General features: G+C 30.7%; 7 protein-coding genes across 18 annotated transcripts in view; 3 read left to right on the forward strand and 4 right to left on the reverse strand.

The window, feature by feature from the left end:
- The first annotated feature begins 2,330 nt into the window (after nucleotides 1-2,330).
- Nucleotides 2,331-15,466, forward strand: LOC129915515 (S1 RNA-binding domain-containing protein 1). Of its 2 annotated transcripts, XM_055995080.1 has the most exons (14): nucleotides 2,331-2,607; nucleotides 2,665-2,802; nucleotides 2,868-3,109; nucleotides 10,854-11,170; nucleotides 11,238-11,476; nucleotides 11,534-11,898; nucleotides 11,956-12,238; nucleotides 13,844-14,043; nucleotides 14,102-14,291; nucleotides 14,352-14,486; nucleotides 14,555-14,650; nucleotides 14,712-14,841; nucleotides 14,908-15,037; nucleotides 15,092-15,466. In XM_055995080.1, exons 1-14 carry the CDS (start codon nucleotides 2,447-2,449, stop codon nucleotides 15,274-15,276), a joined length of 2,811 nt encoding a protein of 936 aa, XP_055851055.1. In that variant the 5' UTR covers nucleotides 2,331-2,446; the 3' UTR covers nucleotides 15,277-15,466. The 2 variants fall into 2 exon arrangements, with proteins under 2 accessions (XP_055851055.1, XP_055851056.1); XM_055995081.1 differs by lacking the exons at nucleotides 2,331-2,607; nucleotides 2,665-2,802; nucleotides 2,868-3,109 and adding an exon at nucleotides 10,561-10,744.
- Nucleotides 15,467-19,116: 3,650 nt separating this feature from the next.
- Nucleotides 19,117-35,463, forward strand: LOC129915523 (S1 RNA-binding domain-containing protein 1-like). Of its 2 annotated transcripts, XM_055995101.1 has the most exons (16): nucleotides 19,117-19,567; nucleotides 29,698-29,766; nucleotides 29,823-29,864; nucleotides 29,929-29,979; nucleotides 30,136-30,162; nucleotides 30,226-30,554; nucleotides 30,611-30,834; nucleotides 30,902-31,230; nucleotides 31,293-31,581; nucleotides 33,910-34,109; nucleotides 34,185-34,374; nucleotides 34,436-34,570; nucleotides 34,633-34,728; nucleotides 34,796-34,925; nucleotides 34,985-35,111; nucleotides 35,182-35,462. In XM_055995101.1, exons 1-16 carry the CDS (start codon nucleotides 19,492-19,494, stop codon nucleotides 35,364-35,366), a joined length of 2,499 nt encoding a protein of 832 aa, XP_055851076.1. In that variant the 5' UTR covers nucleotides 19,117-19,491; the 3' UTR covers nucleotides 35,367-35,462. The 2 variants fall into 2 exon arrangements, with proteins under 2 accessions (XP_055851076.1, XP_055851077.1); XM_055995102.1 differs by lacking the exon at nucleotides 29,698-29,766 and having other exon boundaries at nucleotides 35,182-35,463.
- A 1,906-nt stretch (nucleotides 35,464-37,369) lies between these two features.
- LOC129915517 (PH and SEC7 domain-containing protein) lies at nucleotides 37,370-144,537 on the reverse strand. 7 transcript variants are annotated; one of them, XM_055995088.1, is made up of 16 exons: nucleotides 143,847-144,537; nucleotides 59,460-59,526; nucleotides 59,346-59,399; nucleotides 58,723-59,294; nucleotides 57,498-58,649; nucleotides 53,745-53,822; nucleotides 52,354-53,291; nucleotides 51,037-51,230; nucleotides 50,775-50,967; nucleotides 50,545-50,711; nucleotides 48,440-48,537; nucleotides 48,093-48,368; nucleotides 47,892-48,029; nucleotides 47,455-47,720; nucleotides 37,883-37,953; nucleotides 37,370-37,814 (listed from the first exon to the last, which is right to left on the reverse strand). In XM_055995088.1, exons 1-15 carry the CDS (start codon nucleotides 143,979-143,981, stop codon nucleotides 37,935-37,937), a joined length of 4,347 nt encoding a protein of 1,448 aa, XP_055851063.1. In that variant the 5' UTR covers nucleotides 143,982-144,537; the 3' UTR covers nucleotides 37,370-37,814; nucleotides 37,883-37,934. The 7 variants fall into 7 exon arrangements, with proteins under 7 accessions (XP_055851063.1, XP_055851061.1, XP_055851059.1 ...); XM_055995086.1 differs by lacking the exon at nucleotides 37,370-37,814 and adding an exon at nucleotides 43,491-43,622; XM_055995084.1 differs by lacking the exons at nucleotides 37,370-37,814; nucleotides 37,883-37,953 and adding exons at nucleotides 40,528-41,465; nucleotides 43,491-43,622.
- An 8,618-nt stretch (nucleotides 144,538-153,155) lies between these two features.
- LOC129915538 (CDGSH iron-sulfur domain-containing protein 2 homolog) lies at nucleotides 153,156-167,704 on the forward strand. Its single transcript, XM_055995127.1, has 3 exons — nucleotides 153,156-153,330; nucleotides 167,060-167,274; nucleotides 167,335-167,704. Exons 1-3 carry the CDS (start codon nucleotides 153,237-153,239, stop codon nucleotides 167,419-167,421), a joined length of 396 nt encoding a protein of 131 aa, XP_055851102.1. The 5' UTR covers nucleotides 153,156-153,236; the 3' UTR covers nucleotides 167,422-167,704.
- Nucleotides 167,705-171,246: 3,542 nt separating this feature from the next.
- LOC129915537 (protein CutA homolog) lies at nucleotides 171,247-172,212 on the reverse strand. Its single transcript, XM_055995125.1, has 2 exons — nucleotides 172,027-172,212; nucleotides 171,247-171,802 (listed from the first exon to the last, which is right to left on the reverse strand). The coding sequence occupies exon 2, from the start codon at nucleotides 171,795-171,797 to the stop codon at nucleotides 171,327-171,329; it is 471 nt and encodes a 156-aa protein (XP_055851100.1). The 5' UTR covers nucleotides 171,798-171,802; nucleotides 172,027-172,212; the 3' UTR covers nucleotides 171,247-171,326.
- A 2,917-nt stretch (nucleotides 172,213-175,129) lies between these two features.
- LOC129915522 (aminopeptidase N-like) lies at nucleotides 175,130-193,019 on the reverse strand. Of its 4 annotated transcripts, none has more exons than XM_055995100.1 (6): nucleotides 193,010-193,019; nucleotides 182,120-182,568; nucleotides 181,890-182,045; nucleotides 176,171-177,581; nucleotides 175,594-176,114; nucleotides 175,130-175,530 (listed from the first exon to the last, which is right to left on the reverse strand). In XM_055995100.1, exons 2-6 carry the CDS (start codon nucleotides 182,560-182,562, stop codon nucleotides 175,293-175,295), a joined length of 2,769 nt encoding a protein of 922 aa, XP_055851075.1. In that variant the 5' UTR covers nucleotides 182,563-182,568; nucleotides 193,010-193,019; the 3' UTR covers nucleotides 175,130-175,292. The 4 variants fall into 4 exon arrangements, with proteins under 4 accessions (XP_055851075.1, XP_055851074.1, XP_055851073.1 ...); XM_055995099.1 differs by lacking the exon at nucleotides 193,010-193,019 and adding an exon at nucleotides 186,514-186,756; XM_055995098.1 differs by lacking the exon at nucleotides 193,010-193,019 and adding an exon at nucleotides 186,135-186,164.
- An 11,523-nt stretch (nucleotides 193,020-204,542) lies between these two features.
- LOC129915521 (ubiquitin carboxyl-terminal hydrolase 1) overlaps nucleotides 204,543-213,202 on the reverse strand; it is a 10,804-nt gene continuing 2,144 nt past the window's right edge. Inside the window, exons 2-4 of the mRNA XM_055995095.1 lie at nucleotides 208,697-210,095; nucleotides 206,254-206,833; nucleotides 204,543-206,194 (exon numbers count right to left, since the gene is read on the reverse strand). Coding sequence (XP_055851070.1) covers nucleotides 205,184-206,194; nucleotides 206,254-206,833; nucleotides 208,697-210,084 — 2,979 coding nt within the window. The 5' untranslated portion in view covers nucleotides 210,085-210,095 and the 3' untranslated portion in view covers nucleotides 204,543-205,183. The remainder of the gene's footprint in view (nucleotides 206,195-206,253; nucleotides 206,834-208,696; nucleotides 210,096-213,202) is intronic.

Genomic DNA, 213,202 nt, shown 5'->3' on the forward strand with positions numbered 1-213,202 from the left:
CGTCCAATTTATTATAAGTTTATCCCAATGTTAAAACCTTAAATAAATAACATTTTTAATTTTTTTTTTTTCGTTCTTAAACTTTATTTATTTTAATAAGCCGCATTTTTGTATCTAAATTTATTCTCTTTTTTTATTTTGAACTTTACAGAAAATTGTTGAATTTTAAAATTAATATTAACTTCTTGTTTGTGCTTAAAAAAAGTATAAATATTTTGAGATTTCAATTCGGATTAATATGAAGAAATACATTCAATGTTAAAATCTTAAACTTTTTTTCTTCATTTTTTTTTTGTTCTTAAATTTAATTTATTTATTTTTTTTTCATAAGCAGCATTTTTTTGTTTGTTTAAATATTTAAATTATTTTATAATTTCAAACACAAGTTTGTGAAATACAATAGAAATAGAACTTTTAATTTTTTTGTTTAATTTTAAATATAAATTTAAAAAGTGTCGTTAACCACTAATTTGATTAAATATTAAAATATTTATTTTTTTGATTAAATGTAAGTAATTTAAAAAAAATATATTATTAACCCACCCTTAAAAAATAGGAGCTTAACGGTAAAGTTCTTTTCAAACAAAAACAAAACAAAAAAATTAAGTATGTACCTTTTTTTAAAAATGAAAAACAAAAATAAAATAATAATAAATTAGTTAAATAGTGCAAAATAGATGTCAATAAATTAAAATATTTGTAGTTTTGACTTTTTTGTCTTTTAAACAGGTATAAACATTATTGTAACATTATACATAAATTATGAATTGAAAAAAATGAAAAAGAAACAATTTTAAAATTTAAATCGATGTTGTGTAAACATTTTTTTTATGTAAGCGAAAATTGATGTAAATATATTGTTACAACAATATTATACAATACAACAAAATAAAAAATAAAAAGCAAAATGTTTAAAGCAGAAATGTTGCACTGTAAAGTGTTTAAATAAGTTAATCAAAGAAAAAAAATTAAAACTTAAATGTTCCGTAAATATTCGAATGTGATATATTTAAAATGAAAAATAAATAATGTGGGTAAAATAATGAAGTTTTGATTCAATTTATTAATACTTCGTATAAAATTCATAAATCAATTAATTCGTTACTTTTTTCAAAAGTATTAATTGAATCCTAGAAACTGTGGAAGTGGATCTGAAGCATTTAAAGTAACTTAACCGAAGAAAGCTTGTTTTTCGGATAAGCTTGGTTAATGAATTTATAGAAGCTTTACAGAAATTACCAAGTTTTGTATTTGATGTTTGGTTTTGATATTGAATAATCTAGCTCGGACACTTTTTGGTTCTGACATTGAATAATTTAGCTGGAACTTTTTTTTGTTTTGACATTTTTAAACTGATTAAGTTTGTGATTTCATTAATGAATCGGCCCTAGCGAGGTATCGGTCGGAGCGAAAAATTCTCCGATTTCATACGAAATATGCTTCGTATACGCTCCGACGGATTACCTCGCTAAGACCGAATATACTAGGATGGCCGAGTGGGTAGAGTGGTGGACTACCACCAAGCAGAAACGAAGTTCGATTCCTGGGTTCGGTAAAAAAATTATATAAGTACTTTTAAAATTATCATTAATAGATATACCAAAAACTATTGGAATGTAGATAAATCATTTCAGATTAAAAGATAAAATTGATGATATAAAATCAATTCAAAACCAATTATTTTTTTTATACAAGCTCTTTGGAAACTATCTGTCAAATATTAAAGCTTCGGTAAAGATTCTTAAAGACCTATAAATACATTCTTATAAAGGGTCAAATTTGTATAACGTTCTCCTTTTTCCATGTATAAGCTGAAATATAGCTTTCCCATCGGTCAATTTGGCCCATGACTTTATATTGAAAATTCGATTTTATAAATAAAAATATTTTTGTTTGTAATTGTTTTATGCAAAAAGGTAAGAAATGTTTTTTTTTTACAGGGGTTCAGGGTTCTAGTTCAGGATTTTAAAACCTTTTTACGAACTTAAAAATGTATTCCACAAGGTATTTTGAAAGCTTTTAAATGCATGTGAAAAAATTGTTATTAGGGGTATTCTATTCATACAACAGTGTAAACTCTGCTTTAATGGAAAATATGGTAAACGAACTGTCAAACCCAAAAAAAAAAATTTGACACAGTTTTACCAGGTTAACCAAGAGTTTATATCATTGTGTTTAGCAGAAGAACACAAAAGAGATAAGTTGCAGTTTGCAGACCAAATGAACAAGTCTATTGCATATCATAGAAAACATAGAAATTTCCAACATCGTTTGTACATGAAAAGCAAGAAAACTTTTTTTTATCTGTCATTCGAACTGTCATCAAATTTGATTTGAAAACCGTTTGGCGGCTGTTTGTGTTTAATGTTTTGTTTGCAATTTTTCCATATATATTTTTTGCAAACAATTATTATTTATTAAAATTAAATATTTTAACTAATTAACCATGAGTACAAGACCAACAAGACGTGCCGCTACAAAAGTCGCAGCAATTATTATATCAGACAGTGAAGCTGAAACACCAATTAAGCCCAAAAGAGGACGAGTCAAGAAAATTGTTGATCCTGATGCGGACATAGAAATGAAAAAATCGCCAGTAAAAGCTGTGTAAGCAAATAAATATATAAATTTAAAGAAATATTTATTATAATTGTGTGTTAATAGAAAACGCAGAGGAAGACCACCAAAGAAAATCGTTGAAGAAATCAACAGCGACGATGACAATGATGATGCAAATCCTCCAACCAAAAAAGTCAAAAAAGAGGAGCCCCTCGATGAGGATGAAAAACCAGTCAAAGTTGTGTAAGGAAATACATATTAAGCTAAAGGTTTTCATAATATTCAAAAATTATAATTTATTTTTGTAGAAAACCGCGAGCTAAAAGAGTTGCCGCTCCTAAAAAACCAGCTGCTCCCAGAAAGCCACGCACAACCAAAGCTTCAACAAGTAAAGCTGTTAAAGACGAAATTGAAAGTGAAAATCAAGATCCAAATAGTGATGAAGCTGCCACTGAAGTGCCAGATGTTCCAGATGGACAAGTTTTGTCAGCGGTGAAGAAATACACGGCCAGACCTTCAATGTCTGGTGCATTGAATTCTTCATTTATGGGTGAGTTTTGCTTGACTCAAAATACACTTGTTGCAGATTCCATTATATAATTTTTTTTTAAATAATATTTTGGCTATGTCATATCTCACGTATACCTAAAAGTAAATAAGTTATTAGGTTTTTTATTAGAAGAATACACTTCAAAATGCTTTAAAGCGGTCTGAGGGGGGACAAATCTGAAAACTAAGGTACCCACTTTTTTGAAATTAGGGTATTTTTTATGATTTTTTGGTGTATCATTTTTTCGGTTATATCAGAACGACAAAAGTAGATTTTTGACTGCATTTTGGATGTGTCTGGCAAGGGGAAAGCTGAATGTGAAACACCTGGGCCCTATTGCATCAACCACTTTGCACTTTGCATTTTGCAACTTTGCAAAACAATACTTTTTTGCAAAGTAAAAGTGCAAAGCGTTGCACCAAAAATTAAAAGTTCCCCACTTTGCACTTTGAAATTTTTGATTTTTTTTTGCAAAGCAAAAAGTGCGGGCGTTGCACCAACTTAAAATGGAACTTTGCGTAATTTGAAAATTTGCAAAGGTAAATAGTTTCAACTTCTTTTCGTTGTTAAAAAAGGTTGAAATCTTCCTTTTTTTTACTTAAACAACGATGTCTTTTGAAATTTTGTTGTACTTTAGTCTAACATTTGTTATTTTGTTGGTTACTTAGACTGATGCTTTGCTGTAATTTGTTTAAAGAAGAAATTAATAGAATTTTTAATATCAATATAATATCATTATTTTAACTTTAAATTGCAATCATTCTTTGAATGACGGATAATTTTTAATAAGGTGGGTGGCAATTCTAGAGGAGGCTATGTGGCCATGAAGCAGAGGGCAGAGGTGCGTTCTTTATTTTACCATAGTTTACTTATATTATCGAACTAAATGGTCTATTGTTTAGTTACAATTTCTAACTATTTGACATCGTTCCTAGAATCCTTTGTCAAATAGTGTCAAATAGTCACGATTCTTAACTATTTCCAACTCACTTCCATGATACGAGTTTAGTGAGTTGTTGATCTAAGAAATAAGATGTTTGGTTTTCAAGACTGGTTGGTGATGAATGACCAAAACCCATATTCCCAAAGAGAAAATCCCCAAAGCCAAAATCCCCAAGACAGACCTGGGTATAGACAAAATATCCAGGAAAAAATCTCCGAGCGAAAATCCCAAAATTTCAGATGCGCAAGTTGTCTATCAAGCAATCAAATCGCGCGCGCGATTTGATTGCTTGATAGACAACTTGAGCATGTTCATTTTGGAAAGACCTATTTTTACACATATTTAATTGTAAGCTGTGATAACTTGCCTCAAAAGATTATGCTTAGTTCAACTTGCTGTATCCTTCCAGTATATTAGAATCATAGGTCAAACAACGAAGATTCAAGTCACGGTTGTTTACATAAATTATTTTTTCTGTTCCGTTTTAAAGGAGGGACCTTTATGATTTCAAAATTGTCGTGTTTGGTTTTGATTTTGCTTGACTTAAGGTGTTTTTGTATCATTCTATATCGTTTTTGTTTCTACTAGTTGGAGATTTTTTGGGATTTGGAGAAAATGGGAGAAAAAATTATTTATTGGAGATTTTGTCCATTGGATGCCTTTCCCCATAGGGATTTTGTCCAAGGGGTCAAAAATTTTCTGGAGATTTTATCCGATTGAGATTTTTTTTTTTTGGAGATAGTGTAGGTTTCCCTTTCAAGACAATTCAAACATTTTTATTACTTTTATTAATCAGCGGAAAAATTAAATTAAAATTGGAATTTTTGAAATGATGCGAAAAAATTTATTTTGAATAAAAACATGATTTTTGGTTATAATAAAGGAATTGGAATTATTCTAAAAAAAAATTGGTCGTTTGACAGTTTAACATTATCTACCAACAAATCGTTCCTAAATGAAGAAAAACTGGAACAGAAAAGATCAGAACAGCACAAATTCTTGAAAACTGTCACAAAAAAAAAGATCAGCCGTTAGTTTTGAAACTTAAAATAAAAATAATTTTTTTTTTTATGACTTTTCATTCAAATAAATTATAATTAATCAGAATATTTGTTCACATTTTGAATTTTTCTTCATATTAAGAAGATTCTAAACAAATTTTCATTATTTTGAATTTATTTAAAACATTTTTGTAAGAATAAAACAAATCAGTTGCTGTTTGACACTTCTCACTCGTTTGCTCTACCTCAAAAGTAGGAGCAGAAAAACTTGAACTAATCTGTGCCGGAAAACTTCATGGAACACAAAATGACAGTTTGTAGAACAGTTTAGAGCAAGGTTTTTCTTCATGAAACACACAAACCTGTACTTTTCGAATCAGATCATTAAACAGACCTAATGCCAGTTCAACTTCTTTTCACATACTTACCATAGTTAAATATTCCCAATATTTAATTATTCCTAATTTCAAAATTCATTCTAAATTTTACATCAATCACGTACATATTACTATACTCTTCATCTTTAAAAAGTCGTTCAAAGCGATTATTTTAAATTATCATTTAATATACCCGAACTTTACAAGAGAAATGGCCATCCGCAAATGAAATTTTGTCTTTGCATATTATTGTAAAACTTTGCAGAATTTGATATGGAAAGTGCAAAGTTTTTTTGGTTGGTGCAACGAAATCGAAGAATTCTTTGCAAATTGGCAAAAGTTTGCACTTTTCAGAAAAGTACTTTTTTCTTTACAAATTTGTGGTTGGTGCAACAAAATTTGCAAAGAAGGAATTTTTGTTTAACTTTTCAAAAAAATAATTTCCTCTTTGCAAATTGGAGTTTGGTGCAACAAAATTTGCAAAGTTAAACTGCAAATTTGCAAAATGCAAAGTGCAAAGTGGTTGGTGCAATAGGGCCCTGGTACCCACTTTTTCAGAATCAGGGGGCAACTATCTATATTGTTTTTATTTAATTTGAAGTGGTTATACCAAAAACGCAACAATCTGAAAAATTACCATTTTTGACTTCTTGCATTGACATACAGTGGTGCATATCTAAATTAGGGATGTTGCGAGTATTCGCATCCGCATTTGCAAATGCGAAATTTCCGCATGATTTGGGATATCCGCATCCGCAATAATCAATACGGATTTTCATGCGGAAGATGCGACAAGAAAGAAGTTGGGTGGAGCCAGCAAATGGCGCGTACTAGTGGCAGTCACACCGAGTAATACGTTAATTACTGATTTTTTTTTAGGCAAAACACAGAATAAATGCAAAAGTCTTAAATATAGTCCGTTTTCACTAGAGTCTTAAGTCGAATTTCAAATTGTATAGGAATTTTTTAGAATTTGGAATTCGAACTGACCTAATTTGCGAAATTTTAAAATTTGGGGTTAAAACAGGCTATTAATAAAGATCTTTCTTTCCGGACAAAAAAAAAATGCCAGTAAAGAACTTAACGACAATTTCTACCCACTCCACAAGCCAGTCTTCCTAATTAACAATTATTTAGAAGTGGGGCTTAATTAACCAACCTCTGTTTAACCGACTTGATGCAGAGAAGGTGGCGGTATTACTTTGTATTAAGTCTAATACACCTATTTTTAATTTCTCTCATTAAATACAAATAAAAATAATTGTAATATATATGTAACTATATCATTATTTTAATTCATTTATATTAATTTTGTATATAATATCTTAAAAATCCGCATCCGCATCAGCACATGTTAACTTTCAAAAATCCGCATCTGCATCCGCGGATGTGAAAAATCCACATCCGCAACATCCCTAATATAAATATGTACACACTAGATAAAACTAAAAAACCAAAAACTCGGTTTTCTTAATTTTTCACATAAATTTTGAGGTTATGTGAAAAAATTGTGAAGACATAAGTTGAAGAATATTTATTACCCACAATCTTGCCATACAACTTTTTTCCATAGGACTTGTAGTTTTGCCGGAAATCGAGATATACCATTTTTTACCATTAAAAACTCAACCCTACCACTTCCCGAACTCAGCTCGCCCGTAATTTATTTTTCCTTTCATTTTTATCATATTCACCTCCTTTTCCAATGGGTTTCATCCGACTATGATTTTTTTTGGTTTCAAAAATTATCGACCCAGGGATGTAGGGCGTTCGTTATTTTTGAATCATGTTCCTAAGTGGAAAAACTTCTAAATAATAAAAAAAAATCCCCTAATTTTTTCAGATTTTAAATAAAAATCTGAAAAATTAGGGGATTTTTTTTTTTATTATTTAGAAAAAGTTTTTCCAGTTAGGAACTTGATTCTCGAAAAAAACCTAAATAACGAACGCCCTAGTACACACTCGAATTTCCTTCATACCAAAACTGCCAAAATAATGCTGCCGGCTCTTCGTATGTCTCAATATGTCGTTCCAATAAAGGAATGTAGCTAAAATACTATGCTGTCGTGACCTTAATTGGCTAGATTAGGCGGAGGTGTTAGTGTATTAAAGCCTCTAACAACACTACCATTTGTCATATCTGCAAGCTTAACGGGACAAGAAAATTAGATTAAAGAAAAATTTCCAAGGAGTTTGACCCCCTGAATACAATGGTGTGGCTGTAGCTTGCAGCGCAAGTTGAAGAATTCTCAACTTTTTGCTCAGCTGCCGCCAACTTTTGTATGGTTTTCCCTCAGTAAAATTTTGACAGTACTACAAGCTACAGGCACAGCTACACCATTGTATTCAGCCAGTGAAAGATAACAAGCTGCACTGACTCTTTCTCGAATATTCTCAGTCTTTTCCTACTCTTATGCTTTCTGAACTGAGCGTGCTCAAATGCTTTGCTTGATTTGCAAAAGAACTGTTGCCTTTTCGAAGCGTGTGTCCAATCCACTGCCGCATACGTCTCCCTTATAATAGATTCAATAGATTTCTGACCCGTTCTTCTAGGAAGTTCTTTGTTGGAAACATCTATTTACGAAGACTTACAACTTTCTTTTACAGTTGATGTAACTTTTCAAGCGCTGTATCATTATAGCAGTACGGATTCAATATGCGAACGTTACAGAAATAGCTTGTTTTTAAATCTCAAAGAGTAATTCATCCAAATATTAAACGCAGTCTTCGCCTTCCCGGTTTGGCTGATGATGCCTGTTCCGTTCCACCTTCGATAGAGACAATACTCCCAAAATGTTGGAAACTTTGTACTTTGTGTTTGATTTTCAGTACCATACTTTCTGCTTTTCTCTCCACACTTGAGTCAAAATGATAGATTTCCATGATTGTGAGAAAGTAGGCATAAGCCGTCCGCGTGATCTTGATGGTTTACATAAGATGTCAGATTCCATCGGATTCCTCCGTTTGAGATTAAAGTAAAATGCATCAGAAAAAAAGAAACAATGAAATTGATTTTTGATAGTCGTTTATAGCTATTAGGAAAATTATTTCAGTTGTTGGCAAGCTACACAATCTACCTACCCTCATCTTTGTTCTGATTGAAATACAATAGATAAAGTGTTTCTTTTGTAGTGGAACAGGAAAAAAATTAAACTAACGATTGGTTAGTATCTATCCTTCAAACTGTATGTAAACATGACAAAATATAATTTTTTAAATTTTTATTGATTCATTTTCCTGATGGCTATTATTTACCCCCTTCTTGCTTTGGCGTAGTACATAATTTATCACAAAAAAAAAAAAAAAAAATTGGGAACAGTATGCAGCAACCTTCTCTGCCTCCACTTTGAACTTCAAGTTCGTCTGACAATCTTTCTCCGTGCTAAACGTGACATTTGGGCCCATCGTATCGTTTTGTTAGAACTCCGCATAAACTTGCCTTCACGCAACGAATTTAGCTTAACTGCTATACAGTATCATCACTTCTATATTTTTTATTTTGTGTTGAAATTGACTCAATGAATGAGTTTAAATGGCTGAATACAATGAAACAAATGTACTTGTAGCTTTTTGTACTATTCAAATTTGAATCTCTCTAGGGTAAAAATTGACATTTCTTTAACTTGTAATGCAAGCTACAGCTATAAAATTGTATTCAAGGAATAAGCAGTACAAAACGAACTGGGGGGGAGGGGTCATTCCGTAACTCGATTTATCAAACAAAGGTATCGTTTTATTTCAGACTATGGTTTTATTTCCATAACTTCAATAATCACTATCGTCGCAAAGGATATCGTTTTTTTTTTTTGCTTTTCGTGACACGATTATGATCATGAAAACGATTGTGCTTAGACGATTATTGGACAATAGCTAAACAGGTATCGTCCTGAGTAAATTTGTAAACAAAATGAATCCTTTTTATGAATCCTATCTTTATAAATATGTAAACAACAAACAAAATTGTCTACAATAAAAAAAGAACATTACATAAAAAAAATGCAATGTTCACATTTTTTTTCATCTACAACTTAACTTCCTGTTTTTCACTTTTATGTTTATGGTTTAAGGTTTATTATTATATACTTTTCTGTTTAATTTCTTCTTTATTTGTTGGACTTAATAAATCTTGAAAGTAGACCCGACATGGTTTTCTGTGACCTCCTGATCTATTTAATTTTATTACCAATCAAACTCAATGCAACACATAAAACTATCTTGGTTATGGTTCTATTTTCCGATAGAATATAACGAACATCAACGCAATCAAATGTTTTTCATTCCTGATTTTTTTAATTTTCCGCATTAATTTTTTTTTTTTTCGGAGTTCTACGGAGATATGAAAATGAATGAAGATTGTGCACTCAATGTCTTGTTCAGCAACTGATACTTTGAATACAATTTTAGTTCCGATTGTATATATTTTTGTTGCCAAAATGTTGTAAAAAATGAGAAATAAAAGTGGGGCAGTTATAGCGACCGAGAATGCATGTTTTGAAAAGCCAGTCCATTACACGAGATACAAGTGCTTTTATATTAACAGTCTCTTAATGAAATTGAATTCCTAGCAATAATTATAAAATAATCTCGAAAGACAATAATAAGATAAGCTTCTATTTTTACTTGCTCAATAGGGCAATTATTTCGTGTCAAAAAAAAAATTTCGAGGTTTTAATCAAAACTAACATAACGATGATGGAGAAGTCCAAAAAAGTGGGTTTCGTCATGACGTCCGTCGGTCTGTGCGTCGGTGCGTCCATCTGTACAAGTAGCTACAGCCTAAACGGGTGAACGAATTTTCTTGAAATTTGGTATAGATGTTTTTTTCGTAATTTCCAAGGTTGGTTTTTTTTATTAAACACTTCAATACAACCATGTCGAACAATTTTTCTTTTTTTTTTATTGAGAGTGATTTTCAAACCTCGTTTCTCTGCTTTTTTTTTGAAATCTTGACAAATCCTAAGAACATTCGTACAAGAGCATCTACATGCGACTTAGTTATGTATTTTATTATAATATCTACAATCGCAACTCAAATCGAGAATCTCTTTGAACAAGTAAAACTTTTAAACCTCTCAATTAACTGGCATGGGTATCCCCGCTTCGTTTTAAATACCTGCGTTGTGTTGGTCACAACAAAAAACTTGTTGTGCAGTTAATGATAGTCTAATTAATTTAATTGGCTTGCTGTTTACGAAGTTGTCGTTTAAACACGCTTATTTAAATTTGTTTTTATTTGCAATGGGAAATTTCTTTGGAAAAGATATTGTTGAAACTGTTAGGCAAAACTTTCAAGACATAAACATTGTCGATGCCTGTAAGTTCAATAACATTTCTAAAACCATTTATTTAAAATTTAAAAAAACAATTCCAAAAAGAAATTCTACTTGTAGGCGTAAATTTTTAAATATTTTGAACTTTTATAGCACGACGCAAAGTTTGGGACATCTATGAGCTTTTGGCAGAACAAGAAAACATCGATACCCTCTCAGCCAAAAATATAGTCTATCTCTTTGAAAATGAAAATACAATTCCTTTCATTTGCCGCTATCGTCGAGATCTCATCAGCCAAAATATCACACCGGAAAAGTTGCGTGATATTAAAAATGCTTACACAGAAATTTTGGCCTTGCGAAAGAAAGCCGAAACTATTGTAAGTCAACTGGAAAAGGAGACAGAAATCAATGAAGAAGTTCGTACGGAGATGTTATGTGCCAAGAGTGCTGAAGAGTTGGAGTTTTTGGTAAGCTCTTTGGCTTTCTTTCTTTTTGAATCAATTTATATTAAATTTGATCTTTGTTGATAAATAGTATGCACCATACAAACCTGCTAGCAAAGGATCTCTAGCTGATCGTGCCAAAGCCTTGGGTCTTGAAGAAATTTCTGATCGTTTGCTCTTTGGCGACTTGCCTCCAGTCGACCTGAATATGGTTGTAGACCGAAAAAATCCTGATTTGGATCATTTTGATAAAGCATTTGAAGGAGTATGTCACATTATATCACATAATTTCGCTAAACACACTGGAATTCTTGAAGAATTGCGTCGATTGTAAGGGATCATTACCAAATTGTATTTTTAAAAACTTATTTATATCCTTCCATTTAGACAAAAAGTTCATAACATAACATTAAAATGTACAAAAGCAAAGGTAGTTGAGCCAAAAGAGTCCAAAGAAGACTCAAAATCCAAGTCTGCTGCATTTACTTCTTCACATGGTAACCGCAATGATCAATCAAAGTATGAATCGTACTTTAAATTTGAAAATTCCATTCGTTACATCAAACCTCATCAGGTTTTGGCCATAAACCGTGGAGAAAAGTCAAAGTTTTTGACTGTAAAAATCAATATTCCAGATTATTTTAAACATGAAATTAAAAGATATATTCGTAATGTTTTTACATGCGAACAAAACTATCCACTTAGGAATGAGGTATTGGAAAAGGCCTTTGAGGAATGTTATACAAAGAAACGTAAGTTTTTCTTTATAGGCTTTTTTAAGAAATTTCATTTATATTATTGTTTTTTAGTTGTTCCATTGGTTTCACGACAAATACGATCTGATTTAAATGAATCAGCCAAAAAAGCATCTATTGATGTTTTTGCTAAAAATCTGAAACAACTTCTTCTAATGTCTCCACTTAAAGGAGAACGAATTTTAGGTGTTGATCCTGGATTTACAAATGGCTGTAAATTGGCATTGATTTCGGAAACTGCTGATGTATTGGAAACCGGCGTTGTTTATCCACATAGCAAACGTAATGATCCAGATCAGTGTGGAATAACACTTGCAAAAATGCTAATTCGAAATAAGTGAGTTTAAATTTAATTCTTCAATCAAATAACTTATTTTATTTTTGGTAATGAACAAAATTTGTTGCGTTATTTTCAGTGTCTATGAGTATTAGGGTGGGTCGAAAAATCGAATATTTTTTTTTTTTATTTTATACTTCGAAAAGTCGATTGATAGACACCTCACCAAATATGAGCTTTTAATAAAAATAGGAAGATCCTCCTCTTCGCAGTTTTTCCATTAAAATCAATCTTTTTAAAAAAATATCATTTTTTTATCAATCGACTTTTTCACAGAATTTTTGGAGAAATTGAAGATAATCTGTGACACTATTTTGAAAAAATAAAATATTGGGATGATCAAGGCGTAATGAATTGTAGGTTTATGAGTTTAAGTCGACGGTGGCGTTGATAATTAGATTAAATTTTAATTCCATTGGTGTTCTTAAAGTTGTCATTGAACTAAATAATGAAATAATTTAGTTGTGTTAATAATGTCTTTCAGGAGTTATGTGAAAAAGCAAAACTTGGCTTTTCTGGGAGAAATGAATACCGAACCGCTTTCTAATTCTAAATTGGTTGGAGACTATGTACTCAGAAGTCTTGGCTGTTATAAGCCTTGAATGCTGAAAAGAGTGACGTATACCTATGCAGTTGAACTATTAATTTGAGTATTCCAAGTTCAATTGCTGATTTTAGTATTTCAAACCATCATATGAATAGCCTTCACTTCCTTAGAGCTGATCTTGCAAATGACACTTATTCATATTCCAGACTGTTTAAGCAGATTGACTCGGCTTTCAATTTTAGGACTCGTCTATAATGAAGTTATTCCTTCCTTAGCATTTATGATAATGATATTGTTGTATTAAAAATCCTTAATTGAAGGTTGCCCTGCAACTTAAATCCAAAACTCTAAATCAAAGCGTCTCACAGTGTGAAATTTTCACATTCTAGCTAAACTTAATTGATAAATTAAGTTGGGCTGCCTTGTAAAAAACATTTTTTTTATGTCTTATGGCCAATTTCATAAAGCCCTTTTAAATATTTATCAGGTTTTTACGTCCTAAAATGACGTTAGTGCCATACAAAAAACGTCATTTAAAAATTTAAAAGACTTTTAAATGTTTGTGAAATAGGCCATTAATATAAAAAAAAGGTTTGTTTTTAGATTTAAATAAATTATTCGATACCTCGCTTCGTTTTCGAAACATACACAGTTTTAAAAACAACTTATTTTACCTACAAGCTCCTACAGTTTTTAATAAGCTACCCGATTCCATCAGAGGTTTACGAGGATTATTATTTCTCGAGATCAAATTATGGCTTTTTTATCTAGTCTCAGATCAAATTTAACGTTACTCACCTTAAAGCCAAAATGATAAAATTGTTGGGCTCATCAGTTAGATGCAGTTAACTTAAAAATAAGTAAAATGTTTAAATTTTTGTGTGCAAAATTATATTTTTCAAAAACAGTTTGATCGTAGTCTTGGTTGGGTTATCTTTCTATTTTTGTAGTTCGTGAGAACCTCACAGAGTCACATTTAAATACCTTCCTCATTGTGGGGTTGTGTCATCTCCAATTAAAATTTTTGCACACTACAATTTTATGTATACTCTTTCCAGATGTAAACTTATCGCCTTAGGAAATGGCACTGCCTGTCGTGAAACTGAATTTTGGCTAACAAAACTTTTCGAAAAAGGAATTCTCGATCCAGAATATGTAAAATACAGTATTGTCTCTGAACAAGGTGCCTCAATTTACTCGTGCAGTGAAGTGGCTAAAAAAGAATTTCCTGATCTCGATGTGAATGTCATAAGTGCAGGTATGTTCAAAGTTGAATTTATCAAAAAACCTCAAACTTACAGTTTTTTTTTTCTCAGTTTCTATTGCACGTCGCCTAAATGATCCCCTAAGTGAGTATGTTAAAATTGAACCACGACACATTGGTGTCGGTATGTATCAACATGACATAAATGAGAAAATTCTATCGGAGTCTTTGAACGAAGTTGTGTCGGAATGTGTAAGTTTTGTTGGAGTTGACATTAATACAGCAAGTTTAAGTGTTTTAAAGTAAGTTTGATTAATAATCAAAATTATTAGTCTTCTTTAACAAAATCTGCTTTTTTTTAGACACATTGCTGGTTTGACTGAAAAACGTGCTGAAAAAATAATCCAACATCGACAAGAGAACGGACCTTTCCGCACCAGAAAGGATTTGCTTCAAGTAAAGACTATTGGAGAGAAGACATTTGTACAATGTGCTGGGTAATATTAAATCAATTTATGATTTTAAAATGAGAAACTATTTTTGGTATTTTTTTTGTCTCGGACAGATTCATACGAATTGAACCAAAAAGTCTTGGAGGTGAAGTTGACAATTTATTAGACTGCACTTGGGTACATCCAGAAAGTTACACTGTTGCCAAAAAGTAAGCTTACATTAAATTGAAATTTATTGGATTCGTTATCTTATATTTTGATATTTTCTAGAATTATTTCAAAATGTGGACTTAATCTCAAAAATATAGGGGAACCTGAATTTATTTTTAAAATCATAAGTTTCAAAAACACACAATCCGATGAATCTTTGACTAAAGAATTTGGCATTCCAATTGAAAGGGTAAGTTTTTTGATTTCTTAAATTTTCTATTTGAATTTCTTAAAATTTACTTCACATTTTTTGTAGTTACAAGTCGTACTCGAAGCTCTTCAGAGAGAACTTTTTCAAGATTATCGATCTGATTTCGATAAGAAACCACTTTTCAAGCAGGGAATAACACGAATGGAAGATTTATTTGTTGGAGAAATTGTTACAGGTAAATAATTGATTACACTTTTGTCGATTGACTAAATTAATTAAATTTTTTTAGGAGCTGTAACTAACATCACACATTTTGGTGCATTTGTTGATATCGGAATTGAATGTGATGGATTAATTCATTCAAGCAAAATGAATGGAATTCATTTGAATCTGGGGGATCGTGTTAATACATCTGTTATTGATATTGACAAAAACAGAAGGAGAATTGCTTTAAGATTAGATGAATTGATTTAAATTGGTTTTTAATTTTTAAAAGTTAAAAGTTGTTAGTTTGTTCCATTGACTGTCTCAAGTCGTGTGCTGTGCTATTACTAAGATTTTTTATTTGTTGCATTTAGTACAAAAAATACAAAATCTAAAAGACCTTAAAAAAATACTTAAAAAACAGTAATTAATTTAAATGCAATAAAATCGTGTTCGTTTATGTCATTTTTATTCGTCTGACATTATCAGAAAAATATATTAAAACACGATGAAGGTGTTTGCTTTTACTTTAATGTTATTTGTAATCCTTTCGCTAAAGAAATATTTTTTTCATATTAATAATTTTTTTTTATTTATTAATTTGTTTAAAAAAAAATAAGCAAACACATTTTTTTCAACGTATCATTTAGAAATACAAGTTTTTTTTTTCAATCAGGTACTTATAAGCGGCTAGGGGTTGAGGGACAAAGGATCAAACGATAAAATAGTAGTTTAAAAAAAAAAACGCCCCCGTCTACTCAGTTATTGTAAATGATTTTCATGGCTGTTTACCATCGGCAGATAAGTAAATTTAAACTGAATATTTTTAATTGTTGACTTCATAAAACCCTATTGGAATCAAAAGGTCGACCTTAATATTTTGATTTAAAAAAAAAAAAAATTACATAAACCCAAACCTTGCATCCACTCAATATACAGCTCTGTGAAAAAAATAGCACCATGTAGCATTTTGTACTTTCATACAAATTGCGGTCTTCTCTATTGATGATAACACAACATTTCTATTGTATTCAGTAGCATAATGAACAAAGAAATTTTAAGCCAGAAAGTTTAAGCCAAAATACACTTTTAAGCACGACGGCGGCGCAAAAATAACACATGGGGATGCTTTTGATATAATGGTACTGGTCTCTAATTTTGGAGTTATCCCATGATGAAGGTTCAAATTTATGTTGATATTATGAGGGAAGTACGCTGAATGGAATATGCCTCTCAAGTGGGTCCTGCGGCAGGATAATGAGCTTAATCGAACGAGCCAATTAGCAAAAGATTTTTTCGCTTGAAAATGTCCGTTATGGAATGTCCGGCTGAATCAATAGACCTGAACCCCATCTTAAATCTTTGGACATATGTAAAAAACGATGTATTTGAAGCCAAGCCGAAAAAAACGCTGTAATTATGGGAAGCTGTGCAGGCTGCATGGAGAAATACGTTGCACCGCTGTCGAATTATGCACATCAAATAAAAAGAAATCATTGAAAAAAAGATAAATTAAATGAATAAAATACGAAATTCGTTTGAAAAAAAGGCTCGTGGGAAAAAAGAAAGTGTAAAATAGATCACGTCCAAAAAAGAGAACATGTTCTCTTTCAAAGGGATACGATGAACACCCTAAGTACCTACATATAACTTAAAAAAAAAAAGATTTCAAATCTAGTTCAAAAATCTGCGAAAGGCTTGATTCTATTAAGGTCAGTCATTAGTTTGATCAAAAAAAAAAATTCATTCCAATTAGTCAATTGTTCGAGAAAAACATTCTTTTAGCGCTCAATAATATAGATAAAAATAAAAATATAGAAATCGCATGTAAAAATGCAACCCAAAAGGGGTTGAACGAAACCAATCTTTTTATTTTGAACCCAAGTGTTCAAATTTCTGTGGGTTTTAATAGTTTAATATGTAGGAACAACAATATTTTTGAACTCCTTGGGTTTAATATAAATCCAGGGTTTTTAACAAAAGCACATTCAAATCAGAAGTTGTTAAAACAAAAGAGAAATTTTGAATTTTTTACAGGACAGACAATAAAAGCTATAATTTCAACAACAAGTCCGAACATACACAGTATTGAGAATTTTCTATCTATAGAAACGAGCAAATGATTAAAACCAAATGTAGTTTTTTCCCAAACCCCAACATAAGCCCTGTTCCTTTGGGAGGTGGCAAAGTACTACTAGTACTTTACTAGCGATTTTCAATCGAACGCACTTTTAACGTATGCAATACAAATCGTATCTACTGGGGAAGAAGAGCATGAGTAGATGATAGTACTAGATTAACCAAAACATCGACTAGTAGTAAACTACCACCTCTAATGGAACAGGGCTATAGGTACCAACCCAAACAACTTCGGGTTTTTTTAAATGTGGAAAAATACCCAAACACATCCCTTACATGCATTTTATTACATAATGATTCGATTGCATGACTGCATACAATATGCATAACAAAAAAAAGGTATCCAATTTATTTATTAAAAAAGGGAAGTACCTGCAGTACCTTGCCATATTATTAGGCCCAAGCAAAAAAACTACAAATTTTCATGTTGCTAAGTTTTTAAAGTTTTTGTCGAAATATCTTACATTTTGTTTGTCTCATTTACTTACACTTATCATGTAGATACGGATTGACTTAAAAAAAGTTGGAATAACATACTGTGAAGGTCTGCTTGTCTGGTCTTCTACGAAAGAATAAACTACCAAAAATCTAAGAATCTTACGTAATAACCAGACGATCAGAGCTTCACTATTTATGCAAGATGGGGCTTTTGTCATAAAGTTAAGAATGTCACGTTATTCCTCGATACAAAAATTTAAGTATTGGACCCGTTTGGAAATATTCCGGTCATGAATTCCATAGAAAACCTCTTTTGGAGCTTATTCCTTTTTGCACGTTATTTTTTATCAAAATTTTTGAATTCTTTAAATTTTTTTTAGTCAATCAGTATCTATATGATAAGAGTAAGTAAATGAGACAACAAAAAATTCAGGATATTTCGACAAAAACTTTAAAAATTCAGCAACATGAAGCAAAAAATTGTATTTTTTTTGCTTGGGCCTAATAATATGGCAAGGTACTGTAAGTTAGAAAGTGGTATCTCTGGTTGAAGGTATAAAGTATTAAAAGCAGTGCTGCCGCTGGAAAAAATCAAAAAGGGGCTAAAAAAGGGGCCCGAGACAAAACAAGGGGCCAATCATAAAATTTCGTGAAGCAAAAAAAAAATTATATAAACATCACCGAATACATATCATAAACTTTTAATAATAAAATAAATTAATTAAAAAAACAAATAAAACAGTTCTTGACAAAATATGTATATGCAAATATACTTTCTGCATTTATACACTAATTTCGATTTCGGTTTACCCAGTTTTCATGATCTTTTCCTGGTTTTATTGAATCAAGGGCTGTCCTCAAGGAATTGCTAGTGTTTACAATTAATCTATTTTCGTTAATTTTCGTAAGCATATTTTTTACGAGTGTCAGTCTGAAAACTACATTTTTAGCTGATGCACTGCTATGCAGAGTTTTTAAACATAATTTCATCCAAACCATTTTTAAATAACCCGCGATAGCATGCCAAAATTCTTCTACGACCTGAATTTAAAAAAATGTTTCAAGAACCTTGTCCGCAGATACAGCCTCAAGCATTTTATATTCCTCAATAACTTTCTCGGAATTCAATTCGACTAAATGTTGGAAATCAGAAACCAGATCTACGTTCCTAATTGAAGTCAACTGTTCTATCTTTTATAACTCTCCATAATTTTTCATCTTTTAAAACAAAAATTTTAGCTATACCTACCTAAAAAAAAAGGGGCCATTTTGCTAATTTTTAAAAAAGTGGGGGCCAAGGGGCCCGAGCTTAAAAAAGGGGCCAAACGGCAACACTGACTAAAAGTACCTTGCACACAAAATACAGATAAAATTTTAATCGTCTTTTATTTAAAGCAACACTTGATCTTCATTTGTATGAGTAAATACAATGGAAGTATATGTAGATGTCGTGTGTCTGTGTATGCCAATGTTGATGCACGAGAGATAAGCGGCTTCGAATTCGGATAACATAAACAAAAACAAACCAAAACCATCATTCAACTTCAGCGATAAAGCGAGCACACAAAATAATGCTGGACTCAACATTTTTTTATTAAAATTTATTAACTGTGTGCACTTGAAATCGGTTGGATTTGTTTGGGAATTATTGAAATTTTATTTTATTGCAACTGTCAATAATGTATTCAGTTAAATTATATTATAGCGACAGATTGTAATGTGACCGAGTTGCACAGTGGCAGTGCCTCTTAATAATAAAATAACAAAAGAAAATAATATAAAATTTAATAATTGCTATTTGCGGTGTACCTAATTGCGTTCTACTATCTTTCCTCAATTGCAAATTATTTTTTTTTTTTAGTAATTTTGTGTTGTTAACTTGGGTAATTATTATTTTAATTTTTCACAATGGGTTGCTGTGAAAGTATTGAATCGGATAGAGAAGAATACTATCCAAGACAAATAATAAGCCAAGAAAGAATAAGTGAGTATTATCAAAATTTATCAGCACATAACAACCCACTAATCAATTGTTTCAATTTGATTTGAACATAAATTTATTCATTATACCTTTGTGAGATAGTAAAAGATACTAGATAGTTAATTAAAATAAATTTTAAGTCCAGAGATACCTGACTAATCTAATTTTCACTTGTGATTAATATTTTTAAAAGCCGGCATTATATTTACACTAATAACCTTTATAGACCAGTGCCAATAATTTTTGAAAATAAAAAAATTAATAGCAGCATATGGGTGGTGGGAAAATTTAGGATAAATGGTATATGAAAGGGGAAAAATAAATTGCCCACAAAAAAATTGGGGGAAAGGGGGTGGGTGGGCGAAAAGGTGGGGTGGGTGTCAAAAATCATGGTTTTTTACGATTTCTGTCTAAACTAGACGTCCTATCGAAAAAAGTCAAATGCAAAAGTTGTAGGTAGTATAAATGTCTACAACTTTTACTCAAACAATTTTTTTCTATAACCTCAAAAATATTGAAAAAAATGCAAAAATACGATTTTTTGATTTTTTATTTTTATCTTTTACAAAAATGGTGGGATGTTAACAAAACTTGGTTAAAAACTACTTTGTTATGTTTTCTATGTATTAAAAATGTTTTTTGAGCAAAAAGTGAATTTTTGGATTTTTGACGAATTTAATTTGAAAAAATAGCCTATTTTTCAATCAAAAAAGTTACCGAAAAAATTTTTGATTTTTGAAAAGTTTGAAATGAAATTATTTAGATTAAAACCTATTATTTCAGATTGTGTGGAAAAAATATAATTTTGTTTTAGAAAATATTGAGAAAAATTGAAAAAAACAAAAAAAAACATTTTTAAGATCGATTTTTCCGTAAATGACAGTAATATTGGCGAGAAATAATTTTCCATAGAAACTAAATTATACTTTTCTAATGGTATTTGACCTTCTTAATTTGAATCTAGCATTAGAATAGCTCTAACGTGAAAAGTTTTTGAGATATTGAATTTTGAACGTCCAAAACACTATTTTTGTGATGTTTTGCATGGTAATATCTCAAAATCGTGACGTGATAGAATTTTTCTGACTTCGGATTCGAGCTCAGCGCACAAAAAACCATTAGAAAAATATACTTTGATTTTTATAAAAAAAACTTTTTGACTAGTGAATTCGAACAGGGAAGAAAAAATCGCATGTCTTGTTCAAATTCACTAGTCAAAGAGTTTTTTTTTATAGAAATCAAAGTATATTTTTCTAATGGTTTTTTGTGCGCTGAGCTCGAATCCGAAGTCAGAAAAATTCTATCACGTCACGATTTTGAGATATTACCATGCAAAACATCACAAAAATAGTGTTTTGGACGTTCAAAATTCAATATCTCAAAAACTTTTCACGTTAGAGCTATTCTAATGCTAGATTCAAATTAAGAAGGTCAAATACCATTAGAAAAGTATAATTTAGTTTCTATGGAAAATTATTTCTCGCCAATATTACTGTCATTTACGGAAAAATCGATCTTAAAAATGTTTTTTTTGTTTTTTTCAATTTTTCTCAATATTTTCTAAAACAAAATTATATTTTTTCCACACAATCTGAAATAATAGGTTTTAATCTAAATAATTTCATTTCAAACTTTTCAAAAATCAAAAATTTTTTCGGTAACTTTTTTGATTGAAAAATAGGCTATTTTTTCAAATTAAATTCGTCAAAAATCCAAAAATTCACTTTTTGCTCAAAAAACATTTTTAATACATAGAAAACATAACAAAGTAGTTTTTAACCAAGTTTTGTTAACATCCCACCATTTTTGTAAAAGATAAAAATAAAAAATCAAAAAATCGTATTTTTGCATTTTTTTCAATATTTTTGAGGTTATAGAAAAAAATTGTTTGAGTAAAAGTTGTAGACATTTATACTACCTACAACTTTTGCATTTGACTTTTTTCGATAGGACGTCTAGTTTAGACAGAAATCGTAAAAAACCATGATTTTTGACACCCACCCCACTTTTTCGCCCACCCACCCCCTTTCCCCCAATTTTTTTGTGGGCAATTTATTTTTCCCCTTTCATATACCATTTATCCTAAATTTTCCCACCACCCTTATGCTGCTAATAATTTGTTCAACTTTTGCCCTCTGAAAACCGGATTGGCACTGGTCTATTAACATTCGAGCGCGAAAAAAATGTTCGTTGTTTATCAAATGTATGTTTATATCCACGTCAGTAGTTTGCATGGAATTAATTTAAATTCCATAACAGCCATATGTGGCAAAACAAATATCTAGCACCTAGGTACCTAGTTCAGTTGATTATTATTATAATTATTGCGATTTGCGACCCAACACTTTGTACCACCGGCAATTTTTTAACTTGCGTTATACATCAGTACTAAATGGCAAATTTAAGGTTCGTAAAAAAAATGCCAGAATATTTTAGAGGCAAGGAGCCGATTTTGCTTTCAAAAATGGTCCAAACAAATTTTAATCAATTTTTTGTGGTATGAGATTTTTGATTTTTTTTTAATTTTCTGATTACATACTTTTGTTTAGATAACAGACTTCAAGTATAATTATTTGTTTTTCATTGGGCACGTTCAGGAAATGTTGGGGACTAGATATTTAGGTAACGTCACTTTCTGAACGGAAATTTGAGCGAATTGACTAATTTAGTTTGGATTCGCCATTATTGTCAAATTTCAAAATTTACTTGAGAATTTTAGAGATCGCATGGGGCAGACACCAAACTTCACTGCACTTTAATAAATAAATAATATTACTTATAACCGATAATGCACTTTTTACTCGTTTTTCACACAAATAAATTTCATTCTTCTACCCTAATTCTGTAATTAAAAACAATCAGCTGTCATGTTGACGAAAAAAACTTTCCTAATTTTTTAGGGAAAAATTTCTTGCCTAACTTTCCAGTCAGCTTTCCAATAAAATTACCTAAATTGGAAGGATTTTTTCTGACAGTTGACCAATCAGAGGCCGAGAAATTATCTAAATATTTAGTCCCTAACGTTTCTGAACCTGCCCATTTTGTTGATAATCAAATAGACGATAATCGTTTCACAGTTTGAGAATCTTAAAGCTATTTTAAATCATGCCTGATTCAATATTTCCAAAACAGTTTATTAGTAGAGTAACTAAAGCAAATTATTAGGGAACCCGGCTGAACAGCTCTGATTTTGACGATTTTTTTTTCAAACGTAGGTAATTAAAAATACTTTAAAGTCTATAGATTAAAATTGCCGGTGTTGCCGTATTGTTTTTTAAAATTAAAATTAAATTTTTTTTTAACTAAACCATTTTTGTTTGCTTAAATTTCATAAAACAAATAATAGCAAAAGATTCTCTAGGTAATTTAAGGAAAATATATAAAAGGCAGTAAAGGACAATCTTATATCGTTTAAGCGATAAATGCAATTTTCTAACATTCTGACCTCAAACACAAAAAAAATAATTTGAAAACAACGGCAACACCTACAATATTTTAAAATACATTTTTAAAAAGCCAGAAGCTCATTCTTATCTCTTAAATTTAAATCCACTAAATTTAATCAATACTTTTTGAAAAAATGGCCCTCAAACTCAGAATTAAAAAAAAAATGTTATTAGAAAAATTTAAAATTACTTTTTTCCAAACTTTTTCTAATAAAATATGAATTTATTTAAAAAAAATGTTTGGCCATAAATATTATCAGTTGAATTTCGAAGCAAAAAAGGTAAAATATATCACACTTTTGAAAAAAAAAAAATGAAAAATTACTTCAATTTCAATGGTTTTTTTTATTAAAACTGAATTTTTGCATTGAAATAATTAATTTTCTCAAAGACTATGGTAAATAGGAACTTTAAATTTTTGCTTTTTAACTTTTAACAGTAAGGGTTATTAAATGAATAAAAATAATTTTTTGTTTAGATGTTGAACTTTAAAAAAAAAAATAAGTTACATTTTTTTTCAAAACTTTTATTAAAAAAAGTTCTTCGAAAATGAAATACTTTTTAATTTTTTTTCATAAACCGTAATACATATTGACATTTCCTTTTAAAATTTGAAATCATAATAAATGCGGCCAAAAAATTTTGAAAATAAATGCATTTTATATTACGACCAAGTTTAAAAAACCACATGTTAAAATTTTTTCAAAAATTTTTTTTTTTCAAAAATCTGAGTTCAATTACCATTCTTTCAAAAGCCGTTCATTCAATTAACTTAATTTTAAATTTACATATATGACTAAGCTTCTAGCTTTTAAAAAATGTATATTTGAATATTGTAGGTGTTGCCGTTGTGTTCAAATATTTTTTTTTGTGTTTGAAGTCAATTAATAAGAAAATTGCATCTATCGCTTGAACTATGGAAGATTGTCCCTCACTCCCATATATTTTTTTTCCTTGAATTTCCTAGACAATCTCTTGGCATCAATTAATTTATGAAATTTAAGAAAAATTTTTGAAAAAAAATTTGTTTTTGTTCACAAAAATCTTCAATTAAATTTAAAAAATCAAAACGGCAACACCGGCAATTTTTAATCTATAGACTTTAAAGTATTTTTAATTACCGACGTTTGAAAAAAAAGATCATCAAAATCTAAGCTGGGGCCCTATTTTGTAAAACGATTATCGTTGAAATTACTTCGTTATCGTTGAAATGCGATTGTGTTCAACGAGAATCGTTAGAATTTTACGATACTCGTTAGTCCTTACGACTGACATTTACCTATCGTTTGACTTTCGTTCTCGTTTGTCTTGCTTAGAAAAAAAAAAATTGCCAAACTTCGAAGCCAATTTTATTTACACTGATTGCAATGAAATAACAAATATATATAAACATACTCAAATATTAAAACCAAGAACCATTTTTTTTTTATTATTATTAAAGCACCACAACACAACAAAACGATAAAACCAACAATTGATCTCAATCTTCATGTCCAATTAACAATGGCAGAGATAAAGTTCTCGGAAAGATGATTTTCTTCTTTAAACTTATAAAATAAATAGGGGGAATAACAAAATATGTCCATAAAGTCAATTTTATTAAGTTTTTGAATAGAAAACATTATTAAATAGCACAAGAAAAGTAAAAGAAAATTGTTTTGCCACTGAAGATTTTGTTTATCTACTTATTTTTGACAGCTTTTCATTGGCGTGAAGTTGGTACGCTTGAAAAAAAAAATTGTTTTTTCATTTTTATCTGGCAATTGGCGATTGGAGCACATACTACTAGCGCCGTAGTTTCAACTTTTGAACTAATTTTAACAGGACGGATGTTTACATTTTGTATTTCTAAAAATGGCGTCCATGTCAAAAGTCCTAACAAAAAAAAAGTAAAATGTCGGATGCTAGCTCCTTCCGTCCTGTTAATTTTAGTTTTTGTTTTGACCACCGGTAGCGCATTTACACTTTACCAATCGCCAATATTTTCCACCATGCATTATCGTTGTACTAAATCGCTCTATGTCGTGACTATCGTTGTCCTGGGTATCGTTGTTTTGCCTTTCGTTTCGTAATACGAAATAGGGCCCCTGTTCGGCCGGGTTCCCTAATATTGCCAATTTTTGAGCTTTAGTTACTCCACTATATATAAATAAAAGTTTTCATATCCTTAGAAGTCGTATTAGTCTACTTGAGATAGTAGTTGCCTCTTAATGGGGTGGCCGAGGTTCGCCTCCCGAAATTGGAGTTGTTTTATAATTTTTTTTTGTTTTTGTGAGTCAATAATAGTCATTAAATAAACGATAGCTACATAAATATGTAGGTCTCGTTTTTGGGTGCAATATTGGATTTTAAAAAAAGTATTAGGAATTTATTCCAATCACCGATCGAATTCCAATCTCAACAAACAAACAAAAAAAACGACTTATTTCTACAAATAACCATTTTAAATTTTTTAAAAATGTTTAACTACCACTATACGCATTTTCCAAAAAAGTATTCAATGTACCTAGGTTAGTAAGTTTTGACTTTTGGGTCATTAAAAAAATTCATATCCGTTCAGCTATACCAAATGTTTCGACGCACTTATTTTGGAAAATGAAAATTTTCAAAAATTACTTAAGATACCTACGCATTAGAAGGCAACTTAGCGACAAATCCAATTCTTTGTCTCTTCCAAAGCATATGTAAGTGCACATGAACATTTTGATCTCATATTAAAGTTTATGAATATTATTATAAATTATATTATAATTCTCACACATTTGTTCAAAATGTTCCATTCAAAAACGAATAAATTTTCCCTAAAACGAGACCTATTTAGCTATCGTTTATTTATTGACGATTATTGGCTCACAAAAAAAAAAATTAAAAAAATAATTCAAATTTCGGGAGGGGAAGCTCGGCCACCCTATTAAGAGGCAACTACTATCTCAAGTAGACTAAGGTCCATTTTCTTCACTCGGAGTTGAACAAAACTTGAGAATTTTTATATTAAAAGCCTCAAGTTATGTTCAACTCCAAGTGAAGAAAATGGACCTAATACGACTTCTAAGGATATCAAAACTTTTATTTATAAAAACTGTTTTGGAAATATTGAATCAGGCATGATTTAAAATAGCTTTAAGGATTCTCAAACTGTGAAACGATTATTATCGTCTATTCGATTATCATTTTCAAAATTACGGAATGACCCCCCTTGTTTTTGTGTTTATTAACGGATGTTAAATTGAATTTGTAATACATACATAAAAATGTAAAATTTATGCAAATTGGTTGTCTCTGTTCACATCTTTGGTGGATTTTTGTTGTAAGATCCTATGGTTTCAAAGCCTTTGATTTCAAAGCAGCCTTAAATTGCCATATTCAAAATTAAAAGAGCCAAATTCCGTTAATCGTAAATAAAAATTTTAAGGAGCTAGTCAAATGTTCAAGGGTCTGATAAAAAGCCGGCTCTGGCAACGCTGCGTCGATATAACAAAAAACATCAAATATGACATTACGATGCACATACATAGGTCGATTTGCAAGATTTAGCCGGCCAAAATGTACCTACAGTAGAACCTGTTTAACATGTTTTTATAAAATTATTTCAATTTTTTTTTGCATTGAAAAATAATTATCTAACTGGAAAACCCGCTTTACAAAAATAAAACCAAAGTTTTTTTTTTTGTCATTTAAGATTTAACTATAGCGGGTTTGACTCTATTTACAACCAAAACATGAAAAGGTAGAAAAGAAAGATTTTAAAAAATACCTAGAGTAAATTTTATTTAAAGACACTTAATTTACTCATGTTAAATTGCATTCAAACTCATATAAAATTATAAAAGTGGAAAATTTTGCTTAATCACGAAGCTGAAGTTGTCCAAATTTCTGAAGACAACAACGAGAAATTTTAGAAAAAGTAATACAAAAATATATGTATATTTTTTGTAGGTAGTATAAAAGATGAGAAAATAGCCAAACATTTATGTATGAACCCTACGTTTTATGGCCGTCGAATAAAAAATTAGGGCTCGAATAACCACACACGATTACGATCATACGTTAACGTTTTGTCTGCCGTAGTTCGACCGCAGTACTTTTTCGTTGAAAAATCAGTACTTTTTGAACAAAACAAACAAAATACTTTTTTCGGGTATACCTACTGAAAAGATTGACGCTTTTGGCTAAGTATGCGTGAAAAGTCATACGCTTTTGGCTACGTATGCGTACGGTGATCATCCGTGCCGGTTGACCATGGACTGTCCCTTATTTCTATAGCTCGTCCCGGTTTTTTATTTAAGATACCCGGGACGTACAAGTGTCCCATATTTTGCAATTTGTCCCGTGATTGTCCAGTAGTTCTACATTTTCTGATTTTTTGTGTTCAAAATTTTAAATGAACTTTTTACGGACATCAAGGAAGCCAGTGGTTGGAAATAAAAGTTTTTCTAATTTTTCGAATAAAAGCAATAGGTACCTGGTTTTTTAAATTTTTTCGTCAATTATGAAAGAGGAAAGAACCCTCTTGGTGAAAAACCAACATTTTCAAAACGATTGAACGAATTTTTTATTTGCCCCGCGGGTTTCGCTCCAAGAAATATGGTCACTGTAAGTATGCGTGAAAACACTGTGGTTACACTGTGTGTGTATTTTACATTTATTCAAGGATACAAAAGAAATTAAAACCACACAAAATAAACAAATAGGTTTTGGGGGGTAAAACGTACGAAAGTTTCCGATCTCCTTCTGGTTATATCTCTGGTGGTAATAATCTATTTTTTTTTATTCCACAAAAGCTGTTTGCTCACATTTACAGTAATTCCCCAGTAATAAAAAAAAACCATAAATTATCCAAAGCAACTCTATACGTCGTTACCTTAGGTACTAAATACACGTAGTAGGATCGATAATATAAAAAAAAAAACTCTAAGTGAAATGAAAACTCCAAACTAATTAAATTCAAAATGACATTGAATATGAAAAGCTACTTATAGTATTAAAAAAACCGTTATACCTATGTACATAAAATAAAAAATACCAAAAACCATAATTTCTTACCAGCATTATTGTAAAATTCAACACTGGTTTGTTGAAAAAAAATAATTAAAAACGTAAAATTTCAATTTTACTCTTTGCTATTGAACTTTTTTTAAAAAATCAACTTAAAAAAAAAAACAAGTACAAAAAAAATGTTTCGATCATTTTTTTATCAATATTTCGAAAACTGGCCAAAAAAAACATTTTTAAGTTTGTTTTTTTTTTTTTTTTATGGCATACCAATTTTTTTTAAATTTGGTGTCCCAATTGGTGTTAGAAAATTAAAAAAAAGTTTTTTTGCCTACTTTTGAGCTAAGTAGCTCATCAATTACGTTACGTTACGAGTAAAATAATAATTAAAGTATAATACTCTTCACGGGGAAAAAGACCATCTAAAAACAAAAGGATTTCTGCATGGTTTTTTGCCAAGAGATGACTTCTGTTTTAATTTGAGCGGAAATCCACTTAATTTTAGATGAAAATCTTCTTATGCAAAAGAACATGCAGAAATCCGATTGTTCTTAGGTGTTTTTTTTTCGTGTAGATTTCTAAATCGATCATACTAAAGTGATCAAATTTTTGTACTGAACCTTGCATCGAATTTCCGTCTTATTTGACTATACTGCAAGTTTAAATAACTTTTTCGAAAAAAGCCAAGCATTTGTGCACTTTTGCTCGTGACTGTATGGCCTTTATTGCGAGTATCATTCAAATTTTGATGCGATAAAAGTCGATCGCATCAATAAATATCAATTTTTCTATTGTGTATCTCTGTCGACAAAGATATTTGCTATTGTGAATAATAAATGAACTTGATTTGAGTCGATAGCGAAATTGTAAACTAAAAAGATCGAACTATAAAATAAAAAATATCTTTCAAAATAGAGATTCATTATGATGCCAAAAATTCATTTTCGATGGTCGACTATCGACAAAAGTCGTCTGTCGGAAGACAAACGACTGTCACAATAAGGGCCTATATCAGAAATTGAAAAAGCTTTTGATACGATCTCCCATTCGAATAACATAAAGAAAAAATTACAGCAGATGCAATGAATCAGTGCCATCGAATCTACCCGATCTGCATCCGCATGGAATAGCTATTAAGCTGATTTACCATTTATATCAATACACGAAACTACCCTAATGATGATTCATTTGTAGCAGTTATGAAGTGTTGGGATTTTTTTTTCAATCCAGCAATTGAGAAAAGACAAAAGTAAGTTTTACTCCCGCCAGCAGAGCGTTAATTAGGGATGATTTATTAACTGAGTGCACTTGCAATCGGACGCATTAGTTTGGGACTAGTTCAAATTTTATATTACCAACATTCAATAGAATTTTGTAAAAAAAAAAAAATAGTTGATGTGGACACAGTGCCTTTAAATGATAGAAACAGAAGAATATTTTGAAAATTTAACTATTGGCCGAAGGTAATTAAATACCTACATATGATGCAATTGTGTGTGATAAGTAGTAAAGTCGGAAAAAACATTTGCACTAATAAATCTTTAACATTTCTAGAAGGAACTTTTCTATGATTTCCTCCTTTTTATCCGAAACTATTTCTATCTAATATCTACGTTCCCCCTTATCCATTCAATCTCATCAATCTCATTGCTAACCTCAATCTATTTGCACTTTATGATTCCTTGCACTTTTCAGTTCAACCATCACGACATATATTTCAGCCATCACAACAATTATTACAACCACAAAGCACAAGACAAATACGTAAGTTTCTCTATTATGACTTGATTAATTAATATTGAATCTGACGCGCTTTCCAGAAACTCAACAACCAACTAGACCAAGTCGAAGAAATAGGCGTAGTAAGTACTTGTCCCTAAGTAGTTAGTATGTTTATTAAGATAAATTTTGTGTTTTTTTTTTTAGAATCACCGCCCAAACGTAATAAAAGTCGAGGGAAAACACCAAACAGAAGAGGTAAATTTCAAAACTTATTGTTACGTTAAGTTATGTTACGTTACTTAACGTTACGTCACGTTTGTTGCGCTACTTTACGTTATGTTACGCTACGTTACGTTACGTTCAATTCCATTCCGTTATGTTATCATTCCAAATCTTTTTGTTTTATTTCAGATGCACCACAAACCCCAAAACGAGAACGTTAGTTTGGTTAGCTTTTCTAAAACCTATCATCCTTACTAACACATTCTCTTGATATTTTAGAACCTTTAGCAAAAGTCACACAAGAATGGAACGTCCACGAGCGACTTGCCGAAGAAGAACACATTGACACCTTATCCGCTAGGAATATAGTCACGCTTTTTGAAGGTGAAAATACAATTCCATTCATTTGTCGCTATCGTCAGGATATGATCAAAAGCAATATAACTCCTAATAAGTTGCGTGCCATTAAAACTTCTTATACAAAAATTATCGACTTGAGAAAGAGAGCTGAAGCTATTATCAGGGAATTAGAGAAAGTCATAGAAGTCGATGATGAAATTCGAACTCAGATATTGGGAGCTAAAACCTTTAAGGATGTGGAATATTTGGTAACTAGAAATATTTCACTCAAAGTTCCTAAATTTCATTTTGCTTATCTTCGTAGAACTCCGTTTATAGACCATCTCAAATAAATACAAGGTCTTTAGGCATTGATACTTATGCTTATCGCCTACTCTTAGGTCAGAATCCTGAAGTTCAAACAATTGAAATTGTTAACAACAGAAATCCCGATCTCGACACAATAGCTAAGGTCAAAATCGGATTGAGTCTTATTGTTTCCGAACTTTTTAGCAAACATCGAGGTATTCTTGATGAATTGCGTCAATTGTGAGTTTACTAAAATACTGAAAAAAAAGTATTGTGACCATAAAACTTAATTGATTCTTTATTTTAGGCAAAAAGTCCACAACATCGTCCTCAAATGTAATGAAGCCAAATTGGACAACCCAGAGGCACGAAAAGAAACCGATTGTTTAAAACAGTCGAAATTCGAAACTTATTTCAAATTCGAACATGATATTCGAAATGTAAGACCACATCAGATATTAGCCATTAATCGTGGTGAAAAAATGCAGTTCCTTGAAGTCCATGTCATCTTGCCGGATAGCTTTAAAAATGCCATTAGGAGTTATATTTATGCACAATTTATGATAAGTGGAATTAAGTATCCACTGAGGAATGAAATTTTCGATATGGCTTTCGAAAAATGTTACAACGAAAAACGTATGTAACTTTATTTCATAACAAATTCTAACACTATTTTAAATTTATAAAAATATTTTTAGTTGTTCAATTTGTTAGTAAACAAGTTCGAGCTGATTTAACTGAAATTGGTAAAAATGATGCCATGGAATGTTTTGCAAAGAATTTGAAGCAATTACTTTTGAAGCCACCACTTAAAGGTGAACGTATTTTGGGTATTGATCCTGGTTTTACAAATGGCTGTAAGTTGGCAGTTATTTCAGAAACTTCAGATGTATTAGATGTTGGTGTGTTGTATCCACATAATGAAAAAAATCCAGATGTTCAGGATCAATGGGGTATAAAGTTATCGAATCTTCTTGCTAAACATGGGTAAGTTAGCTTATTTGTTTATGAGAATAAGATTGCACGGCAAACTTTGAAAATGAAACCTCCATCATCTAATTAAATATTAAGTTTATTTTACATATGAAGATGTGCTAGGAAGTTCTACCATCAAATATTAAAGTTTTTATAATATCACTTTCTTCGCATCTTTTCACCAAGCGCGTTTTTAACCCTCTGTCGGCACACGGGTGCGAATTTGGCACGACAAAAATGAAAAAAATTACAATTTTTCAAAAAAGTGGGTGCAAAAAAATTTCTTTATAATGGTGTAAATACATTTTTTTAAAATTGTGAAAACAATATTCGAATTCCTCGGAAAATTCTACATCAATTTCATATAAGTTTTATCTATACAATATTGGACATAAAAAAGTTCTAGCGACATGAAAAAGTAGAAGCCAAATTCGCACCCCTGTGCCTATCACGTCACAAAAAAGAGGTGTGCCTACAGAGGGTTAATAAAACCTTAGGAGGCTCATTTCACATTTTTATGTCTTATATCAATGTGAGAGCAACTTGCAGCTAAAGTTGAGTGAATAGTTTGATAGTTTTTCAATGAAATAAAATGTTACGCATACGCCACAGTGATCTATTTTGTTTAAGAAAAAACATAATACGTGTACTATTTACCAGTATTATCGATAATTACCAAAATTTTAAGACTGTGATACCAAATTATTTTTTGTAACAAGATCCAATATATATATCATAGGCAAAACGGCACAAGCGTACTGTTTTTTGGAAACCAAATTTATTATAGTACAAGATGCCGCAATTCTTACCCCTTCCGTTATTGAATGGCATGCTGAAATTTTACAGGGTGGAATATATTGCTGAGCTAAACAAAACGTACTTGTGTTGCCGCCTCAAATACATACAGGAGTCAGGGTTGCCATGTGTTGAGAATTAATTTTGAATCCTTTTCAAGTTTGAATGTAAATTATATGCAAAAATGTTATTTCATGTGCATTGATTGACACAGGGTTGCCTATGCAAAAAATTCCATACTTACTTCATAGGGTTGCCATTCTGTTAAAAATTTTTTCTTCTTCATATTGAACATTAAATTAAAAAAAAAAAAACGACAAAAACACAAGAGGTGGGCTGTGTAGTTGACAACGAGATAAGATAAACATTGCATTTACATGGGAACGACAATTAAAAAAAAATTTTTAAAACAGTGGCACTGGCTACAATAACGTGAATTTTTACTGGCTTTCGTTTTTGAAATGTTAATGATAGAATATTTCTAACTTCGGATTCGAGTTCAGATTCGAGTTAAACCTACACAAAAGTATGTTTTGGTTCTTGTGGAAAAATTCTTGTTGTCTTTAACTTTAGATTAAGTCAAGTTTGCCTTTGGCTTATTAACAAGGAATAAAAAAACTTCTTGGGTGTTTTTTTTTTTACTAAACTGAATTTAAATTAGATTTTATGGGTGAAAGCTATTATTATTGAGAGTTCCTGTATGGTAATTGGTTCCCCGGATACTTCTTATTATTTTTTAAATTCGCCATTAATTTAACAGTGTTTTGGTACTTGTTGCACAACGTTCTTTGCCCCTTAAAAAAAAAAACACCCTTTCACCAAAAATATTTCGATGCACTCATTGGGTTCTTAGTTCTAATTGCAAATAAAACATTCATACCGAATTGTATCACTGGATCATCATGGGAATAAATTTGGTTGAACAAAAGCTATTTAACCTAGGATATTAATAGGTACCTACTCAATTTTGTAAGAAAGTGGACAAAAATTAGGAAAACAAAACTTGAAAATATAATTTTATGTGGCAACACATTTTGGCATTGAATAATTTTTTAATGCAAAATATTTTTATTTGCAATACTTTTTTTTTTGCATTAATTGCTATTTTTTTTTTGTAAATTTATAATGAAAGGCAAATGCAAATTCTTCAGAAAGATAAAGGTAGACAGACAAAGAATGGGTGCATTATATTTCAGTTGGTAATACACGTATTTTTAAAGATCAAAAGACAATTGCACTTTCTAAGTAATTTATTTTCGAAGTGGGTCACTGTGGTGTATGTGTAACTTTTTTCGTCAAAAATCCTTAAACGTTTTAAAAAACTGTATGTACCTATTTATATTCGGATGGCAATGATTTTCTAAAGAAGAGAAGTTTTTCAGTGTATTTCCACATAAGAAAGGGTCGTGACCCGTGATGATTAAAATCATATTCAGGGCTTTATTGGTTCTTTGGGATGGAGTTTTTGTATGTCCTTTTTTATTGAATGTTTATGTATGTTCTTTTTTATTGAAAATCTCAATAACTGCTTTATTTGTTTTTTAGCTGCAAAACGATTGCCTTAGGTGATGGAGCCGGTTGCCGAGAAACCGAACTTTGGCTTATCCAACTTTTTGATAAAGGAATTTTGGACCGCAAAAACATTTGGTATGATATTGTCTCCGAACAAGGTACATCAGTTTATTCATGCAGTGATATTGCGAAGACAGAATTCCCAAAACTTGATGCAAAACTTATTAGTGCAGGTAAGAATTACATATTTATTTGCATTGTCCTTAATTTTTCTATTTATTTTGAATATTTTTTTTTTTTTTTCAAAGTTTCCATCGCACGTCGATTGATTGATCCTTTAAGTGAATATGTAAAAGTTGAACCTCGCCATCTTGGTGTTGGTATGTATCAAATGGATATGAACGAAAAGCTATTGTCGAAATCTCTTAACGAAGTCGTATCGGAATGTGTAAGCTTTGTGGGCGTTGATATTAATACAGCAAGTTTAAGTGTGCTCAAGTTGGTCTTAAAAATCATTCAAAATTAGAAATTTTTTTAATTAAATATTTTTTTATTCAAGATACATCGCAGGTCTCAATCATCAAAAAGCCGAAAATATTATTAACTATCGACAAAATAATGGACCTTTCCGTACAAGAAAGGAGCTACTTCGAGTCAAGACGATCGGGAAACCTACATTTATACAATGCGCTGGGTAAAAAGTTATAACTTCTTAATAACTTTCATATTAATTTATATTTTTAATATTAAAAAAAGATTTATTCGTATTGAACCCAAGAGTGTTGGTGGGAAACTAGAAAATGTACTCGATTGCACCTGGGTACATCCAGAAAGCTATACCGTCGCAATTAGGTAAAAATTATTTAAAATTTATTTCTATGACCTTAAAAGTTTAAATAATTTTTTTTTTAATTTTTAGCTTAATAAGACAATGTAACTTAGAACCAAACGATATTGGGAATCCTGGTTTTATCTCAGAAATAAAATCATTTGTGCATTCCAATCGAATCGACGTCCTTGCTCAACAATTCGATATACCTGCTGAGCGAGTAAGACTCTAAAACTCTCCTTTAGGCGCCACTGTTTATTTTATAATGTTTAATTTTAGTTGCAAATAGTTTTGAATGCCCTTCAAAGGCAGCTACTTCAAGACTACAGGCCTGATTTTGAAAGAAAAATGTTTATAAAGGATATAACAAAACTTGATGATTTATTCATAGGACAAATTGTTACAGGTAAAATATAACATTGTTAAATCAACAATTTTCTATTTAAATTAAAATTATTTTTAATTGATTTAAATAGGTGAAGTAAGGAATATAGTATCTTATGGAGCATTTGTCAATATTGGACTTGGTAATGATGCGCTTATTCATAGAACTAAAATGAATGGTATGAAACTAAATTTAGGTGATAGAGTTTCTGCTTCAGTTATTGATCTCGATATTGCCAAAAAACGTGTATCGTTAAGGCTAGATGAAGTGATTTAATTTTTTTGTATAACTTTATTCAATGTATTATTTTAATGTAAAATAATTTAAAAATCAATGTTTTTTTTTTTATGTACACCTTTATGTATTTTTTTGTATCAATTAAAGTGTTTTTTTTTCTTTAAATGAAGCTTGTTTTCTTATTTAATTACTCGTAAAAAAAATTAATCTTGCAAACATCTTTTGGGAAAACATATACAAAACAAAAATTAGGTTGGACATTTGTTATAATCAATGAAAAATTTTCAAATTGCATAAAATTTGGTTTACTGTTTCAGTTTTTATTAAGAATTATTGCTAAAAAATCGTTTAATTTTAATTAACCAACATTTTCTAAAATGAAAATTTTCTCAAATATGTCTTGAAATCAGTTTAAAACTAAACATTTTTTTGTTTGAAAATATAATCACAAAATCTTTATTTTTGAAATGCATACTAGGAAGGGTCAAAAAAGATATAAAAAAAAACACTTTTCTGGAAAAGTTGCGGATGGTGAAGACTAAGAAGAGTTTTAAAAAATAATTAAAATTGTATTTTTAGAAAAAAAATTGACCACCCTAACGCCTTATTTTATTAATATAATAGCTTTAGACAACTCTTTTTTGAGCTAGATATGTATTAAGTAGAAAAAAAATTGTTCAAATTGGGTAAGGATAATAAATTCCTATTTTTACGATATTTTTTTCATTTTTATGGACCATTTGGTAAATTATTATTTTTACCAAATAAGAAGTGAAAATGAAGTTGACTCTATCAGTGAGTCATGAACTCGCTGAAGATTTAAAAATCTGTCGGTCAATATGGCTTTGACTATTTATCATTCTCCTCACCGCACAGTGGTGCATTTGGTGCTTTATGGCGTCAAAAATCATTTGCACGGCCAATTCTTGACGAAAAGTCATGAAATTTAAGACGCTGTAGCATACATATATTAGTATGAGAAATGCGAAAAACTTTTCAACTTTTATTTTCTCGAAATGGTGGTTCCAAAATGGCGGACAGAATAAGCGTTAGTAGAATTTTCCTTTTCAAGTGTATATAAGCTAGAAATTTAACTAAATGAATGTTAAAAAGATCTTTGCTCTTGGATTTATGTAGAACTGTTCATATTCAATGAAAAAAAATTTTTTTTTAAATTTTAAAGCAATAACCAAAATGTACCAAAGCAGTAAAACACTTGGAAAAAAATTATATGAAATATATATTTGAGCGCGATCTGGGCACTAGACTTACAGATCGAGTTTTAAACGACTTTACCTACTTTTCTTTGTAAAAGTAGGTCACTGTGACGTATACATAACTTTTTCTCATAGACAAACTAAAACTTTTAAGATGGTGTTATCTTATCGACCTCTATTATATTGCTTGATTTAAAATAGACAAAAATTAAATACATTTAACCATCAAATTTACGATGAATGGTGAAAATAATTTTATTTCGAAAATAATAACGAAGAAAAACAAATTTTAAAGTTTGACTTTTATTTATTTTTGTACGAAAAAAAAAAATATCATTTTGGAATTCTTTATGATTGCTTCATTAGATTTTACCATTTTCACTTATATATGTCATTTTGTTTTTAATTTATTGATACACGTTCATTTAATTATTAAACTAAATAGTTATATATTTATTATTAATTTATTTAAAAGACCTCGTTTATTGGTATTAAATACACTAAAACTCATCTTTTATAATACAAAAATTCTGTTGTTTTTTTTTTAATATAACTTATACATAAATTAAAAAAAAAAACATAATTATCTCTTCATTTTGCATGAAGTTAAATTTAAGAATATACATCATGTATAATAATAATATTATATATAGATCATTAGGAATAAATAACATAAAAAAAATATTCTAACTATACTAAGTATAAATGTATATATTATATTTTTTTTCTTTTCATAATATACGAAAGTATATTAATAAATGGATTACAATATCTAGATATAAATACTAAACATGTATTTTATTTTTAATTGAAAACATGAAGCAAAGATCAGTTGCAGTTAGGTATAATGCATTTGACTTGATTTTTTTCAAAAATTTTATAAGCATACAATTAGCGCTTTTAAGAGATTAAACGAAAAACAAAATAATAAACATTTTTGCGTACATTTTTTTAGAATATTGATCAACAACAGAATTAATATTAAAAAAAATAATAATAAACTCAAATTTAATCGAACATAAAAAAAAAAAATATGAAACGTAAACGGACATTCACACAACAAACACATACACACACGCATATAATCTCACATACACGTTCAAACATTAAAAAGAAAGTTGTTATACAAGGACATTTTTTAAACAAATAGATGCGAAGACGTCTTTAGAAGATTTGCATTTCAGCGAGCGCATCGTCATAATGTTTCCGGAATGAAACAAAATTTTGAAACGAACATCGATGGTTTTCTTTTGGTGTTCTTTTTGAGATTCTATAAGAAAAAAATGATTTATTTTTTAATCTTTATAAAATGTGTTTTTTTTTTTTTAATTTTCTTACCAAAAAGAAGTTAGTCGAAAAGTTAATCCATGACCCCAATGATAGAAAAAAATTATTTCTTTTCCTTTTTCCTGCAAAAGAAATTTAATTTTAAAATTTCATCACATTTCTAATGTTTTTACTTAAAAAATAATATAAATTGTTTTAAAGCATAAACCAAAAATTAGTAAAAATTAAAATATAAACTACTAACAAAAATGCAATATAAGAATAGAAAAGCTATAAAATATGCTAGATAACTACGAGTATATTACAAAGCTTACCTCTATATATTTCGAGCAAGCTATTTGTTCTCAAAGGAAAATTAAAATATTTAAGATCTATATATTTTTTTTTTAATTGGAACTATTTGTCCCGCTGAGACTGAACTTGTAAGAACTGCCTAATAAAATTGTTCACATTTTTACACTTTTTGGAAAGAAATATATACATAGGTCCGTTATATGTACATAAATAATAAGTTAGCTGGAAACGAAAATGTGATTTTTAGTAACGCACAACTCGGCTATAATTTTTGAATATATTTTAACTTTGGAAAACCATTTTTTATGGAAGCTAAAATTTAGCTCGATCTACAAGTCTTAAAGAACAAAAAACATTTGTTTCCAATTTTTTTAAAAAAAATTTTAAATTTAAAGTTATTATAATAAATACTTGTAAATGTTTTTTTGCAGAATGCCAACTTATATTCAAGAATTATATCAATAGTATTAATATTAACACGATTTATGTTAAAAAATTCTCAATCACATTGACCGTTTAAGAATTTTTTTTTTTATAAGTTAAGAGCATAAGAGCAAAACATGGTAATTTTGTTGAAATGTGTTCGAGAGAAGGGCACCCAATTGTAAAACTCCTAGAATATCGTCACTTTTTCGTTCTAATTGTATTCTCTTTTCGTTAGTAATGATAAAAATGCGAAAAGGGAGCCCTTTTTCCCAAGATATTTCCGACTGAGATTTCATTAAGATTTAAGGCTGAATAGAATTTATTAGAAGCCCGAAAGTCAAAAACCTTTTCAAGTTAAAAGTCAGTTTGCGATTTTACCCATTTTAGTGTAAAGGAAAATAATTGAAGCGTTTAGAATGTGAATTAAGAAGTGACAAAGTCGAGTTTTGAGTAATCCTCGTTCAAAACCTTCCTTTTATAACTACATATTTGTATAAGAGTGAGAAAATTTAAGAAATAAGATCCAAGGGTAACTTCTTTACTAGTGACACTAGTGGAAAGCAGCTTAGACCAAAATTTAAGTTGTCGTTCCTCACATTTGTCTGCTGTAAAAAATATAAAAGATTCAAAAATGTTACTATAATTTTCAGTGTTAATGCAACTTTTTTTTAAATAAAAATTGTAATTTTAAAACACAAATGTTTTTTTTAGGAAATACATACATACATATGTAGATTTTGGAAAAATCTAAGTATGTGCTAACAAAACGATGCAAATCAGCGCTTCATTAACCAATTGTTTTTTAAAAATGAGTTAAAAATCGACTTATTTTGATTCAAATGGAAGTCGGATGAAAAATACAAGAATTATTTTCATTTTAAATATGAACAAAACTCGAAACTTAAAAAATTTATTAGAAATTACATTCGTTTCTTTCTAGATGCTCTATTTATTGAAATATCTTAGTTTTTCTCATTTTGCGGGTAATTTCGTACTTATTTTAAAATTATGCTTATTTTAACTGTTTGTAAACATTTTTCAGAAAAATCTTTATCGTATGTAATGTATTTGGGTTTACTGTGCCTTAAAATTCACACTGGTTCCTTTCTAGGAGCTCTAATTTTTTTTAGATATTTTCATTTTTCACATTTTGGAGGTTATTTTATACTTTTCTTTTTAGTATGTATGTCTTATCACATGAATTTTTAAAGTTTGGCTGCAAAAATTTATTTCGAATGTAACGTATTTCAGTAACCTTATAGTTTTGCCAACGTTCCCTTCAAAACTCAAGACAAAAAACTTGGTACATTCATTGGACCATAACTTAAAGAACAGCCCTGTCCCCTGCCAAAAATCCAAACCCTTGATAGATTCCTCGCAAGCTTGTTTTTGAAAAAAAAAAAAATCCTTAATCTGCAAACTAATTAAACACAAGTCATGATTATTATTGTTTAATGCCAACTCTTCGTAATGTGTATATTTAAGAATTCAATATATTTAATGTAAATTTTACAATAAATGCAATTCAATTTTTTTTTTCTTATACTTTTCTATCATTCCCATTATTATTTATTATTATATTTTTTAAGATATATTTTTTTTTTTTTGTATTAATTTTTATGCTTACACATGATTTTGTTTTTTTTTTTTTTGTTTAATAAATCTATTGTTTTTGAAGATTTTTAAACTTAATATTTAACGTTTATTTTGGAAAATATAGAAACATACGAATATTTTTTTTTTTAATTACTGAAATTTTTATTTTTTTTTATTAACTTTCAGAATTAATTGTTTTTTGTTTTTGTTTATTTTATAGCTATTCTAACTATTTTTTGTTTGTTTTCTACTTTTTTTTCTTTGTTTAATCTAATAATTTCTTAATTGTACAGTTTATTTGTTTTGTTTTGTTTTTTTTTTGTTTGATTTAATTAAATGAATTCATTGCAAGTATAGTAGTTTTTAATTTCTACATAAAGTTATTTTGTGTTTTTTGTTAATTTCTGTTTACTATGCAGTGAGTGTTGCATAGAGCTCTAGTGTATTTTTTGTTTTTGTTTCTCTTGAATAGTCTCTTAACATAAAACGCTTAGATTAGTAATTATGTTCTCTTTTCACAGCCCTAACTATATTTAATTATTAAAAATCTATTTTTGTTTTTTTTTTTAAATTTTCTTTTAATTGTTAAAATTGTTAATCACCTATCGGAACGTATTAGAACAAAATTTAAAAAAAATAAACAAAAAACAAAAATGTGCTTAATGTTCTATTATTTCATTTATTACTTTTATTGCTTATAAAAGAAATAAGTTCCTATAATTGTTTTTGCTGTTTTTTATAGGAAACCTATTTAGCAAGAAACCAAAAAATGTTGTGTTTTATTTTGAATTAAAAATTCGTTTTACATTGCTACTGTTGTAATTTTTTAAATTTAAATTTAATTTAAATTTTTAGTTAATTAACAGATTGATTATAGCGTGGGTTCGTTTTTTTTTTTTTAATTTAATAACTATTTCCTGTTTAACAATTTTAATTATTTTTTTTTTTTTCAGTTTCGCCTTAAAAATTACTTCGTTATATGAGTGCTGATTATTATTTATTTATTTATTATTCATTTTTTTTTATTTTATGGTGAGTTTGGCAATATTTCAATTCGATTTCCAGATATGATTGTAGTGTTTTCGGGGTTGTTTTGGGAATTTTGTAGAATTTGGAAGATGATGTATCTAGAATAGAGTTGAGTTGGTGTGGTTGTTTTTGTTTTTTTTTTTTTTTTTGGTAAAAAAGGTCTGATAGATATTTATTTTTTTTATTTTTTTATTCTGTTTGCGTTAAGTTTTTCGCTTGCTTGATGATAGCACGATTCAATGAATTCTTTTGGGGACTGTTTTTTTAAAGGGTTCAAGACCCATCAAAGCTATAAAAATTTTCGAATATGAAATAAAAAAAAAAAACAATTAGCATTTTATTGGATTATATCAATGGTTTATAGGTATCTATGGAAATTTAAATAAAAAAATACAAACATAGATACATAATGCTTCGTTTCCCCAAAAGATAATTTCTAAATTTTGTTTTTGTAATATTTTAGCGTGTAAAGCACTCTTAAGCGACGGGTTTTAATATGGAAGTTTTATATAAATTCAAACAAAAAATAATAATAAGAAAACGTGTAAGATGCTTAATGAAGAATAAATAACTCAAGTGGTGAAAGTTAAATTATATAATTATGTTGTGAATAGATATTTTTAACATAACTTAATGCTTGACATCCGTTTATTTGGAAAAAGTTGAAAATTGTGCTTAAAGAGTGTGCAGTTCAATCCAATCTTGATTGCATTTTATTTTAAAAGTAGTGAAATTTATTTTCTTCAAGAAGGTTTAGGTCCTTTTCGTTTATTCACAAACGTCAGAACCATCACTTTGACGAATCTGATCAATATATTAGAAATTAATTGTTTGAAATATTTTTTCTAAAAAAAAAGATCAGTATTCTAAAGCCTTGCAAACAATAGTATTGCAATTTTGGTTCATATAAAAAAACACAAAGTTTAAGTTCGAATTAACAGATAAAGCCTTACTGTCGAAAAATTTATTTTTTTTCTTACCCAGTAATATACCTTAGAATCACTCATTAATTTGTCCTTATCTTGTTACGGGACACACTGTATTTCTTCAAGTGTGTCAGCCGCTTTCCTGAATACCACTTTACTTTAGCTAAGTTAACATGGGGGGGGGGGGGGGGGGGGGTTTGAATCGAAAATTATAACCAATATATTTGAATATTGGTACTCCTATGGTTTAGAACGAGAATAGCTTTAAAGAGTTAAAAATAGAAAATCCTTTCGATTCACATATTCACAAAACCAGAATAGGCCCCCTAGAAATTAAGTATGGTTAACAATCACGATCGCACAAAACGTTCCGAAAGAAACGAAATTTCTCTAAAGATTCAGATTAGGGCCAAATTGCTCTCTTAAATACTTATACAATTTTTGAAAACTTAATAAAGTAATTATTAAGGGTTCGCGCTAATATTAGAAAGTTACTTTATTTAGTTTTCAAAAATTAAAAATACTCCAATTTACGAAAGATTCTTCATTTAAAGTTCGTACCAAATTTGTAAAGTACCTACATAACTGTAAATAGCAGTTGTATTAGCCAAAATTTGGGTTTTGAAAATTTAATGAAAAATATTTTTTTCAAAATTTGGCACGAGTTTTCGAAAATTACTTTTGAGTCGTAAAAACGTTTTTACGACAGTTTTTGATAAATTCCACACCTGATTTTCAAAGTAGACTTGAGTTGATCTTTCTTTCCCGTTGAGACCTTAATACGTTTTTACGACAGTTTTTGATAAATTCCACACCTGATTTTCAAAGTAGACTTGAGTTGATCTTTCTTTCCCGTTGAGACCTTAATATAGACTAGAAAAAGGGATGAATGTTAAATTCACCATGAACACATTCAAAATTTCAAATCTTTTCCGAGAATTTATTTTAATTTTAGTTCTTTTGGGACAAATTGTTTAAAAAAGACTAGGTTAAATACATAGCTGTTAATAAAAGGTGCTTCTAAAGTATTTCATAGTGTATTTTAAAAAAAGTTAAAAAAAATTTACTTCTAAGCTTAGATTAACGTATAATAAAATTATTGCAAATTAAATATAATGTGCAACTCATAGAAAAACAAAAAATAAGGAGCAAACTCTAACATACGACCGCCATTGTATTGTTTAGGGTACGAACAAAAAAAAAAAATGAAGCAGCAATTTAATCTATGTAGGTTTCTTTAGATTGCTTACGACACAAGCTGTATTAGTTTATTTTATTAATCGCAATGAGTATAGAATATTGTTTTATCATTCACATATTTTTGATGCAACAGAAAAAGAAATCTTAGCAAAATTTAATACTTTTTTTTTTGGCTTAGTTAATTTTACCTTTTTAATTTATGTAATATTTTCGCTTGCGAACACAAAAATTTTGGCATGGCTTATTTTGTAAGTTATGTCCTAGGTTTTATTTATTATTTTTGGCATCAGTTGTATTCCTCACAACATGCGCAAAACCATCTGCAAAATTTAGAAGTTTTTTTTTTGTTTGTTTTTTAAGAAAATCAGATTCCAATTGACACGAGCATAGGACACATAACGTTACAACACAAAAGAGTTTTTTTTTTTGTACAAAATGTTTTTAAAAATGATCCTCATCGAAAGTCATCATTGTAAATTTAAATATCGAAAGTGAAAACTTATTTGAAGATGTATGAACACAAGTTAAAACTAAAAACAAAGTTTGAACTCATAATTTGAAAATGGAATTTTTAAAAGTATATTCAAGCATTATTTCGAAACTTAACAATTAAAGCAGTTTTAGGGCGTAAATAAAACTTAGAACTTGAGAAAATATTAATGTGACGTTTAAGAGGTTTTAATGTTTACGACTATTTAAGTTTAACACTTTTCATGACGAACAAACGATGTTTTGAAAGAAAAAAATATTAGAATGACAATGAATGATTGTTAATGACACGTTTTAAGTTTTAAGACCTCAAAAAAAAAAAAAAAAAAAAAAAATCAAACACTATTGTAATCCTCAGGTGTGCATACTTTAAATACCCAATTTAAAAACAGTGATCTTCCCTCAAATACTTTTTAACTCTCCTCATTTATTAATCTTTCACTTGTTAAATAGGTACATATTATATTGCCTTATATTGCCAAATTAAAATTTTTGTAACGGTTTCTTCCGAGCAAGCATTTAGCGTGTAGTTTGAGTATGGATCGTCTTGAATGCTCATTTCCCTTTTTTGAACTGCACTTGATTACTTTTGCACAGTGGAAAACGCGGCGCCTTCATTATCTATCTTTTTTGAAAAACTTTCTGACTTTTTCACTGTTTTATCCCCTGAATACAATGGTGTAGCTGTAGATTTAAGCCCAAGTTGAAGAATTTACATCTTTTACCTCACTGCAGCCTACTATTATATGGTTTTCTCTTAAAACATTTTTGACAGTACTACAAGCTACAGCTACATTTGCACCATTGTATTCAACCAAGGGGATAATTTCGTAACTCGATTATCGACAAACGATATCATTTTGACGCTGGTTTGATTTCCGTAACTTCAATAATTACTATCGTCGCACACGATAATGTTTTTTTTTTTTTTTTGCTTTTCGTTACTCGATTGAAAACGATTGTGCTTGGACGATTATTGGACGATAGCTAAAAGTGTGGTAATTTTAATAATAATAATTTTTAATACAAAATGAATTCGTTTTGTGAATCTTGTTCAATCCATAGAAACTGTTTATGTTAATAAGCACAAATAAATTTGTCTGTAATAAAAAGTTCTACTGACGATGAAAGAATAATAAAAAAATTGCAATATTAAATTCACATTTTTTTTTCATCTTTACCTTCCTTCATCTTTATCATCTCGACCTTCCTTCACTTTCGGTTTATATTCCAAAATAAAACATATTTTCTTCTTACTTAATTCCAACTGCAATGTTTTTAATTATTTTGGGCAGACAACATTTTATTTTTCTCAACCAAACCCAATTAGTAAGTACGTCATTAAGCTACCATTAAGCAATTTCATGATGACAGACGAGACTATAGTGAATATTTTACGGAGAACGATTATCGTTTTGATAATTACGAAAGCATAATTTGAGATGACATGCTAAATTCTCTCATATCAAAAATCTAAGATCAACGCTCGAAGTTGAAGAATTGCTGTTTTCGTTAGTGAAACAACATGCACAAAATTTGGAACGAATTTATTCTTTGGAGGCAATAATTCATAACAAACTATACAACTTGCATAAAAAGCATTTTTCGATTTCAACAAAACTGACGTAATTTAGATCTTCGAAATTATTTGGCTCACAAAGATCGCTTTTGAATTTAAAAACTAATCTTAAAGGTCTTAAATCAACAAAAAATAATAAAATTCGGCTATTTCGTTTGACATATGTTGCATTTTTGACAATGTTGCGTTCGAAATTTTTGTCCAAAAACTAAGGATGTTCATTAAGACATATCTATAAACAACTGTGCCAATAATCCGAACTATCACATTTAACCCACGGTTTCGAAAAATGTACAAAAAGTTTTCGAAAAGAAGAAGCTGTAATGAGAATGTCAGTAAAAGCGATACTGTTTAAGAAAAAATGATGTCTTTTAAAATAAAATGAGACAATAAGCTTAGGGGTATTTTTCGATCACAGAATATAACAGAGTTTTGCCAATACCTTTTCATTCTTTGGTATTCATAGTCGATATTTAAAAAACATAATAGCACTGCTCAATTCAAATAAAAACTGTCAATAGAACTGCAATTTTTCTATACCACCACCTTCCAACAAAAATAAAACTGGGTTTTCTTCTATCCTATAAAATATGATTTTAACCAAAAATGTCTTGTTGGTAGTTAGGCAAATCCATCTACTTTGTATGTAACTACCAGTATGTAACAAAAGTTATTGTTAGTATGAACGACGTTGTTTTTTTTTCTGGTTTTGTTTTGATCCATTCTACGAAAAAAAATAACAATACTAACTACTTTGTTTATATATAAATGTATGTTGTGTGTAATGGTTACGATATTTCTATATATTGTATTAAAGTTTATGAAAATACAAACATTCAGACCCTTTCACCATATTTATATAGTTTTTATATGAAAATTTACAAATATTATTGTTTTTTTTTTTTCTACTTTCTGTACTATTTTTTATATTATATTGTTAATAAATCTACTTTTTTATGTTTTAATTTTGTTTTTTCCTACAAATGTCTTTTCTAAGTGTTTTATTTTGTTTTTCTTTTTTGAAATTATGATTTAGATTTTGAGAGTCTTCACAGTTTATTGTGGTCTACAAATTCAGAGGATATCCATTTTTTTTTTCAATTCATTCTTTGTTTTATATACAAAAAAAAGCAAAATAAACATTTTATTTTTTTGAAAATATTTATTTAAGCAATAAAAAATATATTTTATGTTTATATGTATGTAATGTCTATGTATAATGTAGGTGTGTCGTATGTATATAAAAAATGTGAAGAAATCCAAAAAAAAACACAATTAAATTTATTAAGAGAGAGCGCAACTTATTTTGTACAATGGATGATCGCATGCAGTTCGTTTTTTTTCGTTTTTGAGTAAAAATATTTACAACAAAATTTTATGAAGTAGCAGAAATGATTTTCTTTTTTTTGGTTTTTTATTTAATTCAAAATATATTTTACATTTATAATTATTATATTTTTTAAAAATTAAGAATGTGTGTTGAAATAAAAAAAAAGAAATATAAATAAAATTGGTGATTCTTTATTTTTTGTAGAAACTAAGTAGTCAGTGTTTTTTTGTTTTATTTTCGTTATACGAAATAAACAGTCTATAAGATAATAGATTAAAAAATTAAATATATGGATAATAAATGGAGAGATAATTTTAAAATTAGAAATTATAGAAATAAGGGTTTCTAACTTTCCCATTAGTATTGCTTTGTTTTGATATGATTATAAAAAAGAATAACCAAAAAGCGAAGAATCTCAAAATATTAAAGCTTTAAGGTGAATAAATAAATAAGATTTTTAAGCACAAGTACTGATTAAATTAAACTAAAAACTAAACAACAAAAAATAAAAAGAAAAAAAAAACAATAATTTTATACAAAAGGAAAAGATAAAAATGAACAAAAACACAAAAATGAAGAAGAAGAGTGAAAGAAAGAAAGCATTAAACCAAGTGTATAAGTAGTATACAGTACAATAATTTTCCCCCAAAAATACATAAAAATTTACACCACACAAGCTGAGAAAACTCCCATTACCCGTCAGCCAAGATCTTGCTGTGCGTCAGAGCGATAGATAGCAGCGCGATAACTATACCTGTTAGCTGTTGTTGTTTGTTGCTGCTGAGATTGTTGTGATTGTTGTTGTTGCTGGCCAGGTGATTGCAAAATAATGCTATTCGAGGGTTGAGTTGGATTTCCTATACCAGTTATAATGGTACGGCTACCATTTCCTGCTCCTCCACCACCGAAAATACCTTCGGGATCATCGGGATTTATTAGGCAGTTATTTTGCAACTCCATTTGCTGGTCGGCAAGAAGCTTAGCATTGAGGATTGACACGTAGGTTTTGTAGCGACGTAGCTATGAAGGAGAATTTAAATAAAGATTTGAATGATTTTTGATTTTGAAAACTGGAGTGCGAACAAGTTACTTGATACAATCAAGCAGAGTCATTATCAAATTACTCAATAGTATCACTCGATTGTGTCCAGTAACGTTCTGTTTGCTCCTTAGACTGACTCTACTACTTACCTCATATTGTAAGTAATTTTCTTTTTCCTTATAATTTTGTAATGGAAGTCCTTTACTTGGTATTGGACCTTTTTTATGTTCGGCTACAGTATTTTCCAATTGAATCACTTGATGCTCGTGCGATGTTAATTGTTCCTTCTACAATAGATAACAATTGTTTAAGAAAAAACCAAGAAAACAAAGAAAAACATTCTTTTTTACCATAAGTAACTTTGTATGTGTGCTTGGTAATAATGGTCGTTGAAAACGTTTCTGACTACCAACACCACCCTCCAGAGGGGGTGCCGAAAATGAGGCACAAACAAAATTAATTGTCTCCACCCAAGATTGTAATTCTTTTGAATCACTCGTTTGGAAGAGATATTCAGCTTGATCGGCTGTTTGTAACCGAAAAACGTGCTGTTTCTTTGTATAGTCTGTAGCTTTGGTTGCTAGCGCATGATGAATACGGATTGCATTATGTAAATTATCGGACATCTAAAAATGAAAGAGAGAAATTTCAATTAAATAAATATTGTATTTAGATGGAACTTTTTGTTAAAACTTACTTGACTTTTTCTGAATCCGTGTTCATCCTTGTGCAAATATAATACTAAATCCCGTAGTGTGCAATAAAACATTTTCCAGGAACGCTTTCCAAAGGGAGCTGAAAATGTACAAAATTAGTTAGGAATAGGAAAAGATGAATTATAAGGAGCAACCGCATTCTTGCAAAGAAATATGTTTTAAAGGGTGTTGCAGTAGCCGAAAAATTTCCCAGATCTTAGATCGATACAAATTTTTTTACGAAAGGGGACTTTGTTAAAAAAAAAACAACAAATAAGAAAGAAATAAGTTGATAAAATCTATTGAACCGAGTTAAGGAAATTAAAGCTTCTAGAAGAGATGTACATTATGTAGTATATAAAAATATTAAATTCAATTTATCATATTTTAATGAAATTCAAATTCTCCATTCCGCAGGGTCAAACAGTGGTTTTTGTGCCTTCTGTGTGGCATAAAAAGATATAGAACCAGCTCAGCGAGCATGATTTATAGCCATAAGACAAGATAAGAATTCCAATTCTATCAAACGTTATATTGAGGTTTACACATCATATCAATCAAATAACGATTAATATATTTTGCGTTTTTGCAGATAATTAAAACAAGCGCTTCTTTTAATGCTTTGTGCTGCATACACATATCCTTTTCTTCATAAATAAATTTTTGTCAGTAACATAACGGTTTTCAAGATAATGTAGTTACATTAAATTTTACTTTTTTACCCAATTTTGATGAAATCTATTCAAAATAATTTAAAAAAGGACACAAAATTGTTTTTAACATATGATCTTTAGTCCGTTTCGCCCATAATTTCAGTTGACGAATAATAGGTCAACTAAAATTTTTCCAAAGAAAAATATGTTACGAATACGCCACAGTGATCCACTTATTATTTATTTATTTAGTAAAAAATTCTCCTTTGATCTTTAAAGCTTTGTCTAGACTTAGTTAATTGTGATGATCAAAACGCTTGATCAACAAAGTGGAGTAAATATGGACGTGTTGATAAATAACGCTGCTCAACTTTTGCTGACCTGAATGCAACCCGATTGAAATCGGTAAAATAAAAGAACGACAGTGAAATCGCAGTTGAATTAAAAAATACAATTCACTGACGATCAACATCAACAACGCAAGTCCACACTTAACTGAAAGTGTGAACGAATAACATGCTGCGCAATTAAAAAAAAAGCAGTGTTGATCAACATAAGTATAAAAAAAAAAATCAAACTTGTTAACGAATTTTAAGGCAATTTTATTATGAAATTTATATAAATTTTGTTTTTAAATCTTTTTTTTATTTATTGAAATTAATAAATATAATAGCTGTTTTTTATTTTCCTCCTGATCCAGATCAGATAATTGTATTTATTTGCGAAACAATAACAAAACAAAATCCTGCTTTTGTTGTAAAGCTAATAAAAACAATGATCTGATCTGGATCATGAGGAAAATAAAACACAGCTAATATCAAAGAATATTTTTCTTCTACTTATATTTCTGTTAGTAAGAGATTTTCGTTCCGCTGGCTTAAACTGAGTAAAATACCTAGACGAACCTTCTAGGGAACTTGTTAACGAATTTTAAGGCAATTTTATCATGACTTTCAGTAAGAAAATGTTGCGATTCAAGTCAGTTAACCATTCATGGAACTGTTTCAACGGTTAAATGGCTTGAATTTCAACATTTTCTTGCTGAAAGCCATGATAAAATTGCCTATTCGGCACTAAGTGTGTTTTTGAAATTTCAGCAGGAAAAAAATCTTTATTTGTAAATATTTGGATGAGAAAAGGTGCGATTTCTGAGCTTTCCCCAGGTGCTCTAAAAGCTAGAAGCGTCACTGCTTATGAAACACTAAAAAAATCGTTTTTATATTCCTGAAAATTCGAGAGGATTTTTTTCTCAAATTACTTGCTTTATGATGCCATACAAAAATGTCTCACTTAGTTAGACTCAAAAAGCAAATCAGCTTAGTTTTTCTTTTATTATAATATTCTTTTATTATAATATAATATTGCTGATTTTATTTTTCAATATTGAGTGTGATTACTTCAAACTTTTGGGGCAGGACCTTACTCAAAGATATGGCTTCTCATTTTGTACTTACTTTTTTTATAATTAGATTCATAACAGCATTTTCGCATCACATAGCCTTTTTTGTATTCGATTGCAGCCGATGGCTCTGGAATATCTAGGAATGGATTTTGTCCAATTTGACCAGCTCCCATATTATTGTCATTTCGTTGTTTTTGCTGATCAGGAGATTCGTCGTCACTTTAAAGGAAGTAACAAAATTGTAAGCATTGTCTTAAAGAATTAAAATCTGAAAAAACTTACAGTGCCCATTCTAATGGTTGACTTTTAATAGCTTGATACAAGTACTTCAATACGTCTTTGGGGAAATTTTCCCCATCATTTAGCTCAGCGAGATTATCAACAAATTCGGCACAAGTCATTTTACGACTTATGTTAGCTCCATGAAGATCTGTATTCAGCAGCATTATTGCACAGGTTAGGGTATGAACAGCATCTTTAAACAATTAAAAAAAATTAGTAAGTTTAGGATAAAGAATTAGTTTTGATTATTTGATTATATTACCTTGTGAATTGAAAGTTCCAGCATTACAGTCCAAAAATCTTTTCGAAAAATGAACTAAAACTCGTTCTCGTTCTTGCGTTTCACCAGAAAGTGAAAATTGCTGCAAGAATTCTCTAAGCGCTTGGTCTAAAGTCTTTTTCTCGAATGTGAAATACTTCAAGTATTCATCGGCAACTGCTCGGCTGAAGTCGTTGCTATAATTTTTGACACAAAGTTAAAATATTTTTAATACAAAATTTGAATACTAAGTTTCTTAGGTAAGGATTTCCTTTTTCCAATGACTGAACAAAGTTACAGCATTCACCAATGAGTGAATGATATTCACAGAAACTTTTTCGAGTAAGAGATTTGCACCTTGGGTTTTGGGCTTAAAGAATTCTCTTCAGATTCTGGGACATTGAATGGGAACTGAAGCCTAAGACGGTCTGTCAAGTAGACGGCTACTGCCTTGGGCGATGGAAACAATTCAGCTTCTTTACATGTCAAAGCTATTTCAGCAATAGCTCGAAGCGAACTTATCATACGCAAACGTTTCTGATTAACATCAAAACAGCAAGGACTTGAACTTGCAAACGTAAGTGCAATTGAACGTGAATTGACAGTGAAAGAAAAGAAAAAATCCAGAAGATATGTGGAAAATCTTGTGAAGTGCTTGTATGTACATTTAATTCTGTAAGATCTCCCTCTTCCGAGCCAGTACGAAATTCATTAGAAATTTTACACTCTATAGCTTGGAAGGTGCCAAGGTGCTATTTGGAAACGTAGATTTGGTGGCGTATTGTTCTGCCAGAAAGTTGAGGGAACTGACTTTCTAATGGACACATAAATTTACATGGACAAAGAAAATCTTCCTGTAAAACTATAGAAAATAAAGTCACCTTGAGCACGTTGAAATTCAGAAATATGGGACAGAACGTATTAAAAATCAAAAACGAAAAAAAGAAGAACTGAAGAGTACAACAAAATGGATTTTGAGAAGTGTAAGAGTGTTTTATATTCTGCCTCAGCCTTAAAACGAATAACCTCTGGATAATCATAAGTCTCTTCCTTTTATTCTTGATCTTGTAAATAGTACTGCTTGCAGTAAAAGCCTTCTCTTATTATCAAGGGATACTAATGCCAAACTCTAGTTTTTTAGTTAAAAAAGGAAGTATGAGAACACAGTACCAATAAAAGTCAATACACTAATTTTGTATTAACATCTTACCACTTGAAAGAAATCTTAAAAATATTTAATAATAACCATCGAGTGCAGCCATAAGATAGTTGTAATTCTCTTTGAAAACAAAAAAACTAAATTAAAAAACGTTTACTTACTTTTTACTCAAATGCCGAGATACATCACTCTTCTTAAAGCCATCCAATGAGTACAGTCTTTTAGCCAATCGAATTGCCGATGGCATATCAACAGCTTTAGGTGAATAATGATACGAGTGCAATGATTCAACATCACTGCCATCATCCGATACCGGTGGCGAAGATTCTTTAGAATCTTGCTGTTGCAGCTGATGCTGTTGATTGCCATTGCCATTGCTACTGTTACTATTATTTGCAGTAACAACTGTCGGTGGTTCTTCGGTCAAAGTGGCTAGTTCATCTTCAGAATCTTTCAATTCTGAATATGCCGATCGTGATGTCGTTGAATTACTGCTATCCAATCCGCGTACTTGAATAACAAGTTTATGTTCATTTTGTTGTTGTTGTTGCTGTTGTTGCAATTGTTGTTGTTGCTGCTGTTGTAACTTTTGTTGGTCTCTCTTTCTTTGTACTGCTTCCGAAACGAGTATCGTGGAATCTGAATCACTTGGATCGCTCAGGACCATTCCACCGATTAGATCGCGTGAACTCAATAAGTTATCATCGTCCTGGTAGTCAGGTGAAGAGATATTCGATATCGCTTCGGAAACACTTTGATCTCCATTCACTGGACAGTGAAGGAAGCCAAGATTTTGATTAGTTTGACCAGTACTATTGCCAGCCATGCCACTACTACTACCTCCTCCCCCTCCGCCACCAGCTGCCCCACCTAAGGCGCCCTTTGAACCCGACGACGACATTACCGAACTGGAAACCGATGTCGGTGATGCCGGACTATCTGTGTGCTGAGGTGATGAGCTTATTGAACTAGAATGCGAATTTGGTGATGTCGTTGTGGCATAGTGCTGGGGGTAATGATGGTTTGGGTATTGTTGTTGTTGTTGGTTAGTTGGCAGAGGCGCGTTATATGTCCAAACAATACGATCACGATTTGATGCCTAAAGAGGAAATATTTTAAATAAAAAAAAAAATAAAAAGAAACTAGGTATTAAAACATTTGAAAGTTAGAAGATCCAAAAAGATCAAGGAAAAGGAATATACTACATTATATCACTTGTTTTTTTTTCATTTGCTTGTTTGTTTCAAGTGTTTTGAAAAAGTTTTTTTTTTCTATTTTTTGTATATTTTTTTAATTAATCACAGCCAATAACCTAAATAATTTGTAATTAACTTTTTTAATTTTGTGCGAATCATTAACAATTAGAATAACAATTTCTATAAGATAATTATTACATGCGACGCAATTCAGGACCTCGAAAATAAATTATAATAATATTTCCACCCACCACATTCTATTTTTTTTTTAAATTATTTTATTTTTTAAAAAATTCACTATTTTAAAAGTATTAAATAAAATATTTTTTTTTGAAATGTTTTAACCATTTTCTTACTTTTTTCCTCCTCTTCAAAATAATATCTCTATGACTGAGGACAGTGGGTGTCGGGTCAGCCTTCTTTTTTTGGGTTGGCTAAAAGAAGTTTTTTTTGAAAAAAAAAAAAGAAACAAAACATCGCACCGAAAAAATCGAACATAAAATCAAATTATAAAAAAGAAAATTTAACGAAACAAAAGAAAATTAAAAACGCATAGAAAAAAAAATATATATTTTGAAATTAGTATTTAACGTTCATTCAATAAATTGACATTCAGTAAAATATTGGCAAGTCAAATTTTATTCTCTTGGAATGTGCAATATTTTGTTGAAGCCAAACACTAGCTGAATACGATATAATTTATATTTACATATTACTGATGATTTACATAGCAATAGTCAATTCGATGATATTGTTTTGATATTTACAATTATTGAAATGGCAGGATGCTCAAGCAAGATTGAGACTATGAGAGGTTCCTTTTGGACTAATTCTATCGCTACAATGCGGTTTTTTGAAAAGGAAATTTTTTAATGCGATGCTTTACAAAATAAAAATAATAGTCTAAAAAATTAAAACTCTGGCAAAAACAAAAATAAATAAAACAAAAACGGCAATACTTAGTTATATTTGTCTGTCTCAAGAACTTTTAGAGACCTCCTTTTTGTACACTTTGGAAGCTTAATTCTTTAAAAGCTTAGCACGGTGGTCCCCTAATAGTTTTTCAATTCAAAGTAAAACATGAATTGCAAAAAAAAAAGAAACAAAACATAGAAAATTGATTAAGAAGAACATTGGTATAATACGAGTATATAATACAAAGTTTAGTCAGAAACCGTGAATTTCAGGAAGCACTGTTTTTAAAACATTAACTCGAAAACAAATTGACTACAAATCAATTACTTTTAGAACATGTCTTCTATAAGGTTTTAGTTCATAAGGTTTTTGATAGGAATAGTGATTTTATAATGAATACGAAAAAGCTTAAAAAAGACTTCATACATATTTTATTTTGAAGATCTTGAAAGAGCTCAAAGGCTTATTTTTAAGCGTCCTTTACCAGTTTGTAACTCTTTGTGCGCTTTCGACCAAACTTTTTCCTAAAATTGGTTTATTATAATTATTTTTTTTTCATCCCTTTATATTACGCTAAATAAAGTGAAATTTGGATAATATGTCTGTATTATTCGGCAGAGATATTTAGATCATTGAAACAGAAAGGACTTCTTTACATTTGAACAGACAAATTTTCTTATTTCACATAAAAAAATTCATTGACCTCTTAACTGAATTAGGAAACTGTATTGAATTTTAATTTCTTGAGAGAAAATTGTACCCCCCTTCTTATTAAAATAACTGTATTTTGTTTTTTTCGTTTCAAAAATTGGTTATATTGACAAATTCATGATATTTAAAAAAAAAATTAACAATTGGTATTTTCATATGCAACTTTTTTTATGATTCGTTTGCCTTTTGTTAAATTTTATTCACAAATCCAATCCAATCCAACAGCCGACTGCCAAATGCCATAAAAAAAAACTATTTTGTTTTACTGATGGCGTTCCATTTCTTTACTGTTCCGGTGCCATCATTCAATAAAATGCACGACTGGGTCGCACCTAGTTGCTCTTGCAGTTCAAATCACTGAATGTTAGTTAACTAGTAGATTGTAAGAGCTGCCTCTATATAAATTGTAAAGAAATTTTGTTGATGTTGGGGAAGAGCCGACATGGAGGGCAAATTTTTGTTAAAAAAAAATGTTATTTTACCTTTTGAGAAAAAATAAATATGCAGTTTTATTGCAATTGCTTTGTGTGCCAACTGTTTATCAATATCGTTAGAGCCGTTTTCGATTAATTTGGTAAAACTTGAAAAATTTGTATGGGAGGTACAAGTTCTAAGCGAGATATAGAAAAAAAATTGACTTTCAGAATTCTTTGAAAATCATCTGTACCAAATTTGAAGAAAATCAGTCCACCCGTTTAGGCTGTGGAAAAGTGAATTACGGGACCTACTTTTTCAGTCTTCTCCATTATCGTAATGTATAGGGCAAGTAACAATTACGGATGGAAAGAACAATAATAAAAATTGTTTGAGGCACGAATGTCAAACAAGCATTAAAATTTATGACGTAAATTTACTTGATTACTATAAACGCGCATCAGTAAAATATTTCAGATTTCTGATGCTTCAATTTTTACTAATTGATTTTTTTTGTATAGCTATAACTGATCTCTTAGGAAGAGGTTCTTTTATTTTTACTACCACTTTTAATATAAACGACCGTTATTAAAATGTTTCATGGCAACTATTGAAATAATTTTGAACTATCACAAAACAATACAGAGTCGTTTTAGGACAAAATTTTTCAAGGCTTTTAGAAAGGATATTCTAAAAGGAGAACACTGGGTAAACTAAGGCAAACGAACCACAGACATTCGCCGTTGTGGGTGCCATATACATACATATATGTACATATTTTCTTCATTTTATAATATTCCTTTACTCAACTTTCAAAACTTCATATTTACTATCGGTAAAACAATTAAAAATTAAATTCAATTATCATAATTTTCTTGTCTACATATATTTTATTGTCGCCCTAAATGTGTGACGGAATCAGCCAGGGAAGGATCAGACTCATTTGAGAAAAGAGTTATCTTGCCGACATCTTTTAATTGAGTCACACGACCACTTTGAACATAAAAAAAATAAATGAAGCAACATTATATTGTAAGTTTTCTATAAGCTGAAGAAAAATTTGCAGCTTCAGTTCTTTCTATAAAATTGAACTAGAAAATAAGCTTTTTGGTTTTAACTCATTACATCAGTAATAATTGTCAATAATCGTAAAAGCTACATGCTAAGATTTTATTTCGGATTTTTTATTTTTTCTAATAGCAACTTGAAATTGATAAGAAACAAAAGCTAACGTTTGAAGCCAGCCAAGAAGAATCTGGCAACAGAAGCATTTTTATATTTCTCGTCGAAAAAAAAAAAACAATTTTCTTGGTAAAAATGCCTTCCAAACTGATAAATATAAAAAAGCTAAAAGCGTAGACTCCTTACCTTACGAGAATTTATCTTAAAAAGGGTATCAATGGTATTTCTAAAAAAACTAGAAGTATTATTCAACATTATAATAATGATATGCAATATCGAAAAATAAAAGCTTAAATGATTAAATCCTCAAAATAAAAATATTCTTTTAACACTCCTACTTATGACGTAAAACCAAAGAATAATAAAAACAGTCGATAAATTATTATGAATGAAAGGAGATATAAAATCTGTGTTTTTTTTTTGCAAATAAAAAAAATCTATCATAGTAGCTAGTCGAAACAAAAGATACATTTCACTTCTGTGTGAAGAAAAAAAAAAAAATCGTATAAATAAACTAAAAAGATAAAAAGAAAACGCAGGCAATAATAAATTTTTTAAATGTTTTCTTTACAAACAACAACATTTTTCTACAAGCACACATATTTTCAAAAATAAAAATATTTATACTTCTAAAATGCGCGAGTGAGATTTAGTGTGTGGAGTGTGTAATAGGTATGTATATAATTTGGCGTGTGATGTTTACAAACAACGTTAATAGATAGATTTTTTTTTATATAAACATTATTCTCTATCTCTCTCTCGGGGTCAGTTGTATAAGAGTTTGTTTAAGTTGCAAGTGTTGATAAAAACATTGCAACCTGTAAACTATTATAAACAACTGACTCACAAAACAAATGGTAAAGAGTTGAGAACAATAATAAATTTACCTGAGAATCTTCAGAATCCTGTCTAGTATCTAGCAGCGTGTTAAGAGAGCTATTTACATCCTCATCAATATCGATCGGTATAACAGCGGCAATACCTTCGCGCTGCACTTGTTGCAAGTGGTCTTCTGACTTGCTGGTTCGGAAACCAGCCGAATCACACTTGCGCACAACACCGTTGTGATGATGTTGCCGTCGAATCACGGCTGCTTCGTTGATGCCACTCGGTTCTGGACTGGTTGGCACTGAGTTGGCAGTCTCTTTAACGTCCAACAGCGGCGTCGAGAGCGATATCGGTGACGTTGGCACCGAGAAGCTAGTCTCGTCCGGTGAGCTGTTTGCTTCGCTTTTCACAGTTGTTGACGACGAGGAGGATGACGAGTTATTTTGTTGTTGAATTTGTATTTGTTGTTGTTGTTGTTGCTGGTAGTGTTGTTGTCGATGGTGCGCGTGATGATGATGGTGGTGGTGATGATGATGATGGTACTGTGATGATGGCCCAGTATAGTCTCTGGCCGATGAGCTATCAACCAGATCAATGGTTGCAGTTGCGGCCGTTTGTTGTATACGAACTCGATCAGAGTTCCTCTGCTGTTGTTGTTGTAAGAGTTTCTGTTTGAATGAGGAGGAGGACGATGTAACACCGGCACTTAAATCGTCATTAAATTCACTGCCTAAGCACTCTTGTGTTTGTTGTACATCGCCTCCTCCTCGCTGGCTATCGCTAGCATAAGGAGCGGGGCTAATTTCGTAGTTGAACTCGTCGAGGCTTTCTTCGTCCAGTTTGTCCTGTTCGTCAGGATCGATTTCTTCGTCTTCTTCTTCGACGTCTTCCTCGTCGTCGTCGTTGTTATCTTCTTCGTCTTCTTCGTCCCTATCTAATTCTTCACATAACAATAATGTGTCGTTAGTTAGGGAATCCTTGCGGAATTGTCTATCACTACTGTTATTACTACTATATGTGTTGTTAATACTATGGTCTTTTCGATTGTTAGTCTTATCTTTCTTTTTAATTAAATTCACTGAGTCGGAGCTCTCTGAGTGCGATGGCGAGGCCGATGAAGATGATGGTGTCGATTCTCCAGAGGCTCGTGGTGCTAAAGCCCCATTGGCACGGGCTGCAGCACGATTCGGAGAATCACGTAAGCTATCCACCTGAAAATCGAAAACAATAAATTAAATATTGATAAGAAAAATATGAATATTCAAAAATAAGAGAGAGAGATACCTTTTTGGCGTGAGCTGGAATCAAATTACTACTCTGGGGTGTTCGTGATAAATTGAGTATTAAATCTCCGGTCATCATGTACGCCTCAAAGCGTGCCTTTGTTGTTGGCGGAGCAGATTGTGGCTCTTTTATTTGCTGTTGTTGATCACCTAACTCTTTAAAATTGTTGGAATTCGAATTCGTACCAGGTTCAGATTGTTGAGTATAGAAACTATTGGTGAGTTGAAAATTATTACCACCGCCACCATTGGCATTAGCTTTTGGAATTTGCGATGGCCGTGGCCGTTTATGTTGTGGTGAATGTTGGACATTCTTCGGTGCTGGACACTTTAAAGCTAAAGCAGTTGGAATGCGTGAAGGACGACATGGTGATTCGACAAGGATTTTCGTTGTCGACGATGAGGGACTTAATTGTGTTGGTGGTCGACGTATTGACGATGTTAAAGGATCTGATTTACGTGATGATGTTTTAATATCAAAGATATTTGGAGATTCTCTTGGTGAATCGGAATTATAATGAAGATTCTTTGTGCTAGCTAGTTGTTCTTTGATGCGGGCTTTTATTTTTGGATCTTAAATTAAAGAAGTTTTTATTATGAGTCAAATGTTAGGATAGTATTTACCTCTTTTAAGTTCTAGGGTAACGAGATCGTCGGATAATCGCAGACATTTCAAAACTGTAAGCAATTATTTAATTGTAAATAAAAAATTGGCAACAAGAGAGTGTGTTTTCTTACCCTCTTTTGTTGTGTATCGATGGACATCTGTTCCGTTTACTTTTACAATTATATCGCCAGCTTCAACCTATAAAAAAAAGATCAAAAATAAGTCAAGAGTCACAAAATTTTTACTTAAAATAAGATTTTACTAAGATCACTTAAGAAGATTGGACATAGTCTCAAGAGGCGATTATCAGTAAGGGACTTTTGGGGCTGAGGGCGACTACGACCTAACTCACAGCTATTCACACCTAGTTGAAAAGTTAATTAACAACCAAGCAACGAACGAATTGAATGTTGCCATCAAGATATTCCCAAAATAGAACCGTATAAATAGTTTAAGTCAGGTCGATTCACTTATATGGGCTGCAGACTAAGTGCAGACGATTTTTCATGAAGAAAATGCCGTTTGAATCAAAATCATAACTGCTCATTTGCAAAAAAGGAGAGAAATATGTACATATTTGTTCATATGATGAAATGAGCTTTTGATGATAAGACTGTGAAAAACTGTAAAAAATATTTGGGCGGAAACCTATTTAGTTTGCAGTGCTGGTAGCACTGATAGAAAAAAGGAATGTGAAAATTTCAAATTCTAGCGGCGTCAAATATGATTTCAATAATTTTATCTAATTTAAAAAGATTAAGACATAACGGTAATAAAACTTGTAGTTTCAATAAAAAAAAACCTGGACTTCATAAGCTCAGGAATTTCAAAAATTTTTTTTATTTCTTCATTTATTCCACTTTGACATCGATCTAAGAGGTTCCTACGGTTTATGAAAATCGGTTTAAATGAACAATTTAAACCCATACAAAAAAACAGCAATTTTATTTACAACTATCTATCTACTAAATAGGGCGTTGATTAACGATCAAAATCTCTCATTGTATGAATCACGGAACAACAATAGTGAACAAATATTGGATTTAAAAAAATTTAGTAAAATAGTTCAATAACCTTTAGGAATACACAGAACTTCCAAATATTTTACTAAGGATGAGGGTGTTTTTCATTTTTAACCAAATTTCATGTATTAAAGATTTGTAATCTATTGAATTAAACCATATCTTGGAATTGTATTTATAATGATGGGCCACTGTGGCGTATACGTAACATATTTTTTTTTTTTGCTTTTGTGTTCTTACAATTAAACAATACATTTTAGTTTTATAAACTATGTGAAATAAAACGAAATATCGTCAACAACATTTCACAAAAAACCAATGAAAGATGGAACCTCCTAGAAACCTGCGGTCACACCAGGAAACTATGGCCGAACTTCGACGAGAAAAAATCAAATAAGATCTTACTACTTAGTAAACCTTCCTTAAGATCCCTAATAGGCGTCTTAACGGGACATAACCTACTAGGATACCACAAAAAGAAAATGGGGCTTAGTACGGATGATCTATGCAGAGGCTGCGGCAATGAGGATGAACAGGAAAACACTGTTCACTTCCTCTGTCACTGCCCAGCACTCTGTCGCACTAGGAAAAAATTCTTAGGAAACTACTTCTTTAATGAATTAGAAGAACTATCGGAACTTTCAGGCAATAGCCTACTGAACTTTGTAAAGTCCTCCAAATGGCTCGAACAACCATAGCATTCATAGGTTATCACTTTTTCATGAAGTTACAATACTTCAGGGTATCACAAGGGATCTACATTGATCTAAGTGTGACGGTAACAAGATCAACTGTCAGCCCATTTAACCTAACCTAACCTAACCTTTATGCGAACAATGTTTTCGTTGAACTTTAATTTTATACAAACAAAGGATGTATTCTTCGTCATTGGTATTTTTATCAAGACCTAAACGACTAAGTCACTACATACACAGATAGAAAAAACCCAATGCAAAATCAAATTCAAGAATTGTTGGTTTTAAAGATAACGCGATTTCAACTTTTTATAGTTCTTTCATTTTGATTTAAAATGGTTTGAATTGAAAATAATTTCTTCTAAGGCTAAACAAATGAGAATAATAGCAACATTTAAACAACCACTCTTTTTTTTCCAACTGTGGCTTAGTGGTTGGAAATTTTACCAAAATGAAAACTAGTTTTGTTAAAGATAAAAATAAAAAATGAAAAATTATTTTTTTTAATTTTTAATTATCTAAGAGTCGTTTGCTGAATCGAAGCTTTAGCATTCAAGTCCAACATAAATCGTTACGTTTTTAGATTACTCAGAAGAACAAGTAGAGAGTAGGGGTTTATGCTCAACGTAAATTATATAAGTTTTGTTTTTTGATAAGAGGCTACTTTTGCCAATTATTGTTAAAAACTCCGTTTTTTTTCAACCCCAAGTTACATTGATTTTTTCCAAAGTTTCGACAGGGAATGCTGTCCTGTCCAGGGGATATTTCTTTATTTATTCTTTGAGGAGATATGTTTTTTTTTTTGAACTATCGCGTATTCAGACGAATTTGTGATTGGCCATTTGAGGAATTGTGTGATAGTTCCTACATACCACAGATCGCAAGACATTTCTCCGTATTTTCTCTTAATCGGTTTTAACTTTGAGGTTACTGAATAGTTGTGCGAGGGTATTATTAGGGTATTATTAGAAGGTATTATTAGATTTGAAATGTCTTAAGTTTTTGCCGAGGCGATTTCCTTAAAATTTTCAACAAATTTATGGAAATAAACTACTATACTTTAATGGATCACTTGATCAACCACGGTTATTTCATCCCTGGGTGGTTTGTGTTTCGTTGAAGCAAGCACCAACTTATTATGATTTTAAATTAATTAAAAATTTAACATACAAAGTGCTAGACTTGACTTATTAGTTTTCTTGTGATAATTTCTTTTTACACTCAGAGAAAAACTATTAACTATTAAAATAGTTATTTTTTCTCTGAGTGTAGGGGGCGGCAACCCTTCCACATTTTATTTATTCCAACCAACATTACAAGTGTCAAAAGCTTTTCAAAGCAATTTTTTCTTTCCTAAACTCACTAGAACCTACTCAATCAAATCTAAAGTAAATGCCCCCAAAATAATTCGTATAAGACAAAATCAATGTCAGTGAATGAAATTTATTTATTCTCACAAAATCAAGTGCAAGTACAAGGATTCAATCAATGTCAGAATTCAAAGCATGACAGTTACTCGTACGTCTCGCATTTAAATCCCACTTACACATCTCTTGATATTTACTTTACTTGCGATTTTTGTAAGAAAACTTTCTTCATTTCAATCATCGCACGAACATTTAAAAATAAACACAAACTATAGAAATCTATTTTTAACACCAAAAAAGTTTATGAATTAAAGCTTGCTTGTGTGAGAACACTTGCATGGTGGAAAAAAATAATGTTTTCACGGTGCAGTTTTGAATGCAATAACTAATGTTTTTTTTTTTTTGTTCTGCACGTGCTGTGCGTTAGTTTATAAATTATAAGTTTCTCTATGCCCACCCATATACAAAAAGTATTTAAGATTTAAATTCCATTTTGGAAGCGTTTAGTTTGAAGAAGCAATTCTCCATCACGTCAATTATTGGAAAATTGCATGTTTTCAGCAGGTCTCAAAAAAATTGCCTATTTTTCTTAAATTAAATAGGATTAAGCTGACATAATCTTATTTTTTTTTGTAAGCATGATAAGTGTAAATCAGGTGGTGCCTGCCTCTAAGAATTATCTCGAGTATGTAAACACCACAACTACTTACTTGCAAATGTCAAAAACAGACTTTGCTTCACAACGTTGACATCGGCAAAAGTAGTTCATTCTCATGTGTCACCACCATCAGATTCAGCAGGCATATAGCATACAATAAAACTACCGCATTTATAAATAACATTGTGGATTGTATGCATCGTCGTATACAATGTAAATTTGTATGGAAGCGGATAGGATAGCTGATATAAAAATAAAACATTGTCATGGCAGTTTAGGTCGAATCTTTTTTTCTATGTTTTTTTTTTATCGCTCTCAGATATTTGCATAGCGACGTCCTTCGGCGCTCAGCAACACATCACAAAAACCTGAACCGGCAATATATGGAGCACGGTTTTTTAGTCTTCTGCACATATTGATTCAGATAGTGTGTTCTCGGATATGAAAGAGGACTAAGGACATACACATCAGTATTTGCTATTTGTATGTAGTCGTAGTTTGTGTAGATTTTTTGGTTCACTTTTTGGGAGCCGGAAACGACTGAGAATGGCACACAATAAAATTCTATTTTGAGATTCTCTATTGACACTCGAGAACGAAGTGGACTTAATGGAGTTGCATGTTGTGCAGTTAAGGGGTTGAATTGAAAAAGTGATCATCGCCTAGATGCGATGGTTATGTAGTTTTGTTAATGGAAATTGATGTTTTTGGGTGAAATCAAACTTTTAATCAATCTTTACTTTTAGTTAGAGCTCAGACTGGTATTGCGATAGCTGCTCTCAATCACTCTGCTCTTCCACTGAGCAGAGAACAGTTACGAATGCAATTTAACTGCTCATTGTTCAATTCTCAGCCTTACAAACATCCAACTCATACCAATTTGCTGTGTTCTTTTTTTTTCTAATAAAATAATGAACATGAAGCAATCAAGTGAACAGGAAGAACATTAAAAATGTTCTATGCTCTTTAAGATGTCACTGCTTTTATAAATGGAACTGCTCTCTGTTTTTTAATTTTACTGCTCTTTCACATCAAGTGATTTGTTTTTAATATTTAGTAATTTTTTAGGTGATGTACATAAAAAACGAAGATGTAGAGAAAAGTTTCCTTTAATAATGACGAAACAGAGAAGTTCAATTTGAAATGACATTGCTTCAGTGCAGGCATTTAAGGAGTTTTTTTTCTTACTATACGGAAATGGTTACTTTTTTTTATTTTGTATTCTACACTCCTGCTCAAATTTAACGCACATCGTATTTGTTTTACAGAAAAGTCTTATTATTACTTAATGTCACAGTATCATGGTTATTTTCTCAAATGAGATAGGAGTGATCTTAAATTGAAGGTATGCAATAAAATGTTTTTAGGGAAGTTTTGGAGAGATATTCGCTGAAGTCTTCTGTCAACCCGCGAACCTTTTAAAGAAGTTTAATGAATTTGCATGAAGTAAAATCTGCTAAACAACACGTACGGAGTAAGCGAGCTCTCCTAGACATACGTTAAGTACCAAAAGATACTTGACTGATATTCCCGAACAGCATCCGGTTCCAATCACCCCTAGATTTGGTCCACTGTTTAGTCTGATGCATGATAATGCATGCTAGAGCGCTTTGAGAATATCTTCAAGATTTCAATATGCCGACTTTGGATTGACCACACAGAAATCCAGATTTGAATTTAATAGAACATGTCTTGGAAATATTGAAAAGATGCATTCGCGACCGAAATCCACCTCCAAGCAGTCTTGATCAATTGAAAACTACAGTGAAAGAAGTGTTACAACAAAACCTTTAAAAGTTAATTAGTGGAATGAACAGACGGCTCCAGGTTCTCAAATACGTTAGAGGAGACAATACCAAGTATTGCATAAAATTATTGGAAGGAACTGTCACTTGCTTCCTTTAAAAAAAAATTTTTTTCTTAAAAAACAAAAATTATTTTAATATCAGTTTTCTGACCTAAAATTGCTAAATTTGGTTCATCTTTATTTTGATTGATAATACTGTTGCAGTTTATCATTTTTTTGACTTACTAAAAAAAAAGCAAACACAAAAAAATACAACAAAGAATTTCAAAGCCATTTTGAATAAAATACAGGGGTTAAACTAAAGAAGAAAAAAGTGTGCGTTAATTTTGAGCAGGAGTGTATATTTTTAATTTTTATTTAAAATCAGGAAGAAATTTAAAGAGTTATTTGCGGTGTGAACTGCTATTTTAAGAGTGATTAAATAGCAGTTATTAATAACTGCTCTTTCTATTTCCTGTTCACTGCTATCACTCACTGCTATTTAAAAATTGCTCTTTAGCTCACCCTTACTCTTAGGCCCAATTTATTCACTCTTCATTTAATTTAAAGTCTCCATTAAAAATTAGAAAACTGTCAAATCGCATACAAATTTTAAAATTTCCCCTTTTTAATGGGGGGCTTTAAATTTAATTGGGCCTTAGTCCCTATACCAAGTTTGCATAAGGGTAAAGTTATAGACTTTGGTTTTGCTAAAATCAGAGATGGACCAAAACCACCAACTTCTCAAAACAGCTCGGCCTTCAACTATGTGCCTCTTTGTCCACACAATTTAAAGCTTTTAAATCTATTTCAGTTCATGTCAATAAACTAATAAATATAATTTAATTTTATTGTCTATCAATACATCTTGTGTTCGTGTATTTTTCAATTAATTTGTCAAAAGATTACAACTGAGCATAAAAAATTATGTATTTTTATATCATCATAACCACAGGCTCCCAACTGTCCGACCCCCACTCAGCTGCGTGTGTAAGAAAATGACACCAAATAATATAAATTGATCCAACTTCTAACCGCATTACACTCAGTGTCATTGGTGTTAATCAAATTTATTTCTTGGGGAAGGTTTTGTCTGTTTTTATTACTTTTGACTGTTTGCTCTTAATGTGTCTCTGTCTTGTCAATAATAATCTCATTTGAGAAAAGAAACACGTATTCTTGATTCCAGAACATCAAACACAAGAGTGCTGAGGATTTTTTTTTTTTGTTTTGGATATCGGATACTGTCGCACGTGCACATTCTATGTACACTCGTAGTAGAAACAATTAAATTAATTTTTAATTAAGTTATTTGTTTTCATTTTCTATTGTTTATATTATAATTAAGAGGAAGAACTTTTTTTAATGTTATGCTTTATTTGATGAAATTATTTTTCTACCTATCAATACATAATATTTGTCTGCTTTTGAATATTGCCTATTTGGAAATTATTTATTTGATATTTTCTCATCGTACAAACAAATAAAAGATTTTGAATATGTCTAAAAGATTGTATGTACAAAATTTTACTAAGGAATATAAAATATCGTATGATTCAAATTTACATTTGCTCTATAATAGTCTATAGCTTATAATAGAGCATGCATTGGTTTCGTGTAAAAAAAAATTGGAGGTTTTAATCATAACCAAAATTACAATGATGGAGAAATCCAGAAAAGTGGTTTTCTACATGTACGTTAGGGTGGAGTAATTTTATGTTTGTTTCTTATTTTCGAATTGGCATAGTAATAAAAAGTTGCGCTATTTATAAACAAACAAATCTGTATACTTAAAATTTTAATTTCATTTTGAGGGGCCCCAAGCCCTCTGAATGCTTAAAAAGCGGACTTTTTGACCTTTAAATTAAATGGGGAAAAATAAAGTTCAATTCACTTTTAATTGAGATTTCAATCAAAAATCTTAACAAAGGTGCAGTTAGTTGAAAATCTTGAATTATTAAATTTTGATGTTCAAACTTTTCATAAGACATTTTTCAAAAAAATATATTAAAAAGTAAGGTTACTGATTTTTTTCATGTTTCACACTCAGTGAAACATGAATTAAAAAAAAAAAATATGTTGAACTTTATTTTTCCCCATTTAATTTAAAGGTCAAAAAGTGCCCTTTTTAAGCATTCAGAGGGCTTGGGGCACCTCAAAATGAAATTATTTAAACATTTTAATTATATCGATTTGTTTGTTTATAAATAGCGCAATTTTGTATTACTATGCCAATTCGAAAATAAGAAACAAAAATAAAATCACTCCACCCGTACGTCCATAAGTCCATCTGTACAAAATTTCCAACGCCCAAACGGGTCGATGACTTCCGGATTTTTATGGAATTCTGAAAGTTGTGTTTTCTTCAAAATTTTTGAGGTATTGCAATTTGCTCGATAACAGCTCTAACGATTTTGATTAAACTTTGCACACGCAATATTTAAAGCAGTTCCAAAAAAAAAAACTAAATTTTTTATTTTTCTTAAAAAACTCAAACGTCAAAAAATTATATTTTCTTAAAAAAAATCTGCTCAGATAAAATTGTAGGTGGACATGCTTCAGATCAGCATGTTCCGATATATGTATAAATAATATTACTACTTCATTCTTTCCTGAAGCGATGTTTCGAAAACTGCATTTTGAGTGGTTGTTTCAGTTAGATTTGAGAACATTTAAGTATGTTGCAGATTGAAAAATTTTTTATACCTATACCAAATTTTTAGTTAAAACAGTTGATACAAACAAAATATTTAAGTTCAGAAGTAACAAATTTTTATTTCGCATTCTATAGGTAAGTAAAGTAATTAGTTGAATAAGTAATAGGCAGTGGTGCATCTGCTGGTTATAAGAAAATATCGGAAAAGTATTAGCATAACCCAAATCATCAAACAAATGAAATTTTTCAGCCACCCTTTCCCTATTTTCTTAGAATAGTTAAGTTTCTGTCCTGGCCAAATGACCAGCAATGTTCGAAATTTGTAAACCGGAGATAGAAATAAATAAAATGAAATCTTTACATAACTGTGCATATGGCGGAGTTTAGACCAGTCATTTAAGAAAAAAAAAATACAAATTGCGAAGTGCGTGAAAAACCTCGAAATTTTGGGGCCATTTTTAAGTTTTTAGTTTAAATTCTAAAATTCTAAAATACAGTAATGCGGCTGATGTTAAATCAATGCTATATGACATACAAACTATGAACTTTTTATAAGAACCGTCCCGAGATATTTACATATGAATTGTATAGTTTTTTCATTAAAAGAGTTAAAAGAACATACATTTATCCATAGCACCTCGCAAACATTTGTTTTCGATTTGTTGCGATATATTACGCTAATCACGGTCGCAAATTTAAGGACTTTAGAGGGGAACACGTAATTGCAACTAATATGAGAAACAAAATTTCAATCTTCTTGTACAGAACATTTTTATTAGATGGAGAATAACACTGTCACAATTTAAGTTTTTATTGTTTTTCCTCTTTTTTTAAATACAAACAATTTAAAAAAATTAATGTTGAGGTTAAATATTTATAATAAACATCTGAAAACAAGACTTTGAATGTAATCACTATCTCATTTTCGAAAAAAAAAACAATTATTTTTTTTTTTTCATAAATTCAAAAATATTTTTTTTAAACCACATATCAAATTTTCATCTTTGACCCTGAATAACTTCTGTTGCACACATAGGATCGATGGGGATTTTTAAAACTTTGTTGCTAATGCTAAACCCTAGCACTTCACCAAAATTTGGCTTTCCGGCAGTATTTGTTATTTTACCACTATTTTTGTGTTTAAATTGACCGGACTGTTAGTCGTTTGAAAGTTCAGAATAAAAATAGATTTCATGGGAGTTATCAACCGTAATTAAAGATTTAAAAAAATGCATTTTTTTTCAATAATGTCGCATGTAAGAAAATGACACCAAATAATATAAATTGATCCAACTTCTAACCGCATTACACTCAGTGTCATTGGTGTTAATCAAATTTATTTCTTGGGGAAGGTTTTGTCTGTTTTTATTACTTTTGACTGTTTGCTCTTAATGTGTCTCTGTCTTGTCAATAATAATCTCATTTGAGAAAAGAAACACGTATTCTTGATTCCAGAACATCAAACACAAGAGTGCTGAGGATTTTTTTTTTTTGTTTTGGATATCGGATACTGTCGCACGTGCACATTCTATGTACACTCGTAGTAGAAACAATTAAATTAATTTTTAATTAAGTTATTTGTTTTCATTTTCTATTGTTTATATTATAATTAAGAGGAAGAACTTTTTTTAATGTTATGCTTTATTTGATGAAATTATTTTTCTACCTATCAATACATAATATTTGTCTGCTTTTGAATATTGCCTATTTGGAAATTATTTATTTGATATTTTCTCATCGTACAAACAAATAAAAGATTTTGAATATGTCTAAAAGATTGTATGTACAAAATTTTACTAAGGAATATAAAATATCGTATGATTCAAATTTACATTTGCTCTATAATAGTCTATAGCTTATAATAGAGCATGCATTGGTTTCGTGTAAAAAAAAATTGGAGGTTTTAATCATAACCAAAATTACAATGATGGAGAAATCCAGAAAAGTGGTTTTCTACATGTACGTTAGGGTGGAGTAATTTTATGTTTGTTTCTTATTTTCGAATTGGCATAGTAATAAAAAGTTGCGCTATTTATAAACAAACAAATCTGTATACTTAAAATTTTAATTTCATTTTGAGGGGCCCCAAGCCCTCTGAATGCTTAAAAAGCGGACTTTTTGACCTTTAAATTAAATGGGGAAAAATAAAGTTCAATTCACTTTTAATTGAGATTTCAATCAAAAATCTTAACAAAGGTGCAGTTAGTTGAAAATCTTGAATTATTAAATTTTGATGTTCAAACTTTTCATAAGACATTTTTCAAAAAAATATATTAAAAAGTAAGGTTACTGATTTTTTTCATGTTTCACACTCAGTGAAACATGAATTAAAAAAAAAAAATATGTTGAACTTTATTTTTCCCCATTTAATTTAAAGGTCAAAAAGTGCCCTTTTTAAGCATTCAGAGGGCTTGGGGCACCTCAAAATGAAATTATTTAAACATTTTAATTATATCGATTTGTTTGTTTATAAATAGCGCAATTTTGTATTACTATGCCAATTCGAAAATAAGAAACAAAAATAAAATCACTCCACCCGTACGTCCATAAGTCCATCTGTACAAAATTTCCAACGCCCAAACGGGTCGATGACTTCCGGATTTTTATGGAATTCTGAAAGTTGTGTTTTCTTCAAAATTTTTGAGGTATTGCAATTTGCTCGATAACAGCTCTAACGATTTTGATTAAACTTTGCACACGCAATATTTAAAGCAGTTCCAAAAAAAAAAACTAAATTTTTTATTTTTCTTAAAAAACTCAAACGTCAAAAAATTATATTTTCTTAAAAAAAATCTGCTCAGATAAAATTGTAGGTGGACATGCTTCAGATCAGCATGTTCCGATATATGTATAAATAATATTACTACTTCATTCTTTCCTGAAGCGATGTTTCGAAAACTGCATTTTGAGTGGTTGTTTCAGTTAGATTTGAGAACATTTAAGTATGTTGCAGATTGAAAAATTTTTTATACCTATACCAAATTTTTAGTTAAAACAGTTGATACAAACAAAATATTTAAGTTCAGAAGTAACAAATTTTTATTTCGCATTCTATAGGTAAGTAAAGTAATTAGTTGAATAAGTAATAGGCAGTGGTGCATCTGCTGGTTATAAGAAAATATCGGAAAAGTATTAGCATAACCCAAATCATCAAACAAATGAAATTTTTCAGCCACCCTTTCCCTATTTTCTTAGAATAGTTAAGTTTCTGTCCTGGCCAAATGACCAGCAATGTTCGAAATTTGTAAACCGGAGATAGAAATAAATAAAATGAAATCTTTACATAACTGTGCATATGGCGGAGTTTAGACCAGTCATTTAAGAAAAAAAAAATACAAATTGCGAAGTGCGTGAAAAACCTCGAAATTTTGGGGCCATTTTTAAGTTTTTAGTTTAAATTCTAAAATTCTAAAATACAGTAATGCGGCTGATGTTAAATCAATGCTATATGACATACAAACTATGAACTTTTTATAAGAACCGTCCCGAGATATTTACATATGAATTGTATAGTTTTTTCATTAAAAGAGTTAAAAGAACATACATTTATCCATAGCACCTCGCAAACATTTGTTTTCGATTTGTTGCGATATATTACGCTAATCACGGTCGCAAATTTAAGGACTTTAGAGGGGAACACGTAATTGCAACTAATATGAGAAACAAAATTTCAATCTTCTTGTACAGAACATTTTTATTAGATGGAGAATAACACTGTCACAATTTAAGTTTTTATTGTTTTTCCTCTTTTTTTAAATACAAACAATTTAAAAAAATTAATGTTGAGGTTAAATATTTATAATAAACATCTGAAAACAAGACTTTGAATGTAATCACTATCTCATTTTCGAAAAAAAAAACAATTATTTTTTTTTTTTCATAAATTCAAAAATATTTTTTTTAAACCACATATCAAATTTTCATCTTTGACCCTGAATAACTTCTGTTGCACACATAGGATCGATGGGGATTTTTAAAACTTTGTTGCTAATGCTAAACCCTAGCACTTCACCAAAATTTGGCTTTCCGGCAGTATTTGTTATTTTACCACTATTTTTGTGTTTAAATTGACCGGACTGTTAGTCGTTTGAAAGTTCAGAATAAAAATAGATTTCATGGGAGTTATCAACCGTAATTAAAGATTTAAAAAAATGCATTTTTTTTCAATAATGTCGCAGGGGTTTCGAGGAAAAAAATTGGTAAGAACCTGCCGTTAATTTTGTGTTAAGAAAATATATAAAGCTATAAAGAAAATCTTACAAAACGCTAAGTACAAGAGTGAAGTAAATCGAGTTATGCGTTCATGCTGTAACTTAAAACAGGGTTGGGGTCAAAATTCTGCCGGGTTCAAAATTCTTTTGTCAAAATTCTGCTATTCAAAATTCTGTTTTTCAAAATTCTGCAAAAAATTAAAAAAGGGTTTGGAAAATGTTAAAAAGCGCGCGCTTTTTAACATTTTCCAAACAATTTTTTAATTTTTTGAAGAATTCTGTAAAATCATCTTTTTGAAAAATTATCTGCTTATTTGATTACTTTCCTTAGTAATTTGTCATTCTTTGAATGCACATTAATTTTTGTTTTATAAAAGAATACATTTGAAAATATTAAGAAAAGGTTTTTAATACTAAACATTTCCGAAAATAATTCAAATTTTTTTAATTTATCAAATAAAGATGAATATTCAAAAATTTGAATAAGAAAAGGAATATTTTGTATCAAACAACATCGGATCCAATAATTTATAGAATTTATTTGAAAGAAAGTCAGTCTATGCATTTTAAAAAAATATTTGCGGCACTTAAACAAAAAAATTTAGGAAAGTATAAATGTTGAATTACATTAATGAGGTGTATTTTTCTTTAGTCAACGCATATGCTATAAAAACAAAAAAAAACCGAACTGGCAGACAAACTTAGTACGACGTTTGCGAAGGACTAAATCTTCCGATTTGGTACTGTGAAATTTTTCAATTTAATTTCTTTATTACAAAATATCGGCATTGATTAATATAAATTTAAATGTTTATATATTTTATTTGTTTAATTTCCTATAAAATACTTATTTTTTTATAACAAAATTTGAACCATTATTTTAATGATTTAATTTAAAAAAAAAATTTTATTTAGCTATTTCTAAATATCATCAGTAGGAACTTTAACCGGAAATTTACCTACAACACGTAACTTAACTTCGAGAAAGATAAATTGCTAGATAAGTTTCATCTGAACTTAGTGGCAATCGGAAGGAGGAGGTGGTTTTAGTGGTTAAGAGTCCCACATATCTATGAGCACGAGTTTTCCGGTCCTCATAGAATCTTTTGAAGATTTCAACACCTACCCACGGACAAAAAAAAAAAAAAAAGAATTGGCAGAATTTTTTTGTTTAAGTATAATACTGGCAGAATTTTGACAAGCAGAATTTTAAAAAGCAGAATTTTAAGAAGCAGAATTTTAAAAAGCATAATTTTTAAAAGCATAATTTTGAAAAGCAGAATAGAAAAAAAGCAGAATTTTGAAAAACAGAATTTTTGTTAAAAAAAGCCGAATTTTAAAGCCAGAATTTTGAGAAAAATAAACAAACTGAGTGAATTAAAAAAAAAAAATAATTTTTAAATACAAAATTAATTTAAATGAATTGAAACTTTTTCTGAGATTTATCTTTTTGTTTTTTACTTAACCACAATAGCTCAGAAAAAGTTTTTAATTCATTTAAATTAATTTTTTATTTAAAAATAATTTTTTTTTAATTCACTCAGTTTGTTTATTTTTTTTAATTACTTTCAGTAGCCTTTTTTATGAAATAAAACTTATTTTTTTTATGAAAATAAACTGGGCTTTAATAAAAAGCACAAAAAATTTATACTCATTAACGTGTTTTTTTGACTTAAACGATATGAAAGTGTAAAAACCACTTAAAAAACGAAGAAAATTGAGTTTGATGCAAAATTGTAGAGAAACGGTTGTCCGCGGAAAAAAAAGTTTTGAGACAAACTTAAACTGTAATAAATTCTTGATTGGTTGTAAAAAAAATCTTTCAAATCAAACGTAGTTTGGCAAAGATAAGGCCATTTAAAGGACAAGAGAGCAAAAATCATAAAAACGGTGGTAACTCGAAAACGGGACGAAAACGAGAAAATTACCTCTTAAGTTTTTCGACTTAAAATGACCTCAGGAATCCATGGTTTTCATTTGGGGCGGTGACTGTGGGACACCCTGTATACATTCATTGGAATTTGAAATAAGATTATAGAGTTCACCAAAAAAATCCCACTCGTTTAACCACTTGTGACATTTCTGTAACAAATCCAAAACGATCCTACAAAAATCAACTGCCGAAAAGTTAAAGTTATTTTTTCAGTGTTGTTTTGCTACTTGTTTACGGATTGTGTTTAATGATTTTCTCAAATTTTCACATTGTATTAAAATATAAATTGCTTAAATTAATTAAGTGACTGTTAAATGAACAAAATCTGAAAACTTGCCAGACCTCAAAAATAAATCTAATAAGTCTCAAAAAGAACAACATTCACAGAAATTATAATGCGTTGATAAAAATGAATGTAACTCCAGTGTTAAATTCCAACAAAATCAACAAAACATGTTTTGCTACTTAAAGGCATTTTTTGCACTCTTGTGATTTTTAAGCTGACAAGAATTCCTCTAAGCCTAACAGTTGCATTACTTATTTAATTAACATTCCATATCTGTTTAAATGGTCTAACAAATTTCACGCTCTGTTTAATTCTGCAATTTGTCGACACATTATTATGAGCTCACCAAAAAAAAAAAAATGTCAAAAAATAAAGAATAAAAACTCTATTAAACTTAAAACCACTTACAACCCCGCGGTGAATTGTGAAACCTTTCAAGCAAATAAAAAAAAAATTAAAAAAAAAAACATTAAATAAAAAAAAAATTAAAAAAAAAAACATTAAATAAAATTTGAAAAAAAAAAAAATCAAAACAACGACGACAGAAAAAAAAAATGTCAATATACCTGACCTACGACAATCATTTCCCCCATAAGTTCGCTCGCATATCTGAGGTCTTTGCATACGATGATGTATCCGTATCCCCAACTGCTGTCACTTTTGAAGCATGCCAACCAAACCAAACCAAACCGAAAAACGAAACGAATCCAACCAACAACCAACCCATGCCCAACAGCCATGGTACACATAATAATCTCTTCGTACACTCTTCTCCTGTGCTTATATTTCGCATAAGCAAATAAATATAAACAAACAAACAAGTAGTAGGATAACCACCCAGACCCAACAACCAAAAGAAAAACTTAAAAAAAAAAAAAACAAACAAACAACGGCAACACAAATAAATGACTTTTGTTGGAGCGAAAAATAAAAAAAAAGCGAACAAAAAAACTCACAAAGGGAAACAAATCAAAATAAAGAAGAAAAAAAAAAAAAAAGAAGAGAGAAACAAAGTGGAAACACACATAAGAGCACAAATTGCATTTTGAATATTTAGATCGAAAACAATAATTCCGGTTGGCTGACCGCTGTGCTGCGCCGCACCGCGTCACATCGCGCTCTCCTATCAAGCGTCGTACTCGTCGTCAACCCTTCACGCGTGACATACTCAATACTCATGGTTGCCACTGCTGCATACTGCAAACAACCAGCCAATCTCAAGAGTCGATCTATGCTCTAGAAACACAAAACAGGAAAGGGGGTTGGTTTATGGAAGCGTTATGCGTCAATAAATAAATTAACCTCTCGCAAACCCAACCGCCTAAAGAAACTGATTGCCTTTGGCTTCGGAGAGCAAGCAAGCAGACAGGCAGAGCCACCTGTTTGTGTAGTTCTTCATCATAGGTAGGTAGATATATATATATTTTTTTTTTGTATTTAAGGAGCGGCTTATGAGGGTGAGATAAGAATGTTTGGAAATATAACTGTTGTGCAATAAAGTTGAATTGCACATGATAATATTCTTCAATTGAAAAAGAATTAGGGGTGGAATGCATTTTTTTTTTGTATCTGAATGACAAAATAAAAAAAAAGAACATAATTGCAGGAAGAAAAAAAAAGAGTACGTATACGCCCTAGTGAATGATTGAGTAGAGAACAATGTTACTTTATCTTTCTCGAGTGGCCACGAGGCAGGGAAAGGGTTATTACTCAATGTAAATAAACAAAACACTTGCAAATTGTCATGTAGAAGAAAGTGGATCAAACAAAAACCTAAGAGATAGCTATAGGAGAAACGGAAAAAAAGGAAAAAAGCTCATCTTGTAAACGGAAGCTTGTTGTAAATGGAAAAATGTGAATATGTATAGTTCGAGAATTTTTTTCATTTTTTTTTTTTTAAGAAAGAATGAATTGTAAAAGTAATGGTTTGATAATGGAACATTTCATAAAAAAAAAATTAATAATAATTTATTTACACGTTTTGAATGAATTCATATGCTTTCAGTTATTTCGACGATTTAAGAAAAAAATATACATATGACATCTAGGCCAAGGGCCTGCCAGATTTTTTGGTATCAGTAAATTCATTTCATAAGATAATGCGTATTTTAAGAAAGGTGTTATAATTGATGTATAAGTCTTGCAGTCACTATTGTAGAAATTTAGAAATCGAAATATAATAGTAATGCAGTAATACACCAAAAAAAATAACTGGGACCAACAAAACTCTTTCATCCACTAAACTCAAATGTTAAGGTCCAAACGATTTATTTATTTTCTTTTTTGACCGCAAAATGCAATACAAAACTCATACTTCGAGTGTTTTTTCTCAGTCAAAATCATTTATGTATCGTTGAAAAGATCTGAATTTTTTCTAAAAGAGTTAAAAAATTTCAAGAAAAACTTTTTTTACACGTCAATCCAGATTTCAGTATATTTCAAAAAAATTTACTGGGCTCTATAGAACGTATTAAATTCCGAGAAGTATATATTTAATTTTTTGTGTCGCACTGTAATTGAATGCTGCCAATTACACTCCAAAAATTGTAGCTTCTTAAATTAAATTTTCTTTCAAATGGGACAGAATTTAAACAGTCGCACTTTCCAATGTTTATGAAATAGGGCCCTGGTTTGTATTGCTATGCAATTAATACGTATTGTTATTATGGATCTATCATACATAGTTTATTTTTAAGTTTTTTGTTCGTATCAATATTTGAAAATATACTTATACAGTAAAACCCGGATAAGTACCTCACCTTAAATGCACTATTTTGACAGGCACTAAAGCGGGTAAGGTACTTACAAGAACCCGGTTAAGTGCTCATAGACACTTATCTCTATATTTATTAAATAATAAAAAAAAATATGTTTGATTACTAAAAACATAATCTTCACAAAACAAAATTACTTTGAAAGTTCAAAATAGCTAACTAGTTAATTTCTACCTTTAGTAGAATTTTTGAATTTAAAGCGGTTTAGGAAACGAAGTTTTTCTTACAGTTCAAACTTGTTTCAAATGTGTACTTAAAAGAATTTTTTGCAAGTAAATTCAACTATAAGTATTTGAAAAGCCAGGCAATTAAGCGGGGAAGGCAGTTAAGCGAAAGGTACTTAAAAGATGAATTTTATATGAAAAAATCCTTAAAATTTTGGTTCTAAAAAAACAAAGGTACTTATGCGGGTTAGGCACTTAAGCGAGAGCCACTTATCCGGGTTTTACTGTAATTGTATTTTCTTGCATTTTCGTTTACAAAAAAAAAAAAAACAGAGCAATTTTTTCTTGAACAAAATTAATGTTTATAGAGGGGAACGTAAACTGTTATATTAAGTGTGTTTTTGACCCACAAGTAATACATAGAAATAGAAAGCGCCTATCATGTAAAAAAATAAAAAATACTTTCTTTGTTAACTTCCAAACGATTTTAATTGTTTACCTTTTTTATAAAGAAAACTTAGAATTTGAAAAATCGCGGCTTTCCACATTTTCTCTACTTATTGATTTTAAGCACTTTAAGTAAAAATGTTAATTTTAATAAATATTTTAAACCTGTTTTATTCCTAAATCGAGCGATAGGTATGTTTTTCAAAATTAATATCGGTTTAAAATTAACAGACGAAAACAAATTTTAAACCCCAAACAGTTTTACAGAGAATTCATGTAAAAACTACCACCCAATTAAAGATTAAAATAAACTAATTTTTTGTGCCAAAATTTACTAGTTTGTGCCTGGACTGAAACATTATAAAATGTTTTACCAAGCCATGAAATTCTCATAAAAAAAGTACCTTGTTGGATTGAAAAAGCTTAATTTGGGTTAATTGTAACACAATGTTATTAAAAATACCTAGAAATAAAATTAAGAAAATTAATTAACCCGTTTTCGAAAAATTGAAATAAGAATTCATTGTATTAATTGTTTTTAAAATTAAAAATTTTAATTTTTTTTTGTTTTTGTAAATTATTTGGAATTAAAAAATATGGTCACTTTAGGGCGAATTTTGAATAAAAAAAAAAATCACCAAGAGAAAAATCATGTTTTAAGAACTACACACGTCTTAAATTATTTTAATAATGAACAATAACGATGACTCTAACTTATTGATTTAATTTTAATAAATTAAAAATAAAAACACCATTTAATTTGAGTCAACTAAATTTATTTATTTGTATGCATTTCGACCGATGTATCGGTCATCATCAGCAACACGACTTCGTGTTGCTGATGATGACCGATACATCGGTCGAAATGCATACAAATAAATAAATTTAGTTGACTCAAATTAAATGGTGTTTTTATTTTTAATTTATTAAAATTAAATCAATACACACGTCTTCTATTAAAATCTTAGTAGCCGTTTTTGAAAAAATTATGTTGTTTTTTAAAGCTGCGTGGAAAAATAAAACTGTTCATTTTTTTCATTTTTGAAAAAAAAGTTAAAGTCAGGTTAAGTTCAGGGCTTTGTGCCGACTACGATATCCTCTGAAATTTCTGTTGCCGACGCAATATTTGATAATTTTAGAGGTTTTTGTGGGGTCTTCATCTCAATGAAAATTGATATCAGATAACACGTTGCCAAAAAACTTGGTAAAATGAACGCGTTTTATATGAAGATAAATTTCCCTTGTTCATTACTTTTAAAATAACACTACAAAAATCCTAAAATTGTCAAATATTGCGTCGAAAATCAGAAAATTCAAAGGGTTTCATTAAGCTTTTCAAAATTTTGTTTTTGGAAATTTAATTTATTTATTTGTTCTAGTTTTTGATAACTTAACTACATATTAATTTTAATTTGGATTGAATATAAACTTTTAAAAACATTTTATTTTTTAATTATTTTAAGGCAAATTAAATCCTTGCATAAATAATTTCAATAAATTGATTTTATGAAAGTACAAATAATGATTTTTAAAACAAGTTAAAAAAACAAAACTTTTGTGTAACGGTGTTCAACGGTAGTGAGATTATTTGTACTGACATTTTTGCTCTAAATCTTTTGTTGATTTGGTGCTCGATAAATGTCTTAATAAGCGCCCACTGATCAGAAAAAAAAATGTTGAAACAAAAAAAAAAAAAAAAAAATTTGAAAGAAAAATATTTTGATGGAAAAGTGTTTGCTCCAATTTAAAACTTTAATTTTTGTAAATAAGCTCATATCTATTCGACGTCATGGAATTTTTATTCTGAATGTCTATACGCCAGAGCATGAATCTGGGAAGAATTTTCGGCCTAAGATATGTAAATGTTAATACAAACACATCGTTGTAGCCTGTCTTGAGCGGTAAATAATATGCAGCAAAGTTGGAGTTATGAGAAAGAACATAAAATATAGTTTTCACCTTTTTACACATTAGCGTTTAGTTGGTATTAGAGCAAAGTTCAACGCGACCGCCATTCCTACCGGGACAATTAGGTATTTTGGGACCGGCTATATTTAGACAAGGTACATAATATATAAATTTAATAAATGAAATAAATTTTAGTCGTGTACTTAATTTTATACCACTTATCGACCAAAATTTATTAGCTTTCACAAAATACCTAAAACTTGTTCAAAACTAACTTTTTTTCAATCTATTATCATACCTTGCGACGATATTTATAATATTTTCTTTAATAATCCTTTTTCCTTATTTATATGTTTTCAAGGCGAGACCGATATACTTGAAATTCTTAAGAAAAAATAAACTTTGTAGTATACTAGTACAAAAAAAAAACACCACACCCCCGATGATGATATTGTGATACTGATATATATTATTATTGCGCTTAATAAAAATGTATCTCTCTATCTACAATATAATGTCAAAAGTGAATGTTATAGATATGTATTTTTTCAGGGAATTGGTATTTAAGTTTTTCTAATATAAATGCCATCAAGAGTACATACAACTTTTTAGATGATATTAAGTAAAATTTTTCAAAAAACTAACTCCTTACCTAAACTTCGACACTTTAACAAATTGTATTCCATTTATTATAGAAGATACTAAATTGCATTGAGAAAATCAATCAGAAAACAGTATTTTTTCTTCTTCGAACTTAATTTTTTCGTTTCGGTTTAATAAATGTGCTTCCTCTCTTTGGACATCTGCACAGGTTCACATACTTTCTTTTTTTTTTGAAAAAAAGGACAATTCAATTAATTTCCAACGACCACTGCACGTCCCGAAAGAAACAACACTCCTTTACTTAAATTTTTAAAACGTTTTTTTTTTCGTCGTCGTTGTGTTTTTTTTTTTTCAACTTGTATCGTTTTACAAATCGAATAAAACAGGAGGAGGAAGAAGCAACATTTTCTTTCGAGTTTTTTTTTTTTATTTTATTTAATTTTTTTTATCCTCACTCTCTTCTCGATATAATACGCCTCTCCTTTACGAGTACGAGTTTTCTATTGATTTTTCAACATTCACCAAACTATGAGATACTTTTTGCAACAAAATACCGTTTGGATTGCAAGCAAGGACCACTAACTAATATAATATTGGCACAGAGGTTCTAGCTATGACCACAGAAAATACATTGTGTAGCGCCTTATTTGATATCCAACCACATCGCACTTTTCTGAGACTCTGAGAAAAATAGAAATTACGTTTTCAAACAAAAAAAAAAAAAAAAAAACGAAAAAAAAAATCTAGTGGAACAACAATTGACGGAATGACGGTATCTGTTGGAATTTTTCGCTCAAACTTGGCACCACTTTGGTGAATTCCACCAACAACAACAACATTTAAAAGGCAAAAAGCAACAACAACAAAAAAAAAAGACAAAAAACTTATGTAATTTGGCCTGGATCTATTAGATTTTGAAAAACTAATTCACATTTGTGCTATCCCGCCGCTATAAGGCTTGTACAAAGCATTAAAGGACTTCGGTTCGAAATATTCACCTCCCTTCGATGCCACCCGAATGCATCACAGAGGCATTTTTTGTTGTCGCTTAAATAGAAACTAGCAACAACAAAAAAATCACTAAAAATTTAGTAAGCGGTCACAGAAAAGAATTTTCTATTTTTTTTTTTGTATCTCAGAAAAAAAGAACCAAAAAAAAGGAAAAACTTTGATACCCGACGATTTTCGGTGTGCAACTGAGCGAAACCTTTTCATCTCACGGTTTACGGATGTATCTTTGCGTTTTGTTGGTTATAGAGAGGAGAAACATTTTTAACGCGGGCGGCATGCGACGGGTAGTTAGTTACTTTTTTTTTTTTTTTTGTATTTTCTCTGAATTCGGGTTCGGGTTTATGTGGTTTGGTTAGTTTATAGTTAGAGGTTTTTAGAGTATAGAGTAGATTGGTTGGTGTTGCAGCGCAGCAGCGGCGCCAAAGTTCGATAAGGAATTTTTTTTACAAAACAAATATATATATAAAGTTATGCTCTCGATATTATTTTTATTATAGGAGGAAGTTTCTCTCTCTCATTTTGAGTCTTTTGTTTTTATTATGTTGTCGTTTTGTTTTTGTTGTTGTTGGTAAAAGTGAGAGTGCGATATGTAGGATTTTGCTCTAGTGGAGGTGGTTGGTTGACATGTTGTGGAGCTTTTTTTGTAGATATTTATTTTTTATAGGAAAGCTTGTTTCTCTCTCTCTCAGTGCAATAATATAATGGGTGGGATTGCCAGATGTAAATATTTTAACAAGAGATGTCAAACCACTGATAAAAGATAAAAATGAAAAACTGAAAGTAAGGTTCATATAACGAATGTTATTCTTCTTATTCATAATTATATTAAGTATAAGAAGACTTTTTGCTTACATGCCAAAAAAATTCCCTGCTAGAAGACAGGATATATTTTGGCAACTTCGGCTCCAACAAATATTTTCGTCAACAAAACAAGCAGAAATTTAATAGATTTGAAGTATTCAAAATCTTTTAAAACCATTAAATTATTACTGAAGTTAAGAATCAAATATGGCACTTAGAACGTTAAAAGGATGTTCTATGACTCAACGAAACTGCCAATCTGTGAAAGAAGTCGAAGTACTGACCGATGGGCCCATTCACTTCTACCGGTTAATGATGACTCTCCGTTTTTTGTGATTTGCTTAAAGAAAAGAAACTGTACCAGCCATATTTAAAAATTGCATTTGTCTTTGGATAGGGCAATATAAGAGGACTTTGCATTACTTTTAACCAGCATACACGTTGTTTATAATAATATGGGAATCGACCCATAATATGATAAGAAGTTTAAAAGTTTTACAAAACGGTTAAATACTTAATAATATTTTCTATTTCATAGTGAAGAAGGAAAGAAAAAGATACTGAATAATATTTATATTTCATAAATAATAATTTTCTAAAGAGGGGAATTGCATTTAATAGGAAACCCCGCTAAGGAAGAAGTTCTTTAATTTTTGTCAAAAAAAGGTGTCTGGACAAATGTACCTTTTTTCATATGCAAGCTGAAATCTAGTATGTCATTTGTGTCCCCTAGAATAAAAAACAATCTTTTCAACTTTTTCTTTTATTGAGTTATTTAAAGCACTTTATTTAAAGCACTTTTTTCCGCTTTATTTAAAAAAACAACTTCTGAATCGAATTAAACATGTACTTTTGATTTTAAACTGACTGTGCTTTCATTTGTCACACAACGAGTTCCGAAAATATTTAATAATTAATTTTGGAATAGAAGTGTTTTGAAAGTCATGCATAGGAATAGTTTTGTTTTGAAACTTAGCAAAATTTTATTTTGCTTTATATCAGGAATAGTGTTGTTTTGATTCTCAAAGAATGTGAAAAATATGGAATACATTCGTTTTGATTCAAACTGTAATATTTCTACAAAGTATAAAGCTATGATTACACGGTCAACGAAATCGGTCAACGCGTTGACTCTCTGACGTCAAGAAAAAATCCATATTCTGTCTGTCATCTCACCGTCAACGTTCACAGTGTCAATGCATAAAACATTGACTATCACACGATTGACACTATTGCGTCAATGTTCTCCTAAATTACGTTGACGCGCAGGTGTGTCAACGTGACGTTTACTTAGAAGTGTCAACGCGTTGACTCGCAAAACTTTGTTGATCACACTGTTTTACACAAAGCAAAAATTTAAATTTTCCAAAAATATTTTGTAAAAAAAAGCGGAGAAAATGTGATTTGAAAAAAGCTATCATAAAAAAAATTAAGCGAAAATTTGTTTTACATGGTCGCATTGAAATGTAAATATTTCGAGATATACGCAATGGACTTTTAAGATTAAAGTCTTAAATGAATTCTGATAAGATTGTTGAACATAATATAAATGTAAAATTAGTAAAGTTTTGCCGAAAAATTAGAAACAAAAATAAAAAAGTTTTGACTTTTGATTTAAAAAAAATCGAAAAAAATCAATATGGCCACCTTCAAACGCTTATAGCATATGAACGCCGCACCCAATATTAGTGGTTATGATCTTAAAATGTAGCTTAGAATATACAAATGGTTTTTGTTTTTTTTGTAAAAAAAATTTTTTTTGCATCCATTATGGATGCCATGGCCATACCGAAAAGTTTTTTTGTAAAAAAAAAAACAAAAAGGAGAAATTAGAACCCTCCTCCCTCCAAAATGGTACACCATTAAAAAAATCGCCCTCTAAAAAATGTTCCCAATCCAACTTTCATCACATTTCTATACAAAAAACAGTGTCAATCTGAAACGATGACACGGTATTAAATTCTGCCCCGTCAACGCTGGGACAGGGTCATTGCGTTGACACCCAGTTCTAAAACCCTGTCAAAGCGTCCCAATGCCATTGAAAGAGAGATTACACGGTCATCGAAAATAGTCAATGCGTTGACCCAAAAATGTTTGTCAACGCGAGTGTCATCGTACCCGTCAACGCAAGACAGCAGTTTTCGTTGACGATCACCCGACGTGACACTCTTGGGACAGATTGTGACGTCATTTTTACGTCAGAGAGTCAACGCGTTGACCGATTTCGTTGACCGTGTAATCATAGCTTAACTCTGGAACAAGTTGACTTTGAAAGTGCTCAACCACACTCAAAGAAAGAGGTTAAAAAAATTGAGATAAACTGCGTTTCTAACTCATTTTTCACAAAAAGTGGAATAGATTGTTTTTGATTCTAGGGGACACATTTTTGAATGCAACTTTTCAAGATTTAGGGATGCTTTTAAAACAAATCTTTGAATATGCATATTAACAATTTCGCATTTTTTAAAATATTTTTTATGTTTTGGAGACAATTCTTAATACTAATGTTTAATCGAAAGAATTATGGATGGAGGAAGCAAATAATTTATCCAAAGTAGTGTTTTTTTTTTCCAAACTCCACAAGAACTGCAATTAATCGAAATAAAATGGCCTTTCATAATTTTGAGTTTGAACCATTGGTTTTGGAACACCCTGTATATTAGAAAACAAAGCGTTCAAAACTGCTTCGGTCTCTTTACATGGTCAGCGAAAGAAAAATTCATTTGAACTATTAAATTTTTAATATTTAAAATATAATGCGCATACACCACAGTGACCCACAAAAATTTTACTATATTCTTTAACTTTGATAAGTCGGCTTCGAACGTTAAAACTGGGGTATACAACGCAAAAAAGAAACCATAACCAATTTTATTACTATGATTTACATTGTGGCTTACATAACTTCATTATAATATTAATAAGTTGTTTTTTTGTGTGTTTTCAACTCGAGAACGACTGGAACGAATTTCGGAACTTCTTTTTGTAAAGTATGATGGTAACTTTGAAAAAAATATACGTGGAGAATAAAAACATAGAATTTTTAGATAACTAAGCTTCTCAGCAAAAAAAAAAAAACCCTCGCCACGGGAATGACAAGTTTGATGGACGAAAACTGCAATCATGAATATCCCTCCGCAGTCACATGGTAATTTTTTTGAAATCATACTAAATTTATACATAATTTAAAAGATGCCGGTTTTGTGGAATTACATGGTCCCGAAAATTTTATAATCTGTAAATCTTAGCGGCGGAAGTAGAACAAGCAAATCGATATCAATCAATGTAACATTTTCCTTCTTTAAAATCTAATTCAGTTGTTTTCTTTTTGCATCATGAAACACTGTGGTATTTTTTGAACTTTTATATAACCTTTAATTTATGTTTTTTTTTTACACAAAACCAATACATGCCCTATAAAAGTAAGTAAAAAGTTTAATATTACAGCTGGGCATCATGGCAGCAACCAACTTTGTACGGAAATAGAATAGAAATTTGTAGCAGCGATATGGGATATTATGTAGAAAAAAAAGGAAAAAAAAAAAAAAACTATCGTAACGTAAGTATGATGTATTTCAAGTGCATGTGTTTGTGTCTATGGTAGCTTTACAAATCGCCACATGTTTTGGCTAGAAGGATACTTCCAGTGATTACTGGTGGAGATAAATGAAAATTTGCCGTTATGATAGTGATGGATGGAGTGCATCATTTGAATAAGAATAAAAAAAAAATAAAAAATAGTAAAAGAACTTTATTCAAGAAAAAAAGGATCTTCTCTTCTTCTTCCTCTATTCTTTTTTTTCTTGTTGTTTTTGTATGTCTGATGATGTATGAGGTTTTGAGGTGTTGGAAAATAAGCTTCCTGGTTATTGACTTTTAAGTGGTTTTAGGTTTTCTTTCTTGTAGATGATACATTCTGTTAGAATGGATGTGTTTGGTTAGTGTATTTGAAAAAAAGTGGGTGGTCGAAATGGTTTGAATAAGAAACACGATGCACCACTTAGCAAGAGAAAATCGATATTGCATACAAAATTGCATTGTATTTTATATCTTTTGTGTAGAAGAGGAAGAAGCTAAAAAAGAAGGAAACAAATATTGAATATACACCTAAAATATCTAAAGTGTATTGTTGTTAGTGTGATGTGTTGTGGTGTTGTGTGCAATGAAGCATGAAGTAGTTTAAATCTAAATGATTTACATTTCTTATCGGTTTTGACATTTTCTCAGAAAATAAGTTGAAAGCATTTTGTTTTGGATTACCTTTATAGTACTTTCATCGTCATTATTGTCATCATTTGTTATTTAAGTTTTGAAAGAAAAGACCACCTTTCAAGCTTTCACACTCAATCAATTGAAAGAAATGAGGTGTGAAAAGATAGAGAATTGACAAATTGCATAATCAATATCTGAACCAAAATGAACTCCCAAATTATGAAACATGAATTTATTTTACTAGTCAATAGTAAGACCGATTACTCGATTGCTCACTTAGCAAATACATTTTGACATTTTTGGAACTCCTGAAAATTATGAAGCTCTTTCACTTTGTATTAAGGACTGAGGTGATGGAAAATATATCTTCTTTTGACATTTTATGAAAAATCCAGAATACTAGAATAATAAAATAGGTTTATTCTTTTATTCTCCAACTAGACCTGTACTTTTTAATTATTTTCCAAAGCCGAAAAGTCGTTGTCACACACACACTGAATTTTTAACATAGCGTACTGCACTTTTTATGTGACGGGTATATCACCGCTTTGGAGCGTTGTATAGTTCTAAGGCTTATTGTTTTACACTCTTTTACGTGACGTTTAAAAATCTGAGCGAAAGGTAAAAAGCGGTGACTGTGGCGTATGCGCAATATTTTATGTGATAACTTCAACAGTTGATATAATGATATAAAGTTTATTCGAACTAATGGGTTTTTTTCCCAAAAACAGGTCGATTTTTAATTATGATTTATTTGTGTCTTTAAACACTAAGCGAACCATTTTTTTTTCACTTCTACTCATTAAAAGAAGTTTTTAGAAGCCTGCTTTTATTTTAGAGGTATGACAAAAATCTCATCTGATCTATATAGCCACTTGCTTATCTATTCAATGGATCCAAGAGCCCCCTGATACTATATTCATGCCAAAACCCCTCAGAATACCAGAATCAAACTGTTATAAAACTAGTGTTAGTGATGACAAAATTGGGATGCAAAATTGTAATAAATGAAAGATACAATTATGAAAATGACCACAACTCAATTTGTTCCAATACTACTTGGGCTTCTGAAAACAGAGCTTGGCTAGTTCTGTAATATTGCCAGGTGTTCAGAGTTTAAAATATAAACTTTTTTAGAATTGAGTTTACGTTTAAGTAGATTTAACATCTCAAAAGGAAAATACTGTGAATAAACGTCGAAATTATTATCAAAAAGTGAATATATCTGCACAAAGATGTCAGCTCCAAATAGAATTCTGCTTTTGCATAGGTAATTTAACCATCCAAATGAAAACAAACGCATTGAACTGATCTTTTTTATTTGGGAGCGGGTCATAATTCTGCTTGTCAAAATTCTGTACGACAAAATTCTGTGGGGTCAAAATACTGTAATACCATAATTCTGTACGTCATTATACTGTAAATACAAAATTCTGTACGTCAAAATACTGTATGAACAAAATACTGACATGCAAAATTCTGTTTTGTAAAATTCTGTACGGCAAAATACTGTATATCAACATTCTGTAAAAATGCCTTAAAAAAAATATCGTTTTGATAATGTAAAAAAGTGCGCGCGCACTTTCAAAAATGGTCCAGAAAAACGCAAAAATATTTTGTGGTATGAGATTTAATTTTTTTTTTTAATTTCAATTAACTTTTGCTTATCAGACTTCAAGTACATATAATTATTATTTTTTTTTTTTTTTTCATCTTGTTCATAAATATATTCTATAAATTTACGCTCATTTACGGGCGTAAATTTAAATTTTAAATGAAAATCAAATGAATAATGTATGCAAATTGGTTGCCTATTCACATTCTGGGTGGATTTTTGCTGTAAAACGCTTTGATTTTAAAAGAGCTTTCAATCGCCAAGTTCAAAATTAAAAGAGCCAAAATCCTATAAACCGAAAATCAAAATTTTAAGGAGCGAGTTAAAAGTTCAAGGAGCCTGTTTGGGGATAAATATACGGCTCTGGCAAAACTGGGTACAACCCGAAAGTTGTATAGGTATTTTTTAACCAGATGGACTATCTTGAAAAACAGATTATGTACTTGTTAAAAGCTCATAATTAGTTTTCGATACTTTAAGCTTAGAATATTGTCGGAAAAACCACTACATTTGGACATGTGTTTTCCATTTTAATTTCGCGTTGAGAGTCATCCCGATATATTTTGACTCATTTGCAAATGGAAGTTGAGTAGGTATTAATAAAAAAGAGGCAATCTATCAATTTTGTTTTATAAGAAAAGTACACTGATTAAAATTCGTTAAGCGCTATTCGGCTATTTTATTTTTCCGTTCATTGAAATTTGATAGAGAATTTTTTATTTATATGTTCGATTCGATTATTGTCAGCAAAGAGTTAATATTGTACTATAATAGTTTGTTCTATTTGAGGTATATCGCGTATAAACAAATAGTACAAAATGGGACCTAGAACACTACTTTGTGGTACACCATTAACAATTTCTCTAAACTCTGAATAATCTTTTCCTTGTCTAACGTAGAAACCCCTGTTTTCTAGATATTCTCCAAGAGTTTTTTAGAGCCCACCAGGCAGGATATGTCTTAATAAGAACAAGTCTTTCTTGAAAGCAAGGATTGACTAAATTTAAGAAAAAATCCTTCACTTTTTTTTTTTTTCTAAATGTTCATTCTGTACATTATAACAATTCATTTTTCATTATCTTTATCAAGAATTTTTAACAATTAAAATAATATTAATAGTTCTTTTGTAAAAGAAAGAAGTTAATCCAAAACCATAATAAATTGACTCATTTAACAAAAAAAACACTGCATAAACAATTAAAACACATAAATAAACATGTTTTTGCAACAAAGTGTGTTTAAAAAGGAACCGTGTTTTTTTATATGCAATTAATTAACAATAATGTTGTGTGCAAAAATTAAAAAAAAAAAAAAAACAAAACAAGAAAAAAAAAAAAAATATTCGCTTGGATAAATTTAATTTCCGTTCATGCATAAAAAGCATAAAGCACACTACAATTCCAAATTATATCCAACTCTATTTGAATTATTCATAATTTAAAATCAACATTTTAACAAATCAACAAATAACAACAACAACAAGGTCAGTGTTATTGCAATTTAATAGCAAACAAAAAAATAAAATCAAAAAATTAATATTTAACACCATGTCGTTTGGAGTGGATATACCACAAGACATACTCAAAGATTTGCAAATCAGGAAATTAATTTGTTTAGATGGATTTTTTGTTCTTTATTCTTTTTTGTTATGAATTAATGAAAATAGAATAACAGCATTTATGTCTTTTAAGCATTCTTCTTGTGTTTTGAATTTCTTTGAGTTGGATTTTTCTTACATCGCATGGACAAGTTATTTTGTGTTGTGCAGGGTGTGTTGATTTTTTTTTTCTTTTTAACTAAAAATGCGCAGAATCATAATTTCTAATAATTTGAGAGAAGGAAGAAATAATATTAAATGTCAAGTTAAAGAGTTGCCATCATGTGTATATACAATTTTGATATCAAAATCGCAAATTCTCCTTTTTCGAAAATTAAAATTTTTGTAAAGTTAAAGAGTCCATTAGGAGTAGGTTACGTTATGCTAGTGGATCATGTTAAGTACCACCATTTTTTTGTTACAGTAAACTGCATACTAAATAAAAAACAGAGGAATATAAGTAACAATCAAACAAACTAAAGTTTTACTGAGATTAATTTGTGTTTCTGAAAGTAAGTAGTTTGTAGAGACTTTTTGCTTTTTCGAAAAAGGCAATACAATTTGTATTAAGTGGAAGATATTGCATTTATAAAGATTTAAATTCTGGTCTTAAAATATATCTCAATGTTTATCTTCAGTATCACTTTCACAATATAAAAGAAAACCATGAAAAACTGTCAAAAAATTAGATGAGACACAAAATCTTACGGGTGTGACATTTGATAGTAAAGGAAAAAATGTTCTTTTTTTGGTAAATTACTTAAATTATTTTACGTCCAATATAATTTTTATTTATTATATTTCTGAAATTATATAAATAGATATAATTCGCAGAACGCTGACAAAAATTTAAATTTAATTTTTTCGTGTTTTTATTAATTCAGTTGCATTTTTTGGATAAGAGCTTATCGTTTGATCGATTCCACATCATTTTAACAAAAATTTTACTGAGCTACTTTTTTTCTTGGAACAAAAGTTATAAACACCAAGAAAATGAAATTTTTCTTTGTATACAGCATTTTATTAACCCTTTATAATAATGCCTAGTTACTGGATTATTACAAAAAGTTAGTCAAATATCATACCTTTAATTTTTTTTTTATCGAAAAAGGGACTGAAATTCACATTTTTTTTTTATACAGGGTGTCCCAAAAGTCAACGTCGAAACGAAAACGGTAGATAGAGTAGGTGGTGACAGTTATCAGAAAAATAATAAAAAAAATCGCAGCCTTATATTTTGTAAAATGGTCACCCTGTGACGGTTTTTCATGTGCTTAATTTTTCTCATTTTTTTTCTTTTGTTACGAAACCTTAAATAACCCAGCTTCCAAATGCATTCAATAATTTTAAACAGCTGCATCAGTTTTAAAGCAAATATTACTTTTTTGCCCAACTAAGTACCTACTTAAAAATTTTACATGACTCTAATTCAATGAACCGTAGTGTAAAAAAAATGCACTACGATGTTTCGGCAAGTTACCTTAAAAGTTGGTGTGTTCAATTCGCTTTTCAAAATGGTATATACCTTTCAGAATATGGTCATAGTTAAAAAAAAAAAGATATAAAAAGGGTTTAATGGTTTAATCTCAATCGAGTCATCCAGTCAGTAGACTTTGCAGTCCACATTGGAAAAGAAAGAAGTCAAATAGAGTGGAGAGACTTCCACTTCGCACTAAAAAAAAATTCCAAAAGTAGTGATAGTACCTACTCTTTACGTTCACCAAAGAAAGTTGCTAACAACTTGATTTTCATTTTTAAGTTTCCAGAAAATAATTTTAGTGTGACCTTAATACAATAATCTTGTTTCTACATTAAACACATCAGGATATTGTTAGTTAAATAAAGTATATTTGCAACTTCTCAACTTCTTCATGTTCTTCAAAGCCTTATAAGAAAAAATTGATTGAGCAGTCGCCTCTAAGCGCTTGAACTTAGATTTAGATGCAAATTCTTTCCTACGTAAAAAAAATTCTATTACACTTATAGTTTTTTTGGAGTCTCGAAAACTTTTTCTATAAGGTGTAAAATGTAATTAAGTCACCCTGACTCAAGATATCGATACTGTTTCATATTCTATAAGGCCTCGGCGTGTATTGTTTCGAAATACCACAATTTTGTATTTTGATGGATTGGTATGGAGATTCCATAGATTAGTATAATCTGCTAATGATCTGGAGCTGAAGTATATTTCGGCAAGACAATGTCATCAGTATATAACCGGAACATTGTTAGGAACATTGTTAAATTGTATTCCTCTTAAAGGTATTCAAGGAAAAAATGAAGAAAAGTGGGTTAAGTTGGTAGCCCTGTTTAAAGCCGGAAGATATGATGAACTAAATTAAAGTTTCTATTCAATCACAAAAAGCAGTGAAAATATTTTTGTACATATTTTACACTTAATTAAGCATTTTAAACGATAAAACATGTTGCTAAGTTTTAGCAATAGAACTCTTCTATCCATCGAATTTTAGGCAGTTCGAAAATCAATAAAAAAAGGGATAAGGCTTTTTTTCCACTTCGAGGACAAGTTCAAGTTACAAGTACAATTAAACAAAAATTTCACCACATTAAATATGTATTATTTTTTAAAATATAAACATGGAAACCCTTAAACTTCCTATTAAACTGTTCAAAGCAGTAAAAAAAAAAAAATAAACTTTATGTCTCTATTCTCCACACTCTCATTTTTTTTACATCCAACACTGTTATCTTTTTAAAAGCGCAACACATACTTAAACTAACGAAGACCGAAGAAAGAAAGAAAAAAATTAAAAATGTTTTTCCGTATCTCAAATTCTAGTTGTGTTGTAAACATGAATTTGAAGAGTTTCATTAAATTGTTTCTAAAAGTAGTTTCACGAACTTAAAGATGTACTGAGTCCACATGTCTGTTGTGTTGATATGAACTACAGCACAATAACAGAAATAAATGAAGAGTTGTAAGAATAAACAACACGAAACTTTTTCATCCAATAAATCATATTGAGAGTTGCAATTTTATGCAAATGCAGTTGAATTATCGAGTTTCAAATATTATTTCCTGCTTTTTTGTATTACTTTAAATATCCCCCACGTTTGAGTTCGTGGAAAAGTAATTGCAGTCAAATCATACTCAAAAAGTAAGATGATTACTGCATTATTTCAATCTGTGTTCGAATTGATATTTTTAATAATTTCGGCAGTAACTCCGACTAATAGCAATATTTTTGCCTTGGAAGACAAAAAACTTCTTCAATTCATCTATCATTATCATTTATGCAGTAAAGTGCATTTTAATTATTATATCCCTCTTGGCATGTGGCAATTTTTTTCAATGAAAGTGAAAATTCCTTCATCAAAAAAACTTGAAAGGTTAAAATGAAAAAAAAAAAAAACTACTTTGCAACTCTGCGAGTTTCCTTATTCACAAATCAAATGATTTTCCCATCACAGTAGCGCAGCGGCCCGCAGCCCGCTTTTAGCGACAAATTATTTTTGATTGCAATCTTTGTTGTTTAAGGCTCTTCAAGAAAAAGATGTATAAACGATGACAACGACCGACTACAACGGCAAACGAGAAACGACAAAGATGATAATGATGATGGTGATGATGATGATGGTATTTTTAATAGCAGTGACATTAATTAAACTCATTTAACCAGCTCTAACATCACACAAGTTGCTTAATGTTTAGCTCACGTGCTGGAAGGTTGTTTTTTTTTTTTTTTACTTTTTTTATTTCAACAAACAAGCTCAAGATAAAATTTTAAAATCTCATAAATAAAAGTGACTAAGCTAGTTTTTATGTACAAAAAAGAGGGGTTTTACTTTTTCTTCTTTTATAGCATTGAAATTAGTTTAAATTTAAGGTAGACTTTTCACTATTTGACAACTATTTGTAAGGCAAGATTGACACATTTTCATGACGAAATAATTTATCGAAACCGTAAAGACGTCTCTTAGAAAAAAGTTTTTTTTTATTAGTGCATAGTGGATATCTTCAAAATCTAATAGATACCAAGTTTGAAACAAACCAGTCTATCTTTTAGAATTTGTATTGTTATTGATATTCTAGTGGTTAGGACCCTACGTTTTGTGGGTAGCTCCAAGTCCAGGGTAACAAATGTAATGATCCTTTTGTTAAAAATGCATACTAAATTTTGCAAAGATGAATGGCACTTACCTGAAAAGAAAGAAAGAAAAACTTATTAGTCATGAATAAAAAAACAAAAACAATCGGAAGTATTAAATATATAATGTTTTGAATATATAGTAAATGTATCTCATCGGCTTTTATAAAATATATTTAAGAAAACTAAGACTCGGAAAAGTAAACTTCTAAAAGACGATCTTCAGCCCATGACATGGTTAACATTATTTATCTTTGAACTTATAACACTAGTTATTTCTGGTTTAAATTTTATTTATCTAAAAGAAAAAAACTACATTCTTCCTTTCCAATTTGTAGAAATTTATTATTCTCTTTTACAAAATTAATAGATAAAAGATAACAGAAAATGAATAAAAAAGTGAAAGCCATTACTTTCAAATGCATGTCGTTTTTGTTTCATTTAATTGCTTTTTTTTTTCTCTTAAATATAATTTATGCACAGTCAAATTAATCTCTTTACCCCAGCTGGATGTGTGTGCTTAGAAAAATAAACAAAAAAAAAAAATGAATTTATTATTCTATGCGAATTATTAAAATTTATTTAACACTTACATTTGCCCCACACGTGTTGGTGCGTACAGTGGAACAAAACAAATAAATACAAATCAAATATTAAATTAAATAATTTCACGTTCTGTGATGAAATTAATTTGGTAAAATTAAGAAAGCCTCTCTAATAAAAATCATAACATAACATCCCCATCGCACAGTGTGGCAAATCACGAATCTAGCTGGATAAAGTTAATAAATCGTGTTAAATTGACTTTTTTTCTAAACAGTTTTTACTAAATGAATGTGAATAGATGAAATTACATATATAAAAAAGAAAGATTTTTAAAAGATATCTATAATTTCTCCAAAAAGTGGGACAAAATAATGAAGAAAAAATGCATTTTTGTGGTATTTTAATTTACATTCACATAAACATATTTTATGATTTGATATACCAACATATGTACATTAGGGTGGGTCAAAAAAAAATCGAAATTCTTTTTTTTGATTTGGTACTCCGAAAAATCGATTGCTAGACACCTCTAGAATACACACACCAAATATGAGCTCTTTATATTAATGGGAAGGTACTCCGCTTTTAAATTTTCCATTTTTGCATCAAGCTTCTACAAAAAAAAATTATTTTTTTTATAAATCGACTTTTTTGCAAATTTCTTTGCTTATTCTTGTAGGAAATTGAACGCTCTACAAAAAAGACTACATACTCTTTTTTCGTTTATCTAACCGTTTAGTAGATATTTGAGGTCCAAAAATCGAGAAAATCTTTAAAAATTCGGTTTTTGTTCTTAATTTTGTAACAAATTGAAAAATTATAATAATCAAACGCGCATGACATATTCTTGTAGGAAACAGATTGCTCCACAAAAAAGGTCTTAATAATTTTTTTCAATAATCTAACCATTCTAAAGATATTCGAGGTCAAAGTTAAAAAAAAATATGAAAACATTTTTTACTTTTCAAAATTTTCTAATTCACTGAAAATTCAATATTTTCAAATTAGCAAGATGTTTCTTGTAGAGACTTAAACGTTCTATAAAAAGTTCCTTGGCAGCAAATTAATTGCTTTAATCGTTAAGAAGATATTCGTATCCAAACCAATGCCCACTGATTTCAATAGTTTTCTTATGACAACTATGCATTGCGATTTGAATACGATTATCTTCTAAACGGTTAAAGCAATTAATTTGCTGCCAAAACGTTTAAGTCCCTACAAGAAAACATCTTGCTAGTTTGAAAATATTGAATTTTCAGTGAATTAGAAAATTTTTTAAAAATAAAAAATGTTTTCACATTTTTTTTTAACTTTGACCTCGAATATCTTTAGAATGGTTAGATTATTGAAAAAAATTATTAAGACCTTTCTTGTGGAACAATCTGTTTCCTGCAAGAATATGTCATGCGCGTTTGATTATTATAATTTTTCAATTTGTTACAAAATTAAGAACAAAAAATGAATTTTTAAAGATTTTCTCGATTTTTGGACCTCAAATATCTACTAAACGGTTAGATAATTCAAAAAAGTGTATTTAACCTTTTTTGTAGAGCGTTCAATTTTCTACAAGAATAAAATTGGCTAAAAAATCAATTAATAAAAAAATTATTTTTTTTTTTTTTGGTAGAAGCTTGATGTAAAAATGGAAAATTGAAAAGCGGAGGACCTTCCCATTAAGATAAAGAGCTCATTATTTGGTGAGTATATTCTAGAGGTGTCTAGCAATCGAGTTTTCGAAGTACAAAATCAAAAAAACGAATTTCCATTTTTTTGACCCACCCTAATGTACATACTTCATTATTTTTAGAAACGCTTGAAGAAATGAATAAAAAGTAAATTGCTTTTCACGAAAAAAGCAACAAAACTTTTAACATTTTAAAGGTTAGCCAAAAATAGCATAAAGACTTTGCATTTCTGAAAATTAATATAATAAGATAATGAAATGAAAAATAACATTTTTTGAAAAATAATTAAAAAATACATATAATTTTTTTTTAATAAGGCAATAAAATTACAAGTTAAGGGAAAAAAAAAACAAAACTAGTCATATCGGCTCTTAATAAATCCATTATTAAAATTTACTGCCCAAACAAATTCCCTCAATTTGTTTTCTTTCACCGGCTAGATCAATTTGCAAAAAAAAATTGCATTTCATACAAGTCATTTTATAATGTTAATATTTTCCCATATTAAACTCAAAACCTCCATATTTCTTGAAATTTCAAATCATACTAATTATGAAATTTATTAAAGTATACTGAAGGAAAAAACAACGTAAAATCAACAAAAACCACGGTGATTCAACTATTTTTCGGAATGATTTTGCGTTGAAGACATTTATTTTAAAATCAAAGTAGAACAGGGTTAGTTTAAAGTGGTTTACAGTTAAAAAAACATCCTTAAATCAAAGTTGTTTCAACTTTATAAAAAAAAATATCAATTTAAATAAAAAAGAGTTGTAGGGGATCGACCCTACAACTCTTTTGGATCACTAGGCGAATGCTTTCCCAACAGTGAGATAGCACACTGTTTGTTAATAAGGGGACAAAATGCAACAAAAGCTGAAGTCCGACAAAAAAAATAAAAACTGTCTTACGTTGTTTCAATCTTAATTTAAAGACGTTTCATTTTAGTTTTTTCAACATTAAATCAACGTTGATCATATTACATTTAACTTTGCGTTTTTTCCCTCAGTGACAAAGTGTAATGCCGATTTTCACTAATCGCCGCCGCCGCACATATGGCCTTAAGCGTCTCAAAAATCTGTAACTTTGTTGTCTTTTGTGATAATTGCGTCAAATTTGGAATATATTATCTTTGTTATATAACGAATCAATAATTTTTTTTGAGATTCAAATTGTTTTTAAGCTTTTAAAAATTAGCCAAAGTTGAAAAAGTGCAATTTTCGCTTGATTTAGGTGTTTAAAAATATCTGTAACTTTTTTGTCTCCTGAAATAAAATTAAACCAAATTTGGAATATATTAGAAATCATAAAGCATAGTTTTTTTAAATGCAAATTATTTTTGAGCTTTGAAAAGCTAGGCAAAGTTCAAAAAGTACAATTTTGGCTCGGCTATGGCGTTTGAAAAATCTGTAACTTTTTCGAGTCTGGAAATAATTAACTCAAATTAGAAATATATTACCTGAAATGTTTAATAAATTATTTGACACACTGTTTGTTAGCTAATATTTTTTATTTCAGTATAAAAAGTTTATTCAAAGCTAAAAAATACGATTTTGACTTGGCTAGAACGTCTCAAAAATCTGTATCTTAAAACTGGTTTCCTTCCTTTCGTGTCTTAAAATTACTTAACTATTTTTATGAGTATCAGGTATAGAAAAAATAAATTTCAATGTAGTTTGTTTGTGTTACGTCATTTGAAATTGAAGCTATTTTATTTGAAAAATATAAAAAAAATATTGATTATACACATTTTAAATAAAGTCGTTTTTAAGGCAAAGTGAAATAGTCGAAAAAAGTTTTTGGGGAAAGAGAAAAAAAAATCACAAAAAAAAAAACTGGTTGTCAATTTTTCGAAAATCCTTCTTAATAAAATACTTTAAACGGGTCTTTTGAAAATCTTCGAGTAAAATAAAAATCAGTAAATAAAATCTCTATGTAACTTTTTGCAATATTAAATTTTAATATTTTGCTGCTACCTTAGTCTTTTTCTAAAAATACAATGACATTGTTCAAAATAAAAATATCTTCAATTTCGGGTGCATAGGTATACTTAGTCTAAGAGCCCACAGCAAATTTTGGGAGTGGAGGTATAACCAAAATGTGAGTATGCAGTTCTATAGCCTTATGCGTTCTTATAACGAATTCAAAAGTCTGGCAAATTTAAATCGAGGCTTTATATGGTTTCCGAGTGGTTACATATCGCGAGTTTTCCAATTAATGTGAGTAGACTAAATTAACACAAAATCACATTCTGAATATAAGGACTGATGCTCTGTCATTTCCCCAAAGCCTGAAGACATCAATCTTGACAGTGCGAACAATAGAACTCAAGATATGTATTCAAACAGGTCAGAATGCACCAAAATACGTTTTTTTGTACTGTGTCTTTCGACAGATATATCGTTCTCTAGGTATCAAAGAAAAGCAGATATAAGCAGCCAATTCTTTTTGTATCTTTTAGTACATAAACCAAAGAAAAAATTGTGTAGAAGAGTAGACAGCGGAAGACAGCGGAAACATTTAAATCTCAATTCGCAATTCAAAAACAGCAAGTAAAAGCTTATTGTGTGAAAAATGTAATATTAATTAAAACATTATTTTTTTTTTAATTTTTATTTTCAGGAATATAAATAGCAGTTAAAATAAGCTTTCCAACGACATATAGTCTATTTAATAGACCCGAGCTCCAGAGCAAAAATAGAACAAATTCGTTCAAGAGTTTTTATTAGCGATTATGATTCCTTGGCATACAAGAATACTCCAGCCAAAAGTGCTACTAAATCCATTGGTGCATTTCTGAGAAAACGGCAACACTGGTCGGTTTTCAGTTTTTTTGATTTAACTCGAAAATCAAGCCTGACTTTGAAATGGTTCAAAGACACTTTTTATAGCAAATTAAATTTTCTGTCAAGTTAAGATTGTTAAAAAATTTTAAAAATTATTTTTGACTAATATTCTAACCTAAAATCAAAGAAAAAAAAGTTAAAAAATTGACAATTTAATTTTTTTTTACTAAATCAAGGGGCATTTTGTGTATGTAGCCGGGACGTCCAAACTTTGTACTAATGAAATAAAGTAGAGGTAAAATCCTTTGATAATATGCAATTTTTAATTTCTTTTGTCAAGAAACAACTTAAATGTACCTATTCAAAAATTAGAACTTTTTCTAAATTTTTGACTTTTTTAATTAAAAGCAAGTTTTTAAAACTCGATAAAATCGTATTAATTGGTAACTTTTAGACTTTTAAAGTAAACATACTTCGAGGGATTGATTTAATATAAACTAAATATGACAAACAAAAAAATTTATTTGCATCCTTATGGCCTTTTGTGCAATTTTGTGTATGTGCATTTTTATAAATATGGGTCGAATGGATGGACGAAGAGCCATTAGCTTTGGTCTATTGCATAGAAGAACATTTAATGCCAACTCTTTTACTGTTTTCAATGGCCTGAAAAACAATTCTTGTAAAATCCGCGACCAACGAAAAGCTTCTCTTGAAAAACGAAAAAAATACTCTAATGAGTTTGAAACAAAATAGCTCAAGCAAATTAGTAAATCAAATTGCATTTTTCGCGGGACAAATTTTTTTCATGGAACGTGTTTAGGTGAATGTCCTTATCGTAAAAGTGAATTTTTTGGAATGATAAGATATCGAGAACAGCCGCCATCTTGGAAAAGAGGTCGGTGCCGTTTTTATTTTATAACTCGATTTTTACTCATTTAAACCAAAAATGTCCGGGGATAGACTTATTATCAATTAAATTATCTAAAAAATGATATACAAATGAATTCCGTGAGTTAGTTAAATTCAATTTTATAGTCGGTCAAAGTCCGGGTTCTTCTCGCAAGGTTAAGACAATATGACATTTTTTCAAATATCTGAAGAACTTTCGATTTGTTTGGGATTTTCTTAAAAAATGAATTATAGCACTTTTAATTATCTATGAAATGAGCCCTTTATCGTTACTGTAACCAACATAATGTATAAGTTATCTAACGTCGAAGTTCACATTCTACCAGTCAAAAGTGAGAAAATATCAAGTTTTCTTCTATTAGACCGAGCAAATTTTTGAAGTGGAGGTATAACCAAAATATAAGTAAACAGTTTTTTAACTATATTCGTCTAAATATTGAATTCAAAGTTTGAAATCTTTAATGTTAACCTTTATATGGTTTTCGAGGTTTTAAATGAAGTGAATTTTCCAATTAATGTGAATAAGCTAAAGTGACACTATTTAAAATTCTAAATATAAGAACTGATGCCCTGTCATTTTTCCTAAACATGAACACCTCAATCACAGCATTACGATAAGTATAACTCAAGATATGAGGTGTGTAAGCCGTTATGTTTTCGAGACTATTGTGTTTAATTTTTGATTGTTTATTTGAACTATTGAAATCCCAAATATGTTCAGTTTAAAAATCGTATATCATGACTTCGACGTTTACTGCTTCTACAATGTGATGGTTACAAAAACAATAAAGGGCTCATTTCATAGATAATTAAAAGTGCTATATTTCATTCTTTTAGAAAATCCCAAACAAATCAAAAGTTCTTCAGATATTTTAAAAAATGTCATATTGTCTTAACCTTGAGAGAAGAACCCGAACTTTGACCGACTATAAAATTGAATTTAACTAACTCACGGAATTTATTTGTATACCATTTTTTAGATAATTTAATTGATAATAAGTCTATCCTCGGACATTTTTGGTTTAAATGAGTAAAAATGGAGTTATAAAATAAAAACGGCACCGACCTCTTTTCCAAGATGGCGGCTGTTCCCGATATCTTATCATCCCAAAAAATTCACTTTTACGATAAGGACATTCACTTAAACACGTTCCATGAAAAAAATTTGTCCCGCGAAAAGTGTAATTTGATTTACTAATTTGCCTGAGCTATTTTGTTTCAAACTCATTAGAGTATTTTTTTCGTTTTTCAAGAGAAACTTTTCGTTGGTCGCGGATTTTACAAGAATTGTTTTTCAGGCCATTGAAAACAGTAAAAGAGTTGGTATTAAATGTTCTTCTATGCAACAGACCAAAGCTAATGGCTCTCCGTCCATCCATTCGACCCGTATTTATAAAAATGCACATACACAAAATTGCACAAAAGGCCATAAGGATGCAAATAAATTTTTTTGTTTGTCATATTTAGTTTATATTAAATCAATCCCTCGAAGTATGTTTACTTTAAAAGTCTAAAAGTTACCAATTAATACGATTTTATCGAGTTTTAAAAACTTGCTTTTAATTAAAAAAGTCAAAAATTTAGAAAAAGTGCTAATTTTTGAATAGGTACATTTAAGTTGTTTCTTGACAAAAGAAATTAAAAATTGCATATTATCAAAGGATTTTACCTCTACTTTATTTCATTAGTACAAAGTTTGGACGTCCCGGCTACATACACAAAATGCCCCTTGATTTAGTAAAAAAAAATAAAATTGTCAATTTTTTAACTTTTTTTTCTTTGATTTTAGGTTAGAATATTAGTCAAAAATAATTTTTAAAATTTTTTAACCATCTTAACTTGACAGAAAATTTAATTTGCTATAAAAAGTGTCTTTGAACCATTTCAAAGTCAGGCTTGATTTTCGAGTTAAATCAAAAAAACTGAAAACCGACCAGTGTTGCCGTTTTCTCAGAAATGCACCAATGGATTTAGTAGCACTTTTGGCTGGAGTATTCTTGTATGCCAAGGAATCATAATCGCCAATAAAAACTCTTGAACGAATTTGTTCCATCCAAAAGGGTCTATTCAATAGACTAATACAAGACTTATATAATTTATTCAAATATAGTTTTCAAAAGTATCTTGAAGATTTGCTTTATTTTGTTACTCAAACAAAGTTTTTTCAAGTGGAGACTTCAGTTACAATTTTGTAATAGAGGAACTCATTTTAAAAATTAATTTTCAATGAAAACATATAAATTGACTTTCCCTTGATTCATTTCCGTAAAGAAATTTCCAAAAATGAAAATTTCATAAAAACCATTTTTGAGCCGCAAATGGTCCTTTGGGCCCATTGTGCGCCGTGCGGAGAAGCTTTTCGGCGTAATTTTATTAGTGTTTAACTTGGGTGGAATTTCCCAAAAATATTTTAACTTTATAGCTATTTTTGAAAAAAAAAAAAAATGTTTTATTCCACAAATATATTTTTTTTTTTACAATTTCAGATAATTCCTATTATTATGAAGAACACATTTATTTTAAATGACCATCAATTAAAATCAAAATTACAAACATATTTTATAATTTTTCTACAAAAATGGTGGCGACAAAAGAGTTAAGTTTTCATTCAGAAATAATTTTAGAAGTCATAAAATTAAGATAATTTTTTATTAAAAAGTAGTTAAAAAAGTACTAAAAAATGTCCAAACTGTTCCAAATCTGCTAAAAGTTTGGAATATACTTATACTTATTATAAGCAATAACCAAAATAAATACAAAATCGTTAAAATTATAGAAGTTACACAAACTTCACCGAACCCTAAAGCAAACCGCAACATATTATATCAACAATAATTTTTCGCCAAAAATATGTACGCTTGCAAATTTATAGGGTTCTTATTTTTCTCGGGGCATCGATTTCGTTGAAAATACTTGCCGACGAACTTGTTGTACCCACTATAACTTTTAATCAGAATTAATGCGAGTGACCCTCTGACTATTTGTTTTTCTTAATTTTTTAGTGACAGAAACTGCTGTTAGAAATACTATGTTGCGGTCCACTGTTTTCCATCTGCGTACAACACAAACTTACATCAATTTCTTTAAAAAGCAACAGCGCCACACGACTTATTCTACTCGCGACGTCATCAATAAATTTAAAAAAAAAAAAATAAAATAAAATAAAATAAAAAGATAGAAAATGGTTCCAAATTATTTTCAAAGCTATTATTTACGATGTCGTCGTTGATTTATCTATACTTTGTCGTATGTATCTTTCAATACTCACTCTACCGCTATCACCGGTCCTGAGGCAAGTCCCCCTCCCGCTTTCGCATGCTCCCACGATAAATAAAAAAAAAAACAAAAAAAATGAAAAACACAACGCATGTCTGTCTGCAGCAGTTCTCAAACACAACTCAAAAAGTTTGTGTTGTGTCTTTTGTGTGTTTAGAAAATAGATAGAGAATGGAGAAGAGCAGAGCACAGAAGTGTGAAGGAATCAAAAAATTTCGAATGCAAGTTAGTGGACTAGGGCAAGGTATTAATCATTAGGAGGAGATGGATATACAGAATTATCCCACACTCGCAATCGCACTCGCATGCTACTTTTTTTTTCACACACATAACCGGCAATGCCAACCTTTTGGCTTTTTCTTTTCTTCTCCCCCTCGCATCTCGTTCGTTCCTATTTCCAAAGCAGAATAAGCTTTTCTTTTCTATCTTTTCTTTTATTTTTTTTTTCTTTCTTTTTTTATCATTTTCATTTTCGCTTTCTTTCAAGCCAGGTTAACCTGTTTGTTAACCTGATGCGCGTTATGATGAAGTCTGCAATTGAATATATGAAATATGCGAGGCTTTTCTCATTTGGAGCGATAATTGCACACACAGAGCAAATGTACAGTCGCAATGAAAATGATGATGATGATGAAGATGTAAGGGGTCAAATTGATTAACAAGGTGAGTTACACATAATTAACTAATAAAAATTTCTTCTTCTTCTTTGTTATATGAAAAAAAAAAAGAGAATGTACACAGAAGACAAAAAAAAAAAGTAGCGAGAAAGACTTTAAATAATTTAGTCCGAATCCGATTGATGAAATAATACTTTCGTCTACTATTTGCAGTCTTTTGGTTGTGAATAATAGGGACTGCAAAATTGCTGGTAATTTTATATATAATTGGTTGAGAAAGCTGAATTAAAAAAAAAATCACTCACATTGTAAGCTGAACAATTGGCAACATTTAAGAAAAGTCTGAACAATTGATAGGATTCAAGGTTGTTTTTTTTTTTTTTTTAATATGACTAAGGTATGGTATGTTGCGGTAATTATGAATGCAGACTAAGAAACTTTTACTTTTTTTCAATATATTAATTTAATAATATAATTATAACAACTAAATGATATTTATTTATTTTTTTAAATATATAAATATATTGCAACAATCAACTTTCGTTTCTTCGCAATGTCGTTTGTACTTATTTTTTACTTTCAGTGCAAAATGCTGGCCAGGTTTTAAGTATATCAGATGGGACAACCTGAACCCTATTTCATAAAAATTGACAGGTGACAATTCTACAAATTTGTCACAATTGCTGACTTGATTGTCATTTTAATACAACGACAATTTTGTCGTGACAATATTTTCACTGTCAGGTTATCACGGCTGTTCTGATTTCCATTCGAATTTTATTTTTTCCTGTTTTCAAACTTTAGCGGGTTCATAGGAGTTTTGAAAAAAGACTGGATCTACAATCCGACGGTAGCAATTGAGGAGCGTTTTTTCAAAACTCAACAAACGCATTTTTTGCGTAAATGAGTTATTGGTATCGAAATTTTTGGCACGACCAGGCGCACAAGATGACAAAATAAAAATGTTAAAAAAGTGAACAGTTTTAATTTAAAAAAATATTTAAAATCGAGCGTTTTTTCAAAACTCAACAAAATTGCTGGAGGTTTTTGCAAAACTCAACAAAATTATTGGAGGTTTTTCCAAAACTCAACAAAATGGCTCGTTTTTGCAAAACTCCACAAAGTTTGCCTGTGGTTGGAAAGCAATTAGAATTATATGGGCATGAAATGGGCATCCCAAGAGAGCGACGAGGAGGAAACAGGGCTAAACCCGTTGATTCTGAAATAACAACTGCTGTTAGAACTCACATTTCATCTTTCTACTGCCGCGAAAGTCATTATTCCAGAAAAAAATCCAAAAGAAGCTATCTTCCACCAGAGCTGACTCTTAAAAAAATGTTCAATACTTTTGTATCGGAACAAGAGAAAACTGGAAAACAAAAGTGCAGTCTATCCAAATATAAAAAGATTTTTTACTCGGAATTTAATCTGCACACGGACACATGTTCGGCATGCAAAGAGTATGATGTCCAGATATCAACGTGCAAAGAAGAATCACAAAACTGGAGGAACACAAGAACAATAAAAAGCTTCATCAACTTAGAGCGAAGAAGTTTCATGAAATAATGAACAACCCAATCGAAGGAACACTGGACATAGTATTCGACCTTCAAAAGAATCAACTCTTACCGAAGTTTTCTGTTGGAGAAGTCTTTTATTCAAGACAAGTGTGGCTTTACAACATGGGAATTATTATTATTTGCTACCGAAAAACAATATTCTCAAACAAAAAAGTCAAATGGAAATCAAAACAACCGTTTTTTATCCGTACGGATTCAATTTTCGTTTCCGTTTTAAAATTCGAACGAACAGCCGTGTATGAAAATTTTGTCATTGTCATATTTTGACAGTATTTTTGTAGCGCATATAATTCTTGGGTCTTAATATCAAGGGCATGATTTCTCTTTGTGGGATGCTGTAGATATCGACCGTTTTTTGCCAAAATGTATTCCGCTGTACTTTTGCAGACTAAACATTTTTCATTAAATTGAAAATCGAAAAATCAGCAGCAAAATCATTGTTAGTTAATTTTGTCTTTAAAAATTATAGGATTGCATTTGAATCTCTTCATCACTTTCACTTGAACAAGGTAAATTATTTGATATTTTTAATCGAATTTAACACTACCGACCGAAACTCAATTGCCTGTCTGTCAATTACATACTGACAAAATTTTCATTTGTATTTTTTCCCTTCCATAAAAATTGTCAAGACAAATTTGTCAGGAAATTCGTGACAATGGGCACGTTCAGGAAATATTAGGGACTAGATATTTCGGCAACGTCATTTTCTGAACGGAAATAAATGTAAATTGACTAAACTTGTTTGGATGTTTCATTAATGTCAAATATCGAAATTTACTTAAGATTTTTACAGATCGTATGGGGCAGACACCAAATTTCACTATTCTTTATTAAATAAATAATATTAATTATAACCGATAAAGCACTTTTTACTCGTTTTTCAAACAAATAGATTTAATTTTGCTAACTTAATTCATTAATTAAAAATAATTAGCTGTCATGTTGACAAAAAAAACTTTCCTAAATGTTTAGGTAAAATTTTCTTGCCTAACTTTCCAGTCAGCTTTCCAATAAAATTACCTAAATTGGAAGGATTTTTTTTGAGAGTTGACCAATCAGAGAGCGAGAAATTCCCTAAATATTTAGGCCCTAACGTTTCTGAACCTGCCCAATTAAAAAAAAAAAAACCATGACAATTCATTGTCATGAACATTTTTGTATGATCTTGACAATTGTCGCTGATTTTTCGACAATTTTACAAAATTGTCAATATTTTTATGAGACAGGATTTACACAGTGGTCAAATAATTATCATTTGCAAAATTTTCACCTGTCGCATTGTCAATGTTTGTGAAATAGTCCCCAGGGCCAACTATTTGTTAAAAAAATAATAGCACAGCATAGTTTTACGTGAAAAATTTTGTACCCGAAATAGTTTTGTTCTCCCGGTTTTTGAACGCTTCATTGAAATAATACTGTCCCAACTAATCTATGTTTCAGGGTTGCCATTTATTACATATATGAAGAAATTTTTTTTTAATTTCGTCGAAATTATTACAACAAATACAAATACATGCTTACGAAATTTAGGTAAGAATTAGCCATGTAAAGCTACCTACCCTACGTATGTTGTACTTATTTTGATTGGACTAATTTTGAATACCTAAACGCTATGAATTTTGTTTATTAAATTAAATTTAAAAACTGTTACAGTAGTTAACCCCATATTAATATAATATAGCATAAAAACTGCACCTAAAAATTATGGGATCGGGTCAAAATTCTGGCTTCAAAATTCTGCTTTTCAAAATTCTGCTTTTTTTACGAAAATTCTGTTTTTCAAAATTCTGCTTTTTTTCTATTCTGCTTTTCAAAATTCTGCTTTTTAAAATTCTGCTTTTCAAAATTCTGCCAGCATTATACTTGAACAAAAAAATTCTGCCAATTCTGTTTTTTTTTCATAGCATATGAGCTGACTAAAGAAAAATGCACCTCATCAATGTAATTCAACATTGGTACTTTTCTAAATTTTTTTGTTTAAGTGTCGCAAATATTTTTTAAAATGCATAGACTGACTTTCTTTCAAATAAAACCTATAACTTATTGAAGCCGATGTTGTTTGATACAAAATATTCCTTTTCTTATTCAAATTTTTGAATATTCACCTTTATTTGACCAATTAAAAAAAATTGAATTATTTTCGGAAATGTTTAGTATTAAAAACCTTTTTTTAATATTTTCAAATCTATTCATTTATAAAACAAAAATTAATATGCATTCAAAGAATGACAAATTATATAGGTAAGTAATCAAATAAGCAGAAAATTTTTCAAGAAGATGATTTTACAGAGTTTTGCAAAAAATTAAAAAAGGGTTTGGAAAATGTTAAAAAGCGCGCGCTTTTTGAAAAACAGAATTTTGAAAAGCAGAATTATGAAAAACAGAATTTTGAAAAACAGAATTTTGAAAAGCAGAATTTTGAAAGCAGAATTTTGTAAAGCAGAATTTTGAAAGCAGAATTTTGACAAAAGAATTTTGACCCCGGCAGAATTTTGACCCCAACCCAAAAATTATATTATCGACATTGAACTAATAACAAAGAATTTTTAATACATTCTTTACGTAATAATAAAGATTGTTTAAAAAAAATCCACTTATTTAGTTTAGTTTTTGTATTTTTTTTTTATTATTATTATTTTTAGCGGTTTGTCATATGTAAATGACTGCTTTGAAAGTATTGGTTTTGATTAATTATAAAATTTGTACTCCAACAATTTACTGCACACAACTGACGCAAATGATTAAAAATAAACAAAATAAACGCTAAGAACGTGTTGGCTTGAATTGAAATGCAAGTTCATAACCAGGTTTTTATTTATTTTTATTTTTTTTATATATGCTGTCATTTGTTTGCTTTTTTTCTTTTTTTTATCAATCATCGTATAACTTGTTTCCGCCAAACAAACGTTGAAGTTTTTCTTTTTATTGGTTTAGAATTTTTTTTTATTTTTTTAAGTAGCAGTCGAGTAGCATAAAGGGTAGATGTCGTTTAAAAAAGTTTGTCTGATTATTTTTATGAAAAATAAAAATACTTTTAAATTTAGTATTTTTAAAACAAAAATAAAATTAAAAAAAAAACAGTCTCTCATTATATCCATCGATTAACACCAAAATAAACACATATTATTTTGTTATTCAATCCCATTGAATATTTTCAGCAACACAACAACATGTACTTGAAACTTGATTTAAAATAGAAAACAAATTGCCAATTATATAGGATTTCCTTCCGAAAATCGACAAATTTTGTACCTATTTGTTTTTGTTGGCGTGAATTTAAATTAAATTGCTTGATTTTTTTTTATTATTTTTTTTTTTCCAAAAGAAAACAATGTCATTCAGAATGGAAATTTGCCAATTTTTTTTTTTTTTGTATTTTTGATTGTATAATTTCATCAACAAAAAATAAATTTGATATTCGATTAGAGGAGAGCCAATTAAGAATTAGACACAATAAAATATTTAAATAAATACAAGTAGGTATGTGCGAAAAATGTACAAGGGAATGTGTTAGAATTATACTTGAAATGTATTTATCAGGGACTGTGACGTATTGTTTAAGTTTAAAGGAGAAACATTAATTTTTTTGAACATCATATTAATGGGATCGGGTCAAAATTCTGGCTTCAAAATTCCGTTTTTCAAAATCATCCTTTTTTATGAAAATTCTGTTTTTCAAAATTCTGCTTTTTTCTATTCTGTCTTTCAAAATTCTGCTTTTTTAAATTCTGCTTTTCAAAATTCTGCCAGCATATTTTTTGAACAAAAAAATTCTGCTAATTCTGTTTTTTTTTCATAGCATATGCGCTTACATCTCATTAATCCATTATAAACCGTTGAAAACTATTAGAAACTAAAAAGAAAGAGACAACATATTCCTTTCTTAGTCAATTTTTCGATAAATTAATAAATTTCTAATTATTTTTCGAAATTATTTAACATTAAAAATCTTTTCTTAATATTTTTGCAGAATTTTGTAAAACAGAATTATGAAAAGCAGAATTTTGAAAAGCAGAATTTTGTAAAGCAGAATTTTGAAAGCAGAATTTTGAAATAAGAATTTTGACCCCGGCAGAATTTTGACCCCAACCCTATATTAATAGAACATATTTACCTATTTGAGAAATCCATAAAAATATTAAAATATTTCAATTTCTTTTTTGCAAAACTCGAATTACATAGAGTTTAATGATAAGTTGTTTAAAATAATAATTGTAAATAAATAATTCATAAAACAACAGTTCTTATTTATTTTTTTCTTTAGAGCCAATTTTTCAATCTTCTAATAAGCAGTCAGTTAACTGTTCGAGGAATAAAGTTATTAGGCTCATAAACAATCAGATAAAAACCTTGAATTTTTCAATCAAGAATAATTTATTCTACAGAATAACAAAAAAAAAATTGTCAAATTCAAAAATATTTAAAATTAAACGTCATTTTTATTCATGATTGTTTTTGTTTTCTTGTGTTCCACTGTATTTTTTTCAAAATTTTTTCAAAACAGCTTTGACAACTGACACAATATTTTTGTTCAGATTATTCGTTAGAATAATTTGTATTCTTCTCTGAAAGAAGCAGATAGTTTTATTCTTAGGAATAAAGTATATCTGCTTGTTGAAAAATTGATTTTTTCTCTATCCATAGGAATAAGTACTAACTGACTGTTTAACTGACTATTGAAAAATTGGCCCTAAATGTAAAAAAATTAAAATTACAAAAACATCTTGACATCTTCAAAACGAGGCATATAATTTCTTTTATATGACACGAATTAAAAAAAAATTAACTGAAAATCGTTAATGCCTTTTTTTTTACAAAGAAACAAAAAATGCAGATTTTTTTTTAATTTGCCAATAAATCTATTATTTTTTTAAAGCAAATTTTTTTTGTTTGCGCTAAAAATTTTGTTTTTAGTGGAAATTTATAGAATTGAATAAGTACAAAAGACCAAATGAGAATATTCAGCTTGAATTATTAAATGGGTCTCGGTGGCGTATGCGTAACTTTTTTTTCTATAGAAAACTTTAAACATATATTACAATATTTTTGTTGCACAAACCATTAAATTTAATAAACCGCTTTTGTACGAAAATAATCTAATATTTCAAATGATGTAAAACTGACACTAGTCGATTCAGTACACACTAGCTGGTCAAAAGACAAAAAAATTAAGTTGTCAGCCAAATACTGAAATAATAATAAAAACAAAAAGAATTTTTTTAATTCCATATAATATTCATGGGAAGCATCTCAATGCAATTGATTCAAGATTTGCACCTTCTCTATTTTACCGTACGCAATTTGACAAGTGCTTGCAAAGTGATATTGTATGTTAAAAGTGAGTGGTTCAGTTGAAATAAAAATGGCAGTAAATCACTAATGGTATCTATTTTTAAATCCCATTTGTTTTTTGTAAAAATATTTTTTGCAAATCAATATATAATCGAATTTAAAGATATAAATAAAAAACGATCAAAAGGGTCAAAAACGGTCAACAAATTCGGGGAAATAAAACATCATTTTAGAATTTCAATTTTTTGCACACGTATTCAATTGAAAAGTTCTGTAAGTTTGAGATTTTTTGCAAACTTTCAAAAATTTCTAAAAATAAAAACACTCAAAAATAACCCAAACAAATCAGCTATTTTTCAAAAATTTATATTTTGAAAATTAAGGCCCTGGAAACAAATCCGTATCTGAACTCTAATTTTTTGTTGTTATCTTTCAATTGCTATAATAACCACTCTGTCCACCCTTGCATTTTTTTTTTAATGAATGAGAATGAGTCACGTTTTTCATGGATGCAGCCAGGCTTCATCGATTTGTAAGACGTTATCATATTAAAAATAATATTCAAAGCCAATAAGACATACAAAAGACAGACAAAAGTCCACCTAATGACTCAAAATCGATAAAAATTATTAGTTTTTCTTCGTAACCAATTAAACATATTGTTGAGTACTCCGCAGAAGTACATTTTCAAAGAAAAATGATCCAATGATACCATCACTTCACAATCCGTTCGTGAATTAAGTCTCAATTTCTCGGCTACAGCAGCCTCATTAGAGCGCACAGAACTACGAACTTCCAGTTTCAAGAACTTTTTGCATAAAAAGAAGTGTGTTTCATTACGGTGAAAACATCTTTTCAAAAAACGTAGGTATACTGTTTGGATCTGATTTTCTTTAAAAAAAAAATACACCGCGTTCGTTTCGGAATGTCTTCCTTCTAAAATTGTTAAAAAAGCAAAGGCCGTTTAAAAATTGACTAAGCTATAATTTTTGCATTATGGCTGAAATTTCCAAAAGGAAAACATTTTTGTTACAGAGTTTAAGACCTTGAATTTGCCATTTAAATGAGTTAAACTCATTTCGTGCTAAATGTCAAAGTGTCTCGTTTATGTAATTCCAAATTAACCCACCATAGCGCCACACATTTTAAGTCTTATCTCAAATTGTGAATCATCTAACAATAATAATAATAATAATTAATTTGCACATGCACAATAACCCTGCCAAGCAGAAAACATCATTCACAATTAAAAATCTTTCAAATAAAATCCAAAAAGATAAAGCAATTCTCAAGAAACACGATGATAAAATCAGCTCGTTGATGGATACAAGATACAAATGAATTTTCAAAAGAAAATCAATTGTAGAGGCAATAAAAATAGCATTAAATCTGTATAGCTTCATCTAATGGTGATGGCGCTTCTTCTTCAGTTCCCAACATTTTTTTTCTTTTTTTAATTTTTGCCAAAGCACGCAAATAATTGAGTTTAAGAATAGTATAAGAGGGTATATAGCGTCACGCACACACGGTTAACAAGTGATAGTGACCCCATTTTTTTTTATTTTTTTTTTTTCGAAAATGAAACCAACTTGTACTCGACTCATGTTTGCAAAAAAAATAAATGGAAGACGACGAAAAATACTCAAAGGAAACTGGAGGAGAGCTAAAAGAAAAAAAAATAAATAAATAGATAAATAAAAATAATATAGAAGAGCCGGGCCAATGACGTAATTTCTAAAATGGGTATCCTAAAAACTTGTTTGAAATTTCAACAAGCCTGTGTCTGTATTTGTGTGAATAAATAAACATATCCATTTACATTCTCTCCCTTTTTTGTTTTTAAAAGGAGAAGAATTAAAAATCTGTTTGTTTGGATGTAAAATTTTATTTTTTTTTTTTTTTTTTTTTGCAAAATTAAGCTGAATCGAAAATATTTTTGCGAATGGAATATTTTTGTTTGTCTTTTTTTTTTAACTACGACTACGCTTTATGGAAAATATGGGAATGAAATGGATTTGGTGCTATTTTAAGGATTTTATGATGAGATGTGGGTGAACTTGGGTTATGACGTTATTAGAGTTCGGTCTTGTTGTTATAGGGGTTAAATCTAGTGACAATGTGTGAGTTAATGGATTAAGTGCCACAAATACTCGAAGTGAAAAGTTTTGGTTTGCCAAATAAGTTTCACTTGATGATTTTATTAAATAGAGAGTGTCTCTCAATAAAAATTTCGATTTATGGCAAAAATACTTTATGTTTAAGTATTATTTTATCTATTCTAAAGAGAGTTTGCTATTGTGAATGATAAATAAATAAATGCAAGTTCACAATGTCATTAAGTGAAAGTGAAATTAATAGATTACGCTAAAAAAAATTAAAACTTATAATCGTTAATTATTCCCCCTATATCGAATAATCCAAAATTCGCACTTGGCTGATTTTTTAATTTTTTTTGGGATGTTTTATCGTCACGGGTGAGACCATTTATAAAATAAAAAATAATAAAAAAAGTTTAGCAAAAAAGTGCGTAATGTTTTTAACCAAATTTTATGAATGTGAGTATGTACATTAGGGCGTTCGTTATTTAGGTTATTTCGGGAATCAAGTTCCTAAGTGAAAAAACTGTTTCTAAATAATACAAAAAAAAATCCCCTAATTTTTCCAGATTTTTATTTTGACGCTAGATGGCCCCCCCAGAGGGTTAAAGATTTTTCGCATTTGAAATAGGTACAGTGGCGACAAAATAAATAGCACATGTACCCCAAAATTTCAAAAATGAAAGTTTTTCGCACTTTTTTAACTTAAAAGAGCTGTTTTATTAATGAGGAAGTAAGAACACAGATATATTTGATTTACTAAAAAAGAAATTAAGTACATTAAATTCTTTAACAAAAAATAATAACAAAATCGGGAAACCTACACTATCTCCAAAAAATAAAATCTCAATCGGATAAAATCTCCAGAAAATTTTTGACCCCATGGACAAAATCTCCATGGGGAAAGGCATCCAATGGACAAAATCTCCAATAAATAATTTTTTCTCCCATTTTCTCCAAATCCCCAAAAATCTCCAATATGCAAAAACAAAAACGTCATAAAATGATAAAAAAAACACTGTTAGTCAAAGTAAAATCAGAACTAAACACGACAATTTTAAAATCATAAAGGTTCTTCTTTTAAAACGGAATAGAAAAAATAAATTGTGTAAACAACCGTGACTTGAACCTTCCTTGTTTGACCTACCATTCGTGTGCCTTAACAATGATTCTAATATACTGGAAGGATACAGCGAGTTGAACTAAGCATAATCTTTTGAGGCAAGTTATCACAACATACAATTAAATATGAGTAAAAATAGGTTTTTTCCAAAATTTTGGGATTTTCGCTCGGAGATTTTTTTTTTGAGATTTTTTCCTGGAGATTTTGTCTATACCCAGGTTTGTCTTGGGGATTTTGGATTTGGGGATTTTCTCTTTGGGATTATGGGTTTTGGTCATTCATCACCAACCCAACAAAATCATTAATACAGCTCAAGTTTTTTAGGACAATATAAATAGCACACTTCCTAAAAACAAAAAAAAATTAACAAACATTTTAACACAGTTAAAAAAAATAACTAGTATTTGGTTGGGTAACCCTTATTATTTATCACAGCATAAAACCAGCGGTTAATAAACGTTACAAGACTCCGAAATCGTTCAAAAGGGACTGAGTACCAAGCTCGTCGAAATGCCTGCCAAAGTTTGTCCAAATTTGAGGTATCAGACCTGTTAATCGCTTTTCCCACGTCACTCTACAAGTCCTCAATAGGATTCAGATCTGGGGACTGGCTTGGCAATTCCATAACACCGATTTTTTGGACGGATAGCAATTGTTTCACAGACTTAGTATTATGTTTTGGATCGTTATCCTGTAGAAATGTCCACTTTAAAGGCATTTCCTTCTCAGTAAAAGGTAGAATAGTGTCCCTTAGGATTTCCTTGTACTTAAGGTGGTCCATAATACCCTCTATCCGATGAAATGGCCCCACACCATGCCAAAAAAAAACATCCCCAAACAAGAATACTAGCCCCACCATCCTTAACAGTCTATATTTTATACTGCGGGTCACATTTTAACTGCCCCACGCGGAGAACTTCCGTATGGGGCATTTGTAAATGCCCTCTATGGGACATAATTTTTAAAACAAACATATGAGTAGCATGAAAAATAAAAAAAAACCAAAAAAGACATACATGTCCTGAGGAAAATGGTTTAAACCTATTTGAATATAGAATAGAACCTCATCAAAAAATTTTACATTTAGGCTATATCTAAAAAAAATGGCCTAATAAGTCAACATATACCTATTTCTAATAAGAAAAATCTTTAACCCTCTTGGGGCGCCATCTAGCTTCAAAATAAAAATCTGAAAAAGTTAGGGGATTTTTTTTTATTATTTAGAAACAGTTTTTCCACTTAGGAACTTGATTTAAAAATAACGAACGCCCTAATGTACATATGTTTCCTCATAACTTCTAAAAAACTTATCATAATTTGATAAATGAGCTATCGTTAGAAACATCTTACTTGGTTGTTGGTTATAGGAAAGACAGAGATCTCTAATATGATGCGCTCAAGAGTTAAGAGTTTTTTTGGTTTCATTTCTGTGTGAGAAAGGTTTCATAATACATAGCTGAAATAAATTTTTATTTTAAAACTTGATAAAAAGTTTCATTCGTTTTAAGAACTAAGAATCCAAAAAGGCTACAAAATTGAAGGGGTGTTTTTTTATTTAAGAAAATATGAATTTCGAAATTAGTACTACCATGAATGTGACAAAAATTAAACCCCGAGGAAAATTAGTAAAAAGGTTTCATTAAGGACAGAAACCAAGAATCTTAGCAGTTAATAAAAATATTTTAGATGAAAGGGTGTTTTCTTTTGGCATTAAGGAAAATTCACCATAAGTTCAATAAAATCAATGGTATAAAGGGAACCCTTACGAAATTTATTAAAAATGTTGTCTTTGCTATGGGAATTACGAATCAAATTTGTTCATGTGAAAGGTTTTTGTTAATGTGTTGAGAAAATGTGGTTTTATTGTAAAAGCTAACAATAATGGTACTCTATTAAAATTCATTAAGTATGTTACATTTGAGGTTGGAAACAAGGATCTAGAGTGTGTATAAGAATATAAGGGTGTTTCTTTGTTGAAAACAAATTGATGGAAATAATAAGTAGACTTCATCAAATAATCGAGTAGAGAGTCCCAAAAAGCAAATGACTTGTTTCATAAATTGTTGAAAAGGTCTTAATGTCTTCTTTCCAAAAATTAAAAATATATCGCGGGCACAAAGCCAAAACCACGAATCTGCAAAATTATAGTTTTCAGAAAAACCGCATCAAAGTTTTGGAAACTCATGCAATCTTATGGAAACTTGTGCAAAGGAAATTGATATTTTTGGATTTTAGGCAACAGATGGAGGTTTGGGATCGACGTAGTGAATAGAGGGACCGTGTCGACGATATTTTTGCTGAAAATTTGACAAAGCTAGATTTTTGGCAATGAATTAGGACAGCAAAAAAAAAGTGTTTTTGGCTTAAAATCTGATTTTGTAAAAAAGAAAATTGAAAATATATTTTCCTTTGTTGAAAACCAATGTATTGGGAGAAAATAACAAAAGTTGTGAAATTATGAGCTTGCTTATTTAAAAATTCAATAATATTATCCCAGATAGGATTCCTGACATACCTTCTAATGCATTCTTTATCATTATCATAGTCAAGTTCAATTTGTACTTGTTATATCTGAAGAATAAATACACTCACAATTCTGACGGCCTATCTGTTCAACTTAAAATTTGATATCATGCTTTTCAAAAGTTTAGTTCATCTATTTCTCACACTATTGACCTTGTCATCGAAAACTTTTCATTTATTAGTCTTCCGTTTAGTTAGAAAAATAAATTATTTTTTTGATATTCGTTTCCTTCATTTGTTTGTTTTTTTTTTTTACGAATTTGCCTGCAATTTTTGTTTTCATGAAACAACCTTGATTGATTGACTATTTACTCTAAGTCAGCTGTTCAAACAAATACGAGCTATTATTAACCGTTATGATAGCAATAATACAAGTATAAATTTCAAACACACACTCAAACTGACAGCTAATTCACATCGAGGTTCTTCAATTAAAAACTTTTTATCAGTTAAGCGAGTAATTTTTTTATTTTTAAATTTAAATTTTTCGCTTATCTTTCTAGGACTTTTTTTAAATTTTATATCTCAAGAAGCCGTTTATTTATTTTATCTTTACAACTTGTATATTTATTGATTGTTAATCCGTCAACAAGAGTATTGTACTTGAAACTCAAAACAATGTCATGGCGGTTAAAATAATTGTTTATACATTTTTATTTTTAACCTAAGAAATTATAATAAAATATTGCAACAACAACGAAAACAAAGTACAAACACAAAAAAAAAAATAGATTTAAATCTTTATTAAGTGTTAATTTGCAGTGTGATTCATGTCTGAAATCATCGCATTTTATTGGAGAGATGTGAGGGTATACAAATTATTATAAACACAAGTTTTTCTCCTCTTTTAAAACAGTATCGCGCAAAAGTAAAGATGCAATATAAAGATTTTTAAAACTTAAAACATTCATTCATTCATTCATTCATTCATTCATTCATTCATTCATTCATTCATTCATTCATTCATTCATTCATTCATTCATTCATTCATTCATTCATTCATTCATTCATTCATTCATTCATTCATTCATTCATTCATTCATTCATTCATTCATTCATTCATTCATTCATTCATTCATTCATTCATTCATTCATTCATTCATTCATTCATTCATTCATTCATTCATTCATTCATTCATTCATTCATTAATTCATTAATTCATTAATTCATTAATTCATTAATTCATTAATTCATTCATTCATTCATTCATTCATTCATTCATTCATTCATTCATTCATTCATTCATTCATTCATTCATTCATTCATTCATTCATTCATTCATTCATTCATTCATTCATTCATTCATTCATTCATTCATTCATTCATTCATTCATTCATTCATTCATTCATTCATTCATTCATTCATTCATTCATTCATTCATTCATTCATTCATTCATTCATTCATTCATTCATTCATTCATTCATTCATTCATTCATTCATTCATTCATTCATTCATTCATTCATTCATTCATTCATTCATTCATTCATTCATTCATTCATTCATTCATTCATTCATTCATTCATTCATTCATTCATTCATTCATTCATTCATTCATTCATTCATTCATTCATTCATTCATTCACTCTTTAATATGATAATCAGTTTTTTTTTCAAGTTTTGGTCTAAAAGGAACAATTTTGAAATTGAAATTTTGAGGTCATCGTATATCTTTTGACTAAGTATGCTACTGTTTTGTCATCATTTGAATGATCTTTCATTGGCACTACATCATAAAGGCTCTATACTCTATACAAACCATTATAAACAAGCTGAATGTTATCTTTCAATAACAAAAAAGTGATCCTCCTCGAAAAGTATACATTCTTGTCTCATTTACATTTTCCTTTCATTTCTCAAACACACTTTGTCTTTGACTTGTTTAGTGGGAATTGTTTTGTATACGCTAATATACTGTTTTATTATACACGTTCACACGCCCTGCGTTGACGGTGACGTCAGAATTGTTGACGTTAACTGTCGTCGTCGTCGGTCATGAATATATACTTGGTTTATCTTACATCGGCGGCACGATAATATGATGGTATCGAACTAACGTACTCGTATTTACTTTGTTGCCCATTGAGTACTTTTTTTTTTTTGTTGCTTACAATTTGAATGAAAGAATGAATGAAAATAAATTGAAAAAAAAAAAATCATCAAAAATGCTATATGAAACGGAAGCAAACAAAGTGTCAAGGAATTTACTGTTGGATTCGTTCGTTGGATAATAAATAAACTAATAAAACACACAGAAGAAAAAAAATAGAAATAAGCGTGTGCCACCGTCTCCGTCTCTGCCTCGCCTTCATTCAAATGAGCAACTAACTAAAACGAAAATAAATATTTTTTTTAGAAACAAAAGAACGATGGTCGTTGCTGGGGGAACATATGCCAGGGTATTTTGTCAATGAAAACTGTCATGTATTCATATCGCCGATAAATATACATACATATAAGCCACTATAGTATCTAAAGTCAAGCAATGCATTTGTAAATAGATAGTTGATAATATTAGTGAAATAATGTAAATTATGATGATATTAAGAATTGGAAGACTTCTATAATGTCAATGGCCAGGAGACGAGTATTTTTTAGTAATTAGTTTGCCAATGTGTTAACAATCAACCTTCCAAGTTGATTGAGGTCCCCACCCACTTGGTTGCGCCACCTCATACTGTTGGTTCGAAGTAGTTTTATTTATCAGTTTTTGAGCTATCTATAAAATAAATAACTATATATTTCAAGGAAAACTTGTGTCCAACGAGCTTTTTGAAGCGGAAGTTGGAGGAAAAGTCTGTGAGATCCTAATGGATACTTTTATGCTCCCAGCACAAAACATGGAGAAAATCTTGATCGGTACGTGCTAGGAGAACCTATGTCTATGGAAGAGGAACTCAAAGGAAAATACTTTATTCCTACAAAGAAATCTATCGTAATTTGCTTGGGTTGGTCATTTGCTGAATCGAAACTTAAATAATTTATGTTGAACATAAACTCTTATTACCTACTTTTTCCTCTGCGCAAACTGTCACATAAGGATTTATGTCGAACATAAATGCTTTAGTTTCGATTCAGCAAACGGCTCTAAATCCCTGATCTAAAATAGCTACTTAAGTACTATTTATGAAAAAAAAAAAAAATATATATATATACAAAAAAAGGCTCCAAGAAGAGCTGTGCCTTTTATCTGTGGTCTAGAGTGGTACCCGCACTGGACGAGATCTTAAGACTGATAATTTTCTCACAATTTTTGCTCCCTCATATTTGTAGGTAAGACTTACTGTGAATTGTAAGAATTTAAAATTAAAAAGTGTACGAAAATAAAATGTCTATTTTTTTGCATTGATATCAGGTGACGTAGTGTCTGGTTTTGGTGGCATAATGACTCGTATGCAGATAAAATAAGCTTAAGCTCTTTTCTCATTCTTCAGAACATTTAAAATTAAAATTTACTGAAAAATGAAACAGAGCTTAAGCTCATTTTTGATGCATTTGACAATTTGTTTTTGCTTCTGACCATAAAAAATTGTGATGTTTCGTCGCAAACCCTCTATCTTTCGCAGCAAGATGCGAATGCCTTTTTTTGTATCGATGATTACACTGTGTTACAAAATAAAATTATCAATTACTTTGGAAATTACCTAGCAGAGGTTGTAGGTATTACTGAGTACATCATACTTCGGCACTTGAAATTTTTCGTAGACCCTCAAAATTTCAAGTTATCGTCAAAAAACCGTTTTTTAATGTTTTCAGAATTCAACGATTTTTAACTCAGCCATTTTTCGATCAATTTCAGTTCTAAACAGAAGAGTACTTGTTCGTTTTGAAAATATTTTTGTACTATGCTCAAGCACCAAATTGGATGTAGCTTTTATGGACTGAATCTAAAAGTACAACATTTTTTCACCGTTTTTTAGAGTTCGGAGACAGTTTTAAGCTACATTTTGTGTTTTGAAATTTTTTTTTATAAACAGTTTTATTGTTCTATTTAGTCTTAATCAAGAAAGCCTTTACTCGTTAAAAACAGTTAGAAATTGTGGAAGTTATGGTTTTTTTTTACTCGAGAAAGAAATTTTAATTTATTGCAAAAAACCCCAATTTTCATGATTTTTTGAAATTTTATCAAAATTTTTAGGGTGTTTGGGCAAAATTGACTTCAGATTAGGATTCAAAGAATAACATTTTTTCTAAAAATTAAGACCATACAAAATTTTCCACCATTATTAAGAACAGAGAAATTAATTTTTCATTTCTTTCATTGTCCCAAAAAATTGAAATTTCTTTCTCGAGTAAAAAAATCACTAACTAATTTTGATGAATTAAAACTTTTTTTATCCAGCATAAATAGAACAATAAAACGGTCTCCGAACTCTAAAAAACGGTGAAAAAATGTTTTAATTTGAGATTCTGCCCATAAAATCTACATCCAATATGGTGCTTGAGCATAATAAAAAAAATATTCAAAAAGAACAAGTACTCCTCTGTTTAGAACTGTAAAAAAATCTGAAATTGACCAAAAAATGGCTGAACAAAAATATATATATACACTCCGCTTCAACTGAATAAGCACACAAAATTTCAAAGGTATTTTGTGTATTTTTTCCTAAGATTGAGCTTTAATGTGTCATTTGATGATGTTTACCGTTAGCTTGTGATGTTGTGAAAACAAATCGGAAAGAATAATTCACAAAGTACCGCTATTTTTTTTCGTGTTCTCTTACAAAGCGTCCCATATGGAAAAATGCAGTTTTTTTTTGCGTCAACTGAATAGACACACGGTCTTTCAAGGTCAATATCTTCGTTGTTTATGAGAGTTTTGAGGTGATTGGCATACCAAATCAAAGGTTGAAATGTCCTCAATAAGATTTTGTCATTTAATTAAAATTTAAAAAAAAGTACTAGATTAAAAGCTTTGAATACTGTCGACAGAGCTAAAATTAATTTGTTAACGGAACAATAGTACTGACCGGGTCTACTATAGCTACCAAAATTCATCGGAGTTTTAGTGTGTTGCCTATTCGTACCTCCGAAATAAAATTTTGTACCAGAAAAATATGAATTGAGGTAAAAAACGGCAAAAATAGCAGTTAATCGACGAGAAATTTTTAGATCTGATTCCAATTCATTTGATTCTGGGGCAAAAATCAAACAAAAAGCTGGTGTTTCTGCAAGTGTTTCAACACTCCGCAGAGTAATTAACAGCACAGATCATTTTAACCCATTAAAAGTCCAAAAGAAACCACCTTTAAACAAGAAACAAAAAGGTATTCGTTTAGAATTTTCTAGACTCCATATGAGCTGGAAAAATGAGTGACGCAAAGTGGTTTTTCTCATTTGAAAAAGTTCAATTTTGATGGGCCCGATGACTTCAATTATGAATACATGAAAATTGAACTTTTTTAAATGAGAAAAACCACTTTGCGTCACTCATTTTTCCAGATCATATGGAGTCTAGAAAATTCTAAACGAATACCTTTTTTTTTCTTGTTTAAAGGTGGTTTCTTTTGGACTTTTAACGGGTTAAAATGATCTGTGCTGTTATTTACTCTGCGGAGTGTTGAAACACTTGCAGAAACACCAGCTTTTTGTTTGATTTTTGCCCCAGAATCAAATGAATTGGAGGCAGATCTAAAAATTTCTCGTCGATTAACTGCTATTTTTGCCGTTTTTTACCTCAATTCATATTTTTCCTGTACAAACTTTTATTTCGGAGATACGAATAGGCAACACACTAAAACTCCGATGAATTTTGGTAGCTATAGTAGACCCGGTCAGTACTTGTTCCGTTAACAAATTAATTTTAGCTCTGTCGACAGTATTCAAAGCTTTTAATCTAGTACTTTTTTTTAAATTTTAATTAAATGACAAAATCTTATTGAGGACATTTCAACCTTTGATTTGGTATGCCAATCACCTCAAAACTCTCATAAACAACGAAGATATTGACCTTGAAAGACCGTGTGTCTATTCAGTTGACGCAAAAAAAAACTGCATTTTTCCATATGGGACGCTTTGTAAGAGAACACGAAAAAAAATAGCTGTACTTTGTGAATTATTCTTTCCGATTTGTTTTCACAACATCACAAGCTAACGGTAAACATCATCAAATGACACATTAAAGCTCAATCTTAGGATAAAATACACAAAATACCTTTGAAATTTTGTGTGCTTATTCAGTTGAAGCGGAGTGTATATAGAAATATGATGTACTCAGTAATACCTGACATGATTTTTATTTTGTAGCACAGTGTTATGTTCTTTTTTGTTTTAATTAGAAACACAAATTTATAATTCATTTTTTAAGCTCCCTTGAGAAAACATATCTGCTCTCCTAGCATACTCAAGGGCGTAAGTAGGGTGTAGTAAATGAAGCTTGATAAGAAAAGTATATAGATACTGTTTTTAGTCGTATCTATGTGGAGTTGTGATAAAACTTCAAAATCAACTGTTTTATCACTCTTAATATTTTTTTGAATTTTGTATAAAAAGATTTATTTAAAATACAGTTGAAACTCCGTGATGGTCGGGACCGAGCTCATTACGGATAATCGAAAATCCTGAATAATAGAACTTTCTTTTCTCAAACAATAATTAATATTTACCTAAGTTTTTATTAAGAAATGTAAAAAACAGAACGAAAACAAACATAAGGTACCTACTCGAAAAAAAAGCAAAAAACAGCACATATACCGTATCTTCCTTTTCCGTTGCTGAATTAAAGTGAAGGAATTTGTTCGGTAATGTATTATGTTACGGATAGTAGAGTTTATTACGGATAACAGAGTTTAAATAATAACATTGTCTCCATTGTTGAGAAAGAATGTCAAATATTTTCATCACGGATAATAGAGCGTTCCGGTTAATCGAATCCCGGATAATCGAGTTTCAACTGTACTTCGAAATAAAACACAACCACTTTTGCTCGTAAGTTGATAATTGGGTATAATCTTTATTTCAGTCATAAGACCGATTCGTACAATCGCTGCATCAATTGTATTGGTTTCCAAAAAGTAGCTCAATTGCGGAACATATATTTTTAGTAGTGTATTTTCAATCTGTTTGTACTTCCGTACATCAACTCTTTATGGCCGATTTCATAAAGCCCTTTTAAAAAATTATCAGGCTTTTACGTCCTAAAATAACGTTTATTCCATTTAAAAAACGTCATTTAAAAATTTAAAAGCCTTTTAAATGTTTATGAAATCCGTCATTACTCTTTTAAAGTAAACCTTGTTCTTCGCTTATTAATATAAGGTTAACAAAAAAACTCTTTCACTGCAAATAATAAAATATATAATTCATCATTCTTTTTACATTCATTAGAATAGATGTTAGAATTATGTGTCTCAAATCCGTTTTCAATTAACCCGTCTTCCAAACTTTGATATGACAACCTTAATCTATAATGCTTAAAACTCAAATTTAATTAATATAGAAACTGAAGGTCAAAATAAACCAATAGATCTCGCAAAAAGCATAAATTAAATCAGTTTTATATAAATTTATCCAATAATGACAATATTAGTTATATGATATCTCATAGTATTTGTGGTTCCATGTTTTTTTTTCTCTGATTTCTGACTAACTTGTTGGTAGATTTTCCTTACATTTACTTTAGTTTTTCTTGTTATTTAATTTCACAAAAGTGGTTTGCCCACGTTAAGCTGTATCGATTGGATATCGATCTTACATAGCTGCTGTTGCCCAAGTCTCTGCACTTGAGTTTCGCACAAAAATTTACGCCGAGTACTTATTTCAAAATCGAAATCCTAACTATAAGCACTTGTGGGTGTACTAAATCAAGTTTATTTAATAAAAAAACAAAAAAAAACCCAATCCAACAGAATACAACCTTCAATTACGGCATAAAATAAGTATATAACATAAAGAATGCCGATAGTAAACAAAAAATCAAATACTCTTGTCAACACTGAAATGGATTATGCCACTCTCGTTCGTTTATGTATGTTCTTCTTGTTCATTCAATAATAAAATAATATGAGTTAGCCCCCACAACCGACAATGTGGTGTCTCCCTTTTGCCATGATCCAAATATAGACGAAACCCCAACCAACCTGACCTGACCACTACAACTGTTGTTGTGATTTCATCAAATTGGTTTGTCATTTAATTTTGTTTCTGATGTTTTTTTTTTTCGTCGTTTTTTACGTAGCCCCACAGAAGGTGAGATTACAAACAGCGCTATTCGATGCGCTATAAAAAAAAAGCAAAGTCAATCCATAATAATATAGGCCAGGGCCTGGTTAGACTTAAATTAAATCAGCAATGGTTTGGCACGGAAGGAGACGTGTAGTTTAGAAAATACCATCATTGGAATGTGCATGCCTCATTCCTCGAAGCGGACTACGACGACGACGACGACGACTACCGCAACACCGCATCGGGTGGAAAAATGATTTGGTTGATGTCTATAAATGTGCATTGTTTACCTCAAAACTTATTTGAATAAAGCCTATTTTGTTTGGAAAGCAGGAGGAGGAGGAAGGTTGTATAGTTAAAGGCATTGTTGCTGTTAAGTAAAACGTCAAAACATTCGGTACGTGGTACGGCGACGACGACCGACGGTCAATGTGTATTATAGGAAAGCCATTAAAAAATCACATTGACGACGACGGACGAAGTTGTTGTTGGCTGCCAATGCCTGATTCTGAAGCGCGTTATTGTGTACACAAAATAGAATCGCATTAGGAAATGGAAAATTATAATTATTGTTAAGGCTTAACCAGGTGGCTTGCTCATAAAAGCTACGAGTATTGTCATTTATCGCACTTTAGGTTGAAGCAGCAATCAAAATAATTTATTCATTTCACACGAAAGTAAAAATACATTTTCGATGACATTATTTTTCACACTTGTGGTTTTTCAGAGCTTCTCAAATTTCTTTTTGTGTTGATAAGTGTTATTTGGTTGAGACCGAAAAAGCTGGACGACTTTGTATGTCAATAAAACAAGCTAATAAGATTCAATTATGTAAAATATGAAATTATAGCAAACATTTATTTTTCTGCTAGAAAAAGGCTATAAATAGCTCTAAATCCGGCCTAACTTCTTCTAAGTCATTAAAGGATCTAGCTCACGAAGTTTAAAAGTTTGAAATACAATCTGACAATCGGAATTTGAAAGACCACGACCAATCTTCTTTACGCATATGCAGCTAACAGTCAATAGAGACCCCACATGAGTCAAGACCAATGACAAAGATAATATCCGATTCCAAACTGAACCTGGATCAGCATGGTGAAAATTTGCGGCCAAAATCTGTTTTTTTTTTTTTTGAAGATGCATTGCTTTTGGTTGTACATATTCATTAAAAAAATGTGCCTCGTCCCTTAAGATGAGAGGTATTAATATGGATCATAAAAATTCTTAAGATGAACTCAGCTAAGACATACCCTTAGAGAGAAAGATAAGAACAAGGTAAATACAGCTAGGGATGAGCTACATAAAAAGACGACCACACCTGTCCTTCTCCTAGCGGAAGGACGGGATTACGAAAATTTTACTAAAGTATGAAGACGAATTAGAACAAGAATAATGTCGGCTTTGATTTATTTTGAGCGGTATTGATACACTCAAATAAATAGTTTGACTGCTTCAAAATTGTATCTGTCCATCCTAATATTCTCTCCGAGTTGACAACTGTGACCCTATTTTATGGATGTTACCATAAATTTGCTTTCGTCTCATTACCACGCAAACCCATTTCCAACTAACAGAGTTGTCAGAGAGAATGCAAAAGAATGCAAAAAGAATGCAAAAAGAATGCAAAAAGAATGCAAAAGACTGCAAAAGAATGCAAAAGAATGCAAACGAATGCAAAAGACTGCAAAAGAATGCAAAAGAATGCAAAAAGACTACAAAAGAATGCAAAGACTGCCAAGGAATGCAAATGAATGCAAAAGACTGCCAAAGACTGCACGCATTCCCAAAAGATTGCAATCATTTGAATGCATTCAATTTATTTGTAAAAAAAAATTGCAATCATTTCACAAAAAATGATTGGTGATTTCAAAATTTGAAGTCCAAGTCTCAAGTGTAAGTCAATGAATGCAATCCTTTTTTTTGAAATTGTGTAACTGAATTTCAAAGACTGCATTCACAAAAGATTGCATTCTTTTACAACCCTGCCAACTAATAAATTGGTTAGTGCTTCTGATAATGTCAATATTATCCGCATAAACGTCATGTTGAGCGGATTTTTGTGGATTGCCTTGTTTTAACTTGCGAGTTTTGTTGAATATGACAGGTCATTCTACACAAGCAAAAGAATGATAAAGGTTGCCAAGCTGTAAAGCTCTCCCCTATTTATCATAATGTACTTTAAAACAAAGAAGAGGTGTACCCCACCTACCGATTTGATATTATTTGGTTTTCTATTAAATCTATCGCAGTTTGAGAATTTAGGGGAAGGTTGATTTAACTCGCCTTAGACCACACTATTTGGGACTGATCAGGTCTTTGGCAAAAGGTTTTACTTAATCATAAAAAAGGTGGGGAGATATCATCGCCCAAGGAGAATTTATTGGTTTTTTCTACAGCAAAAGATTGACAATTTTCTTCGTTTAGCAGTGTGGGCTTAGAGCTCAAGTGCTGCTTTTTCAGCAGTCAAGTCTTTAAATGCGTAAATTTATACGACTCATCCTTGACTGCCTTTCCTCTGTTTAATTCTATATAGAAACAAGGTTTTCGTTTTAACTTTCCAGCAAAGAAGTCCGAAATCTTTTTGATAGTTTAATAAATTCTATCCAATTTCAAACTTTATGATGCCAAAATACAGCGTTTGGCTAATTCAAAGCCCGTTTTTAAATATATAAACAAAATTGGAACTAATCCTTCCGATTACTTAATTTTCTAAAATAACGGATTAATAAACATAAAGCCGTATATTTTTTTTAATAACTTCATCAACTAGATCATAACAAAAAAAAAAAAAAAAAAAAACAACCTACAAACCATAAACTTGAGTTTCAAATGAAAGTAACAAACAAGTTTATTTATACACAAAATACTCAACTCAACATCAACAAAATATCGTCCATAGAGAAGAGTAAAACTTATGTAATCAAAATAAAAATAAAAAAAAAAAAACGTAGAAGGAAGCTATTTACCTGAATAAACTTGTTCAAGCAACATAAATTACATTGCCTTAGGCAAATAGGTCATGTTTATAGCAAACTACGACAACGACGACCAAATAGAAATGTCAATGCTCCATCTAAATAATAAAAAATAAGAAAAAATATAAAACTCTTTCCATCAGAACAAAATTATTATAAACCACACCCTTCTATACTGTGTGTGATGGGATCTATGACGACAAGGAGAGTAGGTAGCATTAAAGGCAAACAAAAAAAACCAGCCACCCAACAAACCAACTAAAGGGATCCAAAACCAACGTGTAAACAAAAATAATATGTATGACTAAGCAAACAACATTCTAAATTGAGTTCAGCTCAGTTCATTTGTTCCAGCAAGCTTCAACGATGAAAGGATTCATAAAGATAAAAGCAATCTATATCTCTTTTTAGTTTGGTTTTGGTTTGGTTCTATGAAGGAGATTCCTTCTTTCTTCTTCTTCTTCTACTACTATCCTGTCACTCTTGGATCTTTTGCGAACAAAAGCTCTGAAAATAGTGTTGACCTTTCTAAATAAATTTGATTTAATGCAGGACCACACCCCGCGCCGTCTGTCTTCCTCGTCTATAAACTACCAACTACCCCCTATTCCACCCCCTTTGTACAGACCATTAATCAAAACAATCAGATAATAAATTTTTGAAAAATGTCACTTACACTTTCCTCCACATACAACAAACAACAACAGGAACAACACATGGTTCCCTTTTGGAAATGAAATTGCAAACAAGAAGAAAAAATAAGGGAGTTGGTGGACAGAGACGAGGACGAAGAGATGGACTCATTGGATACAAATGTCTGACAGCCGGCGGCGACACATGAGTTCCACCTTCCACACACCAAACCAACCCAACCAAACCAACCTCATTGATGTGAAATTACGTCATCCCTGCAATGCTGCTTCACTTTGCCATCTACTTTCTTTCTTTTGAGTTCGAAGTTCATAGACATAACCACCATTAAAAAAAAAAAAAAGAAAACACGACAACGAAAAATGAGAAAATGTAAATAAAGACGACAATGAGAGAAAGGAATAAGCGAAAGAACAAAAGGATTCCAATTCAAAACCACCATCCAAACCACCACCCAAATCCCAATCCCATTCCAACTCAATCCAACTAGAGATGGGAATTATTACTCTTATGAGGATGTGATATGAGAGTGAGAAGAGTCAACTTATTGCACACATTCCGCAAGGATAAGCAATTAATAAAACACAGAATTTCACTGTGGAAGAATTTAAAGAACAAAGAAGTTAGCTGCCAGAGAATAATTTCAAAGAAAAAAATTGCGTTTAGTGAGAAAATAGACAGACAACGACAATGTCGACGATGACGATGACTACGACGAGGAGGTTAGCGATTACATGATTTATAGAATAACTAGTTAAAGCAGATGCACGACATAAAAATGACAAGACGACTCATCTCATCTTTCACAAAGTAGTTGTTAGTATCGTTGTATGTCGTCGTTCGTAGTCGTATTCGTCATCATCGTGGTTGTCGTCAGTCAATGTTGGCAAATCGAATTGGCAAAGAAGGCGATCAGATGAACATTGAACATCATCATCATCATCAACATCGTCTTCATCTAGCTTGTCTCTTATCGTCGTAGTAGTCGTCGTCATTCAGCTTCGTCACATTTGTTAGAGTATCGCTTCAAGCGCCTGGACTAGTGGACTGGCCACTTGAAGAGCTCTCTTAAACAGTAAGCCCCCACACTCACACTCTCTGTATGAAAGAACAACTGTATACAACAAGCAACACGATACATCAACGAGTTTAAAGCACTTTCAGTTTAACAGAAAAAAAAAAAAGAAATAAAAAGTTAAGTGCCGTCTACGCCATTGGAATGAGTGAAGAATACCGGCCATCCAAAGAGTGAGTGTGCTGGATAAACAAGTGAAGGAGGATGCAGAGCTGCAATATGATATTCTATCACAAGATTTTTTTTCTCTGTATCTTTTTTTAGTCTCTAGGTATACTTTCTTTTGGCTAATAAACAAGTTTTTTTCATATATATTTTCTTTCAATCTAGTTAATTAAGGTGTGTTGGTTAAGAATCATATCCGAACGTGTCCGTTGTTGAAAAATAGAAAGAAAAAAATTGTTGATGAATCTCTAAGGTATATCAGCACATCCTTCCAGTTATCGAATGTCAGCTAATGTTACTGGAATAACCGGCAGAAAAGGATGGATGTTGAATGACTACAAAGGGACAATAGACATCGGAGATTTTTAAACAGACACCTGGTGGAAGGAAATGAAATAGCTCTAATACATTAGGGAATCAAACAAGTCTATGATACCAGCATGTACAGAACTTTAATACTCATAGGTAGTGACTGAGAGAACGAAAACTTAAAATACTTTAAAGCAACTACTATCGAATGAATTTGAATCTATCTACATAGTCTTTTAAAATCTTAATGAATCAATACTATAACATAGAGTATTAGAACCAGGGCCTGTAGAACAACAGCAACATTGAAAAAAAAAACATATATACAGGATATATCACCGGAAAACACAATAAATTGAAATAAATTTCCAAGCAAATTTGATACATAACCCACTTTGAAATTAAATGTTATTAGCCTCTGCTAATTTTTGGTCACCACGATCGAGTATTGCAAATCGGAGAAGGTGACAGGGGCATCATCGATAATTCGACAAAAAAAAAAATCTGTTTGCAACGCTGATAGTTTTAGAAAACTTCTTAAACAACTTCATCAACATTTCCTATTTTGTTCAGAACAGAAAATAATAAAATATTATGTAGTTTAAAAAACTAAAAATACTATTTGTTCAAAACTTTATGAAAGTACAAGCAACAAAAATGCGGTCTACGCTTTTTGATCTTACTATATCTTATAAATCAATTAAATTATTTTATAGTATTTAGTGCGTGATAAAAGCGCATTTTTAGTTTTTTAAACTACATACATGTGTATATATTTTTTTTTTTGTAGACTTATTATGATTGAAAGTAGGTTCAATTCGACTTGAGTTGTATTAGCCTCCAAAGCCCCTATCTTTCGCTCGTAACTGCAAGGCTAAAATTGATTTGGGGTGCTTCAACCCCCCCAATGCCCCCAGGGTACGGTCTAGTAAAATATTGTGTTGTCATCCGAACTACATATAGTATGTATAAAGTTTCAGTTCGATACGATAATTGGAAGTAGGCTAAAATTGATTTGGGATGTTTCGACCTCTCCAATGCCCCTCCCCAAGGTCCGGACCACCAAAATATTGTGTTGTCATTGTCACCCAAACTACATGTGTACAAAGTTTCAGTTCGATACGATAATTGGAAGTGGGTCAAAATTTAGTTCCAAGACTTTATTACATTATGCTTAGTAAGTTAGTTAGTTAGATATTAAAAATAAGAAATAAACCTGTGAAGCAAAAGCTTTTAAAGAGCTAAGTCTCCTACACTCCAAACATTTTCTGCATGCGAGTTATTTGTAGTGAACATTAAAAAAATCAAATCTCGGAAGTACTCATACACTTCGCGTCACTTGAATAGAAACAACATTTTTTCTTTAGAAAATAGCGATTGGCGCTTTGGTGAGGTAACTTAGTAGATTTTTGGTTTTGCATTTTCAAAGAGGAACTTTTAACAGACAATGTTGTAAAAACAAAAAACCCAAAACAGAAACCGTATGGCTTCTAGTTGCGTTTTTTTCGCATTACCTCACAAAAAACAGTGTTTTTTTTGCGTCACTTGAATAGAAACAAGCTCTTAAATTAGATAAAAATGATGAAAAATCATGGAAAACACTAATTATAGTAAAGCAATATTAAGCTTTGACATTATTTGCACATTATAACCAATTATGAGCTACGAGCTACCAATAGGCACCACAGAAAATGCATAAATAGAACTTAACATTGAAAATGCACTTCTACTGTACACAATCGTGGACCTAATTGGAGAAAGTGATAAAAGTGTTTGGTAACTTCTTACAAATTAAGAAAATGACATTTTCTACAATTTAAGGATTGAATAAGTGAAATAAACTTTCGTTTTTATCCGGAATGCATTTGTTTTGTTTCTATTGCGTTGTTTTTTCTTGAACTATCCTTGTGCAATCTCTAAGACGGTTGTTCTTCCACGTTCCTAAACTTGCCAAGAGCTTCTACCATTATTTCTTTGTAAAAGTTAGCATCTGTTTTTGAAGCATGAAGCTTCAATTTTGCTATTGCACATCATAAAAACAAAGCGTATTACTATAATACATTTTAGTGCCCTTTATTGGCGATGCGATAAAGGTTATTCTTTTATAAACCAATGAAATAGGGCTAATATTAACGTGGTCCATCTGAGTTGGTATGTTTTCCTTTAAAAAAACACTCTTTACCTCACTACTTTTCAGTTCGAATGCAACTATAAAATAGTTAACTTTTTTGTAATCTTAGTAGAACTTAAAATGTTGTTATTTTGCATTTTGAGGATTTTTTAATGTTGTGCACCTTTTATAACTTCCAGGATGAAACAAACCAACACGTTTCCATCGCACTAACACCACGTTTTTGACCGATTTTAGCGGCAAAGTGAAGAAAATTGCAGCTAGTTTTTAAGTTATTTTTTTCTCTGCTCGTGACTTGGGTCTCACATGTCTTATTTTTTGATTTGATCACTAGTTTACGATATTTTAAAAATTATCTCATCCAAATTTGGCAAATTTTCCAATATCTTTCGCGATTTTGCATAGTGCAGGTGCATTTCCAATGTTAGCTGCTATTTATACATTTTCTGAGGTGCCTATTGGTAGCTCGTAGCTCATAATTGGTTATAATGTGCAAATAATGTCAAAGCTTAATATTGCCTTACTATAATTAGTGTTTTCCATGATTTTTCATCATTTTTATCTAATTTAAGAGCTTGTTTCTATTCAAGTGACGCAAAAAAAACACTGTTTTTTGTGAGGTAATGCGAAAAAACGCAACTAGAAGCCATACGGTTTCTGTTTTGGGTTTTTTGTTTTTACAACATTGTCTGTTAAAAGTTCCTCTTTGAAAATGCAAAACCAAAAATCTACTAAGTTACCTCACTAAAGCGCCAATCGCTATTTTCTAAAGAAAAAATGTTGTTTCTATTCAAGTGACGCGAAGTGTACTTTAAAATCAAGACTTCCTATATTGAAAACGGCATTGATTCGGCTTCGGGAAAAAATATGTTCTACAAACCTTTTTATCAGTTTTCGAACCTTTTTATCAGGAATTCTTGTCTATAGGTCTGGAACGAGCAATGACTAATACCAGACATTCGTTAGTAAAGCAATTTTTCTTCGGAGATTTAACCAAATTATCATCAAACTCTCGATCGTCCAGATCTCATACAGTTTGGTGTGAAAAAAAAAACAACTAAACCCAACAAACAAATTTTATGATCTACTGACAATCTTTTGAGACTAGGATCTAATTGCATTTTGTAAATTTCGTTTCACCAAACGATAATTTGCGTTTGGAAAGAAAAACAAAAATTCCTTCTTTGCAAATTTTGTTTCACCTTCAGGTGTTCCAGATGCATTTTGCAGCATATTAAACCAAATCAACGAAATTATGGAACGTTTCCAGCATAAACATTTTTGGGTAGATAATGCTTTCATATACATTATGTGAAAAAAGAGATATCTATGCTTTTGGGCTTCCAGTAAGTTATGAGTCCTTTTTTTTTTAAACTCGTAAAACAGGGGTTTGCGAAACACAATACTTGTGTTTTAAAATAGCCTTTACAACAACCCTACTTAAAACAGATTGAAAAATTGTGGGCAATATTTAAGTGCGGGCGGAGAAAAAGAAGCACAGCTTTTCAAGTGTCCCATTTGCATCATATTTTAATTAATTTTTGGTCGAGTTGATGCCTCGTCGATGCCAAGCAGTCAACAAAAACAAAACTTACTGGACAAACTTTAAACATAAACGTTAAAAAATCCAGTCTTCTTTTTCCAGAATTGCATTTGCTACTTGTTTTTGTTTTTTTTTTTCATTGTTTTGATTCAAGTATTCATGCCGGGGTACTACGGCTTAGTACTTGGGTGAAGAAATTAGTTTATACAAATTTTAGTACAAACTTTAGGACTATGATCGGTATAAGCGCTTGGACTTTGTGAACAATCTGGCCATAAAATGTCTACTTTATAAACAAGTTTTTACTAAGATAATGGATATTGGGTCAAAAATAAAGCTTATCAGGTCATTTTGATCGCTGCAAAGCCATCATTTTGCTGTTTTTGATGTTTTTATATTGATTTAAATATAGGTAAGATCATGGCTTCCATCAAATCATTTCTGTATTGTTCGTAACAGAAAAGTACAAGTTTTTGGAGTTACAGGAGTAAATTTCTATTTTGAACAAAAATCAATGGTACTTAATGATCATGTCTGGAATAGTTCAGAACAAAATTGTCAGCTTGTTTTATGAGAATTGGTCTCTGATTGGTCAACTATAAAAAAAAAATCCTTCCAACTTGGGTAATTTTATTGGAAAGCTGACTGAAAAGTTAGACAAGAAAATTTTCCCTAAAAATTTAAGAAAGTTTTTTTTTCCAACATGACAGCTGGTAAGTAGAGTACGTGCAGTCTGAGGTGTCGTATCGAAAACAGAATTAATTTTTTTTTTTGATAATGCACATCATATCATCGCCGTAAAGCAAAATTGTTCTAAGTTTCAAAAAGCAAATTTTACAGGGCACGATTTTTAAGTTTCAAATTGGTTTAATACGACAATTTTCTGCTCGTTTGCCATTCAAGTTATGTTTTTTATAAAGTTTGTTCTTTTTTCTTGAATAAAATATACAAGTTTACCTCATTAGTAGGTGCATACTATTTTTAAATATTTTTTAAAACTAAAAACCCAAAATTGGACATAGAACAATTCCTATACAAGTACGTTTTTTCCTTAAATAAAAAGTGGACTTAGAACAAAATATGATGGGACTTAGAACAATCAAGAATACTCGGGCTCATTTTCAAAAAACTACTTCCCTGTTTTTATTGTTCTATGTCCTATTAAATTATATAATCTGCGGAATGAAATTTTTTTGACAAAAACGGTTTTCAAAAATCGGAAAGAGCACCCTCAAATTAGTAAAACTGCATCATTAACTCATTTTCGGTAAAAAATGGATTTAGAACAATTTTGCTTTACGCCGACGATATATCTGGCTTAAAAAATATGTAAGTTAAATCAATTTGTGTGAAAAACGAATAATTTATTATTTATTTATTAAAGTAAAATGAAATTTGGTGTCTGCCCTATGCGATCTGTGAAATTTTCAAGTTTTTTTTTCGAAATTTGATAGGAACTAATGGCATATCCAAACTAAATTAGCCAATTTACTCAAATTTACGTTTAGAAAATGAAGTTGTCTAAATATCTGGTACCTAATATTTCCTGAACGTGCCCATTGTATACTCAATAGTCTAAGATGACAAATCAATAACATTCATCACATTTGGAAAAAAAGTGTTAGGCACATTATTGAAGACATGCATACAAAACATGTTTGAAAAGTTTATTTTTGAAATGAATTTCATCGCAATAATCGAATATTCCTTAGAATTGGACTGAATTTCACAAAAATTGACAAGTATTAATTAAATTTTGTTCAATTTAGTATTTAGTTTAATTTTTAGACCGAGTTTGATACAAACAATGTAGGTGCATAATATTGTATTGAATAAGAAACCAAACAAATGATTAAAAATAACAACTCGCCAACTAACTAAGTGGATTAATCCGCTCGAATAGTGAAGGGTCATTGCGTGTTCAAGAATTCTAGGCCTACACATCTAGTTACTCGTAACCTATGACAACCTCCCACTCTTCTAACTGCTGATTAAAGCTTCATGTTTACTCATCAAAAACAAATAAATACAACTTTTTTTTCTAAATAAAAACAAAAATTCTCACGAAATCTTTAAATAATGTCCCCTATCTCTCCCCCCCTTCATTATGTCAGCTCACAAAACTGCAGTGTAAATTCCCAATTTGATAGAAAAAAATTTAAAAAAAAAAACCACATGTTATACAATATACTTTTGCGCCATCATGTCCAAGTAAATTCCCGTCTCCAGACTAAATATTTTTTTTTTTTTTTTTTTGACAACAACACTAAACAAAATATACGCCAAAACTAACAACAACAACGAGTTATAGATACTTCTATTACCACTTGCTATAGTAGATGATGATGATGATGCATGCATAAGTCTGCTGCCGAACAAACTGAAAAACTGAACACTGGGCGTGGGCCAATCCGATAAAATAATAAAAAAAAATAAATAAAAGAAAAAAAAAACAAGAAAATTGAAAGGAAACACAAAAAAAATGAGCCAAAAGAAAATAATATATAACTGCTGTGTGCTGGGCCTGCTGCACCTTGCCTTGCAGAAGCAGTCAGTCAAGCAGCCAACAGAATATACACCAACACCAGAATAACAACAACAACAACAACAAAGTCAATACAACTCGTTCATTTCCTCTTCTCGCGCGAAGCTTGGAGTGTTTCCCAGATCGAAAACTCAAGAAAAGGGTAGTTTAGCTTCTCGTTCTAGTTTGTAGGCCTTTTTCTCTTTTAATTATTTTCGTATGTCATTAGCTTGTTAACACCGACAATTAATTGTCGGAGGTGAGGTTTTAACTAAGGGGATGGGGAAGAGGTCGTAATTGAATTAAAACAATTCAATTTGTTGGCAAACTTCATAAAAAGAAGACACTTTTTTTTTATTTTAAATCGAAAAAATGAAAAACTAAGGAAAAACCGCTTAAGGCAAGATGAAAATGAAAAACCAAACTGAAAATGTGCATTTGAGGAAACGACAGACAGACGATGGACGATGACGACTACGTGCGTCGCAGCGTTACCGTTGAACATTTTTGAAAGGTCGCTAAAATAGTCGCTTTCAGAAAAAAAAGGTCGAAAAAGTCGCTTTTTTGAAAAAAAAAAAAATCGGTAACTGTAGGTACCTATTAATATTATTTTACAGAGAAAACACACAAGTTGTCTCGTAACAAGGTTTTTATAAACAACAACAAAATAATAAGTTTAGAAACTAAAAAAAAATTTATAAAGACCCCAAGAATACGAGTTAATATTATAAGTGTTTATAAGAACATAAATGTGTACTTATTTTATGAATTTTGATAAAGTTAACAACAATAATCGATTTCTACTAATAAACAAAAGTATTAGTTTATTTAGTGCAGAGTAAAAAATTTGCTTACAAATAATACAATATAACTTATTAAACAATTAACTATAGCAAATATACATTTGAAAAATTTTGGTTTTAGAAGTACAATTTTTCCCACAAAAGATATTTAACTTTAATTTTAACTTTACAACCACCCCTATTACGATTGACAACTATCAATTGATAGTTGATACAAAATAAATTTCGATCGCTTACTATCTAATGTGCAAAAAAAAATTGAAAACAAAGAATGATGAAAAATTCCATTAAAAAAATGACCCAGTTTTCCCCCTAATTAGATTTTAAAACACACAAAATTTCAGTATTTATCAACTATCAATTATTGATAGTTGACAATCGTAATAGGGGGTGAATGTTCATTGAAATGTCTGATCAGATCTCTGATCTCAGAGTTCATACAACTTTTTACTTGCGATACATATATGTAGGTTCTAATATATAAAAATCTCGTGTCGCAGTGTTTGTTATCAAACACCTCCGAAACGGCTGGACTGATGTATATGAAATTTTGTACACATATCGGGTAGGTCTGAGAATCGGCCAACATTTATTTTTCATACACATAAATGGTAAGGTTGGTCCACCATATACTTTTTTCATTTCTGAGAAAATATTTTTTTTTTTTTAATTTTTTTTATTTTATTTTAAACATTCTAAGACCAACCAATGTTTTTAATCGCAAGTGTTTTATCATTGTGAAACATTTTTTATAAGTTTTTTTGTTTTTTTTTTCTGTCGAAAAATATGAATGTTTGATAATTGTGATGTCAAATAAATCACATTTTGTGGAAAACGGGGAAGAGTATAGCCCGACTCAAGACAACATGATTTTGTACAGCCCGTATCAGGCAGCTTGACTCAATACTCAAGTAAGCGCGTATTTTTTCGGGTTTATTTTTCATGAATTATGACAAATTTTGTAGGTAATTGGTTGGTGGTTGGAGTGTGATTACGATTTGATGAGTTTTGTTAATTGGAATTCTTTGGTGTCAACTGGGAAAGCGAATGTGAAAGTGATCTTTGTTATATTTGGTATCTTTGGCAAAAACAGTATAGTCTAAGAGCCCAGAGCAAATTTTGGGAGTTGAGGTATGTATAACAGAAATGTGAGTATGCAGTTTTATAGCCTTATGGGATTAACGAATTCAAAAGTTTGGCAGCTTGGCAGCTTTAATTCGGCGGGTTAAATAACGCGAGTTTTCCAATCAAGGTGATAAGGCTAAATTAACACAAATTCACTATCTGAATAGCACTTAGGCTCTGTCATTTATCCTCCAGCTTGAAGATATCAATCTTGACGGTGCGATCGATAGAACTCAAATGAGATTATTACGCAAATTATCTCATTTCGAATGTCGCATCGACAAGATTGAATTATTCAGGCTTTGGGGAGATGACAAAACATTAGTCTTAATACATATTCAGAATGTGAATTTGTGTTAATTTAGCCTACTCACGTTATTCAACCCCCCGAAAACCATAACAGACCGCGATTTAAAGCTGCTAGACTTTTAAATTCGCTATAGGCTTTAAAACTGCATACTCACATTTTGGTTATAATTGCACTCCCAAAATTTGCTGTGGGCACGCGGTCTAAAACCAAAGACACAAAATTTAAAAAAAAAAATCATTGTAATAAAAAAAATGTTTTGGTTGGACCAACCTAACCATTTAAGTGTATGGAAAATATGTGTTTGCCGATTTTTCATTTCATAAAAATCAGTTCAGCCGTTTCGGAGGAGTTTCATAAGAAACACTTTGGCACAAGAATTTTATGTAGTTATTAGATTTGTTGAGAAACGATTTGTGTTTTTATTGGAAAAGGTTCACAAAAAAGGTTATTTAAGTAAATATTTGAGATATGTAGGCCAATCGCAGCCTTATGAGCTAACTGGTTGAACAGAATGGAAATTCGCTTGTGGCAAGGAAAAACGCCGTGGTACAAGATGTCAAATAAAATCGCTCAAAACGTAGAGAAGATGAACAGAATATGTGGCGCACTAAAATGTCAAGTATTATATATTACACAAAAGTACCTGGGTGACCGAGCTTTGCTCGGTATCTTTAAATGTTATAACTTTCAGTAAAAAAAAGTCTAATGTAAACAGCAATTTTTTGGAGTGGGTTTGAGTTAGCAATGATCAGTTTTTTCGCGGGTTACAAAACACCACATTCCCACTTTATAATCCAGTTTATTTACGACGATCAGCAATGGATAGAAGAGTTACAGGAATCTGCATTATCGAAAATGCCTACAGCAATGAGATCCCTTTTTGTTCAAATTTTAATTTACGGGTCAGTGGATGGTGTACATAAAGTTAATATTTTTTTCAAGTTTAGCCTTGTCGGCAAAGCTTAGTATGAAGAAATACTATTTTTTATCCCTGTCTCTGTTTTATTTTGTATCAGAGGATGTTTTACTTCTTTATTTTTTTTACTTAGGTATATATGTATTATAAAATTGAAATTAGGTCAATGGTGTTGCTTGTTGTGAGTTATTTTATTTTAATACGTTAACAATAGTCGCATTAAAACAAAAGAAAAACGTAAAACAAAGATAATATGTGATACCAAATTAACAAATTACTTAAAAGTTTCAATACATGATCAAAAAAGTCATGATCTAAAAAATTTTGTTAAGTTATTGTAACAAAAAGAAAAAGAACAATGCATAAAAAATGGAATCATCCCTCAAAATTTTATTGAAATTGTTGGATCTGTCTGCGCGAAAAAAAAACTAATGTAAGAGAAAATACTTCCAAAAGGTTGTATTTGCCTAGAGGAAAAAACCCTCAAAATTTCATCGAAATCTTTAAAGCAATTACCCAAAAAACGCTGCGGGCGGATATTTCTAAAAGTTATTGGTACCAAAGTGCAAAAAAAGCCTATTAATTTAATAAATTATTTTAACTGTAAAATCTTAATTTTTTCACATTGCTGCCACAAATGCATGGATTCCATCAGTTTTTTTAATCAGTCATATTTTACAATAATTCTTCTTACACATAACTATTAAAAAAGTGTTATAACCGTTGAACAATGGCTATAAAAAAATAATTTAACTTTTTTTTTAATGCAAAGTAGAAAAAAAAAATATTTGTTTGCTAATTTGCTAATAACTAGTTTAAAAGATAAAATAAGAAGTGGCTCACAATATTAACTGTAAATTAAATTGCATCTGATAAATATTGGATGATTTTCGTAGCCCAATAAGATTGGGAATTGAACACAAATTCGAAAACATTGCAACATTTTTGATGAGGTTGCATTGGGCCAACGGGACCGAAAATCTCAATTTTTCTTTAAAACGAGATCATTAAGAATAGCTCAGGGAAATTAGTCAAAATTAGTCAAAAATGGGCATGAAATCGCATTTTTCGCGGGACAAAATTTTTTTCATGGAATGTGTTCGGGTGGTTGTCCTTATCATAAAAGTCAATTTGTTGGGAAAATTGGAGGTTGGGAACAGCCGCCATCTTGGAAAAGAGATTGGTATCGTTTTTATTGAATAGCTCCATTGTTATTCATTTTAACAGAAAATGACAAAGGTAGGACTTATTAACAATAAAATTATCTAAAAACTCAGATACAAAACAATTCCGTGAGTTGATTAAATAAAATTTTATAGTTGGTCAAAGTGCGTGATTGTATAGCAAGGTTGGGGCAAAATGACATTTTTTCATATATCTGACGAACTTTTGATTTGTTTGGATAATTCTGCAAAAATGAATTATAGTATTTATAATTATCTATAAAATGAGACCACAATCGTTATTGTGACCATCATATTTTAGAAGTAATCTATCTCCGAAACTCTCCATGTACTAGTCAAAAGTGAGAAAAAAGCTAGTTTTTTGCTAGTAGGCCGAGCAAATTTTGGGAGTAGAGGTACAACCAAAATATAAGTACGCAGTTTTGCAGCCATACGCGTCTTAATATCGATTTCAAATGTCTGACAACTCTATAATTTTGTGCTTTATACGGTTTTCGGGGGGTTAAATAACTTAACTTTTCCACTTAATGTGAATGGGCTAAATTTATACTATTTCCAATTATAAATATAAAAGCTGATGCTCTATCATTTTTCCTAAATCTGGACACCTCAATCTCTGCGATCGGGTTAATAGAACTCACGATATAAGCTTTTTTTAACTAACCATATCACGCTTTTCAATTCAAATAAACAAACAAAATCTAAACAAAAAAGCCTCTAAAACATAATCGCATCAACGGCTTATATCTTGAGTTCTTTTGGTCACATCCTCAAGATTGGGGTGTCTAGATTTAGAAAAAAAAATAAAGCACCAGCTTGTATATTTATAATTTCAAAAAGTATAAATTTAGCCCATTCACATTAAGTGGAAAAGTTAAGTTATTTAACCCCCCGAAAACCGTATAAAGCACAAAATTATAGAGTTGTCAGACAATTGAAATCGATATTAAGACGCGTATGGCTGCAAAACTGCGTACTTATATTTTGGTTGTACCTCTACTCCCAAAATTTGCTCGGCCTACTAGCAAAAAACTAGCTTTTTTCTCACTTTTGACTAGTACATGGAGAGTTTCGGAGATAGATTACTTCTAAAATATGATGGTCACAATAACGATTGTGGTCTCATTTTATAGATAATTATAAATACTATAATTCATTTTTGCAGAATTATCCAAACAAATCAAAAGTTCGTCAGATATATGAAAAAATGTCATTTTGCCCCAACCTTGCTATACAATCACGCACTTTGACCAACTATAAAATTTTATTTAATCAACTCACGGAATTGTTTTGTATCTGAGTTTTTAGATAATTTTATTGTTAATAAGCAGGGATAGGATGTTGTGGAATTTGCCTTTTTTTCTTGCTTAATCGTACGATATTAAAGATTAAAAACAAACACGTTTCACGTCTCCCTCGTGCCAAACATATGTATTTTATTTTGCCTTTTTTTTGCCTTTTCTTTCGTTATTGCCTTTTTTTGCCTTTTCTCTTGTTATTGCCTTTTTTTGTCTTTTCCTATGTTTTTTTATCTTTTTAGCGTCTTAAAGGTAATGCCTACACACAAAACACTCAAATATACAAACAAAAAGCTAACTTACTCAGTATATTACTTGCTCAATATATCTATTCTATATTAAAAATTCACTAATTACCCCACACAAACAAAATTCGAATGAAAAGATCTACCTATGCAACTTGTTTGTCTGCTATTGCTACCATTTATTGTTTTCTACGTTCTATTGCGCGACCGACACGTATTAGAGTTCAAAAGCTAACTTACTCAATTTACAATACTCGATTTGTAGAAGTTCTCCAGATTTTGGACATAATCAAGAGAGATTTGGAAGCTGCAAAAGGGGTAGTCGCAAAAGATGTTTTTGAGAAATGCAGATCAATTTTTTTTGGCAAATAAGGGACTCGAGAGAGTTGAACAAATAAATTGCGTTATACATTGGAACACAAATCCAGGCTCCCGGCAAATGTTGAAGTGGGCGATGTCGAGTTCTTTAATTGGGGTTCAGTCGTCTCTACAGATGTAGAGAGATATTTAAGCTCCTTTAGAGCACTTTTAAGGCACAATCGCAAGCGCTTGTTAACTGAAAATTTTAAAAAACTCATGATTGTTCAAAATTACTGCAATTTATTTTTATATTCCATTCTTTTCTCAATAAATGCCTTTTTATGCCTTTTTAGGAGTTTTATTTTGCCTTTTTTTAAGTTTTTAGGTCCACAAGATCCTATCCCTGTTAATAAGTCTTACCTTTGTCAGTTTTTGTTAAAATGAATAACAATGGAGCTATTCAATAAAAACGATACCAATCTCTTTTCCAAGATGGCGGCTGTTCCCAACCTCCAATTTTCCCAACAAATTGACTTTTATGATAAGGACAACCACCCGAACACATTCCATGAAAAAAATTTTGTCCCGCGAAAAATGCGATTTAATTTACTAATTTCCCTGGGCTATAAACTGAGCAAACAAATATTTTTTGTTCTACTTTGCATTAAAAAAAGGTAAATTATTTTTTTTATAGCCATTGTTCAACGGTTATAACACTTTTTTAATAGTTATGTGTAAGAAGAATTATTGTAAAATATGACTGATTAAAAAAACTGATGGAATCCATGCATTTGTGGCAGCAATGTGAAAAACTTAAGATTTTACAGTTAAAATAATTTATTAAATTAATAGGATTTTTTTGCACTTTGGTACCAATAACTTCCTACTAACTCTAGATTTGATAAAAACTTTTACCATTCTGCAATCCCCTTTGGACGCGCATATTTTGAAAAAAGTTGGCCACCTACGTTTTCTATGGATTTTTTTTATACCACAGGTGTTTGAAAATTTTCATAAATTTTTTTTTTTCACATTTTGCATCGAAAAACAAATTTCAAAATTTTTTTGAAGAAAAGATGCAACAGTTAAAAAAAACTTTTAACTTCGTATGTAGTGAGCCAATTATTGTAGAAAATTATAAAAATAAGAAATTTATAAAATTTATTCAATCGTGGTTGCGGTTAAAGAAAACGTAAGATGATGAAATTTAAAGTACACTGAACGAAAAAAAGCTAATATTTTCTAAACTGGGCCCCTGTTCTGTAACTTTATCACTGGCGATAAACGTTTTTCAACGTCTCTAAAATCCACTTTCTTCCATAAATAAAGCAAAATTTATTTCAAATTCAGAATTTATGAATTAAGAAATTATGATCTGGAACAAAATTTCTTTTATTTTGATGAGGTTTAATGGATTTTAAGGTCATTAAAATATTTTATCGCCAGTGATAAAAGTTACAGAACATGAGCACTGGTTGCGATAGAAACTTTTTCTATTCGGTTTCAGAACAGTCAAAAGTGCACCTATCAGCCATTTCCGGCTTATCCATTTTCTACCGGACACCCTGTATATATAAACAATTTTAGCTCGTTTAAAGTTATAAGGTAGATAATATTACACAAAATAGCTTTTGTATAAAGGTTGTCGTTTATTCAATTCACTTCCTTATGAAGCTAAAAATGAAACAAACTTCAAAAATTTTAAAAAATATGTAACTGAATTCATTAAATGTAACTATACAAGAATATAAAAATTGTATATAGGTATGTACATAGAATTTAAGTTTAATATTATTATAAACTTGGAATTTTAATAGCAGAGTTCTGCTAAATAAATAAACTAAACAAAACTATAAACTAAACTGAAGAGTCAAAAATTAGAAATAAATACTAGAAGAGGTGGAACGAAGTCCGCTGGGTCAGCTAGTACTTGAATAAAATCAAATTATAATTTTCCCTTTAAGATACCTTTAAGTCCTGCATTTTTTAGAGACTTTTTATAAAATCTCATCTCTTGATCGCCCAGACCTTAAAAAACACGTCGCAAATAGCAACTAAATTCACTTAGCGGTAACGCTGCTACATCGTCATGTAATTGCGAAACCATTTGGGTTTTAGCTAAGAATGGTTCGGGGTATATTCGATTCCATGAGATGTGTCTGTGCTGTTTTTCTGTGCAAATGGCGAGTTATAAATACCAAAGACCAAATCTGGAAAACAGGAACCCAGAGCTAGCAAGCAGTCAGCCAGTCAGTCACAGTTGCAATGGAACGAAAGAAGCTGGCTGGCTGGCAAGTTGCAGCTACAAATTACACTCCCACTGCAGCTGCTGGCTACTAATTCTTTGAGAAACAACAAATTCTCTTAGCTTTAGTTTTCTTTACTTTTTTTTGTTGTTTACTCGACAAAAAAAAAAAGACATCTCAAAATAAAACAAGATTTGATTTCAATTTGAATTATGTATTTTTGTATGTACAAAAAAAAAAGACTCTTCCCAACTTACCGCTCCACATTCAGCAGCTGGTGAATTTTCAACAATATCATAGATAACATGTGGCGGTCCTGTTGTGCCTAAAAGTGAAAAACCAAATCCAGAGTTTTCGCTGCGCTTCAAAACCACCATTAATTCTTCAGCCATGATGGTGATGGGCTTTTTTTTAACAAAAAATGATGATGATGATTGGGCTGGGTTCGACTCGGACTTTTTTTTTCGTTCGATTCGTCTTGTTTTCGTTTTAATTTAATTTAGTAAAATTTTTCACTTTTTTTAACTTGTTTGAAAGAGAAAAACACACATAAAAAAAAAACAACTTTGGGACAACAACGAGACGACAAATAATGACGGACGACTTTTTTTTTTGTCGGGGGAAAAAACGAAGACGAAGACAGACTCACGGCGGAGCCACGAAAGAATTTTTTTTTTAGATTAATTTTTTTTTTCTTTTTAATTTTTTGAAACACACACTACAGATAGATTGAGATTGTGGGGAGGAGTAGGTAGTAGAAGAAGTGTAGATTTTTGTGAAGCGAAGCGGGGCGGAAATGGTTGGAGTTAATCGTGTTTTTTCTCGCGTTTTTTTTTCGGTTTGACTTTTTTAACTCTTTTTTTTTTCAAGTATGAATTAAATTTTATTGTAAAACATCGATCGAGTTTTGTTTAAATGATGATTTGCATTTGGTTTTGCTTTTTTGCTAGCTGGCTGGCTGTCGTTGTGTAGTCGAGTCGCTGCGGTATTCGTTATATTCTTCGTTTCGGGTTTTCTTCTTTGTGGTTGGTGTTCGTTGGTTTTTTTTTTTTTTTTTGTGGTTTTGTTTTCTTTTTTTTTTTGGATAGAGTTTTTGGAATTGACAACTTGGTGTCGCTGGAAATGGTTTGGGGTGAAAAAGAAAACATGGCTGGAGTCAAAAAGTGAAGCCAAGTTTAAAATTTTCAAAAACTTAAGGTCGTGGATGAACTGCGTTAAAAGGTGTGTTTTTTATTACCACCGGTCTTAACTGGACAAAAAAAACGCCTCGGGGCTTAACCTGAAATCTTGGCAGCACTGTATATTGAATGTTCCGAAAACAGCAGACACAACAAAAATTTAGAGTTATCATATTTTTCGCTTTCGTCATTTTCTTGTATTTTTCATGTATGTTTTACAAACAGATATAAAAATGTATTCTAGCAAAACTAGTTAAATACATTTTGTCCTTCCAAACGTCAGTTTTCACGTTTGTAAACAAATTCTAAACAATTAATAAAAAATTAGTTTGGTAGCACAGATTTCAAACTGTTCAAAAAGTTAAGCCCAGAGAAATCTCCGGGCTAAACAACTTAAGCCCCTTGGGCTAGGTGTTGTTGTATTTAACATGTAAATTGCTTAGCCCAGACTGCGTTTTTTTTGTCCAGTTAAAGGCTTGGCCACACCGGAGGGTATGCGGTAGAGGTACGGGTAGCGGTAACGATATTTGTATGAAAAAAATTCCACATCTGAACGTTGATATGTCAGTTTGGATTTTTTTTCATACAAGTACCGTTACCTCTACCCGTACCGCTACCGCATACCCTCCGGTGTGGCCAAGCCTTAAGACCGGTTGTAATAAAAAACACACCTAAAATTGTATTAAAAAAATAGTTAATACATTGACCTACTATATATAAACTGCTAGTCGTTTGACTTTTCCATACAAAAATTGAAAAAAAATGATTCCACATCTTTCTAGCTCTACTAGCGGTATAACCTTAGACGGCGAAAAGAGGAAACTTTTAGTGAATGACATCTGTCGTTAAAAGGTAGTCCTTTCTCTGTTTTTCTATATTTGTTCCTTTCGCACTTCGTCAAAAATGTTGCACTTATTCTCCGCTTTTTTTTAGGGCGCTAGTATCGCGAAGAAACAAGTGGAACCAACCTGAATATGCTTCTAGCAGTCCATATACAGGGTGTCCCACAGTCACCGCCCCAAACGAAAACCATGGATTCCTGAGGTCATTTTGTTGTGGCTGCCTTGTCGTGCTATTGACGAAGATAAATGGACCAGGAAGCACCCACAGCTGGGAAGCTCTTACCATCGCCACAGATCACCCGCGTCCGTGTGGTCAACTCCAAGCTAGAATGGCAAGAAAAGAAAAAAAATTAGCAGCAGGAGGTCGGCAAGGAATTTCATCTGGGACTTACCTGCGAACACGTCAATACGGATGGGATTGCTGTTTCAATAGTGTGGTGGTTGATGGAAAATAATTAAAATTATAGAAATGGAGGGTTTTCCAATTTGTTTTGTTTTATTTGGTGTACCTATTTGGTTATATTTTTTCTTCTTGTTCATGGGATGTCTGTCACCTTCGTTCTGTCATCCATCTTTGTTATAGAAACTTCAAACAGCTGATTGCTGGGAACAAAGATGAATGCATTCAGGAATAACATAAATAATTTCCTAAGGGAAATTTGTTTTTAGGTTCGTGTCGAAGATATGAACGAGTGCGGTGGGCATTTAAGGGGCATTATAAACCAAGAAATCGTAGGCAAGAAGGGAGTGGGTAAGGAGAGCCCCTTAAAAGTAGTGGGTCTTGGAAAAACGGCTCCCATGTACCTTAACACAGTAAGAGAATACTGGTGTTTTTTTTGGGGAACTAAGTAAGAGTTCGTACGGTGTCAGGGATATGTATTCGAGGTACACTTTTAGTTCCAAAGTATTCATCCCCGACGTAATATCCAAGTGGTTCTAGTGCTCAAAGTAAGGGTTTTTTTTTGTGAATTTTTTTTAAGTCAAAGTCAGTGTTAATTTAAATTATATATTGTTTTTATTAGTAGATATAAAGTGTTGGATACAGAATAATTTTCGAAGGAGATTTTTTGCAACTAAATATTAAAAGAGTTAAATAAGGGTGAGTGGTTTTTTTTAATATTTTATTGCGTTAGAATTAAGAATTCAAAATGAAATTTGCATTAGGTATCGCGGGTGAAATTACAGGCAATAACGGCCGTTAGCCTTTGTGCGTCGTGGGAGGTAACAAAAGAAACGGAACAAAATTCAACTGGTGTAAAAACCGTGGAACAACGGTCACCATATATACAACGGAAAACAGCCATAATACAGATAAGTGGTCCGAAAATTTTAAATGTTTTATCTGAAAATTTAAAAGAAAAATGCAATCTTATCGCGCGATACCCTATTTAATAGAAATATAAAAATATCAAAAAACACATAAATTTCCCTATTCTCGAAAAGATATTAATCGGATACCGCAACCCGTAGGGAACAATTCAGCGGAAGTTGGAATTCGGCCATCACGGTCAAAAACTAAAGCATAAGCTAGGGCGAAATTATTTCTGTGCTGGCAGTTTAAAATTTTAATTTGAAAACTAGAAAATTTGTAATTGAAAATTTAGTTACATAAGTATTGAGAAAAAAAAAAGGAACATCGTTGCGACAACCGGATCGGTGGGTTGGGTCTAGTTTCCCCAAAGCTATTTTTTTGATTGTGCAGGTACCAAAAAAGGGTACTAAAACCCCTTCTAAAGAGCGCTCTCTAGAGGCAGGGAAGAGGCAACTTGCCAGAGGTCAATTTTTAAATATAGGTGGGATTGGACCTGGCCGATAAAAGGCATTGGCATCGGGTTGGGTGGTTTTCATCTTCCCAGGTTCTAAAGAAGCTGGAACGGTGTGACCGAGCGTGGCACAAAGGTCCGCCAGCGAACTGAGTCCTTTTTTTTGATCAAAATATTTATCCCTGGCTATATATAAAAGATTTATTGTTATCATCTGCTAAACATATAAAAATATAAGAAAAAAAATCATACTTATCCTTTTGCATAATCTTTGCCATCAACATACAACACAACTATTACTATATGTTTTTTTAATTTCTTGTCAATAATAATAATACTGTATAAACTGCAATCAAAACATAAATCCCAATTTAATAAACTGATTGTCAAATTGTTAGTCACTACAATGAATGTGTATTTATTCAAATAACGTTGAAGACGCTCAAATATGAGCTGATGAGAGTTTAAATTTTCAGGGGGTGGGAAGGGTGGAGCGAATATAAGAGGTGAGATGCGGTGAGTTTGGAGGACGGTCGCCAAAGGGGAGTCCTTACCGACAAAAATCGAGCCCTAAGGATTCCAGGAGCGGAGTGGGAAGGCTCAGCTGCGACAACATCTGCGGGTAGTTCCAAAAAGGTGGTATAAGGTAATTTAATGTGTGAATGAACTATTTGTATTGAGATAAGTGAAGATCATTGTTGGCATGGTTTGAATTTTTGTAGCGAGGTGAGGTTTGGTGGAGGGGCAAGATCCCCCCCTATATCCGGCGAGCTAGCCCGCGCATCGCCAGCATGCCACGGCCCCGTCTACCAGACACTCGGACCCTTCCTATACCGAATCCCACCCATTTCCTGCAATTTCCGATTCCGTATTTATCCTACCCAACGAATCCCATCCTCAGGTCCCACTCCAGTTGCCCGTTACAATTTTAAGTCGAAAAACTTAAGAGGTAATTTTCTCGTTTTCGTCCCGTTTTCGAGTTACCACGGTTTTTATGATTTTTGTTCTCTTTTCCCTTATCTGGCTTTATCTTTGCCAAACTACGTTTGATTTGAAAAATTTTTTTTACAACCAAACAAGAATTTATTACAGTTTTAGTTTGTCTCAAAACTTTTTTTTCTGCAGACAACCGTTTCTCCACAATTTTGCATCAAACACAATTTTCCTCGTTTTTTAAGTTGTTTTTTACACTTTCATATCATTTAGTATGCAGTGCTGCCAATTTTTCTCGCTAAGCCCCGAGGCGTTTTTTTTTAACCAGTTAAGGCTTGGCCACACCGGAGGGTACGCGGTAGAGGTACAGGTAACGGTACGGGTATTTGTATGGAAAAAATTCCAAACTGACACATCAACGTTCGGGTGTGGAATTTTTTTAATACAAATATCGTTGCCGCTACCCGTACCGCTACCGCGTACCCTCCGGTGTGGCCAAGCCTTTAAGCCCGGTGGTAATAAAAAACACACCTAATATTGAGGTGAATAAAAAAAATTCAGCTATCCAAAACTTAATGGGCTCTGGGACCTGGTTAAATTGAAGTTAATTTTTTTTTGCAGATGGTTTTTTTATTTTTTTATTTATAAAAGGAGTATCATGGCCGAAAAGAGGCAGAGAAAAATATTAAACAATAGTTGTGTTTTTTTGTTTATCTATATAGATATTAGCTGTGTTTTTTTGTTTATCTATATAGATTTTGTGCAAAAAAACGACATCGAGATTTTTGAAATCCATGCAAACATTTGGCACCACTGTACATATACTTTGGCAGCTGTCTGTCAAAAATGTTGCTTTTGTTTTTTTTTTATTTTAACTCCGAAGTGGGAAGGCCATTACATCCATGTTGGATGCAAACAAAAATTTTCATATGGCCATGGCATCCATGTTGGATTCAAAAAAATTTTTTTTTCACAAAAAACCAAAAATGATCTGTATATTCTTAGCTACATTTTAAGACCATGACCATTAACATTAGTTGCGTCGTTCTTGTGTTATAAGCGTTTGAAGGTAGCCATATTGAATTTTTTTTCGATTTTCTTAAAATCAAATGTGAAAACTTTTTTATTTTTATTTCTAATTTTTCGAAAAAACTTTGGTAATTTTATATACATATCTGTTCAACAATCTTATCAGGATCCATTTAAGGCTTTTATCTGAAAAGTGCATTGCGTATATCTCGAGATATTAACATTTCAATGCAACCATGTCAAACAAATTTTTGATTATTTTTTTCTATGAGAGTTTTTTTCAAACCTCGTTTTCTCCGCTTTTTTTTTTTTGTTAATATTTTCAGATATTTCTATATGAACACAACAATTAAACTACCTTGGCACTACTGTTTTTATCGAGAGAAAGTAAAATCTGGATAATTATCTGGATTTTTCAAAAATCTATACAGATAAAGTTTTTGTTGTATTTAACACGTAAATTGTTTTGATTTCAAAAATCTCGATGTCGTTTTTTTGCACAAAATCTATATAGATAAACAAAAAAACACACCTATTGTGCAAAAAAAAACGACATCGGGATTTTTCCTTGTCCAAATGTTTGGCACCACTGTTCATACACTTTGGCAGCTGCCTGTCAAAAATGTGCCGTGCGCATGTTTTTTTTTTAACTTCGTAGTGGTATCACGACTAACAATTTTGCTTCTATAAAGCCTTACAGGTGATATCGTTGCTTCTGTAAAGCTTTAAAGAAGCAAAATTGTTTGTAGGGTATGACCGCATTACATCAGTGGTGGAAACTTTTTTATTTTTATTCTAATTTTTCGAAAAAACTTTGGTAATTTCATATAAATATTTGTTCAACAATCTTATAAGGATCCATTTAACACTTTTATCTAAAAAGTGCATTGCGTATATCTCGAAATATTAACATTTCAATACAACCAAGTCAAACAAATTCATGATTATTTTTTTCTATGAGACCTCATTTTCTCCGATTTTTTCTTTTGTTTTTTTTTTTTTTTTTGTTTTAATATTTACAAATATTTATGTACGAACACAACAATTAACCTATCTTGGCATTACTGTTTTTATCGAGAAAAAGTAAAATCTGGATAATTAAGGTATAACTACAATGGCCACTTTTTGCAAAAAGTCAAAAAGTGAAAATTTTCAAACTCATTTTGTGACAGTTTTTCCGAACACAAAATTAAAAATAATGATGCAGAAAGCTTATTTTTTGGTTTAAAAAACATTTTTTGTATGTCAGCTATTACATGAAGCCTCAAGAGGCGCGCCTCTTTTCAAAACTAATGAGTGCAAAAGAGAAAGAAGATAAAACAAAAAATTATCCGACCGGAGAGTCGTGGGCCAAAATTCTGAGACTCTTTTTTGACGTTTCTTTTTCCACTCTTTCTTTTTCCAACATTCCCTTTCATTTCTTTTTGCTTCTTGGTGGAATACAACAACAACAATACTTAAATCAAAAGAGAAATGTCAAATTTGAGTCTTTGACTCAAGAGGCATCGTGTAATAGTACGCGCCTCACAGAATGATTATCAAAAGAAAATTCGAAAAAAGAGTCAAGCCTCTTGAGGCTTCATGTAATAGCTGACTATTTATTCCAAAAACAAATAGCTTTAGAAAGAAATAAAATTTTTTACTTTTGTAAAATTCCCACATTTTCACTTTTTAGGTCATTGCCCTACTAGCAATTTTGCTACTATAATGCTTTACAGAAGCAACAGTTGCAACTGTAAAGGCTTGGCCACACCGGAGGGTATGCGGTAGAGGTACGGGTAGCGGTAACGATATTTGTATGAAAAAAATTCCACATCTGAACGTTGATATGTCAGTTTGGAATTTTTTTCATACAATTACCGTTACCTCTACCCGTACCGCTACCGCATACCCTCCAGTGTGGCCAAGCCTTAAAGGCTTAAAGGCTTGGCCACACCGGAGGGTATGCGGTAGCGGTACGGGTAGCGGTAACGATATTTGTATGAAAAAAATTCAACATCTGAACGTGGATATGTCAATTTGGAATTTTTTTCATACAAGTACCGTTACCTCTACCCGTACCGCTACAGCATACCCTCCGGTGTGGCCAAGCCTTAAAGGCTTGGCTTGGCCTTAAGGCTTGGCCACACCGGAGGGTACGCGGTAGCGGTACGGGTAGCGGCAACGATATTTGTATTAAAAAAATTCCACACCCGAACGTTGATGTGTCAGTTTGGAATTTTTTCCATACAAATACCCGTACCGTTACCTGTACCTCTACCGCGTACCCTCCGGTGTGGCCAAGCCTTTAAGGCTTGGCCACACCGGAGGGTAAGCGGTAGCGGTACGGGTAGCGGCAACGATATTTGTATTAAAAAAATTCCACACCCGAACGTTGATGTGTCAGTTTGGAATTTTGTCCATACAAATACCCGTACCGTTACCTGTACCTCTACCGAGTACCCTCCGGTGTGGCCAAGCCTTTAAGGCTTGGCCACACCGAAGGGTACATACGGTAGCGGTACGGGTAATTGTATGAAAAAAATTCCACATCTGAACGTTGATGTGTCAGTTTTGAATTTTTTTCATACAAGTACCCGTACCGCTACCGCATGTACCCTTCGGTGTGGCCAAGCCTTTAGGGGTGTAGTTATGGCTTTAGGTGTGTTTTTTTGTTTATCTATATAGATTTTGTGCAAAAAAACGACATCGGGATTTTTGAAATCCATGCAAACATTTGGCACCACTGTACATATACTTTGGCAGCTGTCTGTCAAAAATGTTGCTGTTGTTTTTTTTTTTTATTTTAACTCCGAAGTGGGAAGGCCATTACATCCATGTTGGATGCAAACAAAAATTTTCATATGGCCATGGCATCCATGTTGGATTCAAAAAAATTGTTTTTTCACAAAAAAACAAAAATTATCTGTATATTCTTAGCTACATTTTAAGACCATGACCATTAACATTGGTTGCGTCGTTCTTGTGTTATAAGCGTTTGAAGGTAGCCATATTGAATTTTTTTTCGATTTTTTAAAAATCAAATGTGAAAACTTTTTTATTTTTATTTCTAATTTTTCGAAAAAACTTTGGTAATTTTATATACATATCTGTTTAACAATCTTATCAGGATCCATTTAAGACTTTTATCTGAAAAGTGCATTGCGTATATCTCGAGATATTAACATTTCAATGCAACCATGTCAAACAAATTTTTGATTATTTTTTTCTATGAGAGTTTTTTTCAAACCTCGTTTTCTCCGATTTTTTTTTTTTTTAATATTTTCAGATATTTCTGTATGAACACAACAATTAAACGACCTTGGCACTACTGTTTTTATCGAGAGAAAGTAAAATCTGGATAATTATCTGGATTTTTCAAAAATCTATACAGATAAAGTTTTTGTTGTTTTTAACACGTAAATTGTTTTGATTTCAAAAATCTCGATGTCGTTTTTTTGCACAAAATCTATATAGATAAACCAAAAAACACACCTTTTATCTGGGTTTTTCAAAAATCTATACAGATATAGTTTTTGTTGTTTTTAACACGTAAATTGTTTTGATTTCAAATATCTCGATGTGGTTTTTTTTGTACAAAATCTATATAGATAAACAAAAAAACACACCTAAAAATTCAAATCGAAATCAGTTAATTTTTCCGATTTGAATTTGCGAGTCAATGGAAGCTCACCATTAAATCGATAAATCAACAACATTCCCTTTAAAATTCACTACGCCCTCTATACTTTGAGTTCATAAATACATTTTTTCCACAACGATGCACCACAAAACAAAATGTCAAAAAACAGCAAATCGAAAAAAAATATAAAAAAAAAACTTGAACGAAAACAGTAATAAAAAAAAACTATAGTCTAGCAAATCAGATCAATTCGTTTGTAGTAAAGTAGAAATCTATCAAAATGGTTCTTGCAAGTTTGGTCAAAACAACAATTCCCAATTATTTGTCGAATTTACCAATTCCCGACACAATTGGAGGGTGGTTCAAACTTGGCAGTAAGTATAAATTCAATTAAAATAAAAACTTGTTTTCATTGCGGTTAATTGTCCAAAGAACAGTGACAAAAGACAGGCAACAGGACAGAAATGCCTTCGTCCATCGACCTCATGAAATTAGCTAACATTAAAAAGTAGCCCAATCGAATTTAGTTAACCATGAAGGCTTTTTTTAATGTATATTTTGTAATACACAAACAAATCTTTTTAAATTCAATTTTTATTTCCACCTCCAGGTTTTTTCTTTTGTGTGAAAAATATAAAAAAAAAAATCAGGTTTCTAATGGTTATGCAACGATTCAATGTGGAGCACTTTCCAGACATTGCAAATAGGTTTCTAATTACATTGACAAATCTTGGCAATGCTTTTTAATGAAATAATTATTTAGTTTTGATGCAGTAGAATGTTTTTGAGATATTTCTATGCTTTCAAGACAAGGTTTGACATTTCTACTTTATTGGGTTGTTGGGTATTTAAAACCAAAAAAGTGATGAATCATTCACTTTTTTTTTTAGGTTTTGAAAGTAAATTGATTCTGGCCTTGCATTGATCTAATCAGATAAAATGCAAGTGTAATTACCTAATATTTCCAGTGATGGGCCAAAATGATTTAGCTAATTTTTTTTTAGCTACGATGGTCTTTGAAAATAACTTTCTCATACAAAATAATGAAGAAATTAAGAACTAAATTATTATTAAGTTAACTTATTCCCCATAAACTTGATTACTTAGACTTACGGCCAATTTCTTCACATGAGTCCTAAGTCAGCCTAGTACCCGATCTAGCTAGACCAGGTCCTAGCACTAGTACTCGGTCCTAACAAAAAGTGAGTACCTGAGCATTTCTTCACATTTATAGGACCTGATCTAAGTTCACAAAGCAGTCCTAAGAATTAATTCGTATAAAACTGGTCTAACTGTCATTTTGACAATATTTTGATGTTTTAAACATATTATTTTGATAATTCTGCAAATTAAACGAAACAAAATAGACAAAAGGCGTTTAAATTTAGTGAAATCACCATTTAGAAAATAATTTAAAAACATTATAATGACGCTAAAGAAGACCTAACAAGAAAAAATGAAAATAAAAAAAAATAAAATTCAAGTTCTATCAAGAAGTGTCACCATCAAAAATAAGATGTCATGATCTATTAACTACGAGGGTCGCCTGCCGGAAGAAGAATCATATTAGCAAATAAAAAAGATAGTTTGCGTATTAGACGTTTGTACCTTCATATATATTTCAATAAAAATAACAGTTTTTAAAAGTGCAGTCTTTTTTTGTGTGATTATCTCGGGTAGAAGTAATCGGTGCGAGTTGCGTTATTAACTTTAACTTGAAGAAGTAATAGGCGCTTACTTTTTATTAAAAACGTCTATCCACAACTTTTTTTTATTACTGGACAGATGTGGTTTTCCAATTGTGCATCAAAAATTAAATCCATTTTCTTCAAATAAAAATTACAAAATGCACAATTTCAAAAAAAATAAAATGCCAAAATCAGAATAAAAACCAAAAAAACCAAAAAATATCTATTTAAAAAGACATCAAATCTCCAAAATGCTAATTAAATTTTCGAATGAATGCAAAAAATCCAACCAAATCAAGTTTTATCGTCGCTAGACTGTCGATTTTTAGGTTCTAACTTTTAGGACGTCCTAAGCAAAAATCGGTACCAATTTGACAGTACTAGGGCTTAGAACTTGTGTGAAGAAATAACTTGGTACCGATTTGAGTACTAACGATTGGTATAATAACCAGGTACTAGCAGATTTTGAGGAGCTAGCTAGTACCGAGTCCTAATTAGTACTCGGTCCTAAATTGACAGTTCTAGGGCTTAGTACTTGAGTGAAGAAATGAGTTGATACCGATTTGAGTACCAACTTTAGGACTAGGACCGGTACTAGCGCTAGGACTTAGTGAAGAAATCGGCCGTTAGATAAATCAATGTTATGTAGGTCATAATATTAATAAGCATTTATTTTTTTAACAGCCAGGTACTTAGCACATTTTTAAATTTCTATGATAAATAAAGATAGTGTGACACTATCACAAAAGATTGCAGATAAGATTTGTTTTCTATTTGACTTTGTTTCTTTTAGTCTAATAACCTTTTCGCATGAGGGAAGTTTGTTTTATTATTCCAGTTTTGTTTTCGAGTTGCGAACAGTGACGAATCATTTGAAAATTTAAAACAAACTGCAAAACTTTGGATCTCCAATTAGTTTAGCCAATCCCAACTCTTTACAACTTCTGCAACTCAATAATAACGAATTCCTTTCTGACTTCTTCAGGAGAAGTAGCCATGTCATAGATAGAGGATAACAATTCATAAAATTTTGTAAATACTTTTTTTTTATCTTCAACCTTATTAAAAATGTTATATAAAGATTAACAGCCATATTTATAAAAGAATTTTAAAGGTTGTTTAACGTTAAACAACTTCTAAATACAAACAGCCTTATTTATTAGATTTCTCTAAACAGCTCTAAACGGCTGCATAGTTATACAATGCATAAAGTTTTACGTAGCCTCTATGCGACGTTACATAAATTTCTATTTATTAAAACATTTTCTTAGACATTATAATTATGCTAGGTTTGTGTCCAAATAAGTACTAAAAAAGGAAAATAAGTACTTTTTATAACAACAAACAACTCCATCTGTGAAAGTTTTCAGTGTCATATAATTATGTATATAAATCAGGAAATTATATCAGGTTGTGGAAATGTGTACAGATGGACGCACGGACGGAATAGGGAGACCCAAAAAAATGTGTCACAGGCTCTTCTTTAAATAGATAATTAAGTGAAAAGTGCATTTTAAACCTAGAAAAAAATCATAACGAAGAGCAGTTACACAGTTAAGCAGTTTTCTATTTGATTTGAATCACTCTGGCGTATAATTACTTTTTATTCATTTTTCTGCGATGATATGTTTGTTTATTAAAATCATAACCTTTGATGTGTTTAGACTTTTTTCGCAGTAACTTTAGGAAACAGGACCATACTTGGCAAACACTTTATTTTCCATTGTTATCAATTTTATTGACTAACTCATTCACTATCACAAAAATGATTTTCTTATTATTTTTGAGCCAAATGGAACTACAGTTGAATCTTGCTTGTGTCTGTAAAACCTACCCTTATCTCACTTGTCCAACTCTTCTTTTTCAAAAATCACAAACAATAACAAAATAATTTCATTTCATTTGAAATGAAAAATGAAATGAAGTTGTCAAAAAATAAATTCTTGAAAAAAAATATACATACATTTTTTTGAAAATTATGTGAAGTTCAAATGACATTTAAGCAAAATAAATTCTTATTCAAGCTCTAAACAACCTAAAAACGCGTTTAGCTTATACAACCTTTATTAAACGTTGCATAAATATTATAAATCACAATTTTTTGTTTAAATACATTATAAGGAGTACATAATGCTATGTACTCTCTATGATGAGTTTATAAATAGGGCTGTAATGTGTATTTATAAAAAATTTACACATTTAAGAAACGTTGCTTAACTTAAACAACATTCACCGCGTTTAGAGCTTGCTTAGAGCCATTTTAAGATTGATTTGACCACATATGAATTATTACTAAGATCGTGAGCTCAGTATCATGTTATTAATTTATCTAGGGTGTGGGGTGAAGACTTCATTTTGGTTTGAAATGAAATTATTCCCTAAAAGGAGCTTGAATTTTAAATTCAAATCAAATAATTAAAGAATGTTAAAAAAAAATAAAATGGTTAGTACAAATGAAAAAAATCAATGCTGTCTGGCTTTGCTCTGTGCATTTTATTAAGGAATCCGACAAAAGCAAACTCATCGTCAACGACCTAATCTTTTTTTTTTTGCGCAGTTTAATTAACGAGAGAATTCTCCCAATTTATTTAGCTAAATTTGCTATTAATAATTACAATAAATATTATAATAGGTATATAAAAATATAATATGTTATTTACAATGGCATTGGCAATTAAATATATTGTTTAACAAAACTTATTACTTCTTTTTTAAATTCAAACTTATTACTTAGTTGTTTAACATTATTTGGAAGATCATTGAAAAGTTTAAACCCTTTATAAATCAGACTGTTTTGAGATCTTGCATTTCTAAAAGCTTGCAGTCTTATATCCTCTCTATTTCTTAACATATATGGTTGAACATCTCTGACGTAACGAATATATTTTGACAAGTATGTTGGTAATAAATTATTTTTGATTTTAAACACAAAAAATATAACATTGAAATAAATACGCTGTTTAACAGACATCCACATCAAAGTATTTAACATATTTACAATAGAATTATATTTACTACATCGAAGTATTGCACGCATTGCTTTATTTTGAAGTTTTTGTAAGTTGCACATAGAGCTTTGGTTAATTAAATACAAAACAGTAGAACAGTATTCAAAATGTGGTTTGATAATTACATTATAAATATTTATAGCAGTAATAGTATTTACTTTATTTCGAATTCTTCTAAGGAAACCAACTTTCTTTGAAATTTTTTTTGAAATATATTGCACATGTTGCTCAAAACTTAATTTATAATCAATAATTACACCTAAGTACTTTATTTGCAAAACTTGTTCAACAGTTTCTTGATCTATAGATACGTTAACATTAACATTATCGTTTAAAACCATACATTTAGTTTTTGATACATTAAGTTTCAGTTTATTAGCCTTAAGCCACACATTTAACACATCAAGATCTTCTTTTAATAATCGTTCACATTCCTGAGTTGATTCCGCTTCGACAAACAATAATGAATCGTCTGCAAATAGAGCAAGCTCACAGTTCTTAATAGCTTTGTTCATATCGTTGATGTAGCAGTTAAAAAGGATTGGACCAAGTATGGATCCTTGTGGAACTCCAAGATCAATTGGTTCAGGATCAGACAAAACTCCATTGATTTTGGTTTGTTGAGAACGACCCAATAAATAACTTTGAAACCAATCAAACTCAACACCACTTATTCCATACATTAATAACTTCTCCATCATAATATTAGGATCGATCGTCTCAAAGGCTCGTTTTAGGTCAAGAAAAACACAGACAACTTTCTTACCTTTGGAGATAGATTCTTTCCACCTTATCAGCACCATGTTTACTGCAGATTCACAAGAGTGTGATTGACGGAACCCAGATTGATTTTCAATTAAAATTTTATTATCTGACAGATATTTTGCGAACTGTTTATAGACAACTTTTTCGATAACTTTTTCGTATACAGGCAATGAGTTAATGGGCCTAAATTCTTCACAATTGATAGTATTTTTAATTTTTTCAATAGGTGTTACAATTGAATTTTTCCAAGTGCATGGAAAGCAACCCTCTGTTAACGATGTATTTATTATTTTTAGCAATGCTGGACCAACTACATCAAAAGCATCAATGAGAAGTTTCGGGGAGAGAAGGTCACTGTCTTTTTTATTATTTAGTTCTGTAATTGTTTTTATTAAATCATTCATATTTATGAGATTAAATTTAAACGGATTTTGAACTACATGATCTATTTGGTTGACAAATGGGACAGTGTCAATTGCATTATTTATGGTTTTTACACTATTTATAAAGAATGTATTAAAACGCTGTGCTAATTCGTTGTCATCTGTGATAACTTCACCACCAAACTCAACTTTTTTTATGTCACTTTTTATTTCTTGCAGCACTAATGACTTAAGGGTTCTCCACATATCTTTCTGATTAGAACAGTTTGATAAAGTTCTTTTTGTATAATTATTTTTAGCACGGTCAAGTTCTTTGGAATAAGTGTTTCGAATACCTCTGAAATTACACCAATCGTCTACACTATTCGTAAACACAGCTTTTCTTTTGGCAACGCATTTTTTATTTTTAAGAGAAAGTAATTGTTGATTAAACCATGGGTTTTCATTTTTGTATCTTATGTTTTTATAATTTTTAAACTGATTTACTACTGAAAGAAGTTTTTGTCTAAAGATTTCCGCCGCTTGATTAACATCTGAAACTTCATTTATATTTATATCACTTTGTTCAAATGCTAATAGTAAATTTTGTTTGGAATATTTTAAAATTTGCACTTTGTTTACTTTTGATTCAGGATTTGATTTTTCTTTAAGGGGTAGTCTTACACAAAGAGATTCATGATCTGCAATATCAAAATCATTATTGACTTGAGTTACTAAAAGAGGATTATTTGAAACAACATAATCTATTAGAGTTCTAGAATTACTAGTTATTCTTGTGGGTTCAGTTATCAACTGATTGCATCCATTTTCGAGAATTATTTTACAACATTCACGCCTATAAATATTATTTTCATCGAACCAATCAATATTGAAATCGCCAATCAGAATAACAGTATTATTGTCTTTAACCAGATAATCCATCAACTCACTGAAATTATCACAAAACTGTCTATTTGATGACGATGGAGATCTATATAAACCGGACAGTACAAAATAAAATAACCCACATCGTATTTTAATAGATAGACACCATAAATCCATATTCACTGTTAGGGTATGTAATTGTTCAAATTGCAAATTTTCTTTTACATAGATAGCAACACCACCTGTATGTCTAGATAAACTGTCACATCTGATTAATTTGTAGTTTTTGATATGAATTTCACTATCTGAAATATTTTCAGTTAAACAGGTTTCGCTTAGAACAACTATATCAAATTTCATATGTATTACAATCTGTTCAAGTTCATTAAAATTAGCTATTAAACTTTGAATATTAAAGTACACAAGAGTAATTTCGGTTGGTTGCTAATATTTAATTTTGTTCTTTTGAATTTGAACTTTCTTTTTGAAAACCGGGCATTCACTACTACGACTATCATGATCAAAATCAAGATTGAGTTTTAGATTTGCATTATACTGCACGCAATTAATACACTTCATGGATTTTTGGCACTGTAGTTCTTTATGGGATTCACCACACCGAGGACAGGCTGCATCATTTGTACAATTTTTTGCTTCATGGTTATAACCCCAACATTTATAACATCTTTTTACCCATGTATAGTCATACACCGAGCAATGATCCCATCCGATATTGATCACTTGTAAATTTAAAAACTTTTTATATAATTCACCATCAACTTTTAAAATTGCATTAAATCTATTTTTACGTGGACATTTATAAATGCGGGCACAAGTAAAGTTTTCAGTAATGTCATTTTGTGATTTTATTGCTTGACATAAATCTTCAGCTACCCATTCTTCATTTAATCCACAAATTATAACATTAGGATCGATCAATTTAGGTGTCATTACACTATAATCGTCACCCATTTTAGTTGACACTTCATGTTCAATCTTTTCTCTTGAATTGGTATCTACACATTTAATTGCTATTGCGCCATCTTTTCGATTCGTTACACTTTTAACTTTTAAAGATAAGGATTGGGGATCAATATTATCTCTAATTGCCTTTTTTGTTTCATCACTATTTTGTGTATTCTTAGGAGCAATAATAATTGGCGGTTCGTTACCCAAAACATTAGCAAAAGATACACTTTTTTGTTGTGCAATTGAACTTGTTGAACACGGATTTACATCATTAATTTTCTTTTCAATATTATCAACCACTTCGCTGTTTTTAGTTAAAAGACTCTGAATATCATTCAAACTCTTTAATAATTGTTTTGTAAATTTTTGGCATTCAATGCAATGAAATAGCATGCATTCCTTTTCTTGTGTCAAACGTTTATCATATTCACTTATGCCAGCACAAGAGAGATGGAAAACTCCATTACATACACCACTGCACGAAATGCCGTCCTTTTCTTTCTTTACACTCTTCTCACACAACTTGCACATAAACGAGCTCATTATGTATAAAGTTCTATTGTTCTTTGTTAGCTTTTATTTTCACTCAAGTTCAATCACAATTTTTTTTTTCTTTTAATTTTATTTTATTTTTAGTTCGATGTTTCAAGCCGTTTTTGTTGAAAACAATTTACTGGCTTTATAAAATGTATGTTAAATTTCACTTTACACAAAAAATTTATTGTTGCCAATGCCTTATAACAACTTTAAATAAATTATATAAGTGGATCAATCACTACGCACAACCGTCTTGATCAAAAGTCAAGGTTAAGAATTTTTGTTTACAAAAATACATACCCTCAAGTTGTCAAAAACCACGTGATGTTTCTAAAATGTGATAGTATTTTGTACTAGATTAGTCAATTCCCCTTCATTTTTTGACACAACTATCGTTTAGTTAATAATCTGTGGAAATTCGATTCTTCTTCTTCCTTTTTCTCGGCGCTGTTATGATCTCGATGTCGAGGGGATCATAACCTTCCCACGTTACCGCTTCACACTAGTGATCCGCCTGTGGGGTTCGCCGGGTTGACCTCAGAAATCGGCGGCAAGCCTCCCGGTTTTGTATTGTTCCGTTTCTGAGGCCAACTGAATGCTGGTGTTTTTGCATTTGCTTGTACCAGGAGTTTTTAGGCCTACCTTTCTTTTTATTTCGTGTTGGAACGTTATATGATATTGCTTTTTTGACGGGGTTCTCAGGATCTCTCCTTTGAACATGGCAATACCAACTGAGTCGGTCGTGTTCAATTTTTTGGGAGATGGTATTTTTAACATGAAGGCTTCCTCGGATCTTCGTACTTCTAATTCTATCAAGCTTTGTTACTCCTGCTGTCATGCGAAGCATCTTCATCTCAGCTGCCGTTAACTTACTCTCATACTTTTTGTACATTGTCCAACATTGTGAACCGTATGTGAGTGCTGGACGCACAACTGCGGTGTAGAGCCTTCCTTTCAGCTTAGGGGGCATTTTTCGATCACAGAAGATAGCAGAATTTTCCCGCCACTTCATCCACCCTACGCTTACGCGATGATTGATATCGTCATCACAAGTACCTTCGTTATTTATCATAGACCCCAGATATTTAAACTTTTCACACTTGGGAAGCACTACACCATTCAAATAAATGTCAGGAATAGGCCTGTGTGGATCAGAAAATGGGCAGCATAGGTATTCTGTCTTTTTCGCGCTTATGCGGTACCCACTACCTTCTAGAACATCCACCCATACATCAAGTGCTCGTTGCAGGGATATCGGGTCTTCACTTATGATGGCTCCATCGTCAGCAAAGAATAACTGATGCACTTTTGGGTCCGTCACTTTGCCTTCGAGCAGGAAATTCGATTATAAATACAAATTTAAGCAACGTTGCTTAAAGGCGAATTAAATATTTAAGCAAGCTTAAATAAACAACCTTTGAGAACCAGTTTAAGCTAATCTAATAAATACCGCTGTAAAACTATAGCTGATATTAAACTTTTTTTTGATAAATTACTATACGTTCCTTTTGTCAAACTTTAGTCATTTCACTTAATGAATTGACAAATGCACAAGCACTTTTTTTATTTTAATTACTTTTTAGTTTTTTTTTTTTTGTATTGTTTGTTAGTTTTAAGTTGTATATACGTTTGTCTTTATATCTAGTTTTAAGAAAACCTACACATTTTGTAAATTTTGTAAGTGCCTTTGAGCAGCACTAAAATTGTTCCTATTACTATATAAGTTTCTTACCTTAACATATTATAGAATTAATAAGTCTATTAATTTAAATATTGAAATGTTACAGCTAGACCAATTCTAAGTCAGTTTTTTTTAAATATACTAATGTATTTCAAACATAAGTACTTTATTGTAATCAAAAATAAGTCTCAATAAATCTAAATTTGAAAATGTGAAATTTTGGCGTTATAATCTTGATTAAATTTTCAATAGCCACCCTATTTAGGAGCCCTTTTATGACTCGCGAGTCGAATGATTTGGGAAACACTCATATCGTGGTCTTCCGATTATAAAACTAACAATATATCCGCAAGCCAATCAAAATAAAGAAAACGATGTGAAAATATATTGTAATTTTTAAAACGCTAAATGGCTTATTAAAGGATCAATAACATTGAATCGCCAAATTTTTCTAGCGATTCGCAAGTAATAATAGGGCCCTAAATTTCGCACTAGAATGCGCAACAAATGTATAACTCAAATATGTTATTATTTGATATTTGGATTTCTATATCTATGTTCTATGGTTAGAATATTTCAATTTAATTTGAATAAACTTTGCGATACAAAACTATTTAATTCAATTTTAAAGTTCAAGTGACCTCAACTCCAAAGTGTTTCGCCCAGGTACGAGAATGGGCTCATCAGTTAGATCTGTCGTACCCTTACTAAGACGCCTTATTTTACTGTGAATTTTTATATTCTAAGGGAATTTGTTTAAATTCAGACACAGAAAATTTCGTATCTGGGGGAAACCGAAACGCTTTGGAGTTGAGGTCACTTGAACTTTAAAATTGAATTATATTCAATCACTCTTAGATCACTCCATTTAAAATTCAAATAATTTTTATTATTTTTTCTTCCTTATCAAAACTATTTAAATTCACACACACAAAATAAAAAAAATTGTTTACACAAAATATATCCAAATTTCAGCCAAATTTGTTAACAGTAATATAAAAATTTTAATAGTTTTGTTTATTAAAAAACTTCATAAAATACGTGATAAAAGTTAATAATCACGACGTATGTATTTATTAATTTTTTTGAAAGAAATTTTGTAATTTACAAAAGAATTATTTTAAAAATCATAGAATTCTCATTCCTCTTCATTGTTTTTAGTCTTATTGAGAATTAAATTATAAAAATCAAATTTTTCCGTGGGAATACATACTGCATACATAAGTTTTGGATAATGTTGAATAATATTTTACGGAAATACAAACAAAGTACTTTATTCTCAAAATAATTCACTTCAACTGTTGTCTATTCTAAACTATTTAATGCATAAATGTTTTGTGTATACCTGTTGGAAATGTAGTTTTTACCGACTTCCAAAAAGGAGGAGGTATTCAATTCGTCTGTATTTTTTTTTTTTTTTTGTGTTTGTTACCTCATAACTTTGGACTGAGTGAACCAATTTTGATAATTCTTTTTAAATGGAGAGCTGGTGGCTGCAATGTGGTCCCATTTCAATTTCGTTCAGTTTTAGCCATGGGAACTATTAGAAAAACGATGTTTTGATCCATGGAAGTCGGTTTTGTTTTTAGATAAAAATGATTATTTTCGAAAAGAGTTATATGTCCAGGAAATACACGATTGCTTTTCAGGTTTCAAAATGACAATACATATTTGTATTCATGGTATAAAAAGAGAAGAGGTCCGTTCCACACTCAGTTTGCAACTGCCGAATTTAGTAATATTTGGTTATTTTTGGTCAGAGTCTGTTCCCAACTTCAAAAATTGTGTAGAAGAGAGCGCTCACGAGAGAGTAAAAAATTTCCCCACCCTGACAAATTTAGCCCAAAGAATTTCTTCCTGCAGAAATATGAGTTCTGTCAAATGAAAAGTTGACGTATGTCAAACAAATAAATAAAGAAGAAAACAAATCAAATTGTAGTGATTTTTAAATTGAATCGCGTTTACGTGTTTTTTTCATTTAAAAAGTGTTAATGTTTATCGAATTAAGCATAGAATATGAAATTGTGTTTTATAATGGTGATCAACTTGTTCCAGACTTTTTGACAGTTTTTCGTAGTTTTATTTCCTACTAAGAGAATTCTCTCCCAACTCTCATTAATTTGACAGACTGCCGAATTTAGTGCACAAAAAGTCTGGAACAGACCTAAGGAATGATCATTAGAGCCGCCATCTTACAAAATGGGGTAATAAGGTTTTGACATTTGGCATTTGGCAAAGTCAAAAGCAACAACAATTTCCAAGACAAAATTGTTTACAACAACAATTTCAATGGGCTGGGCTGTCAAAACCTTAAGTAGCCATAAGTTTTGACAGTTCTCGATACTGATGTCGAATTCCTTTCAATTGAAAAATCGAATTTTCGGCGATCTCGAAGCGAATTTTTTCTGAAAATCATGTTTAATAGAAAAAAAAATCGCCTCAAACGAAGCAGAATTCGAATTTTTTTTAATCCTTCTTTTTTGAGAGATTTACACGGATTTGCACACACACTTGGAACATTTGACATTTCTCAAACGTCAAGCTGAAAGTTTTCTTCGTGTTGTTTGTTTATTTGAGAACACCAACTTCAAATAAAGAGAAAATTTTAATTGAATATCATATTTTTATTGCGGAAAAATATGAAATAAATAAAAAAAAAAACAATGTGCGATCAAAATATATTTTTTCCTGGCATAGTTCTTGTGAAAAAGTCAAATTACTGTGACTTTTCTTCTCGTAATTATCGTCAGAAAAATTTTTCTCTGTAAAACCACAGCATACGGCCAAAATAATAACCTTCTACTTCATCTTCACTCAGATCTTAATAATAACTGCAATTTCCCTTTGATTCTGATTAAAATAAATCTATATTACCGAAGAAAATAAACAAAATTATTGATCAAAGGAATCTCTCGTTTTATTTTGCAGAAATTGTTTTGGTTTCAGCTTGACGTTTGTGTAAAAATTGTTGTCAAATGACACACATACAATCGCAAAAAGAATTCGGTCTGTTTTCATGTTCCTTTTTAACACCAAAAATTCGATTTTTTTGAGGCGATTCAAAAAATTGAAAGGAATTCGACATGAGTTTTTTCTAATGATCATACCTTCTCTTTTTATACCATGATTTGTATTAACTGTCACAAATAGCCCAGGGATATTTTTTAAACTGGAAGTTTGCTAACTTCTGTTTATTTTTTTAACTCAAGAGTTGAGAGAAAGGTGGTGAAAAAAAAAACAAATGTTCAACTTGGGTTTCAAGTTGAAGTCAACTCTCAAGTTCGCCAACTCTCGAGTTTGCTTCAGCATAAAACCGTTGTAACTCAATTTGGTCAAAAATAACGACTCAATTTTAATCTTAATAATTTTGTTGAAAATTCTTTTTTTTTATGAATTTTTTTTTTTTTTTAGATGAAACTCCTTTCGAAGATCATGCATGAAATTTTGAATTTTCTGCTTTTATTCATATATTCATTGCTTTTATGTTGCCATAAATTAGGCATTGATCTACTTCCTCTTTTTTTTATAGAGCCCAATAAACGTTTACAGACTTACTTTTAATAAAAATACTCTCCCAATTTCATCTTGAAATCCCTAAAGTTTCTCCTAGCATACTTCCCTTTTGCAACAAGTTGTGTATTTTTTTTTTTTTTTTTGTCTTTTAACAACCTCCAAAGTTGGGTTTTCTTTAAATGATGACAGAAGATGAGCCATTCTGTAGTATAAGGTGGCATAAAAGATTCAGAGTAAAAATTTCGTTCTTCAATGAATTGGATGGATCTTATTTTGCCAAAATTGGAAAATCGTCTCTCTTCAGTCGAGACGACTTGTTCTGTCTTGTGTTGATAGTTGCATTTTCTTCTCCTTCTGAGAATTAAACTGAACGCCAAAAGATGCTTCAGTATTCGCTTTAACTTCCAAAATATTACAGTAAAACACAAGATTTGATCTTCTGACATTAGTTTCTTTGAAGATTAAGATTGCGCTCTCTTTTGTTTCTGCATTTCTCTCAATTTGTTTTTGCATTTCGTTGTTCTTATCATCATTTTTTATTTCTTCTGAGATTATAAGGGTTCCGAATCGCGAAAGATTTCTGGCGTTTACGTTATGACTGTGTAGAATTTAGCTGAGCCTTGGAATCCAAAAGATCCTTCTTTATTGAAAATTAATAATCAATTTGTTTTTTTTTTTTTTTTTGTTTTGTCTAGTTAAAGATTGGATCTCCTTAGTGCCACCAACAGCTGTTCTAGCTGGCATTGGCTACATGTCATACTTGGCATTCTGCCCTGAAGCTCACAAAAAACGGTCAACCGGTATTATTAACCCATCAATCAAAAAGCATGAAGCCAAAGTTGTTGAAATGATTGATGTTGAAGACATTGCCGAAAAAGCAGCATTCTGTCGTTGTTGGAAATCAAAGAACGTAAGTTTTGTTACTGCAAAAAAAAATTGTACATAATTTGTTTTCTCTTTAAAATTTAAGTGGCCATATTGTGATGGAAGCCATGGTGAGCACAATAAAACTACTGGTGACAATGTTGGACCTGTTGTCATCAAAAGGGAAAAGTAAATAATTTGGTGTACAGCAGTTTTCATTTTTTTTGTTTCCGGTGCAAATGGCTTAAAAAACAAATGAATTTATGTATACTTGCAAAGTTGTATAATAATTCATAGATATTACGAATTACTCAAGAAGCATTTCATTTAAATTAATAATTTTCTGTTAAACAAATTAAAAAAAAAACAATAATTGTTATGGTGGAGCTCTCATAATAAATCAAAACAAAATAGAAAGTGATATTTAGAGGCTTCAATTGGTTATGGTACATATTATTTTTTTGTTCTGCTCTTATTGGCAATAATAATAGCAACTCCTCCTACATAAAATAGTTGATACAAGAAATAAAAAATTGGTTTATAAAAATTCAAATAATGTATTGTTTTATTTTATTGTTTTTTTTTTTTCAATTTTCCATTTTCAAAACAAATTTATAAATTCGGAAATGAAGTCGATATCAACGCTTCGGTACCAAATTGATGCATCGGGTGCTTTTGATCAGTTACAAATTATGGTAAAAATTCACAAAATGTTAAGTTTTTTAAAAGCAAAATTATTTAGAGATTTGAATGGCTTGGTATACATTGATAAGCTAGCGGTCATTTAAATGCAACTTGAATGGCACTAGTTTAAGCAAATGAATGAATTATTGAAATTCAGATCTTCGCCTGAAATGATAGGTCCCTTAATAGACCACATGTTGCGTAACAACTAGCGGAGGTCCTAGACTGTTATAAGGCAGATATAACTACCATCTAAATGTGCGATGGAAAGGGCCTGGCATATTATGCTAAGGCTACTGCTGCCGTCAACAGCGCTTATTTGAATGTGAATTCATAGTCGGAGACAGACTCAGCTAAGCGGTCCATAGACACAATACTTGTGTGCACATTTGTGTGTACACCGATCATGACGCCGACACCAATAATTAAAAAAAGATAAGAAGGCAACGAGGAAAAAGAAGGCGACTTTTGCAGAAATGAGGTTCGAAGTTTTATCAGAACGTAAGAAGAATATCCCTGATCCCAAGACTGCATGCCCGACATTGAAGCCTGCGAAGACGAACAATGCAATATCTTAGTCGACTCGTAAATGATGTTGAGGATTTGCAAACGTGCGCCAAGTTTCCTGCATATGCCTACGCGACTTAGGTGTTCGTATACAATACCCTAACCGTTCCAGTCATGCTATAAGGTGCAGAAACATGGACGTTGACGAAGGTGAATGAAAACTTCTTGAATTATTTCGAACGATTTTCGGTCTCGTCTGCATTGAAGACGAAGATACAATAACAAACTGTACGAGTTGTACAAGGAAGGTAAGGTTATATATGCTGACAGTTGATTTTGTTACCGTCACACATAGATCAATGTAGATCCCTTGTGATACCCTGAAGTATTGTAACTTCATGAAAAAGTAATTAACCTATGAATGCTATGGTTGGTTGAGCCATTTGGTGGACTTGACAAAATTCAGTAGGCTGTTGCCTGAAAGTTCTTCTAATTCATTAAAGAAATAGTTTCCTGAAAAAATTTTCTTAGTGCGGCAGAGTGCTTGATAGTGACAGAGGAAGTGTATAGTGTTTTCCTGTTCGTCCTCATTGCCCCACCCTCTACATAGATCATCCGTACTAAGCCCCATTTTCTAGTAGGTTGTGTCCCGTTAAGACGCCTATGAGGGGTATTAAGGTAGGTTTACTAAGTAGTAAAATCGTCGTCATTCGGCCATAGTTTCCTGGTGTGACCGCAGGTATCTAGGAGGTTCCATCTTTCATTGGTTTTTTGAATAATATTGTTGACGATATTTCGTTTTATTTCACATTGTGGGATTCTGATATTATGGTCTATGAGAGAGGGATCAAGTACTGAGCCTTCCCTTCCCTCGCTTTTTCGTTGCCTAACACATCACTGTGGCCGTGAACCCAGCAGAGTCTTACATTATGCTGCATACCAAGAACACTAAGTTCTTTGACTTGAACAAGAAAAGTAATCTAGCCAAAACGGTAAAGGTGCATCGGTTGATGTGGGTAGGTCGTGTGGAGCGCATGAGCAACCAACGAGAGATACGATCCAGTACAGGAAGATCTCATCTATTGAGATAATAAGAATAATAATAATAATGTGTTCTCAATCAACTTGTCGTACGAAACTGAAAGCAGAAAGGTAAGGATATAGCTGGCTGAGGAAGTTTGTTGTAGTAACTTCAATGTAGTGAAGGATTTTTCTATCTAGACTCTTCTATAAACACAGATAATGAAACCAACGCTGAAGTTAAGGAAGAATTACTCTTGCCAATTGCTGCTTCTTTGTTCGAAGTAGAAAGTTAATTAACAAAATTTTTAATTCTTCTAAAGTAAAAGAAAATATATGGGCTTTGTTTAGAATGTTTAATTCTTCGTGATATTTGGATACATCTTATTAAAGGTGAGCGGAGATACAACAACAAAAATGTCATGGGGATCAGTACAGCAAAAAAAAATCTTATAAATGTTGGTGCCTAAACTTACATTAATCTTTCTCAGAACATATTAAAACTTGTTCAGCTCTAAGTTAATAACCAGGGATAGGATCTTGTGCACCTAAAAACTTAAAAAAAGGCAAAATAAAACTCCCAAAAAGGCATAAAAAGGCATTTATTGAGAAAAGAATGGAATATAAAAATTAATTGCAGTAATTTTGAACAATCATGAGTTTTTTTTTTTAATTTTCAGTTAACAAGCGCCTGCGATTGTCCCTTAAAGCCTGGTACTCTGCTCGCGCTAAATTTTAGCCAAGATAAAATTTCCATACAAGTTATCGATAATTTGTATGGGACTCATTTTAGCTCGGCTAAAATTTTTCGATAATTTGTATGGGAGCTAAAATTTAGCGCGAGCAGCGTACCAGGCTTAAGAGTGCTCTAAAGGAGCTAAAATATCTCTCTACATATGTAGAGACGACTGGACCCCAATTAAATAACTCGACATCGCCCACTTCAACATTTGCCGAGTGCTCTGGTATCGAACTACGGCATAAGTTTGTTACCGTTTTGACTATTGCTTTCTCTATTTAATTAGAAGAAAATGATAAAGACATAAAGCGTCAATACGTTAACGTACGTATGCCGTAGTTCGACCCCTGGATTTGTGTTCCAATGTATTACGCAATTTATTTGTTCAACTCTTTCGAGTCCCTTATTTGCCAAAAAAAAATTGATCTGTATTTCTCAAAAACATCTTTTGCAACTGCCCCTTTCGCAGCTCCCAAATCTCTCTGGATTATGTCCAAAATCTGGAGAACTTCTTCAATGGAGTATTGTAAATTGAGTAAGTTAGCTTTTGAACTCTGATACGTGTCGGTTGTCGGCCGCGCAATAGAACGTAGAAGACAATAAATGGTAGCAATAGCAGACAAACAAGTTGCATAGGTAGATCTTTTCATTCGAATTTTGTTTGTGTGGGGTAATTAGTGAATTTTTAATATAGAACAGATATATTGAGTAAGTAATATACTGAGTAAGTTAGCTTTTTGTTTGTATATTTGAGTGTTTTGTGTGTAGGCATTACCTTTAAGACGCTAAAAAGATAAAAAAAACATAGGAAAAGACTAAAAAGGCAATAACAAGAGAAAAGGCAAAAAAAAGGCAATAACGAAAGAAAAGGCAAAATAAAATACATATAGGTATTTGGTACGAGGGGGACGTGAAACGTGTTTGTGTTTAATCTATAATGTCGTACGATTAAGCAAGAAAAAAAGGCAAATTCCACAACATCTTATCCCTGTTAATAAAGCTTAACTTCGAGCTGTTTCTAGTCTTACTAGTCCTGAAATAATTTCTTAGTAAAAACTTGAAAGTGAATTATTTTAAACAAGAAATATTTTATTGAGACTTAAAATATTGTTTACCGAGATTTTTTTGCATTAATCTGTATCGTTTATTCATGCATCTTTAATTGTATTTTTAATCCAATCCATGTATGGAGGATTGCCATCCTGAATAGGCAAACTAATTACTTCAGCTACACTATAGGGATGATTTTCACGTACAAATTTGGTCAGTTCCTTGACACGACTAGTTCTTGTCTTAACCATCAGCAAGCATTCGTTATCTTCTTGAACCTTATCTTCCCACACATAAATTGAAGTGATTTTTGGGATGATATTGACACAAGCCGCCAATCTAGCTTCAACAACTGAGCGGGCAAGTTTCTTAGCGGTGACTTCATCGGGTGTTGTAATGTATGCAACCGAACTTGATCCTTCAATATATTCTAATTGATCAGTTGATGTAGACATGGTATTGCTTTTTTGTACTGCACAAGTGGACGATGCCGATGAAACACTGCCGAGTGCTAAGCGAAGTAAACAAATATATGAAGTTCCTAGTAATGGTCGAAGTGCAATCTTCATATCACCTATAGGTGCGGTTGATTATCAGTTTCAATTAATAATAAATAAAAATAGAATGATTTCATACAAAAAAATGAAAACAAAATTATCTTAAAGGGGGCAAGGCCATAAGATTATGAGTGAAATATTTTCCTAGCTTGTTTGTATGCAACCATGTTCTTATATTGTGCATTAATTTAAATCAAAAAGTATGAAACATAAAACTAATTAAATGGATAATTCAACTTACAAATTATGTTTGTAGTTAAAAACGATATCGTTTTTAAAATAGTTTCCAAAATCAAAAGCCCAAAGTTGATAAGAAGAAAACCGGCACAAGATTTTTCCTCAGTTCTATTTCTGTCAAAACAAAAATCAGCCGGCAAAATCCAGCGATGTGCAAAAAGTGCATTTTGTGTTGTACACTTGTTGCCAATCTACTACAATTTTTCATGGTTGAAATTAAAGGGACGGATTAAAAGACCACTAGGCGCTAGGCCTAGAAATCACATTCTGTGAGTGGATAATCGTTTTCATCATCAAAATGTTTATATTTGTATAGTAGAGTTCATAGCCTGTTTTCACTAGAACCCAAATGACAAAATTTCGCTAGTTAGATCAGTTCAAATTTAAAATTAATAAAATTTCCTATCAACTAACACAACAGCTTAAATTGAAATCTCACAAGTTCTACTTTTTATACAGCTTGTATTGAGCTTGCTTCAGAATTTAAATGCTTATAGAAGTTCGGACTTGTTTAACAATTTCTAATAAGTTGTTAAAATACTATTAAAGAAGCTTAAACGAAGAAAGCTTGTTTTTTCGGATAAGTCTGTTTAATGAATTTATAGAAGCTCTACAGAAATTACGAAGTTTTGTTTTATTTAAGAGCTATACAAGCTCTTCCGAAGGTATCTGTCAAATCTCAAAGCTTCGGTAAACCTTCGTTTAAGATCATTATGGATAATATTGTGCCCTTAATTATGAAAGTGGACTAAGTCACTCCTAAAAATGGCCTCAAATCTAGCCTTAAAATAATTATTATTTCAGGTGTAAAGTTTATTTGAAAGCGAAATTGCAGTAAATAAAATTCTTTATTGCTCCTCTAGTGATTTCATAAAAGAAATATAATTAAATCGTTATAAGAAAATTATTATGTAAGTTTTTCTTTAAACAAAAGTGACTTAGTCCACTTTCATAATCAAGGGCACAATTAACGTTCTCCATTTTCCATGCCCAACAACCCATAGTACACATAAAAATTTAATATATTCCAACTGACATTGGTCGCCAAATTGTCAAAACGTGACAATTTAGCGACCAATGTCAGACCCTAATTTTTAATTGTTTGAAATAACCGACGAAAAACGCACAAAAACTGAAACACCACGCACACCACTAATTTTTATACAATTATTGTTTATTTTCCGCGAAGAAAAGCGAAGAAAATTTGTTATTTTTTAATTTATAGTTTTTTCAAATGACATTTTATAAATTAAAACAAAAACAAATTTCCTGTTTACTGCGATTGAAATATAAAAATTAAAGGCCAACCTGACAGATTGGTGCCTATTTTTGACAAACAAATTTTGACAACGTTCGGAAGATATTACCTTCCCAAGTAACAATTTAGCTTTCATAAGGGTCAATGCAAGCTATTTTTTGGCTTTCATAACAAGAAGGACAGGTGTTATGCAAATCATTTTGACGCATTTTACCGAAATTGCATGGGACTTTCCTTCACAGGTAATGCACAAGCTAATAGCTTGTGACAAACAGCTAATAGCTTGTGACAAACAGCTTAAAATGGCCTTACGGAGGTCTTCCTGCAGAGGGATTACTTGCGTAGGATGTTATAATAAGGCCTTATAGAAGTTGTTGAAGGTGTTGTAGAAAATGTTGAATTTATGCATAAAAAAAAAATTATTGAACTTTATTTAATTTTTTTATTTTCTTTTGTTTTTTTCTGTTTTGCATTTTCTACATATTATTTTATTTATTTTAATTTTTTCCTATTTTGTTTCTTTTCCTTTTTTGGAAATTCCACTGCTTTTTCTGTTGTTCTGAAATGATGAGAGTATTATTTTAATTAAAAAAGAACACATTTTTTTTATTTTCATCACATGGCCCGGCCAGGAATCGATCCCACGTACCTCTGCATACCAAGCCAGCACCTTACCAATAGACCATGGTCGAATATTATAGATGAGTGGAAAATTGGGAGCTAATTAAAACCTCACATTGAAATGCAATGTTTTTTTCTAATGAATTACAAACATTGCATATCTGCAGGATAAAAACTTTGCATACTTACAGGTGAAAACATTGCATTCTTACAAGAACCTCTTGGAACAGGTCTTATAGAGGCCTTCTGTCACTTGAAAATACAAGGCTTTTTTAGAACGGTTCAAACAGGTCTTATAAAGGTCTTCTTTAACTGATATTTACAAGGCTTCTTCTTAACACTTCTAGATAGCCTTAAGGAGACCTCCTTTCTTTCCAAAATGGATGACTTGCGTAAGTAAGTTTTAAACTAAACGTATACAAACTATAGTTTGTCGAATCGAACAAAATGGACCTTATGCAAGTAAAATTGTTACTTGGGTTATAATGTGTACTGTGCAAAAACCTTACTAAAGTTTAAAAAAAATGCTGAAATGTAGCTTTTGTAATATCTTAACCGATGCTGAAATGTTAGTTAGGTGGTTATACTGTAGCCAGGATAGCCCAACTTTTGTTTTCGTTATCCTACGCTTAGTTTAAAAGTTATAGAAGCATTATTTTTTATTCACCTCACAAAAAAAAAAAAAAAAAAATAGTACGTAGTACGTATACACAACAGTGACCTTTTTATTTTATGATTTAGAAGAAGTACATCCACTGGTGTGGGCATTGCGAATCAAATGTTATTTATTTGACTTAGAATTATTCTTACTTGATTGAATGTAGTCCATATAACATATAACATGCCTGTTAAAAAGCTTAAGTTGATATGTTTCATTTCATTTAAAAACCACAAAATACAAATATTTTTTCAAGCGTAAATATCATTGATTTTTTGGTTTGCCATATGAGCAGAGCACCTAGAAAAATTACATGCTTAAGCCTGGTACGCTGCTCGCGCTAAATTTTAGCCAAGATAAAATTCCCATACAAGTTATCGATAATTTGTATGGGACTCATTTAAGCTCGGCTAAAATTTTTCGATAATTTGTATGGGAGCTAAAATTTAGCGCGAGCAGCGTACCAGGCTTTAATAAAATCCATCCAAACATTTTTCAAAAGTTACAACAAATATGAAATGGTGTGTGAGGTGATTTCATTTTGGTCATGATTATAAAAACATCAATTAATTTTAATTTTGAAAAATAAATATGGTTTTATTGATTAATCCGGTTTATGTGAATCTATCCTAGCTGTGATGCTTAAAAAAATTTAAGTACAAATTGTTTCTTAAGTTGTTTTTTTTTTATATAAAAAATATAAACTACTCTTAATTTAATTCCATCTGCCTTTTTAGACTTTCTTTGAATAAGTCTTTAGCTTTTCTGAGAGATTTCGGAAATTTTTCGACCTCCATTGTGCATTGATCTCAATTAATTCCAAAGATCGGCCGACTGATTGTGAAGCCTTGGTAAATAAAGCTTTGTTTGTATCAGCAAACTCTTTCATTGTACGGAATTCACCATCTGTGCTCATTTGTCCAGCTAATGGGCCAAACAATCGTCCCAGTCTATTTGTCTCGGGATTGTAACTAAAATTATAAAATATTTAGATATTCAATGCACAAAGGGCTTTTAAGTTTAAGACTACTTACTAGTTATAAATCATTTGAATGTTTTTAATAAAGAAATCCCTGGCTAAAGGAAAACCAACTTCACCTCTTGCCACTGATCCAAAAGCCACATATGAATCTTGTTTTTTAATGTCAGAATCTTCATGGAACGACATGTCAAGATATTTCTCCAAAATCTTCTGTTCTCTGGAACATCCCAAAGCAGATAGAATAGTTTGCTTTTCAGAAGCAACATTCGAGTTTCTATATCTTTGCCAAAGGAATTGCCACTCATCTTCTTTACCATTACGGATTGATGTACAATAAACGACCGAACGAAGATCTAATGGAACTGGATTGTTCTTATCCGGATTCTCCGAACTCTGCCATTTGGTGAAGTAAGCTTGAGCACGTGGAATACAATCACTAACTTCAAATTTGCAAGCCCATGCAGCAATCATAACTTTGTGTTTGATGGCATCCAAACGGTCTGAAGAGACATTTGTGGTGTTTAAACCATTCAAATGTTCGTAAATTGGTTCCAGGATTTTTTGCATATATTTCTGAAAGTAATTTATGTAAATTAACCGAAATTTATTTTCGGAATTTCGAAACTTACCTTGAAAAATTCGTATTCTGGACTTTGACGCAAGATTTTGTTGACTCCGCTTAAATTGTCAATTGCTGATTTCCATGGAATGTAATCACGTTCTTGAGCCAAATATTCAACCAATCTCATAGCGATCTCGTAGTCTTGATCTCCTGCCCAAGCCAAGTCTAAAGCATCATCGATAAGCTGAGCTCGGTTCATGGCATGGATTTTTTCAAAATCAGGGCTCATTAGGGTTTCAATAAGCATTTCCCAATTTTTAGTATCATACTTGACCCTATAAAGCCCGGAAAGTTGAATATTGAAAATTACCCAATCATCTGGTCCCGGCATGTTTTCAATAACCTTTGGAACCGATTTCTTATTCTCACACTCCAACCATTGTTTGGGAGTCTTTGTTTCAAAATCCAACTCCGATTTTGACGTATAACTAAGGGGAACCCACCAGCAGCTTTCATAACTGCTACGAGAGGTTTGAGAGTCCAAGAGATACCGTACTTGTGATACTGAAGCTGTTCCATTTGTATAATCTCTCGTAACCGTAATAACCGGATAACCAGTTTGAAGAGTCCAAGAATCCATAATTTGTTTAATACTATAGTCTTCGGGTATGGTTCTAGTTTTGTGAGCACTCTCTGTCAAAGCTGCCCAAAGATTGTCTTGTTCGGCATTTCCATAAGAATGTTCTTTCAAATAATTAGTTATTCCTTTTCGGAAAGTTTCATCACCCATAAACAAATGCATCATCCGGATAACACAAGATCCTTTCTCATAAGAAATCGAGTCAAAAATCTGATAAATTTCACTTGCATCTCCAATGGTTGTCGAAACTGGATGACTGCTCTTCAGAGCGTCAATTTTGAAAATATGCAAAGTATTATCGACAGATTCTTCCGTCAATGAAGACCATTCTGGATGTAAATGTTCAACTCCCAAACTGGCTACATAAGTTGCAAATCCCTCATTTAACCATAAATCAGTCCACCATTTCATTGTGACCAAATTTCCAAACCACTGGTGAGCAAGTTCGTGAGAAATCACCGACGCTATACGATGTTTACTGCTAGCTGATGAAACATTTCTCTCATACAATAAAGCTGTTTCACGATATGTTACTAATCCCCAATTTTCCATGGCACCCGAAGAGAAATCAGGAATAGCAATCTCGTCAACTTTTGGCAATGGGAATTTTATATCGAAAATATCTTCGTAATACTCAAGTACTCGTGGTCCGACTTCGGCAGCGTAGCTTACTTGGGAAATGGCATCACTGCGAGACCATGTTCTGAAAAGAACATCGTTCTTCAGTTTGACCATGGATTCCTTGTATTTGAAATCATTTACCGAATAGGCTACCAAATAAGTTGACATTGGAATTGATTCTTGGAATTTACTCCATATCCAACCAGGTTGATTTTCCCTATAAAAAATATAAACAAATAATATAGAATGCTTTGTTGAGTAAAAATGTAGAAGATTTCTATTATTTTGGCTGTATCGTAGACACAGAACTTTTCTGTTAAGAGTGAGACTTACGGCCCTACGAATAGCAGAATTCCATTCACGTGAAAGTCTAAAATAAGAAGCGTTTAAATGGGGGGTTCAAATTAAATTTAAGAAAATTTTTTTTTTCTTTAGAGTTTCTAAAACAGACGGAAACAACGCTTTGGTCTCTAAAGTTATACGTTTTTCAAAGCCAGTTTGACGTGATAAAGGAAGAAAATCTTTCTATCCACGTGATGCGAATAGCAGAATAAGGCTGTTAGATATAAAAAGTTGAGGAACATTTTAAGAAAAATGATATTACACAGAAAAATAAAAATATTAATATGTAAATATAATTTTGATTTTTTAGGGCAGATTAATAAAAAACAGCGACAAAGTCTCAGCAAGAAAGGTTGGTTGAAATTAAGAAGACTTTTGAGCATAACAAGGATTTTTATTTATTGAATTTATCACGCTGACACATGTGTCAAATGAATGCGATTGTATACTTTATTTTTGTTGTTCAGAAGTGGATGTGGATACCTTTAAAGAAATGTTAGTTAATATCGTTTCGGAACTTGCTCCGAACTGATACCCCGATAATGCTGATTTTATTTATCTAATAACGTGAGTGACGTGATCCGAGTGAATCGTATATCAGAATATGGCTGTTAGTTTAGGAGACGTGAAATAACTGCTTACGAAATAAGGCCCATTGGAATTGCGGCTTTATTTTCATGAAAAAAACCGAAATAACGCCCGACGGGCCTTATTTCAATTGCAATATACAAATCAACCCTCAATGGAGATAGAAATAAGACAGATTTTTGAAAAAAGAGAAATCTTTATAAATATTTATGATAACTTAGAAACAAAAAGTATGGGGTTACGCATGCTGTTTCCTGAAACTCTCCACAGATAATAAATTATATGGAGAGAAATGATATATAAAACTGAAATTGACCAAAAAAGAGCTTTTCCAAAAGCTTTAAAATATTCAGTACATACACACAAAATCATCTCGCTCATCTTCTTCCTTAAAAAAACCTCTTCTTTCCTATGAGAGTGAGTGAGAAAAAAATGTCCAATTGAAAAAGAGCTTTTTCAGCTTTATTTTTGAAAGCTCCTTGTCTGGTAAGGCTTGTCTGGTAAGAAAAAAAAAATGATTCATATTTTTCTGAGCAGACAAGATATATGTATGATTATATTATCTGTGCTCCTGCTTTAGGAAGTGCAAAGAATTAACTCCACTGGGAAATAATTTCACTTTTTTCTTGTGAAGTTTATTCGCACTGAATGTAAGGACCAGTGCTACTTATTTTGGGAACGAAATGTACTTTTGGGTAATGTTATTAGCCGAAGAAAGTGGGGAAGTAATTTCTCTGATTAACTTTCACAATCTTTTTTTAAATATGGCATAAATCATTTTTTATGAGATGTCTGTGGCACTTTTCTTTACAGATGTCTGTAAGAAAGAATTAAAATCACGGCTCTTGACAAAGTCTAGTCAAATTTCAAAATAAATCTTGTGTGGGCCCTATTTTGCTTTGAATAGTTTATTTACTTAACCCTTTCGAACCCAAGCTATGAAAATCGATATTAAAAAATGTTTTTTTCAGTATTATCGTGTCAAAAACATCACAACTAAGAAATATGAATAGCATAAAGTTATTTTCCAAAATAATAAATAGCAAAACTAATGTGTTATGCCCGTCGTACACCTAGCGCTTGCGCTCAACGCATTCAAAGCAAATTTTAAACCTTAAATTCTAATTGATGGTGCTTTCAATTATATTCAAACAACGAGTTTTAGAAAGCTGGAGATCGCCGCTAAACGAATTAATTAAAAATTATACGTATAGTGGCGTCGTTTTTTTATATATTAATTTGTTAAATTCGCGTTAAATGTAGTAAGTAACATGCACTGCCTATGACCACCAAAAAAAGTTGGAGAACTGAGAAAATAACTTTTTATGAAACTATAATGTATGCTACTTCTTCTAAGCCAAAAAACAAAACACTTTCTGCATTAACATTTTTTATATCTTTTTTTTTAAATTATGACCATATATAAAAAAAAAACATTTTTTGCAAAAAAAAAAAAAATGGAAATTTCGGTCCCTTTTTTGATAAAAAAAAATTGAAGGTATGATTTTTTAGTAACTTTTTGTACTAATCCAGTAACTAGGCATTATTATCTTTCAATTAAGCCATCGAAACCTTAAAAATTATTTAATTTAATATTTTTTACGAATTTTTAAAAATATTTTACATGAGAGTAACGCTGGGTCCGAAAGGGTTAAACAGATATAATATTCTTGCAGCATTCATTTAAGTAACATCTTAACATTCTGTCAGCACGGGAGTGAATATGGTTGGACAAAATTTTAAAATTAAATAAGGTGTTCGCAAAACATAATAATACAATATATTTTTTAAAAATTAAAAATACAACAGGTATTCGAATTCTTCGGAAAATTCTACCTCACTTTCATATGCATATTCCCTATAAAATATTGAAACCGAAAAAAGTTATAAAGAACAAACCAAATTCGCACCCCTGTGCCTTTCGCGAAGGTTAAGTACCACTTGCAATTTCTTTAAACACGATAAGGGGCCATCGAATACCAAAATGGTGAATGATGAAATATTAGTCCTGGCTCCATTTGAACTACTGTGACAACGTTGGTTAAAAAATAGACAATAAGAATTTGTTATTGGTCAGTGAAAGCATTGCATATTTCGACCTTTTCTGACAAGCCAACATCTTAGAAATTTGGTACGTTTGTCTTAAATCTTTGTTTGAAATAATAAAACCATAATTATTTTACAGAAAAAAAAGTTACACATACACCACAGTGAACTACAAATCATTTGCTACCTGTACGACTTGAAGGCTACAACTAAGGGTGATTTTAATTGAAAGATAACACCGTTTCAATAAACTGCAACATTTAAAGGGGAATAATAATATTATATTCAACATACTAATCAGCTAGTTAATTTATTTCTAGTTTAAAACATATGCATACATGTTAAAGATTGCTTTTAATAAGGTGGCTAAGAGAATGGAGCCAATTGTGCATTCTCTGATTAAAGTATGAAATTTACATGGTTCGTAAGGTTCAATATACATAATATCATTATGATATGTATATGTATATTGGCCATTTTGGATTCTATCCAGAAGGGTAGAGCAAGAGTTTTTCAGTGTTTTACATGTTATTCATATTATGCATGATTTTGAGGTATTTTTTAGCACTCGATCTACTATCAATTATCATGTACATACATAGTAATTGGCCTCTTTTATGAACCAATATACTTTAACTGCTTTGGGTTGAAGGGTATTTTTTTTTTTTGTAAGAAAGAATACTTTTAAAATGCACCACATGGAAAATAAATACTTTTTTTAAATTGATAAAAATGCTAAACATATTAATACATACTATGAGAACCAAAAAGAGAAACAATATTTACAATGGAATACATATATATTTATCTCTCATGGGAAACTTAAAGAGCTTGTATTTCTTTTTTATTTAATTTTCATACAAATTAAAAGTTATGTAGGCGTACCGCGATGGACTATGATGCCAGATGTCTGGGTTCGATACAACTGTTCATACAAGAAAAGAGCTATAATTCTGGTCAAAAAAATTAAACTTTTTCTGTCATACTTTTCTGAAGGTTTCAACTGATTCTGGAGGTTGTAAACTTCAATCAGAAGTCAGAATATTCTAGGGATATACAAAATTTTCTATGAATTCGGGTCTATTACTAAGGGCCAACGAGTTACTGGCTGAACAGAATGGAAATTCGCTTGTGGCAAAGAAAAACGCCGTGGTACAAGATGTCAAATAAAATCGCTCAAAATGTAGAAAAGATGAACAGAATTATGTGGCGCACTAAAATGTCAATTGCCTTGAAAAAAAAATAATATTAACTGAGCAACCACATTAGAAACGTCAAAAGTCATTGCGCTTGTAGCTTGAAGTAAAAGTCGACTCGACTTGTACCACAGCGAATTTCCTTGCCACAGCCACAGCTACGTATTCTGGCACCAATATACTAATTTCATACTTTTTAACTTTGACAGCGACACAAGACACAAGCCACAGACACACATTCTGGTCTACCAGTTAAGCTTGTTTTTTTTAAACGAAAAGCTTTTTTGCAAGATTTTAGGTTTATATTAATTAATATTATGTTTGCAGTTACAAAATTTTAAAAATTTACTTACATTTCCATAGTTTCTTTCAGTGGCATGTTACTAATAGCAGAGTATTTCTTCTCATGGCCTAACATAATTGTAAAGTTAGCCTTCATTTCCGGTTCATCGAAGCATGGAAAAGCCAAACGAGCAGAGGTTGGTTCGAATTGTGTAATTGATAACCACCTAAAAAACGCAAATAAAAACATAATTAACAACATACATATTTCAATAAAAAAAACTACACAAATTGTACATACCTTTTTTCTTTTGTGGCTTTGTCAATATAACTACTCCTATAGTATCCATGAAGGTTTTTATTCAAAATAGCATTGAATGGCATCACTATCAAGTATTTGCTTTTGGTTAAGGGCTCACACAAGTGCATTATGTAGTATTCCTGTTTGCTATTCACTTCGACGTCTTTGATGCAGTTCATCTTTTCGCCATCTTTTGAGATGACTATCTTGGTCTGATCGATGGTAAGATTGCTAGCGTGCAAGGTTATGTTATTGGTATCCTCGAGTACATTGAATGTTATTGCAGAAGTTCCTTCGAATCGCAAATCTTCTGGATTCTCAAGATGAGTGATGATCTCAAGTGTATAATGTTCCGGTCGAATGGATTCAGGCAATTTGTAATGATTGTAAGATGATCCTAGCACTGCTTGAATTAAGCAGGCTAAAACTAGAATCATAGCCATTTTTTTCTGTCAAGATAAAAATAGTAAAAATAAAACAATCAATTCACGGTCTGATAAGTATTTGATTAAATAAAAAAAGACCTTAAATCTTGTTGACATTTAAATTGAAATAAAATTTTTGTAAGTACAATGCTAAGTTCAAAAGTTTTATGTCTATTTTTAATTGGTATGCACGGCTTGTAACTTACTATGAACAATGGCTTTGAATAGATGATAAGTGTTTATGTTTTGCTAAGAAGTATTTTGCATTCAAGACACGCTCTGAGGTCTCATTGCAAACTATGGTATAATATTATATTGGGAATACAATACATATCAGAGCCATTGACTTTAATTAGAATTTGTCAGTTCGTTGTCCCAAAGTTGGAAAATTACTAAAAGGTCATTAAAGCAGCTGATACTTCTTGGGGTTTGTTGAACGTTCTTTATATCTACATGCTACATTACCTTTTAGGATATGTTCAATAAAAAAAACTATAATGGCATCTTTTGACCTTTTTAGCGATTTGTTGAACATTGCACATATGTTTGTGGTGATAGATTATAGTTTAATGTATGAATTTTCTTTAACTTTGGTACAGTTGGATTTTTGTTACTCTGCTGATGTCGATTCTGTAGAGGAAAATCTGGAAGTTCTGACCGATAAAGTGTATTGATACCAAGTTATTTGATCTAATGCACTTTTGAGCATCTTTGATTCAAAATAATTGATCGAGCTTGCAGTTTTCAATACAACATGTACAAAAATTAGAAAGAATACACCTTTTGAAAGTCGAAATTCACCACTTACCGGACTACTTGTACTCAAAATAGTACTTAACAAATCAATCTATATTTTGGACGAAACTGACAAAATTTGAAACACTTTTGTCCAAAAACTTAGAGTATAAAATTAAATGATCCAGGCAAACGTGCGTTAAAACTTAGTACGTTCGCTAGACTATTATCGTAAGTAACTTTACAAAGAAACAGAGCTACTGGATTTGACACAAGGTCTGATGTATAAATTTGCTGTAATAGTGAAAGCCACCCCGCACACTACAGTTTTCTATCGGCCGACAGTTTAATCAGAATGAAAATCTATGAATTTTTTCATATTTCCATAATTTCAGAATTCCATAAAAATCACCTGTACCAAATTTGAAGAAAATCCGTCCACCCGTTTAGGCTGTGGAAATGTGTACAAATGTTATGTTGGTTTTGATTGAAAACTCAAATTTTTTTTTTGACACGAAATCAATACCTACTTGCCCTATTGAAAGTAAAAAATCATTTAACTAGCGTGCAAAGATTAACTGTATAAATTAAAGAAAAACAAAATATTTGTAACGTAAGTTCCACAGCTAATTAAATTCGAGGAAATACCAAGTTATAGTAAACTAATATTTTTTTATTACTACAAAACTTTTTACGGATTTGAAGGCTAAAAAAAAGCTAATTTTAGACAGAAAAACTTTCAATTTTTTTAAATTCACAGTTTTTAGTTCAATAAAAACAAATGCATTCCGTAAAATGATTATTTTCCCTACCAATTCATTGATAAGGCTAACAATGTACCTAATTGAGTTATTAAGATTAAATTTATTTGCGTGCGAAAAAAACCAAAATGCAGTTTTAGTCATCTGACACGTGTGCTTTCTCTACAGTAGATGAAATGCAATTATACATTTACAAAGGTTGGGTATCCTTAAACATGGAGAAAGCTGCTTTTCTTTTAAAGGACCTCAGTAGCCCCACACAAAATAGTCTTGCCTGTGCTTTGGATAGTGTTTCTCAAATTAAAATAGGCATAGGCTGTGTTCCTTTGGGCTCAGCAAAGTACTTTTTAGTACTTCTGAATCCATTCAAAGACATTTTTGCTATAGAAGAAATGGAGTTGAATACAACCAGAAGTACTTAGCAGTAGATACTTTAAGCCAAAGGAACACAGATATTCTTGATTCTTTATTTGTATGACAACACAAAAAACAGTACCAAATTCAATTAGAGTATATACATGATAATTAATTTTTTTTCATTATTAAATCTATCAATTTATAAATTTAATGCATGGCTGGCGTTTCCCTTATACTAAATTAAACTTAAACTTTTTTATCAATTTAGTTATACTAGTAGTTAAGATTTGTGTTCTTCTAAATATGAGTAAAATAATTGTTTATTTTACTCATATTCCAACTGAATTGATTATTTTACTACTAATTACATTTAATGATGTTTATATTGATTTTGTTTGGGGTGTCTGGATTAATTTGTCAACAAAAATAAAAAAAGGAAAACAGTAAAAACATGAATTTAAATCAAAAAACGATCAAAGATTTTAAATGAATGCAATTATTAATTCAAAGAGTTGTTTTCATTTAAAACTTGACCTTCTTTGGCACTTCATTTATTTTTGTTGTGATAATTATAATTTTTTTCTAAATAATTTCTTTTTTTTGTGTTTAAATGAATCATTAGCATTCAAATTAGTTTAAGTTTCCTTTATCCAACTTCTAAATTAAGTTTTGATTTGAACCCAAACAAATTAGAAATGCCAAAAATTTATTTAGTGCTATTATTCGAATTAATATGCAAACATAATCAAAGAGTTCAATAACCGTAACCATTTTGCTTAATTATCATAATCAAATCATTTTGGACTTACAAATTTTAGTTGACATACAATCTACTGATATAACAAATCTGTCCCTATCGTCAAATCGGTCAAGACCCTTTTTTAATTCAAGGGCTCTTATTGACCGCAAAACTGCCAAAATTCGTATGGCATGTCGTTAACATGATAAAGTTAATTTTAAATCATAAATTAAGTTAGGTCTACTATTATAAAATAATAACATGCGTTTTGTGGTCAAAATCATTGAAATTGTAATTATTCCTTAATATTTTTCATAAAACTTTAACATACTTTTACTTTTTTTTTTATAACGGATGAAAGTACGGAAAGTTATTTACTTGCTTCAAATTTTTATCTTTTTACTTCACTTTGAGAACTTCACATTTAAATTTGAATTCTTCTATTCCATTTGCATTAAATGCTGCAATCTGAGAGTTTTCAATACCACACATTTTTTTTCGATTTAATTTAACTTCGCACAAAATCCCTTAAATTATATTGATTGCATGCAATCAGTTACAATAGAATTTAATTCCATTTAAGTGGAAGGTGATTATTTAGGAAAAACAACAAAACTGCAGATAAATCAAGATTTGATTTTAGAATCACAAATCTTTCAGCTTTAAAACTCAAATAAGCCCTCTGTTTAAAGTTAATCAAAATTAAATAACTTAAATAAGAGGAAAGAAATTTCCTATAACATTAAAGCTTTAACAACTGCTAATACTTGGAAAAAATAATTGTACACTGTGGTGTATACGTAACAAAATAATCTGTTTTTGATTTAGCTAATTTATTGATTCTTTGAATCATTTATTAAATATATTTAATTAAAGTTAAAACTATAAAAAAAAATCACATCTAACAAACAAAACCAACCTTAAAAGAATGTAAATGTAACTAATATAGGGCGGGAAAAGTCTCATATAGATATAGGGGATTTTTCTTAACTATTTACAAAGTAACTGTCCATTATTTATAATAACAATCAAATCTAAACAATAATTGAGCTTTTATCAACAAACTTTAAGATTTGAAGACCGTACACAACTGTTAATGACATTCAAAAATTGAAAAAAAAAAAGTTCTCTAACAACAAATAATAAATTAATCAGTAGACAATTCGCGAATTAATTATTAAATTATACTCCCCCTCTATACATTGAAAAAACCTTGTAAACTTGATAATGATTTACACTCAAATATACTTGACCAGCCTTAGAATACAAATGACACAGATATTTTTTTTTTTTTTGATGAACTCAATAAATAAATCTAATAAAAAACTAGTTTTGCAAAAAAAAAAGTTCATTATTTTTTAATTGAATTTCACCAACCTTTTAATTAACACACTATGCTCCTAGAAAATTGATTTCACTTTGAATTTGAATGTTAGACGACGCGACGCCGGTGTTAAAGGTTTTTGATACAACCAACGCACAGATTTGAACTAAAACTATAGATACACTGGACACTCCGAAGATACACGCGACCAAAGAAAACGTTATTGTGCGACTGCCGGGACCGGCAGGCAAGAAATATCTAGTTCTTGAAATACAACAGCTGGGTATATTTATTAGGACCATGGTATATGGAGCTTGGAGCTAGAGTTTGTTGCTGGTGCTGGTGGTTGTTGTGATAGAAAAATGGCTATGAGAGTGCACAAAACCAAGTGCCCCCCGCCACCTGTTGTTGAATATAAAAAAGCTATACGCACAACGTATAATTTGTGACTAGTATAGTAAAAGTGTGATAGTATTGGTGTTGGCCGCAGCACTGTTTAATTCAACCCCCTCCCAATGTTGCTCAGCATGATTGTGAGTTGCTTCGATGCATATTGATTAGGAAGTGACTATATCCAAAGCGGAGACAAAGTGGTATAGCAAAAATGTTGTAAATATGTATAGTTAAAGCTTATAGAGCAAAATTAGCAGAACTGTTGATAGTATTTTGATGATGATTACTATTAACAGTGTATAAACACAGCATGGTTTTGAAATATGAGAGAGCGGCAGTGGCGAGAAGACATCCCGCCAAGGGGAATTTTATCTGACAACCGAGAGAGCATTTATCTTAGACATCACGCATATAATCTATTTAGAAAATTGTTATTGGCTCTGAACAATCTTTAACATTATTCTTGGTAAATCTTAGGGTTTTGTTGTTTTCATTTTTCTTGTTGGGTTAGGGTGTTTTACTTTAATTTAATAATGAGTTTAGTTGAGTCGATTTAATATTTATTAATGACGATTAATTATTTTAACTTGATCTATTTTGGTCAAGTATTTTTCTTATGTAGGAAATAAGGGAGTTTCAATCAAACTTTTAACGTTAAAGAAATACGAAGGAATAAAAAGAGAGATTCTTTGCGCTTTAAAGGAAAGATGGTGTTGCTTTAAATTTAAACCAAGTTCAAAACCTAAAATTGAATCGAATAATATAACTTAACGATTTAAAACTAATTTTCTATTGGATTATACATAAGGGTGTGTCAAAATGCTAAAGTATGGAATTTTCAAATGTAATTGCTTTTAAAAGTTGCATTGCTTATCAAAATTAAATCCTTCGTTTATAATTTTCATTTGAAGTAATATTTTTGGCTAGCTCAAAATATTGGAAGAAATCGAAGAAATTTGGACTTTTAGAGATTTTTGAAATATACAGGGTGTCCCAAAAGTAATGGATCAAACGAAATATGCTAATAGGCCAACTTTAGGGCTCTCAGAATTTGGTAACTTGTTCATCCCAAATCCTTACGGTTTTCGATTTAATGCAGTTTTTGTGAAATTTCGAAAAATCCCGACTTTGCATCAGTATTTTGCTTCCTCCGCTCATAATTGATTTTTGTTTTTTACAATTCTTTCACTAAAACATTGCCTAATAATAAGAAATAATTAATTAATCAAAATATTTTTTATTTCATACGCCATTTTGCTGCAAATTAATTAACAGTTCCATGTTTTATAAAAACTCAATTTCTTTCTTTTATTTCAGGGCAACACCCTGAAAAAAATTTGTATGGTGTGGCACTGATTTATTATTTTGAAAATTTGCCGAGTTATTGCAGTTTTCAAAAATGTATACAAATTTCCAAAGTTGAAATTAGAACCAAAGATATTACAATTTGAATGCAAAAAAACCGACGTTTTCAGAGCAAAATAACAAACAAAAATCGAGGCTTTTGTTAAAAAAGAAATAAACAAACAACAGTCGAGAAAATGTGTTTATTTTTCTTTGTTATTTTTCTCTGAAAAGCCCTGTTTTGTTGCTTTTAAATTGTAATATCTTCAGTTCTAACTTCAACTTTGGAAACTTTTATACATTTTTGAAAACTGCAATAACACGACAAGTTTTCAAAATAATAAACCAGTGCCACACCATACAAATTTTTTTTCAGGGTGTTGCCTTGAAATAAAAGAAAGAAATTGAGTTTTTATAAAACATGGAACTGTTAATTAATTTGCAGCAAAATGGCGTATGAAATAAAAAATATTTTGATTAATTAATTATTTCTTATTATTAGGCAATGTTTTAGTGAAAGAATTGTAAAAAACAAAAATCAATTATGAGCGGAGGAAGCAAAATACTGATGCAATCGGGATTTTTCGAAATTTCACAAAAACTGCATTAAATCGAAAACCGTAAGGATTTGGGATGAACAAGTTACCAAATTCTGAGGGCCCTAAAGTGTGCCTATCAGCATATTTCGTTTGATCCATTACTTTTGGGACACCCTGTATGTTTGGGTACAAAATCAAATATATTAAATATTTTTAGGCTTTCACCAGAAAGACTACTCCAAGAAAAAACTTTTAAGCTTAAATTTGTTGGAATTGAACACTTAGTAAAGAAGCTGCGAAAAATAAGCGAGGGAAAGAAAATCATTTTTTCATATAAAATCGTTTTTTTTTTTCTTAACATCTTCAACCGATTTGAGCGAGCCAAAAACGAAAGATACTGTAATTTTGTTTTAACATATTATGAAACCTTAGACCCTAATAAAACTTTTGACAACTGTTACATTGCACACCCTAATATACATACATTTAGATACATAGTTCCAAAATACCTAGAGCATAATGCAACAAAAACAAATATTTAAGTGCCTACTTTTATGAAGAAAATTTTTCCTAATTTAAAAGACTGATTTTGAAGATAGCTGAAGTAAAAGAAATTTATTCCAAGGAATGAATTGAATAGAAATGAAATAACTTTGCAATTTTGACGCTGTGGTTACAGTGCAATGAAATGTTGGATGCTTGAGCAGAACTAATTAGATTTTAAAGTATGGTTTGTTAAGTAGATTAAGTTTCCTTTTTGTTAAAGTGTTTTAACTACTGAACTATTTGTTTATGATTATAAATCTAATATGTTGTATACACAGGGTGTCCCACAATATATGCCACAAATGAAAATACAAGGAATACTGGCTGCATTTATGAAAAAGCGGTGATTTCTCATTCTCCGCCTGGGCCTGTTAGCAGTGTGATTTAGATTGCAATTTCATATCAAAGGGCATGTCATATGAAGATAGGGTTGCCAGATATATTTGGACGAAACTAGTAATCAAGATGCAAAATCCCCTACTTTCCCGGACAAATAAGGACAAAAAAAAAGAGTACAAAACTAGGACAAAAAAAATGCATAATTTTATAAAAAAAATAACCGAACAATCCTTTTAACTAAAAATCACATTTTTAACCCTTGTTCCCGTAGCATTTTTTTCTTATTTTTTCACAAAAAAAAAAAAACTCTGAGACAAAGTTTGGCCTTCTCGGTATAGTATTATAATAAACATTTGAGCTATAATACTACAAAAGTTGCAATGCAATTCCAGTTAAAAAATTTTTTAAAATTCCATTGAAAACCAATTGCGCAAAATTTTAAACGATTTAGTTAAATGCAAATAAAATTTTTAGTAAGTTACTAAGTAAAGAAATGGTCTTTTTGACTTAGCAACTTACTTAAAGCCATAACTACAATAACCTAAAAAGTGAGAAATTTACAAAAGTAAAAAATTTTTATTTCTTTTTAGCGCTATTTGTTTTAGGAAAAAACTAACAAAATTGTTTTTTTTTTTTACCAAAAAATAAGCTTTCTGCATCATTATTTTTAATTTTGTGGTTGGAAAAACTGTCACAAAATGAGTTTGAAAATTTTCACTTTTTGACTTTTTGCAAAAAGTGGCCGTTGTAGTTATACCTCAAGTGGCTTTAGATTTTCCTTAATCGTTTAAAATTTTGCCATATTCCATATTTTTTGAGTTTTGATTATATTGGAACAGAATACAAAACAGAATTGAGCAGATAATAAACCAAAATAAAAACGCCTCGCTTTTAATGAACTCGATTCGTTTTTTGAATAATAAGGGCTAATTTTTCAATAGTCAGATAAACCTCAGAGCTTATTCCTAGGAATAAAAGTTTTTTTTATATTGACATTTATTCTTATGATAGTCTAACTGACGATTGAAAAATTAGGGCTAAATGAATTAAGAGTAGCATACAAGTAGTGAGATACTTAAAGGCTAGAAAAGAGTACAATCCCGGACAATTGATAGAAACTATCCCGGACGTCCCCCACACAGCCAAAAAAGAGTACATGTCCGGGAAAACCCGGACGCCTGGCAACCCTATATGAAGACAACAAGTCAAACTTAAGATAGCAATAAGAATGTATACAGAGTCAGCAGATAAGGCCGTTTAACCGTTAAACGATTTGACTTTTGCACCCGAAATCTGGGGTTCGAATCCCAAGACAACCCAGTACATTTTTGTTACTTTTATTTTTTTTATTTTTGCTTACCTACATATAATTTTTAAATCATTTTTTATCTAAAGCACACAACCTGTGTGTCACTTTCTTATGTTTGGCTTGGAGGTATAGGTAATCAAAATTATGGAACAGACACCTAATACCGAATTCAAGATTCTGGGATTTTTTTAAATAACGTCTTAAACAGTGGCGTACGTTGAGTCGCCGGGGCCCCGGGGCAAGACTAAATTTTGGAGCCCCTTTGATATTTGGGGGCCCCTTAGATATAAAAAAAAGTGCGTATACGCCATACATTTTTTTGTATGGCTTATTTATTTTTAAGTTTATTTTAATGTTTTAATATGTTCGTAATGCACTTTGCTATACAAACTTACTTAAAATTTCTATAAAATTTTTTTAGCTTTGATTTGATAGTTCTTGGGGTCTCTGTTCTGAAGTAATATGTAGGTACACATTTGATTTTCCATCATCAAACATAGTTTATTTATTTTGGGGCCCCTGAAAAATTATTTTTGGGGCCTCAAAATTAAGTGCTTAGAGGCCCCTAAAATATAATATAATTTTTTTGGAGCCAAGAATTGATAGGTATTGGTGCCTCTGGTCTGAAGTAATATTTGGAATGCCACCAATAACGTAATGTTTTTATTTTCGGCTCTGATGTATTTATGTTGGGGCCCCTGAATTGATATTTAATTTTCCATTTGATTGTTTTGAACCACTGAAGTAATAGCTTTTGAGGATTCTCAAATAATATTTGTCATGCCATCAGAAATTTTGATGAATATTTTTGGGCTCCTTAGTAATAGATTTTGGGGCCTTCAAATTAATATTTGATTGCCGGGGTTCCTGAAAAATTAGTTTTTGGGACCCTTCATATAATATTTTTGGAGCCCCGAAGTCATATTTTTTGGGGCTCCTAAAGTAATATTCAGTAATCTATCAACAAATGTAATTTAATTTAAAAAAACAATTTTTTTTATTTAATTATTTTTGACGCCCTGAAGTTGTTTTTTTGCTTTTTTGGGGCCCCTAATGTATTATTTGTGGTTGCAAAGATTTTTCAAGTAATATTTTTTGGGGCCTTATTTTAAAATTATAATTTTTCTTGTTTCCAGTGGGGGCCCTGGAGTCGGTCGGGGGCCCCGGGGCGCCGCCCCCCTTGCCCCAAGGGAGTGTACGCCACTGGTCTTAAATCATAACAATCACTTGAGAACTTAAGGAAGTAGTCTTAAAAATTAACTGAGTAAAACTGAAACAAGGAAAAGTAAACATTTAAGATAAAATTTCTGCAAACCACTCGTCCGTTTTTAGTGTACTCTGTATCTACAATCGCTTCCATACAGACAATACAAATTCTGGACTCATCTGTAAACATAATTCCCCTATATTTGTCAAATTTACAACCTTATTGGTGATTAAAAAGAATTTAAATGAAGATTGACGGTGCATTTTGGTCAAATTTAGTACCATGACAAGAAGTAAAGGGTGAGATGTTCAAAGTGTCAGTACTTTGCGACAGTTAGAAGTAACCTTAAATTGATTTTTTTAGTGCGAAAAGTTAAATATTGTTAAAATTATATCACATTTTTAGTTGTGGCATCATTTATCTTGACGTCGGATATTAAAATTTGGAAATATGACCCATATTATGTTTTGTATACCTACCTAAGAAATTAATTTAATAAAAAAAAGTGAAAGTAACATAAAAATGCACTTTAGATAATTTTAAACACATAAAGTAAGCCATGAACCCTAATTCGGTGATAAAATGAGGTGGGTATGCTTGATAAGCTCTTTAAGAAATGATTAATTATGTACTTTATTAGACAATATTGTGGGTTTTCGATACCTAGCTTTATTTTGATGTACTCTCTATTACATAATGATTGGCATATCATCGCACACACCTTGCTAAAGTATTAAAACAATCAAAACTTTGATATTACTCATTAAAATTAATTTCAAACTTTTGAAAAGTAGGTGAGGGTGAGTTCGTTTTCTTAAAATTAAATCAAATATATGAAATGTTTATTATTTAGGGTAAAAAGAAACACAAACCTGACATGTCCACAAAATTCTGCTTTTCAAAATTCTGCTTTTCATAATTCTGTTTTACAAAATTCTGCAAAAAAATTATATTTTATTTTTTTTTAAAGAATTTTGTAAAATTATCTCCTCGCTGCATATATTTGATTACTTACTCACTTTGTCATTTTTTTTTATGTTCATTGTTTATTTGATAAATCAATAAATTCAAAAATATTAAGAAAAGATTTTCAATGTTAAATAATTTCGAAAAATATTTAGAAATTTATTAATTTATCAAATACAAGTGAATGTTCGAAAAATTGACTAAGAAAGGAGTATTTTGTATCTTTCTTTTTAGTTTCCAATAGTTTTCAACGGTTTATACATAGATGTGAATTATAAGAAAGTCAGTCTATGCATTATAACAAATGTTTGGGACAGTTACACAAAAACAGTAAGAAAAGTAGTAGAGTTGAATTACTATTAATGAAATGTATGTAAGAGCTATGCTATAACAAAATAAACAGAATTAACAGAATTTTTTTGTTCAAAAAATATGTTTATGTTCAAAAAATACGCTGGCAGAATTTTGAAAAGCAGAATTTTAAAAAGCAGAATTTTGAATGACAGAAAAGAATAAAAGCAGAATTTTGAAAAACAGAATTTTCATAAAAAAAGCAGAATTTTGAAGCCAGAATTTTGACCCGATCCCCGTCTACATCACAACAAATTTTAATAAAAGCTTTTTTTAAATTTTTTATGTATTAAAGTCTTAAGTATAATAATACAGATTGTCGTATTGGGGAAAAAAGGTTAAAAAGGGTACAAATAGTTTTTCAGGAATTAAAATTTTATTAAGTTGAGAGACTTTAATAGCTTGGGGAATAGCTATTCTGTTTTATTTGTTTCCAATCATAATATGGTAATCATAGTCTTTGGAATCAAACAAATCTCAATTTTTTTTTTTTTTTCAAAATAAGAAATTTATAAAACTATATAATAAAAGATGTAACATGAGTTAGGTGATACTAAAAAATATTTAAACAAAAATTCAATTCAGAATTTTTCACAACACCATACGTTTACCTTTAAGTTAAAACGTCATAATATTGAAAGTAAGAATGAAATAATTTTAAATGATGTAAAACGTTTATATCAATGTCGAGAGTAATTATACTGATCTTTCCAATGATGGGAATTACATTTTTCTTTTTATCTACTATGTGCATCAAGTATGTAACTAACTAAGCTTGTAATTTAACATACCTACTCGTAGATGTAGTTGATTTGATATCTTATGGTCGTTGACCGTTCGGGTTTCAATAGACTTGTATTAATGTGTTAAAACTTAACCAGATTAACAAGTCAAGCTATTATGATACTTTCGTATGTATTTATTTCTTTTGATGGTTGGATCAACTGCATTGGAATTTATGATTGATCGGGATTCCTTAGTACGTAATGTAACTAACCTATGTTTAAATGTAGCTTTAACATTTCGTTCAGTACAGTATTCATTAATAAGTAACTGTTCATAATAAGGCTAAAATTGATCTTTAGGCTATCCTTTGTCTACGTAACGTTACCACTTAGAAAAAAATTCGCTTAAAACGAATTCTTATCTTTTTTTAAGAAAATAAAAAACCAATTAGTTTTATGTTAATGAATAAACATGATTATTTTTATTTCTATAATTAAATAATTTTTATATATATATATATATAGTTATAAATAAATAATTATTTCTCATTCTTGTTCTTCATTTTTAATGATAATAAATTACATTTTTCATGATATAGTTAACTCACAAGCATGCTTATTCAATTTCTTTTGTTTTTTTTTTCTCTTTTACATCTCATTCATAATTTTTGTTTTTTATTTATTTATTTAAATGAATACATATACATTTATAGTTTATTTATGATTTTTTTTTATATAAGAACTTGGTTCATTGATAAATTCTTATTGATTTTCTTTAATTATATATAATTTCATTTTTTTTCTTTTCAATGTTATTAAAGAAATTTTTAAAACATCTTTTATAAGTTTTTTTTTTTTCATTTTTTCAAAATTTTGGTACACACATTTTTCCTGTCCCATGTTTGTTATGCTTCTTGAATTTAAATATCGACATACATTTATCATTTTATTGTGATTATTTTAATAATATATTAATTTGTTTAGTTATATATATTTTTTTTTTTATTTGTTTATAATATTTAAAAATGAAAATCTAAATTATGAATTGTGCGAAAAAATGTATCTATTTTGTTTTTTTTTTTTTTTTTAATGTAAGGGCACCGGTTTATGTGAGGCAAATATGTTAGTTTTCATGAGACAAAATTTTAAACAAAAGAAATATGTATCCTTTTTATTGCTTTATAAGAGTCAGATTAATGTGTAATTTTTTTTCTTCAAATTCTTTATAGACTGTTATTACATAATAATTTTATTTACTTTACAAGGCTTTTCTATATAGTCTAAGAGCCAGGAGCAGATTTCTTGCGTGAGAGGTAACCGATTCATATGAATGTCAGAGGTAGCGTGGGTCATGGTGATGACGAATACCTTAGTCTGCCTGCATTTATTTGGGCCGTTGTCGAGAAAAAGCGCATCAAAAGTACCATTTTTCTGAAAATCGATTTAGTGAGGGTAACCACTTAAAATTTATTGATAACCAACGCCACATACTCACTGATAACAAATATACCAATGGCAGACATTTTAAGTGTGGCCAAAGCCCCGGCAGACTGTCCCGAAAATGCGTTTTTTTTGGCGTTTTTAGACTTTGGGGTAACCACCTAAAATTAATCGCATCCTGTAGCGGTGGACTCCCTGATAACAAAAATACCCATGGCAGACATTTTGAGTGTGGCCAAACCCTCGGCAGACGGTTTTGAAAATGCAGTTTTTCTGAAAATTGATTTATTTAGGGTAACCACTTGAAATTAGTCGCAGCCTGTAGCGGTGGACTCCCTGATAACAAAAATACCCATGGCAGACATTTTGAGTGTGGCCAAACCCTCGGCAGACGGTTTTGAAAATGCAGTTTTTCTGAAAATTGATTTATTTAGGGTAACCACTTAAAACTAGTCGCATCCTGTAGCGGTGGACTCCCTGATGACAAAAATACCCATGGCAGACATTTTGAGTGTGGCCAAACCCCCGGCAGACGCTCCCGAAAATGCAGTTTTTCTGAAAATTTATTTATTTTACTTTTTCACATAACTCGCGTATTATTGGACCTAGCAGAAACAATTGTATATCAATCTTAAAGATAATTGAATTTCCTACAGAATATGTTAAATAAGTTTTTTCGATTAAACCTTCGGTTTAAGAGTTAGGGTGGTTTTTTTGAAGCAAGTCAAAGGGTGATTTTCTTATTTTCGTCATATCTCTTTTATTTGAGCTTTTCTAAAAATTAATTTGAAGTAAAAGTTGTAGATCTTTTTATTACCTTCATTTATTACATTAACGGTTTTTCGATTTGACAGACCGTTTTCGATCTGTAGGAAAAAAACTTCAAAAAGTTTGCATTTTTTTATATAGCTTTTTCCTATATAAAAAATTGTAATCTTTTTACCCCTCCCCGCCTAAAACTATCTCCCCCCGTTTAGGTGGGAGGGGCATTTTTCTAAAAAAAAATTATCAAAATAAAAAAAAATTATTAAAAAACAACGGCAACACTTACAGTAATAAATGATACCATTTCCAAAAGGCAAAATTGTGCATTTGATTCTAATTTTTAAATCAATATAATATTACCAATAGTTTTTGAAATAATCGATTTCAAAGTTTAAAATAGGGGAAAAAAATTTTTTTAAAACTCATTTTATACTATTTTTGTCCAGACTGCGAATTTTAGTAAATAAATTACTTAGACAGAAAACTGCCTCAATTGATTCCTTATCGAACCGTGAAAACTATATGTTTCTATGTCTTCTAGTTTTTGGGAAAATTGAAAAATTATTTTATCAGATTTTTCTTTTTTCAAAATATTTTTTGTTTTTATTTTTTTTTATTTTTCAATTTTCTCAAAAACTAGAAGACATAGAAACATATAGTTTTCACGGTTCGATAAGGAATCAATTGAGGCAGTTTTCTGTGTGAGTAATTTATTTACTAAAATTCACAGTCTGGACAAAAATAGTATAAAATGAGTTTTAAAAAAAATTTTTTCCCCTATTTTAAACTTTGAAATCGATTATTTCAAAAACTATTGGTAATATTATATTGATTTAAAAATTAGAATCAAATGCACAATTTTGCCTTTTGGAAATGGTATCATTTATTACTGTAAGTGTTGCCGTTGTTTTTTAATAATTTTTTTTTATTTTGATAATTTTTTTTTAGAAAAATGCCCCTCCCACCTAAACGGGGGGAGATAGACCCCCCTTCCAAAGAAAAAAATGTTTGTATTGAGCTCCTCTACAAAAACCTTTTATCAAATCCTGGCGCCCAACTTATCCTACTACGTGCCGAAACAACATTTTTGTTCTATACCTAAAAGTTCCAATTTCTGTATCTGGGTTGAAATCGAAAAATTTTTTTTTCTAAGCCAATGTTGAAGTGATTTTCATAAAAAATACCTCGATCATTTGGGAAATATATATAGTTTTAGAATATATTTTTTAAATAGCATGTTGTTTTGAAAACATATACTTTAAATTGATGCCGAAGTTGGGCAAATGACAAAAAAAAATTGAAATTTTGAACTTCGACATCTTATAAATTCTAAGTGGTTTAACCGAGTTACATGTTTTATACATTGTTAAAAAGGTATATTTATCTTCTATCAGAAACTGTAAAAAAATCGAAAATGGGTAAAAAATTGTCGAAGCTAGATTTTTTTCAATGGGCGAAGGTCCAAAAAACCGTTTTTTGCCCGTAACTCCAGATTTTGGGGGTGTTAGGGGATTTTTAAATACCGTTTCGTATTCAGTGCGACTAGCTCTACAAAACCTGATAGGTCTCCGCCCGCGTATTTTTTGAGTGTTACACCGTGTAATTATAATAATTTTGAAATCCTGTCTGATTAATTTGTTTACAAATTAAGCTAAGTTAATTTTTTTAAAAAGCGAGAGTGTTTCATCACTCGTACAAATTGACAGCTATGTAAAGATGGGAGAAAAGGTATTAATTTTTTTTTATACAAACCATCTACACATTAAAACTTTCAAACAAAAAAAAAATTACCAAAATCGGACCAGCCAAACGCGAGTTTATCGGCCACACACAGTTAACGAACTCTTTTTTATATATAAGACAAGTGAATGTTCGAAAAATTGACTAAGAAAGGAGTATTTTGTATCTTTCTTTTTAGTTTCCAATAGTTTATAACGGTTTATAGATGTGAATTATAAGAAAGTCAGTCTATGCATTATAACAAATGTTTGGGACAGTTACACAAAAACAGTAAGGAAAGTAGTAGAGTTGAATTACTATTAATGAAATGTATGTAAGAGCTATGATATAAAAAAAAAAAACAGAATTAACAGAATTTTTTTGTTCAAAAAATATGTTTTTGTTCAAAAAATATGCTGGCAGAATTTTGAAAAGCAGAATTTCGAATGATGGAATAGAATAAAAGCAGAATTTTGAAAAACAGAATTTTCATAAAAAAAGCAGAATTTTGACCCGATCCCCGTCTTCATCACAACAAATTTTAACAAAGCTTTTTTTAAATTTTTTATGTATTAAAGTCTTAAGTATAAAAATACAGATTTGGGTATTGGGGAAAAAAGGTTAAAAAAGGGTACAAATAGTTTTTCAGGAATTAAAAATTTATCAAGTTGAGAGACTTAAATAGCTTGGGGAATATAGCTATTCTGTTTTATTTGTTTCCAATCATAATATGGTAATCATAGTCTTTGGAATCAAACAAATCCCAATTTTTTTTTTTTTTTAAATAAGAAATTTATAAAACAATATAATAAAAGATGTAACATGAGTTAGGTGATACTAAAAAATATTTAAACAAAAATTCAACTCAGAATTTTTCACAACACCATACGTTTACCTTTAAGTTAAAACGTCATAATTACTGAAAGTAAGAATGAAATTAATTTTAAATGATGTAAAACGTTTATATCAATGTCGAGAGTAATTATACTGATCTTTCCATGATGGGAATCACATTTTTCTTTTTATCTACTATGTGCATCAAGTATGTAACTAACAAGCTTGTAATTTAATATACCTAACTACTCGTAGATTTAGTTGATTTGATATCTTATGGTCGTTGACCGTTCGGGTTTCAATAGACTTGTATTAATGTGTTAAAACTTAACCAGATTAACAAGTCAAACTATTATGATGCTTTCGTATGTATTTATTTCTTTTGATGGTTGGATCAACTGCATTGGAATTTATGATTGATCGGGATTCCTTAGTACGTAATGTAACTAACCTATGTTTAAATGTAGCTTAAACATTTCGTTGAGTACAGTATTCATTAATAAGTAACTGTTCATAATAAGGCTAAAATTGATCTTTAGGCTATCCTTTGTCTACGTAACGTTACCACTTAGAAAAAAATTCGCTTAAAACGAATTCTTATCTTTTTTTAAGAAAATAAAAAACCAATTAGTTTTATGTTAATGAATAAACATGATTATTTTTATTTCTATAATTAAATAATTTTTATATATATATATATATAGTTATAAATAAATAATTATTTCTCATTCTTGTTCTTCATTTTTAATGATAATAAATTACATTTTTCATGATATAGTTAACTCACAAGCATGCTTATTCAATTTCTTTTGTTTTTTTTTTTTCTCTTTTACATCTCATTCATAATTTTTGTTTTTTATTTATTTATTTAAATGAATACATATACATATAGTTTATTTATGATTTTTTTTATATAAGAACTTGGTTCATTGATAAATTCTTATTGATTTTCTTTAATTATATATAATTTAATTTTTTTATTTGCAATGTTATTAAAGAAATTTTTAAAACATCTTTTATAAGTTTTTCTTTTTCATTTTTTTCAAAATTTTGGTACACACATTTTTCCTGTCCCATGTTTGTTATGCTTCTTGAATTTAAATATCTACATACATTTATCATTTTATTGTGATTATTTTAATAATATATTAATTTTTTTAGTTATATATATATATTTTTTATTTGTTTATAATATTTAAAAATGAAAATCTAAATTATGAATTGTGCGAAAAAATGTATCTATTTTGTTTTTCTTTTTGTTTTAATGTAAGGGCACCGATTTATGTGAGGCAAATATGTTAGTATAATTTTAAACAAAAGAAATGTATCCTTTTTATTGCTTTATATGAGTCAGATTAATGTGTAATTTTTTTTCTTCAAATTCTTTATAGACTGTTATTACATAATAATTTTATTTACTTTACAAGGCTTTTCTATAATATTATCCCCAATTTGTCCAAATAAAACAAATCATTTAATTTAACTGCTTTTAGGGAATCTCGAACATCTTTAAGGTCTACGTTGATTCCCATGCTGAATTTACTTAAAATTATATTAAATAAATCTAATTATTGTTTTTTGACCAACTAATTTTATTATTGGATGAACGATAAATTTTTTTAGTAATTTAAAAACATTTAACTCAAAAGGGACACTGTGACGTATGAGTAACATTTTCCCCATATAAATTAACTGATAGGTTTCGTCCATTGATGTAATACATAGAATGTATAGCAGAACATTCGGTAAAAATGGGGTCTGCACCCAAAACATGATCCTCGAGGGACGGCGCAGTAGAAGAAGACATCGTCTAAGGTGAATGATAAATGTATGGAAGGGGACCTAAATCAATTCGGCGTGCGATACGAAAAGCACCTAGCTAAAGATAGAAATGACTGGAGAGGCTTTTTCGTTGAGGCCCAAAATCCACAATGGATTGTACCCACCTTACGATGCTGATCACTTTAAGTAAGTAAGTAAGTAAAAATGGAGAGATGTGATAGAAATAATTTAATTAACTTTAAAGAAATAGGAAAGTGATGTGTAAAGATGGGATCGGATAAATGTAGGTACATCATTTAATACAAATAAGAAATTTTGTCAACTTATATCATTACTTTTCGTCAGTACACTCGTTTTTTTTGGGTGTGAAATGTGAATAATGGTGTTTTAAGATTTACAACCTAAAACTTATTTAAAAAATGAGGATAAATGATGTTTACCAATAATATAGTCAAACCATTACAAAAGTTTATATTTAACCATAGGATCTTGTAGCAAACTAAAAATGACTACACGAAACATTTCTTATGCACTTTGTTTTTGTTTATTTAATTGGAAATTTTAATTTTTATTCAACCAAAGAGCCTAATGAATTATAATTTTTTTTTAATTGTTTAACAATTCAAGCTGATTTTAAGATTTCCCTATGGTATTAGTTATCATATTTGTGTTTCTATTTTGCTATACGATCCGTCTATTGATGCAAGGTACTTATTTCTGTGTTTAAATTTGTTAGCTTTCATAAATATTTTTTTTATGTTTCTATTTATTTTGGTTTTAATTTTTTGTTTTTAATAAAAATATACTTATCACCTTAAGGTGTATAAATAATTTTTTTTGTAGCAATTGCTTGGGTAGAACACATTTGAATGCACATACACATATTTTTTATAAGGACAGGGAAAGAATGTTTAATAAATTGTATATGTTCTCTATTATTTTTGTTTTAGTAAAATGTGTTTAGTTTTGCAATATATAATTTTTTTTTATTCGAAAGCCTTTTGAAGATTAAATTCGTTTAATAATTTCTATTTGTTTTACATTTTTTATAATTTTTGGATTTTAGTGATTTATAGGATTCAATTTACACATGGGTGATTTTTTTACACAGGGACTTAATGAACATTTTTTAAATTTTGTTGTTTTATTTTACAAATTGGAAGTTTTTCAAGGTTCAGAGCTTACAGCTCACTTTAAAGTGAAAAAAAAACTTGTTGCAATTTTCAACTGATTTTTCTTAAATCACATAAATAAAAAACCACTTCCTTTATAATATAATCAATACTTAATTCTGAATTTAAACTTAGTCTTTTGTTAAGTTTAATGGTTTAGGTATATTCACACTTCCGATTACCTGGATTTACATATACACATGAGTTTTTAAGAATATTGCTGTAATATTTCACACCTTAAAGTAAGATGTAGGCTCTTGATTTAGGTTTTTGGGTATTTTAGTTAAACCTTTTAACCACTTTTAAAAGTTTAATCCTACTTTAAGTCACTAACGTTATAATACATTGCTATTATCATGATGAAATCAAAAAAAAAAAAAGGGAAATTAAATATTGTTCTTTTACCCACTACCAGACACTTGAGAAAATTTATATAAAACTTCGCAGTTATTTGGTAATTTTACTTGAAATGTTGTCACGCATTTAGCTAGATGCCTGATTCTTCCGTTTTGAACTTGAACGAATTTGAACAAGAATTGCCAAAAGATTGACCGTTGGCATAAGATCGGTTAAATCCTCGTTTCTTGACGAGGAATGGGTGCCACACACACTTTTAATTACTAAACATATTATAGTTCTTCTAGGGCCGGAAGAACTCACCAACGAATAAAAAGCCGATATCAAAAACTTGTAAAAGAAAAATTTCAGTAATGCTCATTTCTTAAAAGTTGCATACTTTTGGGATAATTAAGAAGTGCTTTAACTTCTACAATGTAAACGGTGAAACGAAGGCAAGGTGAAAAGTTCTCGGTCCGACAATGATCGACATTGATTTTCAGTTAAAAAATGAGTTTATTTTTCTACAAGGCCCTCTTGGACCTAGGTCCAGCGTTTATCCAACTCCAATTCCTTCCCGGAAGTTAAAGTATTTAAGGCTTTCAAAATATTAAATTTACTGCTCTTCAAGATCTTCATTTAACTTGAATCGCTTCCGAGATACAATTTTTTTTATGTTCGGGGACAGATAAAAGTTTGGGCGAGGATGGGTCAGTACATTCCCAAAACCAAAGATCCAGCTGATAAAGGTTTGAGTATTATAGACCTGTAATTGTTCTACTTCTTCTCAATTAAGTCGACCAGCAGAATCTTCTAAGCATTCCAAAAATCTTTGGGCATATAACTAACCCTTCCGGAAGACACGATCGGTCACTGCATCGACTGTTGTTTTGCTTTGGTGTATAGTGGTATATCCAAGTCTTGTTCATGGTTAAAAATCGGATCCTTCTTTAAACGTTCCAAACATTCCTCTGAAATTCTTTTGCGAGCTTGTTTTTGATCAACACTTAGCAAATGGCGGCACCCACCTTGCGCAGAGCTTTTTTTTCACCGACAGATTTTAACGACTAATTACGGAGGATGATTTTTGAAAAATTCTTGTAACCAACCCAAATGAGATAAAAATTTGAAAACTGCCATATAAGCTTTTAACATTTATGCCTGTAAGGTTCCACTGAATGGGTCGCGAACAAGAAACTAGTTTAGAGAAAAATTTAAATTCCCTTCGATTGAAACTCATGATAGCTTTTAAAATTCCGGGCGAACAAAAAAATTCGGGTGGAAAAATGTCCATGTGAAACTCAGGATTGGGCTGATTTGGAATTTAAATAGACACAAGCGTCTTAAGTTTTCTTGCAACAACCCACATACGTAACAAGTACACAAATGCTCTGACACTTTTTTAAAATAATGTTATAGTTGGAAAGAATGAAAGTGCTCATTTTTTCCAGTATCATATTAGTAACAAATTGCCATCACGTGGAATGTTTTGCATTCGGAATATTTTTGTTCGCATTGAATTTTAAAAGGTATCGCCATTTTCACTCGAAGGGAATTTACATTTTCCGCTAAACTAGTTTCTTGTTCGACACCAAAATTTAAGAGTGCGAAGAGCTACCTATGTGCTACCACGCATATGTACTACCTGAAAAAAAGTTAAAAATATCGAGATATGTCCGAACGTGAACAACTTTTCGTCCGGAACTCACAATAGGCGGAACTCACAATAGGTAAGACGCAATCTAGAATTAATGCATAAAATATTTCCAAACTCACAGGTTGGATTGCAAACATTAATTGTTTTTTTTTTTTGCCAAAGCTATTTTCAGTTCCCTTTTATTCAATTATTTGATCTTGTAGCATGGAAATGCATTTTTGGTGAGTTTTGATATTTATATATGACCCTGCGGATTGCTTTACCAAACAAAAATACATTTATTGTCTTTTAATTGCTATTGGCCTCTATAAAGGTGCCAGCCGTGCATTTAAGAATTCATAAACACATACAAAAATATCTACGAAAAAGATACTACAAGTATGCTGATGAGTTGTTCCGTTCAGGTGCAAAGTGCGACAAGTAGAAACACGGGATACTTCATCTTAAAACTGGGCGAATTTAACTGCAAATCAATATTTCATATACGGCTAGCTCAAGTGTTTTTTTAATATCTTCTGGGCGTGTAGTGAATATTTCATAACTAAAAAATCAAAAAGAAAACTACCTGCACAAATTTTATCTGTTTGCAATAAATACTACAAAAAATAAAAAAAAGCCAACTGAAAGAATAAAAATAAAATAAAAAAAAAAAAACAAATACATTTATATAATGTAAACGACGTTAAAATATCATATATATATTTAAGCAAAAAAATAATAATGTAAACATAAACCTTACAAATTAAACAGATTGTTATGATGATTTAATGATTTTTTTTTTTTGCAAATGGTTAGAGATTATAAAATAGAAAGGAGAGATAATTTATATTTTGTTTCGTTTTGTTTGATGTTTTTTTTTTTTAATAATTATTAATAATATATACTTAAACAATTCTTAAAGAAAAACTTATAATCGAAATGATATGTTACACAAAAAAGTCTTCTAATGATTTTATCAACAATTTACATAGAGGAAACAAAAAAAAAAATAAGGAAAAATAAGAGTCAAATTCAATTTTTAAAATAACAAATCACACACAGAATTATAATTTATAGTTCTGTGGACAAAAAAAAAACAGAGGCTCACTCATGGAAATTAATCTTCTGTCTAAGACAAAAAAATTAAAAAACAAAAAAAAAATAATAATACAATAAGATAATCTCAATGAATATATGCATCGAATAATGTGGTAAAGCTTGTGAGTAATAATAATAATAATTATTTAAATATAATTAAAAACTGGTCAACAATGATGATTATTATTATATCGTTCCAGTGAACTCTCGACTCCTTCGCACTCACATACCACAATCGCTCGCAGCTGACTGTTTCTGCAGATCGAATCGTGCATAAAAGAGCAAATAGGGGGTAATGGTGATCTTTCGAGTTGGAGAGAGCAGTTCCTCAAACTCACGCTGCGTCATAGCCTTGATCTTATCATCATCGCACATATACCAAATCGGTTCGGCATTGCTGGAGGAAGTTGACTTGGATCGTCCAGTGCTTCCATAGCCTAACATATAGCTGTAGCTACTGTTGTTGTGGGATCCATTCATTGACTGACATTGACTGCTTTCATCGACTAGATCAGACCAGCCACCATTTGTAGTCGGCCCATTACTGTAGCTATTCGAGGAGGAGGAGTAGCTTGAACTGCGGCTGCTATTGGTTCGCAATCGTGATGCACAGCAGTCGACACTGTGACATGTGGTGTTCACGCTTAGCTTCTCTATGCCATTTGTGATGGACTTATTCGGTTGGCCATTGAGATTTTTCATATTGCTCTTTGACATGTCGCCACTGCTTGACGCCTTGTTCCGTCCGAACTTGATTTTCTTAATTAGTCCGGTGCTCGTCGATAGGGAAGACGATGAGGAAGGTGGTGGCCGTGCTGGGGCAGCAGCCGCACTCGAACTATTTGGGGAACCATTGCAAGTCTGATGACGACGTTTGTCCTTGGGACAATTAATATAGTCACTTGCCCAGTCGAGCGAGCATGTGTAGGCTATGTAATGTCCAACGGACATTGTAGCCCCAACATGCGTAATCACACTGTACAGCCGATAGGCGTGGAGTTTATTATTCGAGTCCTTTTGCTCACATTTAGCACAAAAGCACTGCATGGTGAACGGTGTTGGTATATAGCTATTGATCTTCTCCATGCCACCGGAGAATCGACTTAGTTGAATGACCAGTAATCGGGGCAGGACCTCGTACGATATTGAACGGATAGCCTCCGTGTAGCCAGTGCATTGTTCACAGCGGTATTTGTTCTTGTCACGGAAATACTCGCGGGTAATGCAAGCATTCTAAAAAAAAAACATATCAATTAAAACCCATTTTAAAAATTACCTGGTTTAAAATTTACCTGAATAAATGAATTGGAAGTTTCAGTGTAACCCGATATGGGAACAGGTACAGCAATGTCGATCATAGTCTCTTTCTGCTCAGTTACTGTTTCACAGCTTAAGCACTTCGTTGTCGACACTGTCATGCCTTCAAAGTCTTCTGTAAAAAAATCCAAACCTAATTTTTTTATCTTTTCGGCTAGTCGCTCTTTATCCTTAATTGGCATCAGTTCATCATCTCCAGATGGTGATGAATTTTTCAAATCATTTTTTTCACTTCCAGAATTTGCAAATACACCAGTGTTGTTAGTTGTAACTGCATTTGGTTGTTGTTGGGAATGTTGTTGTTGCTGTAATTGTTGTTGTTGCACATTATCTTTGAGTGGCGACTGTAGTCGTTGGTTTTTAAAATTTTTAACTTCATCTTTTCGTTTGGGTTTACGTGTGAAAAATGATGTTTTAATGATGTTTGTTGTATTTTTACTTGAAGATGATGTATTATTGCTGTTGCTATTGTTGTTATTGTTGACACTGCTGTTATGGTTAATGTGGTTTTGTTCTGGAGAAGAGTCTGATACATGTTCTGGAAGACTAACGCAACTGGAAAGATTTAAAAAAAGAAAACAAATATTGGAAGTTTTGTTTTTAAAAAGTCAATTATTTTAAAAGTTAAATATTTTTTAAGATACCAGATAGGTAATTGTGTGCGGCGGCTTTGAGATTGATAAATGTGACAAATTCACTTAAAATCCAATAGCCGTTGCTCATTCACCATTTTTAAATGGAAACACACCTCAAGTCGTTCTCAAAAATTTCATTTAAAATAAATCTAAAATATGTATTTTTAAAAATCCAGAAACATTTTTTTAAGTTGATCAAAATTTGAATAACAGATCGTTTGATCAGTATAAATGGAAAAATTTAAGAGATGTCCTTTGGATAGAAATGAAAATTTTATTTCGGAATAATGAAATTATGTTGTGAATAATTTAAAGGTATTTTTTAAAGCTAAGATATGTACATACATATGTATAAAAACGAACGCTTTTTATTTTTTACATGTAAATTTTTTGTATTCAGTTTGGAAAACACGCTTAAATCATATATACTATATTCGTTCACTGCTCCGAAATTAAATTTAAGTTATAAAATCCAACTTTTTTTCTTATCCAAAGGAAACCCTTTTAATTTGGATAGTCAAATAAACTGTTTTGGTTCTAAATTTTCATTTTTGAAAAAAAAAAAACAAATTTGTTATGGCATACTTAATAAATTATTATTCGGTACATAAAAACAAAATTTCTAAAAAATTCATTGACCCATTTTCAAAAACAATATTTTTTTCTATATAAAAATTGTTTTTTCGAAAATTTAAATTTTTATACTTTAACGCTTTTTTAATAGAAATTTTCGTGGAAATCGGAGAGATAGAAAACGGTTTTCTGACAAGTACCATTAACTTTACTGTGTGATAGAACCAACTTTTAAGAAATACTATTTTTGGAACCTTGTACGTTTTGAAGGGATTGTTGAACACATGACATTTTTTGAATAAAATTTGGTCGAGAATCGACTAAGCAATTGAATACAATGTCTCTAACCCGATAACTCTGCTCAGTTTGAATAAGACTTCGCATGAGTACGGGAAAAACTACAAATGGTTGTCAAAAGCGTCCACAGAATTGACATTATGGTTCGAATTTTAAAGTGATGACATTGGTCCCACTTATTTTTATTTATTTAAAAAATTCTGCTGGAAACGACATTTTAATCAACAAAGTCGGCAACAGAGCCATTAATTTTGAATTTTTGTGAAATAAAATTGAAAATTTTTGGTTTAAGTAGGGTGACGCACAAAATCATAGAACCCACGAGTTTCTGACCTTTTTTTGCCTAAGATTTATAAATGTGTTTATCAGCCGACTTTGTAGTTTTAATTGCCTCTCATGGAGGTGCGTTTTAAATCGGTCGGAGTGTTTTGTAAGGCGCCCTGAAAAATCGGTGTTGTTTAAAAAATCTACAAATAATGCGGATATCGAACGAGATTCACGAAATAAACACAAAATAAAAATAAAAACAAAGTACAGTCAAAATCGGTTATAACGACATCGCTTATAACGAATATTCCGGTTATTCCGAACTAATCTTAAGAGGCTCAGTTAAATAGCAGTCGGTTATAACGAAATAGCGTATTTACGAATAAATTCTGGAGTCCCATAGAGTTCGTTATAACCGGTTTTCACTGTATTGAAAAATTAGGTTGACATAATACTTCTTCGAAACCAGTTGCAGACATTATCCATAAATAATGTCTGATTTTTCTAACAAAAGTAAAACTAAACAAAAATAAATATTCCTTTTCCATTTTAAAAGAAGAAATAGAATGCGCTTTGAAAACACTTACTTATCGGAAGACCATAGATTCTATTGACATTGTATATTTTATTTCTTGTTTTAACTTACCCATTAACTATCACATCTGGGCAATCAGAAATTGCTTTTATCAACGACTGGCACGTCTCTCGTATACTGTCTAAAATGCACATTAAAAATTCATGGGCATCCTGCTGCTGGTTGCCTTCAAATATTGCACTAACTTCTTGGATTGCGTGCAGAAATGTATCAGCATGGAATGGTTCAGTCGTTTCAGAGATCTCATTATGATGCAGACTCTTGTACAGCTCGTGTAGTTTCTCAGTGGCCACTTGTTGGCTAGATTTTTGCGTTTCACATTGTCCACCATAGTTTTCTAGTGAAGCCAAGTCCTTGCTACTCCAACTTCGAGCATTCTCCATATGCATTCCACTTACATTTCTACCCAACGAAGAACTCTTGCCCCGATGTTTGCCAATATTCTGTTGTATATTAGCCAAATCGACCACCAAATGATGGAGATTATGCAAGAAGAGAGGAGCAAATCGTAACGTATACACCACCGAATTCAAATAGCACGTATTTCCAATATTGCATAACGAAGCCATGGATGGGGCATGAAGAATTGCATTGCTGCCGCCATTCGCACCCGAGGTTAGTGTAGCGGAAGACGAATAATAATTGTTTGCATTAGTCAGGACATTATTGTCGTCATTGTGTCCAGCCGAGGATTGTGTCCTCGATTGATAGCCATTGCTGATGGGTCTATCGTCCGATTGTGGATATTGTCTGTCATACATCGACATGATGCGAAGTTTCTTAGGTTTAACTGCTTCGCTTGTCGAAGAAAGTGTCGTATCTGCTTGTCTCTTTATGCCACCACCGCCGCCGTTACTGTGACTCTCGGCTAGAGGATTAAATGAAAGTGAAAGCTTTGATGTTGTCCTTGGAATTTTCAATTCAACCGTTTTTTTTATTACTGAGGATGATCCTTCTTCAGAATGGTCATTTGTGTATGCACCTGGCACAAGACAATTCTCTTTGATGGTATCACTGACACCATAGGTCTTTCTACGTCTGAAAAACGATGGAATTTTATTTAATGACCGTAAAGCATGTCGTTCTCCGTTTTGTTTCGAAGACGAGGATAATGATGATTCAGCTTCGGTGACAATACTTATTTCATCAACAAATGAAGACTGCGCATTGTCTTCAGTGTTTTCTGGGATAAAGTTATTCTTTTGATTTGAATTACTTAGAGTTAGAATGTTTTTACATTTAAATGTTTTAGCTGCTTGCGCTGTATGTTTAAGAGAAAGCAGAGCTTTCTTTTGTTTAAAGTCGCTAGAGATCAATTGACTGCTGGTACGTTTTGGCTCTGTTTGCTGAGTCTTTATTGAATTTAAAGAACTTGTGATGAGTTGTTCTGTGGGAAGGTGTTCCTCCTCATCCTTTGGTTTTGTTACAATTATTGACATTTTTTGGGAACCTGTAGATAAAGAATATATTTTTTAAAAGAGTATAGCAAGAATGTTTTTAATATAATAAAATGGTCTCTTTGTTTTATATAAAAAGTGGCGACTGGGTACCATTTTTTACCCTTCTTAGGTACGCCCTTGATTTTATTAAACTTTAAGCACATTTATCTTCGAAAAGTATTATATGTTTTAGTTGCATTTCAATTATTTCACTATCTCTCTCCCACTAACTTCCTCTTCTCAAGTAAGTTCTATTCAAGTTAAATTAATAAATAAATTGAAAAGAACTTCTATTGTGAACTTGTACTCAGAGCCTAAGATGCTGGGACTTGTCTACAATTGCATTCTTTTTTTTTTTTCATTTATTTGGATGAAAAAGTTCAACGTAGATACAGTCTATTGTGCTAAAATAGAAATACAAATCCATAAAAATCAATATCAAATAGAGAAGAAAAAAAGTGATAATTGTTGTTTATCATAAATGTATTACAACACGAAGATACTTCAGTTTAAAAAAGAGTTAAATAAAGCATTTATTAAGATATAAAAAAATCACTGTGATGTGTTTTGTGTTTAAGAAAATGTGAGAATGAACATTCGAAGATACTTTTATTAGGTTTTCTCAAACACGTAATCAAACTGGCGTAAACTGAGTTTGATGATCAAAAATTTAATCTGATTTTATCGTCCAGTCAGAGAATTTTTTTAAATTAAAAAAAAAAAACCAAAGGTAACAACTTCTGTGAAGGCTTGGGGTGTGTGGAGTTTATAGTTAGGCCATGAAAATTGATATAAAAATCAAATAAAATCAAACAAAACAAATCGATTAACGTGGTTTGGAGTAACAAGATTAAATTCGAGTTATCTGGTAACTCAGGACTGGAAGTATTGGAATCTAGATGAGCTTAAGGTACTGAAAGCTCATTTAACCGTGATCGAAATTGTGGTTGGGTGAATCTCTTTTGTACCACTCTTCAAACTTTAAAATCAAGATTAGGAAAGTTTATAAGAATAGTTAATACAACCATAAGAATCCCCTACAGCGGAGGTTTGTTTGTAATGTTTTAGTCAATTGAATTGGATGCTGCCGATACTCGATTGTAACGACCATACGTTCCAGGCCCCCAGGGAGCCTTAACACTAAAATCTTTTTTCATCGAATTTTTGTTTTCAAAATATTGCACATTCCATTTTTCAGAGTTTGTGTGTTTACTTTAAGTAGAAGTTTGGTTTTTTGTTTGAGATAAACAATTTCTACCTTTAATTGGTCGCCGGTGAAGAAAAAAAGGAGCTTGCGATCATCCAGAGCTACTTTAGACGTTTCCTATTCCAGTCGACATACCAAATAAAACACGATTCAATTTAACAATCCACAATCACCCTCATAAAGTAAATAATGAAGATATTGAATTTTTAAAAAATACGTGTTTTATTATAGTTAAAGGCAAGTCGATTCACATTTTTATTTTTCAAATATACGATGTTGAGTTAGAAGGGGTTATTTCGTAAAACAAAGTTATTTATGGCATGTCATCGCTAGTAAACTACTAGTTGTACTTTGCCACCTCCCAAAGGAACAGGGCTAGTGTTGTTTAAAAGGTTCGCATGGACCCTATCTTGCTGAAGTAATGATTTTGCGTGTAAAGTCTCGCACAAAAGTGTACCATATTTCGATTTAAGCGAAAAAGTTGTAAAAACGGGCCCAAAAGCTTGCCACAAGTCTCAAAGAGTAATATAAACGTTTGACCAGTACTATTTACAATTCAGAAAGATAGTTCCTTCAAAAAGACTGTTTTTTCACAAAAAACCAAAAGCAAACAGAAATTGTTAAGGGGTATTTTTCCAAGTTTTTTTTAACAGCATAAGATATGCCCTGCGGAAGTCCAGGTTTGAATTTTGGTTCAATTTTTCAATTTTAGTTTATGGAATAGAAATATGCACGTACATATATAATACATGGATAAACTTTAATTAATATGTCTTCTAGCTAGGTTGTCCTCGGAGTGTTCCAACCTGGGCCCTGTTTCAGAGCTTACTACATCAGCTACTTTTACTAAATAAGCAACCTCAAAAGCCAATAGTCCAATTGAACGTCGGGAAATATTTATGATTTAAATAGTGCAAATGTTCAAAGAAATATTTTTAAAGTCCAACAGTTCGCCACAATTAATGTTTAAAGTCATTGATGTAAACAATGTAGTAAGCTATGAAATAGGCCCCTGGATGTCAAGTTGTGGAGCTGGTTGAGTTGGGTTAACTGAGATAATGATGCAGTTTTACTAATTTGAGGGTGCTCTCTCCGAATTTGAAAAGCGTTTTTGTCTAAAAAAAATTTCGTGAGCAGATAATATAATTTAATTGGACATAGAACAATATAAACAGGTAAGTAGCTTTATGAAAGTGAGACCCGAGTATTCATAATTGTTCTAAATCCCATCATATTTTGTTCTAATTCCACTTTTTATTTAAGGAAAGTGCGTACTTGTATAGGAATTGTTCTATGTCCAATTTTGGGTTTTTAGTTTTTAAAAATATTTAAAAATAGTATGCACCTACTAATCTGCCCATAATCTCGTAAAGGCCCTACATTTTTCTTACTTCTGAATTATAGAGGGAAACACTTATTCTAATATCTATCGCAATTTGCATATAAAAATGAAAAAAAGCAAAAGTATATTTTAAATTTTCTGACTTATTTGAAGACCTAGAAAATAAATGAGAATAAATCAGAGACACTGCTCTAACTCCAAATATGCAAAAAAAAAATCAAAATCGAAAATTTTGTAGTTAGGGCCTCCACGAGAATATGGACAGTAATGAGGTAAACTTGTATGAATTATTAAAACGAAAAGAACAAACTTTATAAAAAAATATAACTTGAATGGGGAACGAGCGCAAAAATGTCGTTTTAAACGAATTTGAAACTTTAGTCAGCTATTACATGAAGCCTCAAGAGGCTTGACTCTTTTTTCGAATTTTCTTTTGATAATCATTCTGTGAGGCGCGTACTATTACACGACGCCTCTTGAGTCAAAGACTCAAATTTGACATTTCTCTTTTAATTTAAGTATTGTTGTTGTTGTATTCCACCAAGAAGCAAAAAGAAATGAAAGGGGAT

The sequence above is a fragment of the Episyrphus balteatus genome, chromosome 3, assembly GCF_945859705.1.
Source record: "Episyrphus balteatus chromosome 3, idEpiBalt1.1, whole genome shotgun sequence".
In the NCBI taxonomy this organism is placed as follows: Eukaryota; Metazoa; Arthropoda; class Insecta; order Diptera; family Syrphidae; genus Episyrphus; species Episyrphus balteatus.

Excerpts from the sequence above, each read along its gene's own strand:
- LOC129915515 (XM_055995080.1), top strand. The coding sequence starts at position 2,447 with ATGAGTACAAGACCAACAAGACGTGCCGCTACAAAAGTCGCAGCAATT. Across the intron at positions 14,487-14,554 it reads ACATTTGTACAATGTGCTGG|ATTCATACGAATTGAACCAA; the intron begins GTAATATTAAAT and ends TGTCTCGGACAG. Across the intron at positions 14,842-14,907 it reads TTGGCATTCCAATTGAAAGG|TTACAAGTCGTACTCGAAGC; the intron begins GTAAGTTTTTTG and ends CATTTTTTGTAG.
- LOC129915523 (XM_055995101.1), top strand. The coding sequence starts at position 19,492 with ATGGGTTGCTGTGAAAGTATTGAATCGGATAGAGAAGAATACTATCCA. Across the intron at positions 29,980-30,135 it reads GAAAACACCAAACAGAAGAG|ATGCACCACAAACCCCAAAA; the intron begins GTAAATTTCAAA and ends GTTTTATTTCAG. Across the intron at positions 35,112-35,181 it reads CATAGGACAAATTGTTACAG|GTGAAGTAAGGAATATAGTA; the intron begins GTAAAATATAAC and ends TGATTTAAATAG.
- LOC129915517 (XM_055995083.1), bottom strand. The coding sequence starts at position 143,981 with ATGGCTGAAGAATTAATGGTGGTTTTGAAGCGCAGCGAAAACTCTGGA. Across the intron at positions 59,527-143,846 it reads CAGCTGCTGAATGTGGAGCG|GTTGAAGCTGGCGATATAAT; the intron begins GTAAGTTGGGAA and ends TTTTTTTTATAG. Across the intron at positions 59,295-59,345 it reads TACCCTAGAACTTAAAAGAG|ATCCAAAAATAAAAGCCCGC; the intron begins GTAAATACTATC and ends CTTTAATTTAAG.
- LOC129915538 (XM_055995127.1), top strand. The coding sequence starts at position 153,237 with ATGGTTCTTGCAAGTTTGGTCAAAACAACAATTCCCAATTATTTGTCG. Across the intron at positions 153,331-167,059 it reads AGGGTGGTTCAAACTTGGCA|TTAAAGATTGGATCTCCTTA; the intron begins GTAAGTATAAAT and ends TGTTTTGTCTAG. Across the intron at positions 167,275-167,334 it reads GTTGTTGGAAATCAAAGAAC|TGGCCATATTGTGATGGAAG; the intron begins GTAAGTTTTGTT and ends TTAAAATTTAAG.
- LOC129915537 (XM_055995125.1), bottom strand. The coding sequence starts at position 171,797 with ATGAAGATTGCACTTCGACCATTACTAGGAACTTCATATATTTGTTTA.
- LOC129915522 (XM_055995097.1), bottom strand. Across the intron at positions 176,115-176,170 it reads CAGAATACGAATTTTTCAAG|AAATATATGCAAAAAATCCT; the intron begins GTAAGTTTCGAA and ends AATTACTTTCAG. Across the intron at positions 175,531-175,593 it reads ATTCAAATGATTTATAACTA|TTACAATCCCGAGACAAATA; the intron begins GTAAGTAGTCTT and ends TTATAATTTTAG.